This window comes from Pteronotus mesoamericanus, unplaced genomic scaffold (assembly GCF_021234165.1).
Source record: "Pteronotus mesoamericanus isolate MK-2021 breed Mesoamerican mustached bat unplaced genomic scaffold, CSHL_Meso_final contig_502, whole genome shotgun sequence".
Lineage (NCBI taxonomy): Eukaryota > Metazoa > Chordata > Mammalia > Chiroptera > Mormoopidae > Pteronotus > Pteronotus mesoamericanus.
In genome coordinates, this window is record NW_026555187.1 from 5,217,095 (window position 1) to 5,483,616 (window position 266,522).

General features: G+C 53.5%; 2 protein-coding genes and 1 non-coding gene across 3 annotated transcripts; all 3 read right to left on the reverse strand.

The window, feature by feature from the left end:
* Window positions 1–10,351: 10,351 nt before the first annotated feature.
* On the reverse strand, window positions 10,352–12,803 carry EGR3 (early growth response 3). The gene is made up of 2 exons (XM_054578787.1): window positions 12,650–12,803; window positions 10,352–11,361 (listed from the first exon to the last, which is right to left on the reverse strand). Exons 1-2 carry the CDS (start codon window positions 12,801–12,803, stop codon window positions 10,352–10,354), a joined length of 1,164 nt encoding a protein of 387 aa, XP_054434762.1.
* A 17,214-nt stretch (window positions 12,804–30,017) lies between these two features.
* PEBP4 (phosphatidylethanolamine binding protein 4) lies at window positions 30,018–215,248 on the reverse strand. Its single transcript, XM_054578815.1, has 8 exons — window positions 215,099–215,248; window positions 213,436–213,572; window positions 206,972–207,101; window positions 121,588–121,686; window positions 42,959–43,004; window positions 40,543–40,656; window positions 30,153–30,310; window positions 30,018–30,107 (listed from the first exon to the last, which is right to left on the reverse strand). Exons 1-8 carry the CDS (start codon window positions 215,246–215,248, stop codon window positions 30,018–30,020), a joined length of 924 nt encoding a protein of 307 aa, XP_054434790.1.
* Window positions 63,705–63,833, reverse strand: LOC129075031 (small nucleolar RNA SNORA3/SNORA45 family). The gene has a single exon (XR_008529602.1). It is a non-coding gene; the product is annotated as a small nucleolar RNA SNORA3/SNORA45 family (small nucleolar RNA).
* Window positions 215,249–266,522: the final 51,274 nt, after the last annotated feature.

Genomic DNA, 266,522 nt, shown 5'->3' on the forward strand with positions numbered 1-266,522 from the left:
TGGGCCCTCTGTGGTTTTTTCACCTCACCCAGTGAGAAGAGGTCAGGCCCTGCTCCTCACTCTGCCCAGAATATCTGCCCAGGCGATTCGCCCCTAGAAGGGGAGAAGCATCCCCCACAGCCTTCTCCAGGCTTCTGGGTCAGGAATCAACAGCTCCTTTTCAAAATTTTACTTTGCAGTGGGTCTTCTCAATAGCCCGGGGGAGTAGGTCTTTAACCCCACTGTACAGATGGGAGAGCAGAGGCTCAGCCACGTTAGCAGACTGACTCACAGTCCAACACGGAGAGAAAGGCAATGCCGGGACTGAAGCTACGGGTTTGGTCTTTTGGCTGAGAGGCCTGAGCGCTTCAACCAGCAGCAAAGGAGAAGCAGGTGGGAGGGCTGAGAGGGGGAAAGGCAGAGGTCTGTCATGCCTGGAATCGTGGAAACAAAAAGCTAAGGGCCCAAAGGGAAGGGGATGTGGGGGGCTTTTCCCATCAGCTCCCCATCTCAGGCCTGGGCTGAGGAACAGGTACAGAGGTCAGTGGGTGCTTTACAAGGACCGCAGAGAATCAGAAGATGGAGCCCCCATTCTAACCCCTTCCCCGGCCCCAACAAAGTCTGTCCTAATAGCATGAAGAAGCAACCAGAATGTAACACAGAGCAGTGTCATCTGGGCTGGACACCCTCCACCAAGCCAGCTGGGCAGGCTCCGGAGATGCCAAGCTGCTCTGTTGTTTCCCAGGGCCTGTGGGCCACTCGGGTTTTCTCTTCCTCCTCGGGGGAAAGGAAGCGAGTGTGAGGGGCCTCCGAGGACACCAGGTGAGCATCCCGGGGTAGACCTGGAGTCTGGGGGGTAATTCACGAGGAGACCTTGGCGTGGAGCTTGGCGTGTGCCGAGTTCTGTCACTCGGGGGTTTCATTATTATCGTGGGACCCAGGAGACAACTTTCTGAGATCCTCCAGGAAGTTCACCCCGACTCTCCCGCCACATCAGACTCTGCGTTAGGTCCCTCCTATTGGGGGCCACCATCGCATGACACCAAGGTCCGCTGTATTGGAATCATCTGTTTAGGGACCTCCCTGACAGAATGGAAGATCTTCGAGGGCAGGGGCCGTGTCCTGCTTACATTCATCTTTGCACTGCCACCCCCGCCCCCACAGAGTGGGCACTGTGCCTACTATAATGTAGTTTTGCTAAATCAATGGATGGATGAATGAAATGCGAAGCAGCTCCGGAGGGAACCAAGCTGCCAGGGAAAGGCAGACACCGGTGGGGAGCGGGGAGGGCTTTTGGAAAGACATGAAGTGGAAGACCAAAAAAGGAGGGGTGGGGAGGACAAGATTTTCTTCTCTGGAACGAAACTGCTTAGGTAAATCTATAGGAGCGATGCTACGAAATTAAGATTTGCAACCATCCAGGGAAATGAAGCTTGTGGCAAGGAGTACTGTGGACCGGGTGGTTTTAGGAATGTCCCATCTTGCCTGTTCAGGGCCTGGTGGAGGGGGTGGTGAGAATATGACATGTTGGAGGAACCTGGCCATCCAGCAGCTCCTTGCCGAGGCAGGAAACATGGCCAACCCAGCCACAGGCTGGAGGGAGCTGACTTCACGGGAGTGATGTCTGAGGCAAGGGAGATTCCCACTCTGAGGCTGGGCAGGAGGAAGAGTCATCCATCTTATTAAGGAACTTGGCACCAAGGCAAATGTCAGCAGGAAGAGAAAGGGTTCTCAGGCTGTGGTTCTCCAAGGAGGCAGCTCTGTCTCTCCTTGGCCAAGCTGGAGCTCAGGAACCATCAGCAGCCTCTGCGAGGCTGTGAGGAAAACTTAAGAAGCCCGCATCCGGCAGATGAGGGCAGGGGCTTGTGAGGGCCCACAGGAGAGGCGGCTTGGGCAGAGCATGAGGGCACCTGGCTTACGGCTTGGCAGCCCCATCCCATCCCGGCCGTGGCTCTCCCCGGGGGGTGGGGGCCTGGGGCCTCTCCTGACTGGTAGACTTCGGGGTTTGTTTGCTTTCTCCAGGATCTGGTTCCGCATGCCTTTGGCCTCTTCCTGCGGCAGACCCCCTTGCTCACCTCTTTCCAGCCACTCTGGCTCCGTGTGATTCCTTCAACAGTCCAAGAACACCATCACTGGGACCTCAACGCTCGCTCTCCCCTCTGCCAGGAGAGCTCTTGGCCAGATGTCTACGCGGCCCCCTCCATCACTTCCTGTGTCTGTGCGCAAAGGCGGCTTCCCCGTGAGGCTGAGCTGGACCACCCGACACGCAATTGCAACAACCGCCCAGCCCTCCCCAGTCTCACTCTGCTGTGTTTTTCTCCATAACACATATCGCAGTCTCACGTAATATGTATTGTTTTTAAAAATCTGTTTCTGCCCTGGAGAGAAGTTTGAGAATAGAGGAATTTTTTTGTTCGCTGCTATATCCTCAGTGCCTAGGAGAATATATTGCACATAGCAGACCCTCAGCAATAAATAAAGCAATCAGCATATTCCCGCGGGACGCTCCAGTCTGGATCTGAAACCCCGTCTCTTCCCTTGCTGGGGGTGTGCCTTGGGTGAGCCACAGGACCTCTGGGGGCCTCTGTTCCCTTTCGCCTGAAGAGAAGTGCTAAATGGCCTCTTCAGGCTTATGACTCTACACATCTAAGGGAACCCACCCGAGGGGGGAGGATGAGGTCAGGAGCCTAATATCCATGATTCTCTCCCAGAACGTCACTTCCATTAAAGCCCTGGATGGTCTTTCTGCCCCCAAAACGAGGGTTGGGCAAGGGCAGCGCCACCTGGCCTGAGGGTAGAAGCTCAGAACTGGCCAGAAAGCTGAGGTCAAGGACTGATGACTAATGACAAGCCTCAAATTCAGGGAGAGGGATGGACGGGGAGAACCAGGGCTGCTGCGTTTTATTTAAATCCCTGATAAGGATCAGGAAGCAGGCAACAGCCCAATGACACATTAATTAACTTTGCAGATGATACTGCATCAGGAAGGTGTTACATCCACCCATCTAAGTGAGAGAGACAAAAGGACCTGGGCAGGGGTCAGGAGCCAGGCCAGGAAATGGCAACAATAACAGCAGCTGTGGCCAAGAGGGGCGGATTGGGGTGGTGTGGAGGACCCCCTTTGGAATCCAGGTGCGGGGTAGATGGCGGAGTTGGGAGTGGTTGCGAGGGCCCAGGCACCTCGGCTGTGCTTGAATCAGTGTACCGATCCCTGCGGGAGGTGGAGCCCTCTTTCTGACATCTGTGTTTGGAGGATGGGGAAAGGGGACAGAGGCAAGGGACAAGGAAGATAAGTCACATTGGCGGACCACCCACAAGGAAGCGGGCATTATATCCATGACCTCATTTGAACCCCACAACAGCAGTGGTAAGACAGGAGGACGCTGAGGCTCGGAGAGACTCAGAAACTTGTTGACGGTCACATTGCAAGAAAGTGGTGGAGTTGAAATTCGGGTCGAGGGTGGAGGTGATGATTTCAAAGCGGGTTAAAGGTCCCAAGGGAACAGCAGCCGGAGTGCGGCTGGGTTATTACACTGCCTCTCAGGTTCCAGGATAGAGACCTGAGTAAGTAACCAGCAGCCCAATGAAGGCTTTCCTTAGGGCCCTGGGGCCACACAGGCACTGAAAGCTTTCTGCCTTCCCGCTCCCATGGCCGGAAGTTCCTAAGCAGCAGGGAAGGGAACAACTAGGGATGGAAGGCACCCCGACAACCTGGAGAGGCGAAATACTGAGTACAAAGGGCCAGAGCTCTTGCATCCCATCTTTGAGAGGAAAACAAAGGGCCTAGAGTCCCAGTGTTGTTCTGGTCACTAAACCTTCTCCCTTGGCTGGAGACGGGGACCTGATGCATTCTGGGTGGGGGCCACGCCCTCGAGAACACAGGTCCGTGGACAAGGGTAATTTCCCCTGTGGAGGGCTGGGATGTCCCTAGCCTCGAGCGTGTCAGACTTCTCTTTTCCTCCAGGGAGTCGAGAGGCAGAAGCATTACTGAGACTATACCTAGGAACTCACTGGGTAACCCAAGAGGGAACTCAGCTCTGCCGTTGGCTGGGTCAGAAAAGAGCAGTCTGTTTCCAGTTGGGTCACGATGCTTCCATGAAAGGTAAAGATGGCTGAAAGCCCAGGGCAGGCCTCCCAGGGAAAGCCAGGCCCTGACCATGTCAGTGCACAATGAGCGGGGCTCAGCAGACACCATCAGGGCAACGACAGAGCTGGGCGATTGGGAGTTCTGGCCTTGACAGAACGTGCCGGAAGCGGGGAGCTCCCTGGGGCCATGAAAGAAACCATATGGTGGCCAAACTCCCATCAAGCCAAGAAGCTAGAACATTTTGGTGGAGTAGCCCCCGCCACCTAGAACCTCGTATTCTCTCATTCTCCTTGTTTGCGCCTTTGTGGTCATGCTCTGTTTGCATTAGCCCCTCAGTGACATTGCTCAGAAGCTTTTTTTCTAGCCGTCTGCATGTTTGCCCGAAGGGAAGAGGCAGCATTTTCACAGGGAGATGGGGGCAGAGGAACACCGTTCCCCTGCTGGCCAGCAGGGACAGTGACAAGGGCATCCTGAGTCCGGATCCCACACCAAGCAGCTGTGATGAGCTTCAGAAATGAAGATCCCAGGCAAAAGTGCCTGGACCTGATCCTGCCTTGCCTGGGCCCGGGCCGGTCGCAGACTTTAGTGCGAGTCAGGGGAAGCCCCATCACACCTTTGTTCTTGAAAATGACCAGCTGCTGACAACACTGACGCTGGGGTAGAGGGGACCCTTGGCGCACAGGGAGTGGTGAAGCTCCAAGAGCTGGGGTTCTGGGCGAGGCTGATGAGGCAGGGCCTGTTCCTGGTCTCTGTGGGTGACTGATGGGGAGGGGGTGTGTCCTCGGGGCTCTCCCAGGGACGCGTGCGACTAGGGGGCTCCGACATTCCCTGGGCTCCTTCCTCTCCCTCTGGAGACCTCATTCCTTTCTCCACAAAGAATAGATTTTCTGAAAAGAACTCCTTGGAATAGATTCAGGATTACGACCTATTCTTAAAACCCCACGGTACCTTTTAGAAAGTCATTTTCTCCAAGTTGTAAAGATTTGGCCAGTATGGTTTCTAGTCTTTGGGACACATGGAGACCTACTTTCCCCAGGTTTATTATTCCAGGACACCAGGGGAGCCAAGCAAGGCCAGGAAAAGGCAACTCACAACCCCTTCATCAATAGCAGGCCAGTTCTGCACTGGCAAAAGGGAAGTCGTAGTGACTGGCCATAAGCTACTGCCTTCATTTACCAGAATCCACCTTGCCATTCCTTTTTATATGCTTGTGAATAATATATAGACACACACTTAAACACAGTCATCACTATTGCCGCCGCCACCATATAAAAACACATGCCACTCCTTGCCTCAGTTCTCGCAAAGTATCGCCTCATTTGTACCTAACCCCGGTTCATCGGGTGCACTTTTTCAGTCCTTGCCTTCAGTATGCCACTCCCAAGGGGTGTGTGTGTGTGTTGGGGTGCGGGAGGGGGGCTGGTATCCTTCCATTCATCCCCAAACACCTTAGGGGTTGCTGGGAAGGAGTGAGGCCTCTACCTCTTTTATGTATCTAGGTCTGATTGTGCTCTTGAACCTGTTCTCTGCAAAGCCTCCATAGAATCTTTCTCATGATAGCCCCAGCCAGGCCTTTCTCCACCATCTCCCTTCTTCATTTCTAAGTTTCAGGGTTGAGTTTCCTCTCCCCATCTTTACAAACCCGGGCAGGTTGGGTTGCTTGTGTGATGCTATCAGAGACAGTCTTATCTGGCTACAAAGTGTGAATCAGAGATTACACCACACAGGGCTGGTGCCAGCTAGGCGGGCTGCCATATTGCCAAGTAACCCAGTGGTTGAACCAGGTTGGGTTGAGTAATATGCACCAATAGGAAGTGAGTTTATTAATCATGCAGCATAGTACACTGTTGACGAAAGTGTAACTCCGAAGGCCTGGTTTGATTGGAGAAGGTGCAGGTGGGGCTGGATGCTAACTAAGAAGACACCCAGTGACGCTATCTTCCTCCGAAAACATTCACTTGAGAAACACAGAGAAATCGGGAAGGAACCATCTAGTTTAGCAAAGAGATGGACTACATATGTTCAATCATTAGGGGTTTTTTTTTGCCATCTTGGGTTCCTTTTGTTAAAAAAAAATGGTTGCTTCCTTGTGGCTGCACGTAAAGTTGTAGTTTGGAACTGTTCAAGTTTCATGAGGTGAGAGAAGGGAATTCAAGATGGCAGCCAGTGACCTAGAATTGCGTGGGTGAGAAGCTTTAAGATTCCATACTGCATTCTCTTTATTGATCTCTCACTTCAAAAACATTCTTTTCTAAAGCCACAGCCCACCTCCTCCACCCAAGTCTGCCCTCAACTTCTTGGTAACTACAGCCAACCAGAAATACCACCCACATTTTTCACTGTGATGGGCCTGCACGGGGGCAGCGAGAACAGTTTCTAAGCAGGAAGGCCGTACATTTCTGTCATTGTGTGGCTGGCCTGGCTGGGATCTCGGGCACTGAGACGCGGTCTCCCAGTCACATGCGGTGCTGCACTTACGTAGCTCAGTGTCATACACCAAGCCCCGAAACTTTGCTGAGGCAGCTACTGTGTGGAAATGCATGGGAGAGAAGCCAGGGGGATGTTTTAGAGGGGAGGCTGGGAGAAAGGGAGAGGGACAGAGCTCTCTTGTCCAAAGCCAGCTCTGGGACAAGCGTCATAGGGGTAAAGGATTGCAAAGACTATGGGAACTCAGATGAGGGGGTAGGATGGAAACGTGGGCACAGGAAGGACATGGAAGACCCAGATGTCTTCAAGAGGAAGCTCTACGGCTAGCAAGGAAACTCGGTTAAGAACAGGGAAGGTTCTGGGGAAGAAAGCTCAAAGAGGAGAAGCATCACTTTCACGAGAGACGGAAGTTGCAAGATGTGAGGGGTTAATGCAGTAAAAACATTCCTTGTATGTTCTCCAAACCCAAATGTTCTTTCTTTTCTCAAAGCACCGTATCCCTGGGTAGTTCATGAGAACGTGCTTTCAGCCAGGACCACCTTTCCCAGGCAGTTACAAACAGTGAGGCCTGGAGAGTCTTGTCCAAGTAGGATTGAAGTTACAGACCTTTAAAACCTGACTTCCCCCAATTATCTGACCACAAAAGAGCTCCCAATCTCTCTGGTTATCTTGCCAACCCTGAAGAATCCCTCTCAAGTCTCCACCTGTTTTTCAAGCTTCAAAAGCCTTAGCAAGACCCCCCTCACAGAGGCTGGGGAGCTCCTCTGGGGTCCCGTTCTGCTGCTCCCTGTGACCGTCAGAGAGTAGTTCCTAATTCAGGAGACCTCCTCTTTACCCTCAAATACCCATTGGAAACCACAGAGAAGGGTTCTAGAAGGTTCCAGCCACTAGCCCCATGAGTTTATCTAGTCTGTTCACATAATCTTTCCAGGAGTTTGAAGCTCCCAGGAGGGCGGAGGAGAGTTCTGTTCTCTTGGAACCACAGTGAACACTCAACACTGGCAACGCCGGAGCCACACAAAATTCTGACCAACTCCCAGTAACACCAGATCCCACACTTCCACACAGTATTCAGAGCAGGAACTGCAAAAGCAGGCATAAGTATCTACCAAACCAACTGCCAGCCAAAAACAAAACGAGACAAAGAACAGGCCAAACCAAAACTTTTATGCTATGAAAACAAGAAATAAAATAAGGAGATTTATAGGCCGGCTGATTGTCAGCAAACACAATATATTTACTGTATTAGCATTTGCTCACAGTGCAAATGGTACAACATTACACCATTTCAATATTTCGGTTTTTAAAAATGCTGTTTTCATGAACTATATTATATTGGCATAACAATGTGACAAAGGAGCAGATGAAATGTTGGTGAAGAATTTCACCTTTTCACAATATCAAGCATATTTTTTTAACCTTAGTATAAGGTACTATAAATCCAAGAAATAAAAACATCCACAAAATATATTACATCTGGTTTGTCTTTTTCTAAGTACTCAACTTTATACAAAAGTCTTTCAAAAAATATCATTCCCCATAGGTTTTCCTGTTTAAAACCTGATTTTTTTCTCTCAGTTCACATAAGTTAGAGTGCATTTTCTTTTGTTGTTTTTTTTTTTAAACATGCAGACATATAAAAAAATCTGGATAGCACAACCTTTTGGCAACAAAGTTATTTTTCTCTTAGTTTAGCTTAAATGTCTGAGAACAGTTTTATTAAAACAAAGGAAAACTCAGAGTTATCATGCAGTGACATGCACAAGCCAGAAGGAGCAAGGAAAAAATATTAAAGGATATCTGGTTCCTCCTTCCAGCTTTGAAGTGACCAAAATTTTTGTTTTTAATAATCATCACATTATAAAAAGTATTCAGCAAAATACTGTCTCTGCAAAGAAAGATTTTACCCCTCAGCTGAAAAAATATGAGCCCTCCTAGCAAACTTTGTCCTCCTCTCTCTCCTCCTACAAAAAGTCCAAGTACCTGGAAATCCACAATCCCCTGCTCTTTGATTTTTCCCTCTTTCACTAGACTCCTTTTAGTATTATTTATCTACCACCAAAAAAAAAAAAAAAAAAAAAAAAAAAAACAACCCAAACAAACAGTGCTTTTTTTTCTTTAAAAAAAAAAAAAAGGTGGGTAACGCATAAAGTGACTTTAAAAACAGACATTCTGTAAACTCCAGACCTTTGTTCCTCCTCTCTGGGCAGCTTACTGACCACAGGAGAAATAATGCGGCTAGGGAACAGTACATTCAGTCAGGACTGTGCTGGAAGCTGTGTCAGAGAGCAACCTTCCCTACTACTCCACTTCAAAAGACTCGCCCCTGGGTGGGGAAGGGCTCCGGGAGGGGGTGCCTGAGAGGAGGTGAGGTAGGGCGGGGAGAAGGTGAGACCGGGGCATGGAAAAGATACACCTCATTAATCGACATGGATGAATGCAAAAATCCCCACATCTCATGAGGAAAATTTGGACAGAGATGAGTATGTATGTATATGTATGTATATATACATACACAGATATATGTGTGTGTATATATACTTGCATACATACACACATATATAGATAAAATCTCATCAGCTAAATTTTTCATAAAAAATAAACGATTTTATTCCAGTGCACTGCACCAGATAGCCAAGTACCTTAGGAATTTTATTTTGCTAGGAATACATAGCGTGTGTGTTATATATATGTATATGTATGTGGTGTGTGTGTGTGTACACACACACACACCACATACATAGATTTGAAGTCTACCTGTTGGTGACCAAGGGCAAAAAAAGAGCCTGCTTCCCCGCCAAAGGGGGGAAGGAGGAATGGGTACGTGAGTGGGAGAAAACAAGAAGGTGGTGAAATGCGGTGGCCGGTCGAGGCCTGCCTTTCTGGGAAAAGGTTTCGAACGAGGTGGGAGAAGGGAGAAGGGGGGAAGCGAGGGCGGAGGGCCAACCCAGAACGTAAATTTTTAAAAGTGGGGCTGAGGAAATACAGTTTTAAAAAGGCAGGTTCAGGGACAGCTGCTTCTCCCCGCAAATCAAATTGCTCTGAGGCCTAACAGGGAAGTGCTCGGAAAAGGTGAGGTTCCGAGGGACCGGACCCTAAGCGGCAGTAGCGGCACCGCAGCGGTGGCATCCGAGGCATTTCTGTAAGAAACATTATTTCCGAGTAGATGGAAGACCCGTCTCATCTGGCCACGTGCAGGCCCCCAGCCTGGGACAGTCCCCAGCGGCCTGGGGACCCGATGTGGGGAAGAGTTTGGGGTGGACACAGCCCAGTTCAGCTCAAGAGTCTGACACACAGGCGTGCGCGCGCGCGCGCGCACACACACACACGCACATACACTCACGCGAGCACGCACACTCGCGCGCATCCCCGCACGCAGGCGCGCGTGCGTGCGGCAGGCAGCAAGCTCTGCGCTTTGGAGCGCTGCTTACCCTCTCCCCCGTCCCGGGTCTTCCTTCGAGGGAGAACCGAGGGAGACGTGGGGGGACCCGTGAGGTGCTTAGGTCAGGCGAGGCTTGGGCGGGCCCCGCCTTCAGTCCCCCGCAGGTCCTTGGCGCGGCCCAGAGGCCCCTGGATCAAGACGATCCGAACTGAACAAAGCGGGCTAGACGCCACCTTTCCACCTCCCACGCCTTGGCTAAAGGGGTGGGGGGACAAGGCGCCTCCTGCCCTGGCCCCCGACTGTTGGCCGGTGTGAAAGGGTGGAAACGGGGGACTTCGAAGGGGGACAAGGGACCTTACGTCCATGGAGAGGCCAGGGTGCCACCCCTGCGCCGCCGTGGCTGGCTTTCCCGCTGCTTTCAGGCTAGCAGCAGGGAGACACTGGAGGGGAAAAGTGGGAATCGGGGGGCCCGAGCCTCAGGCACAGGTGGTGACCACAGGGGCCAGGGACACTGGGGGCGCTGAGGACGCAGAAGGCGCACCCCCCTTCTCCGCCTTTTTCTCCTTTTGCTTGAGGTGGATCTTGGCATGGCGCTTGCGCTCGTCGCTGCGCGCAAACTTGCGCCCGCAGAACTCGCAGGCAAAGGGCTTCTCGCCCGTATGCGTGCGGATGTGAGTGGTAAGGTGGTCGCTGCGGCTGAAGCTCCGCATGCAGATCCGGCACTGAAAGGGCTTGTGGCCAGTGTGGATGCGCAGGTGCCGAGTCAGCTCGTCCGAGCGGCTGAAACGGCGATCGCAGCCCTCCGCTGGGCACGCGTGGGGCCTCTCGTGGAGCGGGGTCTTGCTGGGTCGGTTGGGGTACTTGCGTGGCCGGATGGGCTTGAGCGTGAGCGGTGGCTGAGGCAGGCTGCTGAAGCCTGGGTGGATTTGCTTGTCTTTGAATGCCTTGATGGTCTCCAGGGGGGTAATGGGGGGCGGGTTGACTCGGATGGGGTCCATGCCCTGGAAGGGCTTGTGCTCCGGAATAGAACCCATGTCGTTGGGGTGGTGGTATATGTTGTAGTCAGGAATCATGGGGAAGAGATTGCTGTCCAAGGCCGGCTTGGCCGATTGATAATCCTGGGGGGAATAGGCGAGCCCGGGGTTGCCCTGGGGGTCGTGGAAAGACACAGGCTCCGAATAGAGATCACTGCAGTTAGAATAGGGGGGCAGCGCCGGATACATGGCCTCCACGTCACTCTGTGGTGGCTGCACCATGCTGGCCGTGGAGGTCTGCGTGCTGAGTGCCCCTGAGGCCGGGGGCACCCCCAAGATGCCGGCGCTCATGAGGCTAATGATGTTGTCCTGGCACCAGTTGGAAGGGGAGTCGAAGGCGAACTTTCCCAAGTAGGTCACGGTCTTGTTGCCGGGGGCTGGCTGGAAGGAGCCGGAATAAGAGAGTTCCGGGTTGGGCTTCTCGTTGGTCAGACCGATGTCCATCACATTCTCTGCGGAGAGCAGGGGAGAGAAGGGAGGGATGAGTGAAGCCAAGCCGGCTCCAAGGCTGGGGCGCCCAGGTCCTTGCCCAGGTGTGGAGGGTGCGGCCGGGTGGAGTGCGCAGCGCTTGGGGTAAAAGGAAAGCTGCGCTCGGCGCAAAGCGGGCGGTGCCGCGCTCCCGGGCGCAACCTGGATACAGCAAAATACTACGGATCGGGGTGTGGAGTGGCTGCTGCACACACACCACACACGCCGCGCACACACACTCACGTACCACACACGCGCGCGCGCGCGCGCGCGCGAGAAGCATTGTTGTTTCCGAGGTGGGGCGGGCAGGTAGCTGCAGCTACAGGTAGTTTCAGACCCGGAGCGCGCCGGGCTCTCGCTCTCTAGTGCACACAACTCGGCCTCTTCCCCCTAGCCCTGTCCGCGCCGGGACGCCGCGCCTTTCCTGCCCCGACGAAGCCCTCCCTGCGCATTGCGCCGGGGGCGATGACCCCGAGAGCTCTGACGCTTTGTCCTCGGCGCGTAGAGGGGTGCTGCCCGAGAAGGGAGCTCGCCCGCCACCTCCCCCCGGCCCAGCCTCCTGCGGGCCTGAGGAAGCTTTCGGCTCTTGCTGGAGGGAGAAAGCCCAGCCCCTAGCGAGGGTGGAGGGCGGCGGAAAGCCGGCTCGCGTCTCCACGGCGGGAGTGGCCGCTCTTCCCAAGCTCCTCGGCCCGGGGATCGCCCCCCTGGGCAGCCTCTGAGCGGGGTGAACCCCCTCCCTCTCCCCGCCGTCCCCACACCCCCACGGGTTTGCTGAACGCCCCGGAAAGGTAGCGTCGCAGTACCTCTCCCACCGCGGGGACTCCACGCCGCACACGGCTCCATCCCGGGTGGGGGGCTGAGGGAGTAAGGGGGAGAGCGCGGGTGAAAGGGACGCTCGGCTCCTCCCGGGAAAGGGGGCGACGGCACCACGCCTTGCGCGCAGCCTGGCGATCGCGCCCCCTGAGTGGAGAACCCCGGAGCAGAGCTGCTCGCACCTACCTCCCTCCGGTCGGCGGCTGCCCCCACCCGGGAGAACAGAAGCCTCTACCGTGGCGTCGCCAACCGAGCCTTCCCGATAGGGGAGGGCGGGAGGAGTGGGTGGGAAAAGCAACTCGCCCCCCGGAAAATTCCCAGCGCGCCCCCATCTTATCCATCCATCCATCCATCCATCCATCCATCCATCCATCCATCCATCCATCGCTAGCTGGTTCCCTCCTCCTCTCCCTCTCCCTTTCCTTCCTCGCTGCCTCGCCGCCTCCCCGCCGCCCTTACCTGTAGCCATCGGATTGTAATGGGCTACCGAGTCGCTGCTGCCGGAGAAGAGGTTGAGCGCGCTGGGGATCTCCTCGGGGTACAGATTGTCAGGCAGTTGGTTTAGCAAACTGCTCATGGTCACCGGCAGCTTCTCGGCGAGTTTGCCGGTCATAGCACTCCCGAGCTGCCGCCACCGCCGCCGCCGCCACCGCCGCCGCTCGCTCCTAACGCAGCTTCCAGGCCAGCGGCATCCGAGAGGCGATCCGTGGTGCAGGGGAAAAGCATGCGAGAGGGAAAGTTCGGGGGGAGGAGGGAGGGAAGAGGGGAAGGGGTGGGCCAGAGGAGGGGATCTTCTCTTTTTGGGGGGTGGGTGGGAGAGAGGGCAAAGGGGAGTAATCTTCTTGGGTGCCTGGCTGGTGCCGTAGGAGGCTGGGTCTTGAGGGGGGGGCGTGTGCGGGGGGTGGGCTGGGGGCTAGGTGGGGGGGTCTTGGCGGAGGGGGTCCGACGCGGTCTCAGTATTGATCTTACAAACAGACGCGCGCCGGCGGCCCCCCCACCCCCCGATCCGCCACCGCCACCGCCGCCACTGCCGCCACTGCCGCCACTGCCGCCGCCGCCGCCTCTGCCGCTGCTGCCGCTGCTGCTACCTCCACCACCAGCCCCGCTGCTTCCTAGCAAGCTCACTGCTGCCCAAAAGCTCCCAGCCAGGGAACTCCACCAGCCTATTTATCTGAGCCCCGGGAAAGCTCCGTGACGTAGCTGCCCATATATGGACAGACAAAGCCCAGCCGAAGGGGCGCGACGTCACAATGGAAGCTCCTCACAATGGAACATTAGAAAGCAGGAAGCGGGCCGCAGCCAGCGAGCAGAGTCCGCACCGCTCGCGGATCTCGAAAAAAGAGGGAGAAGGAGAGAAATAGATGGGAAGAAAGGACAATTCAAGAGGAAAGAGGAAAGAGGATGCAACTGAACGCAAAGCGTAAAGCGCGCAGCGCGGGTTTGAAAAAGCCCTAACCGTGTGTGTTTATTTTGGGTCTGTGCTAGGAGAACGCGCTGGGACAGCGTGGGGGCCGGGCGGGGGGCGAGAGTGTGGTGGGTTGTTTGCTGGTGGCCTCCAACACCCCTAGCAGGAAGAAAGAGACTTGAAAGTGCCGGGCGATGTCCCTTTGCAGCCTGGGAGCTTCTGGGGAACCCGGAAGGCGTGTGCTCGGACCCTGCTCCTGCCGCTCTTCTCGCGTCCAGGACCCTGCCTAAGACTAGAAGACCGGGAGCGCGTCCCTTCGAGGAGGGTTCCAGCGCGCAGGGATGCCTGGTCCCGTATCCCGAGAACTTTTGTACCTCCCTCTCTCTGATTAGCCGCCCACGCCCCTGCCTCTGCTAGCGTCCCTGACCCTGCGCTCACTCCCGGCTGAGTAGTTGCAAAGAGGTTGCGCGGGAGGCGAGAGCCCCGCACTTTGGGGCGGTGGAGGGGGGGGGGGCGGTCCGAGGATGTGCGGTTTTGGTGGCGAAGAAGAAAAAATGAAGTTGAGCGGATAGGAGACACGTGCACCAAATCCTTGATAAATTCTCTAACGTTTCCTAAGCACCCCCTTTGGCCACGGGATGGCAGGAGGGCCTAGCAGGCCCAGGCGCAGCCGCTGTCTGTTGCTGCCTGGGAAGGGCCCGCCACCGAGTCGCTGCAGGATCACGCCGAATTCACAGTCTGACACCAAGGCAGCCTCCCGGCAGCCTCCCTTGGTCGCCACCCTTCCCGTCGCCTTCTACAGGGCTGTCCCTGGCGCCCTGCAGTCAAGGGCTGCCTGTTTGCCGACCAGGAGCGCTGTCACCTCCCATAGCGGCAGCAGATTCCGGGGGCGGCTGATATGTTCCCCGAGGCCTGCGCCCGGGGCGCGCGCGGCCAGGCCCAAGAGAAGCGGAGGAGAGGAAGGGAGCGTAGGGGAGCGACCCCGAATCACACCGGCTTGGCGTGGGAGGATTCCCTCCTCGGTGGTCGCGTGGGTGCGGTGAATCCCGCATCCCCCGCTGGGGAGTCAGGTTGGGGGGAACATGCATTTCTCGGGGGGAGTGGGAGTGTTGACAAGGAGCAAGAGAGGATCCCCGGGCCTCGCGCCGTGGGAGGGCCACGCGGGCCGGGGACGCGTGGGAGGAACTCCCGAGCTGCACATAGCGGTGGGGGTGGATGACAACCTCGCTCTCCTCCTCTCCATTTCACTCGGTGGAGAATTGGGAGTGGGAGGGGCCGGTCTCCCCCGGTCTTCTCCGGTTCTTAGGAAAGGAGGGATTCCCGCCGCCCGCGAGCCCCTTCTCCCCCGCCCCTGCCGCCACTCCCGCCAGGCTCCCCATTCCTAAACCCGGGAGGCACTGCGTCCCCGGGCTCTCCTCCGCCCGCGCGGCGCGGGGGGCGAGCGCTCTGCAGCGGTCCCGGCTCCGGCCGGAATCAGGGCGTGCAGCGCCTCCCGCCCCCGGCACCCTCCCTGGTGGGGGCGGGCGGGCGGCCGGCTCTGGGACGTGGGCGTCAGTGTGAGCCGGGCTGGGCGCGGGAGGGGCTCTGGCGGCTGCTAGGAGGGTCGCCGGGCGGCGGGCCAAGCCGGGAAGAGCCATACAAGGAGCGAATCCGGTGACGCGCCGGCCGCGCCCCTTCTCCTTCTCGATTTGGCTGCAGATTCCGGTCCCCGGATTTGCATATTTTGGCAACCAGTGGAAAAGGAAAGAAGAACGGAACCCGCAGCCTTTAAAGGAACCGCACAGGCTGTAGCGTCACCTAGGGAGGCGGTCTGGGGGGCGGGAAATATTAGCCACCCCCTCCGGCCTCTGGCCGGAGACCTGGCGGTAGGGGCGGGGCCGGGAGCGGCGCTGACCAGCGAGCTTCGGCCACTCAGGTCCCAGTCCTGGTTCCTCTGCGGCGCCTCCGGCTGCGCGTGCACCCGCAGGTGGCGGGGGTCTCCGAGGGTTCCCGCGGCCCTGGAGGCTCTGTGAGGTCCGCGGCCTTGGGCGAACCGCAGGCCCCAGTATTGACTGCAGTGCCCATGTTTCCCCGCGAGAGGCACAACTCAGCTTCTGGGGGTGACGGGAAGGAAGGAAGAGACCTCCAGGCGGCACGGCCCAACTCTGGCGGACTCTGCCGTGATGCACCTCCTCCCCACCTGTTGAGGCCTCTCTCCAGGAGAGGAAAGTGGGGAGCTAGAACCCCCAGTTCTGTTCGATAGAGACCTCTGTTAGGAAAGACAGAGGCAGTGGGAACATTTGGGATCCTTGAGGGTTTCCTTGGCCCCAAAGAAGGTGGAGGAGTGTAACTTCTCTAGAGATGGCCCTCCGACGCTTTTAGACTAGCCAGACTCATTACACCCAAGGAGAAGTGCAAGGAGGGCTTGTGGGCTTTCTCCACAGCCTGCTTACAGGTTGGTGAACTGGATAAGAGTTTTTTCAGGGGCCGGACAAAGGTCTTCCCCCTCCTTCCAACTAGTTCTTGACATAGAACAAGAGTCTTCAATTAATTAAATAAGTAGTCATTGAAACTGCAGTGTGATCTTGGACAAAGTTCTTTCTTAGCCTCAGTTTTCTTGTCTGTAAATTGGGATAATAGTAGTGCCTTAGAATTAATTTAGATAATCTTCACAGAACACTTATGCTAGATCCCTAGCAAGCACTCTCTAAATGGCAATTATTACTGTTCAATTGTATTCTCGCCCGCCCCACCATGTGATAGAGAAGCCTTTTCTGCTTGCATCTTAAGAAAGAGTGTAAGTGACATCGGGAGTGAAAAGGGCCAGGCATGGACCTCCATTCCCTATCAGTGTGATCCTATAGCAGAAGTATTAACGTTTATTATTCAGGGAAAAAGGAAAGTCCTATTTGTGTGCAAGGTACCTGCTGGGCACTGCACAAACATCACGATGGCTCAGAAATGGTCTTCAGTCGGCAGGAGCCTAGGCCAGGACTGAACCCCCAAGAGCTGGGGGTGAAATAAGGCAGGGTACAAAGAAGTCACTCGGCAGCTCTTTGACACTCTGCAGCAGCGTCCTAGGCATTTTTGGAGGGTGGCCGTGGCTTTCGTGGGGGACGGGGGGTTCTGGTGCCCTTCCTTCCCTCCTCTACCACAGAATGAGTCATGTTGGGAGAAGCCTGCTTGTGCCAGCACAGGCCCCCACTGCCTGGCTCCTGTTCAGGCAGCAGCCCACACAGGTGTCCCCTGTCACCCTGATGATGGTGGCAGACGGAGGCCAGGGTTCTGTGGCAGGAGGGGACAACCCTGGGTATGGCGTGGGGGTGGGGTGTTTGGAGTGGTTGCTTGTAGACTACTAGCAGTCTCCCTTATGGCCGCCAAGCCTTGAATGCAGCAAAGAAAAAAAGTTTCTCTTCTTCCCTTCCTCCTCCTCTTCTCCGTCCCCCCTCCTGAACAGGGGTTGGGGATGATTGTCTGTTTTATTGGCGGGCTCAGGTGAGATTGCCAAGGGCCTAATTACCTGAACTCTAAGCCCTGGACTTGTTGGGGAGCGAGTAGGCACTGGTTCAGGGCGTCCTCACCCAGGAGATGGTGAAAGGCAGGCCCGATCCTCTGCAGCCGGGCCAAGGCCGCCCAGCCCCTGGCTGCTCCCTCGACTCGGCTAGCCTCTCCAGCTGCATTTGCGGCTCGGCGGCTGCTTGTGGAGGCAGGGGCGCGCTGGCCTTTGTGAAAGGATAAATGAAGGAGGAGATGCTAGGATAGCATCCACCGAAAACAAGGGCCGGTTCCTGCTTGGTCTTGCTTCTTAGTTCTGCAGTCAGCCCTGCCCTCTGAACTTTAGCTTCCCTTTTTTGCTAAAGATGTCCAGGCTTTCTCTACTGCCTTAAAAGAAAGAACCTCCCCCCGCCCCCCCTCCCCGCAATTAATTCAGGGGTATTAGTGAGTTAACACGTTGCTCTTCTCAGAAGGTATTTGCATTTCAAAAGAAAAAGCTTAGAGAGGGTAATATATAACCCAAAGGAATTAAGCCCAATGCCTGGAAAATGGTAGGTGCTCATAAATGCTGGTGGAATGAGGCCTCATTGCAGGATATCAGGCCCAGTGACGAAGAGTTGTTGATTTGAGCACAGAAAGAGTCTGAGGGTCAGATCACACCAGGCCCTATGTATAGGGCCCACCCTGGTGGGATTACTCCCGAATGACAGTTCTCTCAGTGGTCTTCAGTTACTTTTCATTTTCGGGGGCCACAGAAGAGACGGGCAGGTCACCGGTGGACTCTCCCTGGTGCTCTAGAGGTAACTGCCATTTATTTGGTAATGACAGCCAGCACTGAGGTTAGGTGGGATTTGCCTAGAAGCTTGCAGAAGCAGCTTAGTGATGATGGCCGAGATGTCTTTGGAGTGTGGGGCTCCTGGCTCCAAGCCAGAGCAGAGACTCTTTTGGGGACTTCTGGAGGCTTCAGGCTCGCAGAGCTTCTGCATCCACAGAGGATGGGTTGACGGGGCCCTGGGGACATACTTCATTTTCTTTGTTCTTTACAACAATCTCTGAGGAAGCTTTTAGGACTGCCCCTCAACCTTTTTTTTTTTTTAAATGAAGGATGTAAGGTTTTGGAAAGAGTCTGAGAAGTTGGTTGAAGGACATGTGGTCAGAAAGTGGCTGAGTTGACATTTGAACTCAGGGCCTTGTGACTCCAAAGCTACTGCTCTTAGTTGTGCTGTTTGTCCCATGATGACTGTCGGGGGAAATAAATGAGGTAGCAGATGTGGCCAAGAGGAGGCCTAGGTGTAAAACCTGTGGCGGCAACAAGCAGAGGACAGGCTAGCTGCAGTGTGGCCTTCCTGCACTCGTGGGACCCAGCATGGGGGAGGGGAGAGCTCGGGCCAGGTGAGAGGAAAGGGATACTGCACTCAAGGAGGTCAAGGGGGTCCCTGTTCCCAGGGCTCCCAGTAGGTGGAATGGCAACTGCCACTCTGAGCTTGGGTCCCACTGCCGTAGGTTGTCTCAGGCTATAGGATCCTGTCGCAGCCAATCATATGCTTCCATATTAAACACCTATTTGTGCCTAAATTCAAACCAACTCATTATAATCATGTTGAATCAGTTTTTTTTTTCTTCTTTTAAAAAAGAATTTATTTATTTATTTTTAGAGAGAGGGTAATGGAGAGAGAAAGAGAGGGGGAGAGACATCAATGTGCAAGAGATACATCGACCGGTTGCCTCTCACATGCCCCCATCTGGGGACCTGGCCTGCAACCCAGGCACGTGCCCTGACTGGGAACCAAACTGGTGACCCTTCAGTCCCCAGACCGGCACTCAATCCACTGAACCACCCCAGTCAGGGCCAGTTTTTTTGTTTTTTGTTTTTTGTTAAATCATGCTTCAAGCAATTTTGGGAGAGTCTGGTGACTAAAGGGAGAAAGCCTTGTTACAAAGTACATTTGCTGGGCGGGGAGGACCCAAAGTGGCCCTGGAGAATCCTCCTCAGACCCAGGTCCAAGGCAGTGAGTAATTGCAAGAGGTGGGGGCGAGGACTGTCCAAAGGATGAGAGGCCAAGGCCAGGCTGGGCTGGGGCAGGGAGGGAAGAAAGGTCTCAAGATGGAAGGGGAGACTCGGAAAAATGAATGGAAAGTACAAGCCCTGATCTGGGAATCAGGAGTTCTGGGTTATGCCATAAGTGGTCCGTGTGGCTTTGGGCTGGGTGCCCTTGGTCCTGGGCCTCTGCTGAGGGGGCTGGACCGGACAACCTACCTCCAAACTCCTCCCGGCTCTGCACCTGTCGGGCTCTGTGGCAGGCAGGGTTGGGAGGAGACGTGCCTTAGTGTGCCTTTGTAAGTTTGGGGCCTCGAAAGGACTGGGCTGGGATCCTCAGCAGGGAGCAGGACTGGGCCAGGGGGTGAGGGCTTGTAGTGAGGACTTTTCAGGAATTTACACAGGGTAAGTGGCATCATGTGCTCGGGTGGCCTGTCATTGTCCCTGGGGGCCATGGTGGGACAGCCCCGCTACGTAGCTGGGAAAGGATGGTGTCTCTGCAGAAAGGACTCTTGGGGGATGAGGCTTTCTGGAAAGAGGAAGTTTGTCATCTGAAATGAACCAGAAAAAGGTATGAATGTAGGGGGACAGAGGAGGAGGCTGCCGGGGGGAGCAAAGGGGGAGTGAGAGAGAAAAGGAGGGAGAGGAGAGAAGAGCGATCAGAGCAGGGTTTTCCTGTTGCTCCTTCTGCCACAGGCCTCTTGTTGGGGACAGGATTCACCCCTGGCACAGGGGCTGGCTCCAAGCGGCTGGTAGGTTCCTCTCCTCCTTGCTCGTAAGAAAATCCTCTGGGACACCAGACATGGCTGCGGTCTTTAGACCCCTGTCTCTTATCAGCCCCCAGCCTCAAGACCCTCCTCAGCCTCCAGCAAGCAGGTCCTTTGCCTGATCCCTCAGGGTGAGGAGCCCGGGGCAGCCTTTTGGGTTCTTTGCATTTCAAGGCAGTCAAAGATCCAGGATCTAGGGAAAAGCAGGTTTTTGGGCCCAGAATTTGAGTTCATCAGTTGCATGAGCAACCGGTTTCACCAGAGGGCTTACACAGGGCTTCCCCACTTGTGTCACGCCCTGATTCGCTAGGAAAATGAAACCCTTTTCACACCCCCTGGGTAAAGGCTGCTGCTGCTCGGGCCCGCCCCATCACCCCGCAGGCTGTGGGAACAAAGCAGTGAAGTCTGCCCATCAGTGTCCTGCAGAATTATTTGGCCCAATGTCACCCAGAAAGTCACTGGAAGACAAGAGATGCTATCAAGCTCCCCAAGAGCAGGGACTGAGTCTTATTCCTCATTGCCTCCCCAGCGCTACCCCCTGTACCTGTCCCCAGCAGCTGCCCCATCAGAGTCTGTTGACGCGATGCAAGTGTCCACGTTGGTAATTCTGGAACCCGGTCAACCTGAGGAGCAGCTGGATCCCCTTGGTCATTCCCACCAGGCCCTTTCTTTTGCATCACCCAGCACAGACTCCGCCCCTCCCCACCTCCCCACACAGGTTAGGGGTCCATCGTCCCCCCAGGTTCCCTTTGGCTGCGGGGTGGTGCTCCTAGGTCTGGGACAAAGCTCTCCCTTTCTGCGAGACAGCCGTCTGGGGAGCACTTCCTGTGCACTCTGTGTGGAGGGAACAGACTTGAGACGGGGTCCTGCTGCCTGCCAGGGGGCAGGCAGCTTAAAGGGAAGTGAGGAATGAGGCTCCGGTGGAAGTGCGCCCACACAGGACAGTGTCTCCAAGGAAGTCCAGGCAGGGAGCTCAGAGAGGGAAGAACCAGTGCGGGCGGCAGAGGGGACCTGTTCAGGGAGAGCAGAAGGCCCAGCTGGGGGGAGGGAGGCTTGAGGAAGTCCTTGAAGAGGGACTGAGCCCCAGAAGTGAGGAGGGGAGCAGAGGGAGGTGTGAGGAGGGGAGGGCAGGGGAGGGCAGGGGGTGTTCAGTGCCAGGAGCTGTGATTCTCTCCCCTCCCCCACAATTTCATGTTCACTTTATTTATTTATTTTTCCCATCTCTGTAACTAGAACCCTTTAGCGTTGTCCTTCCAGGACTTCTCTCCCAGCGCCTGCTCTAGGCCTGACTGTGGTTTTGTCGACCAGTGAGAGATCTTAGAGGGGAAGAAGGGAGGCCGCACTGAGCCTGGACGGCCAGACCGAGTGGGGCATCGGGGCAGCCCCCAGAATGTAGGTTCCAGGAGGGCAGGGGCTTGGGGCTGTGCTCTTAGCTGCTCTGTCGCCAGCTAGAACAGGGCTTATGGGAGTGCTGCCTAAATATTTGTTGAAGAATGACTCTACCAGGCCTGGGGTCCCAGATGCTATTAGCAGGAACAGGAAAGGGGGGTATCTGGGGGTGTGAAACCCAGGAGAATGGAGCTTGAGGAGTCCAAGGCAACATGGACTCCAGGATGGGGGTGGAGCGGGGTTAATCAGACATAAACTCAAGTGGTAATAGCCCCGTTAATTGACTGGTAATGATCCTTGGCATTTTTCATCTTCAAAGCCTGGAATAAACTGTAATTAATACTCCCGCCACCCGGGGGCAGGGTGGGGGGTGGTGTGGAGAATCTTGAGCTACTGCTCCTCAGCCCGGGGAAACTGAGGCTCTGGCAGAGAAAGTGGGGCTGGGGGATGGATGCCAATCCCAGCAAAGGCCGCATCATCAGGGACTCTGACACACCAGAGCGAGGCCCACTCTCTCCCCAACCCAGGCAGCTGGGGAGCGGAGCCGTGAGTGGGGAGGGGATGCCAGAGAGGCGCAGGGGCCAGGGGCCAAGGGCCAAGCGACAAGTCTCGGGGTGGGCCCCCGGGTGGGCCCCCGCCCCCACTCCCACCCCTGGGAGTGGCAGTGGACGCGCCGGGTTGGCCGGCCCCGCGCAGGCGGAGCAGGGGTTTGCAGGCCTCGGGGCCCCTCCGCGCTCCCCTCCCGGGAGGGCGCTGGAGGGGCGCGCGGAGCGGAGATGGGGGGCCGGGCGCTCTTCGCGCCCGGGGGCAGCCGGCTCCAGGCGCAGTCAGCGTGAGTCACTGGCGGCTTTCCTCATCGCAGTCTGCTGCCCCGAGCCCGGAGGGAGTTGTTCATTAGGGCGATTACCCTGCCGTCATTAAAAGCCGGTAAAAATCACCCAGGGACCGAGGGCGCACAGCCGCCGCTGAACTGCAGCGGGTTCACAGGCCCTGGGCCGCCGGTCCCAATCCGGCCTCCGGCCTCCCGCCTCCCGCCTCCCGCAGCAGCCCGGTGGGGTGCCGTGCCCCGCACTCGGGCCGCGGGGTCATGAGGGCACTCATCCTGCTGCCCAGTCACCACTTCCTCAGAAAAGCCTTTCTTCTGATACCCCCATCCCAGGTGACGCACCCAACACCAGTCCTCAGTCGCCTTAATCCAACTGACCTTTTTACATTTCTTTGTGTAGTGCTTTGATAAATGTCTGCCTGCCACTCTCCTGCCTGGAACCTTCCAGAAGGTCCGTGAGAGCTTCTGATTTTCTGTTGTATCCCCATTGCACCCCATCTCAGCCCACGGCACCCCCACCTAGCAGGAGTATGTGGTGTGTAGCAGGCCTTAGGATTTTTGAATTAACAAGTCCCCGTGAGGCAATAGACCTTCCCCCCTCCCTATAGTTCTCAACAGTTGACAATGATCTATTGTGAACCTGCTGTGTGTCAGGCATCGGCAACACAGCCGGGCAGGAAAGCAGCCCAGGTCCCTGCTGTGGGGAGGCAGGAGGTCTGGTGAGTGTTGGGGGCCGGGGGGATGGGCAATCAGTAAACACATAGGAGGTGGTGATAAGTGACACAAGGAAAAAGAAGAGCGTGATGGCAGGGCATGCTGGCATTTTGGAACCGGCATGAGTGTCGGGGACCTGAACATCCTGCTTAGGAAGACGTGAGGGCTGTGCTGTGGGCCAGCCACCTTATTGGATCATCTTTACATTTTTTTTTGGTGTAAATATATCTTTGTTTTAAAAGGTTACATCAGAGTCCACTAAGGAAAGTCTCTGAAGGCGAAGTTGCCTGTGATTTGTCCCTTTATTCCTGGCACCAGCCCCTCTTCCCCATTGGCTTTTCCGCCTGCCACCAGCTGGCCCGAGAGAAAGTTCTGACAGTGCGAGAGAGGACCGGGGCGGCAGTTGTCAGAGGCCTGGGGAAGGGCGGCAAGGGCCCCGGGTGGCTGTGGCTGTGGCTGTGGGTACCCAGCCCCAATCTCAGAGCCGCACTCCCCGCATGCACACGCACTTTGCACTTTCTCGGATCCTCTGATCGCCCGGGAGAGCTGCTCCTAGACCCCAAACGAAAGAAAAAGTCGCCGCAATGGAAACTAACCCTCCCCTCTTGCCCCACTTCCCTCCCGCGGTCACACTTCCGCCTGCCGACACAGAGTATTTTGGGTTCGAAAACAAAGCGTCAGATCTATTTGAGCAACTTTTTTTTCCATTGGAGTAGAAGCCCAGGACCTGTGGCCACCCTGGGCTCGGCCACTTCCCCAGGGAACTGACGCGTTTCCCCTTCTCCACGGAGGACAGATTTAGCAATTCAGACTGGCCACTTTTAGCTGCTTCTGTCCCCGGCCTGGCAGCTGGGCAGGGCCCAGAGGTCGGGGTGCTGGTTTTGTCTGAGTGCCTTCCTTGTGGACATCAGGGGAAGGCCTGGGTTCCCTCCTCTGCCAGAACCTCCGCTTACCCTCCCCCACCCCCCAAGGCCTTACACACACATAAATCCACCGGCACTGCCCCCCTCCCAATCCACATACTACAATACATCAGGAAATTGAGAAGTGAGAGTTGGGGTTGGACTTTTTCTGGTCCTCAGTCCAATTCAAAGCGGGGGGTGTGTCTGTGACAACGTGGGCTGGTGTGTATGTGGGTTGTGAACCAAGTGGACGTGCATATATGGAGACTGCACACATGTGCACATCCTGCATTGGCGACTGCCCAGGCTGAACAATGCACGTGCACACAGCTTGCATGGATGTCTAGAAAGAGCTTGGCAGAGTTGAAACCTTGGAGCGTCTAGCGGGTGCGCACACCATGTGATTTTGTGTGGGCTGGCGTATTCACACTGTGTGTGCGTGCGTCAGGATGCGTATAGCAGAGGTGTGCTTAAGTGTGCACATGCGTTTGTATATGTGTGGACAGTGGTGACCAGTGTCCTTGTGAGGGCAGATGCGGGTGCTGTCTGTGGTCAGGGTTTGGGGGCAGGTTAGTGAACTGCCAGTGTGAGTGCGTCCCCGCAGGAGCGCTGGCCAGGGACTAGCCAGTTTCTCCTTTATGCGTGCCTTCCCTTCAGGACCCTCACCGCCCTGTCGGGCCTTCCTCCTTGAGCCCCTTCCCTCCACGGCCTGCTCCATCCCTCTGGCTGCAACGCCTCCCCCTCTCTCTGGCCAGCTGGCCTCCCCACGGCCCTCTCTAATGCTGGACTCCTGCAGGCCTCACCACTACAGGACTCTTGACAGGCTTTGTGTCTGTCCATCCACACCCTCTCCCGCCACACAGGAAGAGCTTCCGGAGGGCTAGCACCTTGGCGGTTTCTCTTGCAGTCCCTTCAGTTCCTATCACACAGCCGAGTCCCTACCTACATGAAAGAACGGTGGGCTGCATGCTGGTGTGACAGCCACAGCACACGTGTAAGGGATCTGTTGCTTTAGGGGGACTTGCATGTGTATGTCCAGTTGCTTCTCTGTGTGTGTGAGTATGCGTATAAGTGTGTGAGAGCGTACGTGAGCGTGTGGGTGAGTGTGTGTGCGCGCGAACGTGTGCAGGGTGGAGGGTGCCAGGGCTCGTCAGGGCACTGCCCCTGCTCGCCCTTCTGCCCGGACCCTGAGGGAAGCCCACTTAGGCCACGGCCCGCTTTCTTCACGAGAACGAGGGTGACAGTTGGGACTGAGGACCCGGGAGCGCCCGCCTTTGTGACAGGCTCAGCTTCTTTCCTTCGAACCCTCTGCTCCCTGCCCAGCCTCCTTATGCCAGTGCCAGTGGGCCGTGGGGCGGCTCCAGTTCAGAAGGAGCAAAGCAGGTGCTTCTGTGCCCTGCCCCGGGCCTGAGCCGCACTCCTGCCCTCTGCGCCTGGGTGCAGACACAGGGCCTGTGTGCGGCTCGGCCGCCCTCCCTCCGCCAGGGCCTCACGATGGGTTTCCGGGGCTGGGCCGGGGTCGGGGGAGGGTGAGCCCTGCCACGGGCTGCTGCTTCTGGGAGGGGGCCTCCCCGAAATCCCAGGGCTCCCCGCTCCCACACAGGCAACTCCTCTTCCACCTGGGCCTCCTGGTTGAGTTCTCTGGCTCCTGCAGTCAAATGCACTTGGCTCTTTTTCATTCTTAATCCCAAGAATGCGCGCTCTACCCTGTTCTAGTGGCGCCCACTCAACCTCCCAGCCAAAGGGAAGGTGGTCGTGGACTTCTCTGCCATTCCCCCGAATAACCACACAGGATCGCAGGCCATTCGGCTAGCATGGGGCCTTGGAGAACGCCCGTTCCAAACTATCGTATGGGGGGGGGGGGGAAACTGAGGCCCAGGTGAGGGCGGCCGACTTGCTGGGGCTCGCGCAGCAGGGAATGACAGCACAGGTGCTGCTGCTAAGTCGGGCCTCCGCTCCCGCTCGTTGGCTGCGTCAGGCAGGCTGGCCGGCCCGCCAGCCGCGTGTCATTCTTTTCTGTTTCCTTCTCTTCCTGAGGCCTTCTCTTCCTTTCTTTTTATATTAAAATATTTCCTTTTCCTTTTGAAATGTCCTCTCTGTGTTAAGCAGGACAGCTCACATGTGGTGGCGCCAAGGGGGCGCTCAGAGCCTGGACCTCTGTCCTAGCAGTTTTCCACAGTCCTTTCGAAAGGGTCCTCTCCTTCCTGGCCCCTCGTGCCCCAGGCCCCTCAGCGACCCCATCTTCCCTTCTCCCTGAACCAGGCTCTTCGGCTCCTGTTTCTCAGATCAGTTGGGAACCCTGCAGGAACTGGATCCTCGCTCCAGTCTTAGTTTCCTGTCTCTAAACTGGGAAGGGGCTCCCTCAGAACGGGAAATATGTATGGGCATTTGTGTGTGCCTACGAACCTCACGTGTCTCCCATCAGCCCCTGGGGCTAAATGTGAAAGGTAATTAGCACCAGGATGAAAGGTGCTGTGGGATAATTACAGGGAATATCAGGACTGCTGGGAGGGTGGGGCAGGAGGCCCCTGGGCTTCTGGGGGGTGGGCAACCCCTCGCCCCTCGCCCCCTCGCCCCTCTCCTGCGCTGAGATCAGACACCTGGAGCAGCGAGGGGGGTGGGGGAGGGAGCATTCTGAGTGAAGGGTCTTTGTCTTTACAGGGAAATGCTTGTTAGTTGCTAAGGAACTGGGTTGTCTCTCCTGATCCAAGCCACCCAATGTTTTGCTGAGCTTGGGAGGGGGATGCTGGGCTGGGGCTTGGTCCTTTGATGGGTCTCTTGAGAAGGACTCTCCTCTGGGGAAAGTGACTCTTTCCCATTACGAGCCAGAGAGCAGAGCAGGTGAGGTGGAGACAGGAAAAGAGGGGAAAACTTGCATTTGCCGAGCAGCCTGCATGCCAGGCGTTGCGCCTGGGCGCCTTCCGTGCTCTCTCACTTAACCATTGCAACAGATCTTTGAGGAAGGCTCTCATTTCCAATACATTTTTTTTTTTTTTTACTACTTTTGTAGTTGAAACAGCGGCCCAGAGCAAGGAAGTTGCCCGAGGTTACAGGGCTATCAGGGGGTAGAGATTCGATGTGAATTTAGGTATGCTAGGGGAGAAAAGCTGTGCTTTTTAGACTACACCACCTTATGCATTTACCAGGCTCTATTCCTCTGTCAGGGCTGCTCGGCCCTGCTGCCTGGACCCTCTGCCGCCACCGCCGCCGCCACCATGATCACCATAGTCACCACCGCCGCCGCCGCCGCCGCCATCAGGAAGCCTTCCTACAAGGCTCCCCCCACCCTTTTTCCACTCCCTTCCTTCCCTCGGAGCAGTTATCACACGAGAGGGAGGGGGTGGTTCCGTGGGTTGAGGGTGGTAAACTGTTGGGGTAGTTCCCCTGGGCAGGGGGGGTGGGGATGGTCATGACCTTGAGCTGGGCGGGGCCATTGCTGGGAGTGTCCAGGAGCTGGCCCTCCCCACAAGTCACACTTGGTTGAAGACTAGCTGAAGCTGAGGGAAGGGAAGGTGCTTGGGAGAGACAGTCCCTTAAATTCTTCTGGAACTTTCAGCCTTCACTCTCGGCCCTCCTGGCATCTGAGTAAACAGAAGGCCTGACTTTATTTTCTGTCGCCCAGAGAGCAAACTTAGAGTACTCGTGGCCTCTGAGTACTGAGTGAGGAGCCTTAAATTAACCCCAGATTTCATCGTTACTAGTTACAGAACAGGGAGTAGCTTCCCTAACTTATCAGAATGTCAGGCTCCTCCTCTATAAAAGGAGAACAACAACACCTACATTATTAGGTTGTTGTGACAATCGAATGAGAGAATATGTACGAGGGCCCGTGGGCTGTGAAGCTGTGCAGAAAAGAACTAAACAAGGGGCCACATGTTCGGCGTCTGGCACAGTTCCTGGTATGCAGAAGGTGTCTGATAATGATGGTAGAAGTATCAGTCCTCTTTATCCCTGTGGAGGGGACACTAATGCGCTCATATGCAATGTCCTTCTTAGCTGCTGCGTGAGAGATCTCAGCAATCGACACGCTCACTTTGTTTCTTCTGGGAGGAGGCAGTGAGAAGGACCCGGGCCCCAAGTGCTGCGCAGGCAGAGCTGAGTCAGGGGTGGGTTTCCCTGAAGTTGCTTGGCCTCCAGGTTTTGTCTCCCTGCCACTGGGACCTCCTTCTCTGTGGCTTCCAGGGGCTGTCTGGCAAGGCTGTCTGCAGCCTCGAGCCCGGGCCAGCTTTGTTCTTTTTTCACATTTTGGGGCCAGGAGGGTGGGGGTCTCTCCTGGAGCTGAGCGAAGAGCCCAAAAACACCGGGGGAAAAGAAAGGAGGGGGGAAAAAGGAAGGAAAGCAAGCCGATAATTTCCTCGAAGGATAAACATCCGATTTTTTTTTTCCTCACCCAAAATAAACAGGCTAGCCACAAGGAATTAAAAGCAGAAGAGGGGAGGATGTATCTCCACCTGGGGCTGCTCTAGGAAGCTGACCTGCCATTTAGCCCAGACTTGGGCCCAACCGGAGCTGCCAATTACACTCTGGGGCCGCGGGGCGGGGGATGCGGGGAGTGTGAGGTTCGCAGACACCCACAAAGTCCCTTCCGAGCCTGCTTTCCATGACACTGCAAATGGACACTTCCTTTTGTTTCTTCTTTTAGCTCTGCTGGCAAACTCATCTGGTGGGGTAGAAGGGAGTAGGAGTTCCTATTGCCCGGGCGGGCATCAAAGGACCTTCTCCAGGACGAGAACTGGGTGTCCCTCGCTTAGGCACCGGGAGCTGAATTTATCCATGGCGGGGGAAGCATGGCCCAGTCCCCTCCCTGTTCACACATGCGGTCTCTCCCAGCTCATTGTCTTCTTCAGATGCCACCATGAGAGTCTTCCAGGTACCCAGCGGTGCTCAGCTGGGCTGAGGGGCTGGCCGGGGCCCCTCTGCCTTCCAGCTGGTGTGGGTCCCGGATCTGAGAGGGCAATAATGCAGTGCTCGGCTGCAGCCTGCCCCTTCATCTGGGGATTTCAAGGCACTTGCACATATGACTCACCAGCATTGCTATCCTCTAGCCAAGGAAGGCTGCGGTGGGGCGGGGGGGTGGGGTGGGGTGGGGGGTGGCCATTAACTCTTGGAGGGACACTGAGCAGAGATTGGGGGCACTGAGAGGACTGGATTTGGGAGTGGGGAGCTGAGATACTCTAGGCTGTGAATGAGACCATAGTTAAGAGGTACCTCTGAGGGGTCCTTGGAGGGAAAGCCAAGAGATATTTGGAGGACGTGCAGGGAGGTAGACACCAAAAATCCTTTCCGTGCAGAAACCAAGGAGTTCTTCACAGCTTCCTACAAGCACAGACCAGGTTATGCCTCCTCTCTCCCTCCAATCTACACGTCGCTGCACGATTTCCCACGGCTTTCAGGGTACAGTGCAAACCTTGAGCTTGGCTGTGAGGCCTGGCATGTTCTGGTCTTTGCTTACCTTTCCAGGGGGCCACCACTGGCCCTTTGTTCCCTGGGCCCCTGGGGTGGGGGTGCGGGAAGTGTGAGGCTCGCAGACACCCACAGAGCCCCAGGACCAAGGGTGGAAGATGCCGCCCTTGGCCCTGGAAGCAGTGGAGCACGGAGGTGTTCCTTCTATTTGGCAAGCTCTCCACCCCTGTACCCACTCATAGTTAACCTCTACCCTGCTTTTCAGCCCTGAGGTTAAACATCGCTTCCTCTGAGAGGCCTTGCCTGACCCTCCTCCCCCATCATAAAGCAAGTCCGCTTTGCACCCTCAGAGCACTTGCCACATATGCTGTAATTTGCTTGTGGTCACCTGATGAATCGCCCCCTCCCCTCCTGGGTTCATGAAGCGAGCCTCCTGTTTTGCTTGCCCTTTTCACGTGTGGATCCCCTGCACCTAGCAGAAGGTCAGGCACATAGTAGGTGCCCACAATAGTTGAATGGTGTTCAATGTTGGAGCCGGAAAGGGCCACAGTGATAAGCCAGCCGCCCCTACCTCTTCGTCCTACGTCAATTTTACCTCTGAGGAAGCAGAACTTTAAAGACGGTGAGTGACTGGCTCAAGGTTGCACAGCGCACCTCAGTGACAGTTCAGGGATGGGGATCTCCACCTCCTGCCTGTCTTTTTATACCCGCCCCCCACCCCCCACCCCACCAACATGCCCTTTTGCACCTGTATTTACAGGCCCCACGTGCTGGGCATTGATTGATTTCCTCCCCTTGGTGTTTGAAGGAGGACAGGCTAGGAAACAAAACATCCAACCACTACGACCTGGATGATTTTTTTTTTTTTAAATTTGGAAGAAAAGGACTTCCATACCCAAAGGTGTCTCCTTACCCAGACCATAGGCAGTGGGCAATGTGGATGCACACCTGCAAGACTAAGCCTGAGACCTGTTTGGATTTGTATTGGGGCTCACTGCTCTTGTCCCCGGGACCCTCGGCACTGTCTCCTCCCCCTCCTCCCGCTCCCCCTCCTCCCCCTCCCCCTCCTCCTCCTCCTCCTCCTCCTCCTTCAGGAGCCCGGACGGGTGGCGAGTCATTTTGATTTTGGGTCATGAACTGGGTGGTTGCTTCTGGTATGCCCAGGTTGAAGCGGCGCAGAAACTGGTCCAAATTCCAAAGACCTAGAAGGACAAACAGACCACAGGGAGGCCATGAGAGAGAACCACAGACTGGGGAGGTGGCAGGGTGAGAGGGAGGCCAGCTCTGGGGGAGTGGAGACAGCAGGTGACGCGTGGCCATTGGGCTGAGTACCTGCGTGTCACTCTGGCTCCTAGATGCAGGGACATCCTTGGATGTTAGCAGAGTGCCTGGGAAGGGGCTGTTCCCCAGAAGACAATAGGGACTAGGAATCTGGACTGAGTCAAGAGCAGCCGTTGGTCTCCATCCCCAGTGCCCTTGATTTAGCATAATTCTGCGTTCTCATGCACACGCAGAAAGGAAACGCCCAGTCAGGTGGTCTGCGCGCTTCCTCCACCCACCCCTCTCTTCCTGCAGGCTCTCTTGACCCCATGACCGAGGCGTTCATGCTTCTCCTCTTCACACCTGGTCACCCTGGCCACGGGGGCTGACAAGGCAGAAGTGCCTGGGCCATTCATTTACTCTCCTCTCCAGATCCCCGGCCACAGCCTCAGAGCCAGGAAAGGAGCCCTGGCGGTGGCAGAGGTCAAGGAGAAGGGGGTATAGCCAGGGCCCCTTCTCCCTGCCCCGGAGCACCCAGACCCTGGAGGAGAGCTGAGTGTGGGCGCGACGTCTCCAGGTGGGGCCTGGAGAAGCCCAGTCGGCGCCCAGGTCAGAGGGCCCTCCTCGAGGGGAGAAAACACAGGGGCATTGAGGGAGGGGCATCTTCTGGGGCAGGTGTGAACAGGCCTCCTAGCAGAGCAGGGAGGGCACAGCCCAGGGCACTGGGGAGAGGCCAAGGGAAGTGGTCAGAGGCATATTCCCACGCTCTTGTTTCCCAAACCTCGGGGCCTCAGGCACCCTTGGCAGATGGTTGCCAGAGAAAATACAGGACACCCAGTTCAATTGGAATTTTAGATCAACAACAAATAATTTGTTTGTGCATGTTTCACGTATTGCATGGAGCAGTCTTACAGTAGAAAATTATTAAAATTATTTCTTGTTGATCTGAAATTCCAATTGAACTGGGTATCCTGTATTTTCTTTCCTCTCCCCCCCCCCTAAATTGAGCCCCTTTTCCTGCGTGGAGGAACTGCTCAGGGAACACTTGTCCAGAGCAGAGCTAGGCAGGGGCAGGTCCGGCCTGGACCGATGGGGGCCGGGGGCGCACAGAGAGAACAGGGTGAGGGGCGGGCGCCCTCAAGGCCCTCCCAGAGTTGCCCACTGGCCTGCCGTGGTTCTCGGCTTGCACCCACCACCCTTTAGTGTTCTGTACTCCACTTGCCCCCCCTCTTCACAGCGGCCGTGTGCATTTCAAAGATGTTCTCCAGGGGAGGACGATTTTTAACCCAAAGAAACAAAATAATAACAATGATAATGCAAAAAAACCCAAATAAACAAATAAATACTAATAGCAGTAAGTGACATGGATGTAGTGCTTTCTATGAGCCAGGCATGGTTCTGGGAACTCCACACACATTCCTTCAGTTACTCCTCACGAGGAGAAATGGTGTTTCTCCCCAGTGCACAGGTGGAGTTCTGCTGAGGTTGCTTCTCAGGGGTGATGGGGAAAGGGCCTCTTCAGGTTCCTTCTACTCCTGTCGGGCCCATGGCTGTGCGCCCAGGCTGGGCTGGAAAGCAGCGGTTTCAGGAGTCCCCCTGGGGCTGCAGCAGTGGGCCCTGCAGAGAGCCTCCCCCGTCAGACAGGCTGCTGCCGGCCTGGGCGGGGTGTCACGGACGCTGGGGGGTCTTCCACGAGGAGGACTGCCCATGGCCTTACACTCAGGGAGGCTGGCTGGCTGGGAAAATATTGTGGTTTCACAGCGCTACAGCCCTTGGAAAGCATGCGCATGCAGGTGGAAGCACAGATATGTGTATGTGTGGATGCTTGTTTGTGTGCATGCCTGCATGTGTGTGCGCGCGCACATGCACAGGCCAGGGGCAGGGCTCCGGGTGAACTGGTGTGTGGCCGGCATGGGGACAAGGGGGCCTTCCCCACTGAGTAGCGCAGGAAGGAACTTGGGTGGCAAGGAGGGAATTGAAACTCATCACGAGATCAGGGCAAGCGGCGGAAAGAAATCCCCTGCCCCCCGAGGGAGACCTCGCGCCCTCGGCAGCGGCATGCCCTCCCGAGCTCAGACGGCTGCTCCAGTGGGCTGGAGGGCCTTGGCGGCCTCACAGCTCCTTCTCTGGCCTGTTTCCGGCCGCCCTGTGGTTCTTGGGCTTCTTGGGCCGCTCTTTAGAGCAGCCCGCCCGTCCCTCAGGGGAGCGGGGACGGTGCCACTGGCCGCTAGCCTCCTGCTGCCTCCCCCCCGCCGCCGGCTTGGCTGTGACTCCTTACACCCCCGTTTCCTGCCACAAAGAGCAAGAGGAACTGACCCTTTGAGTTCTAGAAGGAATGAGGGTGAGTCAGGCCCTCAGGGGGGTGTGGGGAGAGATGGGGATCTTGGAGGCTGTGGCTTCCGTGGTCACCACGTGGAGGAAAGCCCCATGCTCTGTGGCACTGCGGGTCCTCGGAAGAGTGCTGGGCTGCTCTCTGAGCCCGGGGCCCCTCCCCTTGCCCCCTGGGCCCACCCAGGACGAGCTCTTCCTGGGACAGGGCAGGGGTGGTGCGTGCACTTCAAAGGCCTCTGGCTGGAGGGAGAAACAAGCAGGGTATCTGATGTCTGCCTCCTGAGCCACCCAGTGACTGGATATAGAGGTCTGGTCTCCTTAGGACGGGGCTGCCATGGAAGATGAGCAGGTGGGACCCTACACAACCCTATGGGGCACCGTTTCCATCCTGCAAAATCAGACTCAGGCTTCTTCTCACCTACCAGTTGGTGCTGATAGGGAAGGTGTTAGTCGTGAGAGGTTGGGTGTTAGAGGTGTCACGGAAGTGGGCCAAGGGGAGACTTAGGGAGCCTTATCTAAAACCATCAGGGGTCCTGAGCCACTGCTGAGTGCCTGATCTCTACCCCAGACACCAGAGGGAGCTGGGGGTGAATGACCCTTGTCTTCAACAGCTGGGAGAGGGGCCCCAGGCTTTTGGAAGCTCATCTTCTGAATTGGAGTTCTAGGGGCTAGAAAGGCCGGAATGTTTGGGAATAGCCCCAGGGTAGGTCCGGACCATCCCTGTCTCCACCCCCAGCTTCCCAGATCTGCTGGGCTCACCGCTGTTTGGGTCCATTACAGGGAGGACAGCCCCATTGAGCCCATTAAAGCCACAGAGGCAGCCACAAGACAGAGAAAGCGATGCTGCACCTTGTCAAGCAGCCCCCTCCCTTGTAGGACTCAGGAGAATGGGGTAGACAGCTCTTCCACTCGAATGTGGAAACTCCAAGCTGAAGAGAACCTCAGACACTGGGGCCTGGGCCCCCGGCACTGACGGCTTCCCCCTGGGGGCCGCTAAGCATGGAGGGGTGGAGCTGATCCATCCAGGCCCCACCCTGGCCCTCTACGAGTTCATAAGACAATTAACGCTGGACTAACGAGCTAGACCTTCGAAGCCTGGCCTTGGCCGGCAGCACAACGTAGCCCTCCGCACCCCCACAGACAAGGTCCCACCCCTAGCAGCGCCCCCAGAGTGTCTCCAGCAGGCCCACCCTTAAGACTTCTCAATGGCATAGGAGAGTGTTCCCTGGGTGTCATTACTTACTCTCGTCAAGGGACATTGCCCATCTGTCCTGCCACTTGGTTCTTACTAGGCCCAAAAGTATCTATCTCCCTCTCAGCCTGAGAAGCGGGGATCAGGGAGCCCTCACTGGGAGGCAGGCCCTCATTCAGGTGGGCTCTGGAACAGGGGATGGGGTACTGCGTCTTGGGGCCACCTCCTCCAAGCCACCGTGTCCTCTGCTGGGACCTGGGGTGCCCGGCTCGCAGCTGCCCTGTCGCTCCAGGAGGGTGAGCAGTGTCTAACCCAGGTGGCCGCCCTCTTCCCTGGCCTGCCCCTCCCCCCGCCACCAGCCAGAGGCGCCGCTGCTACTTGTCAGGGGACAGTGGCCCTGAAGAAAGAACAAGAATGGAACGCCAGCTTGCAAACCGCCCCCCTGAGCGCCGGGCTCGGACGGTAATTTGTCTGGCTCTTCGCGGGGCTGGTGCAGTGATAGAAGCACCGATGCCTTTCTGCTGAGATTAATGATGTCCTGGCGGTGGTGGGCGGGAGGCCCGAGCCTTTTATTTTTTTGTGCCGTTAAATGACATCCACAGGCTTCCACGCAGGAGCTGAGAAACTCATGTTCCATCGCATCCAATTACCCCTGGCGAATATTTGCTGAGTGGCTGATCCTGCCGGCTTGAGAGGCTGGGGCAGAGGGGTCCGCATTGACTTCGGCGGGACTGAGAGGCCGGGGACGCCGGGAGAGTCCCCGAGGTGGCGAGGGGGGCCCAGCCCCTCTGGCGAGGAGAACCCGGGAGTCCTGGACAGTGGGAGTGCAGCGCTTAGTGGCCCAGTCGTTGGGTCACCCCGTCTCGGCCCTGTGGCCGGGGTGGGTGCGGGGAAGGGAGCGAGGAGAGTGGAGACGGGAAGCTGTCCCTTCACTCCCAGTTGTCATTGCAGTGTTTGGTGGGGGTGCTGGCTGGCTGGTGGTCATCTGTGGCTTCCCGGCGACGTGTTCAGTATCGCTCTGGACAGCGGGCGTTGGGCCCGGCGAGGGCCTGCTGCTCGAAGAGGGCCGCCTAGGGCCTGCGAGGGCGCGGGCAGTTCCCAGCCAGGAAGCCTCCCTGAGAGTTGCCCAGGATGGCCCCATCTGAGTTGCTGCCAGGTCCCCAGTCCTACCAGCTCTGCCAGGTGGGTGGGGCCCACGGGAGGCAGGAGAGGGCTGCCTGACACAAGCCCACACGGTGACTCAGGGGCTGGGCCCTGGGGGGGTTCTGGGGCCTGGCCAGGTGAACCACCGTGGGGGGTCACGGCGGGGAGTAGGGGCTGTTTTGCAGCGGGCTGCGTGTGTTTGCGTCTGTCTGTGTGTGTGTTTAGGGCTAGTCTCCAGGCAGGGCTCCCGGCCCTCCACTGTTGCTACGCCGTCTGCCTGTCCCTCACCGCCACCAGGCCTGGTGCATGTCCTCCCGGCCTCCGTCCCGCCACACCAAGGCCCCCGCCTGTTGAGCTCTGCTGTCTTCATGCCATTGGCCTGTGCTTTCAGACGTTTCCACAGAGCATCCCTTGTCTGAATCACCCACGGTGCCCCACAGGCCTTCAGGTGCCACAAGCAAAACGAACCCCACTGGAGGGCAAGTGCCAGCCTGCCCCTCCTCTCTGACCCCTGTGGGCGGCTGTCTCCCCAGGAGCTGCTCAATTTAGCCCTCCGAGGTGCTGGAGTGCAGGCTACGGCCGCCTCGTGCAGAACCCCAGACAGACCCCTCTCTGCACGCGCACCCCGCTTTGCCAGGAGCGGCCTCTCTGCAGGTCCCCGTAGAGTGCGGCGTGGCCCGTTAGCTCCCCTGGCGCAGCCGCACCACTGGGGGCTCATGGCCTTGTAGAGGCTTCTGGAGCAAGCTGTGGCACGTCATCCTGAAGGACAGAGAGGGGATTTCCCTGCCAGAGGAGCGAGAGGCCAGCTCATGACACCTCTGGGCGAGGTGGCCGAGGGGCGGCATGGGGCAGGCCACAGCTCCACACAGCGCTGGGCCGGGAGAAAGGAGCACGTGGGTGCACTGCTGTGGGCGGCCGCGGCTGTTGGCCGTGGTGCCGAGGGCCGCGGGATGGACTTGCTCCCTCCCTGTCCCCACGCCAGGGCCCAGGAGCCTGGTGGTCTGGGTGGGAGGAGAGGGGGTGTGGATGGGCTGGTGACAGGTACAAAGGGCATTGCAGCAAAAGGCAGAAGAAAACTAATTTGCTATTAACTGAGGACCCTTGACCAACCAAGCCACTCGCTGTCTGGGGCTTCGGCGTCCTCGCTCACCCTGGGAGATGGTGGCCCCTGTCCTGCCTTCCCCACACTGCCAGGAGGTGGGGTGAGGGAAGGCCAGGAAGGGGCAGGAGAGGCTGGTGGGGACAGGGAAGCTGTGGATGCTGAAATTGTCCTTTGTGGGCGCGGTGCTCACAGAGGTGGCTGTCTTTTCAGGTGTTAAAGGAAGGTGACGGCGAGGTGTGTTTGTGAAGGTGGGGGTGTGAGAACGGGCAGATCTGTGTGCTCGAGGCTTGTGAATGTGCATGTGTGGGTGCGGCCCATTCACAAACACTCTCATTGATTGAAAGTCCACTGTGGGCTGAGCACAGAGACAGGTGGTAGAAAGGAAACATGAGACAGAGGTGAGCTCTTCCCTCGAGGAATTTATAGTCTCGTGGTGGAAGCGGGGCCCGTGCAAGTGAAAAGTGACCGAGTAATACGAAAGAGATAAAAGCAGGTGACTAAAGAAGGCCAGCAAAATATTATGTGGGTGCCTCAGAGGAGTAGGAGAGGGCGGGCAGGGCCAGCTGAGAGGAGATAGCCCAAGATGATGCCGGCTCCAAGTCCGGGAAGGTGCACCGCGGCCCCTGGGCACACGGCAGCGCACCTGGGTCCACACACTCCAGGGCGCCCCGCCCTTTGGGATGCGGTCATGCTTGAACTGCCTGACCGTCCCTCTGCTCTTTCTCCGTGAGCTGCCCGGGTGGCACAGCCAAGGGACAGGGACTCGTGCACAGGGCTCACTTCTCTGCCCGCAGCTCCCGCAGCTGCCCTGAGCTCACGGCTCCAGGCAGTGTCTGAGTGAACGTGGAGGGCGTTTGTGAAACAAGCCAAGTGTGGTGGGGAGACCGGTGTGGGCGGGAGGGGGCAGTATGCGGGCAGCGGGGGTGGGTGGGCAGCTAGGGTGTCACAAACCAGGAGCGAGAGAGTAACGAGCCCTCTTCCGGGGCCCTTGTGGTGGTCCCGGCAGCCCAGGCCCTGGCTGAAGGCTTCCACTGAGGAGGGTGTGTGGGGTGGCTGGGGCGGGGGGAGCTTGATGGCCGCTCCGCGCCTCTGCCTGGCCTGCCTCCTACATGGGGAGAGCTCGGTGAGTGGGGAGCAAATCCACTCAGGGTCACTCCGCGGTAGGCCAACTAGTCCAACCCCTTGTGTTGATCATGTAGAAATCGAGGCCCAAGGATGTGCGGCGGCTTGGCCCAGGTCACACGGGAGTGTGGGTGTCAACATCGCTCACTTGCTGACCCTACGTATGTCATCCTGGAGTCATGGAACAAAGAGGAACCCCGGAGAGGGTTTCAGCCCCCGGATCGGAGCACTCTCCCCCTGCCCTGCTCCCACTGAGTCATAAAAGTCTAACTAAAATAATCTCACACTCCCTTCTCATCCTAAACCCATTATTCATACCTAAGTCCCAGGGAGGGAAGCGACTCCATGGGACTGGGTCAAGTTAACTGTCTTCCATGGATACCCTCTACCTGGCTCCTGCATACTGACCTTTCCCCTCCGGTCTCTGGTGGCTGTTCCTGCCTGCTCATCCAGCGACACAGTGGCTGGTTATACCACTCACGCCCCAAGACACACCGCTCCTTCCCACGGAAAGAAAACTAGACCAAGGCAGACCCCAGGGCCTGTGCCCATTGGCAGGGTTTCGTGTCCTGGCCTCCCGAGGGCCAGTCCAGCCCGGGCCCCCGCGCGTGTCCTCTGAGCTCTGTGCAGGTGCTCCTGGGGCGCCAGGCCTTTTCGGGCTCCGGCGTTGTGAAAGGGCTCTCGCAATCAGCCCTGCGCTTGCCCGCGCCAGGCCCCGCCAGGCCCCCGGCGCCTGCGGGCCTCCGCTCTGGTCAGTTCTGCCCACCACTCCAGGTTACTCAGCTCCGAGGAGTGGCTTGTGCGTTTCTTCTCCTGTGGGCACTTTCTGGTGGCTGTCCACAGCACCCACCAAAGCCCCCCCTGCCGGAGCCTCCGCAGCCTCCCTCTGTTTTATCCTTCTATCGCCATCCCTGCCCCTCACAAGCAGTGTTCCTTCTCGCTTGGTTTTCCCCGTGTGCATCTTTGCACCTGCAGGCTTCCCAGCCCAGAGCGCTCTCCCCTCTCTCCTTCGCTCAGGGTTTTCAATCTCCTCCTTCAACAGGGCCCAGCTCAGCCCCCACCCGCTCCTCATAGGTTTGTAGATCTTCTAGATCTACCGCTCATTTTCTAGATGAGGAAACTGAGGCTCAGAGAGGTGAGGTGATTTGCTCCAAAGCCAAATCACTAGCTAGAGGCTGGAATCTGGATTTCCTCACCTTGCGGTAAGATACCTCTGCACCCTTCCTGGCTGGCGAGGGCGGGTGTCCTAGGGGGACGGGGATCCTAGGAAGGGACAAGACTATCCCTAAGTCTACACATTCTTCAGTCGTCCCAACCGCCAGAAACACACAATTAAGTGCTTAATTTTTAGCTAGCTGCTCTGCATTGTTATTTTAGTGTCTCCAAAGTCAACTGTAAGCCCCGGGAGGGCAGGGGACACTCGCCGTGCCACGCCGGCCCCTCCGCAGCCTCCAGCGCAGCACAGGGCCCGTGGAAGGACCACACGGTGGGACCCGTGCCCTGGCCGAGGCTTCATTCGGGAGGATAGTGTTCCCACTTCCATCGCTGGCGGCAAATGAAATGGCACAGAAGCCAAAGGGACTCTGCCCAGATGCAAGTCCAGCTCCTGAGTATTCGCGTGGATGAAAGGGGGGTGGCGGTGGGGGTGCACAAGGAACCCTGGTTTCGGCAAGGATCCAAAAGGGCTAATAATAGGTTTCCGGTAGGCCCAATACGTTTCCGGCATCCTTGCCTGCTTCCTTTCATAGGATGGGCACTCAGGTGGCGTGTTTTCTGGAGGGTGGGCTGGGATCAAACCTCAGGACCCAGCCGCGGCAGGGTTGGGCCTGCCTCCGGCACACGCCCACCCTCCTTCGCCCTTCCCCTCCCCCTCCATCTTGCCCTCAGAAAGCACTTGATCCAAGGGCGGCTCCTTTAGGGGACTGTCTGAGCCGTGTCCTGCCCAGGGCACAGCACTGGGACCCTAAGGTCTAACGTGGGACTCAGGGGCACTGCTTCACTTTGTGAGACTCCCACGTTGCAGGGCGGGGATGAGGGGCGCGTGGTGGGCTCAGGTGCTAGTTTCGAGCTGCAGAAATCAGGCGGAAGGGGCTTCAGGACATCTTAGGTGAGATGGGGATCCAGGGACATGGAGAAATTGATTTTGGCCTGGGTGAGATGCCTTTCTCTCCCTTCTTTCTTTGTATCCCGACTTCAGAGAGTCTTTGGCAAAGCTCTTGAAGCAGATTCACAGATAGGTGAGGTGCTGAGAGTGCCGGGGAAGGTTCACCAGGCGAGAGGTTGCGCCGGGTCTGCTGCCAGGACGCCGGAGACTTCTGCGATTGGCGGCCTCTGCTCAGCACATCCCCCGCTCAACCAGGGCCTCTCTGGGCTCCACACTCCTCTCCCCGGGGCCTTGGGCGGCAGGCTCCTAACAATGCCTCACCAGCTTCCCAGTGTGGGGAGGGGGGTCTGGGCCACTGGGTGAGAGGAAACAGCTGACGACACCCGTCCACCCACTCACCGTCCCGCCAGCCGGTGCATATTGTACTCTCAAGTTGGTGTGTGTTCCCCATCATCTTCCCTTCCCTAAAGTGGGGCTGGTGGTAGAAGGTACAGGAATTGTGTTGTTTCCCATTTTCCTGAGGAGGAAACTGAGGCCCGGAGAGGGGCTGCGGCTCACACGGGGTCAGGCAGAGGTCGCCTGCGGCATCATAGTGGCCAGGGGTCCACGGGCCTTCCTGCCCCCTGCCCTGGAGGAGTGAGCGGCGCTTGGGGGGGCCTCTCCGGAGTGCCAGGAGGGCGGCTCAGGAAGCGGGGGGTCCATGGCCTGGCAAGTCTTGCCCCACCACTGGAATAGCACCAGACAGACAGAGCATGTAATGACCAATGAAGACAGACCGGCAGGGTGGCATTCCAGGGCCCTCGTGCCCGGCTCGGGCTCGATTACAGGGTGCAATTACCTGCAGAAGTGTTGTGGGGCAGCTGCCTGCACATGCCATCCAAGGCTGCAGGGGAGAAGCTTCTCTCCCTGGCTCAGTCCCTCCCTCTGGGACCCTACCTTACAGACCCCTCCACCTGGACAAAGCCGCCATCTTGGGCCTTGCTTCTGCCCAGAGACCATATCTGATGCCAGCATTTCCTTTAGGACGCTCCTTCCAGTTCCCTCCCAAGAAACACCACCCTTTGACCTTAGCCTTCAAGGCTCATGGATAGAGGTCAAGGTCCCGACATCCCTGTTCCTGTGCAGAGCATCCAATCCATCCCAGAATTCACCCTGGTTTTGAAGGATGGGAATGTCTTACCTGGAGTCGAGGTTTCCGTTGGAAGGAGAGAGATGTCCTGTGTTCTCTGGGCATAGATGTAGAACTGGTAGCGATGGAAGCCAGTAGTTTCTGGAGGGGTGGGAGGCTGGTAGGCTGTGGGCAGAAAAGGGAGAGAGGGTGGGCTCCACAGGCCACAGGACCCCACGAGCTCCTGGCTGCCCTGGGCAGGAGGGAAAGGATCATCTGCGCCTTTCACTGTGCCAGCCGACCCTCTGGCATCCCAGGTTGGGGCTTACCCATTGCAAACCATTAGGGTTTGCCTTTGGCGGGGTCTCTTCCTCAGTAGCTTCCTTTAAGAGCATATTTTTGAAGGTGGTGGGGGAAGGAGGGGCTGTGGGCTCTGTGAAGGTCTGGGGTGCTGGTGGGCACCTGGGCCTTTCTGGGCCAGTGGCTGTTGTTGCTGTTTTTTTTTTTTTTTTGCTTTAGTCTACCCTGATGATGGGTTTCCTGCCTTGAGAAAAACCCATCTTCCTCTGAGTACATTTGGCAGTGGATTTTTATTTATTTTTTCAGCATTTCCTTATGAACTCAATCCCCAAAGAAGTCAATTTCTTGGCTGGATCCAGAGGATCTGGAAGTGGTTACGGGGGTGTGTAGGACTCGGTTCAAAGGTTTGATCATGGAAGCCATAAGACCTGGGTGCTTGGGGCGATGGGAACCAGCTCAGGCTCTTCCGGAGGAGGCTATCTCTCTCCCTTTCACTGTCTGCATAGGAGGCAGGTCTTTTCTGTGGGGGCAAAATGGAGAAGGAACATCTCTCATCCTTCCCCCAAGACTCTGCAGGGCTCCGGGGCTTTGCAGGCCAGACCGGGCCATTCCAGCCCGGCCCCCTTCCAAGAGCGCTGTGCCTCCTCCTCCTCCCCCCACCCCCCGGCTCTCTTCATCTCCCTGTCCAAGGAGCCAAGAATCTTGCTGGGGGTGGGTGGGGATGGAGCGTTTTCAATGAGGAGGCCAGTGGGAGGGAGTAGTGGTACTTCATGGCCACCTCCCTCCCCTGATCATTAGACAAGAGCCACTTGCTGCTTGAAGCTGGTGGAGTGTTCCTCACGGTGCCCTTCCGGCCCCGGGGCCTCCGGCCTGCCCACAGCCAGGGGATTTCCTGACTATTCATCTCTCCCTGAATTTTTAGATTGCATCACACTGTGTGTGTGTGTGTGTGTGTGTGTGTGTGTGTGTGTGTGTGTGTTCGCAGTGAGAACAGCGCAGGGTGATCCAGGAGCCACGTGGGTTTGTGTGATGTGGGGTCTCCACTGGGGCAGGCGCATGTGTGCTGAGGCTGTTCTTGGGGGTCCCTGGCAGTATGTGCAAATGTGAGTCAGTCAGTGTTTTCTCACAAACATGGCTGGCGCTGAGGGAGGCTTCTGAGCACAGGTGGGTGCCGCAGTGTCTCTGTGCGCATGGGATGTGGAGCGCAGAGGTGGTGGGCCAGCTTTGGGCAAGGCAGCGGGGGGTGTGGGTGGCCGAGTGCCCTTGAGGGTGGCTGTATCCCAGCTGCCAGAGGCTGGTGACAGTGGTTCATGGGGATGAGGCTGGAGTTGTAACCCTCTGGTTCTCTGCGGCTGGGAATTGCCCGCAGGGGAGATGCAGACCGGGTCCCTTTCATTAGGAAGCTTCCCTGAAGAATTCTCCTTCCGGAAGTGAGAGGAGAGGCAAGAGGAGGAAGAGAGGGGACACACAGGTTGGGCCACTTCTCGGGGCCTGACCCTGGCCAAGTGCTTGGCTCGTGACATCTTTTTACCCCCCCGCCCCACAACCTGGTAGGTTAGGTGGGGTGTTTTTGCCATTCTCGGTGAGCAGACTCAGGCCCTAGGAAGCTGAGTCAGGCCGACAGTAAGTGGCGGAGCTGGGGTTTGAATCTAGGCCTGGCCGGTGCCTGAGCCACGCCGATTTACCGGACCATGGAACTCCGTTCGCCGTCTTGCTCAGCCCTTTGCCAGAGGCCAGCTCGCCCCCGGAGCATTCCCTGTAATTCGGTGGAGCACCTGCCCCCGCAGCCGGGGTCTGAGGGGTGGGGGAGCCGGCAGTGAGGATGGGGTGAGGGGGGCATCGGAGAAGAGGGAGGCCTACGCAGCCACTTTGCAGGGCTTGGGGTAGGAAACCAGAGGTGGGCAGCGGGAGGAGTGACGCCGCCCATCGCTCCAGGAGAGCCCTGAGCTGATGTGGCGCCATCGCACTAGCTGGTGACACAGGGCAGGCGGGCCTGGGCCTTACTTTCATGCTCTGTAAGATGGAGATTTCAATGAGAGTGACTTTCAAAGGAAATGATGAAGATTAAATCAGAGCGCGTATGTAAACTCTCGGGTCTGCGCCGTGTGCTCTGCGAAGCTGTGTTTTTATCTGGCGATCACCATCGTCGCTCTGGCTAGGGGAAGGGGCCTTGCAGGGTCTTACTCACGCGATATCTCCTGGCCCTGTATCCTCCCTTCCCTGATGTCAGAGCCCTGAAACAAGAGACAGGCGGGGGCGGGGGTTACTCCTGGGCGGAGGGGGCAGAACGCTCGCCTGCTTTGGGGAGACATTGCTCGGATGGGCTGCGGGATTTAGGGTGGTGCCTCAGGGGACCCGGGGCAATAGGGCAGACACGAGCAGGACCGAGGATGGCCCAGTGGGGAGGGCTGGACCGCTGACCCCTTGAGGGGCCTGAGAAGACACTTCCTGATGATGGGCTGACTGCCCCACTATTGCCATTTGTGCCCCCAGTCTAGACACAGGTCACACTCTCCGCCTATGGGGTCTGGTCAGATTTCTGGACAGTCCCCAGACTTGCTAGGCCAGGCCATCCTTCAGGCCCTCGGGACAGGAGGTCAATGATGGCCTGAACAACCAGAAGGGCCGGGGCGGGAGGAGGAGGCCTCATGGCGAGGTTGCTTCTCTGCTGGCCTCCACCGGACGCGGCCTCACTCTCCAGGCAGATTCAGTGGCTGCTGGGACAGCCTCAGTTTCCCTCCTTCTCTTCCTTCCCCTCCCTTCAACCCTCTGCTCAATGTCTGTGGGATAATGAGGCGATTCCGGGGGCGGGTGTTAATTAATGTTTGTGCAGGACTGGGAGATGCTCAGATGAAAGGGACTGGAGCCGGGCTGCTGGGTCTGTGCCACAGCTCGGGGCCCCGCCATGCCAGGGCGCCCTGCGGCCCCTAGGTGTGGGGTTTTATAGTCTTAATGATGGTGATTAGCGCCGTTCCTCATTGATTCTGCCAACACCTAACTGTGCTCTGGACACCTTTCCACCAGGGCCTGCTTCTCCCCTGACAGAGCTTCTCCAGGTGGGGGTGGGGTGCTCGGGGTGGCGGTGGGGGGTGGGGCCGAGTGGGGAGGGGTCTTGCGGGGGAGCCGGAGATTACCCCTCAGTTCTCTGTGGAAAATACTAGGGGCGGCTTGGTGGCCCAGCCTCTAGTGCAGTTTACTTTTTACAAAATTGAAACCCCACTGCCCTGTTCTAGAAACCGCCCCCTCCCGCCTTTGGGCTGCTGCTTGCCCGCCGACCCTTCTCCCTGTGGGCCTCCTGAGGGCCGGATGGGCCCGTCCAGCTCTTCCCACTCTGCTCTCTTCACCCCGGCAGGTGAGACGTCTGTCTTTGGACATCTTTCCGCCTCCCTCACCCGGTCTTGTCTGCTCGGGAGCACCCAGGCCGCCTTCCAGTTCGGGCCCTCAGACACATACTCTGGCTTCGCCCTGGCCCCCTCACAGTTCAGCCCCTGACTCCCCCAATATCGGGCCTTGCCTTACGCAGGGCTGGCATGAAGCCCAGGCGTGGCCAGGGGCTGAGATGCTGTGGGCGCCAGGGTGCGTGGAACAGGTAGGGAGCGCAGGCTCCTCAAGTCTCATCTCTCCTGGGAGAGGAGCTAAGGGCCTGAGGTCTAGCAGCCACTCTCCTAAAATAGCTCTCTGGCCACCCTAGCAAGATGGAGAGGAGATGGCTGAGCCCAGGGAAGCCCGGCCCAGCCCGGCCCAGCCCGGCCCAGCCCGGCTCTGAGCTCCCAGCCTCCCCCTCATTCCTTTCCAAGTCAGTCCAGCCAACGGTTTGTTTAAACACAACAATAGCAACCTAAGCTGGCTGTTTCTTTTCAATTCCCCACAGGCTTGGGTCCCACCCAGAGTGATAAACAGGCGTCTCTCCTCTGTGTGGTGTGGGAGGGGTGGGGAGGGGGTGGGGGCGGCCCGTAAGGTCAGGGAGTTCGTGTGCGCAGAGCACTGTGGAAAGTCTGATCCGCAGCCTTGATCAGGGTGGGAAGGCTCGGCTCCCCGCCCTCTCCCTCTGGGGAGTCTTTTCTCATCAGCTGGGGCCCGCTTGGCAAAGATGGGTGCGAACCCAGGGACTCGCTGTGGAAAGTCTGCAGCCCTTCCTGCCGCCATCACGGGGCCCGCTGCCCCAGGGCTCAGCGGAGGCCGTCACTGGGGGCCCTGAGCGGAGAGCTTAGTGGCTTTCAGAGGCTTTCGGGTCTCTCTGGAGCTTCTCCCACGGACAAGCACTGATCCTGGCTTGAAGGAAGAGCAGGGAAGGCAGGCTCTGAGGAAGGGCGGAGCGTGTGCCCCATGTGGCTGCTATTTACTCTAGTTGAGCTGAGCATCAGCTAAGCTCCCTTCCCTTGTTGGTCTGTTGGGGGTGGGGGTGGGGCTAAAATTTCTACCAGAGAATCAACACCTGGGAGGAGGATGAGGAAACCAAATTCAAAGAGTGAGAAGGTTGAGCCCCTGAAGAGGTCACACTACTCATCCAGAGCCGCAGGAGCAAGTGGGAGAGTCCCAGAGTGTTCTAGGAGGAAGGCGCCTCAGACCCTTTGGCCTTTGAGAGCCGCTAGCTAAGGGTCTCGTCCCATTTGACCCACCGTGCTATCTGGTGCTGGGTTTGTTTTTTTTTTCAGTTTGCATTTTTTTTTTTTTTGTGCTTATTCTATGACATCATGCCAATCCCATGGCTTCTCTAGGAAGCATTTAAAAACCATGAGTATTAAAATACCTAGATGTTACCAGGAGGGCCGGGGCTATGGTGGACAGGGCTGCCCCTGCCCCGAACACGAGCTCTCCTAAAGCGTCTTCATGCATTGCAGGGTCCCATTTAGCCTGCGATTGCCTTAGAAAGCTGGACGTCTCTAGGGACGGACGAAATTCAGGGATGTTTCCAGAGGGGAGAGGGAGAAATCTGTCCTTCTGAGCGCTTCCCAGGCAGACTGGGCGGAGGGAGGTGCCTGGAGGGCAGAAGATGAGCCCAGCCTCTGAGGGACTGACCCCAAGCGTGTTAAGTCTGAGCAGAGAGGAGATGTGGGAGGTGGGCCTGCAGGAGGGGAGCAGCTGCTGGAAGCCCCCCGCCCCGCACCTTGCTGCCTCACCAGCACCCCCACGCCCGGCCCCCAGCTATGCTGTTCCTCTTTAAGGTGGCTCGGCGCACAGACAAACCCTCCTTTCCCTTACTACAGCCAAAACAGGTTGACATTTCCCAAAGGAACTTGTCTAAATGCTAAGGTTAAAAAAAAAAACAACAACCCCCTCCCCCAAACAAAAAAACCAGGAGAAAATTACAGAAATTACAGACAGCGTAGAGATAGCTTTCTGATCCTCCAGGCCACTGAGGAGCCCAGGATGGTTTTGCAGGCTCAGGACAGGCGCACTCAGGAGTTTGGGCCTGGCAGTGGTCCTGGAGCCCCCTGCCGTGCCAGGGACTGGGCGGCCTCGGGAGGGCAGGTCTTTCCCTTATCAGCGTCCTCCGGAAGTGGGGGCTGCCTCTCCTCACCCTCCTAGCGCGGGGAGGGAGGAGGTGGGCAGTGGAACACTGTCCCTAAGACCCTTAAATGCTCACGATTTTTAAGAATAGTGTCTTGTTTTTCTTAGAAGTTGGTCCCCAGTGCACGTGTGTGTGTGGGTGCATGTGTGTATATGTGTGTGCGTGAGGGGTACGTGAGTGACTGCTTGGCATAGGAATTGGCACAAATTATTCCAGTTGTAGAGAAGGAGCTCAACTCTACGGACACTTTGGAGAACTTTCTGAGCTCATAGAACACGAGGCTTCCACCCCAGCTCTCTCTGACCTGGGGACCCGCTGCTTCTCTGTCCAGCTGGTTTGGAACTGGCATGTGAGATGCTTAAGAAAACTTGGGGCTCAACTGGAAGTGATAGCAACTTCGTTCTTGCACCAAGGTGGTGCAGACAGTCGTACCAGACTCGTCCCGACTGACCTGTCTCAGGGCAGGTAAAGAGCACAGTGCTGGGAGCTGGGCACCTGCCCCGTCACCGTGACCTGACATAGCACTGCCCGACCGATGGCTCTCACCGCAGTCCCTCACTGCATGGGAAGGGCAGATCGGTCCCCCCATCCGACTGAGTGAAACCCGGAGAAGCCTCCCACGGGCAGGGGCTGCATCCTGCCCATGTTTGTAGCCTGTAAGGTGCTTTGCACAGACAGGGTGGTAGGCATTGCTAGCGCCCTCGCCTGTCCCTGACCCTGGCCACGTCAGTGCTTACGGCTCCGCTTCCAACCGGCCTCTCCTGGCCTCTAGAGCCCTCTGCGCTGCCTGTGCAGTGGGGCAGACATGCTGTGGTAGTAACAGGCCCTGGCAACAGCTCTGAGCCAGGGGCTGATGGGAACTGGTGCGTGAATAAATACTCCAGCTTCTTGCCTTTTGCGGGGAATGACTGAGCAGTACATTTCACACTGGCTCCCTGCACCCAGAGTGGAATCTGTTTGCTCATGAACCTTGATTGGGCACCTTCCTTTTCCTGTCTTACTCCCTCCCTTGCTGGTGCTCCCTTGAGTCCCCTTGAAAATAAACTACTTGTGCCCTGGCCGGTGTGGCTCAGTGGGTTGGGCATCGTCCTGCGCACTGAAAGGTCACGGGTTTGATTCCGGGTCAGGGCACACGCCTGGGTTGTGGGTTCAGTCGCCAGTCGGGGTACTTTTGAGAGACAACTGAGTGATGCACTCTCTCACATCAGCGTTTCTCTCCTTCTCCCTTCTTCCCCCCGCCCCTCTAGATTCAATAAAGAAAATAAAAAAGGAAATAAACTGCTTGCACTAGAATCCTGGTTGCAGGGTCTGCTTCTGGGAAAGGGCCAAACAGACATTTACGGGACGAACAGAGAGCTGAGTGCAGCCTTCGCCCACGGTGTCACAGGGGTTTAGTCTCGATGCCAGGACAGTAAGTCTGAACTCCCGGCCCTCCGTCCCGATCTCTCTAGACAGGACCACCCTGTGGCCGTCTCCCCGGATCCTCTACGCTCCAGGCCCCAGAGTCCCCGACAGAATTGGTCCTGACCTATCAAGCCCTTAGAGAACTACAAACAGATGAGCCAACTTGGCCGGAGTCACCTCTGTTCTTTGTCCCCATGGAGATAGCCAGACAGCTACATTTTCTGAGACTTGAGGGTCAGAGACACCCCTTGCCTCCCCAGGCCTGGGGACTGCCTCAGGTACGGGCTCTTTGGGACGTGGGGGCCAGGCTTGTGCGGTGAGGCGGGTGGGGAAGGGGCTGGCCTGGCTCAGCGCAGGGCCCAGCGGGAGGCCGGCCCAGTTTCCTCATTCCGCTTCAATTACCCGCAGGCAGCTGGCCGCCCACCTGGGTGCTTGCGAAGGCCCCAGGTACTTGGGCTTGCTGACCCCTGAAGCAGAGGGTCAGCTGCACATTTCCCTGAGTTTGAGGGAGATGATTTAATCTCTCTAGCCACCCCTTTTTCCCACCTGGACGGGAGGATTTAATCACTTCTGCGTGGCCACAATCCCTGGTCAGAGTGGGCAGCTCCACTTTTTGATCTCTTGGTGGGGGGTCGTCAGAGGGGTCCTGAACTTGAAAGATGAGGTACAGAAAGATTGGTGGAGACGAGGGAGAGCGGAGGGAGAAATGGGGAGAACAGGGCCCTTGAGGGGAGGGCGCGGTGGAACGAAACCACAGGGAAAAACAGAAAAGAGTCCTGGGCTCTGTGACACGGGCACTGACTGAGAAAGTGCCTTGCTGTTTTGCACAGCGGCCTGCAAGCTGCCAAGTGGCAAAGGAGCCAGGCAAAGGCACAGGATTGGACAGCGCCACCCAGCAGACTGTGTTCTGCCATGAACAAGAGCTAAGTGAGGGGAAGGCGCTGCCTGCTCCCAGGCTCCCAGAGCCCCAGCGCCAGCCTGGAGACCGGGGCCCGCTGCGTGGGAAGGGCTCCGCTCTGGTCATCCTGTGGCCTCTGCCTTTGTGCCCCAGAGTCAGGGAAGGAGAGCCGGCCACGCGGTGGGCGGAATGGAGTCCGTGGGAAGTGCCGACGAGGAGGCACAGACCTGGGCCCTCCTGGGAGCTGCTAGGCTGCAGGGTGGAGGACAGCCCATTAGGTTGTGCACCCGTTTCCCCCAGGAAGTGTTAACATCAAATGCCCGACAGGCCCCTTCCTGGCGTGGCGCCCTCAGGGGCAGTGGGGGCTGCACGTGGATATCGTTTTTAGAATACACTGGCAATGGCCAGCAGATTCTGCTATCTTGGCACCGACTGGCAATAGGACTTGTATGTTTTGATTCCTAGCGTGGCTTCCCTAGGTCTCCAGATGCTACCGTGAGGTGGGGTGTGGCGTGGCTGAGCGGGAAGGATCCGCTTCCTAGAGTAAGTAGTTACCCCGATGGGAGGTCCCTCACCCAGGGCTTCACCACACTCCATGACCCTGGGTTAAGAGGCAAGATTTCCCAAGGCCAAGGTTGGCTGCGGCTTAAAAAGTACAGGCTGTCCCGGGCTTTTTGTTCCAGGCCATGTGGAAGAGCATGTGGTTCCCGAGTAAGTCACGCTGTCTTGCACCTGTGTGTATGTGATAGTATCTGGCAGAGACTTGGCCCCAAGGAATAATGGCTGGGAAAACGGTGGATAAGTGAATCAATGAACAGAGAGCCCTGTGTTGGCAATAGAAATATGAATGAGACTCGTTTTATGGTATCAAGGATCTCATGGTCTAGTGGGACAGGTAAATCGACAAAGAAATAACTATCATAGGCTTAAATAATTGAAGTCTATAGAAAATGCTGGAGCCCTGGCTGGTGTGGCTCAGTGGATTGGGTGCCAGCCTGTGAACCAAAGGGCTGCCAGTTCGGTTCCCAGTCAGGTCATATGCCTGGGTCGCAGGCCAGGTCCCCGGTAGGGGACGCATGAAAGGCTAGCACACATTAATGGTTCTCTCCCCCTCTTTCTCCCTCCCTTCCCCTCTCTCTAAAAATAAATAAATAAAAATCTTTAAAAAAATAAAGAAAATGCTTGAGGAGCTCAGAGGAAGGAAGTTGTGTCTCCTTGGGGGCAGTCATCAGGGAAAGCTGTTGGAAGGAGGCTGTGTACTCTACCTGGGCCTTGAAGGAGGTGTAGGAGTTTCTCAGTTTTCCAGTGGACAGGATAGGGAAGGGGGGGGCAGCTTGCATTGAGGAAATTGCATAAGCAATACCTAAGTGTGTAAACAGGCATGAAAAGAACCCTTGGGTCTGGAAGAAGCCTAGGTTTGGAAATGTGGGACAGGGTTAGGCTTGAATGGCAGGCAATGCCTCTGATCACTGAAACTCAAAGCCATCAGCCACCTACGCTTTGGATCTGTAGACCCTGGGCAAGACTTCGGTTTCCCGATGTCCCCAGGAGGGTCACTGGAAGGGGCTCCAGAGCTTCCTCTCTGGTCAAGAAAGGGTCTGGCTGGGGCTAGGCTTTGGGACATGGCAGGCAGACGGAGCTGAACCCCATCGCCACAGCCCCACTCAGAGCAGGTGAGCTTCGGATCCCCAAACCCCAGGACCTCCCCTTTACACACTGTAACTTTTTTTCCAGGTCATTAAAGTACTATGTATTCATTGCAAAAAAAAAAAAAAGAAAAAAAAAATTGAAACATGGAAAAAAACTACCAGGAAAAAGGATCTCCTGGACCATTCCACGGAGAGATAACTGCCTTGAGAGAACACGACTCTCTTCTTTAGATTTGGATCCCAAAGCTTCTGGTCACATGGTGCCAGATGTGAGCCCCTGTCCCTGCTGGAGCCCACACTGGCTGGACTCCCATCTGACCCCCCGCCAGGGGAAACACGAGGTACCGCCGGTGTCTGAAGCTCGTGGATGGGTTGGGACCTCAGGACACGGCGGACCCACGCCTTTTTGACCCTTGCCTGCTAGAGGCTGCCCGTTCTCTGACTGTGGCCCCAAGACAGGGTTAGAAGCAGGGTGTTGAGGAAAAAAGGAAGGAAGAGCAAACTGCGTGGTCTTATTAAACCTGTCCCACTTAGAAATAGACCAGAAATATTAAGGTAGGTTGAGAGCAAGTATCATGAGTTGATAGCGAAGTATAATTATCATGCGTCAAGTCCGTTTAGGCTTGACTTGAAGGCTGCCATTTCTAGATACAAGGAACGAAAGCCAGAACTTTTAGTATCAACAACAGTTCGCTGGAATGCCCCATTTATCTGGAATCCTGTAGGGAGTTGGGTATTCTTCATAAGCACACTTCCCTCATCTCTTGAATCTTATATTTTTAGCCCTCCAACTCCTTTTATGTCAACTATTTTGGATAATGGTTTTATTAAAACACTAGCTTATCTTAAACACGCGCGGAGAAAACCTTATGGAATTCTCAACACCTTTGTGGTTGTCACGGTGCATAACCGACTTTGTCCCCTGCTACAGCACCGGGCTGCAGTGCTGAAAAACAAATAAGAATGGCCACTCAGGCTCCCCGCCCACTCAACTCTCCTTAGGAGCCGATCATTTAATATTTATGTAATAGTGGTTGGCACATAAAGAAAGGGGAATCACCTCCTGCAGCATTCTGCATTCAACAAGTTAGCTCACTCTGGTCCCCACCTTCCAGGACACTTTTTTGCTGTGCTAAGTGACCCTCAGGAGCCCCCACACTGGGAGGGCAGAGGCTGGCCCCCCTCGGATGGGGCTGTGCTTCGTGGTCTGAATCTGGCAGCTGCAAGAACTAGGGAACTCCGGTCAAAGCAGCCCCACTCGATGAGGGACTGAGCCGTTAACATAGCCGTTCTAAGGGGCAGCCTGGGCTCCAGCCCAATGTCATTGCCAATTAGCTACATGGGTTTGAGCAAGACCTTGAATTTCTTGGCATCCCAGTTTCTGTACCTATAAACTGGCAATGACAATGACACCTGCCCTGGTTCCCTCAGAGTTGCTGGGAAGATGAAATTAGGAAATGGAAGATTTGAAAGTCCCGCAGCGCCATCCAAGCGCACGGTCGTTATGGTTCCCCTTCCTGGGGCTCAGCGGAGGAAGGAGGGGGCGTGGCGGCCCGAGCTCATCCTGCGAGCTTTCTTGCTCCTGATGGGCCTAAGGAGTCTCCTGGCAGGGTCACCCTCCTGAGGCTAATGGCCGTGCCGTGGGCTCAGAGGTTACTCAGCTGTGAATGTGGGGCCCGTCCTGCTGGGTCTCGCTCAGCCGGCCTGTGCCGAGCGCATGGCACATAATGTTTATTAATATGCCTTGATGAGGGGCATTAATGTCTCCTAATGACACCATCTGAGCCTGGCCTTCTTCCTTCTCTTGCTCCTTTCTTTTCCCCCTACCCCACAGACACATACACACGCGCGCGTGCACACACACACATTCACAGACACTGAGTGACGGACACAGGCGGCCCAGAGGATGGTGAGGGGAGAGGGCCTTCGGAGGAGGCCGGGCTCCCCGGGGTCCAGCCCTAGGGGTCAGACAGAGGGTCCTGGGCGAGGGAGGAAGGACGGAGCCGCTGGCTCTGCTGTCAGGTGGAAACTTGGCCAGAAACTGCTTGGTGATGGGAGCAAGGGAAGCAAAACAGTGTCAAGACTTTTCCGAAACTGGGAGAAGGCTTGGGAGTGGCAGGGGTGAGAGAGGAGCAGCTGGAGCTGGGGGCCGGGCTCCCGGAAGGGAGAGGCAGGGAAGGAGACCGAGCACGGGCTGCTGGGTCCCAGAGGTGGGGGCGGCAGGAGTGAGAGCCCGGGAAGGGGAGGGCGGCGAGTCCCACCAACGTCCCCTGCCATGCTCACATAGACACGCACCCACACACTCACACAACACTCACACGAACGCACACTCATGCATGCACATGCACAACAGTCACTCACATACATGTTCGCACACATGCATGCACGCACACAGCCCCATGCTCACACATATGCACACATGCTCACACACTCACCCATGTTCTCACACATGTGCACTCATAGTGCTCACACACCTATAGATATGTGCTCACTCAAACATGCACTCACATATACTTACACACATCTGCACACCCGCCCACATAGGCGCACTCACACAATCACTCATACATGCGTGGACATTCACATTTACCTACTCACACACTCAAACATACACAGGCACACAGGCACATAAATACACAGCCACACAAGGCACAGACACGTTTGCTCACACAGGCTCACACACACGCATTGCCCATTTACGCACACACTCGCGCACCCTCCCCTAGGCAGCCTTGCGCTGGGGGCCTGTCAGGGCTGAACCTGAGGGGCGAGGCTGGGGAGGGGCCCTGGGGGATGGGCCGTGGTGAGGCCAGCGGCTGGGCCATGGGGTGGGCAGGGCAGGGGTGGGGAGGGATCCCCAGGCCCCCCGTAGGGGACCAGGATGGAGACAACTGGTAAGGACAGAGGTCTGCGAGTGAGCGCTGAGCTGGTCGGTTACCTCCCTAGACTCTGCACTCCAGCAGCAAGGCTGGGGGGCTGCGGGGGGCCTTGGCGGGAGCTGGGCGCGGTTGCCACCCAGCCTGACCCTTGCCCCTCTGCCACCCGGTGCCCCTCCCCGCGTGGGTGCAGGAGACTGCAGGTTGGCCTGCTTGCCTCTCCTTGCAGCAGCAGAACCATCAGGAACTGGGTGCAACGGACACCCCTCAACACACAGGGCTCAGGCCCGGCTCTACCACCTCCTTCTCTCCCATCTAGCACGCAGTCTTTCCGGCTGGGCGACTGCAGCCCTGGGGACCGGGGGGACAGAGGAGACCAGGGAGGACCCAGACTCTGGGAGGAGGCAATCAGGCCAGGCCTTGGTTCCCCTCCTTCCCCTGGACCTACTGGGGGGTGGTACCTCAGGGCTGGGAATGGTCTGGGGGCACTGTTGTCTGGACTGCTTCCAGGCGGGGGGGGGGGCCGCAAGAGCTGTTTGGGGGCATCCCCAGTCTCTATGGGGTAGGGACACCCGCACCAACCGCTCCTCAAAGTGCCCGGCCTGGCGCTCCCCTCTGGCTTCTGTCTCCTGATCCTCCCCTCTCCTCTCATTTTGCCTAAGAGGTGCCGCCCAGCCCCCACCTTATCCCACCTGCTATCTATGGCCAACCAGAAAACGGCCAGCTGGCTCCGGACTCCTCTGCCCTCCTGTGTACCATCTACGAGATGCGGGCAGGCCTGGAGGACCCAGGCCACAAAGCCTGTGGCGGGCGGGGGCAGGGGGGAGAATGGAGCAGGGTGGGAGGAGCCCAGGCGCTGAGAGCCCCTGCATGGCCCCCTTGGGGGAAGCGGGCAGTAGTGGGGGGAGTCAGGCTCCTGGGCTCTGCCCTCTGCCTTGTCCTCCTCCTTTGCCCCGTCTTAGGTTCCCACGCACAGCTGTAGTGAGGAAATAAAGCATAATCCATACCTTGGGGCCTCCTGTCTCCTTTTCCACCAAAAGGCCCAGGCCTGAGGCCGCTTGTGAAAGGAAAAAAGAAGGAAGGAAGGAAGGGAGGGAGGGAAGAAGGGAGGAAAGGAGGGAGGGAGAGGAAGAGAGAGAGAGGTTTTCTGGAAGAAAGATTAAGGATCATGAATCTTGAGCTAGAAAAGATACTGGCAAGATCTGGAGGCTCTGTGAAACTTGGTGCTCTTTACAAAGTATGACAACGAGGAGAAACAGTCAACTCTCACTCCAAGCACATGTCTTCAGAGGGACTGAGAGTGACCTTGGTCCCAGTCCCCTGGCCCCTCTTTAGAGATGCAGACTCTAGGGCTGCGCCCCAGGCTAGTGAATCAGATTCTTCCCTTTAACCAGAGCCTGAGGGCACTCATGCGCCCCCTAACCTCTGTCTGAGAGTGAGTCCTGCTCCATGGGCCCCAGGGTCTCCGCACTGGGCCAGTGGCTCCTCATCCGACCTGTGGCGGCGGCAGCGGCAGCAGTGTGACCATCTCAGCTCTCGGCCCTGACCGTGCCCCCTTTCAGGGCCTGGAGTGCCCCTGGCGCCGCCCTTCCTAGGCAGGCCCGGCTGACCTTCAGGTCCACAGGTGGCCCGTCCAGCTCCCGAGTCAGGTTACCTGGGCGGGCCAGGCTCCTGGTTGGAGGAAGCTGGGGCTCGGCCAGGACCGGGAACCACCAGGACCGGGGTGCCCGCCCTCTCCCCTTAACCCTTCTTGGAGGTGCAAAGGCCACCCCCAGATCACTGACTCCTGGCCTTAGTCCCTGTCCAACACTCGTGAGTTTCTGGAGTTGGGCAAGGCAGCCGCTCCCACGGGGGGACCTGTGGGGCCACAGCTGGGTGCGCTATTGATAGGTGCTCCCTCCCCCACCCCATCCCCCCAATCACCCTCTGCACTCGCGACCCCATTCGAGGAGGGAAAGGGTCCTTCTCCAGAAGTTCAGGGACCCTGGGAAAAGGGGAGGCAAGAGAGCACGGCTCTCCCTCGCAGCCTGCAGGCCGGAGGAGGGCGTGTGGGGTGGCTTAGGGGCGGGGGTCAGGGCCTGCTCTCGGGGCCTGGGCCCAGCAGGAGGCCTGCAGCCGAGGGACAGCCTCAGTTTTCTCTCCTCGGAGCTGCCTCAGCGAAGCAGCCACCCTGACAGGCTGCCAGTCCGCCCTCACGGTCCTGGGCCATGCCGGGGCCTGCGTGGTGGGGCTTCATGCCCCTGCCTGCCTGCGTCAGGCCAAGCTCATGGGCCTGGGCCAAGAGCACCGTGGATGTGGCCCACCAGCAGCCCGCTGGGGTCCGGGGCCACACAGACGTCGCTGGAACCAGGGCGTGCTCTCATTCTGTTGTGTCACCTTTTACAGTGCCCGGAAGGCAAATGCCAATCTGGGGAGCTTGGTAATTACAGTGAGAAAACAACCGAGACTGAGCTCCATAAACTCCGCCCTGACCTCACAGCCGGCCCGTCCTTCTCTGGAATGCTTGGGCGCTGACATAACCCCAGGGCGAGGGAGACCCGCGGCCCTCTCCAGCCGGGCCAGCTGAACCTGGGGCACGGTGCCGCCCCTTGAGTCGCTGGTCCTCTATTAAGAGCCACTCCGTTGAGCCCCAGGGGCCAAGGGGAAGGTGTGTATGCAAGGTCCCTGGCTGCCCGGGCGCCCGCGCCTGCCTCCCGCCTGGCCGGTGGAGAGCCGGGCTGGGGACAGTGCGGTGCTTGGCTTCCAGCCCCACAGGGATCGTCATCTCAGAGAGTGTTGAAATGGGCCTTTGCACAACCTTGAGGAGGGCCCAGCATTTCCAGGTGACAGTGCCCCGGGCTGCGAGGACATGGGAGAAAAGGGGACAGGATGACAGCAGGGAAGAAGCCCAAAGGGGTCAAGGGCTCCGCAGGTGCTGGCTGCCCAGGCTCGGGCTCTGGGGCTCAGCCTGCCTCCTTTGGTCTGGGACCTCCCTAGGGGTCTGGGATTCCGGGCTACGTACGCCCAGCGAAGGCGACACAAACTTCTCGCCAGAACTTTTTGTTGTGAGCGGTAAATTGCCCCAGTGTCCTGGGCTGCAGGGCACAAGCAAGGGGCCTTTAATGAATGCAAACGACAGCTGATTAATCTGCCAGCTCGGAGTCCTGCTCCTCTCTGCGGGGTCTGCCCACGCTCCATTCAGCCTCCGTGGCCTGCACCAGCGGGGCGAGCGCCAACCTATTACTCCTCAGGCTTCCAGCCCTAATGGGGGAGAGGGCGGGCCCCCGCCCTGCCTTTGCCTCCTGAGCCTGCGGTCCTGTCACGCACGAGGGGCTGGCTTGAGAGGAGTGGGCTTGCCACCCCCCCCTCCCGCCCGCTCGACCCTGTCACGGGGTGTCCCCCGCAGGAGGGGGGCCGATGGCAAGGACAGATCCAACTAGCTGCTCAATGAGACTTGCGTGAAGGGATCAGCTTGGGGAGGTTAGGGGAGGCGCTGTCTAGACAATGGCAGATGGTCCGCTTTCCAGCTACCCCCTGACTGTGGCCTTGAGAAAGCAGCCAGAACACCCGATCGTTCACACCGTGGGAAAAGGCTGAGAGAGAAGAGCCGGGGCTAGGAGGGACTCCCTCTGTCTATCCCAGTCCACCTGCCCTGGCTCCTGGCTCCTGTCAACACAGCGTCCTTTTACTGAGCTCCTGCCAAGTGCCAAGCACTGTGCCAAGCACTCTGCCATATGTGGGTGGCTCATAGTCTGGTGGGGACACGAGAGTAAGGAGGTACTTGCAGGTGTGATGAGTTCTAGGAAGACTCAGAGAGGTCCCGGCTCAGGGGCCAGGGAGGAGGACTTCCTGGAGGAGGCATGAACAGGCTCTCTGCCTGAGGAGAGTGGTGCTGGGGGGTGAGAAGGGGAGGGGGAGGCTGGGATAGAAAGGCCCCTCTTTCCAGGCTCCAGCCAGCAGGCCCGGGCTCCTTCAGGGCCTCCTTCTTCTCAAGAAGCCCCAGGCCCTCATCACCTCCTCCTTGAGCTGCCGGACCCTCCCCTTGGGCTGTCCAGTTGGGGAAGGGAGGCTTGGGGATGGAGGAGCAGGGAGGGGTGGGAGGGTCAGGCCCGAAGTAGAGGCTACTGACCTTCTCCTGGGCTCCTCCGCCCCCTGCCAGGGAGAGAAGCAGGACTCCCTTTGGGGGACAAACACCTCAGTTTCTACTGCAATAAAGAGGGCCCCGGGCTCTCCCTGCAGCCTCTAATGACAGGGTTGGGGGTGTAATGAATGTCTGTGTACTCATAAAACAGGCTAATGACCGCCCTCATTTAATGGACCCCTTTCATCCTCACCTGTTCCCAAACCAGGAGGGACCATCCTGGGGACTGAGGCCAGGAGCCTGGTGGCAGCCACACAGCCCAGCTATTTGGGGTGGGGGCCAGCTGGTTCCTGAGCCCCAGGCCTCTGGGAGGCTGCCTTTTCCTCCTCCATCTCTTATCTGTGTGAACCAGCCCAAGGAATTTAGGTCGATGGCTGAGCAGCCTTAGGAAGTGGGCAGGGGATGGGGCGGGAGGAAGCACTTACACCCTGATTCTTTAGAACAGTGTCGACACCTGTAACACGTGGTGGTGGCAGAGAAAGAGCATTTAGCAGCCGTGGAAGCACCACGCCCCCGGGCCGGTACTGATAGGAGCTCACAGAGTCATCCCAGCCCCAGCTCCAACACCTGAGAAGCCCTGGACTGCGGGAGGGAGGGGCTGGCCCGCTGAATCACCAGCAACACCTGTGTTTTGCTTGGGAGGTCTCCCACTCCGCTCGGGACTCGCCAAGCCTGACCCTGTTTGGCTTCCTGGAACTCGGTGAGCTCACAGCCCGGGGTGTTGTGGCTGCAGGCCAGGGTGACCTGCACTGCAGGGAGGATTTTTTAAAGGAGATACTCGCCCCTCCGTTCCCAGGATTAACTCAACCAGAGACTCAAATTGTTCCTTGAGCACCTCCCTCCCTGTGCTCCCCAATTAGATTGTAGAAATTAGTCAGGGGAACATGAAATTGCTTGGGATAAAAATATGTAGTGGAAATAAGCAGTCCACTTGCCATGGACAATCCCCTGGAGGGGGCTGCAGGGGGTCACGGTGACTGGTGGCATCCAAAGGAGGTGGGATGGGCAGAATCAGAGTCCCCTGGCCTCTGAGGATGGAGAGGCGGCCTGGTGTGCCTTCCCCGGAGTTCTGGGACTGCCTAACTGTGGTATTCTGGGCAGAGCTTGGACAGCAGCCATGGGCCACCATGACAGGGTCTGCTAGTAGCAAGAAACTCATTAATGAGTCAGCCTGTGGCCTCCGTGTTCCCACAGGGCGCCGGCCCAGCCCTTCCTCTGGGCCATCTGTAGATAAGTGGGGTCCCAAGGACACAGGTTCCAGTGCCCCTAACCAGCCTCCCACCTTTCTCCCCTCAGAGGTGACTGCCCCTTACCACGGAGGGTAGAAAAAGTCCCGCCTGGGTCCCGCTCGGCCCCCCTGCTGGGACACCCAGAGCTCAGAGCAGCGCAGGCTTAAATCCTCAGTTTGGGAGGCTGGGAAGCCACAGGGAAGGTGAGTCACTGCGAGGTGCTGTCATGGGTATCAGACAGTTACTGCCACCGGCCTAGACGTGTGGCAGGCACTCTCTGCTCTTGAAGCAGCTCGGGCACTTTTACGCCACTGTGTCCTCCCTTGTCCTCCTTCACAAGGAGGCAGAAAGGGCAGAGCTGATCGCCCCCAGTTTGCAGGTGGGGACACAGCCCAGGAGAGGTTCAGGGACTTGCTCGAGCTCACAGTCCCACTCCACTCTGGGAATGGCATCCTGGTGTCCTGATCTAAGCCTCTGGACTCGCACCGCATGTGCTTTTGGCCTCACGACAGAGGGGCCTGTGTTCAGGAAATCCATTCTGAGAAGAGGTGATTTCCTCCCCCTTTGCTGGGACTTCTTGGGTGTCCTGGCTGTGCTCAGACTGGGCTAAAAGACCAGTCTAGATCTCCCTAGGTCATGCGCAGGCCCAGGGGCAGGAAGCTCTGCAGACAGGGACAGGCCACTTTCTCCAGCACCCTCCTGACTTAGAGGACCCTGAGCCTCACCGCCGGGAAGCCTGAGAGGGGTGTAAGCGGTGATGAGTCAACTCTTCACCAGTTTGGGGTCCCCACAGAGGCCTCGGCGACCTGGCAGGGAAAAGGGGCCTGGAGGGACACAGGATGGCCGGGTGACTTGGGGAGGGCCTGGGGCCCCACAGCGAGAGGTTTTAGCCTCCCAGGCTGAAAGCTCTCCTCAGGGCCCTCGTCAGCTGGACCAATGAGAGCTGAGGTTCCTTAGGAGCTTGGCTGTGTATTTTCTCTGTCTCAGATGCCCTCCTCTGATTGTCCCGATCCTTCCGGTCCAGCTCACACTTCTCTTCTGCTACGACGCCTTCCTCAATAGCCCGTCCCTCGCTGCTTCCTCCCTCCCGCTCTGCCTGGCTCTGTGGTGGTGTGGACCCCCTCACTGTCCCCCCGCCCCCCCTTGAAACATAGAGTGGCAGCTGCTTGCTCTTCTGTCCTCAGCCCCCAGCTCCTCTGGGGAATCTTGTCCCCATCCTTCACCACCTCCTGCTTGCAGCAAGTGCCCCGGGGCAGAGGGGATGGTCTGACACACAACGCCACATCCCTGCAGTCCCCATCCGCTAGCGCCCTTGGTCATCGCAATGGCCCCGCAAGGCAGGAAACTGAGGCTGGGGGAGGGCAGCGACGCGGCCGGTCATTAGGTAGCAGAACTGGATTTAATGCAGGGGTTCTGATTTCGGGCATGATGCTCTTTGCCCACACCAATGCTGTCTCTCAAACGTAGAAAAACATGGGAGAAAGTGACAAAATGGACTCTGTGTCTATGGAATGGAATCAAGGTATTTGTTCCCATGCTTGGAGAAGGCACCCAACTTGTTCAGCTCCTTTCCTTCCTTCCTTCTGTCCACATGCATTTTTGCTACAGTGAGCCGTGAAGGGGCCGCAGGGTCGTCCCTGTCCTCTGTGCTCTCGGAAGGAGAAAGGCCGCCTCTCTGAGAAACCACCTGCTCCACCGTGGAGCCACCCTGGGGATGGGAGGGCCCTGGGCACAAGGGCGGGCCAGTTTGGGGACAGGCTGGGGTCTGCAGGTCTGGAAAACGACCAGATGCTGCATCTGCGGCCCCTGGCTGTGGGTCTGTGATTCTGGCCCTCCTGGAGTAGGGTAGGGGACAGTGCCAGGCCCCCCACCCCCAGACGAGGAACAGTTGGTCAGATCTTGGCCACAGGGAAAAGCCACGGGATTTCCCTGACCTTTCTTCCCCGTCTGTCGTCTTCCAGCCTTCTCTTCCTCCTCTGCCCTCTCCTCTCTCCGCGCTCTTACCCTTCACTCCTCTCTCTCCTCCTCTCCTTCCGCCACAGGGCACCCCAGTCCCTTCAGACCCCCAGACCCCCAGGCTGCCTCTTCCGGGCCAGCACTGTCCAGCCCAACGTTCTGTGACGACGGAAATGGTCTAGCCCTGGGCCATCCTGTACAGTAGCTGCTGGCCACGTATGTCTGTTGTTCAACACTTCAGTGTAGCTAGTGCTGCTGAGGAATTGCATTTTTAAACAATTTATTACATTTAATTGTTACGCTTTCCTAGGCCTATGTGTTTAGTGGCTACGGCGCTGGACATCAGAGCTCTAAACGATGCCAAGTGCTGGACTCCCCAGGACGCCCAGGGAGGCACCCCCACCTCCGTCCTGCCCTGACCCCTCCCCCGGGTGCCTTTACACTCAGCTTCCTCAGCTGGCACTTGTGAGAGGCCCTGGAGGCCTGGGTTCTGGGCTTGGGCTGACCTCGGGCACTGGGCCTGCAAGCCTCAGTGGCCTCTCCTGTAAAATAGTGAGGATAATTCCTTGCAAGCCCCAAGGCTCCCTCTCAGCACTAAGTGCCGTGCTCCCTTGGGCGGCAGCCTGCTTTGATCCGGGCTGGGCGAGTCAGCGCGCGCATCTGTGTGCATGCGCAGATGTGTGTGCACATGTGGGGAGGCGGCAGTGGTGAGACCCCAAGGGATCCTGCTTATCGTGCTGGACTAGTAGCCTGGGACTGGGAAGAGGGTTAAAGTGTCTGTCACAGAGGAGAGGGCAGGCTGACTACACTCTTGGCAGCGGTTGCCGGCTCCCTGGCCCCAGCTGCACCAGCGATGCCCCAGACTTCCTCTTTTGCCATAAAAGTATCCCGGAAAGCCTTCCCACAGACTCCCCGAGGGCTTTCTTAGGGAATGTGCGAGTGCGCGTGCGCGTGCACAGGCACGGCGGGGCAGACGCCCCAGCCGGCGTGCGCATGCTCTCAGCCGGCCGCGCTGTGGGCCCTGGCGTGGAGGGATGTCTACGCCAGCTTGGCGGGACCAGGGTCTTCACCTGGACCGCAGCCATGGCTTCAGCAATGCTTCGCCTCTTAGTCCATTTGAACAACGCAGACAGGCGCGTGCATACACACACGTGTGCGCGCGCACACTGCACACACTGCATACACTGTGCCGCGTGTGGAGGGGAGATAAATCAGTCTTTGCTGCTTTGCCCCTGCCCAAGCCTCTGCCGCAGAAGACATGCCCCCACATCTGGAAAGAATGGGGAAATCTCCCAAGGGAGGGCTGTTCTTAGGCTCCTTGAGTGTGATGGAGGCTCCCAGCTGTGGCTGAAGTCGGGGGTCCCTGAGAGGAGCCCTCTGGGGGGCGGAGAGAGAAGCCCACCAGCCAGTGTGCAATGGGACATGGCCAATAGCCTGGCGAGAAGAGGCTGCCTCAGGGATCCCAGGTCACAGAACCCGCCTGGCTGAGAGTTGCATCACAGCGAAACTGCATGCTCGATGCCTTGGGGGAGAGGGCGCTGAGGGCTTGTGTCCCTAATTTTCCATCTTTCAGGTGTGTAGGGTCGCACCCCAGTCCCCCAGCAGCTCTGCCCCTCCCCAGCATTCTTCCGCACTAGGCTGCACACACAAGGAGGGAGTCTCTGGGGTCAGTGGAGAGTGGGGGAGGAGTGAATCAGAGGTCACCAGGCTTTCATCAGCCCTGAGTCAGAGGGGTGGGTGGAAGCAACTGCAGGTAGTCTTGGGGTTCCCCACATGCAAGAGCTTCCTGGGCAAAGAGAGCCCTCCCTGACTGGAAGCTATGGGGCTCAGGCTGCACAGCAGGCCTTTCTCTGACCTCACTGTACACTCCGGGGGAGCAGGGAGGCCACTGCAAGTGAATGATTTATAAGCAGACCAGCCTGGAGGCAGGGGGCTGGACCAGAGAGCCCTCTGGGCCCTTCTCCGCAATTCCACACAGAGAACTTCCCACGCCAGTGTCTCTTGGTTCTGCAGGCCTCCCTTGGTCCATTGAGAGTTTAGGGAGGGGGTGCGCTGTCGGGTGGGTATGGAGGGGGCACTCCACAGAACTCTGTTAGACTTTCTGAACTTGCTCCGGTGTTTGTTGCCTCCCCGGAAGTAGGACAGAGTGTGGAGATGGTTAGAAAGGTCTGCAAGTTGCTCTTTGGTTATGCATGGTCTTGGCAAGAAAGCCGTGGGGTGTGTTCCTCCTTTGCCATAGCTGGCTGCCGGGTTTCCCATAGCACAGCGGATGACAGCCTGAGGTCTGGCCGGTTGGTACCTGCCCTGCATGTCTCGGGGGGCCTCGGTGTAGCTCTTTTTGCTTAAATCTGTGGGCAGGAGGTCCTCTCGATGTAATGTCAGCCCTAGGAGCACAGATCCCTGGGCATCTGCTCCAACCCTTCCCCAGCCCCTGCCTCTACCCCGCTTCTCTCTCCCTGGACAGGGGAGTCGCTATCCAGGGCACGGCCACCCAATGCAGCATATACCTCTCCAAGGTGATCCCCATTTGCCTCTTGGTCCGAATGCGGCCCCCCTTCCCTTCCCTTCCCTTGGCCAGATTCCCCGCAGTGGCGGGTAGCTGCAGACAGCTGCAGGAGCGCAGCTGAGCCCTGGGCGACGGCGAACTCTGAAAGGAGTGTAGAAATCCCCTAGTGAGGCCCACCCTCTGCATTTTACTGATGAAGCAATTCAGGGGCCCGGCACCACAGGACCACGTACATGGCCTGGGGCCTCCTTCTCCTGACTCAGTAGGAGAAAACATATAACAAATAAACTCTTATCTTTTCCAGGAGCTTGGATGTGCAATGGAGCTGGAATTTGGGGCAGGGGGGAATCATCTGGGCAGAAGTCCCTCTTCTCCCAAAGTCTGCGTGGATGCCTCTGGGCACATAGCTGTATGTAATAAGTAAATACCTGCTGACTGACCTGCCTCTGGTGACGCCGCTCTCACCCTAAGGAGGGGCTTATCCTGTGGGGCTTGGTTTGCCCCTGCACTGCTCGCATCCTTTACATTTCCACTCCTGCCTGGCTGCTGGGAAGGACGAGGCCAGATGACCCCTGCCCACCCTGAGGCGCACCGCCCCCCGACTCTCTTGTAGCTTCCTTCAGTGCTGCGCACACCCCGAGCAAATCAGTCTCCACAGTGCAGCCACCCTGACTACCTCTGGAGAAATAAACAAGATAGTATTGTGCCAGGGAGGGGACTTACATCAGAAGTATCTCATAAAGTAAGAGAGCCCGATTTATTTTGGGGTGGGAGTGGGGGAAGGGTGTGGTTCTGATCCGGGCACCACCAGGGGCACTGAGTGCCCTCGCCAGGGAGTCAAGACCAGCAGATCCTGTCCGAGAACTCGAGCACACCGGGGCAAGCGCTGTCAGGATGTGACTCCAGTCTCGGGCGAAAGCCAAATTTTTATATGAGATGCATGGACAGGGGAGAGAGAAAGAGAGAGAGAGAGAGAGAGAGAGAAATGCCCGGGTAATTAAGTTAATAGGTTCCTTAAAGAATGCCCTTGTGAGTGATGTTCAACACATTCAAGTGTTGACAAGAAGGTATTGAACCCGACGCCCACGCAACGGGCAGAAGCAGGCTCTCGGCTCCAACACACCTTCTTTGTCTGAAACTTGTAGTAAAACTCAGTGCCGGGTTGTGAAATCTGTCCCAGGGGATCTGGGAGGCAGGGGTTCCAAGGTCAAGCCCCCTGCTTCTAGGAAGGGTTGGGGTGGGCGAGGGTGGCTGCCCTGAGCTAAGATTGTAAGATTAGGAGAGCAAAAGCTGGTGTTGACTCAAGACTCAGGAGCCTTGAGATGTTCTTATGCCCCTGTGAGCTCGGGGTCTCAGAGGGTGCCCGAGACAATGCGTCATCCTGGCGGGTGGTCAGAACGAACCCAGCCCTTCCCTCTGAGCCCTGGTTGCCTTGGGGAACTTGGGTCTGATACTCCGAACATCTCTTCAATCCTAGGGCATCCTTGTCATGCTGAGTTAGTGGAAGAATCTAGGTGATTACGTGAACATGAATTTTCCCTTTCTCTTAAATCTGTAGCAGGAAGAGTGGCCCCCATTGGTGGGCTGGTGGAAGGGAGCCTTGCTTTGGTCTCTTTCTCTCTCTCAGAAAGTTAAAGAAAGTTTTGGGTTGAAATCACAGGTTATAGGTTGAGCGGACGTTGAGCATTCTTAAAACAAAGGAGAGCCTCCTATTGCCAAGCAGCCTGCCTCGGGGCCCTGGGCAAGAATGGGGCTCTTTGCCTGCTGCCTGCCTTCCTGCCCAGCCTGTCCCCCATTCCTCTCGTCACCAGCCATGGCCTCACCTCATCTTCTCTTTCTGTTACCATAGGCTCAGACTTATCAGGTAGTCAGAGTTTTCAGGTTGGGACCTGAATCTCAGGGACCCTGTCACAGGTATGGTGGCCAGGTTCGTGAAGCGGAAAAGTGGTGCCAAGTTATGTCTTTGTGAAAGAAATGTTCTGTCTTCAACACTTAGGAAAACACTTTGAAATAAAGTAACCTAAGTCTATGGTTGTCTGGTCGCCCCACGGCAGCTCATCTTAGGGGAGCAATTTAACAACGGGGAATCGAGGCCGGCAGCCTGCAGGAAGAGTGGCGCTGCCGCTCACCCGACGTCCTCTCCAGGCTGCGTGTGTGCAGCCGCGTGCACGCGGCTGAGTGGGGAGAGCAGAGTGGGTCGGCATTTCCCCTCGTTTGGAAATGGCACTCAGGGAAGGCCAACAAGTTTGGCTCAGCTCTTTGCTCTTGTTCTGAGAACCAGCCCTTGTTCTGGGGGCTCATTTCTGCCCAGAGAAGCCAGTTTCCACCCCGTGATCCTACTCTTCAGGAGATTCTAGGGTTTGCCCACACTCCTAAGATATTTCTGTTTCTGGGAAAAGGAAACAATGTATCATCTTTCTGCCTGATTTTCCATGCATTAGGACACAGTATTAAAGAAAAGGCCCAGGGTTGAGTAGGGGATACCTGTTAATTTTATGCTCAGGTTTCCCATTCCTCCAATACTCTCTGTCCCCGTTCTCCATCATGGAGACATATTGCTGCTAGTCTCCGTTTTCCTGATTGCCCAATTTCAGTTTTGTGAGAGCAGACTGAGAGGACTCATCGGATGCCCCTTGCCCTGATGCAGGCACGTGGCCAGGTAGACAGCCTGGCAGCGCAGCAAGCACACTCCGACCGGTGCCTGCTTTGGACAAAACCGGGGCTGGAGCCGCAGGGCTGTGGTTCCTGCCCTTAAAGGGGGTTCAGCGTGGGGGCCGCAGAGCTGCCTGCACCTTCTCTATGGTCCCAGAGAACGAACGCCCTGCTCAGGAACTCGGAGGGAGCTGTGAGCACCCTGGAGACATGCAGGTTTCCAGAGAAGTCACCTCCTCAGGTGATTTCCCATCCCACTACCTCTCCCCACCCCCAGCCGTCCCACCTCCTAGCATTAAACCTGGGGGAGCAGCAGATTTTGACAAGGAGTCAAAGATTCAAGGTCATTGGGACAGACTTTAAGCTGGGACATCCTTTTGCATCAAACTCTTTCTGAAAGTATTTTTTTCCTTCCCTTGGAGACACCTAACGAGGCTGACTCCTTAGTCTTGACAAAAGATCTGTACGACGTGGTTCACGTATCTCACATGGACAAATGGTGCGGGGAGAACTTGAGGGCCAGGCCGTCCCTACAGCTGCCAAGCGGCTGACGTTGACCTCCGAGGCGACCACCTGGCTACAGTTCCACCCAGGCCACCACTGCCCGGGGAGGAGGGGAAGGGCAGGAGCCAGGGTCCTGGCCTACAGGCTTCGCAGAGCTGCCAGCCAACAGCCTCAACATTGGCCTTTGGACCAGACTTCCCCGCCCCTGCGTGGGAGGTGTGAGGGGCTGGAGCTGGGCGGCAGGAAGTGAGCCCAGATGGGCTGCTGGGACAGCTGTGCAGGGAACAGAGCACATCTGTCCCAGCGAGTCTGGTGGGGCCTCTCCCCACAACCTCTACGCCCAGCCTACCCCTTCCCTGATGAGGTGTGGACTGGGTTTGGGTCCCAAACAGGGAAAATGATGGAAAAGGAAAGTCTGAAGATAGAGGCTGGAGCTCGGGGTTGCTGAGGGGGTATGTTAGTGTGAAGAAAAGAGTGTCGCTGAGCTGTGGAGGCGAGGACGGACAAAGGGCAACATGAAAAGCGGAAGCAAGCGGATCACACTGCATCTGCCCAGGATGGGCTCTGGCTTTTCGTGTCCCCATAGCTGGGTCTTCGCAGAGTAGATACTCTCGAAGGTTCTTGAACGAGTGAATGATTCTGTGGCCTAAATCAGCCCAAGCTTTTCTATTTAATCCCTTCATTTTCTCTAACCGGCTTTAAATATTGCTGGGAAAGTTTATCCCAAGAAGAGAAATATTTGGGAGATTAGACGGTGGATGGACTTCTCATGAGGAATTTGCCTGCTTCCCCCCTTAGCTCTTTTCTAGGGAGTGGAGCAGAGAGGAAAGGCTCATTGTTCTAGGAGCTGTACGCACCGACCTGGCATCGTGACCTGCACATGCAGCTGGGCTGTTGCCATCTGGCATCAAGCCAGAGAGGCAGGACTTGCAGATCACGTGGACCTGTGGAGGTAGGGAGGGCCGACAGTCGCCCCACCTCTACTCCCCCCCACACCACCGTCACCCGCTGTCTGGCTTTGACTTTATGGTGAAAGGAGAGCGGACTTTGAGTCCCCACTCTGCCATGCAGCCGTGGGCGAGTCACTTCTCTCTGGGCCTGTTTCCTTATTCGCGCCTTGGGAAAGCTGGCCGAGGCGACCTCTGAGACCTCTCCCAGCTTCAGTGTCCTAAACCTGGTAGGACGATGAGCCGGGAATGGGGCCCTTGATGGTTTCACTGTCCCCTGAGCACCCGGGCTGGGAACTCTCCCTTAACCTCGGTCAGCGAAGGCCCCTCCCCCACACAGACTCCTTTGCTCGCTCGCCCCCTCGCTGCCATGGTGGCCTTCCTGGACCAGCTGGTAGAGTCCTGCTTGGAGTCTGAAGGTCTGCGTGACTGATTCTTAAGTTTCTCAAGCTTCGACTCCTGTTTCCTATTATCTGGTGAGCATACCAGAAGTGCCCGTGGCGAGGAAGGAAGGCTTCAAGTCCCAAGGGCTTGAGGCCAAAAGAGGCCACATATATTTACCACTAACATGATTTTAGTCATTGCCATCATCACCACCGTCACTCATTCTTAATATTGTTAGACATTTGTTGTTCGTCATTTGGCCGCATGCAAAGGAATGAACACATAAGCAAGAAAATCCGATCACAAAGAGCCTGCACGGTACTTGGTCCATCTCAGGTCAAGCCTGGCTAATCCCACCCTCCCCTAGGGGTGGAGTCTGACCCTTGGGGGCCAAGGGGCCAGTGGCCTCGGGTTCCTCTGTGAGGGAGCGCTCTCCTCTCCTCTTCAGGGGAGAGGCGCTAGACTCCCAGGCCCTTCTGCCGCTGTACGTCTGTAACGCACTCAGGTTTGCAGCCCCGACAACGCCTTGAACAAGGGCCACAGCCAAAGGGGCTCCCCCCACGCTTACTGATCATTAGTAGTGATGCCGTGTAATAAATTCATTGGGGAAGTGGCGCGGGAGTGCTCAGAGTGCTACTGAACTGCCACGAGCTGAGAAACATATTAGTAATTCCTTGTCGGGGGCATTTTTCCCTACTAAGGCCTCACGTCCTCCTCGGTTACAAGACTACAAGACGAGCGTGGGATTGTTTGGGAGGCCAGGTGGCAAAGACGCTGACAGGAGGTGAGCAGCTGGCGCCTCCTTCTGGCCCTGCAGGGCTGGAGCAGGCCGGGGGAGAGCCTGTGCCCGCGCCTTAGCCTGGGGCTCCTGGACCTCCCTGCCCCCGACCCTTCACCTGGACGCCCTGCTCAGGGGAGCCCAAGGAAAGCAAGGGGGGCTGCTATGCAACCCATTTAACTCCTTGTCAAAACCGGTGACTAAATCCAACCTCCCCGGCCAGATTGGCCCCACAGCTTTGCTGTTAGCCGCGTGAGGCCTGGGCCAGCCTGTGGCTGCTTCTCGCCCCCTCTGCTGGAGGGATCTCTCAGCGTCTCTGAGGGCCTCACCTGCCAGCCTCACCAGCCGACCTCGACCACGCCCCACCGCCGCTCCTCGCCACTTAGACCTTTTCCATGTATCTCCAGTCCCACCTTTACGTCCCTTCCTGTCCTCCGAAAAGAGGCCCTTTGTTTTGCATCCAGCGCTACATGGAGCTGTGGCCTGCTGCCCTTGGACAGCGGCCAGGCAGGGGTCGTGGCTCGCCGAGGCTGGGACCGTTGCATTCAGAGCCCGGGGGCCTCTCACCACTTCCCAGGGGACAGGGCCTCAGGGAACCTCTGGCCTCACCCAGTCTCCTGGTCCTGCAGGTCGAGGCTGCCCGGGCAGTGCCTGGGAGAGGGCTGCGCTCGCTGACCCCGTTCTCACTTTTCTTTTCGAAAAGGAGGTAAGTCAGCCCGTCCTACTAGGGAGCCATGGGCGGAGGGTGTTTGCACTTCTGTGGAGACAGTTCATAGAGAAACCCCAAGAGGAGTCCTGACGGGGCCCGTAGCACTCGCAATTCCAAGCGCCAGGGACTATTTATTAGTCCTTGACCAAACCGCCCTTGGCTGTTGGGATTATTTCCATTTTACAGGGGAGGAAACCGAGGCCAGAATCGATCGGGGGGTTTGCCGAAGCTGGGAAGTGGCCGAGCTGGGCTTGAACTCACACCTCAGTGACGTGGAAGCTCCAGCTGGTTCTGACATGCTACCTGCCCCTAGTAGTCCTGAGCCTGGTTCCCGAGGCCCTCGAAGCGCTTACGCATCTCAGCAACTTCATGGCAACTGCCCAACTAGACCCAGAAAATAATGCCACCTTGGACTCCTGCTGCAGCTTCCTCCTGCCAAGCAGCACACAGACATGATCTCACTCACACGCTCAGAGTCCGTGTGGGCTGAGGAGGGAGGGTCACTGACTCCACTTCCTGGAGAGGAAAGGGAGGCACAGAGAGGGACAGTGGCCTGCCCTAGGTCACACAGCCAGCAGGCAGGAGCTCTGGGGCTGTTATTTAGCTTGATGAGCGTGAGCCAGGATCACCCCTGAGATACAGAAGATTGGGGTGCTCTTCTTGAGGGGTGACTCAGGGGCTGAAACAACTCCAAAACACTTAGGCTTGTGTTGAAAAAGGAAACCTGAGATGCGTATAAATCCAATCCATGTGAAAAGCGGGCGGCGGCTGGGACTAACAGCCGCGGCAATGCTCCCCCCGGGGCCGGCCTCCTGCAGCCCCGCATCTTGCATCTGCCTCTGAGTCCCAGGGTCACCTCCCAGACGCCCCGGGGCGGCTGTGGCCTCGAGGTTGTGAGATCTGGGGAGGATATTCACTAGGGACCCCTAAATGGGTCATTTCACCTCTCAGCTTTTCCATTTTTCACTAAAAAAAAAAAATGGGGACACTAACTACATGAAATAGACACAGGGAGAAAACTACCGGTGTTCCCTCTAGTCCTATGTATGGCATCTCTTGTAAAGGCCTTTTTAAGACATGGTCTTGGAGCTACGGGTCACACGGAGGGGTTGTCCTGGTCAAATGTCAGTCTTGCTCAGTGCGGCTTTTCGCTTGGCACAGACCCAATGTCTGGCGTCGACCCAATGTCTGGCGCCGAGCCGAATGTCCCGTGGGCTCAGTGCAGGGGCAGCAAACTTCCTGTAAAGGCCCGGGTAGGAAATATTCAAGGCCTATAGGCCACATATGATTCTGGTCACGTGTTCTTTGTTTTTTCCTCTTCAACCCTTTAAAAATGAAAAACCATCTTAGCCCACAGGACCTACAGAAAAAGGCCAATCTGGCCTGTGGGCTCCAGTTTGCTGCCCCTGGGCTCATCAGTGCAAAGGTGGCTGGGTGGGTGAGCTGGAAACAGACAGAAAAGGCCTGAGCCGTGGCCTGCCACGGCCAGCGGCCGCCCCGCAGCTGCCCTGGACCCGGCCTGTCTGCTGTACGGCCATGGCCATGCCCCTTGCAAGGGCTGTGGCGACGGTGCTGGGGTAAAGTTCCTGCCTCCGAGTTCCTGCCTTCCGCCCACCAGGTGGGAGAAGTGACGGGGACAGTTTGATGAGAAAGGGAGGGAACGCACGGTCCAGACTGGCCGGCCTGTCCTTAGTGTGCTCGGCTGGACAGCGCCCTCGCAGCATCCTCAGAGGGGAAAGGCCTGGGGCTTCCCGAGGAAAGGAAGGGCTGATGTTGTGCCAAGGGGCTGCTTGGGGGCGGGTGGAGACCAGGCCCCCCGCGGGCTCTGGCTTGAGCAGGTGGGGAGTCTAGGGGTCTGCAGGGCTGGAAGGACCCCATGTAGGCTGAGGCCCAGGGAGGCCTAGGGTTCTATTGAGAGGAAACTGGGGACTCCCTGTACCTCCTGAGTCCTGGCTTCTTGTCAAGTGAAAAACCCAAGGAGGACAGCGTTCCAAAAAATGGTGTGGGCCAGAACAAGCTCGTTGCATTAATAATACAAGCGACCAGCTACCAAGGGCCTTTTGTGTCCCGGGCCTGTGCTGGGGGCTGCATGCTGTCCTCCACAGAGCCAGGCACTGCGGAGGGGTTCTGCTCACCTGCTGCGGGGCCTGGGGCGGGGGGTGGGGGAGCGGCCTGGAGCCCGCGGTCCTGCTTCCTCCGATGACCTGCTGCCTGCCCGGGAGCCTGGCTCAGCCTGTGGTTCAGCTTTGTGTGGATACCCAGGCCAGGGGTGTCTGAGATCTTAACACTTGTTTTTGAGAAATACAGGGCGGAGCGGCTGCCTCCTGGGCTGTTCAAAGGACCTGCTGTTACTCACTGGAGCCCTCCCTTCGGTCCCCCATGGCTGGCTGTGCAGGGCTCCCCTGGGACCGCCTCCCAGCGGTGGCAGTGGCTCCAGCAGTGTGACACAGAGGCCACATCTTGACGTCCCAAATGCCCTTCTCACTTCTATGCCCCCACCCACCTGTCATGTGTTGTTCCTGTATCTAAAAAGCCCTTCTGTCACTTCTTTACCTAGTAAGCTTCTACCCAGTCCTTTCAAACACAGTTCGGTGTCACCTCCTTTAGGAAAGCTACCAAGCTCCCTAGGCCCAGGTTGTCTCTCCCTCTTCTAACTTCAGGCATTTAGACCGAGCCCCTATTGCTGGACTACTTTTTGGGGGGCGGGGGAGGGCAGGTGGTAGAGCAAACATTTGTTGAGCACTCACCCTAAGCCTTGCGTTGGGTGCTTTACTGAATTATCTCATCTAACATTCAAAAACCTATGAGGTAGCCATTCTTGCCTTCATTCTATAGACAAGGAAGCTGAGGCTCAGAGCAGCTACATAACCTGTTCAAAGTCACTAGCTGTTCGGGGTAAGGCTTGGATCTGAACCCAGGCAGCTCAACTCCGGTGCCCTCCCTCCTAACCACTAAATTACATCACCTCCCTTACACTACTTATAATTACCCCCAACTGTGATGATTGGTTTATGGGTCTGTAAATGCCTCATGACCCGAGACCACGATTTAACCATCTTTGTTGCCCTAGAATGTGGTGCAATGCAATGCACACAGTAGGCGCTGAGTGGATACCTGTGGAATGAATGTTAAATAAAGAGGCTGTGGGTATCGAGGCCACCGAAAGAAAGTGGGCAAAGGAAGACCTGTAGGGGGAGGCCGCTGGGGGGCCACTGGGGGGCACCTGGCTCTTGGGGGCAAAGGAGGTTCCTGCTACCAGCCGCCAGGTCGTCTTGGAATCCCGGGCCTGGCGAGAACAACAGACTATGCCCTGACCCACTTCTTCATGAGCATCTCCAATGTGCTAGGAAGGGCCTCGCACATAGGCATTCAAAATCCAGAATGAAAGAGAGCTCGTTCAAATCCCTAGATGGCTCCCATAGGCAGAACCTGGACCCCGGCCCTGAAGGGCACCCTGGGGAGAAGGTTCGCCCTGGAGGCGGGGCCCGGACTGCCTGCCTGCAGGTTCAGACCCCGCCCAGCGCCCAGCGTCCTGGGAGTCTGGGCGTGACGGAAGCTGCGTGTGTGTCAGTCTCCTGGTTCTGCACCCTGCAGCTCTGCTTCCGGGGCACTGACCTCCCAGAGGAGGGCTTTCGGGTGAGCGGGAAGGTGTGTGTTAGGATGCCCCCCGGTAAGTCCAGTGGGCCTGTGAGGTCATGCTTCCTGTCACACCTTGCAGGTGGCCCTGTCCCAGGGAGCCCCAGGCTTCAGAGGCAGAGGTAGGGGTGTGGTGTGCGGGGAACCCCTTTCACATTCACGGTCCCCTTTGGGGCCTGGCTGTGCCCCTTGAAGCCAACCAGAAAGCTTTTTTCTTGCCCGGAAGAAGTCCAAAGCCCGTGTGGCTGCTGGCACACGGGAGGCGGGGGCGTGGGGGAGGCGGGGAGAGCGAGGAGACCCCCCTGCAAGCCACGTTCATACAAAATGCATTTCCCAACGTATCCCTCTGGCCTGTCGGAGCCCCTTCTGCTCACTGCTCTGTTTATACATGATAGACAACTAATTAACATCCAAACCTCTTGAAAGGTCTTTTCAGAGGTAATGTTCTGACAGATTATGTCAGCAAGGAGCACTGATTTGTCTAAGCATGGATCACATTGTTTCAGATTGAATGAGGTGAATATTAAACTGCTTTAAATGTACTCTTCATAAAGTACTAATTACACACTCCCAAGGGAGAACAGCCAAGGAATACTAAACAGTAGAGAAGTCAACAGAAGGTTCTTTTTATAGTATGTTGCTGGGCTCTGTGTTTTTCTGTCTCCTTCTTTCTCGCTCTCACTCTCTCTTTTTACAGTAAAATCACAGCACGCTAAAGAATACACATTTATAGCACAATGCTTCTCATCTAATTATATGGCAATCATTAGTTTTAAGCTGGATGCATTATATTTCCTTTGATATATTATGCCTGAGGCATAACTCTGCATTTATTGCTGCTACTGGCAGATTCCAGTTCCCCCCAACCCCCTCTCCCAACCCCATCTCTTCCCTACTCCCCACCCTTTAACGAATTATTTAACCCCTACTATTAGTTTTCTTATTGTTTCAAAAAAAAAATCTCAATTTAAACTGGCAAAAATGGGAGAAACAACATACCCCTCGTTATTTAAAGGAAACATAAAAAAAGGAAGGAAATCGCGTGTGTTCTCGGGAGCTGTGCCGTGTTTTATTAACTGGGCGATGTCCTGAATATGGAATCCTGCCCCCCCACCCCCCGCCCCGGTGAAATTCCTTTGTAACAGATTCCACTGGATCGCACTGAATTCCCACTTGGCTGAGCTTTGTTGTCCCTCAGGGAAAGAGATACTTCTATGTATATAAACGCATATCTATAAAAGCAACAGAGGGGTGGAAAACCATGCGGCAGGGAGCATCCCAGCAAAAATGCAGGGTAGTCCTTCAAAACGCCTATCTACAGACACAGCCAGAACCCCGCACCCTTGGCCTTGCCGAGTCTTTCCGACCCCAGCCCTTGCCCGTGGCTGAGGGAAAGCAGGACCAGTTCTGAGGCACCCCAGACCGGCAGGCTCTCGGCGCTGAAGAGAGGAGAAGGCCCTGTCCCTCGGGGATGGAGGCCTGGTACTGACCCAGCGGTTTCTCCTTGGTCAGGCCTCCGAGGATCATGCCTCTAAAGATGAAAGGGACTGCATGGCCCCAGAGGCGGAGTCACCTCCTGTGAAGCAACATGGGGACTGCAGTCCCTTCTCCTCCCCTGCCCCGAATCAAAGAGCTGTGGGACCCTGGAGCTGAAGGAACTAGAGATTTTCTGTCCTCTCTGCTTTACGCTGAGGAAGCCTGGCCAAAGGGCCTTGGATTCACCTAACGTCACAGAGCTGCCTGCAGTGGAGGCCGAAACCCGGGGTTGACCCCAGGTCGGGAGTCTTCCCCGTGCAGACAGAGCAACTCTGAACAGCTCTTCGCTTGCCAGCCTGGCTGAGGGCGAAGGAGTAAGAGGGCAGAGCGTGGGTGCCCTGAATGTTAGTGTGTCCTCCCCCGCCCCCCCGCCCCACCCCCCATTCATATGTGGGGACTCTCATTTGCCTGGTGAGGATGTTAGGAGGTGGGGTCTTGGGGAGGTGACAAGGTCAGGAGGGTGGAGCGCTTACTGTGGGAATAGGGCCCTTATCAGAAGTGAGGGAGAGAGAGGGAGGGAGAGAGCACGCGCCAGCGCCCGTTTGCTTCCCCTCGGCTCTCCACCGCTTGAGGGACAAGACAAAGGTGGCTGTCACCAGGCTCTGGATCTATTGGCACTTCCTTGGACTACCTTGGACTTCCCAGAATTCTGAGAAATACACATTTTTTTTTAAGCCATACAGTCTACGGCAGTTGTCGTAGCAGCTCATATGGACGGAGACACAGCTGTGTTCTTTGGGAGAAGCCTGGGAGGCCACCCAGCCCACCCCTCTGGCTGCTGCACGGCTTGCTCCCTGGTCCCCCCCACCCCTCGTCCCCCCGCCTTGAGTTAACGCTCCAGAGCTTAGAGTCTAGTCTGTCCTCAGAGCATCCCTTCCACAGGCGAAGTGCTCGTCAGTTCCTTTGTATGTTCCTCACTTAACTTTTTCTGAACCATTTTCCTATGTGAAATCATTGGAAGAAATAAACTAGGGATGAGAGAAATGGCAGCAAACCTGAGCTTCAGTCCAGGGCACGCCTTGTGCCTGTCACAAACAGCCTATGGTGCTTGTTAAAATAAATTTTTTTTTGAATGCTCCTCATGCTTTAAAATGTCTTGTTTTAATTTTTCAATTGTGTTGACATTTAATATTATCTCATATTAGTACAGGTGTACAGCATAGTGGTTGGACAATTTTATAATTTACGTAGTGATCTGATAATTCTGGTACCGACCTGGCCCCACCTGTAGCTGGTACAGTATTATTGATCCTCACACTTGAATTCAATACCTGCGTTTGCATACGGGAGTGGCGCACTCACAGCCTCTCCACCCTGGGTGCTCTGCCGTGGCTGCCTTCCTATTTGTCTGTTTCTCCCGCACACACCTTCTCCTCTCGTGCTGGCCCCCTCCTTCTGCTGCGGTCTCCCCCAAGTCCAGGCGATTCTCTGCAGAGGTCGCAGCTCCTAGGCTAGAGCGCTGGCTAATGGTACAGGAATCCCCCACAATGCACCGGGTTAGCGGGCAGCGCCACGGCCTCCCCGTGAGTCCGTCCTTCCAATCACCGAGGCTGCCGAAGTTAGCACAATGGAAAATGAATTTGACTTTGCTGTTCTCCTGCTAAAACGCCTTCCAGAAAATTCCTCATCTGCTCGGGGATCACACGCGAGCTCCCTGGTCCGCGCGCGTGTGAGTGCCTGCACATGCGATCAGCGCTTTGTGCTGGGCACCGAGTGCCTCACACATGCCTGCCCCACCCCTGGCGTGCTCTCTCCATGGCCCACGGCAGTCATGGGCTCGGCACCTCTCTGCTCCTAGACCCCCGGGACACCGCTGCGTTCTGTCCGTTTGTTGTCTCACAGCCTAGCACAGTGCTGGGCACAGAGAGGGTTTGGTGAATTCTGTCACGTGCCCCTCACCATGTAAGACCCAAGGGCGTAAACCACACGGCAGGATCATGGGCAGTGCAGGGGCTATTTTGAGGACAGGCTCTGGCCTCCCCGCAGCAGATGTAGGCGGCTGTCTCCTGGCCCACCTTGGTGAACTCATTCAATACAGGGTTCCCCCCGCAGAGCTGGGCCTTCCTCATGCTGACGTTGGGCCCCTGCCCAGTCCTGCTGCAGTGAGACATCGGGCCATGTGGGTCAGGCGAACCCCGCCCCCCTCCCCGCCCCCACCGAGTGACAGACAGGAACCAGGTGCTGGTGATGGACGCGGCCTCTGCCCTCACACAGTCGGCAGCCTCCTGAGACTTGCTGATCTCCCTGAGGACTGGCTCCCTCACTTAGGAAAGGGGCCGGAGGACACCCACTCCCCAGGCCCGCTGCAGGCAGACAGGGCATGCAGGGTCCTTGGCATGGAGCTCCCATAGGAACATTCTTCCACACCCCAAGAGGGGCGTGAAGAAACTGGGCCTTCAGGGACAGGAATGTCTCTGCACACCTGTACAGGGGCGTGACTGGCTTGTGACACATCCCTGCGCCAGACCTTGGTGGTCCCTGAGAGCTGGGGTTGGGGGGTGTGGTGCTGACAGTGGACGGAGCCTCCCCGCGGTGCCTGGTGCCTGCGGTGCACCCGGGCGTTGTGTGGCCTTAGGCCAGTCATTCCACCTCCCCAAGCCTCAGCTTCCTCATTTGCAAAGTGGGGCTAATAGCATTGTCCTCACGACCTCCTGACCTCCTTGTGGGGGTGGAGAGAGGAGGTGTGGGAAAAGCGTCCCATCCCAGGGAAGGAGTTCCCAGGCCCCTCTTAAGTCACACTGAGGTAAGTGGGCTTAATGGATTCTCTCCCCTCAGGAGCGATTGCATTTTAAAAGAGGACCCTGGGGCTCTTTGACAAAGCACCATAAATCCACTGGGGGGTTGGGGGGAACACCTTCGGGGGAAGCAGTGGGGTAGAGGAAAGAGATATTTTGGGGACAGGAAATGACCTCCCTTTACCTGAAATCACACCACTTAGACTAGCAGTTCTCAGCCTAAAAGCTGTGACATGCTGGTGTGGTACCAGCCCTTGTGAGATGTATCACAAATATGTTACTAATAATAAAGTGCCACTGTTTTCGAATAATCCCTCCCCACTTTTTTTTTTTTTTTTTTTTTGTAAATTAGAGGGAATTCAAGGTTGTCCCCAGGATATTATTATACCCACTCACACTCCTATGTGAGTTTCCCAGCAGGAAAGAAAGGGCGTCCTGGACCTGAGCGTGGCCTGGGCATGGCTGACTTGGAGAAGAATGCACAAGTGAAAGCCCTGGAGAAGCAGACGCACGAGGTATGTCATGTAGCGAAAGGCAAGAACGAACTGCTGCCTTACACAGCACCGTGGCTGCAGCCGCCCCGACACAGCACACCGGGCCAGCACCCAGGCACAGAAAAGCGCCCACGCCGGGGGCGTTCCATTCACATGAGCTCAGCAGCCAGTTGAACTGATGTGGCCGCTATCAGAGTAAACGTCCCCTTGGGGCGGGGATGTTGACTGGGAAGAGGCCAATGGGAACCTTTTGGCGCACTAGAAATATTCCTTCCACGTCTTTAACTTGGTGGTGGTTGCATGTGTTGCGGATGGAATGCTTGTGTCCCCACAAAATGCATATGTGAACTCCCCCAAACGTATTAGGAAGTGGGGCCTTTGAGAGGTAATTAGGATTGGACTGTAAGGGTGGGGCCCCCATAATTGGGATTAGTGCCCTTGTGGGAGGCACAGGAGAGCTTGCTTCCCCGCTCCCGGCCCTCCTCCCGCAGAGCATGCAGTGAGAAGTGGGCCTTGCTGCACCCTGATCACAGACTTCCAGCCTCCAGGACTGTGAGAAATAAATGTCAGCTGTTTATAAGCCACCCAGTCTGTTAGAGCATTCTGTTATATGGTGTTCTGTTATAGCAGACCAAACTGACTAAGACAATGGGTAAAAAACCATGAAGCTTTACACTTCGAGATCTGCGTACTTGGCGCATATATTTATAACAATAAATTGTTTTTGAAAAGCACTTTGGAGTCTTAGGCACACGCCTGTAAGGTTTTCCTTCAGCACCTGCGGACAACCCCCCAGATGCGCTGAGGCCTTGGTGAGGACGTCCCGGGCGGGAGCCCTGGGAGTGCCGGGGCCATGCCACGGCTGTGCCTGGCAGGCACTGACCGGCCGTCACTGGTCACGCTCTCCTCAGCAGCTCTGTGCTCCTCCTGTCTGACAGCATTTGGGGCTGAAGTCCTAGCCTCATTAGTGCCCAGGGCGAGCAGAGGCGGGACCCTCGCCAGCAGGTAATGGTGATAATCTCGTTTCTCCTCGCTACTGCAGTGTGTTGTGAAGTGCTCTTTGCCTGGGGTGTGGGGGGCTCAGGGGAGCCCCCCCAGAGCAGCTTCAGCAAGAGGAGCCAGGCAGACCCCCAACCCGGAGCCCCACAATGCTGAGGTGACTCTCCCCCAGCCACCCATGTGGAGCTCACGTTGTTTGCTTTGTGAGTTACTTTTCAACTACCCATTCAGTTGCCAAGGCAACAGTGACGCAGCCTCGGGTGGGGCCTCAGGCTCAGTCTCTGCGGAGCCTTCTGAGGCAGTGGTGGTTCCGTGAGAGCTCCAGGGCTGGAGCAGGGGCGTGGGGGCAGGGCCGAGGGGGCCTGGAGAGGCGCGACCCAGGTGGAAGGGCGGGGCGGCTCGGCCCCTGGACAGCGCAAGGCAGGCCACTTTTCGCTCGGAGCCTCAGGAAACCCACCCTCGCGGGGCCCTAGCAGATGCGAGGCAATGGTTCCAGAAGCCGGAGGGCATCTGTGTGACCTGCGACAGCGGGTCTCCAAGACCCCGGCAGGTCTGACGCCTCGCAGGCCAGCAGGCAGAACGGGGTTCGGGCACTGACTGTGCAGTTGAGGACAATTGAGGGTGAGGGGGTTGGCCGGGGACTAAAATTCAGGGGGACCCTTCCCACTGGGGGACATGGTTCCCACAGCCTTCCAAGGTGGGTTGCCTTGCTTTACCTCCCACAGGGCCCTCATCAAAGACAGCGTGTTCTGTCCCCTGCAGCCTTGGCCTGCAGGGTCTCGGGGGTGCCAGCCTGCGCTCCTGGCCGGCTCTCGGCTCTCACGGCCTTCAGCATGAAGTCCGTCCTGGCCTCCTGTCCCGGCCTCCTCGGGCCCATGCTCCTTGGACAGCCAAGCAGATCCCTGCCACAGGCCCAAGGCCAGCCGGCCCCTGCCCGCGACTGCCTCAGGATCTTGTCTTGGGGCCTTTCTTTTAAAGGACCTGCCCAGAAGGGCAGGGTGGGTCTGGGGGAGCCCCTGGGGGAGGAGATCCCGTGGGCGGCGTTTGACCCACGCTGCCCTGCAGCGGTGAGCAAGCCCCCCCCGCCCCCCCCCCCCCCGTCCTCAGTCTGGCTCCCTCTCTGGCTCGCACAAACACCCCCAGCCTCCACGGGCTTGCCGGCAGCTCCGCTTCACAGTCTGAAGCTGAAGGGGGATCGCTCCCCCATTCTCAGCTCCCCCCCAACTTCCTTTCCTCTGTCATTTCCCCTATCACCCAGTCTTGAAACCTGAGTTATTTTTGATTCCTCTTTCTCCTTTACCACCCTTAACTAGTCACTTATCAAATTCTGTCAGTTCTTCCTTCAAAATGTCTCTAGCATATGTTCCTTCTTTCTTAAAAAATAAGTTTCATTGTTTTCCTCAGTATAAAAGAGAAATGTGCTCAGTATAGAAAATTTAGAAAATACCAACAGCCAAAAAGAAAAAAACCTACACTTACCCACAATTCCTCCCACCATAGCTAACTATCATTATTGGGCATGTGCCCAGTGAGTCCCTTGTCCGTACCTCATACCTATACCCTTTCCTTTTTTGCCACGTCTGCCCATTCTCGCCACTGTCGCCTCATCTACACCCTCTCTCCACAACCTCTCCGACTCCCCTCCATCCACCCTGCCGCCTCGGCCAGTCTAATCTTAAACACTGTCTTCGAAACGTGTGGAATGGAGGGCGCCCGCCAGCCCACAGGAGACGGCCGCCCCGCCGGTGGAAGCCCACGGCTTGGCAGGCACGCGGCCGGTGCCTCTGTGTGATCAGAACGAGGCCTCCCCTTCCTCGGGGCGGAGGCAGCTCCCGGGCCGGTGCCCCTTCAGTGGGGGCAGTAAACACTGTGAGAGGGGGTCCTGGCCAACCCTGCCCTCTGCCCTGCGTCAGCCAAAGCCACCGTGTTCACCAGGGCCGCCCCCTTCCCCTGCACTCATCCTCCGGAGCTGCCAGGCCAGCCTCCTCCCTGTGTCTCAAACGCCACGGGCAGGTCCTCCGCGGGGCCTCGAAGGAGCCATGTCCTCTACGCACGCCTCCCCTTCTCTATGTTCATACCGCTCTTCGTGAAGGCCTGGCCCGGGGGTCAGACCTCACATGACTGCAGGGCCCAGGTAGGTCCCCTGGGTGGGAAGAATGGGGTCTGTGAGAACAGGGGGTGGCTGGGGGTGCCAGATCGTCACTCAGGTTACTAGATGCAGTCACCTAGTTCTCCGTGTGGCCTCCTCGTCTGACATTTACCAGACGCTGCCCAGGCTGGGCAGCGTGGCCCATCTCGGTCCCCGTCCATCCCTCTGAAGCTCTCCCTGCCTCCGCCCGCCTCGCCCTCTTCAGCCTTGCTCCTTGCACGACAGCACCACGCACCGATGGGCAGCTTGGGCCACAGGGTTTGGTGGAAAGGGCCCCTCTCCACGCCCTCAGCAGGCCCCCAGTGAGCGCCACGCAGGCTTCACAGGAAAAAGCCTGGGTTTGTGTTCTGATTCCACCGCTTCCCCGAGCAAGTCGCTTCACTCTTCAGAGCCTCAAGTCCCCACCTGTAAAATGGGGATTTAAATAACTGTCAATCCACTCACTTGTGAGAAGACATTGAAACCGTGCACGGGAAAGCATTTTGTAAACTGCAGAGCTCTGCGAAACGCCCCTGTTACCCCACCTTCTGTTGTTGGGGGTGCGCTAGCCTCAGGGCTCTGAGCGGCGAGAGCAGCCTCCCTGCAGCGAGCTGACCCCCGGGCGCGCGCTCAACCCTGTGCGTCGGTTCATAAAGTGGGCGTACGGTGCCACGCCTACCCCCTCAGTAGAGGGTTTGTATAGCTTACAATGAAACTATGTGCGGTGAAAGAATCCAAGAATAATATTGGTAATGACAGTGGAGTCCTTGCTCCATGCCGGCCACTGTGCTGCGAGCTTTTGTTATAATCGTCATCTCCATTAATCTTCAGAATAACTCTGTGAGGAAGGCGCCCCCATCCCACAGGTGAGGAAACCGAGGCTTGGTGAAATTAATAACGCCTCGCGAGCTGTATAGCCGATGAAAGGTAGGGACAGGAGAGGGAATAGCGACATAAACTGACCGGTGAGTCAGCCGCGTGGCTTTGGAGGGTTGGAGAGAATAATATGAAGAGTCCCAGGCAAATGGTAAGCACTCGGTAACCTGCATCTATTATTATCAGGATTCAGGCCCATTATGGATATGATCTTACTTGATTCATTGCTTCCAACAATCCAGTTAGGTGAGTGTCAGTTTGTCCATTTTGCAAAGGAGAAAACCGGCGTTAGAGGTGTTCAGAGGCTCCACTGAGGCCACACGGTTGGAGACTGAGAGGCCGGCCGGGGGCCCGGGCCCCGGGCCCCATGGTCCCCGCCCCACTGTGCACGCGGGCCTTTCCCCAGACGAGTCAGGACGTTCTGGCGACTGCCATGTGAGGGTGGTGCCCCCGGGAGCCTGGCAGCTGGACAGCCCTGGCGGGGGCCTGCGGAGCAGCCTGTGCCAGGGCCCACGCGTCTCTCAGACGTACCTGCACAGATCAGGTGATGAGGGCCGGCACCTCAGTGTTAACTGAGGGCCCTCTCTTTAAACTTCAAGGGAACAAAGACTTATAGAACCTATCCTGGCCTGCCCCACCCCCTACCCATTTTTTTCCCAGAGAAAAATGAAAGAATCTGATAATTACTTCTATCCACCACCCAACTGTACTAATTACCAACCTATTTCTTCACAGTGTGACAGACACCAGCTCTGGAAAACACATAGAGATAAATTAGCACTAATTGGTTTTCCTCTGGCTGTTTGAATTAGTATTTAAAGCTCCAATTACAAAGCAGAATAATTGCTATTAATGTCCTATTGCAGTACAAAAGGCAGTTCGCTGCAGAACCGGCCCAGGTGTGTTATTACTCTGATTACAGCATGTTTAACCTGGCTCGTTAGGAGGAAGAGCCGGGGACGGGTTCGGCATGGCGGACAGACCCCTTCCTGGGGAACGAAGGCACGGAGACGGAGCTGTGACTCGAGAGCAGAAAGGCAGGGACAGAAGAAGAGGCTGGAAGCCTGCGGGATTGCTTTGCGGGGCGCCTGGGGTCTCTCCCCGTCTCCCGCCCTGCCCCGCGGGGGCCTTCCCACACACCCAGGCCAACGAAGCGCTCCTCAGCCCCTGACCCCACCCGGGCCCCCGTGTGGATGTTCGGGTGGCAGCTGCCAACAGCAGGGTCCATGGGATGTCTAGCTGTTGGCATCAGACTTGTTACTAGTGAGCCAGTGGGGGCCCTGACCTCCATCCACATCCCCTCCTCCATCGGGTCTCTGTCTGGGGCTTCAGGGCATGGGGTGCGCTTGCTGCCCCCGCTGCCGAGGGCCCTGTGTTCTCCCTTCTGTCCCCCTGCACCCTTCCTGGCACTGTCTCATACTTGTCCCTCTACTGTGCCTCTTCCTGTTCGGAGCAGGGGACTGTGGATGAGCTGGGGAGAAGGTGAGCTTGGGGAGGGTCCCCTAAGGTCCTGCGGAAAGGAGGTAGGGAGACCTGGCTCCTCGCATCATGGGCAGAGCCTCAGCCTCCTCAGCTGCACTTCGGGCATGTGCAGCTCCCTCCTCCTGGCTTCCCTGAGCAAGGAGGCTGGAAACCAGGGGGATTTGTAAATCACGGAGGGTGTACTAAATAAAAGGGTTTTCTCTGAGTCATCGTGGAACAGCGATGCCTTGTGAAAGGCGGCCCAGGAGGCAGGACTGAGGTGCCGCTTGCTGTTCCTGTCCCGGTCTCCTCTTGTCTTTGTCTCCTTCTCCACTTCCACTCCCTCCTTTCCTCTCGGCCTCCTAGATCTCAGCTCTATCCCCATTCACTTGAGGAGGTGAAGAGCTCAATGAGTTACCCTTCCCTAGAACAGCTGTGTTGAGAAAGGGAGGGCCATGTTTAACCCCCAAAAATGAGTCAGTAATAGCGAACTTCCAGGCAAACCGAGACAATACTCGTGGGGGAGAAGGAGATGTCACAGCGCCCCTCAGAGCCCCGGAGGCAGCTGTCTACTCCCTGACACATAGGTCTCGTTTGGCCTGGAGCCAGGCTCCACGTGCTGGACGAGCTGGCTGGACAGAAGCCCCTTGCTGGCAGGGAGAGGGCGGCAAGAAATGAATCACTCGCGGGGCCCCGCAGAGGCTGCTGACCCCGGACGCTGAGGTCATGGCATGAGGCTTGGGGGGGCTTCCTGTTCTGGAGGTGCTGGCAGTACGCTTCTCCGGCCCCTCTGTCCCCACCAGGACCTGGTTCCTGGGCAGAGCTCCGGTTGGGGGTCCCGGAGCAAGTGCTAAGATGTATGCTCTCCCCAGGCCAGCCACCACCTTCACCTTTTGTTGTCCCAGATTGTTGGCCTAGCGCCCCCCCCCGCCCGCCTCTGTTGTCACGTGGGAAGTAGACCAAGCTGATCTTCACCATAAGGACTCCTTCTCAGCGTGAGTCACACCCCCTTTTTGTTTCCTGCCCTTGTACCCTCCAGGCTCTCACTGCCCACCTTTCTCCCCAGGGGTCCCCTCCCTCCGCCCTGCGGCTGCCGACACACCCCGTGTGGGGAGACGGGCCACAGGTGGGGCCTGCGCTGCATGGCAGGTTCCCCACCTGCGCCCTGAGAGATGGCGCCAAGAGCTCTTCCAGGTCCTGTTCTCTTCTCCTTCCCCCTCCATGTCACCTGATACCAGGTCCCCAAGCAGCCGGTGCCACTCAGTACCCTTCAGGGACCCCGGAGCCCCAGGAGCTCTGGCTGGGGGTCCCCAAGGTGGGCGACGGGCAGGCAGCGGGGAGGGCCCGCCTGCCGGGGAGAAGCCGCCGGGTGGTCTCCGCCGTGGTGGGCCCAGCTGCAGCAGCCCAGGAAAGAGCGTCACTGCCAACGAATCTCTCCTTTACAACCATGCTGGGAGGGACGTGCGAGGGCCCGTGGGTGGGTGTTCACGTATGGGGGGGGGGATTTCTTTTTAAGAGACAAGGTGGGTGGAATGGGGGAAGCCAGCTGGCTGTGGGCTCTATTTCTACTGACAAGGCTTTACCCTGTAGGTGTGAGGAATTCCAATTAAATATGCAGCCTATTTGTCTGTGTGTGGGAGAGGGTTTGCTGGGAAGGAGGGGAACGGAGGCAGCGTCTCTGAGGCATACCAGCAAACCAGAAATTAGCTCCGTTCATCACAGGCACACGGGGCTTCCCTCAGCCCTCCTGTGCACTCACAGGAGTCTCGAGAAGGAGACAGACAGAGGAAGCAAGAGAGAGGTTGGGGAGGCGGGTTCTCCAGACTCCAAGGGCTTCCGGAATCTCTGAGTGGGCAGGAAGGATTGCCTGACTCCTTGGCTCTTGGGGGGGGGGGGGGGGGGGGGCGGCTTTCCCATTCTGGAGGCGCTGGCGGTGAGCTTCTGTGGCCCATCTGTCCCCACCAGGACCTCTGGACCACCACCCCCACCACCCCCCAAACTAGAATAGCACTTAGGAAGCCTCGGTTAGGGCAGCGGTTTCTCTGAAGAACAGAATCCTGAAGGGCTGGCGCTGGGGCTCACATGTTGGGAGGAAGGGGCACACCAAGGAGTTGGGGGGGGCACGTGGGCCTCCAGGAGCCAGTGCAAACCTTTGCCATCCCTCCTTCCCCTTTTTTTACTCATAGATAGGATCTGGTAGGAAACACAAACGTTCTCCAAGGTTCAAAGAGCAACCCGCATGTACGCTGGTAGAAGCAGCCTTTAGACGGCCACGTGGTGTGGGCGCCCACCCGCAAGGCCCCCTGAACATCAGGCAGGCCAGCTGCAGGGAGCGCTGGGTCCCCGGCTGCCAGGCTCTTGGCCTTCCAACCCCTGGCCTTTCCACTAAGGGCCGCTCCCTCCTCTCCACCCCCTCCTGCCACCACGTTCTGCTCCAGCCCCGCGCTCGCTCTCGGCATCTTCACTAATCTTGATGTCCTTTCCCCGTTTCTCGCCCTGCCTTGCAAACGCAGATTCCTCCCTGACTCTGATTCTATCCTCTATTTCCCAACTGGCTAAAACACAATCCCTTGTCCACGGCATAATGAGCTTAGTAACAGATCACGAAATGGGAGATGCAAGAAGGGTGGCAGGACGCCTTCCTGCGCCAGGCACCGAGACGGTGGTGCAAGGCCTCACGTGGGTAGCTGGGCCCGCCTGCAGGAGGGCAGGGGGCATGGCCTGGGGGGTGGGGCTGGGACGCTGGGATGGCTTGTGGGGGGGTTCCAGGGAGGGCAGGCCTGGGTGGAAGCAGGGGAAGGGGAGGGGCAGCTCTCGCTGAGGCCTGGAGGGGAGGGGCTGCCAAGGAGGCGAGCAGCGGGGCCCAGAGAAAACGGGAAAGGTGGGGAGAGAAGTTCAGTTGGGCAGGGGCGCCTCCTTCCCCATTTCCCGATTTTCTTCATTCGGATGCTTCCCCTCGGTCCACCTCCTCCCGCCCCCTGCCCCAGCGGCATCCTCTCTCACTTCTAGGATGGGAAAAGGGGGTGAGACCTTCGGGGGCTGGAGGAGACAAGACCTGCTGCCCTAGCCCGGGGGACGCTCTCTCAGAGTTCTGTAGTCTGCGCCACGAAGGCAAGGACTTGGTTTGCCCGGGACAGGGACAGGGACAGGCAGGCCCCTCCCTCGCTGCCTCACCTCCCTGGACAGGAGCAGGATGGACACTGTGGCTCAGAGGAGGGGGCTAGAGGTGGAGGGGGCGGCAGGGAGGCGAGGGGGTCAGGGGAGGAGGAAGGGAAGAGAGACTGCAGGGAGGGAGGTGCGTCCACTGGGAAAGAAAGGCCGAGCGCGGAAAGCACGCCGCCGCCAAGGCTAGTATTTCCTTAGGTGCAATAGGGCCGGGAGGGCGAAGGCGAAATTGTGTGGGAACTTTGCCCAAAAGCTATTTCTGAGTGTCCACGGGATAAGTCAAGTCCTTTGATGCCCCTGGAACCTTGGGAGCACTTGGGCTTGGAGAGGCAGGCGGCGCTGGCAGCCGGGAGTGGGCGTGGCGGGGCGGGGGCGCGCACCCCTCCTGACCCGTTCCTCAGGACCACAGGCTGCGAAGGGTGTTTCCAGAAAACGGGTGGCTCTGCTCCCTGCTGGGCCCCGTAGGCCCGCTGGGGTTGGTAGAGGGACAGCACTGGGTGGCATTTGGGACAGGCTGGCGTGGCAGACGCTTGGCTGAGGTTGCTGTCCTCAGGGGACATCACTGGCAGTGCAGGGACAATGAGGCGAAGGGACAGGGCCACTCTCTTACGGTCCCACTTCCCTTTGCGGAGCCCCTGTGATGAGTGACATCAGGAGCTGTGCGGCCCCCACGCGACCGGACCCTGCCCTCCGGGAACTCGGGACAGAGGACACGCCTCTCTCGGTAGGAAGAGGCTCCCAATTGCGTCTGCTCCCTGACGCACAGGTTAAGCAGGCCCTTTGGGCCGCGGGAGCTAATGGTGCACACAACCAATCACTAGCTCGCCTCCCCGGGCCCAACCTTGGAGGGGGCTCAGAGCGGGGCAGGAGGTGGCCCTGACCTCAGGAGAGGCCCTCGCTCTGGCGGGGACCCACGTGCAGCAGTCAGGGAGCAGCTGAGGGCTAGGCTGCTGCTGCAGGAAATCCCGGCCAGCCCTCTGTGGCCGGGGCTTCGTGGACGGGGGAGGGGCGCGCTCTGTGGGATGGGCGGGGCTGGCATTGGCCTGGGGAGGGTGAGTCATGGCTGGGGTCACCCTCTGGGCCGTGAGAGCCACCTGAGCCAGGGCGGGCTTGGCCTGGGTGTAAGAGGGGCAGCGAGGAGAGTGGGGACGCCGCCCTGGGACCCCCAGGGGCGAGGCGGGCCCCTGAAATGGGGAGTGCAGGCCTTGCCCAGGAGTGCATCAGGCAGGGTCTGCAGGTAACAGCTCGACCCCTGGCTACTGGCCTGCCTGTCCTGTCTGGCCCCGCCCTGCCCTGCAGTGGCTAGGCTCCGACCCTCATCACCCTGCGTGACACTCCTGTCACTCCCAGAGCTGGGGGCGGTGACTGGAGCGGCCAAAGCTGCCAACGGCAAAGCTCTCTGAGTCCCAGGGCGGAGAAGAGGCAACCATGCGGCGTTTTCCTGGTGCTAAGGATGACCTTGCAGGAGGATGAGGATCCAATTAGGGCAAGCCGGGGAGGCTGACGGCGTGGAGGTTGCCTTTGCTGCCTGGCTTCCCAGGCCCTAAATGAGAACTGACAGCCCGGCTCCCTCATTCCAGCCCTAACGATGCTTCCCAGGGCTATCGTCACACCCTGATGCCTCCTGTCACCCATCTCCCTGTGACTCAGGGCAGGACAGTCCCCTAGGGGGCGGGGGAGGCAGAGCCCCGCAGTGGCAGACCCCTCAGACGGCAGCACTCGTGTGGCAGCAGCCACCACTGTCCCCTGCCTCTCTGGTTGCAACCAGAGTGGCGGTCGGGAGGGCTGTCCCCTGCAGCCCCTGAGCCAGGTGCCCCTCCGAACCTGGTTTCTTCTGCTTGTTCTGAGCTCATCTGAGCTCTGTAATGAGTGTTCATCTCACCAGCTCAGCACTGGTGAGGTGACAGATGGCCTCCTTCCCCGGGTCCCAGTGATACCCAAAGGCCCCAGGCAGCCGCATCAGCAAAGCCAGGGTCCTGTGGCCTCTGAGACATCTCTCTCTGCCTTCCTTAGAGGCCGTCACAGGGCACATGGCAGCATGTGGCAGGAGGGAGGGCACAGCGCGCACAAGTCCCTCTGCCTCCTGCCCGCGCCCGGCGCCCTGCACGCCGTCAGAGCTGCTCTGTCCGCACGCCTTCTCTCTGCCTTCCCGCTGGCCCAGTCCCCCCTCGTAACCCTGGGAGGGGAGGGGACTCTGCTGATGGCGTGGGGCTGGGGCTGCTCTTTCCACTGAGACGATCAGGCCCAGGTGGCGATCATCCCAGCAAGCCTCTTAGGAGAAGGTTCTGGAAGTCCCATCTCGTCAGAGTGCTGGGCACTGAGGCTGGTTCCCAGCCTTTTCTCCCCGATCAGCTAAGGCCATGTGGAAGGTGCCTTTTTGGAGAAGGCAGAGCCCTTGGCCCACCATTCACACCCCTTCCGGTCAGTTGGGCATGCCATGGGGCTTGGTGTCCTGGTCGCCTTGTGGGAGGCTGTCCTGGGAGGTGTGAGGGACTCCAATTAAACATTCAGCCAGCCTGCCTGTGTGGGGGGCCGGGGCTGTGGGGGCGGCAGCCTTGCTCTGGGCTGGCACAGTGACTAATCCTCACAATGCCAATGATGAGCCTCTGGGGAGGAGGCGGGCGGGGGGTGCAGTGCGGGGAGGCGGGGGAGGCGGGGGCTGGGGCTCCCTCACCTGGCCTGCTGCTGGCTTCCTCTGCAGGCTGCTTGGGCCACAGGGGAGTCTGAGATCCCACGAAAGGAAGCCCGTGTGCACCCCCTCTGCCCATGGGAGAACACTGCGCCCGTGGGGTCCAGGGCGACCCCCTACTTGGACTCCCCTGACATTTTCTGAAGACCCGGGGTGTCCCAGGCACTTCCTCTCCCCACAGCCCTGAGGTTGCCATACTGGCCTCCATGTTACAGATGAAGTATCTGAGGTGCAGAGAGGCAGGTGCCTTGCCAGAGGTCCCCCAGCTCAGAGGTGATCAGGCGGGTGAGTCCCTGCCTCCAAGACCAATGAGTTTTCTGTGATGTCTCTGGGGTGCCGGGCAGAGGGCTCTAAGGGTCTTAGCAGATCGGCCATGTAGGGCACCGGCCACAAGTCCCCCCATGCCCATCACATGGGGAGGACTGGGAAGCCCTGGCTCCCCACTGCCTCCCACCGAGAGGAAGAGCTTTTCTTGGGGAGGCCAAGCGATGCATCCACTGGGGATGGTCACTGGCCCAGCGGACACTTATTGCTTACTTATTGCAGACCTGGCACTGTGCTTCCTTAGCACCTGGAAGGGCGAGGGAGGTTCAGCTGAAATTCCACAGCCAATGGGAGAGCTACTGAGGACCCCAGAAGGAAGCCTCATGCAGTCTGCCCCGCTGGGCCTGGGAGGAGGTGGCTTTGAACCTGAGCGTGGGGCTGAGTGGGACAGGATTGGCCAGTGGGCAGTGGGGAGGGAGGGCAGCAGGGGATCCGAGGTGGCTGCGCTTCTGCCAAAGGGGCTCCCCGCTTCTCCCAGGGCCTCGCGGGCCACGGAGTCACCCCAGCTGCTCCCGAGACATGGCAAACCGTTCCCATGACCCGGGGGGCCCTTTTAAGTGTCAACCCTAGAGAAGTGCTGGGGACAATGCTTGAATAGGAACTAAGGGCTTTCCCAACCCCTTGGATTTCCGGGAAACGTCAGGTGTCAGGCCTCCATCCCTAGAGGATGTTTTTTTCCCCGTATTTTGGGCTTCTAAAGTATAAGCATGCAGAAGGTGATTAGCTATTTATATTTCCCAAGGAGGACAACTGAAAAGACACAGGGCTTAAATGACATCCCGGGGGATTCGGGTTGCACGTGCAAACCCTCCCGAGAGAGAGGCCGGCACATCGTTCTGCTGTGGGGAGTGCCAGTGGGGTCACTTTCCAGGTATCCTGTGGCAGGCGATGATGAGAATTTCCCCCTCACTCAGGCTTGGCCATCTTCACTGGTGACAGAGACCCTTTCTTTAGCTCTTTGAGGCCCAGAGTGGCTCATGCCTCGAAATCCATTTGTCCGGATACAATCCTCCTCCCTCCTGAGGATGCACTGAAGGGAGAAGGGAGGGGCCAGAGGCGCCTGCATTTCTGCCTGAACCCCACAGTGGGGCGCGGGGCCTGGGGGCCACAGCACCTCATGGGAGCTGTGTGGTTCCGTGCCTTCCTGGGCTGCCTGTGAGAGGGTGCCCTTTGGGCCCTGGGAGCTGGGAGAGAGCCTGGGCCGGGAAATGAGAGGCCCGAGGCCTGGGCTCTCCCCGCTACATCCCCACCAGGCAGAGAAGGTGCCCGGGCCAGTGGCTCCTCATCAGCTGGCTGAACGTGGACAGAGGCACTAAGGTGACAGGCTCCTCAGATCCCGAGTGACTCTCACAATCAGACATTGCTTTCCATGAAAGGACCGGGACAGGGGGAGGGGGTGGTCTCTAGGGTTCTTCCTGCTTCCGGCTGTGGGGTGAGAAAACTGGCAGGTGTCATGTGCCGGCCACGGTCAGCGCTGTGCCCGGCATTGCACACGAGCTGTCTTAGTTTCTGACCCCAGTGGCCCTGTGGGTAGATGGCATCTTTCACCCACAGCCCAGGGGCCTGGCTCAGAGAGGTTGAGAACCTGCTCAAGCTCACAGTCAGTGACCAGCTATGTTGGGGTTCAAATCTGGAACTCTACGCCTTGGGCATGGAACAGCCCCGGATTCGGGGATGGCAAGTAGCCCTGTGCCTCCTTGTTGGGCTGACCCTGGGTGCCCTGTTCTAAGTGGAGGTCCCAGAGCTGTCACAAGGGTCTCCTTTGGGAAAGGCAGGGCACCCCTCTTCTGTGCCCTGCCTGCCACCTTCGGGCGTCCTTGGCAGCGAGAGCCGCCACGGCGGGTCCTGTGGAGGAGCCGGGAGTTCCGGGGCGGCGGGGGGGTGCTGGTGGAAACTCCCCGAGGCAGCAGGAACCGGGCCGGGAGCGGGGAGGAGGGATGCGGGCGTGGGTTCCAGGCTTTTCCCCACACTTCCTCAGGGATCGCTTTACATAACCAGGGCTGCTTAGTCACCGCTTTTTACTTTTTTTTTGGAAACAATTTTCTCAGCATCACAGCTCCCGTCTCCATCCCTTACTAGTCACCGGTGCTAGGGAAGTCCCTTTCCTTCCGTTCCCTAGGCAACCCAGCACATTTGCCTTCTAAATGATCCAAGGCCTGGGCGGGGGTAGGAGTTCCCTCCCCCTGTACCCGGCCTCCCGCACAGCCACACCCCACCTCAGTGGGCGATGTCATGTGGCTCAGCCCCTCGGAGAAATCGGGGAGACCAAATGCCCTGCCTGGCGTCAGCCCCCATTCTAGACCCTCACATTTCTGGGCCTGTGTTGGACTCGAGACATGGCAGGCTCTCCTCATTCCTCTCTTTGGGGAGGTGGCAGAGCTGGGCCCATTTCCATTAAGCACCCAGGAAACCTGGGGCTGGAGCTGCCCATGCCGCCACCGCGCCCCAAGAACAGGGTCTGTGGGCCTGGGTCTCCCCTCCTTGCTCTCAGTGTCTTCCGGGGTTGGGGGAGGAGGGTTTGAGATGACATGTCCTTCCTTCAGTCCCCTTCTGGCTCCCTGCACATGGCCCATGTCAGCCTTGGCTGGACGGAGATGCCCTGCGGCTAGAGAAACAGACTCGGGTGGGGGCGAGGGCGGGAGGTCCCTTGGCGTGGGTGCCATAAACCCTGGGCGGAGGACCAGAAGCCCAGGCCCGGTGTGCCCCCTCCCCCCCCCGTTCCCCTTTCGGAGGCCTTCCTGCTGGTCCTGATGACCACTGGGTTCCATACCCCTTATTAAGGCTGCTTGTGTGGGCCATGAAGACAGCGTGTCACACAGAGAGCACACGGGAACCTTTCACTCGCTCACGCAGCACGGATCGGTGGAGAACCCACCGTGTGCTAAGAGGTGTGCAAGTCCTCAGAACACCACCAGGTCCAGACCTCTGCCTCCGGGGAATGAAAGTGCCCCAACTGCTCACAAAAGGGTTTTAGAGCACTTCAGTCTCTCGGCAGGGTCCCTGGACCACATAGAGAAACTGTGTCGGGGCGCACGTGGGGCTCTAATTAGGAGAAAAACCTCTTAGAGCTTCAAGTGGGAATTCTTAACCTGAGATTCATGAACAGTCCTTAGGGGGGTCTGTAAGTGACCAGAAATTACAAAATTATACACATTCTCCCACGCTCGCGTGTACATTTCTCTAGGGAGCGGCCCACCACTTCTGTCAGATTGGGGCCCCTCCCTGACATTAGGGTCTGGCCCTGCTTTGGGAGCAGCATGCCTGAGGGTCCTTCTGAGAGTGAGAGTCCACACCTGCACACGCCACGGGGGCAGCGCAGCAGAGACCCGCGACCAGCTTCCTGGGATCCCGGCGCCCACCTCTGCCGGTGTCACGAGAAGGCCCGCTGCCCCACGCCCCCGGGCTTCCAGCTCAGCCCCCAGGCCCCACCTCAGGCAGAGAGCACTGAGTGGCCCTCGTGTCTTGCACGGGCACACCTGGCCTCTCTGCTGAGCAGGGATCACCGCAGTTTGGGCCCAGGGGAGGGTCTCCTGCTTCCCTGGGGAAGGGCTGGGCAACTTGGGGCTCGTCAGGGCTGTCTCCCCTGTTCCATCCTCACTTTGATTTCCTATCTATATTTAGACCTTTTCTCAGTTTCTTTCTGAGAATAAGTGAAGGATGCCCAGCAATCCTCTTTGTTTCCAATCCTCCTTCCTATCAGGAGAGATGGGCGCGGCCACGCAGCTGGGAGGGGCAAGAGTCTGCAGAAGTGCGTCTTCTGGGTGTTCTGCCTGCCCCTCCTCTGGTCCTGGCCGAGCGCAGCTGCCCCGTAGGGCTGGGGAGCCGGGCTGCCCTGGAGGGACTCAACAGGGGGCGGGCTGCATGGCTGCTCTTGCTGGTTCTCCGTGGCTTACTATGGCTGGTGCCTGGGAGAGGGCCCTAAGATCTGGGTGGAATCAGATTCTAGAATTCAGCAAGGATTCACCCACGGTCATCATGCCCCACAAGACCTCAGAGCAGCGATCGTCATGATGGCAGGAATGAGCGGCACCCACTTAACACAGCTGTTGCTCAAGTGCTTCTTGTGCACAGGGAGCGGAGAGGCTGCGGGCCCCAGGGCCAGGCCTGGCAGGCGCAGCCCAGAGCGACTCTCGCTACAGGGCAACCTGGGGAGGCTCCATAACCTCTCCGGCCCCCGGAGGCCAAAGACACCCCAGCTGTGGCCCCTGCGAGGATCACAGAGATCGCTCATGTTAGTGTTCTCCTGGACGCGCCACGGGACACCTGCTACCCAAACTAGCACACAGTGACATGTAAGGGGAAAAGGCGCCGTAGAGGCATGAAGGAACATATGAAGAAAGGCTCAGGGGAAGAAGTGGGGACCCAGTAGGATGGCAACGAGATTAAACACAAACACGGCACTTGGGAGGGAGGATGGGTTCAGACTCGGTGGCAGGAAAAAGGACGATGACAGCCAGGAAGAGAGAGACCGGCGATCTGGCAGTTGTTTTTTAGGTTTGTCATTGACGCCTGTTTTTAAGGAAACTGAGGCAGCAGGGTGACTGGGACAGGAGCCCTAACCTTGAACTCTGGCCCGGCCTCCAGCCACTGGATGTGACCTTGTGGCCAACCTCCGCCCTGGAGAGCCGTGTCAGGCTTGGGCGCTGCTAGACGGGTGCCTGATTTAGCGCACGCCTTGTTGAGAGAAGCTAATTAACAAACCTGCATTTAAATAAGCAGCCGCCTGGGTGTTTGTAACCACTGCCTTATTGAATTGTGACAAGTTATTAGCCCTTGCATGTTAAATGAAACAGAAGCATCCAGGAGAAACCCCTAAACCCAGTCTGCCAAAAGCAGAGTCCTGCTGAGAAAATGATGGCAGCCAGAGTGGATTCACTTGCTGCTTCGGGGAGGACTCCAGGCCTCCCTTCCTCGGAGGTTACATAACCCTCTGTCAACAGTGATGACATCAGGAGACAGGCAGGGAACAGGAGGGGGGACCATCAGAATGCTCTGAGCTCCACTGGGGCTTCGTCACCTCTTGGACGTGCTGGAGACACAGCCTGGGCGGGGGCCGTGGGGCCGAACAGCACCGCGCGTGGCCTCAGACAGGCACGTGGGCTCCCAAGGGGCGGCTGGGCCTGCTTCCTCAGGGCCCCAGTGTGCCCTGGACACTTTGTCACCCCACTGGGCTCCTCTTTTGGACAAGAGAACAACCTAGCATAGACCCCCGGGGGTCCGGCCTCCCCATGGGGTCAGCTTTACTCAGGAAGCGTCTCTCCGATTTTCCTTCAAACTATGGGAAGATACAAGCAAGGGCCACATTCAGTGGTGCCTTGAAAACCCTCCTTTACGAGAACAAAGCCATTGTTTCTCAAGGGTCCTTCAAGGTACCAGGCCTTAGGCAACAGAACTGGGACCTGCCACATCCTCAAATTATAGACCCTGTCCTTCTGGGGCACCTGCGGGAGCCTGGCCCGGACTTCTCCTTGGCACCTCCTGCCCAGCACACAGCACACAACCATGGTCATACCAAATCCTGAGCATTCCCCACGCAGCCTCGGGGAAAGGCCACGAGCCTGCGATGGGGCACAGAGGGCAGGGACCGGGTTTGGAAATGCTAAGGTGCCGCCTGCTGTGGGACAAGTCTGCGGTCTGGTCACACCCTGTCCCGCCCACCCAGATGCTGCTCCTGTTACTTGAGAACCGGGAGGGGAACCGAGAGCAAGGCCTGCAGGGAAGCAGGGCGGATGGGCGGCGGCGCTCAGGCTCAGGCTCGGCTCAGGCAGGCCCAGCTCGGCCGCTCGTTAGCCAGGTACCCTGGGCAAGTCAGGGTCCTCTCCAAGCCTGCTCCCTCCCTGGGACCAGGACCCCAGCTACTGTAAAGTGTCCTGTGAGGGGCCAGTGAGAGGATGTCCACAGCTTCTCCCTGGCACTGAGTTCGTCGTTACTAGCACAGGAGGCGGCGACAGGACAGGAAGGCGGCTCAGAGTGGGTCCTGGAGCTGAGTTCCATTTTAACTCTGCTACTCAGTAGCTCCGTGAACCTGCTTGAGGTAATTAACGTCTCTGAACCCCAGTCTCCTCGTCTGTCAGCCTGCGTTCCTCCCAGCGTTGTGGTGAGAGCAAAACGAGACTGTGTGCCCTTAGGAAAGGCCCAGCCCCGAGCAGGAACTGGGTAAATCCTGGCTCTTTCCTTCTCCCTCTTCCCCACTGATTCCATCTTTCTGTCTCCCAGCAAGAGAACTGGTAACTCGTCTGTCCTAGAGGGCTTTGGATTCGTGACACATGGGAAAGATTACTTTGATACTTTCCAGTGTTCTGGGGCACACTTGCCTTAGAATTACGGGAAGAGATTAGATCGCGCTCTCTCTCTCTGCCCTCGAAAACCCACCTATTTGTAGCTTCTGAGAAGTTGCCTTGGTGGTTTGAGGGTGCAGAGAGAAAACAAATTCTCTTCCGTTTCTCTAGAAGTCGGCTTTTCACTCGCCTGAGCGGAGTCCTTCATCGGAGCACACACTCCTTACAAAGCTCTGCGCTGTGGGGAAGGGAGCTCGTAGGGAGGCCACACAAAGGGGAGAGGGTCGGTCCCCCCGATTCAGGGCGGGCTTCTCCGGGAACACTGCCCGGACCCTAACCCTGGCAAGGGGAGAGTTTGCGTGGGTGGGCGAGGGGTAGCGTTCTAGGGGAATGGAATTCGGTGAGTGGCAGTGAGGAGGAGGGCCTGTTTTTAGATGTCTGTTAAGTTAGCAGGAGTGGTTAGTGCCGGAGCCATAGTCAGAAGGGCATGAAGTACACAGGGTCTTAGATCTCAAACCGATCCTGCCCTCCAGACATTCCCCGGGTTTGGCAATCGGCAGGAGTGAAAGATGAAGGGATGCCAGCATTTTGGCAGGTCATTTAGCTTCCCTAGTACTCACAGCGTCTCCTTTCAGTCAAAGATTACTCTTTGTACAGAGTCACAGTGGGCCATGACAGAAAAGGGAAGCGGTGTCAACTAGTAACAATAACGTCCCTTTTTCTGCCACTGCTACTCAGTCAACAAACACACATTGGGGATGAGAAGGATGAAACATGACTCTGCTGTCAAGTCCTTGAGTCTCACTGGGGGCTCAGAGCACTAGGTTACTGCTGCGCTACTACCCGCCCTCCCCTGCGAAGGTCCACCGTGGGCGCGGGCAGGAGCCTCGGAGGTCTCCGCGAGGAGAGGGGCTCCAGGCTGCCCAAGGTGGCCGTAGCGGGGCTTGTGAAGCGCAAGGTACCTCGGTTCAGCGTGGGAAGGGAAGAGCTTCACTGATGATGTGCTAAAGAGGAGCCAAGCGGTCTCCTATGGCTGGGACGGGAATGGGAGGAGAAGGAAGACTCTCCAGTGATGGGCTGGAGGACAGGCTGGGGAGCACTGAGATTAGACACAGGAGGCCCGGCGGGAAGCGGCTGCCTTGCTCCAGACCACAGCTGGGTGGTCTGCAAAGGGCCTGCAAAGGAGAGCGTGGGACCAGACACCCAGGAGGCATGAGGAAGAGGCTGGGTGGGGGAACGGGAGAAGCCGGGGAGAAAGGAGGCTTCGCTCCGGGGTAGCTGTGATGCCGCAGAGGGTGAGAGGCTGGGGCAGGGCGGCCGAGTAGCCTGGGGGAGGTAATCACTGTCCCCTCAGGGGCACTGAGAATGGGTTTGCAGAGCATTCGGAGAGACACACAGGCACTCGGTGCCCAGGTGCGGAGCCCAGGAGGAGGCAACAGGTGTGCCGGAAGCCACGGAAACAGACAAGCTCCTCCCGGGAAAGCCCGCTGGGAAGGGGATGCTAGAGAACCCAGAGCAGCCACCCCGGGAAGGCAGGTGGGGGGAGCACCGTGGTAGCCCAGCAGGAGCACGTTTCAAAAAGGGAGGTGTCATCTGAGGGCCACAGAGACTCCCCTGGGACGAGGACTGCCAAGTCTCCCGCTGGGGTAGCAGGAAGAGGGTCAAAGGGGCGCAGTTTCAGGGCGGGAGGGGTGAGCAGGACGTGAAGGAGGAGGGACTGCGCACGCAGCCTGCTCTGGGGAGCAGCGTGGCCGGGGAAGGCAGGCAAGAGGTGGGGGGGGCCGTGACTGGGGTTGGGGGCCTCTGGCAGGGCTGGGTGGGGGCACAGACAATGCTGGGCGCTTCCTGGCTGTGTTTGAAGTCTCACTGGACACGCCGCGGGAGTGCCCAGCACACATACCTAGCCCCACACCTCCCTGGGCCCCGGTTTCCTCACGGGGAAGAAGAAGGGGCAGGTCTCCTTTCAACTCTAAAATTGGATTGTCCTGATGGTTCTTCATATGCTATTGGTAAGAATGTAAGTTGACAGAATTTCTAAATTCTGGATGGCATTTCTCTAACGTCTAACAAAAAAACTTCGTTGAGTAAAACCTTTGACCTGAGAATTTATGCTAAGACAGTCACTACAAAGGTGAATGAAAAGTGGGTATTCACAACTTTGTTCACGGTACTGTTGGTAATAACATATAAAAAAAAAAGACACAACCTAATGTCCAATAGGAAGGGATCGGCTGAGTAAATTATAGTACATCCATATGGTAAACTACTTCTGCACTAAAAATCATGGTTTAGAAGAATATGTGTTGACATGGAAAATGTTAATGATATATTGCTAAGTAAAAAAAGCAGGCCGCATTACAGAATGTACAGTATGATACATTCATTTAAAAAATTTTTGATTAGGACACAGACCAAATCTTTAATTAATGTCACTTTTTTCCCTTCTCTTGGCAAGCGAGTAGAGTATTATCTGGAATAATGTAACTAAAAAACGAAACAGAAAGACAGAGTTATACACTAAGTGCGTTCATGTGACTCTAAGTCATTAGGATGGAAACTAGGCTGTCACTGACTCGAGGAAGTGGAGAGATTCTGAAACTAGAGAACTTTCAGAGTGGAATTCACCCTACGGACCACGGGGCCCAACCGGCTCGCTTTTCCAGTGAAGAAGCTCGCGATTAGGGGGACGTCTAGGGCAGTGACTCGTCAGCGAGGTTGCTGGGAGGCCAGGCCCAGAGCAACCTCAAGTTTGTGCCAACAGGCTTCCCGGCAGAGGCCCGCTGATGTTCACGAAGTGACTGCGGTCCAAGTCGGGGGTGCCGTGTGGGATAGGGGACAGGTGCCACCGTTCCCTTCACGCCCTGGGGGCCGGGGCAGCCCCAGGCAGCTCCGGGCTGTGGGGCTGCTCCTGGGCCTCCCGCACACTTCGCTTTCGCCCTGCTGAACGTGGCCCGACGCAACTGTCCCGTCACGTTCATGCAGTGACGCTGCAGCCCTCCCTCTAAGGCAGGGCAGGGGGTGCCGGGCCGGTCTCTGGCCCCAAGGCCGGCTGACTGCCACGGCCGCTAGTCATCTCTTGCCTGGACGACCACAGCAGCCTTCTGACGGGCTTCCCTGCTCCTCCCTGTCACCCACAACAGCCAGCGAGGCCCAGCCAACACCCAAGGAAAGCACGCCCCGCTCTGCTCGCCGGCCCCAGGGCCTCCCCACGCGCCCAGAGGGAGCCTGAGCCTGGGCCAGGCCCTGCCTCGTCTGGTCCCCTCACTTCGCAGAGGTCCTCCCACGGTTCCTGCCTGCGGTCCCCTGCCACTGCAGCCGCACCACGCTCCCAGGTCTTCCTGGACCCAGCCAGCCGCGCCTGCTCAGGCTCCTTGCAGCAGCTGGCCCCCTCCCTGGAGGGTCTCCTTCCAGACTTCTGCGCTTTGCTCCCTCACCTCCTCCAAGTCTTCATTCCAATCTCACCTTCTCAATGAGCCCCTCCCGGAGCACAGTTCATTAATTGTTTTTTAAATCCTCACCCGAGGATATGTTTTTAAAATAGATTTTAGAGAGAAAGGAAGGGAGAGGGAGAGAAGCGTCAATCAGCTACCTCCCATACACACATCCCAACTGGGTATTTGACACTGCAACCTAAATAGATGCCCTGACCAGGAATTGAACGCGCAACTTTTTTGGTGCGCAGGACGATGTTCCAGCCAACTGAGACACCCAGCCAGGCCCGAGCACAATTTCAATCCTGTAAACTCTGCATCCCCTCCTTGCCCTGCAGTCCTATCCTGCATCCACTCCCGTAGCACTTAACGCTTTCTAAAGCCCCTGCACTGGATCATTTAGTTATTTACTTTGCTTACTGTGGCCTGTTTGTTTCCCTTCTCCAGAAAGTGAGCTCCAGGAAGGGAGCGGTCTTTGCTTTGTGCACTGATGTACTCAAGGTGCCTAAGATAGAGGGGCACAGAGGAGCCACTGAGAAAGTATTTGTTAAAGCAAAAAATGGGTAAAAGTTAAGGACTTAGAAACATCTCCCCTATCAGGGAAGCACGCAGAGGGAGCATGAGATAGCTCTCGATGAGGAGCACCTCCACGGAATGTGTTTTACGGGTGAATAACTGCAGTGGAAGTCTACACGGAAGTTTGCCCGCCCCCAAACCCCAGCTCTAACTCTTGCCCTGGAACCACAGTCTTCATTCCATGCACCCAGAAGCCTCCTTGGCTTTGAACCCACCCTTCAGTTGTGCGGCCTGTTCCATCCTCAGTCACTCCTTCATTTACGCATCACATGTGCAGGCACGGCGCCGGGTGCAGTCCTGGACTTGAGATGACGGTCTGTCTGCAGGGGCGTAGAGACCTACGGAACTGACTGGCCCACACGGCACGGGGAGCACCTTGTGCGGGGCCCCAGACAGGGGGCCTTCCTAAGCCAGGCGAGTTGGACCGCGCCTTGAAGGCAGGCAGGTAAGAGAGGGACGAGGTGGGAAGACGGCCCAGCAAGCACAGCTGACAGAGGCTTAGCCGTGAGAAAAACGCTGGGACTCATTCGAGGCTGCTTTGGCCGGTTGGAATGACGGGCTCAGGTGGGGTCGGGAGGGGGTCATGAAAGCTGGGCTGGGGCCTGGCCTTGAAGGGTCGGGTGGCTATCTTTGAAGTCTTGGTTTTCTCGTTCCGAATTTGTACATTTTACAGGCTTCTGGAGAAACAGAGAGTTGGCTCCTTCCTCGGCAAACAGACGGGGTTTAATTGCTGTTACTGTCAGTGTAGTTGCAAATACCATATAAAAAGGGCTTTTTGGCTAATTGTTTTTAGAATAAAAATTCAAGAACTATGTATAGATATTATGCATCCAGGGTACTTTAAAGATCAAACTGTTTATATTACCCTTAAATACAGACTTTAGCATGAGGCGCTAGGATCTGTGAGCGACTGGGACACACAACAGTCTCCCAGGGCTTAAGATGCTGGAACAATATGACAGCAGTAAATTTTTTCCTGGGTGTGCAGGGGCGGGCACGGGGGAGGGTGCAGCCGGTGCCCTTTGGTGGGCCAGAGGTCAAGGGGAACAGACAGCCGAGCTGGGCAATCCTCAGGCACCACTAACCTAAAGCGCCGTCTTCGTGCAGAACACCCCCGCTCCCTGCCTCCAAAAGCTGAGTTCCATGGACTTCTGGGGGTGAGCCTGGGGGAAGGAGAGGAAGAGGCTGCACTGCCCGCGGGCTCCCGGAGGACCTCAGGCTGTGGGGCAGAGAAGGAGGCTGGAGGCAGCCAGGTACAGGTGAGCCTCAGCCTTTCCCAGCTTGTCTCCCTTCCTCAACCCAGATGGTACGGAGAGGGTTTCTGAGCCGCACAAATAAAGCAGACTCATATCCAGTCATCGCCATCCTGTCTCCATGCTCCAGCCTCTCTCAAATTTTAATTTGGGAGCTTTTAGAAAGGCAAATTTATCTGTGACACCATCCAAAATCTATTTTATTGGAATCCTGTCCTCAAAGGGTGCAATCGGCTGCAGAGAAAGCTGTGGGCTTCTCCGTTTGATGTCTTCCCAAACCCTGCGCGTGTGCGCACGTACTCACGCATGCACATTGGTTCTAGGGCTCTCTGCTTATCTTGTGCACAAACACATAATGCATATTCAAAGGCAGCCACAGAAGTATATATATCACATGTATTCATCACATATATGTGTAGCACAGCACAGACTCCTGTAAGCCAATATTTAAGTTATCATATTTAATTTATTCAACAAACATTTAATTAGCATTTCTTATTCCTTAAACACTGTCCTAGGCCCCGGGGGTGAAGCCATGAACAAGTGAGGTAAAGCCCCCGACTTGGGGGCTAACACTGAATCCCACTGGAGTCCAAACACTAGGGTTCCGACCCACGGGCTGCCATCTGCACTGACAGGCCTCCACTCAGCTGGTGGACGTGCCAACAGACCGGCGCTCCCTTAGTACAGGAGAAATGGCCCGTGTCGGGGAAAGGGGCAAGTTAGAGCGGCACTGGGGTTCCCTGCACAGACGACCTCTCGGGGTTGCAGGGCCACGCCCTGAAGAATGCTTCCGGGGCTTTGAAGCTTTAAAGTGGAGAGGGAGGGGGGTGGTGACGGGGGGGGGGGGGGGGGGGGCTGGGCCAGTGTACCCTATCCATGGCTTCCAGGTGTTTGCAACATCTTGCTCTTCTATGAGGCCATTCCTGCACATCCCAGCCATAACGTAGGCCTCCTTCTGAGGAGCTTATCGTGCTGTGTGCGACTCCTCAGGCACTGCGTGTCCTGCCCTAAGTTGAAAGGTGCAATTTCTGTTGTGAGCTTATGTTGCTCTTTCAAACAACACTCAGGCATTTCTCCTCAGAGCCCGGCCTTGCGCTCTGGGGGGCACACAGAGGAAGGGCCCTGGCTCTGCCCGGAAGGGTCTCCCGGCCCAGTAATGGGAACAGGCGAGCGGACCTGTAATGCCAGGGTGCCAGGGTGCCAGGGGTGCCAGGGGTGCTGTCGGCGCAGGACGAAGGGGCGGGGTTACTCTCAGGGCTTTGCTCCCAAGGAGATGCTTGATTGCTCCCCGAAGAAACCAGACGCCGGGGAACAGGGACATTACCTAATTCTCTTTGTATTGTCAGTTGTTGTAATGATTGTGTTTTCTTTCCCTGCAGTTTAATTTTTAAATAGCATTTTAAAGTCTGATTATAAAACAAAACATATTACAGGAAATTCGGACAAATAGCTGAGCCCATGAAAGTGTACAAAAATCAGGCGGAACCCCCCCCCCCCAGCCTCGCTGCTGTGCCTGTGTGGGCGCGTGCCTCCCCCGGGCCCTCTCCCCGTGCATGCTCTTTCCTGCGCAACAGATCGGGGCTGGACGCTGTACAGTTACTTCTAATTTGTTTTTCTTTTCTCGTAACAATATGGCATGAATATTTTATTGTTGTCCTTACTAATTCATCTTCAGCCATTTTAATGGCTGCATAATATTCCACAGGCCATAATTTATTTGCCAATCATCTCCTGTTGGACAAATGGGCTGTTTCTAATTTTTCGCTCTTGCAAGCAACACTGTGATAGTGTTGGGAATAAGTGGCCGCTCACATCCACTCTAATTTCCTTAGCATCCATTTCCAGGAGAGCCTTGGATCAAAGGCAGTATACGTACATTTGAGGGCGTCTGATAGGTGGCACATGCTGCCAAAAAACCCCACAAAAGGGTTTTTAACAACTGACGCTTCCATCCACAGTATATGAGAGGACACTGGATGTTAATTTTTTTTTTTTTTTAAGCAACAAAACCCAAACACTGTCAATTTAATGGCCACAGTTGGTCTGGGGAGGGGAGAGGAAGCGATGCTTTCTTGTTTTCATTTGCTTTCTGACTAGCAGTGTACCAGCATAGGTTCTCATTTTTTTAAAGATTTTGTTTGCTTATTTTTAGAGAGGGGGGAAGGGAGGGAAAAAGAGAAGAGAGAAACATCACTGTGTGGTTGCCTCTCACATGCCCCCAGCTGGGGACCTGGCCCTCAGTCCAAGCATGTGCCCTGACTGGGAATCGAACCGGAGACCCTTTGATTCACAGGCCAGCATTCAATCCACCGAGCGACACCAGCCAGGGCAGATTTTCATTTTTTATATGTTTATGTTGCATTTCTTTTAAAATAATTTCCTATTTATGACCTTTGCCCCATTTTTTCCCCTATTTTTCTATTTATTAAAAATAAATTAGTAACAGCTAACATTTACTGGGTGTCTACTGTGTGTCAGGCATTGCCCTAAGCATTTTGTACACTGCTTTCTTTTTTTAACCCTCCCAACAGACCCATGAGTTGGTACAATTGTTTTCTTATTGATTTGTATGTGCCTTATACGTTAAGGACAGTGACACTTTCTCCTATATATCACATTTTTTTCCTAATGTGTTGATTGTCTTTACCTACAGAAGTGTGAAGGTTTTATGAGGCCAGATCGGTTAATCGTTTCATTTCTTTGCAAATATATGTTACAATATTTTCCTGTCTTGAGATCAGAGAAACCTTAACGTATATTTTCTTTTGGTTCTTTTATAGTCTAATTTTTAACATTTAAATATTTAATCCATCTAGAATTTACTTTGATTATGGTATGAGAAAGAGCTTCAGCACTATGTAATTTTTCCCTAAATGATCAACCAATCGTCCCCAGACCATTAACAGAATAATCAATCCTTTCTCTTTGGTTTTAAAATGCCTCCTTCATCAGTCACTGAGTATTTTAATCTGCTTTCTCTTTGGCTTCAGAGTGATATGTCTGTGGTTTCTCTCACCAGTATATGTTTTTTAATAATTGTAGTTTTAGAATATATATATAATATCTAGAAGTAACCTTAAGTTCAAATAAAAATCCCTTATTCACTAGAAGCACATGTAAAAATTAATTTGGAAAATATTAACTTATATATTAAGTAAAGACTTTATATATTAATTATATAGTACATATAATATCATGCAATATATTATATACTACATATTATATATAATAAAATATATTAAAATAATATATTGCCAATATATTAATAATTAATATATTAACATTATTAATATAGTAATAATATATAACATATACTATTATGTAATATAAAATATATTTATATATTTAATAACTACTAAGTATACATAAAATAGTATACATATTTATATATTAAATAAGACTATATATTAAAGTCTTTCATACTCTGTGTAAGAGGTTTTTAATTGAAATTTTTCACATTTAGTGGGTAGTTTATCAATATTTTACACTATTTATTAATATAAAATATAAACTGATTTATCACTTTTTCTGAAGCAAAAGCCAATACCCTCATTGATAGGGTGTTTTTTGTGATTCTAAGTGTCAAAGTCATTTTAGGAGGTGCCATTTGCATGCTGAAGTGGATCATTTTGAAGCATTTCTATGGTTAAGAGGACAATACTTAAACGTGGGAATTTTAAATTTAAAATTGAATGTGGGGCTATTTAGAATTGGAAGACCGCTGGCCACACCCCAAAGGCCTGATCTCCCAGCCCAGCCTGCCGCCCACCGGCCCGCACCATGGTGGCCAACGACAATTGCGGGTGGTTGCGCACTGGCGCAGTGCCAGATACTTAGAGTTGAGTGTTGACAAATCCAAAGTGAGGATTAAAAGCAGTCCTCAAGTGGGCTCTTCAACCTGCAGATTCACCCAGCTCCCCTGGTAATTCTCAAATGGTATGTACGAGTTCACAGTCGGCCCTCTGCATCCACGGGTTCTATACCTGCCGATTCGACCAACTGCAGATGGGAAATATTTTTTAAATGTGGCATTGCTGTTGCTGTGTGTTATGCAGTTAGACCAACGATGGTTGGGCCTGCGCTGAACATGTACAGATTTTTTTTTTTATTGTTACTATTCCCTAAACAATACAATATAACAACTATTTACATGCATTTACATTGCATTAGGTATTATAGGCAATCTAGAATATGTGTATAGGTTATATGCTAACACTGCACCATTTTACATAAGGGAGTTGGGCATCCTCCGATTCGGGTGTCTGTGGGGATCCTGGAACCAGTCCCCAGCAGATATAGGGGGATGGCCGTGTGTGTGTGTGTGTGTGTGTGTGTAACTCATGTCCCCATTGAGTCCTAAGTTCCTCGAGCGCAGGACTTTAATCCTATCCTTTCAGAACCCTCACATTGCCCAGCAGAGAGCTGAACTCGGATGGGGTGCTCAGTAAGTCGCGGTTGAGTTGAATGACGCGTCTCTCGTTATCATAACTAACGACAGCTTGGCCAGGAACAAGCAGCTGAGGGGGCTTCCCCGGGCAGCGCTCCACACTGGCTCTGGCAGAGGACATGCCAGGCATAAAAGCCCGGCTCTTTGCCCACATGTTGCCTAAACACCTTCCACATACCAGCCATGGGTCTGTAGAGAAGGTCAGCACCCCAGGTAGTCAGAGCTGGAAGGGACCCAAGGGACCCTGCAGGCCAACATTTCCCTTCACCTGGGAGGGCACCAGGCCCAGGGAGGTTCACCTCGGTCAGTGAACGAGCTGGCAGGGGTTCAGTGTGACTCTGAAGGCAATGGGACGGGCTCGAGGCAGCAGCTGGAAGTTGTGGAAGTCTGATTTGGGAGAGAAGAAGGGAGAGGGTACTTGGGGGTTGGGGGATGGCAAGAGAAAGGTTTGGGAGGTGGGAGGAAGTCCTCGGTCCTGAGCAGAATTGGCGGTCACAGGCGGGGGTGTTGGCGGCCGTCTGGTTGCCGGCGGAGGCCGTTGGCAGGCTGCTGCGTGGCGTCCCTGGGGTCAGAAGGAGGGGAGGATACAGCCTTTTGGTGTCTGTGGGTGGGACGATGCAGTGCATTGCGACAGACTGGCCAGGGGATAAAGCATGAGAGGCGAGGTGACGAGGCCGACAGCCCTGGCTGGGACGGTGGCCAGGAAGGGGTGGCGCTGCCAAGACCGGTCACCGTCTGGGTAGAGGGCCGGGTGTGCGACGGGGCAGGAGGAAGGTGAGCAGAGTCTTTCCAAGGGGCTGGGAAACTAGGGCAAGTGCCCTGGGACAACTAGGAAACCAGACAGCATGGAATCCAGTGCTCAATTGTGCGGCACAGACTAAGTGCTAAGTGGGAGGCTAGAGAGGGGAGGGGTCTTGGAGTCATAAGGAAGGCATGCTGAATAAGGCGGATTTTGAGCAGAACTTTTAAAAAACGAGCAGCTTTTGGAGGAAAGGCAGTTCCCGGTGTATTGATCATGCTTTTTATTTTCTGTATTTCAAGATGCTTTGACATGCTATGGGTGTGCTAATCCTGGAGAAACCGCTCTGGGCTAGCTAATTCCTAGAGAGTAAATAACTCAGCTGTGAGCAAGTCTTTCATATGCAAACCAACCAACAGCAAGGCTGCACCTCACCACCACCTCCCGAATCTTTTACCCACCAAGCTGATACCGTCTGCCCTAAGCACCCCAAGGCCAAGTACCAGGCAGCCAGAGAGCACCCCTAGAGCCCAGAGCCGGCTGACATTATGCAAACTCTCCAATCCTAAACTTGCTTGCTCCAACTTGCCGGCCCTGCTTCGCCCATTCCTTCCCGAAGAAACCACAGTAAAGGCCCCAGGCCACGCCGGTGCTTCCCCACAGGGCCTTGCACGGTGTGCGGTGTGCGAGGCAAGGCGTGAAGTGCCCCTTCTCTTCGGAACTGTGAGTGATAAATGGCATTGATGTCTGTGTCATGACTCAGTCACCTTTATAAGTTAAATTCTGAGTACCACCAAAACACCGGGACGGGAACCGCCATCGTATTTTGGTGTAAAGGAACATGCCCTTGGAGGGGGGAGGATTGGAGGGTGAGGGGAGACACAGCTCGGTTCAGACCCTCCTCCTTCCCTTTGACTCTCCCCTCTTGCTCTGTCTCCCCACATCTGCCCCCAGCCCCCTGCTCTGGTCCCTCCGAGCGGCGCAGCCGGAATTCTAATACTGCTTACTGCCCCTTCCGGGGTGGGGCTTCCGCCAGCCCACGCCGCCCCCAGTAAGCAGTCCTTTCAGCCTCACCTTCAGTCACGTGTGTGGGGGATCTTAGGCCCCTCTAAAGCCAGTGGGGAAGAGGACAGGGAGGCTGGCCCGGTGGGTGTGGAGAGCTCCCCTAGAAGTGCTCACACGGCGCCCTTGGCTGGGCCAGGTGAAGTGCGCACAAGGCCGAATTTTGATTTGGAAAAGGAGAGAAGGTGAGGCTGAGCAGCCCAGGGCACACAGCCCCTTTCTCCTTCCCTGGGGACTGGTTAATCGCCCGGGGACTGCCCCAGTCCCAAGGGGCCTATGCCGGGGATTGCAGGGGTTGGCTTTTCTCATTCAGCAAACTTGGGGCAGCGACAGGGAAGAGCGGCAGGCCTAAGAGCAGCGACGCCTCAGTTCTGGTCCATGCTCGGACCGAGAATGGGAAATGGGGGACCACAGAAATCCAAGGGCCCTTTGAGCTCTGGAGATCTAGAAACCTGTGAAGCACTACTGTCCCTCAGCCACGCTGCCAACCCCGTCCCAGCTTAGGTGTGTGGGGAACCCTTTCCTGCTCACGGCAAAGGAAAACGAAGGTCCCCTGTGCTGTGCCCTCCTGGGGCCCTAGCTGGCGTCCCTGGGGCAAACCGCACCTCGGGCTGCCGGGCGCCCACGGTGGGCTGCACGGGGCTGTTCCTCAGAGCCCCTGGGAGGGTGACTCAGTTCCCTTGCCCGGAGCCGGCGCTGGGCTGGGGCTGGCTGAGCGTCCTGCCCCAGGCAGGGCTGCAGAGGGCAGCAGATGAGCTTCTGGAGCCCACTCGCACCGCCAGATCCCTCCGGGGAGCACCGGTTTCTTCTTTACCTTTCTCACTGTACGAACAGTCCAGAACTCGGCCCGCTTTGCCTCAAGAGATAAATGTATGCCCCTTGTCTTGGATATCTCTCTCTGCCCAACCCAGTCCTACCTGGCCCTCAAAGCCCCGCCCCCGCCCCCGCCCGCTCCCTGGGCGCCCGCTCCCTGGGTGCCCCCTCCCTAGGGGCTGCTGCAGCTCTTCTCTCTACCCAGCCCGGTACTTCCACGTGCTGTTCCTGAGCTTCAAAGTCTTCTGTCTCCCTCAAATGATGGTAACCTCCCTGAGGGTAGGTTCTGTGTCCTAACATCACTTATACCTCCCCCACAACCTTGCACAGCAGGGACAAGTGAAAACCTCTATGAACAGACCATGTTGGGGCAAGATTAACCTCGGCTTCAGGAAAGCTTGGCGAGCTCTCAGTTATGCTTGAGAGGAGAGAGCCCTCCTCTCTCAACTCAGAAGGGAGGCTTGTCACCATCCGCATACATTTCATTTGTCGCTGCGGCTGCCCTGGGAGGGGTATGGTGTTTTTGCTTTTTATGGATAGCGGCTCCGAGAGGCAGGTCACTAGCCTGGCATCACAGAGCAGCCACGTGGACCCAGGTCCGCCTGACGTCAGTGCTGCTGCTTCCTCGCCGCCGGCTCTGCCTCGGGAGCAGAGGGCCCTGCCTGCGGAGCTGGGTCCCCAGGGAGGCGCCCGGCCCTCTGCGCCGTGGGCGCCAGGACTGGAAACCGCGGTGAGAGAGAGAGTGGGGGTGGAGGCCTGACCGCTGCTGCCCGGACGCCAGCGCCTAAGGAAAAGGAGGTGCTTTTGGGGGGGGGGATGTGTGAATTTCTTAGGGAAAAGGCAGAACATGAGTTTACTCCCTGGGAAACGCTTTTACAAAAGCACACGCAGACACCCATCCACACACAGACGCACACCACACACACACCTACACCCAGAGCCCCGTGGCGCAGCCTGCTCCCCAGCCACTGCGGCCCTCCCCCACCAAGCCCCGCTCTCCCTCCTACCCTATATGTGCAATCTTGTGAAAACTCCACCACTCTTAAGGTTAATAAGGCTCATTTGCTTAAGATAGCACCTGTTTCTATGGTGACTCCTGCCACCCAGAATCTGTTCATCAACGGAGACAAGAAAACAGTGACTTCCACCCTCTTTGAAAGGGAAAAAGCTAATTCTTAGCCAAGGGCTTGACAGGCCAGCAGCCCAAGGAACTCCGGGCAGCTGTCCTTCCGCCCCATTGAAGTCCCTCCCTGCTGCCCCTTCGCCACACCCGAGAACAGTCCCAGATTCTTCCTGAGCCTCGGGGCTCTGGCTTCCTCCTCCTTATCTCTGGGAAATAGCAGAGCCCGCTGCTCCGGTGGGGCTGCTTCCTCTGGCCCCGCCGATGTCTCCACATGGACTCCACCATGTGTTTCTGGCCGAGGCTGGCAGGAGAGCACCAGGAAGCTCCCTGCCCCTCCTCCCCATCCTGCGCCCCATCCCCACTCGAGGCCTGCGGCTCACCCTGCGGGCATGGCTGCAGGGACCCAGCCACCCCAGCGCGCCTCCTGCCCTGGGGTGGTCCTCCACCGGGTGCAGAGCCTGCTGGCTGACTCTCCTCAGCCGCAGCTGTTCAGGGCTCGCTCTGCTCAGCGGACTAGTCTAGTCTGCTCAGGTCTGTAGCTGAGGTTTGCAACGCCCACCTGGGGTTCGCAAATCACTGGAGAACTTGGTTCCAAGGCAGGTGTGGCTGATAAGAAAACTCCAGCTAGTGATTTACCTTTGCAGATAAATGGGAGCAGCTTCCACGTTCTCCCTCTGATAATGTCATGCTCTTTGGCGCCTGGAAACACTCTACTGGCTGGGAGAGCAAGTGTGCAGGGAGCTGCCCCGAATGTGGCACCTGTTCTACTTGTGTGGGGGTCTCGGGGAGTCTGGTGTGCCTATGAACAACATTTTGGCAGAATGAAAGGTTGGGGACACCTGATCAGAGGGTGAAATTTGGAATCCCAGGCCCTTGGAGCTGGTCTTTAACACCCAAATCTACCTGCTTCCTTTTGCAGGCTCAACAACAGAAACTCGCAGGGGGCAGCTCATGGAGTGGCGCCACCCAGGGAGCAAGTGGTCTTTCACATCCTGAGCCCCGGCTCTTCCCAAAGGATAGCCCAGTCTCCTGCTGAACGAAGCCAGTGCCTGGTGGCCTCCAAGGCCCTCTCTCTCCTCCCGGTATGGTGCCCTGCTCGTGGCAGGCCGTGCCAAGCTCGTTAATGAAACCACGGCAGCCGAGAGCTGGAGGAAGCCGCTTAGAGCCGATCACGCCCAGCCTTTTGCCCAGGCCCTGGCAGGTGGCCGCTACGCGAACATCTCCAAAGACAGCCTACTCACCCCGCTCCTCAAGAGCCATCCTTCAATGGCCACTGCTCAGCCCATGGCTGCAAATGCCCCCAGGGCAGCCCAGTGGTGGGCAGGTGTCTCTCCTGACTTCCAGACCCACCTCAGTCTCCTACTTGAAATATCCAATGTGAGTCAGAAGAGCGTCTCGGCATTAAAGTGTCTAAGGCAGAACTTCAGGTTTCCTTCCCCGCACCCTGACGTGCCCATCCTCCAGGGTGCCCCGCCACAGGAAATGGCACTGCCGTTCGTTTGCTCACGCCCCAAATCTAGAAGCTGTCCCTGGACTACCCTTCACCCTCCACATCCAATCCATTGGCAAGTCCTGTTGGCCCTTGATCTCAAACTAGGCCCCGAAGCTCCCCTCCGCACGCCCGCTGCTCTCACCCCTCATCCCTCCCAAAGGAGCAAACGGTTCCTTGCAGCCACCCTCCCACCACCTTAGCAGCAGTCAGAGCGGTCTTTTAAAAACACAGAGCAGTTTTCATCCCCTTGTTTAATGCCTTCTAATAGCCCATGTGCCAAACGTCTTGCCTGGATGCAAGGCCCTACAACAGCGGTTCTCAATCCACATGCACATTGTGTGTGTGTGCGCGCGCGCACGCGTGTGCACACGCGTAAAAATAGTTAACATGAGATCTAGCCCTCTTAACACATTTCCAAGTTTACAATACAATGTCGATGGTATACAGTAGATCTCTCAATCATTTTGTATTCCTGAAACATCATACCCATCGATTCAGGTTGGCCTGGGTATGGTCTCCCAGGAGACCCTGCTGAGCGCATACACGTCTCAAGGATCCCTCTGTTGCAGCTGCGCTGGTGGTCTTTCTGTTCCTGGAGAACACCCAACCTGTTCCTACCCAGGACCTCTGCGCCTGCTGTTCCCTCTGCCTACCTGCCCTTTCCTCACTTGTTCACCCGGTGAATTCCTCCTGCCTGCTCAAGGCTTACCTACCTCCTCTGTGGTGACCTACCTTACCCACCTTCCCTTCTCCCACGGTTCTTGTGACTTAACTCCTTCCTAACACTCCCTGCTCTGTGCTGTAGTCACTGATTAACTTCTCTGCTCCCCTTGCAAGACACAGGAAGGGTGAGATTGACTTTAAAAGCAATCCACAGTGCTTAAATGAAATTACTGCCAAGGATGTGCTGAGCACATGCTGGGTGAATGAATGAATGAATGAATGAGCAGAGGTTTCTGACCAATGCAGAAAAAGGGGAGTTATAGTTTTCAATGATCTAAAAGCCTCTACTTCTGTTCATGCAACCTAAGATCATATTAACTTTCTTAACTCCTGCATTATGGTTTGACGTTCTATTATTAGCTTAAAATTAGCTTAAAAATTAACTAAAACTCCTGTGATATTTCATGAACTCCTGCCATGCCACATCTTTCTCATTTTGCGCTTGTGCAATTGATTTGCAACCTAAATATAGAACTTCAGAATAATCCCCATTAAATTTAATTATTTCAGTACAGGCCCATCCTTCCAATTTGCCAAAAGTAACTGTTTTTTGCCACCCATCACTTTAGTAGTTCCTTGAAACTTGTATGTCCCGCAAATTTGACGAGCAAGGGGGGGGCCTGACAGTTCTGTGGCATGTTGCCAGGGATCGCCAGTAAGGTCGACACTAATTCATTAGTCAACATTCCTCAGGAATGGTTTGTTCCCAAGCGACAAACTCGCCTAACACAAGAGTCATTGAAGCCATATTTCTCCCCTTTGCCCACAAGGTTATCACGATTGACTGGGCCTCATGCCTTGGTCAGTCCAGCTGTGCTGTTTTGACTTATAGTTTCCTCCTGGTTCACTGGACCAGTGCATTTATTCACAAAGAAATCTGAGTGGTCAGCTTTGACTTGTTTTTAGTGAACCCACAGTTCCCGACGTTTACTGTGTTCTATGTAATCTCAAACCATCTGCTTATGAATTTAAGTGAATTTCGATGCGGATTGATATTACACTCATTAGCCTAAATTCAGAAATCCAAGTTTTCCTCTCCTGTTTCTGTAAATGACCTCGTGATTGTAAATGCAAGTTCTTGCTGGACCCTGAACATGGCCTTCATCGAAAAATCTTAACTCACGTAAAGCAACGAAGTGCTTGCAGATGACAGAAGGCCTTCTCACCTGGGGAGAGGAATGGAGCAAACCATGGTCCACGGAGGCCAGAGATGCACAGAACCCCAGGGGCTTGTGGGCCCGGGGGAGGGGGGCAGAGCCTCAGAGGCCTTGACTAATACTCTGATCAGATAGAATTCTGTCCTGAGACACCGGGGAGGAGTCGCTGAGGGTTTCGACTAGGGAAATAATATGATCATATTTCAGTTTTAGAAGAATCACCCCTTGAAGGAAAGATAGATACTTTCGCAGGGGGTGAAACTGACAGGCGGGGCACTGGTTACAAGCCTTTGGCAGTAACATAGAGAGAGAGGTGGTAAGGCCCTTAACTAACCCAGCCATGTTGAATTTTAATTCGATGGTTATGTTTTTTTCTCTACCCAAGTCAGACGTTTGAGTCTTTCGTTATTCCGTTCCCTTCCTGGAATGCAGTCTCCTGTATCCTTTGACTTTGCCAGGCCTGCTCACAAGTCAGGCCCCAGCCCAACTCTGATCTCCACTGCGAAATCATCAGCTGAGACACATCCCCGCGTCCGTCCATCCACCTACACAACCACTATCCATCCCCCTGTCTTTCTGTTCCTGCGTTTGTTTTCTCTCCGCTCATTCTTCTACGCCTTCGTCCGCGGACTTGCCCCGCATTCGCGGAGGGCCGTCTGCATCCTGGACGCGCTCTGAGTGCTGGGGACGGGGTAAGAAGGAGGCGCAGATCTGCTTTCCAGGCACCCATGCTCTCCTCGGGAACGGAGACTTGTACATAGAAGCAGGCCCGCGTGGTGCGCCAACAAAGCTGTGACGGGCTGCCAGAGGAGCGCGGGGCGGAACTGACCGGCTCAGCCTGGGGGCATCGGTCGGGCCTTTCGGCGGAGACCACAACCGCACTGAGCCTTGCAGGGGGGCTCGCATCACCACAGAGGGGAGAGTGCCCTGACTCTCCCAGCCACTGGGGTCTGAGGAGGCCAGTTGGCGGTGACACTGCACCCCAGGAATTCCTATACGCTGACCTTGCCTTGCCAGCTGAGGAGCAAGGAAAAGGCATTTTAAATTCATCTAACATTTATTTATCAAATTATCATCTATCTATCCTATCATTATTTTTTAATAGCCACAGTGCTGAGCGCAATACAAGTTAAATAGTTGGTCCTAGCACCTCCCTGTTAGGTCCTATGCCCAGGTGTCTTTTCCCCTCCAAGTTTTTTAGGTGGTAACCACGTGGGCAGTTCATTCTCCTGGCTAGGCCCTCTCCTACCTCTAGGGGGCGACATGCGCTCCTCACCATCAACGGCTCAATTTTCTACGTTTCATGGGAGATTAAAGGCAACAGCAGGCAGAAGTAGAGAACTAGCGAATCCAGGACACCTACTATGTTCTGTATGCTGGGGGCTTCACACATGAGTCCTCACAACATTCCTGCGAGGTGATGCTAGTGTCTCTTTTACCGCTGAGGGAGAGAAATAACTTGCTCACAGTAAGTCATCTGAGAATCTCCCTCCCTAAGTCCACGCTGCACTCCGGGGCCCAGGGCCAGGGCTGCGCTGTGGCTGAAGAGGGTGTGGCCAGGAATGGGGGCCAAGGGTCAAGCACGGAAACCTCAGGCTGCACACTGCCGTCCCTGGCCCTGACGTCAGCTGTCGCAAGAGCTGGGCCTGTGGACTGGGGGTAAGAGCGGCCTGAACTGTGGAGAGGTCAGGCGGAGCCGTGGTTATAGGGGTAGGCTCTCGGTTCCAATCCCCATCAGCCACTCGCTAGCTGTGACATACAGACAAGTTGCTTAGCCCTTGCAGGCCTTAATTTTCTTGTTGATATTACTTCCCCTTCGGACCTTTGTCAGGATTAAATGAGATGTTCATGCAAACACAGTGCCCAGCCCCACATGCTAAGTGTACGAGTGATTTTTCTTATTTTCTGTCTTCCTCTTCCTTTATCTTTTCTCCTTTTTATGATTTCCTCTTTAATCATTATTATTTCTTTAAAAGGATGACACAATGGCATTTGGATTTTATTTATTTATAGATTTTATTTATTTATTTATTTTTAGGGGGAGAAGGGAGGGAGAGAAGCATTGACGTGTGAGAGAAACACCAATCGGTTGCCTCTCACACGCCCCCACCTGGGGCCCTGGCTCGCAACCCAGGCACGTGCCCTGGTTGGGAATCGAACCAGCGACGTTTTGACTTGCAGGCCAGCACTCAACCTCCTGAGCCACACCAGCCAGTGCTCTTCTTTAATTATTATTGTTGTTGTTTTGTTGCATGTACATAAGCTGTAAGAAGAGTGTCCCTTGTCAGGAGAAGAAATATGGCAGGTGGAAACATTGTTTGTAGATGACAAGGGACACATCTTACAGGTTACCTATCTAGCCTTCTACGCAGCGGGTAAGTTCCTGGGTGGTCCCTGAAAAAGTCCTTTCAGTGATAAAAGCTCCCTCCCCTGCATAGCGTGTGCTCAGCTCTTAGGCAGTTCAATTCTTAGAAAGTTTTTTTCTTACATGCAGCCAAAATTTACTTGCATGTAAGTGCCAGTCCATTGGAACACATGTAAATGCCCAGTGGAGCACAGCAGGATCACCCTGGTTTTCCAGTTTGATTCCTTCAGATTGTTCAGGAAATCTTTAAATAACTTTTAAGGGCAGTCCTCATGTCCTCCCTACCTCTCTGTGTTCCTGCTCCCCCAATATGATCTCTCAGAGCCCCGCAGTTGGATGGCTTTCCTCACGTTGCTCACCATCCTTCTCACAATAGTGCGGCCAGAACAGAAGACATCACCCAAGTGTGGTGTAGACAGCGGTCACAGCAAGAGCTTTCCTGGGACCAAGGGAGGGTCACTGTTTCAAGCGTGTGGCCCCGCCCCCTTTGTCTCTTCCTAATCGGACATGCTCGGGGCGGAGCCCGAGGCCCATGGACAGTGGCAGCCCAGGTTCCTTATGTGAGGGCAGGTGGGTTGGTTCTACTGGTCTCAGTCATTATTTGGCAGCTTTGCCCATTGAGGGGAGCCAGGGTGTCACCCTCTGTCCCTGTGAGAGCAGAGCTCAGAAGTGGGTGAGCAAGACCGTGTTGTTCCTTTTGGGGTGTGAGTGTGTGTGTGTGTGTGTGTGTGTGTGTGTGTTTGTGACAGAGAGAAAGAAAGGGAGAGAGAAAAAGAATTTTCTGCCTGATCCAGGAATTCTCCTGGATGGCAGAATTGGTTTCCATAACGACTTTCTGATATAAACATATTTGATAAAAATAAGTTAACAGCGGAGAGCACAGAATCTCAGAGTGCAGAGGGGGAGAGAGAAGGAGAGAGGGAGGGAGAGGAAGAGGGGGGATTGGGCTTTTCGAAGAACAGCATCTTTCTTTTTTTTCACTCCTCCCGGTTAGCCTTTCTATACATACTTTCCACAAACCAACTGAAAAGCTTTGTTTACCATATTCCTCTATATACTGGCCCCTTCCTGCCTGTACACATTATATTCTTATTTTCTCTCCCTGCCCCCCCCTCCTTAGTTACCTGAAGCACTACAGTATGCATGGGATAATATGATAAATTCATTTCCAATTCACTGCATTATCCCTTGAATATTTTAATGACTCATTGAATGGAGTAAAAAAAAGTCTATTTCAAATGAACAATTATGCTGCATTAGTCTAAGGGCTGATTATATTTAAACACTGCTCACATGGATAACAGGACACGGCGACCTCAGTGTACGAGAGCTAATTTGGCTCTTATCTGCAAATAATTTTACACTGCAAATCACCATGAAAACCTGAAGTGCTTTAAAAACATTCATCAAAAGATAATGTTCTACTTTGTAGCAACATCCTACTGAAATTATTTTGAATGAGAGCAAAGGCATCTCCGGGCTGGGACAGGGACGGCAAAGTAGAGACTGAGTGATAAGGAGATGGGGGGCGGGGTGTCAGAAATAAAAGCTGGGAGCTGTGGGGACGAAGCGCAGCCCTAGGTGTAGGAAGCTCACTGCAGACCTGTCCCGTGCCCTGGCTGTGGCCTGGGGTGCCTCCTGGGGCCCTGGCCTGGTGGGGGGGGGGGGCGGGTCCCAAGGCAATTCCCAGAGGCTGAGTCATGGGACAGGCCCCTCTACCGCCCAGCTACCACCTCCACCAAAGTAAGCCAGGGTCAGGTCAGGTCCTCCGGGCTGGGCCGGAATCCATCTAGGCTCAAGAGGCAAAAGAATGAACGTTTTTGTTTTCGTGTTTTAACCCCAAGTTTTGTGTTCGGGGACATTGTCTAGAATTCTGACTTGGCAAAACGGGAGTCCAGTAACCTAAGGGAAGCTGTGAAATTCTAGGTGGCTGCTGAGGTCAAAGTTCAAAGTTGGGGCTATGCAAGAGGGAATCCCGTTGATCGCGGTCTTGCCCTATTCTATTCTGGTTCAGGAGTCTTGATTTCGCCGAACCCTGGGAAATAGATATTGTTGTCGTGCGCATTTCAATGGTGAAGAATCTGAGGCTCAGCGATCACCACCTGAAAGCGGCAGAGCCTGGAGCCTACCCTGGTTCGCCTGACCCGAAAGGGCAGGCTCTTTCCCCGCCCCTTCTGGCGGCCACACCCAAGTCCCGTTTGTAACCCCGCCCCTCTGCCTTGCCCCCATCACCAAGTGCTCGTTAGGGCCCACAGATCTAAACCCACATGCTCTTCGGGAGCAGAAGCTCTGCCTTGCAGGCATTTATTACTTACAATGGACCCCGTGGTGCAGGGCAAAGCTTGCACACAGAAGTGCGCAGATATCAGCAGTGACAGTAAAAATTAATTCTCTTTCCTTGGTGTGGCCCCTTTGCCTGAACGTGCGGTCCTGACAAAGATTGTTTATTCTTCTTCTGTCTATTACCATGGACTTGCTTATGAGCATATAGAAAATCAGATTCTATAGATATACACATTTAAATTTCTACAGGATCTGCAGCTCGATTGATTAGGAACAAGGAAGATTCGTCGCTTTTTACAGTGCCTCTCTCTAGGGAGGCCTCTCCTCTTTACAGATGTAATTTCCTTTTTTCGTTGTCTCAGCCCTGAAGGGAAGGGATTCGTGTCGCTTTTGCAGACAAGAAGCAGTTTCAGAGAGGTCGAGTCACTTGCCTGCGATCACTCAGAGGTGGGAGCGATCACTCACACACGGGAGTCCTGACACGTGCCACCTGCAAACTGGCGAGCGGCGGCTGTGGTCCTCGCCCTGTTTTACCGGGTCTCCCATTCATCTTTTTCGCACTTAGGGGTCCTTTAAAAAAAACCCTTTAATTATGGAAAAATCCAACGCTATAGAAAATTGTAGACAGAATAATGAATCCTTCGAGGTCCTTTGAATTCAACCCAGAATTGGTTGCACTTACAGCTGTCAAAGGTTGAGGGCACTGAATGAAAGGGAACCGTGAACTTGCTGTTTCCTTTTCTTTATTAAAAAAAAAAAAAAAAAAGATATTGAGGACAAATTTTAGAATCATTGACAGTTTCTAGGAAGATTTTTCTTTTTTAGAGGAAAAAGGTACTCTTGTCTCCTTAATTGTTCTTAGTGTTCTTTGTCACCAATCATGATATTCCACATAATATACCATGTTCCCGTGTTCAATATTCCCACTAACAATAAAAAATTCTAATGAAAATATCTGCATGAAAAGCTCTGAGCACTCTATTCAGAGACAAATAGAAGATGAACCAATAAGCGTCTTTTCTGAAATGAATGATGCAAATTAATTGATATCTTAATTAGGCTGTAGCATGAAGATTATTCGTTAGATTGCATCAGAACAGAACAACATCTTAGAGGAAAAGCCGAGAACGCGGCCCAGGGGGAAGAAAGGTGGGATGTGTGTCAGTACTCTGCTGAAAGTCTCTTTTGCTCGAGGAGAGATTTTCAGGGAGGGGGACAGGAAGGACGCATGTTTTATGTGTTGGGCTCTACTTGCCCCAGTCTGGCCAGGTTTGGGGACTGAAGTCCCGTTCTGCCTCTGAGCCAATGGGAACCTGCAGGTGCAGGAAGTTCTGCCCAGAGGGAGACCCGGAGCTCTCACAACCCCACCCTGTGCTGCAGCCTCCTTCCTCTGCCCCTCGGAGGGCGGAGATGCCCCCCACCCTGCTTTTGCAGCCCCAGTGCAGTGCAGCTCCTGACTCCAAGCAGCAATGATAACGTCACAGCAAACAGTTATGGAGAGTTTGCTCTGCGTTCTGGGCACTGGTTCTATGCACCTGGCTTCAGATAATTCATTTAAGCTTCCTAACAACAGTGTGAGGTAGGGGCTCTTGGTATCCCCCGCCGTACAAGTCAGCGTACAGAGGCACAGGCTGAGTTCCCTGCCCCCTGGAATCATTGAGTGAATATACTGGTGGCTCCAGATCGGAAGCCCAGCAGTCCGGCTCCGGGGTCCTTGCTCTTAAACATTACGCCATAGCAAACGGTAGTTGGTTTGTGGAATTAGAGGAGCAACGCATACGGCAAATGCCGGCTCCTTGCTGATGGACTTCTCTCTAGCTTTTAGTTCACTTGAGGACTCATCTATCACAGGCCCTGCCAGCTGCTCTGTGGGGGATGTAGAGGCCTCCTGTATTGTTAAGAACCAGTTGCTGTCTTGTTTCAACCTGGAAAATGGCCCCAAAATTGTCCTTGCTGAGAGGCTCCCCCAGTTAAGGCCGGGTCCCGAATAACCAGGCCCTCTGAGGTTCCGCCGCGTTTGCCTCTGTGGCCATTGTGAATCACAGGGCCATTGTGACTCCATGTCCTGAGCGACTTTATGACACACCGTTGCTAAGGCCACTCACCCTTGAGGGTAATGAGAATATGTAGGGTTTACTTTTCTGAGGGTTCGAAACGCTTGTCAGGTGTATTTTATTTAGCAAGGTGGCCTTCCCTGAGGAGGGTGCCTAGATGCATCTACCCGTAAAAAAATAACCAGAAATAGGGCCCTGGGACGGTGAGGGAAGCATAGAGATCATGGTGCCCATTTTGCAGAGGACACAGTGGCATGTCCCGTCACAGGGGAGCTGACGGAAGAGGGGTGCCATGAACACAGACCACGAGGTGCGGCAGGAAGGGTGGACAGTTTGGAGTCGGGGTCCTGCACCGAAGGCCCACCGCTAAAACCCACTAGCTGAGAGGCTGCATCATCCCATCTCCCCAGGCTTGGCACGGCCCCTCTATAAAATGGGCATAATGCCCAGTTCACAAAGTCACGGTGAGGATCAAAAGGAAGTTTCAAAGTGCTTTTCGTTTGAAAACTGCTCCATAACCAGGTGATATTAATAACAACCCAGAGATTCTGACACAGAACTCTCCAGTCTTCCTTCAAGCAGCTAAACTCCTCCTGGATACTTCTTAAATGTGGACGCCGAGCCTGCTCCAGACTGACTGAAACTGTGCCCAGGAATCTGCATTTTAACCAGCCGATTCGAATGGGCTCTAATATTTGAGACCACCCAGCAGCAGCTCACACCAACACAAAGGAAATGCGTCTGGGTGTGATTAGAGCCCTGTCTTCCTTTGGCCAAGGTCTACAGCCTGAGACCCCAACGGCCGGTTTACAGGGGCCGTAGCCGGCGGAACGTGGGGGCTGGTGGGCAGGCCAAGTGGATTTGGCTGAGAGCTGCCGCTTCCTGCTGGCCCCTTGGATCAGGGAAAGTGGGTGAAAATGCGAGCGAAACCCAAGCCTCCTCCGGCCTGAGCGGGAAGGCCAAGGGCTGCGCCCGGGCAGGTGGCCCTGGTAAGCTCTGCGGCTTATCAGCCTTGCTGGACAGCTGCCACCCGCCACCTGCTTTGCTTCTGAGCTGAGCTGCTGAGGCACAAGGCTCATGTGAGAGAACTGTCTGGAGGGAGTACGGGGGTGAGAAGAATGGGTGGGGGGACTTTAGGCTTGGAAGAGAGGCAGCCTCAACGCTGACATTATTTCATCCCCAGCAGCTTCTGATTTCTGGCCTCAGGATTGCCCCGTAGAACCCTCCCAGAGATTGCTTTGTGTGGATGGTGGCCCATAAGTGCGACATCTTTTTGGAGAGTTTCAGTCCCTATGATCACCATGGAGTCCCAAGCACAGAAAAGGGCAACGCTCTGGATTGGAACAGGTACCCTTAGCTCCCCTCCCTGCCCTGATGGGCAGGAGCTTCCCGCAGCTCCGCCCCTCCGCAGGCCCCGCCCCTCCGCAGGCCCCGCCCCTCCGCAGGCCCCGCCCCTCTGCAGGCTCCTGGTGTCTCCAAGGCTCCCCAGCAGGCCCAGGCGGGATTGGTGGGGCAGTGAGTGGGGCAGTGGGCGGGGCAGCGTCGCTGCTTTCCCTCAGGAGTGGGAAGGGCCTGGGAAACGCCTGTGGTCCCTGGGCAAGGTTGGTTGCCGGGGTAACTCCCCCCGCCCCCCAACCCCGCATGCCCTCGCTCCAGGGGCAGTGAGAGCCCTTGCCTTGCTCAGGAACGTCAATAGCTAGTTCAGATGGACACCACTGCCTCCGTCCAGCAGCGCTAGAACGGAGAACACAAGCTCCTTAGACCTGTGAGATCCTCCACATTCTCCAAATGCTCTCAGTGAGCTCTATCACTGGGTCATCATGACAACCGCCTCTTACAGACAAGGACAAAACCCCAGAGAGCTGGCCAGTGACCTGAGGCGGTCACTGAGCTGGGAACCAGCCACACCTGAATCCAAACTTTGTCTTCCTAGTTCTGGGTTCCCACCATCATACGGGGTTGAAGCCTTTGCACACTCTGTGCGAAGGTCATCGGCGGGCTTTCCCCGCAGAGACGCGTGCACGCTTGAAGCTGGCGAGGGTTTGCCCAAAGTGCGCTGCTAGGTGCCCATGAACAAAGATTCAATAGTCAAATGAGACTGAAAATTAAATGCGTATTACAGAGAGCCTATTAGGATACCAAAAGCTCTACAAAGCCCTTCAGGGCGGAATGGGATTGAGTCAGGTTAACCCAGAGTCTCCAGAACTTGGCTGTCGATAGAACCTTCCCTCCACCCAGCCCCAGCCGATGCTCATTGACAACCCACCAGATCTGAGGTCCTCAGATCTCCAACTCAGAGTGTGAGCCAGGCTCCTCCTCAAACACGACAGCAAAGGGACAAGGGTGCGGGAGGCCATTTGTTTCTGTAGGAGGAGAGGAATGGCCACGCCTCCTCTGCTGGGCAGGAGGAGGAGCTCCTGCAGGATCCCCGCCCACCCCAGCTCTGCCTCTTGGGCTGCGCAGCGTCACCCTTGGTCCCCAGATCCGGGCCCCTGACAGTGCTGTGCCAGAGCCAATGTTAAATTTTCAGAAATTTTGTGAGTCTGTTGTGAAACCGGCCACGGTGGGAGTATTTACTCTACAGAAACAGGCAAACACTACAAAGTGGTGCTCCTCCCCCAGTTATTCTGAGAGCCCATTTGCCTGTGCACCCCTGATCCCGGGACATTTTTGAAATTGTTAGAAAACTTTAGAGGGCCTGTGAGAACTGGGTGCTGGGGGTGAGCTGATGCCCAAGTCCTTGCTCAGCAGCATCCTCCGCCCTCGCGAACAGGGGCTGAGGACCACAGAGCATGATAACCTCCCAGCCATAACCCACGATGAAACAGAAAGGGCCTCATGGCCAGCTTACTCTGATGTTTGTCACCAGCCAGTGTCTCCAGTACTGATAAATGGGCGTAGCCCTGCTGGGGGCGTCTGGGTCCACCATCACCAGGAGGTAGTTTGACCCCTGTAACACATGCACCAAAAAGAAGCATAGCATTAGGACTGGGATCCTGATAGGAAAACCACAAAGGGCAGACCCTCCTTTACCTCTGCTCCCACCGAGGATGGCTGGCCCACCCCTGTAGCTTCCTGTCTAGGTCATCTTGGTTCTTATGACATTCTTCTTGTGTCACATGCTTATGCTCACAGAAATAGAGTTGATTAAGAAGACAGCTTCATCATTTGGATTTCTCTTTGTGAAATCAAACAAGTATATTTATTAAGTAACTGGAAATTCTTAGCATCACGCTTGGTGCTGTGGAGAGAACAAAGGAATCTAAAGCAGGACTCTGCTCTCAAGAAGCTCACAGTGTAGTTGGAACAACTTATCCATTAGTTCAACAAGTACAGGGGAGCTTGCTTGGGGTCAGGGAATATGCCAATGGCAAGGAATACTAGGACTCATTCATCCCTTCAATAAGAATTTACTGAACACCTCGTATGTGCTTGAAATTGTTCTAGGTGCTAGGATTTCAACAGGGAACAAGAGAGTGTGGTCCATACCTTCTGGAAGCTTTTATTCTAGGTAAGAGACACGGATGAAACAAACAAACAAACAATCCCAACCAACCCAAGGAAATGTTAAGTTGTGATTAGTGTTATAATTAATAAATTAGGGTAGGGTGAGAAGGAGTAAGCACTCTAAGGAGAGGAAATAGCTGTTACAAAGTCCTCCAGATGGAAAGAAGTTAGGAACAGAAAGGAGGCCATGTGGCCAGGGCAGAGCAAGAGGGGAGTGGACACGGCGTGACCGGAGAGGTGGGCGGGGCAAGACAACAGGGCGCTTCCTGGGCCTGCGTGAGGAGTGGGGTTGCAGCCCAAGTGCAATGAAGAACCATTGGAAGGTTTAGTCAGGAGACTAAATAAGGAGAATGATGTGCTCTGATATACATTTTATAAGATTGTTTTGGTGGCTGGGCGGAGAATGAATGGTGGGAAGGAGGCAAGAGAGGAAGCCGGGCGGCCAGCGTGGAGGCGACCGCAGGAGTGCAGGGAAGGGCGACGGCATCTCGGACCAGGATGGTGGCAATGGATTCACAAACGAGCGGATGGATTAGGGAAGTATTTTTTAAGTAGAATCAAAGGGATTTATTGAGGAACGAGGCAGCAGGGCAGCGAGGAAGGGGTGGGGAAAGAAAAATAGAGGATGAGGCCTGGGTTTTTGGCTTGAGCAGCTGGATGAATGGTACCATTTAACGACATAGAGAAGATTTGGAGAGGAGAATGTTTGAAGGGGCACATCAAGAGTTATGTTTTAGACCTAAGTTAGGAGTGCTTCTTAGAAGACAAGCAAGTATATGAGTCATAGTCTGGAGTTTGGGGGAGAGATCAGGACCGGATACATACATTTGGGAGCCATTAATATATAAATGGGCCTAAATCCATAGAATAAAATTGTCCATGGGAAGATTAGACATGGAGAAGAAAAGTGGTCTCGTGAGAGAAGTGGTCTCGTGACTGGACTCTAACTTTGAGAAAAGAAGGAGAATGGAGCAAGGAAGACCAGAGAGGTGGGGGGCACACCTCCAGGGTAGTAGCTATTATGAAATCTGAGACAGGAGTAAGTGGTTAACTGTACTGAATGCAGCCAAAAGGTAGAGCAAGACGAGGACGCTGGCGTGACCATGTGATTGGACAACTTGAAGATCACTAATGTCTTGGCAAGACCAGTTTCAGTGGAGCAGAAAGGGCAGAAGTTTGACTGGAACAGGGGGAGATGAGATGAGAGATGAGGAATTGGAGATAGTTACTGCAGGTGATTTTAAAAAAAGGTTTGGTGTGAAGGACAGCGGAGACTTGGAGGGGTTCTTATGAGAGGGGGAGGGAGAGTTAAGAGGTCTTTTTAATTTTTACTTTTATTCTTATATTTTAAGAGACAGATGACAGAGAGGCATGCCTGCAGGCCAGCGGAAATGATCCCTCGGGAGAGGGGGATGTAGGCCCGCGACCATCGCCGGGGCCAAGACTCAGGGAAGTGGGAGAGGGCAGGATGCAGAGTGAAAGTGGGGGGCTTGGCCTTCGGTGGGAGCAGAGGGTGCTGAGAATCGGAAGGTGTGGCAGCGGGAAGTGAGGAAATTGTCTCTGGTTGCTTGTGTGTTTTTGTTTTTGTTTTTTGTGAATTAGAGGAAAGATCATCGGGGAAGAGGTATTTTAGGAAGTCTGTGGACAGAGAAGAAGGTATGAAATAGTCCTTTTGGAAAGTAAGGAACTGAATATACCATAGGCATACATAGTAAGGTCACCGGGTAATATTATATCCCACTGCTGTGTACTTTTTAACTGTTCAGTGCAGGTGTGGAATACATGGTAATTGGGTTTAACTTGAATAGGGACCGGTGAGTATGACAGAAGAGAAGGGCGTGGGGGGGGGGAAGGGAGCAAGGGTTGGGCCTCCCCTTGATCTGCAGGGGGAGTCGACATAGATACGATGGCTGTCTCCGTACAAAGTGCCCCAGTGAAAGAGCATTTACCACGTACAGAGGGGGCACAGAGGAGGGATTCTAACCTCTCCACCTCGGGAGTCCAGGACGCTTCACAGAATTGTCCTATGAACTTGCTCTTGAAGGAGGAGCAGGTAAAGCATCAGGAAAAGGACCCTGTGGGCAAAGGGGAGGGACTGTGCAAGGGGCCTGGGGGATGGGCCGGAACTCAGGGCGCCTGGAAGGAGTGGTAGGTGAAAGCGCTGAAAGGTTAGTGGAACTAGATAACAGAAAGCCTAACGTGTCCTGAGCGGTTCGGAATTTGTTTTGCAACAGAACCCACTGAAATCATTTGAACAGACAACTGGCATGATTAAATGGGTGTTTTGGGAAGGCACATGATGAGGCTTTGACAATTGGGAGAAAGTTTGGCAACTCTCCAAAGATGAGTATTTTGGAGAAAAATACTGATTGTTGAATGTTAAAATCCAAAAGAAGCAGTGAACCACATATTAGATGCCGTAAGAAATTAAATCAGAGGCTATGAAGGTAAACACAAGAAAATCTCCAAGAACTCAAAAGAAAAGGATAAAGAGATGAAAATATCAGGGGGAAAGTAGAATTAAATCATAAATTGTCTGTGTGTGTGTTTGTGTGTGTGATCCCAGTGAAATCCCAGAGAGAAAAAACTATCTAATTGATACCTGTATTTTGCCCTGTATAATGTGCGCCCGCGTTTTGTGTGCATTATACACGGGATTATTATGCCCATGGTATGTAATCCTTATACCCATGTATAATGTGCATCCTTATTTTTCCCTCAAAAATTTGGGCAAAAAAGTGTGAATTATATGCAGCAAAATGTAGTACATCCAGGAACTGGTTCTAGCCAAGGCGATAAGAAAATAAAAAGAAACAGTGTAAATACTGTAAAAGAAGAAATAAAACCATCTACCCTCTCTGTTATTTATTTATTTATTTATTTATTTATTTATTTTGCAAATGCCACAGTTGCCTGCATGAAAAATCCAAAAGAATCAGCTGGAAACAAACTAATATTCAGTAAAGTGAGTTGTTACAAAATGAACAAAAAATGAGTACTTTCCTACAGACAGCAATAATAGTCCATTAGAAAACATTTTAAAATGCCATTTAAAATTGTAATAAAAAATATAAAATATCTAGGAATAAACTTGATGCAAAATGCAAGACATGCAGGAAACAAAAACATCACTAATGTACGTAAAAACAAAACTTGAAGACATGGAGAGATATACTAAAACAATCATTAGCAAATTATGTCACTAATTCTTTAATTAATGAGTTAATTTAACACAATTCTGAAATAATACTTAGCAAATTATGTCACTAATTCTTCAATTAATTAGTTAACACAATTTCAATCAAAACTCTAAATAGATGTTTTGGGAACTGCATAGAATGATTTTAAAGTCCAGAATAAATGCAAAAAAAAAAAAATTAGCCAAGCAATATTGAAAAAGATGAAACAGGGGGATAATGTTGACTTGGTAGGTAGTAACATATATTATAAAACTAAAGTAATTGCAACAGTGTGGGTCCTGATTAAGGAATACATAAATAAAGGAAGTAAAGTAGAAAATCTAGAGAGAAACTTGTGTTCCAAATGTGTGTGCATTAAATATGTGATCAAGTTATCATCAAATGTGTGATATTTAATACATGATTCGGTTATTTCAAACCAGTGGGGAAAGGATAGGTTATTTTATAAGTGCTATTCAGACAATTGGCTCAACACCTGGAATAAATAAAATTCAGTCTCTATTCCTCTCATACACCCAAAACTTCCAGATTTAAATGTGAAAATAATAAGCAAATCTTTAAAACTGATTCAATAAAATTATAGTAGTTCATATTATAGAGTTAGAGTTAGAACTTTATATTTTAATATGGGAAAATATCCACAATACACTAGTAACTGAAATGAATAAGCTGCAGCATAGTTAGTATGATCTCATCTAAAATGTGCAGGAAAACTTTTTATATTTAACTATATATATATTTATAGATATATTTGCATATGCATAGAAAATGTCTGGAAAAGTACACACAAACTGTTAACAGTAAATGGCATGAAGGAAAAGATTGATATATTTAACTGGATATAATTTTGAAACTTTTCTAAAATTCAAAGAAAATAAGCTGAAAGAAAATATTTACAAGATCTGTGAAAAATGATTAATATCCTTAACACACATAAAGTAGTTTTTAAGTCCGTAAGAAAAAGAGTGATAACCCAATGGAAAAACAGACAACTGACATGAATAGACAATTCATAAACTAAGAAATACAAATGACCCATAAAAGTAAGAGCAAACGATTGGTTTCAAAGATGGCAAATTATAAAATAAAACCTCATTTTTGTCTATAAAATTGACAGCCATGTTTTTTATATTCCGCCCAAATGTCTAAGGTATGGAGAAACAATGGTAGGTTGTGAAATCTTATGTACCATTCGCTCTCACTGTGTTTGCCAACCAGAAGAGAAGACCACCGCGTGTGCTTGCAGCCCATCGGCGTGAGGGCGGCTCAGCACGGCCCAAGCGGTCATTCCCTAGGCAGGCCAGCGGGCCGCCCGCTCCGTAACTTCTTGGTGCAGGGTTTTCCTGACCTGCTGGTGAACTCTGGAGGCCCTGCCACCCTTTCCCTCCACCTGGCGAGGTGGGGGGTCTGTGTGTAACTGCCTTTCCCAAAGAGAAGGAGTGCAGGTGTTCTTTGGACAGACTATGATAGGATGTCTGCACACAGTCTCAGTCAGGTCCTAGGAGTCCTGAGCAGGCGGGACCTGCACCCATCGGGGTTTTGCCTCCTGATGTCTTCAGGCTGGGAACTTGCTGGCCCCGAGGGGCTGTCGGTTCCCACTGGGAGCACGTGCTCACCTGAGAGCAGGCTCTTCAAACGTAAACCTCCCAATCCAGAGCCTGCACCCCACATCACCTCCATCGTGGGCCGAGCCACCACCTCCCTCTCATAATCACCGCAGGACCGCGAGCCAGACAGCGCGGGGCAGCCGCTGCGCCCCCAAGCCCAGCAGTGTCATTCAAACCAGCCAGCCTATCTCCCCTGCGAGCGCTGCCTTGCCGGTCCCCTCCCACCAAAACCGCAGCGAAGGCCCCACCCCTGCTCTCCCTGCCCTCCCCCGGGCTCCCGGGCCTCCCGACCGCGGACCCTAGTGCCTCCCTGGGTGGCCCTGGGTGGCCCTGGGTGGCCCTGGGTGGCTGCCAAGGCTCCTGCCTCTAGGGACCTGTGAGCACCAACTGCTTCATTCTTGAGGGACACTCATCTGGGTGTCCTATCAGCCCCAATCAAATCCAACCCCGGGAACATTTCAGGACAGGGCCTTTGACTCCTTATGACTCAGACATTCCTCCAGCCCATTTGGGGACCACGGGACACTGCGAAGTGTCTGGCTTTGTATTTCTCTCATTTCCTGATATGATTATGGGTGTGGCTTGTGGCCTACAGCACTTGCTTGTCCTTGAATGGGAGCCTGAACTGACCTGATGAGGGAAAGGTTCATGGTCAAGGTGAGTGGAGAGTCATCTCCTTTGAGACAGCAGTTCTTACAGCTGCCTCAGAATTAGAATCACCAGGGGACATTTTCTAAGCCATCAAAGCTGAACCCTCACATAAGGGACCTGGACTGAGACCCAGGCATTGCTGTCAATCTGGAAGTTTCCCAGGTGACACTAATGTAGAGTTCGGGGCAGTAACCAAACAGTATTAAAGTCTGGTTCCCGAAAGCCCCCAGCCAAATGCACTGCTGACGGAAACCCGGGTTTCTCCTCCTGCTCAGGGCACTCTCAGGGAAGCCCGCGTGCCCTCCATGTGAAGGGGGCAGGCTTCCATGACCTCTGCTGAGGTCCCTTGTGCCTGGCCTCTGAAGATTAAGGGGCTTGGGGCACCGAAGAGAGAAGCTGAAGTCACAGACACAAGGCACCCTCTGCTCCCACTATTCATTACGGTATTGGTTGGCATACAAATTTAGCCTATAGTGGGTTGGTTGTGTTTGAACCTCCCCCACAAAGTTCTCTATGGGAAATCTAGTTAAGAGCCTTCTTCCTGGGGGAGGTTGAGCGTGACAGCTGTTCCTCATCAGGGCTGATGGTCCCACCAGGATGCAGCCCGGAGTCGCCCCTTGAGCCTAAAGCCTTTCCTTCCCGAGGACCGACTCACATTTCAGCCTGGCACCCAGGAGCACATCCTCTCTCTCCATAGCTGCGGACAAAGACGCTTCCTGGGCTGTGTGCGCAGAGGCGCCTGGACGGGGCGGGCGGTGGGGAGCGGGGTGGGGGCTGGGCGCACGCCTCGCCCTGGCACATTTGGGTAGAGGTGTTGTGCAGTCGTGGGGGTCGGCCACTGTTCTTCCTCGCCTTCCCCTACGATGGGGGCCGCAGAGCTACACTGCTAGACTCCCAGCCTTTTTATTTTGGCAACAAGTGGAGGTCATGTTATGGCCAAGGAAACGTGGGAGAAAGTCACTCGGAGGAGCTCCTGAATCAAAGACAAGACTCACTGGGAGAACACTGTTGTTGTCTGTAGCTGTCCCCTTCTTCCTGTCTGGAACATGATGTGATGTTGGGGGCGGGGAGACAAGCATAAGGTTGAAGGCCTGTGTACTAAGGACGGTGAAACGGAAAGGCGGCGAGAGCCTGGGTCCTCGAGCAGCACAGCCCGCCCAGGCTGCCAGCCCCTGGACTTGCCGCTGCATGAAGCAGCCCCTCGAGTTCTGGTGGAAGGCGTTCTTGTTCCTCGCACCCAAAACTGAAAGTACAGTGGGACGTGCCGGGGGAGGCTTACACAAAGGACTAGGGGTACAGGTGAGGGACAAAATACTCCTGTGCAGAGTCGGGGGGGGGGCATCTGTCTAGAGCAGGTCGTCACGGGAAGAATAAAGGACAACTCAGCGAGGGCCAGATGTTGAGGTCAGAGGCGGCAGGCGATACCAGTCTGAGTCAGTTAAGGCCATAATTTGGTGTGGCCAGAGTCACATTACTGGGAACAAGGGGTCACTGAGGGAAAAATTCTCTAAGTAGAGTTTTTTATGCCGAGCCTACAGGTGGAAAAATTGAGGCTGAGAAGGATCAGAGAACCTGTCTGAGACGATAAACCTGGTGACGTGAATCCTGCCTAGTAACTGGGCAGCCTCGGGCGAGCTGCCTGAACTCTCTGGGCCTCAGGTTCGTTGTGTAAAATAGAGATTATAATAATCACCATGCTTCTCTCTTAGACTGTTAAGCACATTAAGTGAGTTAATAAGGGGCTCAAAATAGCACCCGGCACATATTAAGTGATCGATAAACCCCAGTCACTGTGAACAAGGGAAAGGCTCCTCCGGGATCTATTGTACAACCACGTGCCTCGTCCCCCAATTACACCCTCTTCTCCCTGCACAGAAGGGGTCGGGAGGCAGAGGGACAGAACTGGGCCTGACTTTTAGTCACAACAATATGGTTTTTGTTTGCCTATTGCCAACTCCTCCCCACCCAGGTCTCTGGCCACTGGTGTAATTTGAAACATACATCCTGCAAAGATATACTGAATGGCAACATGTCCCAGCATCTCTGAATGAAATGCCTTCTGCCACCATGCTGCCCAGACCTCTGGGGAAGGCGGTCGCTCCACAGCAGCTGCCCACTCAAGATGGCCGGCTCAGTGGGTCCTGGCTGCACGGCCAGGGGACTCGAGCCACGCGTGGCGAGTTCGAATCCTGCCGAGCTCACTGTACTCTGCCCACTCCTCAAAGCCTGCACTCTGTCCCTCTGGCCCACGGCGACTCTTCTCACGTAGTAAGGCTGAGTGACTTAGTTAAATTTCAAAGCCTCATACACGGTCAAGCCGGCAGCAGGAATCACTGCACGACAGGTGAGGAATTTCTGATTATCCGTTCTGCGTGGGAGGGAGGAGAAAAGGAAACCGAGGAAAGGGAAGGGAACAGGGGAGCTTGTAAGAAACCCAGTGGTCCTTTCTTTAACTTGCTACCAGATGAATAATTCTACCTCCAAAGGCTACACTCATGCCCACGGCGCTCCCCAGTTCCTCCTCTGACTTACCTATTTCTATGAACGGCACTCCAATTTTGTCAGCCACCAAATGCAAACCACGAATCATCCTGTGACTCCTCCCTCTCCAATCACGTTTGATTTTTTCTGGATCCGTTCTCAGGAGCCCACTCTCACCTTTCCTCATCCCCTCCGACTCCTTGGGCGAGGATTGAACTAGCTCTTGCCTCTACTATTCCAACAGCCTCCCATCCCGCCTATGGCCTGTCTACATCCCTTCCCTCTCACCTGTCACCGGGGGCTGCCTGGGTAAGCAAATTCTTTGGAAAACAAAGAAATAAAGAAACAAAGCATGCTCCCCGATCTGCAGTGCCAGCTCATCTCCAGGAGCAAACATTCCTACCACGGTCCCTCCAAGCTGCGAGCCCGAGGTCACAGAACGGAGTTGGGAGGGGAGAAAGCACAGGACGGGCCCTCACAAGCCCCCGGCTGCCCGATGACCTTCCTGAGGAATGGCTGTCCACAGACTTCTGACTTAAACTTTGTAGCCTGGCCTTGGAGGCCTTCTGTGGCTTGCCGTCCATGAGCCCGCAAGCTGACCGCACCCTCCCCCTACACGTGTCCGCGCAGGCCAGGGACGGTTCTGACCTCAGGTGTGATTCTGCTTCCCCACCTTTGTGCCCACCAGCAAATCCGCCCCATTCTTCAAGACACATCTCAAAGGCCACCCACCTCCCCCACGAGGCCGTCTTCTGAGCCCCTCGAACAAGATAAGCTGTCCTTGCTATGGGAACCCCAGGAGCATTTCATCTGTCCCTTCGCTGGAGCGCTTATCAAGGTCTGCTATGCACCTGGTCCTACGTGGGCTTCTCTTGGTCCCTCTTATTAGATTATAATTTCCTTGAAAGTAGAATCAACTATTTCTTTGTTGTTCCTAAAGGGCCAGGCATATACCCTTGCACGCAGTAGATGCTTAAGAAATATTTGTTGAAATAAATGTATCCATTTCCTCTGTCAGGATAAGACATTGTTTTCTTTTTGTGTTCTGGAAGGGGGAGCGAAATTGCTGGTCCCAGGGCCGGACAGAGCCCTTTGTATTGCTGCTCCCAGCCATACGACACTTACCACGGAGACTGGCCTTTGTCCTTTGGCCTCAGCTGGGGGCGTCAGAGCCTCTGACTCCTGACCAAGGCCTGTCACTTACCCTCTACCTCCCAGGAAGTGAAGATCAGCCCAGCCAGACCTAACGCTTCCTCCCCAGAGCCCGGAGGTAACGCGCGTGCTGGGTTGGCCCCTGGCTAGGGCCAGCGTTTGCCTAGAAGCTACGTCTGAGCCTCGGCCAGGTCAGGGGGCCTTGGCATTTGAACCAGAGCTGGGGCAAGTCTGCTAGGCCTGGCGCCGAGCTGTGGGTTGGCCTCCTCTGCTCTCAGCCTGAGCCACCGCAGTCGCCAAGGCCCCTAGTGTGAAGGAATTTGAGTTCTAACTTTAGGTGGCTACGTGGCTGATGGCTGTGTTTGTGAATATCTCATTCCTACTTTGGTTGCCCAGCTGGTGGGAACAGAACGGGTAGTCATGGGACTGTCATCATGTGCTGTCCAGGTTAACATGTAGCATTTCTATTACTATTAACAGACTTTGTGCTCCTCACTCCATCTGTTCTCTGCAATAATTGCAGTTGTACAGACCATGCCTTTGCTACAGGCAAGCTCTGGGGAAGAGGATAGTGCTTTTATGAGAAAAAAAAAAGTGTTAAAAAATAACAGCAAACACGAGAAGAGTGTGGGAATGGAGCTAACAGCAGGTTTCCATTTTCTTTCGGATTCAGGCCCGCAAAGGTGGTGTTTTCACACTTGTTTGGGGTGGACCAAGCCCAGCCAGATGGGGGCGAGTGGCCAGGCTGGTGGCTCAGCCTTTGGGAGGTGGGTGGACCCGTGGTCACGGTAGCCAATGAGGAGATGCTGAGACGCACGGGGCCCTCAGAGAGAGTCAGCAGCAGCTGCGATGGCGTGGCCTGTCCTGTTTGAAGGCGCGGGGCGACAGCGAGGCCTGGCGGACATGCTGGGGACTAAGAAGGGCTGGTGGGGAGGCAGAGGTTTAAGCTGAATGACTGGGCGCCTGGTTCTTCACGCAGGAGGTGGGAAGGGATGCTCCCCATGAGCTCCTGTCCCGAGGGCTGTTAGGACAGCGAATGGGTTGCTGCACATATTCCGGATTCTTCTGATGGAGGGTTAAGAGAGCTATAAAGAACAATTAAGGCTTGGTGTGTGAAAGACAATATTAAAAGCACAGAACAGATACTTGCGGACCTGAAGCGCTCTGATTTGTAAGCACAGTGTGAGGGTTTCCGTCTTTTTGTGGGAGTGCTAAACAAAGCATAACTGTGAGCACAATGACCGGATGGGCCTTTGTTCCGGGGCCTTCCTTCCCATTACCCAGCTTGTCCACGGGCGGGGCCGACTCTGAATGGCACATCTCACCCTGGGGAGCCGACGATGGGAGTCTCACCCCTTGCCCAGCCCCCCACAACGTCAGGGAGGAAGGCGCTGCTGAGCTTGTCTAGGATTAAATGCGACGGGGGGAAAAAAACAAGAACTAAGAGAATACAGCCATGTGATTCCTAAGTCTCCCCATTTCAAGGAAATATTTTCACTTGAAAGAAACCCACAGAATGTGACTGGTCAGCTGCAAATAAGACATTTGTTGGGGAAATTGTGTGTGTGTGTGTGTGTGTGTGTGTGTGTGTGTGTGTGTGTGTTCAATGCTATTCTCCAAACCCAAAAAACGGTTTTTAAAAATTCCTGGGAAAGCTCATGTGGAGAATCAAACGGGCCATTCTCTGATGACGGTCACAGTGTGAGACACTTCACAGGCACTGGGCAGGTCTTACCTGACTTTCCCACTTCAAATCACCCTCAAAACTCATTAGAACACCTTAGCCCTGGCCGAGGCGCTCTGTTGGTTGGAGCGTTGTCCTATGCACCAAATCGCTGCAGGTTCGGTTCCCGCTCAGGGGATGTTCTGAGGTTATGGGTTTGATCATCAGTTGGGTGCATGCAGGAGGCAACCGATGCATATTTCTCTCTCACATGGATGTTTCTCTCCCCCTCCCCTCCTCTCTCTCTAAAATAAACAAACATGTCCTCGGGTGCAGATTAAAAAAACTGATGAGGACATTCTAGATCTACTTTAAAACTAGATTCAGTGAATTACAGAGATTGGGCTTTTTCCCAAGAATTTTCAAAATACACAGGTGCGAAGGAACACACTATTGGCTGGGGCCCCCCAACGCTTGTTTTTTTTAATATACGAAAATATTAATAAATAAGAAAGGGGAGGGTTTTGAGCTAGTCCTACCTATTGACAAATTTCTAGAATTATGTTGGGAATATCCACGTCTCATTTGGCCAATACTTGATTGGGAAGAATGTGAGCCGACTCCTGGAGAGAATGTGCGTGTTAAAGACTTGCATGACATTAGCGTTTGGTGTATCAATTGCCATCGCCCGGCCTGGGGCCGACAGCTGGCCCTCAGGGCCCTGCACATGCATGAGCTGTGCAGTAAACATGCATGCTGAACACATGAATAAAACACGTAACTAACTGTACTTACAGCCAAAGAGTTTACTACCAAGTAGAGGCCTTTCCCTAAAAAGCGAACCCTGAATGTACAAAGTGATGTAACCTCCATTTAAGTTTATCAAACAAGTAATAGCTACCATCAGCGGAGCTCCATTGTATCATATGCCAACTATCTCATACCTCTTATGTCATTTCATTCCACAGCCCGCACAGAGGCCACCACCGTTATTCCCACCTCGAAGATGAGAAAACTGAGGCCTAGGCAGACGGAGTAACCTGTCCGAGGGTGTGTCATTTGTAAGTGGCGAAGGGAAACCTCAAGCCCAGGTCTGTGCGGCCCTGAGGCCGGGCTCCCATGCCCTCTGCTCTGCTGCCCTCGGCCGGGGAGCGGGAGCTGCACCTCCGTAAGTGCAATCACGCATCCTTTATTAGTGACAGTTCTTTGAGAAGGCAAATAAATTAGTGGGAAATGAAATTGTATTTAGTCTTGCAAAAGCTTTTGACAAGGTTACTTTCAAAATTTGATGCCAAATATTTTGTTATTGATAGGGAACAGCTTGGAGACAGCAATAAGCAAAGCCACAAAAGGATCTATTTTTCTGTTCACTTCTAGATTACAAGATTTGGGGGCTCCTTTATAGGCCTTTCATTCTACACCTTTACATAGATTGTGGTGAAACCCCAGATACTCAGAGGATGGGGGGAGTCCCGCATCAGGTGGAGATGTCACTGCCCGCCGATGTGGGCAGATGGGCTCCCGGGCAGGCTCGCAAGAGGCCAGGCCTTGGCAGAAAGTATCCTGGGCCCTCCCGGGAAGACGGCTCGGACAAGGATGTCACAGCCTCCACAGGCTGTTCCCTAAAGACGCCAGACTAAGCAGTCCCTGTGACGTGGGAAGACAACAAAGGGCCAGGCTTAACTGGAAGGAGACACTCATACACGAGCGTGTAACATCTGTGAAGAGCCACCACACACTTGCGCTGAGGCACTGCCCTCAGTCCCCAGTGCTGCAGAGAGGGGCCGCCAGGATGGTCAGCCAGGAGCCAGGGGCAGGGGCGGGGGGCCAGACGAGGACTGGGGAAGGCGATGAGGAGGAGCCAGGTCGGCCAAATCGCTAAGAGTCACAACGTCCAAACACAGTCTTGGTCATCAGATCCTGGTAGGCAGAACTGCAGGGAACTCTTGGCACTTGGAAGAGAAGCATTTGGAACGGAAAAAGGGCCTGCTAACACACAGCAGGTGGGAAGCTCACCAACTTCATTCCCCAAGAGGTGAGACAGGTTGAAAATACACATTGCTCTTTAAAAGCTTTGGAGAAACCTATGGGATGGGGATGCACACTGGTTTCTTGGGTAGATTGTGACTTTTAGGAGGTGATCCTTAAGGGCTGACAGCAAAGCAGAGAATTGGGGCCATTAAACATCTCTGGGAGTGGTGGCCAGAGGTGGCCATCATAGCTGGTCAGACGGCAGTTTGTTTTGACCCAGGGTGCCAATTCTGATGCTCTTCTTGGCCCCAAGGAGGTAAGAACTATTATGGATACAGTCTGATTAGAGGAAATATGGTTTACAAAAAGTAATGCCTGGTTCCTACAATTACACACGAGCCCTGCCTCTTGGGGGATCAATAAGGAGAGCCTTAACAACCTGAGAGTGAGCATGTGGATGGAGCTTTGGAAAGACGTAGCAAGACAGTAGAAGAAGCATATCTCTGTCACCGCCCAGGATCCCAGCAGCCCTACCAAGCCATAGGGAAGCGCAGGGCCGTTCCCGCCGCCACGAGGCGCAAGGCGCTGAGAGGGGCGGTGCGTGGGGCAGCGCTCTGTTTCCACCTTGAAGTCCCCGATGGTGTTTCCACTGAGGGTCCTGCATCTTCATTTTGCACAGGGCCCCATGAGTTATGGAGCTGGTCCTTGTGAGGAGCTGCTCCACCGGCATCAAATGGTGGTGGTCAAGGCGAGGGGGTCGTCAAAAGAAGGCTAAAGAAGAAGGCCAATTGAGGCAGCTGGAGCCAAATGATACGAGGAAGTGGAGCGTGTGTAGAATGGGCAGTTTCCTAGGCAACTAGTTGCTCTATCTAAGTGTTACACAAATGCTTTGCTATAAACATTTCTTAATGGTGGGGAATAGAACAGGGGAAGTCAGGGCCAGGAGAAGTGGGGGCGCACCGGATGCTGCTCAGTGACCTGCTGAATGGTGAACCCACGAGCAGAATCATCCAGAAAAGAGGAAAAAGTAGATCTTAATGGGCCTGGTCTCAAGTGCCTGTTTGGGGGTCGAATGGCAGCCTTCTCCTTTTTCCAGCCTCACCCCCCAAAACGTATGTATTTTTCAGAAACTTTCCTAAGTAATGACTTCAACTTAAGGGCTGACAAGGGCCACCCCCGAGTTCTCTGCGAAGCCTGAAGAGCCTGGATTCTGCGTCAGGGGAAGGATGACATTATGGAAGAAAAGTAAGAGACACTCGCGAGGGCCCTGGGCCAGGCTGTGCCCCTACGCCCCTCTCCTCCCTCCCAACCCCGCACTGAAGTGACTTTTCCAATGGTCGCTTCACTCTCAGGTGGGCGCTGCGGCTTCTCTACGTTCAGAGCAAGTTCTCTCAACTCCTCCTTAGAAAGTACAAAGATGCAGCCCTGGCTGGTGTGGACAGAAAGGTCGCCGGTTGTATTCCCAGTCAGGGCACGTGCCTGGGTTGCGGGCCAGGTCCCCAGCGGGGGGCCTGAGAGAGGCACCCGATCACTGTTTCTCTCTTTCTCTCTTCTTTCTCCTCTCTCTAAAAATAAATAAATAAAAATCTTAAAAAAAAAGAAGGGCAAGAAAGTACAAAGGTGCTGATTCTTGGCGTAAACATAGTGGAGAAAGGAAAAAAAAAAGAAATAGAACTTATATTGTCCCAGAAACCATTAGAGAATAAAAACCAAGATAAGGCCCAAGAAATTCTCCACAGACATGTTGCATCCATAGACGGGCGTTTTCCAGCGCGGAGAAAGGGAAGGCGCTGTGGTCTACGAGGGGCCCGGGCCCCAGGGATGTCCCGAGCCACAGCCTCTGCCTGGTTATTAGAGTATTTCAAGTATTCCCCATAAAGTTTCACATGGTTTTTTCCTCCGTTGTCACTTAATGGATTCTACTTTTTCTTTTCCATTTAGAAAGTTAGTGTTGATGGGGATGATGGGGTTTCGGGTGCTGAGGGAGGGAGAGAGAGGAGCCCTGCCTAGCTGAGGGGTCTCAGAGGCGGGACCCTAACCCGCGCACCAGGCAGCCGCCTCACCCTGGTCCTCAGTCCAGGGGACCGTGGTAGACGCTCGGCCCAAGGCAGGCAGCCCGTAGACCAGCTGGTGTGCGTCCTGGCATAAAGAAAGCTGGGGGCAGTCGAAGTCAAGGTCACAGCAATGCCAAGTCATATGGGGAGAGGCTCCCGAGGAAAGAGGGGAGCGGTTTGTCACCGCAAAATATGATTTTGGGGGATATGGATTATTTTAAGTTGGTTATTTTGAGAAACAAAAGACTCCCACTCTGTGGTCTCTTGGGTGAAACGCATTGCCTCCCTTAAGGTTGCGGACCCATCCTGAATACCACGGTTCTTCCGCCAGGCTCCCCCTTAGCTGCCTGAAAGCACTTAGAGGACCTGCTCCAGGATGGACCTGTTACCCTGGAGAACTGCAGCCTTCCCTGAACTGGTGTGATAGGCAGGAACCTACTAGCAAGGCCGCTTTGCTTAGTCCTCTCTCCCTGCGTCCCATCCCGTTGTTAAAGATAGACCGCAAACATTTGTTTACCAAACACTTGCTTCTCCGTCTCCCTGTGAATTGCCTTCCTGCCCTTTGAAGTCTAAACCACTGGCTTCCTTTCTCTCCAGCTCCAGGTGGCATATAAGTGTCAACTGGCACATTTGTCCTGGAGCCCATTCTTATGGAACTCCTGTAGGCACATAGAGAATTAAATTTGGTTACTTTTCTCCTGTTAACCTGTCTTATGTGTTTTACTAGCCAGACGATGTAGGGGGAAAGGAAAGTTTTCTGTTCCCCGACAGGAGCCAGAATGACCGGAGTCCAGAGGACATCTCTTCCCAGGAACCCCCGGGGCCTGCCGCCTTCTGCTCCCTGTCCGGTCCTCAAGAATCCCCCGCATAAGCCTTCTTTTCCTTGAAGAGTAGAAGCAGCTCCTCAGTGGCAGGGGCGTGGCCCGAAGGGGGACTTTCTAAGAGTCAGCGTTGGGCGGGCAGGGAGCGGGCTGCTTAGGACTGGGGGTGGGGTGGTGAGAAGAGTGAGCTCCCCACCACATGATGGGGACGGGGCGGGGCGGCGCCAGAGCTGCAGGCCCTCTCCCATTCTGCCATCCTAGGAATCGCGTGAATGGGGATGGTCCGTTCGCACCTGGCTCTGTGGTCTGTTGGAGGAAATGCTGTGCCATCGTTATGGTTGGGGACCCATCCTAAATGTCACAGTTATTGGTCCATCCTTGCCCTGCCCTCGTGCACCGCAAGGCACCTCTCCCTCGCCCACCCTACCTCAGCCCCATCGTACCTGTGGCGGGGGGTGTGTGGCGGGGGGGGGGGGGGGAGGGCGGGGGCGGTTCTTCTGCTTTGGAGATCTCTGTGTTTAAAACGTGTCCTTGGAAAAAAGCCCCCCATTACACCCCGCCCTCATCTCTCTGGCCCCTTTAAATCCGCGTTGTCCTAGAGGTTTGGGGGAGTCTGTCTGGCAGGAACGAGACCTTGCTGTGTGGTGAGAGGAGCAGCCCTCCCTGCGGGAGAAAACACCCACCCCAGCCCTGGTGGGGCGCTAACCAGCTGGGTGACTCTGGGCCTCCTCACTGCACACAGCAGGGGTGGGACCAGGCCAGGGGCTCCGACCTCTCCACTTCCCTGGGGCTTTGCTTTTAAGGAAGTGCAAGAGCAGAGGCGCCAGCCCCTCTTCTCTTCCCTGTGGGGGCGGCTGCCACCCACTGTGCCACGGTCCCTCTAGCACGGAGGGCGACACCCCTTGGGCACCGCCAGGGAGCCCTGTGCAAGCGGAGGAACCCGGCGGCGGCAGAGGCTTGCGCGGCACCGGAGGAACTCAGCCGCCAGACGGCCCCCGGGGGCGGGCTCCGGGTCTGGGGTGCCGCGGAGGAGACCTGGCCCTGAGCCCCAGCCCCCAGCGCGGGCAGTCGCTGAACACTGCGAGCCAAACACCTTGAAAAAGCTAAAATGACTTTAAATGCCTAAACATTTTAAAACAAACCTTACAACACAGGCTTTTAATTTTTTTTTTTTCTTGCCCCAGTGCTGGAGCTCTTTCTCTCTCTCCCTTTCTCTGTCGCTTTCTCTTTTGGGGGGAATTCAAAAGCCGTTTTATGCCTCATTACCTGCACACTGTGAGTGATGTCTGTCGGTCCGTGTGCTGTAAATACCTTAAATCATGCTTCATTAAGAATATCTATGGTGCTATTAAAGAGCTATAATAGACAACGAGTTAACAGATGATTAAAGATGAATTCCATTTGTGTCAGTCACCAGCCAGAGAGAGACAAGAGGCAGTAAGTTCTCAACTCATTATCTAACTGAGAGTGCAGCGCTCTGGGCCCCCCACCCCATCCCGGGTCTGTGAGCGGTGGGAAGGCAGGGGAGGGCTGTCTGCCCGCCTGCAGTGGAGAGCGGCCGCGTGATGGTGGAGTGGGCTGGACCGGGGAGGCTGAGCAGGTGGGACCAGCCAAAGGGGGCTGGCGAGGGAACCCTGCGGGCCCGGAGGAGGGGAACCATGCGGGTGTGTGTCTCTGAGAGTGTGCGCGCACGCCCTCCCATGCACGGTGTCAGGAGCTGTGCTCGCTGTCTGACGGCGCTGTCAGCTCTGCCTGGCTGTTTCCATGCACGTAGTCAAATTCCACTCGGAGCCACGAGAAACAGATCAATCTTAAATGCCTGGTAGCCAGAGAAAAGAGGCAAAGATGGGTCCCAAAGGTGGAGATATTGGATTTTTGATAGTTGCAATGGCAGGTAGGAAAGAAGGAGAAATTTCCTTTCCTCAGCTGCGTTTTCAGGGAAGAAAAGATGAATGTCCCCAAGGAGAAAGGGGTCTGGCCAAAGGCAGGGTGACTGCTGACGGAGTGGAATAGCTTCCCTTTGAATGACTATCCACAAAAGGCAAGAGCACACTGTCTCGTCTCTGATCTCTTTTAGAAGCATCGGCAGCTGTCCCTCCAGAAAGTCAATACATCTCAGCCCTCTGTGCCCCTCACAGAGTCCGCCAGCAGAAATCTGGGAAGCTCCGAGTAGCCTAATTCCCGGTGGGCGCCAGGGACCGCGCCGACCTGAGGCAGGAGGGGATGGCGAAGGTCGTCATCAGAAATGAAGTGCAGCGCACGGCAGCTCTGATCGGCAGCTCTGATCGGGGGCTTCAACATTCTCCATGCCTATCACATTTTTTTTCTTATCCATCCTTTAGGAGATTGGAATTATTCTCCCATTTTATACTTGGAGAAGCTGAGGCAGTGGGAAAAATGGATTATGGCTATTGGTTGACTAATAGGTAGGAAGTGCCTTGTACCCGTGAGACATATTTCTGGAGGCATTGAAAACATGGTCCTTGCCCTTAAGTCACTTTAGAGTGTAGGTGTGAAGGTGGAGATGCCACTGTGTGGGTGGGGCGAGAGAGGCTACCCACCTGGGCTCCACCAGAGGGCAGCAAGGTGGGGCGGCAGGCGGCCCCTTCGCAGTGGAATGTGTGCGGCGCTCAGGCTCGTGGTACCACACCGGCCCATCTTGGCATCTTCTCACCCAGATGGCTCTCCCGTGCCCGCTGCCAGTTCTACGGGCTCTGTGGGCAACGCTGATGTGTGGCATTATGCTATTCATGTCCCCGGTGCTGCTGTCATGCTCTCTGACATCCTGTGTGTCACCTGCCATGCTGTCTTGAATGTGCTACTTGGCCTGGGGTGTTACTACAAGTCTTCACTCGTCACATCTACTTTTTATGCAAAAGAATTAAAAGATGTCACAATCCAACGCTTCTGATTCCTTTCACATGGAGCCATGTGTCCGTGGCCTTGGCCTGTTTCTGCTGCCGTGGAATGCAACCAGTCTGTGGGTGGGGCTGGGAGGGGGACCTGAGCATCCTCTGGGAAGGAGGTGGCAGGTGTGGCCATTGATGAAAGCTGGATGAAAGCAACAGAGAGTGGAAAAGGGTGGGGTGATGGGCACAGAGGGACTTGGTCCGAGCCGGTGCTTTACAGTCGCCAAGTACATTGACGCACACGGACCCATTCGATCCCCCAGAAACTCTGCGAGAGAAGACGGTATTATAATTGTCCCCCCTCCTAGGACAAAGAGAGCTGTGGCTCAGATAGGACAAGTGGGGAGTGCAAGGACGAGAGCCGGAGGGCAATAAAGCGGGGGTTGTTGCTCTCCTGACGCCAGAGCCCTCGCCCCGTTTCGGGTCAGGGTGGACGGGAGCTGCGGAAAGCCAAGGCCACGGGAGCTGGGCGGGAGTGGTGGGCTGGCAGACAGTGGCCAGCGCTTCCGACGAGAACAACGGGACAAAAGGGACTGCCCAGCGGTGAAAAGGGCCGAAGGAGGAACGGAGGGAGGAACCAAGCCAGGGCCTCCGACTGGAGAGGGCCAGGCTCTGGGACGAAGGTGTGTTCCAACGGCCAGGAAGATACCTGTCGGTGAATCAACGCTGGGATCTGGCCCAGGGGATGGGGTTACCTTGTTAACAAAGTGACTCAGAGCTGTGCCACCCAGGAGGGGCTCTCCTTGGCCTGAAAAAGAGCCTGTCTTCATAGCGAGTGTGTGTGTGTGTATGTGTTGTGTGTGTGTGATGTCAGAGAGACCAAGGGCTATAAGCAGAGCGTGGAGTCTGCCATTTACTGAGCCCAACCTTAGAAGTTATTCACGTGTACAATGGAGGTGCTAATACCTCCTCTCCATGGGGTTTGAAAACAATGTGTAACAGAGAAGTATGGAGCAATGCCGAGCTCATAAGCACAAAACTGCGGCATGCACTCAGTGCCTACTAACAGCGACAGCTTCCCGGGACCTTCGGGAGGGACAGGAGGGATGGGCCTCTGCTGGGTTCCCAAATCCTCTTATTGCAACGGGATCCAAGTTTAGAAAGGAGCTGGAACAGACTCGGGTTCAGATTCCACCGGCTTCCTGCCATGTCCCACTTCCAGGAAAAGAAACGAGTGTGTTGGAGAAAAGAAAACAGACTCAGAAGGGAGGCATCTTGGGCATCCAACAGCTCTTAGGAAACAGCATTTGGGCAAACATCATTGAATCAGCAACACTTGGATCCGGTTTCCATTGATAGCTTCACAAGCTGAAGTGCGGGAGGCTGGAGGCCTGCAAAGGCAACCTCTTGGAGGCTGTGCCAAGTTTCCTCCCAGCCACCCCTGTCTGGCCTGCGAGCCGCCTCGAAGTGTTACCATGCGGGACTCCCCGGAGACCACTGAGCTCCCTGGGGACGCGGAGACAGCAGACCCTGAGCTGGGAGCTGGCACACCTGGCTTGAGCTCCAGCTGTACTGTTCCTGGGTCACCACACGCCCGTGACTCATGACTGTGTTTTCTAGTTTCTTTAATTAAGTTCTGGATTGAGCTCTCTCCTGTCTGGGGCGTGCTTTGGGATCCTCCGTGATATGCACTACAATAGACTCCTTGGGAGTTTAGAACTAGATGCTGGGACTGAGGACAATCTGGTGCATTGTACAGAGGAGAAAACTGGGGCTCAGGAAAGTTAAGTGACTTGCCCGAGGCCACACAGCTAGAACGCTCCTGTGCTCCCTCATGCTGCCACCCACTGCACACTAGAGTTAGTTCTGAAGCTGACAATGAGCAGAAAAATCCTCTCTCTTGCTTGTTGGAATTTCATCACCTACAGCTGCCAGAAAAAGAGGACACTGCGCAGCTCCCCAGGAAGCACAGGTGAGGATTGGGGGGAAGGAGGGACACGCATTGTCTCTGATAATTGAATCTTGGTGCAGAGAGACAGCCGGGCGCACCTCAATTGAGTTCAGGGGAAAATGCCATTTCCGTATTGTTAGAAGCCTTCTGGGCGCAAGGCCCTGGTCATTTACCTGGTGGCCTCACGCACCTGACCCCAGCTCCCTGCTGAGCTGCGGGCCAGCTGGGATCAGCCAAGTGGGGCAGGGAAAGAAATTAATTTTCACTCCCCAGGGAACACAGCTGGTAGCTCGGCAGGCAAGGGACTACGCAGATCTGAAGAGAATAGAGCGCAGTCCCACTGGGGGAGTCATTGAGCCCCCAAAAGCCACCGGTGGAGATGAGGGGCCGGGGTGGGGGGCTGGAACAGCCTTTATTGGCAAACCCATCACTGAGACTAAATGGACTTCTCTTGCGGGAGATTTTTGCCTCTCACTGGTTTCTCTTCCACATATTTAATTTCAAACTCCTGCCCTCCACCTCCAAAGTGGTCACCCTTAGAAAGTAAAAGAGCCGTTCCTTTCTTTCTTCTTTTTCCCCCCTCTACCTGTTGCTCTGAGGCAAGAAATTGCTTTGTGAACTAGCCTGCTCTGGATACACGAGCAAACCTGGCGGCTTCCCTCTCCTTCCCGCCTTCAAAGGAGCGCAGGCCTCCCAGTTCCTCCTCAGCACCCATGTGAAGTGGAATGAGCCGCAGGCTACTTCCCGTCCGAGCCCACCTTTTCTAGCAATTGCTAAATGAACAGCAGTTAAAAAAACACAGCACAACAACGCCCAACCAGAAAGAGCCTAGAAAAATCTGTTTCCCAACACACACTTGGTTCCAGCAGAGTCTTTTGTGAGTGTGAAGAAAATATGAATTATGGTTCCTGGCCGTGCAAAGTCCTCACTAAAAAGAAAAAAAAAATATAACAAGAAAGAAAGAAAATGCTACATCTGTTTCCATTTCACTTGCTCACATGTTTAACTACATGGATGAGGCATCCATCTAAATTTACCAGGTCTTGAGCAATTAACCATTTACAAAGAGAGAAAGAAGACCAAAAGACAACAGCGACGTTTCTGAAAAATGCAAGGCGCTACAGCACGCGTGTTAACGTGCTCCAGTCCACGATGCCACGTCCCGTTGTAATCCTGGGCGCTTGCGTGCAACGCGGAGCGAGGCCTCCGAAGAAGGCACAGGACATCATTAGTGCAGTGAGGTCCCTCTGGCAACCCGAAGCAATTACATCCTGAGGTGCCTGCGGGCTGCCAGGCGCTGTCCTTACCAGGGAAGCATTGGGTCACTCACTCCTAGCCCCCATCTTGGGCTAAAACAAGCATTTTCCGCAGTACGGATTCCAGCTTCATTCAAGTCTGTAATTGCTTTGATTTCGGTCTGTGTGGAACATGGAGACTTCATGACTAAGAATTCTATTTGCCAGTAAGTTTGCTTCTTTGATGAATCATTAGTCAGCCCTCGCTTCAGCCCTTGCCCACACCGGCTGAGCCAGTGTCACAGGTCTTCCTCCACCTGTGGGGATCAGCGAGCTTGCTCTTCAAACCACCTCTTCAGGGCTAATTAGTTTCTCTGGGTCACGGAGGTGGGATGAAGTTGGTGGGTGCCAATGGGGAGCGTTATTCCTGCTTCCACGGTACAGGAGGTCAATGCTGGGCACTGGAGTCTACTGCAAATTCCTTACATTTATTTAATGCTTTTAACTTTTCAAACTCCTCACATCTATTCATTCAAGGCCCCTGAAGTAGGAAGGCAGAGCAGGCGCTGCTCAGCTCCCGCCCTGTGTTCTTTCAGTTCTACAACTTGCCTCCCAGGAAATCCCCCCCACGGAGGAAGCCCAGTGTGGTGAGCCACGGCTGTGTTTCTTCGGGGATGTGGAGTCCGGATGCTGGCCTTGGGTCTCCCATGGCCTCCTGGAGGCTCAGCGCTCCTCGGCACTCAGTGACTGCTGTCCTGAATCCATGGATGGCTCTTACGTCATCAGGGAAAAGAGGAGACAAGCTCCCTCCAGATGAACAGGTCATGGGAGATGCCTCTTGGTTGGGACAACAATTATGCCAGTTGCTGATCGTTTTTTGATACATTGGCCACAAGTCTCACTTAGCAAGAACAACAAACCCCCCAACACCAGGATCCAGAGAAAACAAGAGGATGAAAAATACTCATAAAAGAGAAGAAAACAACCCACCCAGTGTAATTAATGCGCACAGCGACAAACGCAGGTCGGTGGTATCAGAGGCTCACTGTGACAAACCCAGTGTGATTCCAGGTGCTAGAGAACTGGACGTGGGCCTCCGGAATTTACAAAGTGGCTCGGAGAGTACCAGCAGCCTACAGGCAAGGGAGCTGCTTCCGAGGCGTCCGCTCTTCCTGCGTTTCCCTGCACGAGGCTCCGGTTCCCGCGGGAGGTGGATCCTAACCAAACGCGTGCTCACAACCTACCTGTCTCTGGAACTCTGTCAGGGCCTGGCAACTCACCCCCCACCCCCAAACACACACGCGCGTGCGCACGCGCGCGCGCGCGCACACACACACACACATGCACTCACACAACCAACACACATAACAGCATCATAGGGGAAACTACGGCAAAAGCAAGGGGTGCTGTAGGGGCCGGTCTCAGGAACATCCCTGGCGAGAATGAATGGAACTGTGCCTTGCTGACACCCAGGGACATAAAGAGCCTTCAAAACTGTCAGGAGAATATGGAGGAATAATCATCTGGGGCACTCAGGCAGCGGAAGAGTTAATGTCTTTTCTCCCGTCTGCACTCAGGGAATTTGAATTCTTGATCAAGCGATTTGTCAGGATTGTTGTGTATTTACTGTAATTACCGAACATCAAATGCGCATTGACGTAATTACCATAAATATGTGTAAAGACATTATAACGTGTAATTATGTCATATAATTCTTTAATAAAGCATGCAGAGAAAAGATTACTCTGCACATGCTCAGTGCACCTCTTTTTCTTACTATTTCTACTGAAGGTTTCCTCTGCTCCACTCTCTTTCCTCCTCCCCAAAATTACAGAGTTTTTCCCATTTAGAACTCAGTAGCAGAAGAGCAAGGTTAGAAAGTGTGTGTGCAAGCTTGTGCAAGTGATGTGTACATGTGCACACGCGCGTGCACACACGAAAAAGATGCATTTTTCAAGCCCCCTCAGAGGTGTCAGGGCCTGGTGGGGACAGCGCAAAGCCTGCAGCCAGCGCTCCCTTTGGGGACAGTGGAGATCGGTCAGCCCCCATGCTCTCTCTGTGCCCCTCTCACCTGTGATTGCCTGCGGTGACCTCTGCCCCTGAAGGGTGGACACGTCAGGGCACAGGCCACATGGCTTGGTGGCTCCAAGAGCTCCTGGGAGTTGGGTGCTTAGGAAGATATTGACATTATTCTGATCCCAGGGGACTTTTCTAAAGATCTGAATGAGAAGCACAGTCCTGCTTGGGATAACAAGGGATGTTCAAGCAGAGCCTGGGCTTGTCAGCCGGTCCCTGGGAGCCTGGGCCGGTCTCAGCTCCCTTCGCAGCCCTCAGAGAAGCCACAGGGTAGGAGCGGCCCTCGGCCCTCGGACCTACCTTCCCCCCCTCCTCCCTTTTCCCCCCTCCTCCCTTTGACACTGTGAGTCTTTAGGAGGCAATGCCTCCCTGGGGGCCCAGGCTCTGGAGAGGAAATAGCTCGAAGTATTATGCTCCTAGAACTCAGAGGTAAAGTGAATGAGAAAGATGCTCTAGTGCGTGCAGAAGGCCTTCCCAATCGTGCTACCAAACACAAATCATAAAAGAAAAGGAGCAATAGAGTAGACCAGACAAGAATGTACAATCCTTCTACATCACCTCTTCCCACAAAGAAAAAGCCTCCCTACATACATATGTAGATTTTTAACAAGCTATAATACACAGTGTTGTGAAGGGTTGAAAGCACGGGGGTAGAAGTTGGTTTAACTTTCCTGGGGCCGGGCTGGCAATACATATCAAAAATGTTGAAAGAAAGCATACCCTTTGACCTATTAATTCTTCTAGGATTTTATCCTAAGGAATTACAAACATAGTCAAAGACTTAGGTCTACGTTTTCCTGACACCAAATTATTTATAATAGTGAAGGGGGGAAAAGTCCCCAGAAACAACCAACCCCATGTCCAGTAAAGGAGGCAAATGGAAGTCGGGTAGAGTCACAACCCCGTGGGACACATGCGGCCAAGACAAATAAAAAGTGGGTGTTTGGGGTCATGAGTAAATGCCCAATTATGTGAAAAATGAAATTATAAACCAGCACATAAAGATACAATTTATACATATAGAAGCTTGGACGAATTTACACCAAGATATCTACCACTCGTCTTTCTGTGTGAGGGTAAAGGTGTTTCCTCCCTCCTTTCCTCCCTCCCTTCACTCCTTCTTTCTTTCCTGCCTTCTTTCTTAAAAAATCTGGGTATTCCAAACATTTGGGCTACCTTTAAAGTACATTAAGTGGTGTACACACACACACACACACACACACACTGGTTTAAGGCTCTAATGGGCTAGAAAGAATTCCCAATCTATAGACAGAGCCACCATACCACATGGGGCTCCCACCGCACACCGCAAAGTCTCTTCCCTCTCCCTGCCTCTTGCTCCCAGTCTCTCATCCCAGAAACACTCAGGGCCAGGGCCAGGTGCTTAAAGAACCACCTGGAGTGGAAGGTAAATGCCTGTGTATTCTGGCCTCCATGCAGTGAGAAAGAGTCATAGTAAGTAAACAGCAGAACCAGAATTAGAAGCCAAGATGGTAGGCCGGGGGCTACTCCATTCATCTTAGTATCCTTAGAAAGCCAGAAAGGGGTTATTACACCTATTTTAGAAATGAAAAAAACTGAGACGTAGAGAAGATTCTTAAAATCTTTAAAATTTCACATTAAATAAATTAGAGAGCTCTATGCAAAGGTTGCTCGTGCCCACCTGTTTCACAGCGCCACCTAGAAGTCCTCATGACGCCCAAACACTTAAAACATAAACTCCAAAGTGTCACAGGCCAACTCATTTCTACTTGCAACAAGTACGCCTTTTGTCTCACGCTGAGAACCGCCCAGCCTATGAAGCCACGCAAGGCAGCACCTTCCAGAGTGCCTATCACGTGGCCGTCGCGCTCCTCCATGGACCTCACTGCCGGGGAGTCAGGGCGGGAGACCCACGCAGCGCCCGCGGCGGAGCCAGCGCTTGGCCGGGGTGAGCCTGCAGACTGAGGTTGCTCAGAGGATTCAGGCGGAAAGAAGTCACGCCGATCAGCCTGAGATCTCATCGGTTTTCATTAGGGCAGCTGGAGCTGGAACCCCCGGGGGAGATCAGTTCAAACCAAAGGTAGCAGAGGAAGCCCCCCAAGGCGCTCAGGTGCAGCGGGCCCTTGCTGGCCCAGGTGAGGTGGGCCCTGGGGTCTGCTTGGCAGAAGGGGTTGGGTCGGAGTAGAACTGGTGTGACACCTTGGCGTGCCGGGCCACCGAGCACCTAGGACAGCTGCGTAGCAGCCAAGCCAAAGAGGAAATTAGAAGGCCCACCTCAGCCATGTATGAAACCAAAGCCAAAACTTAAAGCTCCACCTTCTTGGCCCGGCATTCAAGGCCCATCCGGCTTCGTCGGGCCTCATCTCCTACTGCGTGCTTCCCTCGCTGCGCTTTAGGGTCTGAGCCTGTCAGCCGGTCAGCCCTCCCCCGCACACGGACTGCCCCTGTCTCTCTGCCCACCGACACCCTTGTCCCGGCAGGTTCCTTCTCCGTCTTTCCCCCCCAATTATTATTAGAGTGCGCCAGAATACTCATAATGTAAAAGGGGCCATCTAACCATTTTTCGGTGCACAGCTGGGTCGTGTTCAGTACATTCCTACTGACGCGCAGCCCATCTGCAGAACTTCTTTCATCTTGCAAAACCCAAACTCTGTTCCTGCCAGACAACCATCCCCCCGCCCCCGCCCCCCGCCGCAGCCCGGGCAACCACCCCTCTGCTTCCTGTCTCTAAGAACTTCGACAACTCTAGGTGCCTCATGTCAGCCAACTCATACAGTGTTTGTCTTTTTGTGCCTGGAATCAAGTTCCTAAGTCTCACCCATATTGTAGCATGGGTCGGAATCGCCTTCCCTTTTAATGCTGAGGAATATTCTGTTGTGTGTATACACGACGTTCTGTTTATCCATGCCTATATTTTTTTGCACTTTCAAGATCTGACTTTGTCTTTAAAGCTTAAAACCCAGGATACCTACTTCGTGAAGCTTTCCGCAGACCCTCAGCCACAGCGAGTCGTTCAGAAAGACCCTTCCAGCATCCGTTCTGCAGCAGCCACCACGGGAGACAACGGGGACACCCGGGCGAGCCGCCCCGTCTCTCCCTCGTAGTCCGTCCAAGCCCAGCTTCCCAACGTGAGATTTTAAACCTTTAGTTATCTTCTCAAAGTCTCGGCTTTTTCATTTCTAAAGTGAGTGTAATAACCCCTTTCTTGCTTTCTAAGGATATCAAGAAGATGAATAGAGCAGAGATGATGACACACTTTGAAATCCAAATAACAGGAAGTATATGCAACCCTATGCAGTCTCCAAGGGTTCCAGAACTAAGCATTTGCCAGTGAGAGCATATTTTGTACGCCCCTATCTCTACATTTACCAAAATGAAAGCAGAACTCTTGTTGTGAGGTCGTGGATAAGCCTAACACCGAGCGCGCATTCACGGAGGCCAGGCTGAGTTCCTCCGCGGGGCCACAGTGCCCCAAGCAGTGAAACCCGTCGATGTCCGAGTGCGCCGGCCCTCACTGTCGGTGTTCACGCTGCCCGGAGGTCTGCTGGATGGTTTCTGCACCCGTCGTCCATCTCTAAGCCCCTGCGGACCCAGGCCGCACTTTATGCAGCACTGCCAGTACCCGGCACACTATAGTGCACATAAGAAACGGTCAATAAATACTTCTTCAAATAGAGTTAAATTTGCACGTCTAGGGATTTGGGCTTCTGGACTTCCGAGTGACTGACCGGCGACGCCACAAGGAGGCGGCGGCGCCCATCTCGTTGCCAGGGCTGTTTCCTGATCTGGTGCGGGGGCCCGATGGTGGGGCGGGTGACTTCACAGGAGTGTGTCGCCTTAGCCTACTGAGGTCAGCGTGCGCGGTCGGAGACGCGGAGGTGTTTTTGCCCTGCATTAGCTAATAATACGAGCAGCTACGGTAGGCTGGGCTCTTTCCATGTGCCAGGCTTTCCAAGTGCTGCCCATGGCCTGAGCCCTTACAACCAACCTAAGAGATTTTCATCTAGGATAAATAAACAGATATTCTTACCCCATTTTCTAACTGATGAAACAGAGGCCCAAAGAGGCGGAGCACCGGAGCCTGTGTCTATACAGGAAACTGAGCGGTACCAGGCTTGCCTGAAATTGGCCGGCAGCCTCGGGAAAGCGAACTTCGCGGATTTTGCTGGCCTGGGCTGCGTGCGCGTCTTGCTCTGACAAGATCTGACATAGATCACACTTAGCAGGGCCCACCAGAGGGTCTCCTTGAAACACTAACAGGGGAACGCTCTGTGCCAGAGATCTGTCTTCTGCATTGTCTCCTTGAGGGTGTGCATCCCTTCTCAAGTCAGAATTCCCTTCCGGCCGCGGGATAGCAGCCCAATGAAGAAGAGATATCAAAAACTAAGGACCCCTGACGGAAAGGTGTGGGGTGGAGGTGGTCGGCGGGGGAAATGGGAAGGAATGGAGAGAAAAGTGTTTCAGGTGCCATTCATCATAACCTAGACCCAATCATTCACTTTAGCAACAATTTGTTAGGGCCTGACCAGCATCCAAGCTGGTTTGGGGGAAGGGAGGGACAATCGTAGCAATCCTCTCCCCCCACCCCACCAACCCTGAATTAACCGCTCCTGCTTGTTGGCCAAGCAGCAAGTGAGTGAGGAGGGGAATGGAACTCAGGGGCTGCAGCGGTCGTGAGGGGCTGGGGGTGCTCTGAGGCAGAAATAAAACCGAATGGCCTTGCAGGGCCGGTGCGGCTTGGGCAGTGGAAAGTGACAGGGTACGGGAAAGCCATTGAGATGGTTATTGTTAGGACAGCGAGGAGGCTGGTGACGGGAAGGGAGGGGGTGGGGTTTAAGTGAAGAGAAGTGGGCGATACAGCAGGCAAGCTGGGCTTTCCCTTATAACCCATGGACCGCCGTGGGGAACTGTGAAAATGCGGGCAAGGCGGTGACGTTGGAAGATCAATATGGTAGTGGTAGGTGGGACAGATTGGAAGGAGGGCAGACAGAGAGACCAGCCGGGGGCTGCGGTGGTTGGTTTTATGTGTCCACCTGGGTAGGCTACAGAATTCAGTTCCTCCTTCACTGAAATGTTGGTGTTGCTCTGAAGACGTTGTGTAGCTGTGATGAATGTCCATAATCAGTTGACTTTAAGGGAAGGAAATGATCCCAGATGAGCTGAGGGGCCCGATTCCATCAGTTGTGCTTTCCTGGGAGAGGTCCCGCCTGTGGCCTGCAGCAGCGGCTCCTGCCCTTTGTGCCGGCCCGCACTGTGGGTTGTGCACGCGCCTCGTTGCCCTCTGCACCCTCAGGCACCGGTTCCTTGCGGTGAATCCCCTACTCTCTAGCTCCTACCGGGTCTGTATCTCTAGTCAAACCCTGACTGATACAGGGACAGACTACGCAGGAGGAGGCTTGGCCAGAAGTAGAAATGGGAGAGGAGAAAGCAAAGGGCTCAGGATGGGCTGAAGGTGTGGGGGCAGGGAACAACCTGGAAGCCTAACTGGGGTGATCAGAAGACGGGGGCGCACGCCCTCCATCTTCCAGGTGTCGCGCCAGTAACTCCACCTCTCTGGGTCTCTGGAAAAAATGCAACTCCAAGATGTCTGCCAGCCCTAGCTTTCTATGATTCTGTATCTTAGTCAATTCTCTGCAAGAGTGTCTCAAATCTTCAATCAAAAGCGGTACTTTTCCTTTCAAATGAAGTATATTTCTTTGGCCCCAGAAGAGTGATTCAGCGATTATAGGGCCAGTGGTTCTCTTCCTATGTGTCCAGGACTTAGAGGAAGGAACCAAGGGACGACTTCATGGAATCCCAAGGCAGCAATGTGAGTTGATCAGCTGGTGAGGAGCCAGGAACGCAGCCTCAGTAAACAGAGGAGAGAGGACTCTGGATATATTAATAACAATTAATATTTGTTGAGAGCTTAACATGTATAAGACACTGTTCTAAGTGCTTCTGCAGCATTAATTAACTCTTTTAAACTTCGCAATGACTCTAGTATATACTCAATCTAAAGATGAGGAAACAGGTTTCAAAAGGCTGAATGAGCCACTTCACTTCTCTAAGGTCCCGCAGAGGGTAGGAGGCAGGAGATCGTGTTTGGGTCTAGGCTAGAGCCCACCCTCTCGACTAGTCTGCCAGCCTTTCACTGCCAAGCAGACCTGCCTGGATCTAATTCTGGGAAGATGACCAGAGGAGGCTATTTGCAGTGAAAGGCAGTGGTGGGGATCTACTGGTACAGCACCCATGACATGGAGAATTAAATGAGCAAATTCTTCGAATTCCTGCCACCCAATATAGAAAAGCGCCGAATGTGAGTGAGTCCCTCCATGTCACCCTCCTCCCTGGGTGTCCCAAAGCCCTTTGCACAGGCACAGGTTCTGCCCAGCCTGCTCCAGTCGGAACATGTTTCAGGTGTTCTGAGAATGGCTCCATGATTTTTTTTGGTTGGAGAGCAGGGACCTGAAACTGGTGGGGAGACTTTCTACAGCTTCTGAAGCTGCATTCAGTGCAGTTGGCGGCCTTTTCTGATTCACGGTGCAGGCCGGGGAGCGGGGGCCGGCTTCCCGTGGAAGGGCGCGGTGCGCTGGGCTTTACCTTTGAGGGTACCAGTGGGTAGGGTCCCTGCATGCCAACCTCCTTCTGGCTGCAGTTGCTGAGGATCTCTCACCCCTTTTCACGACCCTCATCTGATTAAAACGCCGTGCATTCGACCAGCATTCCTGAACGCAGACTCTTTGCATTGCCTCGCTGCTTGTGGCCATGGCAGAGACAGAGGACAGGTCCGGCCCCCCACCCCCTCTCCCTTGGGGGCTCCAGGCAACGAGTTCAGAAGGGAAGAGTGCCACTGAGTGAGGTCTGCCCTGCCAGCAGACCGCCGGGTCACGGGGCCAGGAAGGTGTATCGCCCTGGACTTCCAGTCAGGTAACTGTCAAACATTTTTCTCAAATGCACCCTGTCCTCTCCGAGGCACCCAAACCAGGCCTTTGTCATCTCTATTTGGTCTCCCGCCTTCCACTCTTACCCTATCAAATGCACCTTCCTCCTGGGCCACCAGAGTGATGCTTGTAAAACTCCAGCCTGACCGGTCCTCCCCTGGCCTGCACCCCACTCGCCTCCCACCCCGGCACAGGAAACATTTTTTACCCCAGCAACTCCAAGCTGCTTCTTTCTCAGCCTTGGGGTAACCCCCCCCCGCCACACCCACCCCTCGCCACAGAATGTCCCTGACTTTCACTTGATTATCTCCAGTTCTCAATTATAGACACAGTTCAGGTGTCGCTTCCTCCCGGAAGCCGGACCAGGTTGTAAAAGAGGGCACTGACAGCACTTAGGCACTCGCCCTCCCTCCCTGCCAGGCTGGTGTGCCCTCCCTGCAGAAACGCTATTGGACCAGCTATTTGTATTGCAGTGATCGGTTTCTATGAGCACCTGGCCCGCTGGACCTCAGCTCCCTGAGGAAGGAGACAGTCTGACCTCTAAACTTAACCCAGGACCTTGCACTGACTGCGAAGATATGTCAGAAGGCAAAGGAGAAGGCGGAACCACGAGCAGGCCATAGGAAACTGGGAATCCTGACCCGGGCTTGACCGCATCTGCATACCCGGACTCCAGGCCTCAGTTTCCCCACTGGGAAAGCGTGAGGGCTGGGGAGGAGGGAGCAAGAGAATCTAAATTACTCTGGAGTCAGCAGCTCCCATTCATTAGCATTTGTAAAGGGCTCTGAGTGCTGCAGATGGAAGCTGCTCAGGCAGGCAGCTTGTTAGGACTAAAAATAGAGCTGTGTAGCACCTTCCCGGCGGAGAGCTCAGGAAAGGGTGGAGGGGGTGAGGAAAGAGGTGGCCAGAGGTGGAAGAAGCTGACCAAGCCCCCCGCCTCGCCCCCCCACCGGGTAGTACGCACTACAGTAAACCACCCGGGGAGACGCTGTGGCCCGCGCTGAGCGCCCGGCTCCGCCAGGCCCCCAGCATGCACCATCTGTTTGGGGAGGTCAAGGACAGGTGGCCTGCTGGGCCCGGAAGCAGGGGACAGACTATGGCCCTTTCAGTGTCTGAGGACCGGGCGGTTGTCCCCAGATGAGCTGTCTTTAGATCACGCGGTTGGGGGTGGAGGTTGTTCGCGCCCGGGTGGGGCGGGAGACAGGCATCACAGAGACAGAGGAGACGCCGGGTCCCGCGGGGTCTGAGACTGCGTCGCTAGGGGTGAGTGGCCAGGCAGCGGCCCCGAGGGGTTTGGGGGTCCAGAGCTGGCTGCGGGAGCCGGGCGAGAAAGAACCTCGGCGGGGGCGGGGAGGGGGCGGGGCACGTTCTCCTGTGACTCAGGTCTGACTCAGTGCCACTTCTCAAACAGCCAAGGGGGCGGGGGTAAGGGGGTTCTTGTGTTTTGTTGGTTTTTTTTTTTTTAATGACAAAACCAGTCCTTGCTCAGGGCAGCCCTGGCACCGCCGCGGGCTCCCTTCAGCCCGCCTCCCGGCCGCCACGCCCCACCCCGGGCGGTCACGGCGTCGGAGGGACCCTAGCCTCTGTCCTTTCTTTTCACCTAGTCCCCCCGCCGCCGAGCGCGGGGTAGCGCAGGGCGACGGTCCCCGCCGCGAGGGGGAGCGCGCCGCCACCCCCGGCTGCGCCGCGCAGAGGAGCCTCGGGGAAGAGCTAAAAACGGGTCGGCGCTGCCGGGGGCGCCGCGGGAAGGAATCCCCTCCGCCCGGCGCGGCCCCCGCCCCCGCCCCGTCCGGCGCTGACGAGCCGCAGCTTTGCGGGAGAGTAGGAGGCAAAGGAAGACTCAGTTCGAGCCGCCCTTCCTCCACCCTCCCTCCCCGGATCCAGTGAAGAGGGGACAGGATCTCCCGCCGGATCTGGTGGGCAGAAGGATGGCCCCGGGGAAAGGGAAGAGCGGCTCATCTGAAGGCGCGAGCGGCGGCGGGCCCAGGGGCCCCCGGACTGGGGGGCGGGACACCCCTGGCTCGCCCAGCGTGGGCGCTCCCAAACCCGCCCTCCGCTCGAAGACGGGCGCCCCCGGCTGGTCCGAGAGGCGCTGCCCCTGCCCGCTGCGCTCGCGGACTGAGGGCAGGGCCCCACGCCTGCCCACGTTCGCAGCTGAGCGGAGCCCCGAGAACTTCGGAGGAGCCCCCTCGCTCACTTACAGAGTCCTACGGTCTGCAGCGCGGGGCAGCGCGGGGCCACCGCCTCGTCTGGCTCGACTCCCGTTCGCCCCAACCGGCGCCTCCGTGTCGCAAAGGGCGGAATGGGAGTCTCAGAAAACTTAACTTTCACTGGCCCGCGTGGGCTAGCGGGCGTCAGAAACGAGGCCGCGAACGCAAATTTGCGCTCTAGTTCAGGAGCTTTCCTCTGATTCCCAGCGCTAGGCCTGCTTTGGGGTCATCCCACGTAACATCTCGGGATACCTGTCATATACCAGCGAGATGCTGAGGACAGAAAGATGAACAAGAGCCCCTCTCTGACCTCAAGGAACTCACGGTTGAGTGGGAGAGGGAGAAAACAAAATTACAGATTAAAATCGGTGTAAACCACACTGTTCCAAACACGGAAACGATTCAGCGACGTGCCCAGGTCTCGGGGCTGTAGTGGTGCCCACAGGATTTGAACCCAGACAGTCTGACTCCAGAGCCCACCCACACATAACCGCTCTGTGGAGCTGCCCATCCTTTTTTGCTTAACTCCACAGCCTTAATGGGGCAGGGCGCGGCGAGGCGGGGCGGGAGGGGGGCAGATCACAAAACAGTATGTACTGGATGCTCCCGATCAAAATACATATCACACACCAAAAGAAAAAAAAAAAAAACAAAGCCAGAAGAATATATGTCAAAATGATGGGTAATTTTTGTTTTCTTCATTCTTTTATAAGTTCCATATTTTCTACACTGAACATGAGTTTTATAATAAAAAAGAAAAAGGTAATACATGTTATTCAAGTACAGCTTGCATGCGAAGCTTCCAAAAAATGACTGAGTTTTCCCTAAAGGAAGAGGAGCATTCAGTCCCATGGGAAGGCTGGGAGGGACCTCCCCCCCCACCCACTCCCCACCCTCGGCCCTGGGAGAGAACGGGGAGCCTAGGGGTGGAAAGCCAGGGCAGAAGGACAGAGGCTGGTGGGAGAGACAGCAGGGAAGCCTGCCTGAGTGTTCCGAGTGAAGAGGAGAGCACGTGGGCGTGAGGCTCCAGTCGCTTTCTTGAGAAGCCCCTCCAGGAGAGAACTCCGACCCCCTTCTACTATCCTGAAACCTTCCCTTAGGGTTTAAGTCCCTTGGGGATATGAGAGAGGAGTCCAGGAGTGGGCTGAGATTCTTGAAGGTTATTATTGTGTTATAAATCTTTTTTGTCTTTGGAGGTGAAAAGGCTGAGTGTAGGACAGAAGACGCTGTCAATAGATTTGGGTCAGAAGGTGCCAAAGTGCTGGGTGGAAATCGCTGAGGATGGGCTGTTGCCAGGCGCGTGGTCATTAATCCGGCCCCGTTTCATAACTCAGTTGCGCTCTCGCGCAGATCCAAGCCTGCGAGGACAGTCCATCACCCGCGCCGTGCTGCCGGTCTCTCGGAGCTCCCTCGGCGCGCCGGCGCTAATATCAGCCTCAGCTTATTAAAGCACTAGATTCTCAGGTTGCGGATGGCAGGTCTTGTCCTCCACATCCAGCCTGGGCTCCCAGAGTGGCCTGACTCCCCTTTCCCTGCTGGAGAACCCGGGACAACAGCCAGTCCGGTGCCCGCCTCCGTCCTGGCCCCCACAGACACATCCTGGGTCCTCAGACCCCCACTCCGTGAGCTGCAGGGTTCTGGGCGCAGGACACAGACAGAGATGCAGCTTTTCCACAGATTCCGAGTTCCAGGCTGGAAATAGAGGGGCCTTTGCTCACGTCACTGCATGAAATTCACCATCTGCCGCCCAAACAAGAGAGACTCGGGGATATCGAATGTGAAAACACGGCTCTTGCTTGGGCAGCTGATGGTATTTCAGGGTGAGGGCCACCACTGGCACGTCAGCCTGGGACCTGGGCTACCGATATCAAGGACCTGGCCGAATAGTGGCCTAGTAAGTGGCGAACCCGACGTCATTAGCTCTCTGCCTTTTGAACAGCTGGCTCCAGGCAGGCAGGTCCACGTACCGCAGGGCCCAGCCCAGCCTGGTCCGGGGCAGTTCTTCTGGGCTCTCGCTGGAGCAGAGCCAAGGTTTCAGGAGCCTTGACGTGACTGCCCCTGCAGCCGCGGCCCCCGCAGCCTCCTTTCTCTCCCTTCACCCGCCCCGAGGTGAATGGGAAGGCCGACGGACCGAGGAGCCCTGTGATCCTCTTCAAGAATCTGAAGAGCTTCTTCGACTGCGCCTGGAGGAGGGAAGACCCTACGCGCTGGCGTCCCCTTCTTCCCGACTTCTCGGTCGCGAGCAGTCAAGGTGTCTGCGGTTTGTCTCTCACCAGACTGTCTCTTTAGTGGAATTTGTAGCAGCTTGGGTTTGTTCACCTGCCTTTCCAGCCTGGAGAGAGGCTGGGAGGAGCTGCCGTCTGGTGGCTATGCCTGTTCCAGGCGTGGCTCTCCCACACTCCCCCCACGTCCCAGGGATTCCCTGGACAGAGGTAGGGGTGGAGGAACTGGGTTTTATTCTTCCCTCCCTTCCCCACAGCACTAGCCCAGAGTCTTAGACACAAACTCCTCCAACTGCAAACCCTTCTATCCAGCAGCCTACCTGGCACCTCCACCAACACATCGAACAGCGCAAACTCAACCTCTCCAAAACAGAACTCCCAATCTCCGCCCCCACTCCCACGGCCACTGGGAAGCCTGCTCTTCCCATCGCAGTCGGTGACATCCGTCCAATGGCTCAGGTGGAAAATCTCGGTGTCCTGTATGACCCCTTCCTCTCTTCCTCACATTGAATCCGTCAGGAACTCCTCTCCCCATCAGCCCATACTCCACTCCAGCCATGTCAGCCTCCCTGCAATTCCCCCGACACACCAGGTGCGCTCCCGCCTCACGGTCTTTGCGCTGGCTGGTCCCAACACCTGGCCACTCTGCCCCCCCCGGGCATCCTTGTCGCTTAAAGGTCTCTTTCTCAGTGAAGCCAATCCCGCAACCCTCTTTAGATTGCAAACCTCCCCCAGGCCAACACCTTCAACCTCCCTTGATCTGCTCACTTTTTTTCCTCACATGGGACTTCTAGAAAGCTGTACTGTTTTCAGTATATGTCTCGATGTTTCTTTTTTTAGTATGTTTTCTCTACCAGAGAGTGTTCTCTGCAAGACTCACAGCTTTGTCTGTTTTGTTCACCAATGCATCCTCGGGACTTAGTGCTTGGCACAGTGTGTTTAAGGAGCGAATGAACACGGGTTTGAAGTGAATGGTGGTCACAGGCCCACACATTTCCCTAGGAAGCCAGGCCCCGTCGCCCCCCAGAGCTAGTCTGGCTTCTTTGCCTCTGTTGCAGGGAGGTAAGGAGACAGGGGTTAGTGGGACACACAGGGGGAGGGAACAAACTTGAACAGGGTCCAGAGAATGAGAAGACAACTCATAGAGTAGGAGAGAAATCTTTGTAAAAGACATAGCTGATAGAGGACTGGATCCAAAATATACAAAAACAAAAACAAAACAAAACACCTCTTAAAACTCAACCATAAGAAAACAAACAACCCAAGTAAAAAGTGGACAAAAGACCTGAACAGACACCTCACCAAAGAAAATATTCAAATGGAAATAAGCATATGATGCTCTGCCTCATATCATTGTGGAATTGCAACATAAAACAACACTGGGATACTACCACGCCTATTAGAATGGCCCAGATCCAGAACACTGACAACAGCAAGTGCTGACGAGGACGTGGAGCAGCAGGAACTCTCGTTTGTTGCGGTGGGAACGCAAAATGGCGTTACCGCTTTGGAAGACAGTCTTGAGGTTCCTTATAAAACTAAGCATACCCTTACCATACGATCCAACGATAGTGCTCCTTGGTATATTTACCCAAAGGAGCTGAAAATGTATGTCCACACAAAAACTTGCAGTTTGAATATCCACAGGAGCTTTATTCAGAATTGCCAGAACGTGGAAGTGCCCCACGTGTCTGTCCTTCAGCGGGTGACCAGAAAGTAAACTGGTGCATCCAGACTGAACGTCATTCAGTCCTGCACAGAAGTGAGCCAGAGAGCCTTGGAAGGGCGTGGAGCAATCTCAGATGTATATGACTATGAGGGGGGACTCAAAACCAGAATTTATTTATAAACAATTTTGCATTTATTCTTACATGTCTAAACCTCAGCTACCTTCACAGTACCCTCCATTTGGTGCAATACGCCTATTGAGATGTTTTTTCCGCTGCTCAAAATATTTCTTGTACTCATCGATTTGGATGCCTTTCAGTGCTGCTTCCCTTTTTTGTTTCACTTCTTCCACATCGGCAATATGTTTCTCTTTGAGTACATTTTTCATCCAGGAAACCAACAAAAAAGTCGCTCTGGATGAGATTGGGTAAATAGGGAGGGTGGGGCATGGGGGTGATGCCATTTTTGGTCAAAAACTGCTGAACGCTCAGCACAGTGTGGGCAAATGTACTCGTAAACCACCCGTCATGAGATGGGCAAACACACTGAAAGAGTCTTCCAAAACAATTCACCAAAGCCGAACGCAGCCTCTCACAACAACGCCCGCTGGTACATTAATACAGACAGGCTTCACGAACAGTCGTCTAGCAGGAAAGCCCGCCCTTCAGAAGAGAATTTCAGTTGTGGGGATTCTCCCCTCGTAAGAGAAAGAAGCCAATCTGAAAAGGCTACATACTATATGGTTCCAACCATATTACGTTATGGAAAAGGCAAAGCCATGGAGACAGTGAAAAGATGAGTGGTCATGAGGGGAAGTGGGTGGCAGGATGAACAGGCAGGACACAGAAGATTTGTGGGGCGGTCAAACTCTCCTCCATGACACTGCAGTGCTGGACACATGTCGTCACACATCTGTCCAAACTCAAAGAATTGTGAACCGACTGAGCCCATAATATAAACTGGACTCTAGTGATAATGACCCTTCAATGAAAATTCATTGATTATAGTAAATATAACATCCATCCCAGGATGTTGATAGTGGGAGAGGCTAGGCATGTGTGGGGTCAGGGGATCTATGAGAACTTGGTGTATTTTCCACTTAATTTTGCTGTGAACCTAAAACTACTCTTAAAAAAATTGAGTGAGCCACGGGTCCATCCAAGCAGTAGATTTGCAAGCTTGGCCTGGCTACCTCTCATCTATCCAGAGAAGGGGCTTTGTTCTGAAACAACCCTCGTCCCAGAATCCTCAGCATCGAGGCTGGTCCCAGAATGGGCTGTCGGGGAAACATCCTGGAAGATGCTCTGCAGATGCCCTGGACTTGTTTCGTTGCTGCCCAACCAAAGAATAGCGGCAGGGGCGTGAAGGAAAGACTTCCTGTGGCTGCCTCCATCCCCCAGGCCTAAAATTCCAGGGCTAAACAGGACCTTTTAATCCACTGACAGGTTGCTGGGCCCTGCAGGCGAGGGATGGAAAAACGGAGAAGCAGAACAGCTGGGACAGATGACCCCAGAGGCAGGGGCTGGAGCGCAGCTTCTGTCTGGAAGCCAAGGCCAGCGGAGCCACTGGATTTCTCTCCTTCCTTGCCCCTCCAGTATGTAGCCAATCAGAACTCCTAGTCCAGCGCTTCTGGCTTAGGGACAGTTTACATCCAGTTTTGGGCCCGAATTTGTCATCCACATCCCTGTTGTAGAAAACACTTTTCACTCCTGCCTCTCATGCCTCTCAAGACCTCTTTGGAATAATAATAGTCACCCCAGATTTAGCAGTAAGAGATTTACGTATATTATCTCAATCAGTCCTTACAGCGTTCTTATGAGATCGATGCTATTATGTGTGAAATCCAGCTATTTGCCCAAGGTAACGTGGCTAGAAAATGGTAGAGTCAGGATTTGAACCCAGGGCTTGCTAATTCAAAAGCTACAATATACTGCCACTAGGGTTAAGCCCTGCACGCACTGCCCAAAGACCTTCAGCCAAAGGCATGCCTGGGGTCTCACATCCGGCTCTTGTTTCCCTCGCCGAACCATGCCTCCCAAGCCAGGGGTGAATCAGGGCAATAGACTGACTCCTCTCTGTAGTTTACACAAAGGGACTGAATCTGCTGGCCAGTCTCCATGTGTGCAAGGAGCATGTGAGGCCAGGGACACGCGGGAGTTTTCTGTAAGGACGGGGGAAAGGGACAGCAGTCAAAGGCCTTTTTATAAGTACCCTGAAAAACAGAGGCAGAAAGGTGTTCTCTCCATCACTGCGAAGGGAGGCAAGGCCTCTGAAAGCTTTTGGTTGCCCTGGCCATTTGCTCAACAGCTACTTCGATCTCCTGACCAAGACTTTTGAGGCAGGAGACAGTCAGGAAGGAGGAAACTCCAGAGGTACCCCAGGGCTAAGATAAAGAACATCCATAAAGAACATCGATAAAGGTTGGAGACCCTGTTCTAAGACTTGTAGTTCCTGCATCTGGAAAATTACTGAGTCCTAGTGAATCAGGAATGCACCTGTGCAGAAGATGCGACCTGACCCCTGCTTCATTATAATAGCATTATACTAAATTAGCGTTGTGGGGCCCCTTTCCCAGTGGCCAATCAAGGAAATCCTGGGAGACCACATGCACAGTAACTTTAAAGTAATAGAGCTACTTGTACATGCGCGACAAAAGCCCGCCAAAACTAGCCAGGAGAGACCCACCCTACAGGAATAAAAGCCCTCTAGCCCCTGAGGTCAGGGCTGTTAAACTCTGCTCAGCTCCGCTCTGCTCCGAGTTGGCCTGCTCCCATGTTCTGTGTGGCTTAATAAATCTGCTTTTTCTCTCTTTCTGCTATAAACTCTGTGTGTTCGGTTCAATTTTTTGTCCGCGATCACCAAGAACCTGGCTACCTGTACCCACCTGTGACACTTTCAAGTCCTGTTTCCTGACTTCTAGCTCCTTCTGCTAGATTAGGAAGATTAGATGTCAGAAGGGGAGAATTCCTACCGGCAAAGCTAAATTACAGTTTAAACTGAGCAAGGGTTCACCCAGACCACCCCTCCTTGGGTGGGCATGAAGCAAAAGGGCCAAGAAAGTCTTCCAAAGCTAGCACAGATACCGGAGAGGCTGGCCGTGCATCGATTGCTCTGCTCAAGTCCACTATGGCCTTACTTATATTTTTCTTCTTTCTCTTCATTGTCAACTATGGAGGAAAGGGTGAGAGGAATCGATACCTTAGGAGATAGCTATTACATTTTTTTGTTCAAGTTCACCAGTATAACATTAAAATAACCCTGCTAACAAACGGAGCTGCAGACTAAATACATTACACTCGACGCAACATCGTCTTTGCTCGCATTACCCCTCCGAAATTTTATTCTTGAGGAGGTAATGCTACCCTTAACACACGGATATTCATCTGAATTCCCAGGGATGAGGTCCCCAGCGCCCTGAGGGGTACACATGGAGTGGGGGCGGGTGTGTAATCCCTGATCTTGACATTGGGGCTATTATGGGAAACTTAGGGATCAGCCTAATGTGCCAGCCTCAGGATTCGCAGGGTTCAGGGCCTTGCCTGCTCCCCTCCGGGCTCCCTCCAGCTGCCTGGTTACCACATCCGCCCCTCCCCAGGGGCAGCTCAGCGTGCTAAGCCAGTGGAGGAGAAAAGCCAAACCCAGCTGAGAATTCCTGGTCTTGAGGTCTCAGTGCCTGTAACTAGCCAGAACCCAGGATCTGTGCCTCTCCGGAGCTGAAGGAATTTCAATGGAAAGGAAATAAAGCCAGGAGAGGGGACCAGGAAAGAAGTCAAAAGCCCCCTTTTAAGTACCTGGGAAAATGAAGAGGCAAAAAATTATTATTTCAATTACTATGAAAATGTATTTTATTAGAAGATGGGGATTCATCACCGATGCTCAAAAGCCTGAAAAGCAATATCTAGCACTATAATACCCCTGTCTCCAAGCAGGGAGAATGAGGTATTAAGTGGGAAGATGAATGTTCTGCAGTTCAGTTAACTGCATCCGTTATAAAAAAAATACTAGTTATAAACTTGCTCTGGATCCTGACCCCTAACACGAAAGCTGCCTCTTGCTAGCCCTCAACCCTCTGCATCTCCCAGGATCTTGACCCTCTCCCTTCACATTTCTATGGCATATGAAAATTCAAGAGTGAGAAAGAAAAAAAATCAACAAATTAGATGCAAACCATAGTTTTTTTATCATTTAAAAAAAACAGTTGCATCTAGTTCAATTGTTGCAAAGTGCGACAATGTAAATGCGGTGCATTCTTATGTATAACAGCTTTTTCTTCCTCTCCCATGGCAGCCTCAATAACGCTGCACTTCTGTTCTGCATGAATAAATATGTATAAAATGTAACGCTGCAGAGAAATAAAATCCGATAACTGAAAGATACCATTTCTTAGGTTCTGGGAGTAACACGAGGCACCAGCTTTTCTGATTCTTTAGTGTTTATGTAAGGAGCCATTGAAATGATAATGAGGAACTTATTATTTTATTTTTTCTGGGGCAAGTCATTTTCAGCTGTTCACCAGGGCTTTAAGAAATGGAGGTTTTGGTGGTCCACCTCCCTATTTCGTTTTCTAGGCGGGGTCTCTGGCTGCTTCCCCGCTTGCTCATCCAGGCCATAGAGCCACGGCCTCTCAGTCTCTTCCCTTCTCCGCCCGGGGAGACAAACTTATTAGTGAAATAATGGATTTATCCCTGAGAGCAGCTGTGGGTAGACTGCTCACCCGTGAGACTCACTGCCCAGACGATTCCCAAACCTGGAGCGCAGGCCCCGGTTAATTATGCGCAATTCCCGCCCCCCAGGGGTAACCCCACCCCTTCCCTTCCTAGTCAGGCAATCATATAGGGTATTATTTTAGTGAAAATCTTAAATATGAGCTCTTTTGGTGGGGGGGTGCAGAGGAAATGGCTCATAAACTTCGGCACCTCCTTGTGTGCACCACAGTACTTGGAGGCGCTCTCACGGTCCGGACTTGCCCCCACCGTGTCCTAGAGGGCGGAGCTGACGGGGCGGGGGCGGGGGGAGGTGTGGGGGGGGACACCAGGTGGGCCAGTGCCCGCCCCGGCCCTCGCAGGCCGCCCCGCCTACCTATTCCCCACCGCTTCCGTGCACCCTGCGCCCTGCGTGGTCTCGGGCTCAACCTCGCAGCACACCCTGGCCTTGCACATCGTCTCGCTCCTGCCTTTGCTCTCCCCTCGGCTTGGAACCCTCCTTCCGACCTTTCTAGACTTGGTCTTCCTGGCTTTCAAGTTTCAGCTCAGATGTCCTGTCCCCTACAGAGGTAACCACTTCTTTGTTAAGCAGCTCCTTCTGCGTCCTATTCGACTACAGTAATGTGTCTGCTGACTCCTTCTGCCAAGTTCCTCTAGAGCAGAGATGTGTCTTACAACTTTGTGATCACTAGTACAGAGTGTCCACCGAGAAGTTCAGCCACTGTTTGCCGGAGCATTGAACGAACGAATTGCCCAGAACAGATGGTATCCAGTTCATTCTTCAGCTTCTCAGGGTTTGTCTTTGGGCCCCACTCCAGGAAAAGATTTGCACGAGATTACTTGGGAGCGCTTGAAGAGCCAGACCCTCGGAAGGAGGCTGCTCTCAACGACAAGGTGTCCGTGCAGCAGTGACAGGTGGCAACTAGTCTCCACCTCAGCTCACAGCCTGGCCTCACTCCACCAACACGCCTCGCAGGTGGCGGTGTATGTTCACCGTTCTTGGATCGTGTCAATAAGCAGGACTTAAGTATATAAATGAGGAGTTAATGAATGAGCTGGGAACTGTTTCCCCCACCACCTAAACAAGGCAACTTGGGCGGGGGGGACGTTAGCTTCCATGGAGCAAAGCCAACACCTAGTTCTGTCAGCGAGAAATATAAACAAATTTCTGTGACGTTCAAAGTGGAAAGGAAGGCTCTGAGTTTCCATGTATCCTCCCCTTGAGCTGCTGAGAGACCGCAGGCCAGTTCCTTACCCTCTCTTAGCTTTAACATGGGGATGAGAGTAGTGCCTTCTACATACGGTCCTTCTGAAGAGCTAACTGTGAATCACATAGCACGTGACTGGAAGAGAGAAGCCTTCCATAAACATTAGCTAGTTTAACTACGACTTGGGTTTCAGGGAGTTTGAGATACACAGGGTCTGGCACAAATAATGCCCTTTTTAATGTACAAAATCGTAAGCATGCAATTCTGTAACATAACAATATTACGCTCAAGCATACCAGATGACATTTTAGGTGAAATGTTCACATTAAAACTATACATTATTGCACCCATATGATTACCATCCACACTCAAGCAGGCCTTACTTCTGCCAGGCCCTGTATATGTAGCAAATGGACACTGTGTTTTGGACTTTTTTCTCCCCAGCTGGGGCTCGCCTGATAGCCAGCAGACAGCCAGGCAGTGGCAAGGCTCTGCTGGGTGGATTCCCCAGATGAGCCCCTCGGCCTCAGGGATGAGGTTTCTGAACCATTTCAACTCTTTCGGGGGCTCCAAAACCTTCCTCACCCCTTCCTTGTCCTTGGATGTATGCATGGGATCAGGGGGCTTTGCAATAAAGGGGCCATTCGTGTATAGTGAGCAAATGATTAAAGAGCTTGTTTTCCTGACTGAAACCTAGGGCCACATCGAACCTCACTGGAGCTCCCGGGTGGGTTGCTAGTCCTTGGGGCTTTCATGTCCTCAAGGGATAGGCTTTCTTTGCCCTGGCAACAGCTCCCATGGCCAAACTGCCTCAAAGCGGCCCAGACGGGGAGGAGGGAAGGCCCGGCGCCAGAGGCAGAGGCCCCCGAGGGACACGCAGCAGGAGGCCAGCGGCCCCAGCTGGCTCCTGTCCTCGGACTCACCCACCCGCTGCCCAGTCCTGTTGGGAAACCTGCAGGGGGCAGCCCGGCACGTGGGCTCCTCCGAGGGGCTGCTTACAGACACTCTGCCTCGGGGACACCTGAAGTGTGGGGCGCAGAGCTGGGGGGAGACAGAAAGACACAGGGCGGGTGAGAGGACAGCCCCCTCACCCGACTACAGAGGGCAATTATCCACCCCTCCGTCCCTCCACCCAGCACACGCAGGCAAGGGCTCGCTCCGTCAGCGGCTCAGTAGTAACCGGGCAATACAATCACAGGGCCGCAGGCTTGACCTTTGTCCCTGGCAACCCCCCTTTCCTCTCACACGCCCCTGGGGAAGGAGACTCGTGGGGTCTCCAATGCCAGGGCAGGCCGGTTGTTTGCAGACGAATCCATCGCAGACACTGGAGGCTGACAGTACCAGCAACTCCCCAGAGGGGCTGAGTGGGCTGAGGGTGGTGAGGGAGGAAGGGGCTAGGTCCCTGCAATGGAGAGTTAGAGAGCAGGGTGAGTAGTAGGAGGGGATCGCGGGTCTCTACTTAAAACGGATGCAGCAGGTCAGATCTGCATAGAGAGTGTTGGAGAGCCCGGAGGGTCAGCGGATATGGCGGCGAGAGAGGGGCCCCGGCAGGTGGCAGCCCCGGCAGGTGGCAGCGCTGGGTGCGGCCCAGAAGCCTCCGGCCTCTGCCGCTTGGTCCGTGTGTCAGTTTCCCTGCAGCACCCGGTTAGTGAGATCGCTGCCAGGGGAGACTCTGAGTCATCGGTCACTCCACTCCCATCATTCTGATTGCAAAATAGCCGCCCCGGAGTCAGAGCCAGTGGGGAGAGGGCCTCCTGTCCCCCTCTTCTCAGCTGCTCTCAGGACTCTTTGTGCCCAGCCAGCCCTACGCCGAGTAAGAACTAAAGGGTGCACCGCCCAGCTTCGGCAGACGGGGCTCAGGGTGCATGGACGAGGCAGCAAACTGAACACCCACCTCAGGCTGGAAGCCGAGGGGAAAAAATAGCCCTCCTTTGTCAGGTGTGATGGCTCCTTCAGGAACTGTAGCCACCACAGTCCAGCTGCCACGTGCAGACCCCCGAGGCTGCACAGGACATTCGGAAGGATTCAGCAACAATTGGTGTGATTCTTACCAGAGAACAACCATGTGAGCAAGAGCTACGAATTATGATTCCTGTCCCCAGCTCCGTGTGGCTCCGGGACCCACCCACGGCATCTCCTCTGTGTACGTGACCTCCGGGGGTAAAAAGGAGCATGTCCCTTCCCCCTGAGAAAGGCCTTTGCGCCACCGTGATCTCCGCACCGCTGACGGTGCCGCGAGGCCGGCAGGCTGGCCGCGCAGTGCACGTGCGAGTCTCCGCAGAGGCGCTCGACAGGCCCTCCGACACTCGGGCTGCATCTGGGCTGTCTAGCCCCCGGGCCGCCGCTCCTCAGAGGCAGGGCCGGACCGTGGGCATCTGCGTCCTTCCCAGCCTAGCACTGGGCCTGCACACGCAAGGCCCCCGGGGAGCGTGTTGGGATGCCCGGTGAGGAGCAGAGATGAGATTAAAACCCAGTGGGGGGAGACGACTGGCTCTCAAGGGGGCTGTAAACTCCATGAAGCATCAAAAGCCGTGGAAAGAACCTTGAGACTGTCAAGTTCCAACTCCAGGGTACAGAAGAGAAACTGAGCTCCAGAGAGGTTAAGCCACACGCTCACTCTCACACAGCTACCCGTAGCTGGGGTCAGGCCCAGGGCCACTGCCCAGTGTCCCCGCGCTGCCGCACGCTGGCTGGTCAGGAGGACAGTGAGCAGGGTGCAGGGGTGCTTCCCATGGGGGGAGCTGTGATTCCAGGCCTCGGGGCACACACGGGCTTGAAAACAAAACTGCACGGTTCACCACACATGCGCAGCGGCAGTGCAATTATCCCTGAGGTCTAAGCATTGATCGATGGAGGTTTTAATTACCAAAATCTCCTCATCCTCCCCCACAGAAGAAAAAAATATATTTTCTGGTATGTTGGTTTCCTCATGAACTACAGTACAATTCTACGCCGCACGGAGTAGTGTTTGCATCAAAGGGGGCGCTCTACACCTTTCTTTTTCATTCCCGCAGCTGAAAATAGTGTTCGCATCGCTGCCTGCGCTGTGGTCGGGCTGCACATCGGAAACGCTGCCCCCAAACGCTGGCCTGAGTGAGGGGCAGAGGAGAAGAGTGCAGCCAGCGGTGAGGTGACGGGGCTGCAGGGCTCCCTGGGGACCGCGGGGCCAGGCCTAGAGGACAGTGGATAACGGGGAGGGGAGGACAGAGCGAGGAGTGTGGGTACGTGGGCCTCCGGGAAGACTGAGCTGAGCAGAGAGAAGCCTGCGTCTGGCACCACCTGTCCGTGGGCACCGGCGTCACCCTGCCCGGTTATGCACTGTCCCTGCCCATCTACTTTGCAGGGTTTTTGTGAGTCAGATGACATGCGAATTTACTGAGAGTCTCAGATGGCTCCATAAATGTGCCGTGCTGTTGCTCAGAAAGGAACGTGGTGATGGGCGGTGAGTGGCCACTCTGGAGTGTAAAGGGAGAGGCGAGTCCCACCTCCCCTAAGGCTGCTCCGTTTTGCCTTACACTCGGACTAGACCGACTGCCCTTTCACCGCAATGATCCTGGTCGTATTTACTTTGTTCCCTGGTACAAGCTGAGGTGCTTTCCAACCGGAGTCTCCACCCTTCGCTGAGCAGGCGCCACCCCACAGTCACCGCCTCCAGCTCCAGGGGACATCCCAGGAGGCTGGGCCCTTGTCCCCAGCCCTGCTCTTCACACTCAGGGCTCGGGGCACAGCGCGGAGAGGTGGAGCAGGAGGAGGACTTTGTCCCCATCCTGCTGTCTTCGGCGGGCCCTGCCGAGGCAGGCTGTGGGGTATCCCTGATGGAGCAGTGGCAGAGGAAATGTGCCCAGGGGTCTGGTTGGGGGGACCCCAGCTGGAGACTCTGCTTGGAGCAAGCAGCCTCCCTGCCCCTCCAACAGTGCTCTCAGCCCTGAGACCTGCCTGTTTGCCCCTCGCCTCTTCCTGCTCCGCTCTGTAAGGGGCAGAGGGGCGCGGGCTGGCTCCTGCAGGCTGAGTTCCACAGACTTTCCACAGCATTTGGATTTAGTCTGGGCAGGGTGACGGAGAGGTGCAGACAGGCGATTAGAGGGCACGCGGGAGGGGGACACCGGGGCAGTCCTACCCCTGCCTCCTGGCTCTGGACAGTGTTCCCGGGCTTGGCCATGTCTCTCAGCCTCCTCAGGGCTCCAGTGTGCCTGGGAACACCAACCCTGGACTCTGGTAACTCCACATCCTCACGTTGTCCCTCTAGTCTGCAGGTAATTGTGACCTTCTCATGTTGCTAATTCTGGGGTTGCCTTCCATCCTCTCTCTGGCTTGTCAAACCTCTATTGCTTGTGTAATCAACTCCCTGCATTAAATCCCCTCTGCTTTCTGCCCTCATAGTGGGTTTTCGTTGACCTCTTTGGACCCCGCTGGTGGCTCCCTGAGTCCTTGGGGAGGTGCACCTGGTCCCGAAGGGCAGCGGCAGCCCTCTGGCCTCGGAGGGAGGACGTCCCTGGTGTGCAGTCTTCCAGCCCGTCCGACTGGCGCTGCCATGTTTACCATCATATTTACACGGCTCTCATATTTACTCATTCGCTTTTCTCTGGTCTGTCCCTGCCCTCCCCGCCACCTGGCTGAGTGCTCTCTGAGGGCAGGGGACCTTGACTGTCTCATTCAAGGCTGGGCATCCTCGGGGCCTCTTAGGATACAGAATATGAAAGGAGGAATAAGTGAAACCCCTTAAGTTCGAAACAGCCTCCCTCTATGCGGCAACACCTTTCCTTTGGGATTCTTTCTCCCTCTTTGTGCTTACCCTCCTGGAATTAGTACCTACTGCTGCTTTGGACACACTCCATCAAGTCCTTTTTGGATGGCGCTGTCCGTGACAGAAGGGGCAGCAGGGCAGAGGGAGTGGGAATGAGGCTTTGGGCTTGAGACCGGGCTTGGTCACCTACTGCTTGTATGACTGCCAGCAGGTGACCGCGCGTCTCCCTGAGCCTCGGCTTGCCCCGCTGTGGAATGGCGCTGAGAGCGGCTGCTGCGCCCGAGACTTCTTCCGAGAAGTGAACGGGGCCCTGCGTGTGAAGGCCTGGTCGCCCCGCGGGTGTTGCATTTCTGTTACTCTGACCATCGCCACCATGGTCATCCTCGTCGTCCTCATTAGGAGCCTCAGCTCCACGGGGCGGGTGCAGGAGGAGGACCGAGGGACATGGGCGGCTTCTCTGGTTTTATGTGAGAATTAGACCCCCCCCATCTCCTTAGTTTTTCTGCTGCTTCTCTCCGTCCTTTCTCCCAATTTTTTAGAGAAACGAAGCACTGAGACTAAGATCAATCTCATTTCCTTGAAGAAAAAGAAACAGAAGCCGCGAGGTGTGCAGCAGCCTCGTCGCAGCCTCGCCGCAGCCACGTGGCTCGGTAGTGGTGGCTCCAAGGGGCCTAGGGTGTCTGACTCACGCTCGACCACAACCCTGGGCCGGGGCCGGGGCCGGGGCCGTCCACCGCCAGGCAGCCCCGGAGGAGGGCTGGCGGAAGCCTCCCCTCCTGGCCCCACGGCCCCAGGACTGGGGTGGTGTTGGGGAGCACACAGCGGCTTGCCCTCCCGCGCAGATGGTGTTGCCACTGTGCCCTGTTTGCGTTGGGGGCCTGCGGACGCGCCGACTGGCAGGAAGTGGGAGGCAGCTGATGGTATGGGACTGTGAAAGTGTGTTAGTTGTGTCTTTTTATTCCGAATTTTGATGCTTTGACACCTTGGGGTCTCACTGACTCTAGGGAGGTTGTCCCTCTTGAGACTAGCTAGACCCTGCTCACAGAGCAAGCCTTTTCTATGCAAACCAACAGCCCAGAGTCCTTACCCCTCAACCACGCTCTTGAGCAGCTCTCACACTCTGGCTCCTCTCGCCTGCCCAGGGCCAGCCCGACACCCAGGGCCAGCCCCACGCCCCAGAGGCTGCTAAAATGATTCGAACCAGCCAGTCCTCGGCCTGTTGCCCCCGGCTTTCCCATTCTTTCCTGGGAAAACACAACAAAGACTCTCTCTTAGCTTTCCACTCGCTCCCTCTGCCCCCTGACCGACCCTGGTGCCTCCCTGGGTGGCCCTGGGTGGCCTTTGTGCCTCCTGACTCTAGGGACCTGTGAGTATAAACTGCTTCCTTCGTCACAGTCGTTTTCACGTCTGTGTGTCTTACCATATCTGATTCAGACAAGTCCTGGTAAAACAATGGGGGCAGCTGCACAAAGCAGGAATTTTGACACTTACTGGGAGGTGCAGATATTCAGGACCCTGGAAGGATCCTTGTCACACCCTTATTTGCACCCTTGCTCCAAGTCCTTTCTGATGTGGAAACAGCCCCTGTGAGCCCATGGGGCGTCTCTTCACTCTTTCACGTTGACATGGGTCTGAACAGCGTTTGTTAGCGTCACCTCTGTCTGCCCCGCGCACACCCTTGCACACCCAGATGACTTGGCCAACTATGGCTGCTCCAAAGCTGCCACCCGTGACCTCCCGGGGTCCCAAGGGGCACGACCAGACCTCAAACTCCCATCCCTGCCTTCCCCTCCAGGAAAGCCTGTATCTGCACACACAAAGTCGAGCTGAAGATGGCACGAAATTAGTTCCTCCGACAGACAAATTTGTTCCTGAAACACTCTGCCAACCTGCTAATGAGTCGTCTTGAACCTCGCGTGGTGTTACCTCTAATTTTGCAGCCTGCAAGGATTTGAGTTCCGTGGACAGCCTCGCATTTGGTTTGGAATTACAGGCTGAATCGCTGCTCACTCCTATTATTGTGCTGTCAATCTTGCATTAGCACATTATAATATGGTACACTGCATGCATCTGTTCTGTGTATCACAGGCCTCATTGTCATTGGTTGAATCATTCCGTCTTATATGATTGTTAAGCAATTATTTCATCTTGGGCGACTTAAACTCTGATTACTGTACACTCTTAACGGGGAATGCAGGAAGGAGGGGGAATCTCCGCCAGTCCTCGGCTCTGGCATTCACAAATACTTGCGTTCTCTGTTCCCAGGCACTCTGACACCTGGACCTACGTCCCTGGATCTGAGAAAGGGTCCGGGCACAGGAGTGGAGTGGCCATAGCTTGGGTCAAGGGCTGAGGAGCCAGCAGGCGTGGAGGTAATTGAAGAGGCACGTGGAAAACATCCCTCCGCGCCCCATCGCGGCGGCCCTCTTGCTCCCATGCTGCAGAGAGGGCTCGTACGCAGACCTCAAATGCCAGGGCCTCCTCACAATGAATACGAAATGCACCTGGTTCCACCACCTAGTTAGAGGCAGTTACGGAGGTTGAAGAGCTGCTTTCTGAGATTCAGAGCCCCACTCTGTGAGATCGGTTCTCCTAATTAATAAGACAAGGAAGACTAGAAAGTTGCGAAAGCTACCTGGCAGGGCTTGGAGCCCGCTGTCACCACATGGGATGATAGCATTTCCTTCTCTGCTGAGCCTATTATAATGTCAGGACACGTGTTCTCCGATCCCAGTGGGACATGGGAGCGCACTGGCTATTAGGCGGAAGCAGGCGCAAATTATGCCAAAGGCCCCGGGAGAGAGCGTAATCAGGGCAGAGTCCCCTGACAAGACGCGCTCAGTTCAGGACAGCTGAGAGGGCCGGGAGAGGGCAGAGAGAGAGGCCAGCGTCTGTCCCCGTGACTCGGACGTCCCCCCAAGTCCTGGGTGCCTCCCGACTTGCTCTCTTCCCCTCTGAGTGCGGGTCTCACTTGTCCCCAGTTCACATGGACAGTTCAATTCCATGCCATCTCCCTCTTCTCCCAGTGTCCTCTCCTTAACGGTGCTGCCTCTTCCGGCATGAATTTTTGCCTCCATGTCTTGGCTCATCCTATTTCTGGGCTCTTTTTTTTCTTCTTTGGTCTGAAAAGTCTCCCCTTTTCTCTCTGCTCACGGATCCTTCAAGGTGTAGCCAAGCTTACCTCTTTCAGGAAGCCCCACCCTGCAGCACCATTCGGTCCTGAGTCACAATGACATTTCCTGTCGGAAATGATCAGGTCACACCTAACGCAGAGGTGACTGCACTCTCCTGAGTGAAGCATGCACTACTTGGAAGGGAGAATGGAGCACCGGCAATGCGGCAAGTCAAGTGGAAGTTGAGATAATAGTGAAAACAGCTACAATGGCCCCAGGGTGCGTGCATCGTACTTGCTTGATGCTCAGGAATGAGACAGTCCTTACTAATCGAAAGCTTATGAATACCGAATACTTTATGTGAATCGCCTTATTTAATCTTTCCAACAATCCTGTGAGGTTGCCGCTCTCATGTCTCCCTTGACAGACAGGGAAGCTGAGGCCTCATGGGTTTAGGTGACTTGCCTGGGGCCACACTGGGCTGAACCAGAGTTGACCCCCAGGTCTAGCTGACCCCGGCACCCTCCCTCCTCCTCTGAGACTAAACACAAAACCAGGCTGGCGCTGCTCTTTTGCACGAGATGAGCGCTGAGGCAGTTACGCCAGCTGCCAGTCCCTGTGTGTCTGCCCCCTGGCCCCAAGCACGCGACACAGCTGTGGTCCCTCTTTCAGGAAGCTGACACTGCCTCTTTACTGAAGCAAAGGAGCTGAGTGAACTCTCTAGTCTCACTGAGAATCTTTTTTAAATGTTCTAACCAGGTCCAGCTTAGAAAGACAGACGGACAGTCCACGGGCATTGTCTCCAATCTCTGGCCTCTGCCGTATTGCCGCTACGGAAGCTGCTCCCGTCACGCCAGGGACTTTCTGATGAAGCCCGGACTTGTGCATCCAGGTGAGAGCTCCTCAGTGGCGTGTCCTGGGGTGTCTGGGGAAGCCAGCCTATGTCCCAGGCACACACCAGGAGGTGGGAGTGTGGGAGCCCCTGAGCCTGGGAATTGCCTTTTCTGTCAGCCCACAGATCCCTCTGAGGATCTGCCTCGTGACTTCCTAGCTGCATCCTGTGCAAAGAGCTGATTTAGCCGTCCCCTCTGAGAGTCAGTCTTGCTTCTCTCCTGTGATCGTTAGGCATAATGAACGTGGAATTACAGTCAAGGAGGGAAGTTGTGTTTATTTTCCCACTCATTCACTCACTCATTCATTTCTTCAGCAACAAAACCCTTACTAGACACATACTGACCCTGCAGAGCAGCCCTCGGCCAGGTGCCAGCACTGCCTACTTTTGCACTTGACAGATGGACAAGGCAGACATGACCAACGTGGGCACCCACCATGGACTTCAACAGGGAGCCTGGCTGCCCAGGGTGTGAGGAATCACCAAGCCTTCCTGACCCATGACCCGGCGACAGTTCCCCCGTCTCTGCCTGCAAGCCACCACAGTCCTGGAACACGTGAAAGACACTCCTCAGTCCATGCCGGTGACCAGGAGGCCACCTAAGGCAGCCCACGGCTGTTGGACCCTGGCGCCTGGTTTCTCCGTATCTGTGCGCACCGACTGTTGGTTCACAGCAGCGGGGCCTTGAGGGCGTCTTGTTTCTTGAGCTGGAACAATGCCTCCTTCGTGGAGTTGTAGGGGTCAGTGGAATCATGTCTCCAAAGCATTCGGCACTTTCAAAGTCTGGGGTCTCAGGTCAAGGCCAAGACACGGGGCAGGGAGAGGCAGGGACCCTTTGGCGTTCAGAGGTGGACACAGCCCTGCCGCTTGGCAGCCCTCGGGGAAGGCTCCAGCCCCCCATCAGCCTGCCTGCCCCTGAGCAGTGGGCAGGGGCACTGGCCACTCTGTGTGACAGCCCAGACCCCCCACTCCTCAGCTGGCAGCACAAGGGGCTGCCTGAGATGAGCGAGCTTGGGGTGGGGGCAGGGGCCACAGCCACAGCTCAGGGCACACGGGGCAGATGGGGCCCCTCAGGCAGGCGCGGAGGGCGCTGTGGAGGGTGCAGGTAGCCGAGTTCTCGGCTGCAGCAGGGGTCTTGTGGGAGAGGGAGGGGCTGGGAGGGGGGCCAGGGACCACTCCCGGGGGTGCTGCTCAAGCCAGGGAGAGCAGAGTTGAGAAGGAGCTGGTTAGTCCAGCTGTGACCTGTCCTTTATTTTACGCCTTGGGACTTGTATTTCTTTATGTTTCAACCCTCCCAAGTGGCAAGAAAACTCCTAATATATTTTGATAATAGTTTACCAAATAAAGTTTTACGATGTTCTTTAAGACACTTTTGGTTTCAGTTCCTTTAAAAGAAGGCTCCAGACTATCTCTGGAGGAGGCGCACACATGCGCCCTGGTCATGGGGGTGCTTCCGGGGCTTCGGGGAGCTGAGTGTGAGCTAACTTTTCACCGCGACCTTTACACTCAAAAAGCGCAACCCTAGTGACAGTGACAACAGTAAAAAGGGGCTTCGTGCTCTGAGTGTAACTCCTGTCCCCTTCTTTCCATTGAACTGTCTTTCCCATGCAGGCTGCCTTCAGAGGACACTTCCATGAGGTTTGAGCCAAGGAAGAACAGACAGACTCGGCCCCCTGCTCGGCGGGCCGGGCCGCCTCGCCCAGGGCCCTTGGCACAGCTGCGGGCACTTCCTGAGTCCCCATATTTCCCACCAGGAATAAACCCTCCTAACCCGTTATTTCCATGCTCTTCTCACCTACTCGCAGCCCTGCCAGGTGCCGGCCGCCCCCAGCCCCCCGCCCCGCCACCACGCCCTTCAGGCCCACGGGGCCCCTTGCTCGCCTCCCCGCAGAACACAGCCCAGTCCCCTCTCCTCCTGGTCAGGAGAGTGCTGGGTTCAGCTTTGCTGGGGTCACCCCTTGACCTTGGTCCCCAGGCAGGGATTGCTGTCGCCTGGCCCCTCTCCTGGCTGACCCGGGCCAACCCCAGCCGTCCCTCAAGGCCAAGCTCAAGTCCTCACTCTTCCAAGAAGCTTCCCCGGCTTTCGCCTGCCCGCCCCACCCCTCTCACACTCCCAGTAACTAGGCCCAGTCCTTGCGTGATTGCACCGCTGATAAGTGCCTCCCCCCCTCCCCGTTTGTTGTTCGGCCTCCCCCGCGGGCTCACAGCCTCCCCGAGAGCCCAGCACCTGCGCTAGCTTTCTGCGTGCCCCCCGCCCCACTCCCTGCCACACACACCTCCCAGCCTCAAAAATGACTTGACTCAGAGTCAAAGGACCTGGGTTTGACTTCTGGGAGCCTAAGTTTGCACAGCTGTGAAGTGGGGGCAGTCGGCCAGCTCCACAGGATGGTTAAAAATCAGGGCTCCGCGGGGAGAGACGGATGAGGGTCCATGGGAATGAGAAGGGAGGAGGGAGAGGCGGGGCCCCCTGAAGCCACAGAAGGCCCTAGAAACCAGAACAACAGAGCAGGGCTGCGGATAGAAGGTGGGCTTTGGGAGAGACCCTGGCCTCACTGAGAGAAGATGCTTCTCCTTTCTCCTTCCTGCTCGAAGGCCCTGGGGAGCTTAGAGTTTCGGGAAATGGTAAGTAGGAGAGAAAATTAAAGGCAGGAGAAGTCTGAGGAAGTCGTCAAAGCACAACCAGGCAAACAGAACCCTGAAAAAAGAAGGTAAAAGGTAATGCCGTAAATTACAGCTTAAAAGCCTCGTTTTGGGCAAATTACTTTTTAACAAGCAGACAAGCTCTATCAATAGCACCTACCGTATGTTTTTATAAAGTGCAGAAATATGTTTTTAAAAGGCCAGTAAATAAAGTTCCTATCGATTTGAACTCAAGTGTAATCTGTTTTTCTGTCTGCCACCAACACTGGTAATAAAGCAGAATCATGTAATACGGTATTTCAGCTAATGTGACTATACATCACTGCAGGGACGCCCCGCTCTACAGCGATCTATCATTTTCTATTGGTATTGCTTAGCTGCAGAATTTATAAACTTGCTCCAAATTGATGCAATGTTCAATTTTCTTTTCCAATTTATTTTTGGTTGAGCCAAGCAATATTGAGGTCTCTGAGCAAGCCGCAAGCACTACCAGATGCTGCCTGAAGACCTCACACTCCCAGGGAGGAGTGAGGAGACTCGAGCCGGCGTTCGCCGCCCTGGGCAGCAGGGAGACAGAGGCCCTGGAAGTAGGTGAGGATGGAGAAGAGGTAACTCCTGGCCTGGGGATCCAAAGATTGTGCTCCAGGAGCTTCCAGAGACTGAAGAGTGAAGGGCGTGAGAATATCCAGCAGAGAAGCTGCAGTGACGAGGCGTCTAGAGCCTGGGATGCTGCTGAGACGTAGATGCTGATTTGGTAGGTCTGGTGAGGCCTGAGACTGTGCATTTCTAAGAAGCTCCCAGAGGTGCCGATGCTATCAGTGCATGGGTAGCCACAGTTTGGGTTGCAATTCTTCAGACCATGAGCATCCTAGAGACATTGAGTCACAAATCTCAGAGCTGGAAAGAAAAACCCCCGTGAACCAATGTGGTCCATTCCCTGATCTTCACATGGGGAAGGTATCATTAGCTCTATGTTTCCAGCTCCCTGCCTCCCTCCTTGGGGCCTCAGTGCACTGAGAGGGCACCTTTGTGGTTCTTCTCACCGACTCTCAGGGCGTCATCCACTGAACGGTGAGCACCTGGAGGCCACTCATGTTTAGAGGCTGCCTGGTGGGTGACAGGAAGCAGTGCAGCGCGGTGACAAGAGCAAAGTTTGGAATTAGATAAACATGGGCTTGAATTCTGATTCTGCATGCTTCCTCTTAGGCAAGTTCCTTTTACCTCTTGAGTCCCAGCTTCGTCATGGGTGACTGGGGAGTGAGGCTCTTTCCTCCAAATCTACCCATATTATTAAACGGGATGACAGAGAGAGAGAGCTTGACACGAACGGCTGTTCAGAAAGGGCCATCTCCCTTTTGCATTTATCCAGTGGGCACTTGCCAAATAAATGAATGAATACTTAGGAGGCGGCCGAGACAAACAAAGTATAAGTGGCTCATACTAGATCACACAGCATAATGGAGCCAAGACGGAAGCCTGGCTCCCCCGCTCCCCACGACACCCCACCTGCTTCCTCCCACATCCTCACCTCCCTTCAGTGAAACCTAAATGACAAGTGCATGGCATGCTCATTTTGGCTTCCTGGTCTGCCACAAATAAGTTGTCATTCAGAGGGTAAAGCTGTGTCGGGAGCAAGAGGTCTGGGTGCGGGAATGACAGATGGTTAGGCACAGTGTTGCCTCTGGCATACCACGGGATGTTTCCTGGGAAGAACTCGGGGCTATGAAGGCAGATATTAAGGTTACTTACACAGGCTTCGGTAAAGTTCAGTTAAGGGGACCTGCCTCCCACATCGGAGCCCCGAGGGTGCGGCTGGGGTTATAACTAGGTCTTTTGACTCTGACCCGCCGTCTTTCCACTACACGTCGCAGCCTCTTTCATCTCTTAAGAAACCAAGAAAAGAGAAAGTAGAGATTCTAAGAGTCACATGACATTAAGCCAACTTACGAGAAATGAAAATTTAGTAGTCAGCCTATTTAGTGCTAAAACATTTGAGATAATTTCCCATGTAACACCTTTTCTGAATTATTTTTAAGGGACATGTATAGGTTATGCTTTCCAAAATTGTGATTAAATACATCTAACATAAAATGTACCATCCTAATCATTTTAAGTGTATAATTCAGTAGTGTTAGTACATTCATATTGTTGTGCAGCCAGTTTCCAGAGCTTCTTTCATTTTTGCAAAACCAAAACTCCACACTCATTGAACAATAGTTTCCTGTTCTCCTATCACCTGGCTTCTGGAACCACCGTTCTATTTCTCTCATCAATTTGACTACTCGAGGTACCTCACATAAGTGGAAATCACACATTATTTCACATTGTTTGTCTTTTTGTGACTGGCTTATTTCAATTAGCACAATGGCCTCCAGGTTCATCCATGTAGCAGCAGGTGTCAGAATCTCATTCCTTTTTAAGGTTGACTAATATTCCATGCACGCATGTGCGTATACCACATTTTGTTTGTCCATTCTGCTGTCTGTGGGTACTTGAGTCGTTTCTACCTTTTGGCTATTGGGACTGATACTGCTCACATAGGTATACTAATACCCCTTCAATATCCTGCTTTCAGCTCTTTCAGATTTATACATAAGTGGAATTGCTGGATCATATGGTAGTTCTATTTTTAATTTTTTGAGGAACCACCCTACTGTTTTCCATAGCAGCTGCACCAGGTTACATTTACAGCGCACAAGGCTTCCAGTTTCCCCACACCCTTGCCAGCACTTGTTGCCCGCCTCCCCCCCCCTTCCTCCTCCGCCTCTGGTAGCCACCCTGATGGGTAGTAGCATCTCACTGTGGTTTTGGTTTGCATCTACCTAATAATCAGTGATGCTGGGCATCTTTTAATTGCTTGTTGACCATTTGTATGTCTTTGGAAAAATGTCTATTCCAAGTCCTTTTTCCATTTTTTAAATTAGATTTGTTTTGTGTGATTGAGTTGTAAACTTCTTTATCTATTCTGAATATTAACCCTTTATCAGAGATATATGATTTGCAAATATTTTCTCATTCTGTAGATTACCTTTTTACTCTGTTAACTGAATCCTTGGATACCACTTTAAAATTTTGATATTGTCCAATTTACTATTTTTTCTTTTGTCGCCTGTGTTATTAGTGTCACAGCCAAGAAAGCATTGCCAAATCCAACGTCATGAAGCATCTCCCCCATGTTTTCTTCTAAGAGTATTGTAGTTTTAGTTCTTATGTTTAGGTCTTTGACCCATTTGGAGTTAATTTTTGTATACTCAGATGGTATAAGGTAAGGGTCCTGGGTTATGTTTTAATACAGTTTTTCATATTATCTTTACTATCACTCTAACTATAGCAATGAAATATCAATTTCAAATTCCAAAACTTAGGAGATAATATTTTAAGAAAGAGTAGCAGAAACATTAATAAGAGTAAAATAGGTATATAAGAACAAGTCGACATTTCCTGGGTTAAATTTCTAAGATTTTCTATGTTTCTTTCCTTCATTTAATGCAGTTTTTTGTTTGTTTGTTTCTTTGTTTGTTTTTATCCCGATGCACAGACGTATTACCTTGGACAAACTACTCACTTCTCTGAGCCTCAGTTGTGGATACGAAGCAGCTGGAGATACCAGTGTGTCAGCCTGTAGGGCTATGATGGTTAACGAGATTCAGGGGAGAGTATGTGCTCGCAGAAGGTTGGTTCCCTTTGTCTCTTCAGCCCCGGAGCCCCGCCCCGCATCTGCACCTTGGGCTTCTAGCCCTTGCTTCTTCATGACGTGCCAAGTGAACCTCACGTGGCTTAAAGGCTCATCTCTACCAAGAAGCGTCCCTGGCTCGGCTAATCATTCTAGTCTCTCCTTCCTCTGTCTATCCTTGGCATGCAAAGGTGGCCCTTTCGCTTCCCCTGATTCACAGTAAGCAAGACCAGGAGACGGAGCCTGTGCTCCGCTTCTAAACTTGGCTGGAACAGGCAGTGGGCGACCAGATTGGAGACCGTTTGCTGGCAGGTAGCATGAGTCAATGGGTTAAGTGAAGGCTGAGGAACCCAGAAGATTCCAAGCTAAATGATGGCTCAGGTGCCTACTTAATTTGGAATTAGAAAAAAATCAGATTTCCTGAGGTTCCATGTTCACAGCTCGAAAAGGGGCATGGCCCTGACGGGGTGGGTGGGCTCAGTTTTGGGGTGTTGTCCCCAAAAAGCAGAAGTTTGCTGGTGTGATTGCTGGTCAGGGCACATGCCTGGGTTGCGGATTTGGTCCCCAGTTGGGGTACATGCGAGAGACAACCGAATTATGTTTCTTTCTCACATCAGTGTTTCTTTCTCCCTCTCCCTTCCTTCCCCTCTCTCTAAAAATAAATAAAATATTTTTAAAAAGAAATAAAATGGGCATGTTAATACACCATTGTGACATGAATAAGACAATAGTTTCAAAAACCACTGAGACAATATGCTTTGCAAAGGCAAAAAAGAAAAGAAAAGAAAAGAAAAGATAAAAAGAAATAGAGAAAGAATATTAAATGAAGAATTTTAAATACCTTTTAAAAATTAAGGGCCAGGAATCTTTAACCTTTAAAAAACCATAGAATCCTAAAGAGAATTAAAAAAGAATATGGACTCCGGAAAACATTTTGCAGAAGTGAGTCTGCGAAAAATCGAGGGGTGTGTGGTCCCCCCTAGAGCCTGTCCCCTGACTGCTACTGAGCCCCAGGGCGAGGGCCGAGCTCATACAGGGGAGCGAGCCCTCAACAAAACCCCCGCGGAGTGTCCCCTTGGCTCCAGGGGTTGTTCCTCCTCCTCCCTTCCAGCCCCTTTCCAACCAGGCCTGGGACTTATACCCGGTTGCTGATTCCCAGTGTCACGGCTCAGACCAGAGACTGAGGACCTGTTACTAACACTGTCACCCTAATTCCTTTTGCTGATGGATATGGCTGCACGTGGCGGGTCCCTGTTCGTGCTGCCTGTCACCAGCTGAGGACGTGGCGACCACCCCATGGGGAAGGCGCTCCATCTCTGGGACAACTCCTCACATTCATCAAGTGCCACTCTCTCCAGCCCAGGGACTTCCTCATCGCCATGGTGAGGATGTTTCAGATTTATAAATTCCATAGATGGGGGCTGTGAACAGGACACAGGGTAGATGGGCATCCAGCTTTGTCCTGAGAAACCGTGGTTCTGCGCATTTCAGTCCAGCCCCCTGCATCCATCCCATTCCTGAGTCAGCCTCTTCTTTACCGGGGGTTGATTGTCACCTGGCATCCTCTTCAGCTCCCTGCTTGTGCACCATCCTGAACTGCAGAGGCTGGAAGTTAAAGACTACATTTCCCAGGCTCCCTTGCATTTAGGGTTCTGAATGCAAATTCGATTTTACCAATGAGATGCACTCACTCAATCAACAAGGTGAGGCAGAGCCTGACTTGTACTTCCTGGGCCGACACAGTTGTGGGGATGAGTCGGCTTCTCTGCGGCAAAATTCCAGTGTTGGGGGGGCAGCTTCCAGGGGGTAGGGAGACAGACGTGGCATCCGAGACAGCCAGGCTCGCTGTTTTGTCTAGTCACTGACTTCTTCGGAGTCAAGAGGCTCTGGAGAGGCCGTGGGAAGTTCCGGATCCCTGGACGTTGGGCACGGTGTGCTTTGAAGGGAAACAGCTCCGGGGCAGCTTCATGTGCCCCGGCTCCTTCACGGGGGCAGAAGCAGAAGCAGAAGCTCCTCTGATAAGTTCGGCTGGTGGCTTTATCCCTGGGGAGTCCTTCCTGAAGGCTGAAGCTAGTGTCTGCTTTTCAGCCCACCTAACAACTTTGTGAGCACTCAAACTTCTTGTACAAAGTACTTTTTCTACTTAAAATGGCTAGAGTGTAGTGTGATTTCAGTTTTCTGCTACTAACTGCTGTCTGACACAGAGTTTTGGAACTGGAGAAAGTTCCAAAAAAGGCTGCTGGCAGGAGACTGTCATTTTGGGATTGGTTATTTACCTGGTCCCTTTTGAAGACAAATAAAAGCCTTCTGCTTCCAGCCAAGATAGAGTAACAGAGAACAGATTTACCCCAGCACCTGAGACAACTAAAAACCTGAACAAATTATGTGAAATGATGGTTTTCAGATTTGAGCATTAGAAAGTGCAGGACACCGATCAGCGAGAGAAAGGAAACAAATGAGAATCCTACAAATCATCCCAGCTTATTCCCTGAACAGGCTGAGGGGAGACAGAGCCCAGGTGGAGCCTGGCGGTCACTCTGAGTGGACGTCTAGCTGCAGGTCCAGGGAGGCCAAGCTGCACAGGATTCACAGGGCACAGAGACAACTGTGCAGAGAGAGGCCTCTGCAAAGTGAAGAGGGCCCTCCTCGAGCCTTCAGTTTAGTACCGATCAGCACATGTATGTCAGGAAACTACCTGAGCCCAGATAGCTCCAGAGAATTCCCTCTGTTCCTTTCAAAAGAACTTCTGAAAAGAATAGAGGGAAACATCTTTAGGGCTCACGCAGGGCTAAGAAAGATTTGTATTCCCATCAGCCACAATAAACAAACAAACAGACACACCTCACAATTATGGGGCAGCGTGTAGAATACAGTCAGCCCTTGTATCTATGGGTTCTGCTTCCAAGGATCCAACCAACGACAGATTGAAATTATTTGAGAGAAAGTTATGTTGTTGCTGACATGTACTTTGTAGTTAGGCCTACAATAGTTACATCTGTACTGAACACGTACACATGTTTTCTTGTCAATATTCCCCGAACAATACAGAATGACAACTATTTATGTGTCATTTGCATTGCAATAGGTATTATAAATAATCTAGAGATGATTTCAAGTATATGAGAGGATGTGCATAGGTTATATGCAAATACTAAGCCATTTCATTTTTTTATTTTTATTTTTTAAAGATCTTATTTATTTTTAGAAAGAAGGGAAGTGAGAGAGAAAGAGAGGGAGAGAAATATCGATCTGTGATAGATTCATCAATCGGTTGCCTTTCACATACCCCCCACTAGGGACCTGGCCCACAACACAGGCATGTGCCCTGACTGGGAATCAAACTGGTGACCTTTGGGTTTGCAGGCCAGCACTCAATTCACTGAGCCACACTGTCCAGGGCCTAAGCCATTTTATATAAGGGACTTGAGCATCCTTAGATTTTGGTATCCTGAGGGGGTCCTGGAACCTGTACCAGCAGATACCAAAGGACAACTGTATGTAGCAGTGGAACAAAATTAACCCTAGAAAATGGCTGCTCTGGTCCCACCTAACAAAGCTTTAAAGCAAACCTCAAAGGGATCCAAATGTTTTTAATGAACCTAAGCACATCCCAGAACAAAGCTCAAGAACATTTAGAGGAATATAAAAACATCTCACACCCCAAAAAGTAGAAATTCACAATGTCTGGCACACACACACACACAAAAAAGTTATGCAAAAAAACAAAAAAAAATAGAAATCATAATGAAGACAAAAACCAATCAGTGGAGACAGACCTAGGAATGATGCAAGATGAGAGAAGTAGTTGAAAAAGACATTAAAACAGTAATTATAACTATAATCCATATGTTCACACAGGTAGAGATGTTTAAATATCCCAAGAGAGGTGAAGTATATATAGATTTTTTTAAAGGTTTATTTATTTATTTTTAGAGAGAGGAGAAGGGAGGGAGAGAAGGAAAGAAACACCAATGTGTGGTTGCCTCTCATGCAGCCCCCCCCACCAGGGACCCCGCCCACAACCCAGGCACGTGCCCTAACTGGGAATTGAACCGGCAACCCCCTGCCTCGCAGTCCAGAGCTCAATCCACTGAGCCACAGCAGCCAGGACTGAAGTATATATTTTTAAAATGAAAATTGAATTTGGAGAGCCAAAAGAAAAAATTAAACCTCTAAAATGAAAAATACATACACTGGATAGGATTAACAGAAGATTATCCACACAGAATAACATGTTCGTGAACTTGAAGATATAGCAATACACATTATCCAAAATGAAGCACAGAGAGAGAAAAAAAAAAAACACAGTGAAAAATCCCAGGATGGTACATCAGTGAGCAGTGGGACATCTTTAAGGAGCTAAATATAAATGTAATTAGAGTCCCCGAAGGGAGGAGGGAGCTGAAAGAATATTAGAAGAAATAATGGTTGAAAAATGTCTTAAATCCACAGATCCAAGAAGCCCAACAAAAGAAGTGCCAAGCAAGAGAAACATGAAGAAAATGACATGAAAGCACATCCTATAAAATTGCTTAAAATGAGTGATGAAGAGGGGGGAACAGGTTACCATTGTAAAGTGTGACAGCGGTAGCCAACATGCAGTAGCAAAATGTTCTTAATTATCCAGTGCAGTTGCCTAGAGTGAAGTGCCTATTAAGGTAAGAGTTTGATAGGCAGAGTTGCATAATTGCTGATTATGTTGGCATATGGAATGCAAAAAGAGTAGAATAGGATGGTTTCTCCTGTCTGAAGTGGAAATATTAACCAAAAAATTTACAAACTTAGGGTTTAAAGTTTTGATTCAAGGCACAGTCAGAAGATGAGGTACCATGACTATCCTGAAAGAACCTCTGGGAAAATACCCAGAGGGGTACATCAGTGGGCTGCGGGGCATCTCCAAGTCGTCTGTGGCTGCAGGTGCAACCCAGCTGAAATCAGAGATGGACTCCGATCCTGCAGGTCGCTGAATTATGACCTGAGGTCACAGATTCATCAGGTCTCTTATGGGAAGGAGCACTGACTGGGAGAGATTACGACCCTGTGAGCGGGGCGGCATGATCCTGCTGGCTGAACCTCAGACCCCACTGAGCCTCCCTTTCCGGGAGAAGCGGCTCCTCCTCCCTGTTGGACAAGGCTGATCTTGCCTTGCGAGAGAATATGTGCTCCTGATGGCACATTTACCACCTCTCATTGCTCCCAGAAAACTATAGAAATGTTGGCAGAATAACACCTTTGGCCCCCACATGTGCTCTCTAACCCTGCCTCCTGAGAACATATTTCCTTCACGGGTATTCAGAAATACATTGGTGATGGGAAGGCCAGCATTACTTTTTTCTTTGTTTGTTTTCAGAGTTTCTCTTGATCTTTGGTTTTCAAAAGTTTGACTATGATAAATAAGCCTAGGTGTTTTCTTTTTTAAAAATCCTGATTATGGTTCTCTGAGCTTCTTGGATCTATGGTTTGTTGTCTTTCATTACTTTACAAAATTACAAAAATTCTTGGCCATTTCTCTTTAAATATTTCTTTTTCCCTGCTCTCTCTTCTCTCTTTCCCCTTTCTGGGACTCCAGCTATATGTATGTTAGACCATTTTGCATTGTCCCAAAATTCTTGGCTGCTCTGTCTTGTCCCTTATACCTTTCTTCTTCCTCTTTATGTGTATTTAGATAATTTCTATTGATCTGTCTTCAAGTTCACTGACTCTCTCATCTACTATGTCCAATTTGCTCACAAAGGCTCACCCTCAATTCCCTTTCAGTAACTAGTTTTCCTTGATGGGGGTTCTGCCTTTTTTGGGAAACGGCCTCTGAGGGGAGGAAGCCTGGCCCTGTGCCCAGCCGAGGGGCAAGGGCCCCGCTGCTCATGGGCAGGGTCTTCCTGCAGCCGCTTCCTGAGCTTCCGCTTGCTGCCTGCCTTGCACTCCCTCTGCCTTGGGGCAGGTCTGACGTGTGGTTTAGCACTGCCTTAAAGGGGCTGGTGATGTGATTGTGGAGATAAGATGTGTTTCCAAAACACCACTTCTTCTGCAGAGTGAGATAAATGCCCTTAGACTATAGAGTGATGTGGGTGCCCAGAGGAGGAAGACATGCTGACCTGGAAGAAGAGGCAGAGAGTTAGTTTAGACAACCATTGTCATAGCTCAAGGGTGGTGCAATGAAGGCCTGACCTGGAGCAATGCATGGGTTGGGGCTAACGTCCATTACAATCAGGAATGTGCTCTTGCTTTTGGAGTTTTGCTCCTGCTTGGTGCTCCAGTGTTCTATTTACCTGATGTCTGCAGTGTTCAGCTGGGGTATAATCAGGGTCCCATCCTTCTTGCTGACAGTTCCCTCAGTGTCCTTCTACCCCTCCCACCATGGGTCCTTGGGGCAGGCTCAGGCGTACCCCTATACCAGCTTTCCTGACACTGTCTGGAAAGATTTTCCTGATTCTAGATACCTACAGAACCACAAAGTATTTCTTTTCTTTTCTAAAAAAAATGATTTTATTTACTTATTTTTAGGGAGAAGGAAAAGGGGGATAAAGAGAGGGAGAGAAACATTGATGTGAGAAAGAAATATTAATAGTTGCCACTTGCACACCCCCAACCAAGAACATGGCCCACAACCCAGGCATGTGCTCTGGCTGGGAATCGAACTGGTGACCTTTCAGTTTGCAGGAGGACTCCCAACCCACTGAGCCACACCAGCCATGGCCATGCCATCTACTTTATTTCTCATTCCCTTCACCTGTCCTTGGCCTTCCTGGTTGTCCAAGCTGAGGCTCAGCAGTTAAGACTCTCCTGGCCTCATCTGCTCACTGGTAGAACCAACGTTACACAGAGGTTAGGAGGTGACAATTTATGATGGGGCAAAATTTCAGAGTGTCAGGCATCTCAACCATCTCACCATCTGATACATGAGGCTGAAAACCCATGATCGGTGTCCTTTTTCTTTGGCCCAGTAGTTCTAAACTTGTACTGACGCATCGTCTGATAGTTCTCCCTCACTCTCCCTCTGTCTCTCTCCCCCAATATATAGATCTAAATCAAATATTCAAATATACTAAGTATAAGATATATAAATATATACATACTAAATAAATATACTAAAGCTTAACGTAGACATCGATGTGGAAAGGAAAGATTTAAGAAAAATATGGAAAACACTTAAAATTGGGTACATTTTATAATTTTCCTGCTCATTGAAAAATATCACCCTTTTTGCTCCTTCTCTTCCCCTTTTCCTTCTCCTTTCAGCGTGCGAAGTCCCTTGGGGCAGGTAACATTTTACGCTATCAGTCACCACGCTGTGATGTGTTTCAGAAGAGCAGACGTGGATGGGGCTGGGATGGAGAAGGAGGAGGGCGCTGCCATGCTGGGGGAGGGACGTGGGGAAGGACATGGTACGTGGGGGCCAGTTCCCAAGTCAGACTGTTGACGTCATGACTTTAGCCAGACTTGTCTTGGCCATCTAACTCTCAAGAGTTAGCTCTCTCGTGTTAGCATGCATAGAAATATCACCAAGCATTTTGTTTTTCTTATTCAAACCTTACAACAACCCTATGAGATAGGTATTATGAATCCTGTTTTATAGTTGAGAAAACTGGTTTGGAAAGGTCAAGTTTCTGTTCCATTTCTATCTCTAGATTGGATGTCTTCTTTGAACATCAAACTCTCATGTATAAAAACTCACTCAACATCTGTCCCTGGATGTCCGGTGACATCTCAGACTCAGCATGCCTAGCTCAGATTACCTGAGTTCTTGTACCCGTCCCCTACACTAACTCTTCCCTCAGCCTTTTCCATTTATTATGGACTGAATGTCTGTATTTACTCCAAATTCATATATTGAAGTCTTAGCCCTCAATGTGAGGATAATTGGAGTTGGGGCCTTTGGTAGACAATTAGGTTTAGATAAGGTCATGAGTGTGGGGCCCTGATGATGGGATTAGTGCCCTTGTAAAAAGAGTCGTTAGCCCTGGCTGGTGTGGCTCCGTGGACTGAGTGCCAGCCTGTGAACCAAGGGGTCGCTGGTTCCATTCCCAGTCAGGGCACAGGCCTGGGTTGTAGGCCAGGCGCCCGGGGGGCTGGGGGGACGACGTGTGAGAGGCAAGCACACACTGATGTTTCTTTCCCTCTCTTTCTCCCTTCCTTCCCCTCTCTCTGAAAATAAATACATACAAATCTTAAAAAACAAGAAAGATACGGAAAGCCAAAACTCACATTAAAAAAAAAGAGATACATTAGAGAGCATGCGTACTCTCTCTTCCATGTGAAGACACAGAGAAAAAGCAGCTGTTTGCAAGAGAAGACAGAAGAGAGGTCTCACTGGAAAGTGCATTGGCTAGCACCTTGGTCTTGGACACCCAAACCTCTAGAACTGTGAGAATAAATTTCTGTTGTTTTAAGCCAACCCAGACTGGTATTTTGTTATGGCAAAAAAAGACTATGTCTCAGAAAATGTAACCCTATCCTTTCCATCATCAAACAGTTCAATCTAATAGGAAGAAATCTCAACCAAAGTGCTCTACCCTCTGGTTTGGGGTAAGGTTTGAAAGACAACCAGAGATGTTCTTACCCAAGGAAATGTACACCCTCATGCTCTGCCTCCGCGGAGGAAGCTAGTGTGGCCCCTGAGCTCCGCAGTCTTTCTCGAAGGCCTGGCATATATGAGACACTGCTTGTAAGAGAAAGTTTGTGGCTGAATGGAATATGCCATCCAGGACGGAGGGCGGGACAAGCCGGGGAATGAAGGGGTAATGAAGGGGTACATTTTGAGGGCCTGAGCCCCGTGGAGGCTCCCATGCTCTCCTGACAGGAGGAGCTCAGGATGGCAGAGAGCGACAGGCCTCACCATGGGAACCAGATTAGGCAGGGAAACTGAGCCCAACCAAGTCTCCCTTGGCTGTCCCCTACTGTGGACGTCTCCAGGGAAGTGTGGCTTGGTGGATTAATGTCCACTGTCTCAAACAAGCAGACAGTGTGGTTCTTAATACACGGCCTCTGGAGCCAGCTCAGCTGGGTTTGAAGCCTGGCTCTGCAGTTCACTAGCTGGGGCAAGCCGACACCTGGTTCCTCGTCTGGAAAGTGGGGATAACAATAGCATCTATCTGATAGCATTGCTGGGAAGATTAAAGGGTGACAATGCAAAAAGTACTTAGGACTGCACCCTACACACCGAGGTAGCTCTTATCACACCCTGCTCTCTGCACCTGGAAACGCTGCCCTGAGCAAGCTGGCCACAGGCCGAGGGAGCCAGAGACTGCTGGGCATCTGCCGCCACCACCCTTCCGCGGCCCTTCCCAACCCCAGGCTCTCTGGGCAAGTGCCAGCTGCTCCCTGGCAGCCTGAGCCCTGGGATGGCAGGGAGAGCGGGGAGTCCGTGTCTCTGTCTGAGGGGCCTGAAGTACTTGTGTGAAGTAGCAGAATCCTCAAAATCATTAATTCTGAGCAGGACAGAGTCTGAGCAGGACAAAGAGCTCTCTTGTGCAGGCAGCAAACATGGTTAGCTTCCTACCTGGAAGGCTCTTTGGCTGTCCTGCAGGGCAGGGCCTGACGCTGAGCTCTTCGCACCTGCGACTCACCCCGTTACTGTGGCATCTGCTGAGCAGCACTGGGGGGGACGGGGGGGCACCTTTCATCTGGAAAAAGAAGCTCTGATCCTGGTGGCTTTTTCCCTGGCCAGGCGGGGACAGCTGGAGGAGGGTGTCAGGCATCACATCTACCCAGTGGGATGAGAAAGGGATGAAAATGTTGCAGAGAAATGGCAGAATTGACGTGTGTACTGCTTTTCATTTGTCAAAGAGCTGTCACGGGTTTCACGTCCCTTGAACCACCTAACAGCCTGGGACAGGAGGGGTGGTGCCTGCGGAAAGGAGGGATGCGGGCGAGGGACCGCAGGAGGGGGCAGGGCACAGAGAGAGCCTGAGAAGACGGTGGACACCTGGCTCCTAGTTCGGGGTCTACCACCACCTGTCTGGTGACCTTGCGCAAAACCCTTAACTTCTCTTTGCTGCAACTTTCTCATCTGCGAATGGAGGATCATGAAGCCCGTTGCGCCCACCCCAGGGACTGTTAGGAGACAAGGGTGAGGACTGTGGAGCACGGGAGCGGCTCTCGGAGTGTAAGGCACAGCACAAGCCGGTCAGGGCGGGCCTCTCCCACAGCCCCAGCCGTGCAGAGCGCAGCTGGGCGGCAGAGAGGGCCGGAGAAACAACAGGAGCTGACACTCGTGAGCAGCTGCCGTGGCAGAGGCTCTGCACTGCCATCGGTTCCTTTGAGTACATTTCTTCCCCAATGCTCTCAACCTCTGAAAGTGACAAGGGAAGTGAGGCTAAGACTGGAGAAACTAGCTAAGCCGGTTAGATGCAGAACTAGCATCTGAACTCAGATTTGTCTCCCCAGACCTCCGCGGCTCATGCTCCATGGCCTGCTGCTGCTGTCCTGGTCCCCACCTCGAAAAGGACACACACAGGCATCTTATACACGTCACAGGGCTCACAGGCTAAAACGCAGGCGTGCACCTCACATCCTCATTTCGAGCCTATTTACTCTTAACTTAGGAACAATTCTACGTATCGGCTTCCCCCTCCTCCACAGATTAGGAGGGGCAGAAGGGTCCTAATCATCTTTGACAGTAGCAAGAAATGACAGATGATGGGAGGAAAACAAATTTTTAAAATAATCTTAGCAGTTGGGTGGTTTTGTGTAGAAGCAAATAACCCTACAGATTTCTTTGATCCCTACAGACATCACTTGTGAGTGATCTAAAAAAGTCCGCAATTCCTCCTGAAAATAAGATAAACCTATATTCCCAGGGCAGGAAAAAGCCTCCCCATTGGATGAGGCGGCTCTGACTCCAGCTGCCCAGGGTCCGCTCTCCCCTTCCTGCGCCCCGGCCCTGGGCACCGCCCCGCCCTGGGCACCGCTCCGCCTTCGCTCGCGGAGCAGAGCGCAGAGGAAGGGCCTAGGCCTCTGTTCAGGGTCTCGCTGTGGAGTGAGGAGGGGGTGCCAGCATGCTCGCTGAGGACAGCAAGAGGGAAACCGATGGAGAGAATACACGAAACCAGGGAATCTGGTACAAAATAGCCATTTGCTTCTCATTCACATAATCAGTAAATTCTGGCCAGGCACCTGCCGGCCGCCGGCACCATCGTAGGCCCAGGGCTGTCAATCGGGAGGTTGGCCAACGCCCCCTGCCCTCTTGCAGCGGCCTAGGCCCTTGGAGGGGATGTGCTGTGTTAATCTGCCATGGTCCCGCCTGCCCTCCCGTGGCTGAAGTCCCCTGCGATGCCACCCCACACACACTGGCCAACCCCACTGTGGCTAACAAGGGACGCATGCTTTGTCCCAGGTTGCTGGCAACACAGCTCCCAAGACCGGGGAATCTCCAGGGACAAGAGTGTCTTTTGTGTGCTCAGGAGACGCCCGGGGGGCTGGGGCTCTGGGTAGCTTCAGGGCAGGACTGGTGCGGGGGCGCGGTCAGGGAGGCTCAGCCCCACCCCCGGGAGGGGAGAGGGCTGGAGAGCGGTTCCTCGCTGGTCCATGACTTAGCCGATCGCGCCTGCGCGGTGACACCTCCACAGGAACCCCTGAACGACGAGGTTGGCGAAAACGGCGAGGGGCGGGGAGCGGGGAGCGGGTAGCGTGCGCTGGGAGAGAACACGGATGGACGCCCCGCAGCCCCACTTCCCCTTGTCCTACGCTGAGCTACATCCTTCATAATACACGTGATCATAAATAAACTTGTCCGGAGTTCTGAGAGTTGAGCTGCCACATTACTGAACCTGAAAGGGGACGATGCAGTGGGGACCCCTGATTTTTTAGACACGTCGGAGAGAAGTGTGGGTGCCCAGGACACCCGTACCTGAGGCTGGCCTCTGAAGTGGGTGAGCCTCTTGTGTGAGCGAGCCCTCAGCCTGCGGGGTCTGATATGAAGCCCGCGGGGTTCATGTGGACATTGAACTTTAGGACTGCGCGTGGGTGGGCGAGGAGTTGGAGGACGGCTATGGGTGTGGACCCAAACCCACACACTGGGTGGTCGACGTGTTGTGGGAGAGGACATCCCAGAGTGACCGAGGTGGCCCCCAGAGTTCCGATCCCCTGTCCTAAGAGGTGGATAACCAGGGGCGCCCTCCCTGCAGCGAGGCTGGACCTGCCCAGGGGCGTCACCGCGCAGGTCAGCTCCCGCGGCACAGGGAGGAAGGCGCGGGCGCAGCCAGGGCACCCCTCCGTGACAGGTGTTGGCAATGAGGATGTGGAGCCATTTAACGGAGATTGATTTATGTTTGTGAGGCTGTTTAAGAAGGCAGGATGGTAAGTAATCAATGGTAGAAAAACTGCCATAAAAACATTAACACAAGGAATCTGAGCAGGCGAGCGAGCTGGGGCCAGTTAACCGGCAGCTGAGGCCAGAAGCAGCAGTTCACTCTTTCGTGTGGTCTCGCTGTACTGCCCTCACTTCCCTGCTAGGCTGCCCCAAGTTCCCTGGGTCCCTGGTGACCTTAGGCCTGAGGCAGCACGTTCCCACGTGCATGTGTGACCCTGCTGAGGATGTGATAAACCCCACGCTGCTTCGTTTAGGGTCTGATGCCTCCCTGCCTCTCTCCTGGCGTGACCCTGGACACTGGGCTCCAACTGCTGCTCTGCCCCAGCCCCGGCCCCGGTGGCGCTGAGCTCAGGTCTCCGTCCAGCTCCTGCCTCTGTCGAAGGGGACAAAGATCTGTGCTGCTACCCTAGGGTCAGGAACGCTCCTTCTCCCTGGGAAGCATAGGGTGCCAGTATTTCACAAAGGTTCAGAGAGTCCTGCTGTACAAATAGGCAGGAGGGTTTGCAGAAGGCGGCTCCCGGACTCCAGCTGGAAGGAAGCTGTACGCGACACAGGGTTTTCCAGGAGAAGGAAAGTTCCGAACCCAGGAACGCCAGGTCCCGCCGGGGGCCCCGGGCTTGCGTGTGCTGTGGGTGGGGAAGGGAGGGGCACTGGACTCGGAAACGTCTCCTCCCACTGCACAGACCTTTTAAGTGGAGATTCGCTGCCTGATGGGCCCGAAGGAGTCACGAACGGCTCAGGCGGGACAGACTCAGGATGGCAGCCATGTTTCCGGCAAATGCCAGGGACAGAGATATTCCATTTCTCTCATGGTGCCTTGCGTGGTGATAGCTTACGTGGGAGGAACCACAGCAGGAGCTCTGCACCATCAGCAGCGGGCTCATTACCCTGCCCTCGGAGGGGCAGCCGTGGTTGCGTGATCCATCACACAAACTTTGGACCACACAGCCCAGCTGTACCACTCAGCAGCTGTGTGACCTCAGGCAAGTTGTTTACCTGATCTGTGCCTCAGCCCACTCATCTGTAAAATGGGGATAATAATGGCTGTGAAGAGACAATGGGTTAATATTTCTCAAGTGCTTAGGAAGGTTGCCTGGCACATGTCAGCGTGTGCTAAATAAAACAAAATAATCCGGCAAAGGCAGGGGATTTAAAACATGAGACATTTTCAATAAATGTCACGGAGGCTCAAACGCGTGGATTCTCACTCACGCGGACTCCTCGCCCCAAAGGCAGTGGTTCCTGAATGGGCCCGCAGGGAGGGAGAGCACGAAGGGTTAACCCCCAAGTGAGCAGAAAAACAAGTTCCATCTGGTCGCTGGGACAAAGCGACAGCCTGCAGAGCCCCCAGCCCGGGCTCCTGCTCAAAGGACACATTGCTTTTTAAAATTCCAACTTGTGGCTGCCTCGGTCTATAAATCAACCCGTTCTCCACACCCGGAGCTCCGAGCAGGATTCACAAATGGCAGCAAGACATTCGCGATCCGAGCACAGGCATTTGAAAGTGCCTTTGTGCTCAGGTGCCCAGCCCCCAGCTTCCAGAAGGGCCAGTGGCTGGTGCTCCACCCTGTGACCCCCTTCTGGGCAGGCATGGCTCTGTAGGTGGCACAGAGAAGGAGGGGAGACAGAGGAAATGGTCAAGGCTCACGCTGGGACTGAGCCATCATGCAGATGTCTCACGTAAACAACGGTCTTTGGGAGTCAGTTGCCTCCCCATCTTTCTCAATGACACAAAAAGAAACGTAAGTCACTTGCCCTACCTCCTCATACTGCTGCTGGGCCCCCATCCTTAGATTCTAGGCTGGGAGCGGGGCAAGGCTCATTGATAATAAGAAGCATCGAACACCCCACCCAGGTGTGGGGGCGGGGAACCTGCCAAGAAGCAGTGGGCTTCTCTGGGCTCCCCAGCTGACCTGTGCACGGGGCAGCCAGCGCCCCAGCACCGCCTGAGGCACACCAGGCCCCTTGGTACCTAGAAGGGGACCGAGAGCCAGAGGGAAAGCTAGGGCCCTCCTCTGGACCTCTGCTTGAGGCAGGGCCCCTCAGTTTTTTACCTCCCCCCACAGACACACATGCCCGACAAGGCTGGATCTAGCCCTGGCGCTAGCCCGCAGAGCAGGGAAGTAATTCACAAAAAGTTGGGCAATTCAAAGTTATAGTTTCCACAGCAACCAGCACTCAGACCATTTGGGTAGCGGAGGCCTTTTCCTCTTAGCATTCACTTCTTTCTCCCCAAATAGCATTTTTTCCTGATTATTAAAGTAATACGCATTCTTGGGGAACGTATGGAAATTACAGACAAGTGTAAAGGAGAAAATAAAAACCGCCCTTAATCCCACCACTTGAGGTGACCCAGCGTTAACGTTCTGATGTATTCTCTATCCATCCAGGTTTTGTGTTTTTGGTTTTTTGATTTTTTTTTGTTTTGCATGCATGCATGCATAAAAAGATACAATTTTTTTAAATTGGGACTATGGTGAAATTACTATTTTATCACTTGGTTTCTTTATATATTGTAAGGCTTTCCGGTAGCCTTATATACTCCTTGAGAACATGACTTTTAATGGCTACATGGTACTTTCTGGCATGGGGAGAACATAGTCTATTTAACCAACCTATTGTTGAATGTTTCAATGGTTTTTTTTTCTTTCACTATTTTGAATAACACTAAAATGAACATCCTTTTACACACATTTGCAGGTATGTCTCTGATAAATTAATCAGGTTAGAATAAATTCAAAGAACTAAAATTACTGTTCAAACACCATGAACATGCTAAGGATTTTAATCTGCATTATCGAATCATCCCCCGGGAGGCCTGAAACAATGTGTGCATCTACCACTAACGTATACTCTCTTAAAACAAACAAACAAGAAATCCAAGAAACAAGGTGCAAATTTTGTTGATTGTAAATAAAATCTATACCGCTTTTTTTGAATTACAAAAGGAATTGAGCTTTCCCACCCCCGGGTTTTTAATGAACTTTCTTCTTTCTCTCACCACCTCTTAGCAGCCTTGCCCTCTTTCTCTGTGGGGTGTTCCTCTTTTCCTTATTGATTTATACGTGCTTTTTATGCGTACAGATAATAGTCCTCTGCCATATTTGTGGCACATATGTTCTCTCAGTTTGTCGTTGGATTTTTATTTCTTTATGGCATTTTTAAAGTGCAGAAGTTTCAAATACTCTTGTAAATCATACCCACCCCTCTCTTCTTTTATGGCTTTGTCCTTTGATTTTGATGCCTAGGCAGGCCTTCTCCACCCTGAGATCCGATAAACATGTGCCTGTATGTTGCTTTTCTAGTCATTTGATGGTTTCGTGGCTGTTGGTTCTACACTGACTGTTCTGAAATGACCTCCGGCATTTCACGTAGGGTGGGTCCTACATTTGCTTGTCCGAGGGCCCTGCGGCTGGAGGGCACGGTGCGGGGTCAGAGGTGGCCGCCGGGAGGTGCAGGAATGGTCCCTCCGCGGGCTCCGCCTTTCGGCAGGTCTCAGCCTGGCAGCACCTTTCCACGGGGCCCTGGGCTTTTGCTAGTGAATGGAAGAAAGGAACGGGGAGGAGGAAGTAGCTGTTCCACGATTACATGCTGCAAAAGGTACACTCACGCGGCTCTGTTTCCCGTGGGAGATGGGGAGGTGGAGGATGGGGAGTGCCAGATGTATGGAGGGCTGGTGCGCAGCTTCCTTCTTAGCACGTTCGAGAGACATCAAGGGGTTGGATTCCAAGTCTGAAATTAGCCATCTTTCAATTTGCAAGACAGAGCTAGAGGCAGTTTTGCTGGCACGGTAGATCACCAAACACCAGTTTTTCACCCAGAGACACTGGGGGGAGAGGAAATCTGGGACTTTAGTTCCCCGGAGATCTGCATCTTGTCTCCAGCCCAAGCTTCCCAAGCGACCTGAAGAGTCAGCAGGTACCAGTGGGACGGTGGGACCTTGAGCAGAGGGCAGGTACCTCTGGGAAGCCGCTGTCACAGACTGACTGACGTCTCTGTCCAGCCTCAGAAGATTCCTGCCTTCCATCATCCTTTTTTCAATCCAGTCCCCAGGACTTTTTGCCAAAGCAGCTGGCCCAGTGTCCAAATCAGCTCTGCACATACTGACAAGGCAAGAGGTTTGTTCATTCATCCCTCTGGTTTACTGAGTGTCTGCTATCGGCGTGGCCCCGTGTCCAGCCTGCGGATCTGTTCCTTTCCAACCAGGAATAAAATATTTCCCTTCCAGCTCCTCCTCTCCATTGTCTATTTTTAAATCCCTAAAAACAAACAAACAAACAAACACTCCAGAATGCTCTATCTTGAATCCTATGTCCTCTAGTCATTGCTTTGCATGGGCTGCTGTAATTTTACAGGCTGCACTGGCCACCTGGGCTTCAGAGAAGAGTGCCACCACCATCGTCACCATCGCCAACACCATCATCACAGCCACCACCATCACCACCATCGCCACCATCAGCACCATCATCACAGCCACCACCATCACCACCGTCACCACCACCATCACCATCAGCACCATCAGCACCATCACCATCCTCACAGCCATCACCACCCTCACCATCGCCACCGCCATCACCATCGCCGCCGCCACCATCGCCATCATTGACTGAATGCTTCTTTTGTCAGCACTGGCTTTACATATAGAATCTCTTGCAATCTTCATCTAATAATCTTTACACAACAAATATTCATTAAATGCCTACTATGTGGTAGAGACTGTTCCACTGCTTGGGTGACTAATCCAGAGATTCCTGGCCTCATGGAGCTCCTATCATAGCTGTGGGGTGGAACAGATAAACAGACAAACATAGTAAATGAAGAAACTGTATGCAGGGTAGAAGGCGATAAATCGACGGAAATAAGTAGAGAGGATAAGGGGGATCAGGGGTGCCACGGCGGGGCAACGGAAGGCCTCCCTGAGAAGACGACCTTTCAGCAGAGATTGGGGGGCGGTGTGGAGGTGCCCTGGGGGACACCAGGAGGGAGAGTGACCCGGGCAGAGGGAGCCGCTAGCGCAAGGGCCCTAAGACAGGCCTGGTGCTGTCGCGCACAGCGAGGCCGCCAGGAGGCCTGGAGCCAGGTGAGCAAGGTGAAAAAAGGCTGAGTTGAAGTCAGAGGAGCGACAGTGAGCTGGGTTTCACAAGGTCTGGTAAACCGCAGTGAGCCCTTTGAAGGGTTCTGAGCAGAGCCGTGGCCGGATCGGGCCTGCAGGGCTGAGCGCTCGCTCTGGCCGCGGTACCGAGAACGTGCCCAGCATTTGGGACACGCCCGGTGGCGGAGCTGAGGGACCCGCTAAAGGCCGTGACACTAACCCAGGTAGAGGGCGGGTGGCCCTGGCCAGGTGTTAACAATGGAGGAGAGGAGACGTGGGCAGCTTCCGGATGTGTCTCGAGAGCAAAGCCAAGAGGGCTTCCTGGTGGATGGGAGGTGTGCTGGGAGGGAACGCGCAGCTGCTGACCCCAGGCCCTCCGTCCCTGCGGCGGCACCGCTGGAGCTGCTGCTCGCTGGGCTGGGGAAGGGCTGCGGAGGCAGCGGGCTTGGGGGAGGGCGGAGTCTAGGCACCTGGGATTCCACTCGCTGCCTCTGAGGGATCCATCACATTCCCCAGTGGCCCTGTGAGTGAGTCATTGTGTCGATGACATTTAAAGTCATGACACTGGATGACACCACCAAGGGAGGGAGGATAAACACAGGTGAGGACGACCAGGCACAGGGGCCTGGGATAGCCATTTGTGCATGAAGAGGTCGGGACAGGAGGGGCAACCAGCGGAGGAGGCTGGGAAGTGAAGAAGCAGGAAAACCCAGAGAGTGTGGGCCCAGCAGCCAGGTGAAGAAATGCCATCGAGGAGACAGAAGTGACCAAGTGAGTCAAACGCTATGGGTGGGTCAAAAAAGATGAGAACTGAGAACTGACTGCTGGTTCTGACTGAGCAACAGAGATCATACCATCATCACAACCAGATGAGGTAGAGGAATCTTAGGGAGAAGTAACTTGCCCTCGGACACAGGTTTATGAGCGGGAGAACCAGGATATAAGACAAGGCTGCGCAAAGCCAGGGCCCGGCGGCTTCCCCTGCAACCCCTGGCGCCGCGGGAGCCAGGCCTGCACACAGCAGATGTCGCTCCTGCAGGCAGGCCCTGCTCAGGGCGTGCGCAGGCCAGGAGACCCGGGATAAACGGAGAACCGCCGCCGGCACAATTCAAAACTCTTTTCAATGGCAGGTGGGACGGGAGGGGCCTTTGCGGTGCCAGAGGGTCTGCTCCATATTCCTCCTTTCCCTTCAACAGGATGCTCACCCACCTATGTAGGGGCCTGGAGCCTGAGGGCATTTCGAGTTAGTGGCCCCTGGTTTAAGGAACTCCAGTGCAGGGATAATTATATTTGAATAGAAGAGCACTTTCACAACCGACCGACTGGCAAAGGGAGTGATGGGGCGAGGGCGCAGCGGCGTGCACACTGGGCCCAAGGTAGCGACCTCGTTTCCCTAGGCCAGTAGGTCTCCCCAGCGCCGCTGCCCTGGGCCCTGCCTCCCCGCACGGCGGCTCAACGCCGCGCCGCCTCCCGTCGCCCGGGGCAGGATGACGGTCGCCTATCTCCCCCTGGTGTCAGCGCTTCCAACTGCAGCCCCTGGGACAGCAGGAGGCAGGGCAGGCCTTCCCAGGAGCCGGGCCTGAGAGGCGAGTCTGGGGCGGCCCGGGCCTCCTCCTTCCCCTCCGGGGCCTCTGGGCCTTGTCTTCCTCCGCCAGGGGCGGGTCTCTCCCCACGGGCGCCGGCCCTCTCAATTCCAGATGCCGCACAAAGAGCTCGGGGGATTAGGGCTGCCGATAGCTCACCGTGGCTCTACCTCCTGTTAGCGATGCGCAAGAAACGGAGGCGCCCGCCGAGCTCTGTGCAGGCCCCGCACGCCCCGCACCACCCGCCGGTCTTTCCCTTTGCTGAGTCATTTGCTGTTGCCAGGCCCAACTATAAAGGGAGGGAGGTGCCAGAGGACAGGAGCTCCACATCCCACTCCTTCCCGGCTAAGGGGGCCGTCAGGAACCAGCTCAGGCCACGTGGGGGATACTGCAGTTGGCCCCCCACCCGCAGGTGGCGGTGCTGTGGCGTGGTTAGAGGCGTGACCTCCATAGCCCTCTTGGCCCTGGGTTCGAATCCTGACTCTGGCACTCACGAACTCTGGAATCTTTCTGTGCCTCCGTTTCCTGATCTGGAAAACGAAGGAGCTCATTTTCCCTTCTGCGCTAGGTGGCCGTAAAGCTTAAGTGCAGCAGCGTTCGCCGAGTACCCAGCACAGAGCCTGGACCCGGGGAACAGCCAGCCTTGCCGTGGACTGAACACCTCAGGGTGACAGGGGTGCAGGGGGCACAGGAAAGAGGACGGTACAGGGGCCAGAGGGTCCGAGTTCTAGTCTCATCATTCCCACTTGACGGAGCTGTGCATCGGAGCAAACTGATGTCCATGAGGTTCCGAGGAGACTCAAATGGGGTGCGAGGCAACAGGCGAGCAGGTGTGGGCGTTGAGGCCGAGCAGCTGCCTCCCCTATTCGCGGCGGCCTGGACTCCCAGCCACGCACAGAGACCCCTGCCCGGCTTGGCTCTCAGGACCGATGGGCGATAAGGGCGGTCCCCCCAGGGAAAGTGCTTTGAAAATTGTAAAGCTGACATCCCGGTTACCAAGAAACAGCACCCCCCACCTTGCACCCTACTTTCTTGCCCATCTCCCAAGCATGCAAAGGTCTCTGCCGTCGGGGAGTTGACATTCGAGCTGGAGGAATAGACAAGAGCGCGAGTAGCAGAACATAGAGTGGACACCACCGGCAGGAAGGGGCGGATCCTGTCCTGGCCAAAGTCTCACTAGAAACGTCTGGAGGAGGGACGTGCAATTCTCAGAAGGGAAGCTAAGCTGCGGGACACTGGTCACTCACTCGCTTGGGCAAAGATGGACAGTGTGACCAAACCCTTGTACCAGAACTGGAAGGTGCTGGAATTGGAGCCCGGAGGCCCAGGTTATGGTCTCAGCTCTCTGTTAATCCCCAAAGCCTACATAGTGCAGGGTTACAACTCTGTGACATTCTGGAAAAGGCAAAAAACTATGGGGACCATAAAGAGATCAGTAATTGCCAGGGTGTGGCCAGAAGAGAAAGATGAGAAGGCAGAGCACAGAGGGTCCGTAGGCCCATGGAAACTGCTCCGTGGGACAGTGTAACGGTGGGTACGTGTCATTATACAAGTGTCCAAACCCAGAGAGTGCCAGCACCGAGAGTGAGCCGTAAGTAAACGGCAGACTTGGGGTGATAATGACGTGGCATGGCATGTTCGTCAGTTGTGACAAGTGTCCCGCTCCTGTGGGAGGTGGCCACGGGAAGGGTTTGCTCGGGGCAAGAGTCATATGGAAACCTCTGTATGTTCTGCTTAATCTTGCTGTGAACCTAAAACTGCTCTAAAAACAGCCTATTAAAAATGAGATAGATAGGTAATTTCCTGTGAGCTGCTCTTTCCTCCCCTGTAAAACGGAAACACCAATACCCGCCACCCCTCCCCCACTCCATGTGGCCACGGTGAGGGCCAGGGGACTCTAAAACAGAACAGCGGATGTCTGAAGTTGGGGTGCCCTGGTGGGAGAGAGAGATCCCCTCAAGTCCCGGTGCTACGACAGCTGCCCCCCACTGCGATTCCCCCAGCAGCCCCCGAGCCTGCTCTCATGCTCTTGCCCACCAGGAGCCGGCCAGACTGCCGTGGGCACCCAGCACCGCTCCGCCCGACCCAGGCGTCCTCCCCTCCCGCCTCCTTCCCTCCCCCACATGTCTGCAAGCTTGAACAAATAATAAGGGACATTATTACTCATTTATAAATCCTCAAAACCTTTGTCTGAACTCCTTAGGCCACCACCTCTTCTCTCCAGGGAGAGCAGCCAACGAGTCCCCGCAGCCTTTGAAATCCGCGTGTTTGTCCATCGAAGTGGCTCCAGCAGAGGCTGGGCAGCTATTTTAAAACCAGAGAGGCTCCGGCTCACCCTCGCAGCGGCCCGCTGTGAGCAGGTCCCCAGCCTGCAAAGAGCCCCTCCCAGACACTGGCAGAGTGACCCTCTTTAAAAGCCAGGATGCAAACCCACTGAACTCTGCTTTCAGGTCCCATCAGCTTCCTCGCTGGAGCAGCCCACACAGTTTTTTTCAAAGAAACGTTATTTGATCTAAAAAACATCTGGAAGCTGCTTCCCCAGCACTTGCCTGGAAGCTCTGGGCTGACATCAGACGCTCGATTGCAGAGCACACATCCTGTGCGCCTGTGCTTCCCCCGGCGCGTCCGGGGCCTGGGGACGGCGGCTCTATTACAAAGTCCCTGGAGGGCTGGGCCCAGGCCTAACCAGAGCCTGTGAGTCCTGGAGGGAGCCTGGAGAGTCACGACAGGAAAGGCAGCAGGGGATAAAGAGGGCTAGGGGTGCAAACCAAGGCCAAACCGCTTCTAATGAAGCCGTCAGGGAGCAATACAGTCACGCAAGAGCTCTAAATCCATTCTGTTCACAGTGACTGCAGGGTGCACCCTCACTGCTGTGAGATGCCCGTGCCGGCAGGGCCAGGGCCTGGTTTGGCTGTGCCCCTGGCTCCTGGGGAGCAGATGCCTGGCTGACCCCGCGTGCGGCCCTCACATTGGGGTTGTTTTCTAGTAATCACAGTGGGAAAGAGCAGGCGGCTGGAAGGCAAGAAACCTGGAGTCTCGGGCTGGTCCTCAGGCTTCCCAGCTTTGACATGTGTGACCTTGGGCGGCGCCCCCGCTGCCGTTGTGGGACCATCCCTGCTCTGCCCGGCGGCCAGCGCTGCTGGGAAGATCCTGTGAAATCCTGAATGGGAAGTTTCTTTGCAACCTAAAACTCACACCGCCAACCTCAGAAATGGTGCTAAGCATTGCTCCTCTTTCACCGGCTGCCGTCGTGGACTCAGGCAGCCCCGCAACAGATGGCTGAGCGGCCTGGGCTGGGCTGGGGCACAGCTGAGTGAGTCCAGCAGACTTTGGCCAGGGGCAGGAGGATTAAACGTCATGTGCGCCCTCTCACCTGGCCACCAGGTACTCGGCCCTCCTAGGCCTGGCCCCGCATGTCACCCCACCTCTCTGTCACAGCCGCACTGGCTCCTGCCTCTGGGCCACAGACCGAACCCTTCTTCTGCGCCTTGAACGCTTTAGACCACAAGCCAGCCTCTCCTTGTAATGACAGCTAATGCCACTTATTACGTTCCTGCACTAAGCAATGGGTTAGGGTCAAATCTCACTAATTCTTTCCTAAACTATCCCGGGTGCATGGTGGACACCCCTCTTCCACCCCCAGCAGACTCCCCGCCCTGTCCTGACTTTACCCGCCATCCTGGAGCTCCTGTCTCCCCTTCTCCATCACTCAGGGGCAGCGCCAGGCTCGGCCCGGCCCGGCCGCGTGGGAGCCTCCGCTGCCTGTCTCACCTGACCTCTGCAGGTGGGCCATAGCCTCACCTCCGGAAGCTCGGCCACCTGGAAGTTTCCATCCCCCACGACCAGTGCTGAGGCCCCAAATCCAGGCCTCCAGCAACACCAATGCTGCAGACCCAGGATCGTGTAGGGACCTGCCTGCCCAGCCTGATGGGAGGCCACTGAATCACCCGCTTTCTGGGGAGGAGACCGAGGGCCTCGCTGAGCCTGGCTGAAAAGCCGAGGGACAGCAGGACAGAGCTGCTGTGGTCTTTGTTCCTTTCCTTGAATGCAATGCACATTCCCCACTTAGAGGCAATTTTTTCACTTCAAAAAGATTCCTGCTGCTTACATTCAAGGTGAAGAATGAGCCCCAGTCAAGAAGCACCTCAGGGCCTTTTAGTCTCCATTGGCTTGCAAAGGGATGCATTTTAAGATGTTTGCCTCTTAATGCTTGTCAGCGGGCCAGGGAGAAAACTTCCTCCTACTTCACCGTTGTCGTTGTTGTCGGCACTCAGCGGCTGCTGGCACGGGGACTGTCCCTGTTCTCCTGCACTACTTTGCCTTCGCGGGAACCCGCCTGACTTCCTCGTTCTCTCCTGCTTCCACCTTCCCAGCCCACGGCCCCCACCCGCCTGGGCAGAGGGGAGACTGATGCCGGCCTGCGGTCCACCAGGCGCAGCTCTGGTCCTTCAGAGGCCCCCGTGCACCCAGGAGCTTCAAGGGCAAACTGCTGGGCTCCCATGGCTCAGAGCTCACACTCGCGCAGGCGTCCTTCCACCTGCCATTCATTCATTCATTCATTCACCCATGTGGTCTCCCAGTCAGCCAGTCAGCCGACAGGGAGCCTGCGGTGCTATTCGGAGCTGTGGGTGGTTCAAAGAAACACGACCCGTGGTCTCGCTACAAATTGGTTGAAGCTATGAACGCACAATACGAAACAGAAGAAAATAAACTCTGAGTGTGGAGGGCAGGGGCATTAAAATGGCTCAAAGAGGGAAGAGATCAACTAGGAGTGAGGGTGAACCCCAGAGGGAGGGAGGCAGTTGGGGAAGCCTTCCTAGAGGAGGAAGCATTTTGGTGCGGGCAGGGTGTCCTCTAGTGCAGGGTCCGAACACTGGGAGTAGCCCGAGCAAAGGCGTGGAGGCGGGAGCCCTCTGGTGGGCACAGAGGCACTGTCCTGTGGCCCCTGCAGCCCCGTCTCCGCGGCCTCGGCGCGCGCGCGCGTGCGTGTGTGTGTGTGTGTGTGTGTGTGTGTGTCGGTGGGGGGGAGCATTGCTTTGATCACCTCAGGAAGGCATTGTCCCCGCACAGACAGTCACCAATCTCGTGCCCTTTTCCATCAGGCCCCGGGGCCCAGAGGAAATTCTCTTATCCTCTCCCGTGGCACTACGATTCAGGCTCCCTGCCCCCGCTTTTGAGGGACCCTATTCCTGATAGCACCCATTTCCCCTCCGACTTTCTTAGTCACTGTCTCTCCAGAGAGTGTGTCCCTCTAGCACTAAAGGGAAGCTCCGGCCACTGCCTCATTTCTCACTGTCCCTGGCCTGTCCCCACCTCCTCGTGACCACCTTCCCTAGAGCCACTGCTCTCTCTGTCCTAGAGCAGCGTCTGGCCAGCAAGCCCTGCCGACGGTGCCAGCTCCCAGCGTGCCCCTGACCGTGGTCCAAAGGTCAAGCCTCTGGGGATGGGCCCACTGGGTTTACACCCTGCCTCTTTCCGGCTCCGCCCTTGGCCCGGTCACTTCCTTCTGTAGGAACTTGGCTTATTTTTCTGGCAGGACACCTTTTCCTGCCTGACAACCAGTAGCTTGCTTCTCCTCTAGGGGAGCCCTCCTCTCCCTCTTCTTCCAGACTCATGGAGTAAGTGGGGCTGCCCAGTTGGCTGTTTGGTTCAGGGATGGGTGTGTGATTCAGGTGGGACAAATCTTGGGACTTTTAATGGTTGGAAAGGGTCAGCCTAGTCCCACTGGGACAGATAAACTAGTAAAATGTAAGTCTTAAGCCAGTGAGCGTGGTTTTTGTCACCTCAAGGAAAGTCTATTACACACGAAACCAGCACAGAAAAAAATAGAGAAAGGGGACAGATTCCCGGTGATGATGTTTGAGCGCCTGGATACAGCATTGCCTGAAGCCAGCCCTGGAGTTTTCAGTTTGTGAACCAGGGAAGCCTCCCTTCTTTCTTGGCTCAAGCTAGTTTGAGTTGGGTTTTTGTCACTTGCCACTAACAATCTTGATTAAAGAGGAACTTCACTTGCAGATTTGATGAGAGCACTAAATGAAATGACAATGCATGGTACCCAACCCCGCGTCAAGTGGGTGCCACCAGATGAACGGTGGCTTTGGATAACTCAACTGAATCTGCCTTCTCAGAGGTCAGATTTCCACAATGTGTAGTTCTATCGTAATAGAAGATGACTTTTTCTTTCTTGCTACTGCGTTGACCAAGCTTCCTTTGTGAAATCTCTGCCTGCCTCGGCTTTCTTAACCACAGCTCTGTGTTCTTCCCCAGCTTCCAGGTTTTCTTCCGTGCCCGCCTCAGCGCTGAGACAGGATGGGAGATTCCAGGATCTGGAGGGGGTATGCTCTCTGAGTTCTGTGCTCCTAACCCTGGACAGTCAGAATCAACTAAACCCAATCAAATGCAAAGACTTTGCAAACTTGCTTCAGACTTGTGCCACCCAAGCACACCAGGTACCCAGAAAAGTCCACACTGCCATCTAGTGGACATATGCAGCAATACCATGGGTAACGGAGCCCTGGGCAGAGACTCTCCCTTGGGACAGTGATTAGTGGGCTGTAAAATCATCAGGTCCAACCTCTTCACTCCTTAAGTGACAAACACGAGGATGTGCGAATTAATTGTGAGTTGAGAGTCCTGCGTCATTACACTCTTCTCGCAATGGCCAGGCCCCTGCCCCGCTTCTTCAGCCCTCCACCTCCTGCCCCACGTGTTAGAATCGCGGTGACCCGCATCCCCCCCGCTCCTCCCGCCTGCCCATGCTGCGACCCAGGCCGAGGGTGCCCGGGGGGAGGGTTGACGTGTGTGTGAGGGTGTGCATGCGCGTGCAGAGGGTTGGGAGGGCGGAGGGAGAGGAGACTCAGGGAGCCCCCTCGTTGTTTGCTTGCTCGGTCTCCCAGAGGAAAGGACTTTGGTCACATTTGCAAACACCACAGCCTATCGAAGCTTCGTGTTCTTGGCCTATACATTGTGAGACATATCCCAATCTCTTGGTTCCCTGATAGTGAAAAACAGTTCAAGAAAGAAAGAAAAATATATCCTTCTACCTCCAAGCAATCTGTGTGACCCCCACTTTCAAACTGACAGTGGGGAAGAGCCCGCGGCGGCCTCCCCCGCCACCATGCACAGAGGCGGCCTCGCTGTGCATGTGCCCACACCCTGATCACGACCCCCTGGCTTCCCCCACTCTAGGCCTGAGCCTGGGACACAGTGCCGTCTTTGTTCCTAGGTTGACACTGGCACCTCCTACTAAAACAGAGCAGACAGCAAAGGTCACCTTTCACCCCGGACGCTTTGGGGGTTCATGCTGGCCTGGGAGTCGAGGAGGAAAGACGGCTGACCGTTACAGTGGCGCAGCTTCCCCAGGACACGGCCCAGACCCCGGGAACAGCAGCCACAGCCCCGCTGCCCAGTTCCACGGCCCTTCCCCAAACCGAGGGAGCCTTGCAGACCAACACGGTACTACTCATTTCCCAGTAAAAGAAATAGTTACTTCCAATTCCTAACATGCTTCAATCTTCTATTTTAGACAACTTTGGTTGAACTTTTGAGCGCATTTCTTATTGCGGTGACCAAAAGTCAAGACACACTGACCTCTGCTTGGTTAGCTTACAGGAGAAATGCTACCCTCTACAAACTAGCTCCTCCCCATTCAGAAGGTCATTCTAAAAGCTCGGCCACCTTGCGCCTTGAAAAGGAACTCCCCGCATCTCCCCACCCCTTTTCTCAGCGAACTCCAAAGCATGCATCAGCTGGTCCCCACGATGACCGAGGGGCCAGGCTTGGGGGCTCAGGAGCTGTAGAAGCAGGGAAGATCCCAGGCAGAGTGGCCCCTGAACCCCGATAAGGCTCCCCCGGTCTTCACCCCAGCCACCCACCCGGCCTCCTCCTCCGAGGCTGCGGGGCTGCTCTGAGAAGGCATGAGCTTATGGCAACAGCCATCTGCTACCACCAGACCTAATCCAGATGGCTCTGCGCACAGCTTCTACACGCTCAGATGAGCAAGCCCGGGGCAAACCGACCTGCGGCTCTCACCCTGCAGGCCGGACCTGCTCACTCACCTCCGAAGCCCCCGGGAACGTGACCCTTGGAGCCGGCCACCTGGTGATCTTCAGCCTGTAGTCGTTGCAGTCAGGGACTATCCTGCAGCTGATGTTCTGCACCTCTGGGTAGGAGATGTCAAGGCTGCCCCTACAGAGAGAGGGCGGTGGTTGGCCCACGTCAGCGTTTTAGGGAGCCTGGGGGCCTATGAGGCTTCGGCCTAGTGCTGCTGGGAATGTAAAGTCAAGTGGGATTGAACCCTAGATTTGCCACTAACTGGTTGTGCGACCTTTGTGTTCTAAGAGTTACTTGACCTCTTCGTGCCTCCGTTTAGTCACCTGTAAAGTAGGGACACTACTACTATCTACCTAGAGGGTGGGTGAGAGGAGGAAAGGAAGTGATCAATGCAGGGTGGTCAGAAGTGTAAACTATGGTCCACGTTTACTTCTCAGAAAGAACATGCATCCACAGACACACTTGGTCAGTGTCCTTAAAGTAGGATTGGGTTTATAAAAATAGCATTTAAACATTGCTTTTCAGGGGCGTTCTTATTACATAAAGAAAAGCACAGCCTTCTTCATGGGCACAGACTGTTCTCTCCCCTGCACAATTAAGCTCCTCTCAATGTTTGGAAATTCCACCGCTCAAACGGTCCACTTTTGGTGGTTGAGTGCTGTCCATCCCCTCGGCTCTTAACCTGCTATTCACTGCACTTTCAAAACGTAAATATCTCTCGGGGGGCGGGGGGCGGGTAAAACCCCTAGTCACTAAGACTGAAGTGTGAATTTATTTATCCACTGGTCTGTACAGTGTGAGTGCTCGAGAGTCAGGCTCCGCGGGAGGGCTGACCCCACAACGCCACCAGGGTGAGCCTGTGTTTGAAACTCAGGGATGTAAGCCAGGCTTTCAAATAGATTGGGGAAAAAAGAAAAGCTGTGTGCCTTTTTTCTTACTTTACTTGATTCTTCCTCCTTGCCCTTCTGTCTTTTTATTTTTTTAATCATGAAGACCTAGGGTCTCTGTGGGGTTTGTCAACTGATGGTCACTGGTGCTGATTCAACACCAACAGGAATCCCCAGCTTGGGTTACAGCAAAGAAGGAGGCTTTATTCAGTGCAAACGGTTCAACGGCTATACAGCACAGCTGTGGAGCAGCTCAATAGTGTCTCAGCTCAATCATGAAGCAGCATGGTGTGAGGCGCCCCTGGGTGTGAGGCCCCCTCTCCAGCCATACAGCTCTGCTCGGCTCAGGTGAGAGAATGTCAGCTCCCGCCAGGGGCGCCCCGCGATCTCCAGTGCCCGGGGACAGTGTGCTCTCCGGCCCAAGGGAGCTGACTTCGGTAGAGAGAAGCCCCGCCCCAGCCCCAGCCCCTGATTGATTTGTTCTCATGTAAATGAGGACTCTAAATCCTCACAGTTGGATTGGCCAAATACACACGTTATCCTGACTGATCAGAAGGGAGCTGCTCTGACTTATTGGTCAAGATACTAACAAGGGTATAGCTCTGCAGCTCCGACTGGACAGGCTACGCCTCAGTCCTACTGCCTGAAATGGGACTCCGGGAGCTCCTTTCTAAGGGCCTGCTCAGCGGGCAGGCGGGCAGTCTCGTGCAGAGCTTCTCCACGAAGCGCGGCTTGCAAGCTTGTGTGAGGGCCTGCAGTTTAGCAACAGCTGCTAGGCTCTGTGTATAAATCTTAGCCCAGTTAGCCACCAGGAGCCCCTCCCAACAGGTACGGTCATTCTCGGGTGAACAGTCCTTTGGTGAAGATAACTCGCTGAGAGGCAGGGCGTGGGTCCTCAGCCTTTCCAGATGACCCAGCATGGCTGAGCAGCTCCGCAGCCTGCCATTGGACACCCAGAGCTGCCCACGGCTCCCTGCTGGGGGTGACGCCTGAGGGGGACCCAGTGAAAATGTCACTTGGGGGACTAGCTCTACAGGGGGAGCTCCTGAAGTCTGAACCTGGGAGAAAGGCAAAGACAGCTTCTTGGTGAGGAGCCCCACCTTCCCCCTCCTCACCCCACCCTTCCAGAGGCTTCTGAGGTCCCATCTTAGGCAAAGGTGGCTGGAGCCTGCAACACTTGGCAGATGCAAGATTGCTCCTCCGGCCAGCACCCCAACTCCAGGACTCGGGCCGCCTGACCAGGACGGTTCGCCGACGCCACTTGGCTGAACCGCCGGCTTGCTGAGCAAACTTGTTTCTTTTAACTCGTCACAAGCTGACAGTCACTTCTTTCAGATGGCATGGCTTTTGTAGCTTCCAAAGAATTTTCCAAGGACAGGTTTTCACCCCTCTTCACGGCAGCCTTTGAGGGTCCCTTGGCGCATTTGCACCACGGCTCCCTGCCGCTGCAGCCGGTGAGATCTAAGGCCTAGTGGGGCCCTCCGCTGGCAGAGAGAGAGCCATTCATCCCACCGCACAGACCTGGGAACCGCCAGGGATCGGGGACAGGGAACCTGGGGACCGGGGGCGGGGGGGGCCTTCTCCAGGGAGGAGAGGGGTCTTCTGTTTCTTTCTAGGCAGAGCTGCTGCGAGGGCTAAAATAGTGAGGGAAAATCAGCAAGGTGACATTTGGTGAGCGGACCCAAAGGCCCTGAGCGTGCGCTGGCAGTGTGAACGCCAGGGGACCAGGGCCTGTGCCCCCGCCCCAGGCACAGCCACGGGGCACTCCAGCCTGGGGTGGGAAGCCCTCACGCGGCTCATGCAGCAGGCCGAGCCCCGGGGCGTGTGCGGGCCTCTGTCCTGACAAGCAGCTTTGCCAAGGCTTGGATCAGGCCACAGAAGGCAAAGTTGATCGGCAAACAGCACCCAGCTGGTAACGAAGAATTCAGGTGATCGAGCCAGCCTACGAGAAGATCTGGCCAGGTCTACGATGACCTGAATCAGAAGGTAAATTCAGTAAAAGCACCCTTTACAACTTGCATTCAAGTTCAAAACACCCCACAGGGCCATTTTCCTGCAGTGAGCGCCCCTTCTGCTCACAGTGTTTACAGGGGACACGTCCTCGTCTCTGTCCCGAGGCCTGGGCTGGGGCACATCTGGGGGAGTGTGGGGAGAGGAGCGGGCACTCCGCCCTGTCCAGCGGGGCCGTTATCTGACGTCGCAGTGGAGATGGGGCGGGGGAGGGGAGGAAATGTCACTTACGGGGCCGCCTCAAATAGATCAGACATGGCACGTGCTATTGTTCCATTTCCTACAACAGTATCTTGAAGCAGCACTGCCATTGTTCTCATCTTCCAGATGAGTAAACTGAGGCCCAGAGAGAGCGAAGGAGCTAGTACAGAGTCTCATCATCAGTGAGCTGACGGGGAAGAGGGACATGGGTGTGAGGGGCATTGTCCAAAACCCCCCCAGCGATCGCTGTTTCTGTGTGTTATCCCCGCCCCTTGAGTGGGGGCTGGGTTTAGTGACCTGCTTCTAATAAAGAAAATAAGACAGAAGGGACAGGATGTCAGCTCCAGAGGCATAAGGAGACGGTGGCTTCTGATCCACACCCTCTCCCTCTCAGACCCCCGCTCTGGGGGTCCACCGGCTGTGTGGTAACAGCCCCATGGAGAGGCCACACGGGACAGTGACTGAGGCTGTCACAGCCGCACGAGTGAGCCCCGAAGCAGAGCACCCCGCCGGCCCATCCTTCAGATGAGACTGCAGCCCCAGCTGACAGTGCTGCTGCCACCTCCTGAGAGCCTGGGCCAGAGCTGGCCGGCTGCACCGCGCCTGGGGAAGGGAGGCGTAAGCGCACACAGCTGCTTTGTGTGCGGGAAGCTTGCCACGAAGCCAAAGAGACCAGCTTCCACCGGCTTCACAGCTTCCCAGGGAGGCTATTAGCTTCTCCTGGCTTTGGATTCACTCCGGCATCGGCATCGTAAGAATTGGATCGGAGAAAGACTCCTCCCCAGCGGTGCCTGCGGGAATGCCCCGCATCCCGGCTGCCTGGAAGCAAGGGTGGGGGCGAGGCTGCTTTCACAGAGCAGGAGGGGGACCGGTGGGCGCCCCGCCCTCCAGCGTGGCTCTCAGTGTGGCACTCAGTGTGGGGCGCCACACCCAGAAAAGGGCTGCGGGTCTGTCTCCGAGTGACCCGTCCTGAGAGTGGGGGCCCAGGACCAAGACCCCTGAAGAGGAATTGACAAATGGGGGTGGGTGCCCGGGCGAGGAGAGCTGTGGGTGCAGACGGGGGTCGCGGCATCAGTCTCCAGGCATCTGAGGGACCCAAGGACCGGACCGAATGTGTGGAAGAGGGGAAACTAGCTTCACTCTCTGCGGCGCCTGGGGCGAGACGGGACGGAAGGGGACGAAGCCAGGGGAAGGCGTCCCCTGCCTTCCGATAGGAGGCACTCCAGAAGGGGCCGCTTCTCAGCACCGAGGAGCGCCCTGGGGGGCCGTGCCCAGGGCCCCTGGCGTGGGGGGCGGCAGGGAGAGGGCTGTTGAGGGGGATGCACGGCTACAGTTCTTTGGACTCTGGGCCTGAGCAGGGGCTCTGACTCAGTGTTTCTGTGGCTGTGGTCTGGCTTGTCTCAGGAGTGGGTGAGCTCCTATTATCCTAGAAGAGCTTTCCTCTGAGTGTTTTCCCACTGCTTGTCGCTGTACGTAAAGTTCCTCCTTCACAGGTCAATACCTTTAGGTGCTGAGTCCCAACTGCGAGGATTTCCTGTTAGACTCCAGATACAGGAGGAGTGGCTCGGGCGAGGGGTGGGTGTCTCTCACAGGTTAGAGCCTGAGCTGAGCAGGTTCCGTGGGGAGGGGGCCCCAGTGCAGGAGCTGCTGATCCCTCCTCAAATGTCTGATGTGCCCACGATGTGCTCAGCGTCCGTGATGATCTTTTATAAACAAAAATCTTCATCAGGAATAACGACAGAGCTTCCTCTGTGCCGCAGTCGTCTGCAACCTGAAGAGCTCTCCTAGCCCGCAGCTTTAGTGTCCGAAGGCCACGTCTCTCACCCTGGTGTCTGCCGGTGTCTTCTGGGGAGTCCTGAGAATGGACCCTCGGTGTTGTAAATGTTTGTGTCCCCCTGCCCTCCCTCCTCAAATTTGTATGTGGGAATCCTGGCCCCTAGTGCGATGGTACAGGCGGGGGTTGGGGCTGTCCTCTGAGAGGCACTTAGGCTACGAGGGTGGAGCTCTCACCCACGGGACTCGTGCTCTTACAAAAGAGACCCCAGCCACAGCGGGAAGACGCCCGTCTCTGAACCAGGAAGCGGGTCCTCACAGACAGAACTTGCCTACGGCTGGATCTTGGACTTCCCAGCCTCCCGACGCTGAGAGGTAAGTTTCTGCTCTTTTTAAGCCCTCCAGTCTCTGGCATTCTGTTATCACAGCCCGAATGGGCTAAGACAGCTTTTCCCCATTACTGGAGTTTGAGACCGTCCGGCCCCTGGAGGAGGTGAGCAGCCCAATGCGGGGGGTTGATCCCCATAAGCTGTGCCAGCACCATGGGCGGGTGATTTAATCTCTGGAGAGTCCTCATCTGTAATACTCAGAAGATTCGTGACAACGATCAAAGGGGTCAAGGAGTCCAAGACACCAGCCGAACTCCTGACACGCAACAGGAGCCCAGGGTGGCACACGGGTCACCAGCCACCAGCACGTGGGGGGACACAGGAAGAGCCCAGGGCAGCTGGGGCGCAGGTCAGTTCGCTCTGGTGAGTGCGTGCACATGATCCTTTTGTACCCATTCCACAATGCAGGCGACACAGGGACCCACAGAGGCCCCCGCGCCTGGGCCCTCGCCAGGCCTGGCCCGCCCCAGCCCAGCTGACCTGCCTGCTTGTGGAAGAACTGCGTCCCCCCGCCCCCCGACCCCCCGCCAACCGAAGGGTCCACTCAGCGGTGCCCCTGAGGGCCCAGATCTGTGACAGGGGCAAAATCCATTTTTTTTTTTAAGGGAGAGGGCTTCAATTATACTTAACTTTTTGAGGGAAAAGATGTATTTATCTTTCTAAAAATAATGTATGTAAGAATTCAAAAGGACTCAAGAAGACCGAGTTGGAAGTCGTTCTTCTGTCCTCTCTCCCATCAGCCTCAGTGGGAAGACACATTGGCCAAGGGGGTGGCAGCCGTGTGGCCGGGGTGGCCCTGGGGTTGACCCATGACTAGCAGGGCCCGTTCTTCTACCCAGAAGCCTGTGAGGCGGGAGCTGAAATCCGGCGCAGACTCAGGGGAGCTCGCGCCTTGGAGGGGAAAACTCCAGCCTCCTCTCTGGACAGCACCCCGGGGCGGCGGCCCCTACAGGGCCAGCCTGCCCCAACACTCCCGGGCCTGTGACTGAAAAGCAAACAACAGCTCTTTTCTCTAAAATGCCACTTGGCGGGGGGTGGGGGAGCATTTCGGGCTGTAGGGATGGACTCTCGGGCCAGCCCCTCGGAGCCCCAGAGGAGCCGAGGGCGGCCACGTCCTGTCCTGGGCCCCCTCAGTCCTTTCCCCAGCGCCGCCCCCTCACGGCCTCCTTCCCAGCCTCCCAACTGCCCTCTGGGGCCCCCCAGCCTTACGTGCAGAAGGAGATATCCTGGACCGGCACAGGCAAGCTTACACACTGGTCATCTGTGTTCTGCACTCTGGGGACCACCACCGTGAGGCCCAGAAACAGGGCTGCCACGGCCAGCTGCATTGTCCAGCCCGTGGGCACCTGGAACAGACAGAGCCCTTAGGGCTGACAGCCCTCTGTGGGGGGAGACCTTGCCACCCACAGGCCACCTCCCCAGGGGCCCGCCTGGCAGGACAGGGACTTCTGGTGAACATAGGGAGGAGGGTGGGGTGCTTCCGGGGGACCTGGGCTCACTCCGAACTGGACTCCGCGTGCCACGCGGGCCGGGCCTGTCGCTCGAGCCCCGGCTGCCAGGGCCGGGTGGCCGCAAAGCAGAGGTGCTTGTGGGAGCCTCCCAGCACGGCCCTCCCCCTGCCCTCGCCGCTCGCCCCGCGTGGCCGGCTGGTCCAGGGCCAGCCTGCTCCTTTGGCTTTCAGGCAAATCCTGGGAAGCCAGTGGCCCCGGGTGGGCGTGGGGCTGGGTGGGTGGGCGTGGGGCTGGGTGCAGGCTCTAGAGTGCTGGCAAGGGCCTGACCGGGGTTTGTTTTTCTAGGAGCGGGGCTTTGGCTGGGCCATGCCCCTTGGACAGCTCTGCTCTTCCTGCCCACTGGTCCTCCGCCACCTGTTTTGACAGCCTCGGGGCGGTCCGTGGGTGGAAGCGCTGGGAGGCAGCGACCCCGCTGCTCCCGGGGCAGGGCTGCCCCAGCCCCGAGGCCGGCCCGCAGGGCCAGCTGAGGTCGGAAGGGCCCTCCAGCGGACTGCACCCTGCAGCAGTGCTGAGCTCAGCGCTCTCCCGGACAGCAGTCCCCGGAGAAGGAGGCCGGCAGAGCGGCCGGGAAGGGCGGGCGCACCAGCTCGGTGCTGGGAGCAGGGGCCGGGCTGCACCGCACCACTCTCTTCCCGGGAAACAGGCCTGTGGGAGGGAATGTGTGGGACCCGGAGCGGAACCGGAGGTGGCAGGGGAAGATCCAGGGTGGCTCTCCCACGGCCTTTCCCAGGGATCTGTCCTCTGTCTCCTCTGAGAGGGGTGTTGGGGGGCCCAGCCAGGACGGAGGCCTCCTGAGCTCTGCATTGAGCTCCTTCAGGCTTTCGGGGGCAGGCAGTGCTAGGCCTCTGGAGCAGGCGCCATCTCCTCCTTTCAGAAACAAGCACTGTGACCTTGTGACCCCTGTGCCTGGATAAGGAAGATGCGACCGTAGCTATAAAGTCTACACAGGTAAATCTTTAGAGAAACTGTTTTCAGCACAGCTTGCTTCCGGTGGAATTCCTGCTTCCAGCAAAAAGCCCTTCTTTGAGGGCTGCAAATTATTAAAATTAATAATGAGACTCCCTGAAGTATGACAAGGCCTCCCCCACTCACTCCCAAGATCTCCCCAACTTGCAAGTGTCTCCTGGTAGCCCCCTCACAGGGTGGCTGTGCGCATGAAGTGGCGTGAACGAGGCAAGGCACTTGGTGAGCGCCCCGGCGCCTCGGGAACGCGCAGTAATTCACGGGTGGCACAGGCGGCCTTCCGCAGACCAGTCCATCTGCAACCCATCGCACCAACAGGCACTGAGCGCCTTCCCCGCGCTGGGCCCGCGCCAGCCCCGCGATGTCGGGCCCGTCCTCGTGGAACTCAAAGAAGACACCCAGCGCCAGAGGATGATGAGGCCAGAGAGATCGTCCACGGCCAAGAGGTTCCTGTCTTCAAAGTGGCAGCCACTAGAGAAGCCAATACTGTCCCGGGTGCCGGGGTCCTCAGCACCAGCAACGAATGTCTGTCTGGAGGAAGGGGGCATCCTCCGCGCAGGGTCGCTCCTGGTGAGCCCACTCGCGTCTGCAATTCCTCCGCACGCGGGTGCTCCAGGCCGTTATCATTGATCCCTCGGGACGATCCTCTGAGGCACAGAGACGTTAGCTAATCCGGCCCTTGGCCAATTGTGGGTGGTAAGTGGCTGACCTGGGATTTGCACACACGCCATCTGGCTCCAGGCTTCATGCTCCTTAACTACTCTGTTCCGCAGCCTCCTCTTGCGGCTCTGCTGTCCTCTTGCTCGCTGCCCTTCTAGCCCCTTTGTTCTTGGAGTAAGGCCTAGTATCTTCCACGTAGCTCGCAGTATCCTGTGCAGGTGGACTCCTCCTGCCTCTCCAGGCCCGTCTCTGCTCTCCCCGGCTCCCTTCTTCACTCCGGCCAGTCCCTCGGGCTCCTTCCTGCCCCAGGGCCTTCCTGTGCTCCACCCCACCTCCTACCGCTTTTGGTAAATAGCCAAAGTGGATTTCAGTTACACAGGATCAGAGCACTTTACTCCTTTCTTTACAATTTTTATGTGTTCGTTTACTCTTTCCCTTGCTGTTTTTATACGAATTCATTTTGCAATAATTTGCCTATAGTTCCAGGAAGCGCTGAATCTGCATCTATCATTCCAAGCACAGTCCCTGGCCTGTCTAGATGCTTAATAAATTCTTGTTTGAATGCCCGAGAAACTTGCCACTTCTGTTTCTGATAGTCCTTGTTTTCATTTCATTGCTCCTCTCTGTAAATACCAGTAGGAAACCAACCACTCAGGTGGGTGCCGGTCTCTGGATCCCTTTTGCTTATTTGTCTAACCTTCCCTGGCTTGTTTTGCTGCAGAGATATCTGACAGAAGGCAGGGGTTCTCGGTATTTTCACACCTGACCTTTCTCTTGGGGATTCACAGGACTCTGCTTCATACTCAGAGTCCCAGGTCTAGGGTGAGAGGCCTTGTTCAAGCCCACAAAGGCACAGCTGCCCCTTCCCATCGCCAGCCTGTTTTACCCCACTGACCCACCTCTGGACGCTCCCATCTCTGTGTCCTTTGGGGCCCACCTCCGACGCGCTTTTCTCTTGCTTCAGTCACCTGGTCTGGGTCGATCTCCCAAAATCACCAGTCCGGCCAAGCCTCTTGCGGGGCCGTGGACCCCCAGCCCCAGGATCTACTGGGCCAGGGCTGCCGGGACTATTGAGCCTCCCTCTTGTCCCTCGAGGCCTCTTGTGCCTGACACCCCCCTTACTGGCCAGATCTCCCCTCCTTCCTCTCTCTAGACACAGACTCTTACACTTCCCCTTCCTCCTAAACCTTCCCACTTGTGCCCTCAGATGGAGCACCCAAATTCCTCCTGGATGCCAGAGGAACCAACCGTGCGGTGTGACTGGAGAGCTGGGACTTTCCTTCTTCCCCTTGTCCCCATCCCCACCTCCATAGAGAGGGGCTGGAGGTCGAGTCAATCACCAGTAGCTAATAATTTAATTAATCATTCCTTGTCACGAAACTTCCATAGAAACCAAAAGGACAAGGTTTGGAGAGCTTCCGGGTTGGTGAGCACGTGGAGACGCAGGGGACGGGGCAAGCTCGGTGGGCGTGGAGGCTCTGCGCCCGCCCCACGCCCCTGATCCTAGGCGCTGCTCCCATCTAGGAAGTTAAGGGTTTCTCCGAGTTCTGTGAGCCACTCAGGCAAATTAGTCAAACCCAAGAAGGGTGTTGTTGGAACCATTAACCTATAGCTGGTAGGTAAGAGGCCCAGGTGACAACCTGGACTTGAGACTGGCCTCAGAAGTGGGGACAGAACTGGAGGACTGAGCCCATGACCTGTGGGGTCTGACATTATCCCCAGGGAAAGAGCGTCAGAAGGTCTAATTTCATTCTTTTACATGCAGCTATCCTGTTGCTCCAACAATATTTGCCTCCAGAACTATGAAAAAATTAATTCTGTTGTTTAAGCCACCCAGTCTGCAGTATTTTGCTATGAAAGCCCTAGAAAACTAATACACTTGTCTTGTTCCTGATCCTCAGAGAAAATTGTTCAGTCTTTCAACACTGAGGACAACGTACGCTACAGGAATTCCATATACGTCATCAGCAGGGCTGGCTCCTCCTGAGACTCCTCTCCTTGGCTTGCAGGCGGCCCCCTCCTCAACTGTGTCCTCACATGGCCTTTCCTCTGGTGTCTCTTTGTGGGTCCAAATTTCCTCTTCTTATAAGAACACTAGTACGAGTTAAGACCTATCCCAATGGTCTCATTTTAACTTAACCACTTGTTTAAAGGCTTTATCTTCAAATACAGTCATAATGAGGCACCAGGGTTAGGACCTCAACATATAAATTTGGGCAGAGAGGATGCAATTCAGCCCATAACAGAAGGATGCCCACTTTCACTACTTCTATTCAATACACTATTGGGAGTTCAAGCCAGAGCGATTAGATAAGAAAAACAAATAGAAGACAAATTGAAAAGGAAGAAGTAAGTTATCTCTGTTTGCCAATGACGTGATTTTATGTGTAGAAAACTCTAATAACTAAAAAAACAAAGCTAAGAAGTAAATTCGGCAAAGTTGCAGGCTACCAACTCACACACAAAAATACATACATTGTTTGAAACATACATTGAAATTCATACATTGTATGAAACATACAATGTTTCATACATTGGCAATGAACAATCTGAACAGGAATTAGGAAAACAATTCCATTTACAGTACAATAAAAAAAGAAAATATTTAGGAATTAACTAAGGAGGAGGAAGGCTTGTATATGGAAAACTACAAAACATTGCTGGAAGAAATTAAAGAAGACATATATAAATGGAAGGAAATCCTGTGTTCATGAGTTGGAAGACTTAATGTTGTTAAGATGTTAATATTATCCAAAACAATCTACAGATTCAATGCAATCTCTATCAAAACACCAGTGATATTTTTCACAGAAATAGAAAAATCCATCCTAAAATTCATATGGAATCTCAAGAGACCCCAAATAACTAAAACAATCTTGAAAAGAAGAATGAAGTTGGAGGAATCACAGTTCCTGATTTCAAAAGTTACTACAAATTTGTGGTAATCGAAAACTGTGGTACTGGCATAAAGACAGAAATATTGACCAATGGAGTAGAGAGTTCAGATATAAACCATTACGTACATGGGCGGGTAACTTTTAACAAGGGTGCCAAGAACATTGAATGGGGAAAAGATAGTCTTTTCAATAACTGGTGCTGGATAACCACATGCCAAAAAAAAAAAAAAAAAAAAAAAACAGATGTTGAACTCTTACCTGATATAAAGATCAACTCAAAATAAATAAAAAACCTAAATGTAAGAGCTAAAACGATAAAGCTCTTGGAAGAGAACATAAGGGAAAACTTCATAAAACTGATTTGTCAATGAGTTCCTGGCTATGACACCAAATACACAGACAACAAAATAAAAAATAGAGAAGTCGAACTTCATCAAAATTAAAAACTTTTAGCATTAAAGAAATCTATAAAGACAGTAAAAGGACTACTCCGGAATGATAGAAAATATTTGCCAATCATATGCCTGAAAAGGATTATTATCTGTGAGTATGTAAAGAACTTCCAAAACCCAACAACAGCAAAATACACAATCCAATTAAAAATTGTGCAAAATACTTGAATAGACATTTTTCCAAAGAAGATACACAAATGTCCAATAAGCATATGAGAAAATGCTCAATATTCAGGAAATGTAAATAAAAACCACAGTAAGATACCACTTCCCCTCCACTAGGATGGTTGCAAGTAAACAAACACAGGCACACACAGAAAATAACAAAATGACAAATAGAAATAGCCTGACATATACTATCCTTGTGGAAGAGTTGCAGATACTGTATGTGGTTATGAGGGGGAATTTGAGAAAGATCTCTGAATAAAGTGATGTTTAAAATGCACTTGAAAGATGAGCAAAAGTTAGCCAGATGGTCATCTACAACAAATGCTCATCTACAACATTTGTCAGTATTGTAGAGCTGATGGAGAAATTAGAACCCTTGTACATTGCTGGTGGGAATGAAAATGGTGCAGTCACTGTGGAAAACAGTTTGGTAATATCTCAATAAGCGAAACAGGCCCTGGCTGGTGTTGCTCAGTGGACTGAGTGCTGGCCTATGAACCAAAGGGTTGCTGGTTCAATTCCCAGTCAGGGCACAGGCCTGGGTTGTGAGCCAGGTCCGCAGTTGGGGATACATGAGAGGCAACCATACATTGATGTTTCTCTCCCTTTCTTTCTCCCTCCCTTCCCCTCTCTCTAAAAATAAATAAATAAAATCTTAAAAAAAAAAAGCTAAACAAAATTACCATATGACCCAGCAATTCCACTCCTAGACATATATACTTACAGGTATTTAAAGCAAGGACCAGAACACATATTCCTATGCCAGTGTTCTTTGGAGCCAAAATGTGAAAACAAACAGGCGTCCGTGAACAGATGAATGGCTAAAGAACATGTGGTATATACATACAAAGGAATGTTATTTAGTCACAAAAAAGAAAGAAACTCTGACACATGCTGCAACATGGATGAACCTTGAGAACGTTATGCTAAGGGAAATAAGCTCGTCACAAAAAGAAAAATATGGCGTTATTCTATTTATATGAGGTAACTTGAGTCATTTTTCAGGGGCTGGGTAAATGGGAGAATGGGGAGGACTGCTTCATGGTTACAGATTTTCTGCCGGGGCAATACACGTTTTGGAAATACAAAATGGCGACAGTTGCACAATACTGTGAATGTAATTAAAGCCACTCAAGTGTACACTTAAAATTAGTTAAAATGGTAAATTTTATGTTATGTATATTTTAACACACATCTGAGGAACCAGTGTCATGTAAAGTCCACTTTGGAAATACTGGCTTAATCCATTCCCTACACTGTATAGACGGCTTGATCAGTCTGTGTAGCTACCCTCCACCCTGCTGGCGGCCTCCCCTCTCTCCCACCCTAAGGCCTTTGCACAGGTTGTTTTGTCTGCAAGGAGAGCCATTCTCTCCCACTCCGTGACCCATCTGGCTAACTTTTGCTCATCCTTCAAGTGCATTTTAAACACCACTTTATTCAGAGATCTTTCTCAAACACCCCCTCATAACCACATACAGTATCTGCAACCCTTCCACAAGGATAGTATATGTCAGGCTAATTCTATTTGTCATTTACTTGTGTTACTTTTTGGGGGGAAGGACCATAGACGTCCTGTGAATTGGTTGAATGTTTCGTCTGTCCTTGCGGAGGTGAGAATTGAACTTGGAGCCTCCCAGGGCTGTGTATTTACCCCCTCCTTTCATGAACGGATCCAGTCTGTAGTTCTCCCTCCATGTCTAAAGATGGGAGGATATAGGGATTCTCCTTCCCATGAAAGGGGAATTCAGGTCCCCACAAAGGATGGAAACTTCCTGCCTCTGTTGAAAGTAAGGCCTGTCTGAGCTGAAACCAGTAATGCTCACCCCAGTCCAGAGCTCTAGCGGCAAGAGAGCTACCGGAGGGCCCTTTCTGAGAGACACAGATGCTCAGAGACGAGCATGCAGAAACACCACAAGCAGCCTCAAATCATCAGAGTGAGGAAACCAAAAATACCACTCTAGTCACTCCAAGTTCTCCAGGCCATGGTTCCGTCCCCAAGACGTGCTCATTCCCCCGTCTCCCTGTCTCTGTGGCTGGTCCTCGTGGGAAGTCCCTGTCTCACGCCGATAGGGAAGAGCCCACATCACTTACCCAGAGCAGTTGGGGAGCTGTTGGACGGTGGCTGTGGGGAGGTGAGAAATCTTGGTAGGCTCCTGGAAAATGTGGGGATCAGGTTCCCTCCAGGATGCCCCAGAGTTTGGGCCCTTGAAGCAATCAGGGTCTGAGAGCGTTGAGGGTGTGAGTGTTGGGGGAGGTTCCCGGAGTAGCCGGAGAGTACACTGCAGCAGTTGGCCGTTGGGGAGACAGTTGGAGAAAGTTCCAGAAAGTTCTGGGGAGGAGCTAATACCTAGGGTGGGAGAGAGCAGAAAGGAAGAATGGGTGGGCCCTGGCCAGGTGGCTCAGTTGGTTGAAGCGTTGTCCCATACACCAAAAGTTTGCCGTTTTGATTCCCAGTCAGCGCACATACCTGGGTTGCAGGTTCAATCGCAGTCCCCAGTGGGAGCATGTATGGAAGGCAACCGATCAATGTTTCTTTCTCACATCGATGTTTCTCTCTCTTTCCTTTTGAAATCAATGGGCATATCCTTGGATGAGGACTTTTTTAAAAAAAGGACAATGGGTGGGTTTTTGGCATTTCTCCTTCCAAAGATTCCAAGGAAGAGAACAAAAACCACAGAGACAAGTCTCATCATGTTTCCCACCTTTGAAGATACACCGTGAGACACGCGGCAGGGCACTGGAGATGCACGGAGACCGCCGCAGAAAGGCGGAGAGAGGCCATCAAGGCCAGAGCCCTGGCCAGAGGAACGGCGCTTGACTGCATGGAGCAAAAGACACGTGGGCACCAGCAGGAGAGAGACGGGACTGGGGACCCTGCTCTGAGTAGCACGAGAGCGCCTGCCCCAGTGAGCCCGGAGCCTGAGAGGACAGCAGAACCCCCGGGGTCAGGCCCGGGGCCGGCCCGGCCTGCTGAGGCTCGGCAGTGATGTTCCCCCAGAACGGGCCGTCCATGCTCCTGGAGCAGGTCGCCAAGCCCAGGGCAAGTCCCTGGCGTTCCTGCTCTATGTTTAATGAACACATCTGGGACCACAACCTTGCTTTCCTTCTGGAAAATTCCTCCCAGGAAATTCGGGAGTCAGTGGAAAGTCACACACTCCAGATGAATTAAGTCAGCCTCTCTGAGGATCAGACCTGGGTGTCAGTATTTTTTAAATGCTTCTCATGGACTCCAATGATCAGTCAGGCCTGAGAGTCACTGCGTTACACATGGATCGGTGGCAGGTGCCCACGGGACAAAGATGAACAACCTGCTTTTGATGGCTCACAGCTGAGCAAGGAAGATCCGCATCAAAAGAAACAACCACGACAAAAGTGCCGAGGGCAGCGTGCTGAGCTCAGCTACAGAAGTGCCCATGGGGTGCCGAGCAGGATATATTAACCCTCCATTTCATTTTACGTATTTTGTCTTGGTTCGACCTCTCAGGGGCCCAGTTGGGTCAGCTGATTCCTAGAGACAGGACAAGTCCCCTTGGAGCACACCGTTCGCGCACACCGCGGCCTCCAGCCTGTACCCCCAACCACGTCCTTTGTCTAACCCTCACCCACAGGCCAACGCCTCCCTGCCCTAATCCCTTCAGGGCCAGGTACCAGATAACGAGAGGTCGCCCCAATAACCCGGGGCCTGCTGCCTTGTCCAAACTACCCCCATCCGAAGCTTCCTCAGCTGTTTAACGTTCCTCAGCCCTTCCTTATCACGGGAAACACAAGAATGGCTCTGACACATGCGGCTTCTTCCTCCCTTCTCCCCACCCTCCCAACCAATAGAGTCTGGTTCTTTCCCAGGGGGTGTGGGATGTCCCTTTGTCTTGGAAACTCTGAGTAGAAATTCTTCTTTCAGTGACACTGACCCCTCTGTGTCATCCCTTGGTCACCTCTATAAATTAAGGTCTCACTAACACGGTCAAGACAGAGGCTATGGTGACCTTACAGGAGGGATGACCAGCAAGAGCTGTGAGAGAGGAGCTAAAGAAGGTGTCCCACATGAGGACTAGAAGGGCCCAGAGGCTGATGGGAAAGCAGGATGGAGTTGCTGGAGCCCTGAGCACAATGACCCAAGGGAGCCAGGGTGGGGACAGCACGTGGGTCTTAGGCGGGGTTAGAACATCTCACGTCCCCTTTGGCTTTGTCACGCAGCCGATGACACCTCCAAGAGCTGGAAAGGAGGTATGAGAATGTCCCACGGGGAGAGAAACTATGGCATGACCTACAGGGAGAGATTGTTCCTGAAATAAGATTTCCTTTAAAAATTAAGAATAGAACAACCAAACGATCTGAAAATCTCTCTTTGGGATATTTACCCGAAAATATAAAAACAGTAATTCGTAAAGACACCCCTATGTCAAACTTCTGCCTCTTGGTGACAACGATGGCTTCCATGGACTGAGCACTGACCGTGTGTCAGTGTGAGGACACGTCGCCAGCACTGTGTCATTGGCCCTCCCTGTGGCCCTCTGTCGCGGACGCCATTGCCCTCGTTCCGCAGCTGAAGCCTGGACTCACAGAGTTAGCCAAATCTCAGATCTCCCAACCTAATGCCTCTGAGCCTAACGCCTGTCTTCTCACCCCCTCACTGGGCCACCCCGGGCCACCCACATTTCCCGGCTTCAGTCCAAACGCCTGTCGACACACGCAGCCCCTTGTTGCGCCAAGCTCTCATCGGCAACTCACCCAAACCGCAACGGCCGCGGGGCGGTCTGCATGCTCCCTCTCTGACATTTGTGTCCACGTCGCATCCTAAATTCATCCCGCTGACAGGCACTCACGGGGGCCTCTCTGGGCCAGGTTCTGTACCCTTGTGTGCACACATCACCCTGAGCCACTACAGTGCGCAATTAGAAAAAAATAAGTTGGTCTTAAACTGGCTCTGGAGACAACTTTATGTGGTCCCTTCAGGAAGAGGTGATTGGAATAGCTGCCAACTCAATTTAAACATCCACTGGGCCCAACCATGTGCACGCTTTTCCAAGCTCCAAGGATTCCCTCCAGGATGAGCACAATACAATGTTTCCTTGCACAGTTTAATGGGAAAGACGGGCATTTACTTAACCGACAGTGAAATCAGGCAGCCTGTGCTAGAAGCTGTAATAACATAGACCTGTGAACAGTAAGGACCATGGAGGGAAACGAGACCAGAATTGAGGAGGTATTTGCAGAGTCTCTGAGGCTGCTTACTCTGAGCTCATCCATTGTCCTCACGGGGAAATAGAACTCATGCATCGAGTCTTCCAGCCTGCCTGAGCCCCAAGCTGTGACATCTGATTGTGTCCCTGCAGAGTCTCCTTAGATCAGCTACCCTGTGCACCTCACACCTGCCCCCAGCTCGGTGCTTCTGGCTGGGCCTGCGGAGCACCTCTCCTGCAAGTCCTTGCACCAGCCCGTTCCTCTGAGCAGCATTTAGCGGACAGCTGACTGCCTGGTGCTGCCCAGTGGAGGGGGGAAGGCAGCCAAGCCATCGGGCCTGAAAGCACCAACAGACAGCACGTGCGCGCTGGGAGCTGCCAGACACCTGACCCGCATTTCGGAGCATTTGCAGACACCAGCCAAGGGGTGAAGGGCAGGTCTGGGTCAAGGCCAGCTCCCTGCTCTTCACCGGGAAAGACGTTTGAGACCTAAGAAGAAAAATGAGGGTGGTCTTCCCAAGCCTCTCACCTTCCCCTTCTCCCAGGTCTTGTCCAGTGTGCCTCGCTGGGCAGGGGGCTTTGTGAGCAAGGGAAGCACCTGCTGAGGTCAAGGTGGGTCCTCCTGGCAACTCAGGCAGACGATCTTATTTTGTGCGTGGCATCTCCAGGTGGAATCATTTCCCACGGCAGCCCCAGGCAGGCAGGTGCAGGCAGGAAGCCTGGGGAGCCTCCCCTCCACGGCCCTGGAGAGGAGACGGATCCAGCGACCAGAGGCAGCTTTCCGCCCAGCGTGAGGCTGGCTCCCGGGGACAACGTGGCCCTCTGGGCCCCTGAGGGAACCCCAAGGGACCCATCAGCAAAAGGGTTAGACACAGGCCTCATGGTGCCTGGTTAGGACCATGGGGCAAGGAATTCTACTCTAGGGCCACGGGTGGATTTGAGCAGTGGCTCCAACCTGTAGTCTGTGCAGCTGCGGCAGGAAATGCTGGGCTGTGGGAGGGAAAGCTCCCACTTGGAGCATTGATCTGTTTTCTATATTAGGCTCTGCTTAGTAGGGGTGTGTGTGTGTGTGTGTGTGTGTGTGTGTGTGTGTGTGTTTGGGAAATGATTCTGCTAGTAAATATTTAAAAATTCACTGGATTAGTTGATATTAACTTATTCCTTTGAGCCTTTGCTATGTGATCATCTCCGTTCTCTCTATGTGTTATCCCTGTTGTCCTCCCAGATACTTTATGAGTCATATCCCCATTGTACAGATGAGGACACTGAGGCACAGACAGTGTGAGGAGCTGGCCCCGGGCACACAATTAGTAAGTGGTGGGCTGGGTCTGAGCCCGAGACGCGCCCTGTCCAGCTCTGAGGACGGGGACTCCGTGTCCCCGTTTATCAGGTGACCCTGGACAGCAGCATGAGTACGGCTGACTTTGACTTCCCTGACTACCCCTCTCTGACAAGCCCTGCATCCCATTTTCAGAGTCGCCCCAGGTCCCCGGGGACTCCCCCGGTTGGTCCTGGGGGCGAGGACGACAGTCTGATGGGAGGGGTGGGGTCCCCCTGAAAGCCCACTGCGTGTGAGTCAGGGCGTTTCGGGATAGACGCGAGAAGGACAAGTGAGTGGCTTCAGGGGGATCCCCTACGCGGGTTGGCCAAAAAAGGGGCACTGGTCAGAGGGGCAGTGAACCCTGGCCGCCCCTTCCCAGGCAGAGCAGCACTGTGGGAGCCCCCTCGCAGCCCTGGTCTCATGCTTGAGAAATAACTGCTCCCACCAACTGGCACCCCCACAGCGCTGCCTCTGAGACCCCTCTGGCGGACTCCCCGGCTGCCCTGGGGACTCCCCTCCCCCTGCTCTGGCGTGCTGTCTGCCCCCCTTCACGCTGCTTCTGGAGCTGACCTCTCCCCGCTGCCCTCTTCATGTCCGTTTCCTTCAAGCTCTCCTGAAGTGGTCCCCTGGGACTCATAAGCTGACGTGTCATTATTTGACGTTCTACCTACACAGGTCTTGCCTTCTCCAGTAGACGGTGGATACCTTGAGAGTAGCTGCTGTGTTTTTGTGTTGACAGGGCTTCTTGGGAAAGCTTTCCTTTGAGGCGCTCGGGCTCCCCAGGTGAATGCCACTGGGTAACCAGACTGTTTTCCTTCGGTCACCAAATTGTCTACTGAATCAGTAGACCCTACAGACCTTGAGTCATAAATAAGTGACACCATGGCTTCCCCAGGGGGACCCCTGAGGGACCTTCTTCTCTGCAGGCAGGACAGCTAGTCTCAACACCCACGGGAGCCCACCCAGGTGACCCACTCAAGAGCGTGGGGCGTCTGGAGGGCAGCCAGCCCCTGTCTGCCATGGGGAGAAGTAGGGCTCCTCACATTCCTCCAGGTGGGGTCCCTCCCTTGTTCCCAACTTGCTTTGGGACCTGTTCACATCTAGTGAGATGGTCACATCTCTCACCTTGTATCATTTTATGATAGCCTATCCTGTCGTACCTCTCTGTGCAGCGTCCACGGGGTTACTACCACCTGTGGAATTAGGAAGTTAATTTCAATACACCAAAGAGACATTCACACTTCCTTTCCCCACCGCACGTCAGCACTGAGTGCTGCACTTGGCAGGTGCTTGGTGAGTGTTTATTGAGGAACGAAGGGACAAATGGGAGCTTCGAGCGAGCCCATGTAGTCTGCGCTGGTGAGTCAGGCATCTTCATTCCAGATTCAGTGTTGACTATACCATCATCAGACTATTGGGAAGCTTCCTTGTAAAGCAGATGAGACACATGAGATTGTGTATTCCGTTTGTTTTCCCCTTGGCCCCCCGGAGCACGTCCCACGTACGGGTGTGCTCTGTACTCAGCGCTGTGCTCCTGACAGGGGTGTCCAACCATCTGGCGTCTCTGTGCCACGCTGGAACAAGACGAGTTGTCTTGGGCCACAAATTAATACATTGGGACATGTAATGACACACAAAAAAAATCTCATAATATTTTAAGTAAATTTACGATTTTGCGTTGGGCTGCATTCACAGCCACGTGGCCTGCGAGCTACAGGTTGGACACCCCTGGTGCCGTGGATTGGATCCTACTGTAACTGTTCACACGGGGAAATTTACACAAATGAATAATTATCACCTAATAGTCATTTCCCTTTGGGTTTGCTCAAAGCCATACATCACTGATATGTGACTATTAAAGCATAATGTTTAATAAGGGTAAAGTTATCACTTTCATTTAGATATAAAATGAACACATGTTAAAATTTTTATCTAACTCATTATTAATAAGAGAACTGGTAAGCTCTTCCGACCAGTTCAAAGAGTAATCCAAGGACTGGACACACTGATAGGTCAGGAATATTGAAAGGAACATGCGCCCCGGCGGGGGGAGGTGCTCAGTTACTGGTAGCCGGGGCGCCATCGCGTGCACCAGAACGCCGAGGTTTGATTCCCAGTTAGGATGCACAGCTGGGTTGCGGGCTCAGTCCCTGGTCGGGGCCTGTATGAGAGGCAACCTCTCACATCGATGATTCTCTCTCTTTCTCTTTCTCTCCCTCTCCACACCCTGGCCCCTTCCTAGCTCTCAAAAGTCAATTAACATATTTTTAAAAATTAAAAAATAAAAAAGAAAGAAATGTGCAAATGGTGGCAAAACTGGTTTCTTCCTCAGTGGGACAGGGAAGCTGATTGAACTTCCACCAGCAGGATTTTTTCACATGTCTACAGGCAAGACTTTGTACTGGTTTTAGTTCTCTGCAATTGACAGAGCTATATAGTATCTCAAGCCAGCGAGAGGCACGGCACGAGAGGGCCTGGAAGCAGCCCGCCCTCAATGCGGTCTCCCCTTGCAGACGCTCAGGAATCTGCTTTTCTTGTTACAAACTTCCTTACGTGGCAGAAGTGACGTTTGACGTCAATGGAGAAAGGACAGACTGTTTAATAAATGGTGCTGAGACAACTGAATTTCCACATGTAAGAAGTGAATTAGATTATGACTTTACACAGAACAAATTTCAGGTGAATTTTTAAAAAGAAACTATTAAAACAGAAATTTTTAAACGTTTAGAGAAAAAAACTGGAGTATATCTTTATGACCAAAAGCTAAGGAAAGAAATATGATAGAAAAGACACAAAACTATATGACAAAAGATTGGTAGATTTAACTACATTTAAAACAAAAAGAAATCTTTTGTTTTCATCAGGAGACCCCAGATATAAAATACTGCCTTGCATATAGCCAATACCATCCCCACATCCAAAATTCATAAAGAGCTCTTACAAATCAGACAGGGAAGAAACCAAAAAGCCAGCAGGAAGGGAGAGCCACAGGAAGAGACTGAGGGGACAGCTTTCTCAGGCGTTCCCTCCAGGTGTCCTGTCTTTCAAGTGAGCGCCAGCCCCTCGCCCCATTCAAAGTAGCCCAGAGAAACAGTGCAACCCAGACAGTCCCTTACAACCAACTGGAACCCACTCTGGCTCCGGGCCCACATTCCCCAGGACACCAGACTGACCCACAGGTGTTAACAACTGCAGTTTCTGGGAAGAGGGGCTTAGGCACTTACCTGCAATGACCACCACGACATAGTGGCTCATCCCAGCTCTGCTGTGACTCATGCATACCTTGCACTTGGAAAATGACACTGTGTCCTGGTCCTTTGGGCTTGTTTTTGGCCATGGAGACTAGGACTCAATGGCCTTTGGTTTTTTCCCTGCCCTGTGGGGCTTGGTGAGACATCCTTGAGATGATGTTTACAAAGAGCTAAAAGGTGGGGTGGGGGGAAGTGAGTTCATAGTAAGGACTCTGAGTGTCCACGGGCGCCTTGGGAAGCTGTCTTTGAGAGTTCAGCCTCGTCTGTTTCTTCAGCGTTAATAACCCAACAATTTTATGGGTTATTCTTCACACTGACAGAGTTTCCCTTCTGCTTACCCCAGGTAGAAGGATGTTATTTTCTGCAACTGAACCCTGACAGATGTGGATCAAAGCGAAACATGGCCAATAATGTAAGGAAAATGATATAATCATAGATAGGTATTTTTAAAATTATGAGTACCATGTATAAGACTATGCTAATCAATTCACAAACATTGAAACCAACAGTTTTTCAGAATATATAAGGTATTTAAATTTATAAAAAATACAAAGGGACAAATAACAATGGAAAATTTGCAAATGTTATCAAAGAATAATTACCTCTGGTCATGTACTAGACCCAGGTGATTTTATGAGAAAATAACTTCTAATATAGCAGGATATTTTATTTAACATTAACTGATGTATTTTTTCATTAAAAGTAACTCCTGGTTTCTCCTACTTTTTTACCACTTCATGGCTACAGCCAAGGAGAGTGGATCAGATAGCTCTTGCTCAGCTTTGAGTTTCAAAGCACGTCTCACCTTATAGGGAAGGCAGTGCCTGAAGGCCAAAGAACACTTGATTTTCAGAAGCCATGTTTTTGAGAAAAAAAAATTTTTATTCTGTTTTGTATTTTACAATGGCCATTGATGAAACCAATGAGAATACAGAGTTCATGATCACAAAAGGATGGTTTTCTCACCCCACAATGAACGAAGGTAACCAGCTGACGGACAGGAAAGAGATTTCAAGGCGCTATTGATGGACACCCAACAAAGAGTCTCGAAGAGGGCTCGGCACCCCGGCTCGCCCCGGCTGAAACCAAGGGCAGAGCGAAAGAACCCTGGGTGGCTTTAAAGGGGTCCCAGAGCAGAGAGGCCTAGCGACTGGCTTTCTGTGACCCTGCAAGTCTTGGAGGAACAAGGGCAGTGAATAAAAATGGCCGAGTGGGTCGTGTGGACGGGTGGTAGCTTTCCTTGTTCCCAATACACTGGGCAGTGGAGGGAGATTGAGGGAAAGCATCCAAGCCCTCGGGGTGAAGAGAAGAAGTGAGTGGGCAGGGCGACGAACCTGGAGAGCTGAGTCGTCAGGACAAGGGTCTGCGGTGTTCGCGGGCCTGTAGCCAATCCGACTCTGGAACTGGGCTGGGCACCGGGCAGCAAGACGCCGAGACAGGAGGTGGCGCAAGGGCCCCATAGCTCACCGCATGCTAGAAAGACAGGCAAACCTCCCGGAATTCAGATCACCGTGTGGAGAAGAGAGGAGAGGGGGGAGAACGTGGAACCGATTTCAGTTTATATTCCGGATTGACATGTTTCAGTACAAAAGTGGCAAATTTTATGAGTAAGTTTTCTTTCCTTAGCAGAAATGGGCTTGAACTAAGTATCTGTTATAGAGAAGAAAAGACAGTTACATATCTGTATCTCTGAACCTGTGTGAAATTCATACCTGTTATAAAAACTTAATGAGTTCAGGTATTCCCCGTACTATAAGCAAGCTCGCCCTTAGAGAAATATATAGGAAGTTTCCTAATACATTTTAAAAGCTAGCACAAATGTGATAGTAAAATTTAAAGTCAAGAAGAGAGTCATTACCAACCTTTCTTTTCTTTTTAAAAATATTTTATTTATCTATTTCCAGAGGCAGGGGAAGGGAAGGAGAAAAAGGGAGAGAAACACCCATGCGTGGTTGCCTCTTACACACTCCCTACGGAGGACCTGGCCTGCAACCCAGGCCTGTGCTCTGTCTGGGAATCGCACCGGCGACCCTTTGGTCCGCAGGTCGGCACTCAGGCCACTGAGCCACACCGGCCAGGGCACCAACCTTTCCTATGAATAGAAAAACAAAAATTCTAAATATCCTAGCAAGTCATCCAGCAACACGAGAAAAGAATAGTCGACCGTGACCAAGCTGGCTTTATCTGGAGAACGCAGGGGCGGTTGAATATTAATATACCTATTAATATAATTATCCCTTTAAAATGACCTCGATGCCAAAAAGCTATTTGTTCATTTCCAGTGCGCATTCTTAATATGTACATGATAATGGAAAGACTCTATTAGATTGGAAGACAATATTATTAAAGTGTCATCATTCCCCAAAGCAGTCTACAGATTCAATCCAATCCCTAAACAAAATGCCAATAATGGTTTTGGAAAAAATAGAAAAATCCATCCTAAAATTCATATATAATCTGAAGGGACCCTGAATAGCTAAACAGCCTTGAAAAAGCCCTGACTGGTGTGGCTCAGTGGACTGGGTGCCGGCCTGTGAACTAAAAGGTCACCGGTCCGATTCCCTGTCAGAGCACATGACTGGGTTGCCAGCCAGGTCCCAGGTTGGGGGTGTGTGAGAGGCAACTAATTGATATTTCTCTTGTACTTCAATATTTCTCTCCCTGTCTCTCTCCCCCTTACTTCTCTCTCTGAAAATAAATAAATAAAATGTTTTTTATAAAATCTTGAAAAAGAAGAACAAAGTTAGAGGAATCACACTCCTGATTTCAAAAATTATTACAAAGCTGTGGTAATCAGAACAGTGTGGTACTGGTATAAAGACAGACAAATAAACCAAATGAATAGAAAAGAGAGCCCAGAAATATATCCTTGCAAGTATGGTCAAATAATTTTCAACAAGGGTGTTAAGACCACTGAATGGGGAAAGGACAGTTTTTTCAACAAACAGTGCTGGGAAAACTGGATATTCACACAAATGAACAAAAGTATGAAGCTGGACTCTTACCTAACAGCATAAACAAAAATTAACTAAAAATAGATCAAAGACTTAAATGTAAGAGCTAAAACTATTAAATTTTTAGAAGAAAACACAGGGTCAATTCTTCATGACAATGGATTTGTTAATGAATTCTTAAATATGACATCAAAGACACAGGCAACTAAAAAAAATAAACAAATCGAGCTTTCTGAAAATAAAAAAAAAACTTTTTTACATCAAAGGACACTATCAACACAATAAACAGAGAACTCACAGAATGGGACAAAATATTTGTAAATTATATATCTGATAAGGGATTAAAATCTAGAAAATATAAAGAACTACTAAAACTCAACAACAATAACAACAACAACAAAGAACCTGATTCAAAAATGAGCAAAACGCTTGAATAGACATGTCTCCAAAGAAGATATATAAGTGGCCAACAAACACACAAAAAGATGCTCAACATCTTTAGTTCACTAGAGAAGTGCGAATCAAAACTAAATGAGATACCACCTCACACCCACCAGGATGGCTGCTATCAAACAGAAAAATAACAAGTGTTGGCAAGGAAGTGGAGAAATTGGAACTTGAGAGCAATGATGGTGTAACAATGATTGTTTTCCTTATGGAAAACAGTATGAACGGTCCTCAAAAAATTAAAATTTTAAACTTATCATATAATCCAACAATTTCACTCATAGGTATATACACAAAATAATTGAAAGCAGAACCTTGAAGAGATATATCTACAGCCATATTCATATCTGCATTATTCACAATAGTCAAAAGGTAGAAGCAACCCAAGTATCCATCAACAGATGAACGGATGGACAAATATATACATATTACATATGCACATGTATAATAGAATACTATTCATTCACATATATTATATATGCATATATAGGATTGCTTACTCATCCTTAAAAAGGAAGAAAATTCTGACACATGCTACAAAGTAGATGAACTTTGAAGACATTATGTTAAGTGGAAGTCACAAAAAAAAAATACTGCGTGATTCCACTCACATGAGGTACTTAAAAGTAGCCAAATTCATCGAGACATAAGCAGCATGGTTGTTGCCAGGGCTCTGAGGAGATGGGAGAAGGGAGAGGTATTGTTTAGCGGGGATTTTAAGTTTTGCAAGATGAGAAACGTTCTGGAAATGGACGGCGACAGTGGTTGCACAGCAATGTGAATGTGCTTAAAGCCACCGAATTATAGACTTAAAAATGGTTTAAATGAGCCCTGGCTGGTGTGGCTCAATGGATTGAGCGCCGGCCTGCAAACCAAGGGATTATTGGTCCGATTCCCAGTCAGGGCACAGGCCTAGGTTGTGGGCCAGGGCCCCAGCAGGGGGCGCATGAGAGGCAGCCACACATCGATGTTTCTCTCCCTCTCAGTCTATAAAAATAAATAAATAAAGTCTTTTAAAATGGTTTAAATGATAAATTTTATGGTTACATGTTTCACCATAAGTTAAAGAGATAAATTTTTAATTAAAAAAGCATAAAACCACACCTAAGTCAACTAAAAATGGGAAATTCTTTCTAAACTAATTAAATAAGGTTAAGTCATAAACACATATGGAGAAAATAATAACATTTTAATACTAAAGGAATCCTGATGTTTTGAAATAGAGTTGAATCAATGAAGGACTACTGATATATCTAGTTGAAATAGTTTAATATTTTAAAAATATCAGTTCTCTTTAAATGAAGGTATAGGTAGATAGTAATTTCAATTAAAATTTTTGAGTTTCTAGTGAGAGTTCGCAAAATAAATCTAACCATCATTTGGAAGAATCAATGTAGCTGAATGGTCAGGAAATTTGTTTAAAAAGAAAGTTAATGGGGTGTGGAGGGGAAAAAAGCATGTCCCATTTAATTTTTCAAAACTACACTAATTAAAACATTAAGTTCTGTTACAAGAACAAATAGCTCAGTGAAACAGAATTGACAGTCCAGGAACAAGTCCAGTTATGAGTAAATATTTAATACATGATAAAATCGGGATTTAAATCAGGGAAGTACAAAGGCTAGGATAATTGCCTATTCAAAAAGAAAAAATACAGACAGCTCAAGTAGTTAAACAAACATGAAATACAATACTATAAAAGATAGAGAATAATAGTATAAAATATTTATATGATATTGAGGAGGGAAAGGCCTTGCTAAATTAAAAGCAAAGAAAGAAATCAAAAACAAAAATAACAAATGTCTCTTAAGAGACAAAAATCTGAATTTTTCGAATGCTCATACACAAGCATAAAATTGTCAAATGTCAATAAGCAAGAGTCAACCAACAAAGTAGGAAATAATCTTTACAACAGGTAACAAAAGAGTAATATTCTTAATATATAAGGAGCAGTTACATATCAATATGAAAAAAATATCATTCCACTGAAAAATGAGTAAAGGTCATGAACAAATAAGTCACAAAAAGAGAAATGAAACTATGACTACACCAATGTTCTAGTGTACTAGCAAAGAATGCAAACTGAAACTACCTACATTTTGATACATAATGTGTATCAAAAGCTTTAAAAATATTTATACAACTTACCCCAGAAACTCTAATAGGAATTTATCTTAAGGAAATGCCCATGTATTTGTGGTATTATTTGTGATAGTAAAAATCTGGAAACCAGATAAGTCTAATAAAAAGAAAGTAGACTTTTTAAGGGATAATATTTTATACAGGGAAAACCACAGCTAAAAATGTAGAGAATGCACCATTAAAAATAATATAAAAAATACTAGTGCCGGGAGAATCAAGGTGGTGGAGGAGTGAGTGGAAGTCACACTGACCTCCTCCCGGGACCAACCTGGAATTACAACTAAATTGTGGAGAAATCACCTGGAACAAAGAACTAAACAATAGCAAGAGAGGAGCCTTGTAACCTCAGGCAGACAGAAGAATCAGCTGACTGGTAAGGAATGCGATAGAGACTCGAGAAGGCAGGCAGGGTGCCCATGGGCAGCAGCACCAGAAGGATATTGAAACGGTCAGTTGGATCCCCCTGAGAAAAGCGGGGTCTAAACCATAAGTGGAGATCTTCAGCCTATAGCACCAGAGCCCAAAAAGTACACAGATAACAGCCAGCTGCGAAAAGCAGCAGGGTTGCTCTCTGCCAGGGACCAGAGGCTGGAGACACAAAGAGTCGTTTAAAAGGCCAACACATAAATTTTTATTTGCAGCCACTTACCCTGGGCTTCGGCAAAGGCAGGGGCAGAGTGGCAAAGATGTCACTAGAGACACCAGAGGAGAGACTGGGGAAGGAGACTTTGGGGAGAGAACTGAGAAAGTAGTCGGTGGGATCCCGGTGCTGACTCCTCCCCAATATGCAGCAGCCATCTGGCTCAGGCAGACCACTCCCCTGAGCAGCAGCAGCAGCAATGTGAGAGGACCCAATAACCCCATCCCCTGGAGGGACTCTGCCCCGCCCCCGTGGTGTCTCTAAGCCGGCCTGCCGAGTGCGGAGTGACCAGCTTAATAGCTGAAGGAGACAGCCACAGACAGAAGATTCCTGGAAGTCTCGAACAGACTGCCTAACACACAGAGTCAACATCTGACATCATCAGAGGCAGATCCGGAAAGAAAAAAACAGTGGTCTCCTACCATGAAAGTTCACACCATAAAATCAGGAAATCAAGACAGATCAATTTAAGAAGCAGAAGCAAAAAAGAAGAGTCTCACAAATAATGGGAAGACAAAGAAACACTCCTCCCCAGTCAAAGGGACAGGAGGAATCTCCAGAAAGAGAACTAAATGAAATAGAGGCAAGTAAACTATCAGATATCGAGTTCCAAACAACAGTTCTAAGGAAGCTCAATGAGCTCAGTGAGCTCAGAGAGAACTACAAAAAACTATAGGAAAACTACGAGGAACTTACTGCAAACTATGTCAGCATGAAAAAGGACATAGAAATTATCAATAAGAGACAAAAGGAAATGAAGAATACAATCTCTGAATTGAAGAACACAGTAGAAGGAATCAAAAGCAGGCTAGATGAAGCAGAGGATCGAATCAGCGAGCTGGATGACAAGGTAGAAAAAGCTCCCAGGAAGAGCAATAAAATGAAAAAGACTCAAAAAGAATGAAGAGGCATTGAGAGAAATGCAGGACAATCTGAGATGTAATAATATCTGTATAATAGGGATACCATAAGGAGAAGAGGAGGAGGAAGGGAGAGAGAACCGGTCTGAAAAAGTAATGATGGAAAGCTTCCCTAATTGGAGGAGAGAAAAAGTCACACAAATCTAGGAAGCACAGAGGGTCCCAAAGAGGCCCACTCCAAGACACATCATCATTAAAATGGCAAATATCAAAGACAGAGAATCTTAAAGGAAACAAGGGAGAAAGCGGTAGTAACATATAAGGGAGCCCCGATACGGCTAGCAACTGACTTCTTAACAGAACACTACAAGCCAGAAAGGAATGGCAAGACATATTCCAAGTCATGGAAAGCAAAGGCCTGCAACCAAGACTGCTCTATCCAGCAAGGCTCTCAATTAAAATGGAAGACAAAATAAGGAGTTTCCCAGACAAAAGAAGGCTAAAAGAATATACTTCCAACAAAAGAATACATATTGCAAAATATGCTAAAGGGGCTGCTTTAAGAAGATGAAGAGAAATAGCGTGCGAATACCCAGTTCCTTTCACAGTCACCAATTGATATTACCAATATTTTTAATACTTATTAATATGATTGTGACAATGATGTGTTATTTTAATTGTTACTTGATTATTTGTTGAAACTAAACCTGTTTTGTAGATTTCTTGCCTATTTCTATTATTTTTAAAAAGCTTTAAATGACTTTTTGGTATTCCTCATCCATTTTTTTATTAAATGTTTGTAGAATTTTTCCCTAAAAAAACCCCCAATAAACTATTAGCCTTTTTTTAAATGTGTTGCAAATACTTTCCTATTCTATTACTTGTCCTTTAATTTTTTTATATTACTATATAGTCTTAAATGTTTAATATGGTCATATTATCAATATCTTACTTTATAGCTTCTGAATTTGAATATGTTACTTCATGGTAAGAAAAATATTAGTTTGCATTTTCTCCTAAAACTCCTTAGATTCTACATACTGATTTTTAACTCACTTGAACATTTTTTGTATAATGTATGAAGTAGGGCTCTATATTTGTTTTATTTCAAGTAACAATGGTCCATGCACCTTATTTGTTGAATAAGCCTTATTTTCCCCATTGATTTGAAATATCAATTTAATCATGTATTACATTGTTAGACAGATATATACATTTGTTTCTACAATGCTCATTTTACTTCATTGATCTACTTGATTATTTCTGGGCTGGTGTCATATTGTTTTAATTGCTGAGACTTTATAATGGATTTAAATTTTTTAATACTTTATAATGGATCTTGACATTTAAAAATAAATAAGTAAAATCAATCTGCATTAAGAAAGAAAGAGAGAGAGAGAAAGGAAGGAAAGAAGGAAGGAAGGAAGGAAGGAAGGAAGGAAGGAAGGAAGGAAGGAAAAGAAAGAACTCCTGCCTTTTGTGACAACATGGATGGAACTGGAGACTATTATGCTAAGTGAAATAAGCCAGTCAGTGAAAGACAAATACCATATGATCTCACCTATAAGTGGAATCTATTCAAAAAAATAAACTAACAAACAAAATAAACCGCAGGCAAGGAAACATGGAGCAGACTGAAAGCAACCAGAGAGGATGGGGAAGAAGGACAATGGTGGAAAGAAGAAGAAGGGACTAGACGAAGAGCATGTATGAATGACCCATGGACATGGGCAACAGCGTAGGAATTGACTGTGGGAGGGGAGCCGGGGAGGGATGGGTGGAGGAGGACAAAGGGGGAAAAATTCAGACACCTGTAATAGGATACACATGATTTAAAAAAAAAATACTAGTGTCATAGAAAGTTGTACACAATTACAGCAGTCAGGGCCCAAGGGGAGAGTGACGGCCCACTCAGATCGGAGTAAGTCTAGGAGGGGGTAATAAAAGAGCTACTTACAAAGCTAAGGGCAGGGCCTGAGGGAGACACAAGGGGCAGTGATACCCTAGGGCTGGTAGCAGCCAGGTCACTAGGCCTCAGAGGGTGCAAGGAGAGCAGGGCGGGGACCAGGGTGAGATGAGCGAGGCACCTATGATGCAAAATTTGAGGTGACAGTCACCCTCAGCGTTGTGCAAGTGAGAGGGGGAGCCACCTTACATTTTTGCACCCTAGGAACCTCCCTCACAGCATTGCCCTCTTGGCCCTGGGGAGGGAGCTGTTGCAGGAAACTGGAAGGACAATGCGGCAGAGAGGCCTGCCTAAGGAGGAGCAGGGACCGGGACAGGAGAGCCCACAGTGACCCCCGCAGGGAGGCTGCCTGAGATTCCTGCGCTGTCCTCGCTGTCCTCTGCTTTCCTATCTCCTGTAGGCCTTCTCCTCCCCACGCCCACCCGGGAGCCAGAGGGCCAGGCTGCTCCACAGCCACCCTCCAGGGCAGACGGCAAGGCAGAGAAGGCAGAGTGGGCGCCAGGGGTGCGGAGGCATCCAGTACAACAACACAGAATGAAGCGGGACCAGCAGGTTCCAAACCAATGGCGTTGTTCTCTACTGTGCTTGACTTAGTTGCATGTTGTTTTGGGCAGTAACACACTAGCCTGCAGTCCACGGGCTGCACGTGGCCCACGGTGGCTATGAATGCAGCCCAACACAAAATCGTCAATTTACTTGAAACATTATGAGTTTTTGTGTGTGTGTGTATGTGTGATTACATGTCACAATGTATTTAATGTGTGGCCCAAGACAACTCTTCTTCTTCCAGTGTGGCCCAGAGATGCCAAAAGGCGGGACACCCCTGCTACAGGCTTGCGGCCGAGGAACAACACAAGAGGCATGTGGATTATAACTGAAATAGAACCACTTGAAAACAGAACCGGAGCTGCCCCCAGAGGAATGGCCTGCGCGTCTTCTACCTCAGAACTTGGGATGCTGAAACAAAGCAAAATAACCTTTGGACTGGCCCAAAGCAACCTTGTTTCCCTAAAAACTATTTGCAAAGATAACAAGAAATCAGATATTATGGCTACCCGGGTCCTATAGCCTAGGCGTGTAGGGGGCTATACCGTCCAGGTTTGGGTAAGTGCGCTCTGTGATGTTCGCACAACAGTGGAATTGCCTAAAGAGGAGCTCCTCGGAGTGTGTCCCTGTCGTTAAGCAAGCAGGACTGGACTTCAGGCCTCTCCCTCTCGCTTGGCCCATCCATTGCTTCAGTCCTTTCCTGTGTCCTTAATCCCTCCTTTCCAACTTGGTTCTTTCAGCCAGCACTTAAATACAGGGTCTGGCACAAATAATGCCCCGTTTTTATTACAAAATCATAGGCATGTAGTTCTGTAACATAACAATATCACACTCAAGCACACCACACGACATTTTAGGGGAAATGTTCAAATGGCCAACCATCTCGTGTGAGACATTCGCGTACCCTACCAGCCACACTCAAGCAGACGTTACTTCTGCCGGACCCTGTTTACTTAAGTCTCTTCCATCTTAACATCCCTCTCTAGTGGATGCTGTGATTCATAACTCCGTGACCCTTTCTAGACTGAAGCATTTCTTCTTCAAGGTGCCCGGACTGCTGGCTTCTGATGGCTCGCAGCTCAGTCCCCCTCTGGGAATTGCCAGCAGGAGTTGCCTTGCCCAAGGTGACACCCACTCTCCAGGGCAGGCCACACCCTGTGGCTGGTGCTTTAAGGTGTGGGATATCTCAGAACATGGCCCCTCCATGAGCTCACAGAACAGGGGGCTGCCTGGCCAGCAGCCATAAGGAACAAGGAAAACAGCCTGTGTCTGGAGGTCCCAGGCCTCTCAGGGGCCCTGTGTCTCAAGGCTCCTGTGGGTATCACAGACGTGCAGGATTTTCCACGCTACTCCCCGCAACCCTATGAGTAGCACCGAGGCGAGAGGCCGGCGGTCTTTTCCGCACTGACATGCCGCCATCTGTGCACTGCCCTGTAGCGTGAGGAATAAACGGCGTATCCCCAGCACGTCCACATCTGCTGGCCCTCCTGGTGTTTTTTTCCAGAATATTGTGATCACAAGTACCACTTCCCGGTTGGGAGCTCCTGCATTACAACAGGCAAGAGAGGACGGTCATGAAGGAAGGAGTCCACACTCACAGATCCCTAGGAACAGTGCAGACCACATCGCACAGGGCCGCACAGGGTAGCACCCCACCTGGTCACACGGCAGAGGGAGTGAAGAGAAAGCAGGGGGAAATGTGGGCAGGACCTCCGTCTGTGGTTTCCGTGGGAAAGGCAAGGCAAGGCAGGGCCCGCAGGCTTAGGTGGGGATGGGGGCCGTCCCGAGTTGTCTGGTGCCAACCGTGAGGTTCCAGCAATTCGGTGTAAGTGTCCCTGAAGTGTGGGCTCGCTGGACCGGTTGCCATAAGAAAGGTGTGCTCACAGGGAGTCCTCTTCTACCTCTGGGAACTGGCCAGCCCCGGGAGGGGCAGTCTCTCCGGGATCAGACAGGCCCTGGATGTCAAAGCATCAGAACCACGGAAACTACTGTGGTCTGATTGACATATGCTGTGAAGGCCCAGCCCCGCCGACCTGGATTCTGGGACAACTCTGAAGGGCTGGCGCAGCTCCCAGAGCACTGCTGAGGCTGCTGTGTCCCTTCCCCAGGGGGTCCTGACCCTCTACCTGCCTCCCTGTATGGGCAGCCCTTACTACATCATCGCAGAGCAAGCGGCAAAACGAACACTGGGGGAGACAACTCTATGGAGCTGCAGAAACGCCCCTCTTCCTGGCTGAGGCAAAAATGGGAAAGACAAAGGAAACTGTTAGGGTGAGTGCTGGGCCCACTCCAGCTCCTGAGAGGACAGTGGGGACGAGGCTGCTGCAGGGAGAGGGCACGTGGCAGGTGTTCCCAGCTCCCTTCTGCCTCAGTGTCCCCCTCAGCCCCTCAGCCCACCACTGCTCTCCGCCCCCCGCACTCCCACCCAGGGAACTGATGATCACACCAGGGGAGCTGCCTCCCCACTCAGGTGCTCCCAGCCCGCACACCGGTGCGAGTCATGTGATCGCCTCGGTGGGTGGTCAGCTCCCCGGAGTGATGGGGTGATGCTCTGAGGGGTGATCTGACTGCCCAGGACAGACCGCTCTTCGCAAGTTTGCGATATGTGGCGTGGCTGGGCTGCTTCCCAGACCAATGGTAGGGGTAGGGGGCGGGGACAGGGGCAGACTCACTTCTCTGCAGATATTTGGCCCTAATTTTCAAGCCCAGGTTACGTAACACCTGAAGAGAGCTATGCTCCCCCGTCACCCACACCTTTTGCTGTTCTGTGGAGCATTTCACAAGCCAGCTGCTTCTCAGAGAAGGTCTATTTTGGGAGCTGTTTTCATTTGACCTATATTAAGCGCAGTCACAAGGCAGAGGCAAGTTGCAGGGTGCAGGGTGGCCTGCTTGCTCTTTGTGCTTTTTCAGTGTCACGGGTGAGCAGACCAGACGAGCTGCTGCCCACAGCTTAGGAGCTGGGGCTCCGAGGCCGAGGGCCTTGCCAGGCCTCCCGTGAGGCCAAGCGTGAGGCTCGGGTGGCCCGCCTGTAGCGGGTGCAGGTCCGGGCCCCCTTCCTACCTCGCACGTCTGATCTGCCTCCCCTGAGCTCTCTGCAGCACTGGTCTGGGAGACATGTAGGTCCTTGTAGGCCTAGGGTCTACCAGGACAGGCCAAGATGAGCTTGGCCCTATGAAAAGTTGAAAGAGTTTTAATTCTTCTCCATAAGAAATTCTCTTTCCTGAGTTAATAATTAAATCACATGACCAGTAGAGGGAGAGAAAGGGCTGCTGGGAGCCATCTGTGCACAAACGGGTACCAGTTTGGAGGCTGTGGATAAAATGACAACAGAAATGACTCTCCCATGGAGCACCCCCCGCCCCCGGGCCCGTCCCTCTTCAACAGGGGCGTCTCCCAGAGCGCAGTGTTCTATTGCAAGCCTTTTTTTATTGTCTCCCAGGAAGTAGAGGTCTGATTCCAGGGGGTGCCCAACCTGCTGGCGTCTCTGGGCCACACTGGAAGAAGAGTTGTCTTGGGTCACACATTAAATACATTGAGACACGTAATCACCCACACACACAAAATCTCATCATGTTTTACATAAATTTACAGTTCTGTGCTGGGCCGCGTTCACAGCCATCCCGGGCCTCGTGCGGCCTGCAGGCCCCAGGTTGGATGCCCCTTTGCCCCATGTTGCCGGCCCCCAAACCTCTACCTCTGGCGCCTCCTCTCTGCCGAGAGTCAAGCCCCTGTCCCCAGACAGCTGTCCTACTGAGGCTGCACAGTCGACAATTTCAAAGCAGAACTGCTCCCCTCCTGCACACCCAAATCGGCCCCACCCCCTGCCATGGGTGCTGCTGCTGGCCTGGCGCTTCCGCGTGCCTCATGCTGTTCCGCCGAAGGGTAGGGTGGACCCTGTGGGGACTTCTCTAGCCAGCGGGGAGACGCTGAGGTTGTGTGCCCTTAGGCCTGCCAGACAAGGTCCCGGCTTTGTGCTGTGCAGCAGCCTGGGTTTCCGCTGCCAGAAACCTCGTAGTACAGTTGGTAGAGGGCTCCCCTCGAGACGCCGAGCTTCCCCTGCACACGAAGGTGATCACGTGGCTCCCACCAGAGCTGGTGGAAGCACCTGAGGAGGCAGGGAGCTGTCGCCCCTGGGACAGTTGGTGGCTGGTGGTGGTGGGGAGGGAGAGGGACAGAGAGCTGGGGGGCTATGAAGGCTGAGGACAACTGGACAAGGGGCTGTGAGCTAGGTGTAGGAGTGAGAGGAAATTTAAAAACTTGAGTTTGGCATAGAGGGGTGGAAGCGAGGGCTGAGGAGAGAGTGAGTAGCGTATCCCTGCAGGGACACAGCTCAGAGAGGGCGCAGAGGTGGACGAGGCCCCGCACGGCCGCCACACGGGTATGTGGGTGCTCTGAGAACACAGCGAGGGCGGGTTGGGAGGAGAAGCTGGGACCGGTCAGAGGAGCCTTGAATTCAAACGTGTCCTTCCCGTTGGGCGGCTCCCTTCCTTCCTCTCGTCTCTTGTTTCTTCCCATTCTCTGTGGCATGAGGAGTCCTGGCCGTCCCACCACCTCCAGCGGAAGTTGGAAGACACCATCGCAGGCTGATTGGTTAATTCCACCATGAAATGGCTACTGATAGGAATGTCAGGCAAGTGTTAACCAGGTGTGAATAAGCCAGTAGCTGTAGAAGATATTTGGAGACAATTCAGGAAATCTGAATATCAAGCGGGTAGTAGATGGCATTAGGGAATTTGTGTTAATTTACTTAAGTGTGATGATGGTTTTGTGGTCACACAGGAGAATGTCCTTTTTGAGGAAAAACATGTTAAAATGCTTAGGAGTAAAATGTCAGGATATCTATAAGTTGTTTTGAAAAGTTTTGGCAAAAAATAAAGCATGTAGGAGAAATGTTAAAAAATTGTTAAGTATAGATAATGGGAATATGAGTATTTATTGCACTTTTTTCAATTTTTCTGTATGTTTGGAAGTACTTACAATAAAAAACTTAAAATATGAATATAATATAACACGATAGAAAAAAAAAGAAAATATATCTTTTAAGATTGATAAATAAAACCCAAAAAATATATTAAAAGCCTATAACATGGAAATAGACTGGAAATAATTACTACCCTAATGTTAAAATTATGAAGATATCTTTTACTCAACTTCCTGTTATGTGTTTAAACATGTTTAAGAGCTATTGATAATAATCAATTTACTTCCTAACTTCTTCCACCCTTTATATATTGTCATGATGTAGATGTTGTAGGTCCAGCACAAGGAACCCTATGATGTGCCTCTGTGGTATGTGAGTTATTCTGAGTCAAAGGCAACCAAGACCTTGTGAGCTCAAGAGCAACTTCTGTCCCTGCTCAAAATACCTAGGAGACTTTGAATTAGGAACCTTACCCATAGTAAGAAATTACAAGAGATAACATTTTTCCTACTTATATACAGGGCAGGGCAAGTTACTAATAACTGAATATCTGCTCTTCTTATCCTCCTTCAATGACCCTTTGAAGTCCCAAGGCTCCTTACCTAGTCTTTAGTTCAGAATGCCATATATGATGCCTGTCCAGAAGGTATCCAGACATGTAACATGAAAAATAGAGACATTTATTGAAAAAGATACAAGACACAAGAAACGTTGTATACAGGACAATGATGCCTCAGTCCCCTTCAAAGTAGGCACCTTGGGACCTCACACAGTTCTCCCAATCACCATCAGCTGCCGCATAGTATTTTCCTGAATCTCATCGATGGTCTGAAACTCTTCCCTTTCAAAGGTGATTTTAGTTTTGGGAAAAGCCAGAAGTCATGGGGCACCAAATCTGCACTTTAGGGGAGTTGAGTCATCTGGGTGATTTGCTGTTTTGCCAAAAAAACTCTGCACAAGACGTGATGCATGAGCAGGTGCATTGTTGTGAAGAAGCTGCCAATCATCAGTGGCCCATAGTTGCAGCCTTCTGAATCATCTGAAGAGTCTCCGTGGGGGAATGTTCAAGCTTAACGCAAAATTTGATGCAGATTTGTTGCTCTACTCACTCAGTCATTTTGAATGTGATGGCCACACAGTACACATGCTCACTCAACAGCATCTATCACCCTCACTGGCCAGTACAGCAAAGTCATCATTGTTCACACAGGTTCATTCCAGTCCACTCTCCTTGGCTGCCAGGTTACATCAATGTCTCAGAAACCATTCTCCTTATATTAACAATGGCTGGACTTTTTCCAGATAGATCTCATTTTAACTTTCCATCCCTGAACCTCTCCTGTATGTGGGGTTCCCCTATGTGCACATATGCTTATTTTCTCTTGTTAAGCTGTCTCATGTAGATATAATTATTAGACCAGCTGAAAGAATCTTGAAGGTAAAAGAAAGTTTCTTCCTCCCCAAAGTTGGTGCTGCAGGCAGGATTCCTTACTGGCTGAGCAGTCTCACGCCAAAGCTGCTGCAATAGAAATAACCTGGGACCTCCAGCATGCGTTGGCAAAGGTAGGAATTCTTTCCGAGTAAGATTCCCAGACCTCTCTCTACCTGCAGAGATCCATGGAAGCAGAGTGGTAAGAGTCTTTTTCTTTTTTCTTTTTTTTCCTTTTCCAAATTTAAATTAGCAGTAGAAAATACTTGTGAAACTAGCTTCTGGGGCTTAGTGACTCTTCGTTAGTTGGTATGAGTCCTCAGGGGTTTTGTTCATTCTTTTTTTCTCTGTTTCTGTCTAGTGTTTCTCCTTTTGTCTTATTCTTTGTCCTGAGAGCTAGGCTTTTATGACCAGTGAGAAGGTTTCCTTTGGTTGCTATCACCCGAAAGGCACACTCACTGGAGTAGATCTGGTGGCAGGTCAATTAGACTGGGTTTCCAAGCATCTCCTTGTCTGGCCAGGCCAACTCTCAGGGGAGTTTGTCATAAGGGACCCCAGCCCATAAGAGCCCTTTGTTGACTTAACTTTCATTGCTTGTTAGTGCTAGGAAAAAAAAACATTCCTGTAACACCTGCTTGGTGCCATGAGTTAGTGGGTTTATGGCTGCAGGAGTCTTATGTTTGTGGGAGACAGGAGCTACACCATTTGTACCGCCTGCGCAGTGAAAGCCTTTGATTTCTATATTTTCTTGCGTTCTTGGTGAAGCCATAGAAGGCTCATTGGTTTGAATGTCTATAGATGCAACTGTCAATTGACTGATGATGGAGCCTTTTAACTGGAAAAGCTTCTAAACTGGAAAATTTTTGAGAGCTGTCATTGTAAACGGCTGTTTTATTTGCACCCATAAAAAGACCAAGTTGAAAAGGTAGATACAAAGGAGTCTGATGACTAGACTTACAGACAAAACCCACTTTGGGAAGCCTGACTGGGTTTGCCGTCCCAGCTTCCCCTCGTGGGTCTTACAGATGGTAGTAAAAATACTAGGTCAATTTAAGAAAGAATGGGAAGAGGCCCACAAGGTGGAAATCTTCAGATGTTTATTTTAAAATGAGATAAATAAAACAAACATTGACGGGGTTCAAACACAGGTTTTAATACAGACCAACCAAAGGCTGAAGGGACCAACATGACCCCATGTTGGTACCTGAATGTTAAAGGGTACCAAACAAGTCTTCTCTATTTACCCCCATTTGGAGACACGTTAAAAGCCAGAAGGCAGAGATTACAGTGACAAACCTGCCTGACACTTGCTTGGGGCAGCAGTCACACTGGTTAAACCAACGTGACGATTTCTCACAGGGCCGGCGCCCCTTGGCTTGACCCCTCACTGGGGACCAAAGCCTTTTTATGCAAGAGTGGGTACAATGGTCAGGGGATAGAAGAGAGACGCGTGCGGGGCTTCTTGATACGGGCATCCCATGAACTGTGGTACCCAAAGTCAGTGGTAAAGGCCCGGCTCAGGCTACCATTATATGCAAAGGTATGGAAATGTAAGGACTGACAAGGTGATGAAAATTAGAAAATGTACACAGGGTTGATGTTTAAAAAGTTACGTCAACTTTACCTGAATATTTTACTGTTTGTCTCAGCGAAAACCTGACACGATATTTGAAAAGACGTAACAACGTTTGATCAGAAATATGGCAAAATTGGAAGCTGAAGATTCAAGAGCCTGATAGGAATGTGTTAAAAGCCTTTTCCCTAAACTAAAGTGAAAACTATATACCCATAGAGAAAAAAAAGTAAATTGGAGATGAAGTATCTGGACGGGGAGGTTAGCCCACGATATCACCTGAGAAATTGAGAGCAATTGTCCTTCACATCCAAATCTTTGTGAAACCAAAAACAGAGCTCTGGAAGCGGTCCAAAGCCCATTTCTCCTCACCAACCCCATTTCCTAAGGTGGAAAGGGAAAAAGTTTTTCTAAAAAGTAAAAGTGGCTCTAGAATCAACCTCGCTCAAAATCTAGCCATAGCTTCCATAACGTTGTCTTCCCTATAACTCTTTATTTTGAAAGCATTAGCCATTTGAACAGGTAACATTAATTTATTCCATCTGCCAGAAACACACTTTTGATCCAACTGTTCTCTTTGAAACTTGTGAGTTTTGGGTTGTTGTACGTCTCTCATGGCTAAAATGTTTCTGCATCTGTCTGTGTGTATCTATGTGTGTTACAAATGTGAGATATTTTTATACCTCCAGATGGTATTGTTAACATTAATTAAATAAATTCAAATTAATTGGTTTGAAGGAAAGCACTTGTAAGGATTAGACATTCTAAACTCTCAGTGAAGTAGAGACTAACCCAAATATTTTTTCAAGTTTATGCAATCTAAGATCATCTTTAATGAATAAGAGTTAGTTTAAGTTTGTTACTTTAATAAAAATGTACATGTCTTTAGAGTAATTGACATTGAATATCATGTAGATAAACAACTTTATTCTACTGGGTTTACTAGTCAAATATATTTATATTATCTCTGTTGCAAAAATTGTCAGCAAGCTAACCTTACAGCTAAAACAACTAGAAAAAGAAGAGCAAACAAAGCTCAGAGTAGAAAAAAAGCACATAATAAAGATCAGAGTGGAAATAAATGAAATTGAGTCTAAAACAACAATAGAGCCCTGGCTGGTATAGCTCAGTGGATTGAACACTGGCCTATGAACCAAAAAGTTGCCAGTTTGACACCCTGTCAAGGCACATCCCTGGGTTGTGGGCCAGGTCCCCAGTTGGGGGCATGCGAGCAACAACTGATTGATGTTTCTCTTGCACACTGTCTCTCTCCCTCTCTTTCTTCCTCCCTTCCCCTCTCTCTGAAAATAAACAAACAAACAAACAAATAAAATCTTTTTAAAAATAGAAAAGATCAATGAGATCAAGAGCTGGTTCTTTGAAAAGATAAACAAGATTGATAAATCTTCAGCCAGATTCACCAAGAATACAAGAGAGGGCCAAATAAATAAAATCAGAAATTAAAGAGGAGAAGTAACAACTGACACTACAGAAATACTAGGAATAGTAAGGAAATGCTGTGAACAATTATAAGGAAACAAATTGGACAACCTGAAAGAAATGGATAAACTACTAGAAACATACAGTCTCCTAAGACTGAATTAGGAAGAAACAGAAAATCAGAGAAGACTAATAACTGCTAACAAAATTGAATCAATAATAAAAAAACTTTCAAAGAAAGTCCTAGACCAGTTGGCTTCACGGATGAATTTTACCAAACATTCAAAGAAGAATTAATACTTGTGTTTCTCAATATATTCCAAATAACTGAAGAGGAAAGAAGACTTCCAAACTAATTTTACAACTTCAGCATTACCCTGATACCAAAACCAGGCAAAGATACTACAAAAAAGGAAAACTACAGGCCAACATGCCTGATAAACATAGGTGCAAAATCCTAACAAAATATTAACAAACCGTATTCAGCAATACATTAAAATGGTCATACTCTGTGACCAGGTGGGTTTCTTTATTCCTGGGATGCAAGGTTAGTCCCACATCTGCAAATCGATTAACATGATACACCACATAAACAAAATGAAGGATAAAAATTATATGCCCATATCAATAAAGAAAAAAATTCACAAAATCCAACATCCATTTATGATAAAAACTCTGATCAAAGTGGGGATAGAGGGAACATGCCTCAACATAACAAAGGCCATATGTGACAAACCCACAGCGCACATCATCCTCAATGGTGAAAGGCCAAAAGATTTCTCTTTAAGATCATGAACAAGACAAGGATGTCCACCCTCGCCACTTTTATCCAACATAGTACTGGAAGTCCTGGCCACAGCAGTCAGACAATAAAAAGAAATAAAAAGCATCCAAATTAGAAAAGAAGATATAAAACTGTCATGATTTGCAGATGACATAATACTATATAGACAACCCTCAATTTCCACCAAAAAGCTATTTGAATTAATAAATGAATTCAGTAAAGTAGCACGATGCAAAGCTAATATTCATAAATTGGTTGCACTTTCATGCACCAATAACAAACTATCAGAAAGAGAAATTAAGGAAACAATTCCATTCACAGTTATAGCAAAAAGAGTAAAATACCTAGAAATAAACTAAACCAAGGAGGTAAAAGACCTGTATTCAGAAAATTATATATAAGACACTGAAGAAAGACATTGAAGAAGATATGAAAAAGTGGAAAGATATACCATGTCCATGGATAGAAAGACTTAACATTGTTAAAATGTTCATACTACCCAGAGCAATCTACAGATTTAATGCAATCCCTGTCAAAATACCAATGGAATTTTTCACAGAATTAGAACAAATAATCCTAAAATTTGTATGGAACCACAGAAGACTCTGAATAGCCACAGCGATCTTGAGAAAGAAGAACAAAGTTGGAGGGATCATAATACCTGATATCAAAGTACACTACGAGGCTACAGTATCCAAAACAACATGGTACTGGCGTAAAAAAAAGAAACATAGACTAATGGAACAGAATAGAGAGCCCAGAAATAAATCCATGCCTATATGGTCAATTAATCTACAACAAAGAAAGCAAGAATATACAATGGGAAATTTTAGTCAAGATAGAGGTGTAGGTAGACACACTTCACCTCCTCACGCAACCACAAAAAGAATTACAACTAAATCTCAAAACAAAGAACACCCAGAACTGTCAGAATATTGAACTGTATGATGTCTAACAACCAAGGATTTAAAGAAGCCACATTCGTCTAGACGGATAGGAGGAGTGGAGACATGGAGACAGGCAGAGCGGCAAGAAGGTGCGGTGTGGCGTGGAGAGGTGGCAGCAGTGGTGGTGGAACGAGCACGGGGGGTCCCACATTCACAGGTGGGGGATAAAAATCAGGAGGGGTACCTTAAGAGCGAGCAATCCCAGGCCCTGGCCGGGTAGCACAGCCCCGGGTGCCAGCACCAGGAAAATAAATCTCCATAACTTCTGGATGTAAAAACCAGTGAGGGTTGGGGTGGCGGAAGAAACTTCCAGATTTTCAGGAGACTCTGCTTAAAGGGCCTGTATGGACTCAGAACATATGCAAATCACCCACTCGGGGATTCAGCATGAGGGCAACAGCTAGAAGGGTGCCTGCCACATATGGGGAGTGGGTGAAATGACTGGAAATGGGGCAAGTGCTGGGCAAACCTCCAGAAGCCAGGCAGCAGCATTGTGCCCTCTCCAAGCCCTCCCCTCACACAGAGCCACCAAGCAGTGAGTGAGTTGCCCTGTCCTGGTGAATACCAAAGGCACCACCCCACACTATTTACAGGTGCCTTTTCTGTAATAGGCCATGCCAATAAGACAGGGAGTCAAAGCAGCTCTACCTAATGCACAGAAACAGGGAGGCTGCCAAATTGAGGAGACAAAGAAATAGGACCCAAATCAAAGAACAGAACAAAACCCCAGAAAAAAGAACTAAATGAAATGGAGATAGCCAGCCTATCAGATGCAGAATTCAAAACACTGGTGATCAGGATGCTCAAAGAACTCATTGAGTATGGCAACAACATAGAGGAAGAAACGAAGTTTACACTAAGTGAAATAAAAAAAAACTCTACAGGGAACCAACAGTGAAGGGAAGGTAGCAAGGATTTAAATCAATGATTTGGAACATAAGGAGGAAATAAGCATTCGACCAGAACAACAAGAAGAAAAAGGAATTTAAAAACATGAGGAGAGGCTTAGGAACCACAGGGACAACTTTAACCATACCAACATCCAAATCATAGGGATGCCAGAAGGAGGAGAGGAAGAGCAAGAAACTGAAAACTTGTTTGAAAAAATAATGATAGAGAACTTCCTTTACTTGGCAAAGGAAATAGACATACAAGTTCAGGAAGCACAGAGAGTCCCAAAGAAGTTGGACCTGAAGAGGATCACGCCAAGACACATAACTAAAATGCCAAAGGTTAAAGATAAAGAGAGAATCTTAAAAGCAGCAAGAGACATGCAGTTCAATACCTACAACAGAGTGCCCATAAGATGGCCGGTTGATTTCTCAAAAGAAACCTTGCAGGCAAGAAGGGACTGGCAAGAAGTATTCAAAGTGATGAAAAGCAAGGACCTACAACCTAGATTACTCTATCCAGAAAAGCTATCATTTAGAATCGAAGGACAGATAAAGTGCTTTCCAGACAAGGGAAAGCTAAAGAAGTTCATCACCACCAAGTCCTTATTATATGAAATATTAAAGGGACTTATTTAAGAAAAATAAGAAGTTCAAAATTATGAACATTAAAAAGGCAACCAATTCACAACTATCAACAACTGAATCTTAAAAAGAGAAAAAGAAAACTAACTAAGCAAACAACCAGAGCAAGAACAGAATCCTAGGTATGGAGATCATTTGGAGGGTTATCAGCTGGGAGGGGGAAGGGGAAGAATGGGGAAAAGGTGCAGGGAATAAGAAGCATAATTGGTAGATACAAAATAGATGGGAGGATGTTAAGAATAGTATAGGAAATGGAGAAGCCAAAGAACTTACATGCATGACCTATGGACATGAATGATGGTGGGGGTGGGGCAGGGATACAGGGTAAAGGGGGCAACGGGGGAAAAATTGGGACAACTGTAATAGCACAATCAATAAAATATACTTAAAAAAGAATATACAATAGGGTGAAGATAGTCTCTTCAATAAATGGTATTAAGAAAACTGGATGGACAGATGCAAAAAACGGAAACTAGACCACTTTCTTACAACATATACAAAAATAAACTCAAAATAGATTAAAGACTTAAATGTAAAACCTAAAGCCATAAAACTCCTGGAAGAAAACATGGGCAGTAAACTCTCTGGCATCACTGTTAGCGATATTTTGGCAAGGGGTGGGGGGTGTTGCCTTGGGCAAGGGAAACAAAAGAAAAAATAAACAAATGGGACTACAACAAACTACGAAGTTTTTGCGCAGCAAAGGAAATGATCAACAAAACCAAAAGGCAATCTACTGAATGGGAGAACATATGTACCAGTGATACAGCCAATAAGGGGGTGATGTACAAAATATATAAGAAACTCATACAATTGAACACCAAAAAACCAAACAATCCAATTTAAAAATGGACAGAGTACCAGAATAAACATTTCCCCAAAGAGGACATACAGATGGCCAATAGACATATGAAGATGCTCAATGTCACTAATTGTCAGAGAAACACAAATTAAAAACACAATGAGATATCATTTTTCACCCATCAGAATGGCCACCATTAATAAATCAGCAGTGACAAATGCTGGCGAGGATGGGGAGAAAAGAGAACCCTTGTGAACTGTTGGTGAGATTATAAATTGGTGGAGCCGCTGTGAAAAACAAGATAGCTTTCTCTCAAAAAATTAAAAATAAAACTACCATATAATCCAGCAATTCCACTTCTGGGTGTTTATTCAAAGAAATCCAAAATGCTAATTTGAAAAGACATATGCACCCCTGCGTTCACTGCAGCATTATTTGCAACAGCCAAGATAGGGGAGCAGCCCAAGTGGACACCGTTAGATGAGTGGATAAATAAGGTGCGGTGCATGCGCACAGTGGAATATCGCTCAGCCATAAAAAATGAAATCTTGCCATCTGTGACAACGTGGATGAACCTAGAGGGCAGTGTGCTAAGTGAAATAAGTCAGACAGAGAAAGATAAATACCATATGATTTTCCTTCTATGTAGAAGATAAAAAGCAAAACAAACAACCCAGAAATAAACTCATAGGTACAGAGGACAAATGGATGGTCACCACGTGGCTGGGGGTTGGAGAGATGGGCAAAAAATGTGAAAGGGATTAAGAAGTACAAATTGTCATTTATAAAAACAGTCACGGGGATGTAAAGCACACAATCAGGAATATAGTCAATAGTATTGTAGTACCTATGTATGGTGCCAGGTGGGTCCTGGGCACATGGGGAGATCACCTTATAAGGTAGATAACTGTCTAATCACTGTGCTGGTCATCTGACACTAATGTAATATTGTATGCCAACTGTAATTGAAAATAAATTTTTAAAAGTTTGTTTCCATATTTTCTAAAGTGAATTATATATTTACATGTTCTTTTTGCCTATTTTTAGTTGCTAAAAAATGTGCTAGTAAGTTAAAATCCTTCATATTTTAAATGCTTGATCATTAAATTAGAATATTTATGAGGACAGTGAAAATTGTGTGTTTATCTTATCAGTGAGAAGAGAAATAAAAATTCATTAAATCGTCAAATTCCTCAATAATTCTGAAAAACAGAAGGGTCAGTCCATTTAATCAGGACATTTTGATTGTTATCCTAGCTATCTTCAAAGTGAAAGTTTGAACTAATGTCCAATACCAAGTTTTCTTAAAAAACAAACTCTGTGGATACTGCAAATTAGAGCTCTAAATTCCAAGGAATCTAATCTTCTAACGATTTTGTGTGAAGCCCAGATACTTTAGAAATCCCAAATTACAACTTTGTATTTCAACTTGATTATATTAAGTGCACCTCGCTCCATAGCTGTGACCCCAAAACAACATTGGTAAGAATTTGTTCAAATCTCCCGTATTTAATGTTCTCTTCCCACTATAGCCAATAAAAAGAAACCACTAAATTGCTCTGAGCTGCTCCTTCTTTCCATCATGTTTGTAGCGATTAAAGCAAATGAATTTGTTCACAACTTTTCCGATTTTAAACTCCTTACCGATTTCCCTCTGATATTTTTCAATGTATTTCCCAGAATTCCACTGAAGGATATCAAAAAGGTCTGCTTGTCAGAACATATTTTTTCCTTGCGATCTCATTTCCTATCGTAAAAGCAAATTGCCAGAGCCTGGCAAAGTGCCTGCCATAACTGATTCAATAAATGTGTGTCACTGGAGTTGATCCAACCACTGGTATGAGCGAAAGGGCTCTTTAACTCTGATTGTGGCGACAATTGTTCTTCGACCCACGCTGAGGTACAGGGCTGACCGGGAAGAGCGGAGGAGGGCCTGGGGCAGGTCTGAGGGAGCTACTATCGGCTTCAGAGCCCAGCCGGCAGCGCCTCCGCACTCCACCCTTTGCTTTTCTTTGCTCAGATGGAGCCCCGAGATGCTCTCCTCCCTCGGGCAGACCCTTGGCCATTGTTCCAGGTCGGCTGGTTTTGAGAGCTGAGTCTTCTGCTAACCAAATTCATTTCAATTAGTCCCTGCCAGAAATTCCCAGCTGCAGCTGGTGCCGGCTCCTCCATGGGGTGGTTGGTGGTGGGAGTGGGAAGGGAGGTTGCAAAGAGGCAGAACGTAGGCATCTCCCTTGCTCCTTCCTCCTCCTACCTGCCCCTCAAGCAACGGCATCTGCGCTCCAGAGGTTGCGGAATGAGCAGCGGGCCCACTCCAGCTGGCACGCTGACACCGGGAAGTGCCAGCTTCTCCAGAGGAGTCCAGGGCCTTGGCTTGGCCCTGCGCCCAGTCAGCTGAGCTCCAGCTGCGAAGGCGCCGTGCTGCTCGGCCTGGCAGCCCATGTCCCATCACTTTCCCCTCCGCCCTCTCCCCCAACCCCAGGCCTCCCCACGGGGATTTAAGGGCTCAAGTCTATACAGGAGGGTGTCTGTCGCCGGAGGGGCTAAGGCTGGGACCTGCCTGGACACTTCTTCTGCAGAGCTAGAAGAGAGAAGCCATGGCTCCCAGCAATCTCTGGCCCTGCGCTCTCTCCATTCCACCCAACCCCAGGGCCGGAAACTCAGCGGCCACCGGCTCAGCCATCACTTCATCGCTCAGGCCAAGAGAGGCCCTGGGCAACGTGGCAATGTCTATTTTGGAACTTCTCCCCTAGTCTCCTGGCCTCGGCCACCTGTTGCGGGGGGCTCTGCTCCACTTTCTCCTTCCCAGCAGGCCGACCCTTGCCGTTACTCCTTGATTCTCCAGTCTTTCTTATGTACCACATGGAACTACCTAACAAGCGAGCCTTTCGACACTGCCCTGTGGATTGCGGGTGCCTTCCAGCCTCCCTTTAGACATAGTGCATGTGGCAGATTGGCCCTGCCTGCCACATGCATGAATGGGAACATAGGTCACATGTAGACATGTTTGCACCAACATGTAGACTACTTATTCACCAATCCACTGAAACAGAGTTCAAATAGTTTTGCTAAAAAGAGCTGAAACTCTGAGGTTGATAGTTCAGCCACGGAAAAGAATGAACAGAATGTGGGGGGAAAATACAACTTCGTTTTGTTCATGACCCATGTTTGCATTTTCTACCTAAGGGAAACAAGGTTTTTGGTAGAGGCATAACTTATTTATCACAGAAGTAATTGATTTTATGTACCTCGAATAGTTCTGTTAAATGCTCAATTGCACACTTTTTTTCCCCCTGGAATTTACATGGGTTTCTTTGGAACGAGGTTCCATTGTCGACGGTTGTTGAGGGCTCCCCCTCCCATGATATCTTAGTCAGGGGTGTATGCAAGTTTCTTCCTGACCAAAGATATGGCCAGAGAGCCTTTGCGATGGTCTGGGTGATGGACAGGATCTGGAATCTTCTTACCTGTGGAGAGGTTTGCTCCTGAATAACCAGTCATAATGTGAGAAGCACGGTGAACACGTTCAGAGCAGTGTGAAACACAGTATTTTTTCTTTATTTACTTTCACTGTCTAAATGTTCTACTGTGAACCTGGGTGTATGTAATACTTTAATGTACCATATGGTACATTGTTAAAAAATGTTAATGACTACAAAAGGAAACATGCAGCATATCCAAAGCCTGTAAGTGGAATCCATTTGACTTGAACTCAGTCTGGCTCAGGATTCCAAACCCCTAAGCCTATCTGGTCAGATAGTACTGTTGTCTTATTAAAGGTGCTTTTAATTTGAAAAAAAAATGCTGATTATAATTGATGTGGGTATGGAGACATAGACTCATTTTCTTACTCCTACCCTTTACTCCTCCTCTGCATCTTCCCCAACGATCGTGGTCACCGAGTTTGGCTAAGAGGCGGGGTGAGATGATGCTGAAGGCATGCTTCTCTAGCGCCCCCTGCAGGCCAGCTCTGCCCTAACAAAGAGTAGGGTAGTGGCCAGACCTCAGGGCATCGTGTCACTGACAGGCCAACTCCCTGACCTGGCTGATGGGTCCTCTCACTGAAGTCACTCTTTGGGGCTGGACAATGGTGTGAGGGCTTTGCTTCCAGAATCCGCTGAGGATCTCCCTTGCCCCTGCCCCTTTGGTGCACTCCCAAGGGTCAGCCTAGCCACCTGGCCCAGAGCCTTTCATGTCTCAGCAAAGCAGCTGGAAGAGGCAGGGTGGGCTGTGAGTCCTGAGCCATGGCACTGGGGGGAGGTAAGAGGTCAAGGACAGTCTAGGGAATGGGTGGAAGGAGCAGTCGCCTGCTGGAGGATTGGGGGTGGACCGCTCGCCTGTCCAAAGATGGTAACATGGCCTCCAGGTAGCTCAGCTCTGGGCTCTGCACAGCCCTGGGTGGGGAGGAAACTGACCAGGAGGCCGCCCTGCTGGTCCCACCCCTGGATACAGTAGCTGTGTCCCTCAGCTGGCTCCCCATGGGCTGGCTTCAGACCCCAGCCCCCAAAATCTGTGTACTGTTCCCTCATGTATTCACTGGCACTGCCCTGGCCCACGACACTCTTTCTGGCCAGGGAATCATGAGAGCCCAGCTGGCCCCAGAGGAGAGGTGGTAGGTAAGCGAACGACTCACACCCCACCAGACCCAAGATCACCGCCGGGCTTTTCTCTGTGCCTGCGGTAAAGGGAGGATTCCTGGAGCCCCGGCTGCTCCTCCTGTCCTCCTGGTCACTCCCACCGCTCGGTCAGTGCAACGGGCAGTTCTCAGAAGGTGATCTCCCAGGAAGGAGAGAGATGCGAGGGCAGGACAGGGGGTGAGAATGTTAAGGAATCGGGTGTCTTAGCCATCAAGGGGCAGTGCCCCCGGGACTATGGCCCAGAATGCAAGGCTGGCAATGGACGTATGGGCGGGCGGGGGGTGTCTACAAGCGCCCTGCACCAGCAGCAGGCCTGGCTTCCACTTTTTCTCTGAACCTAGCCAGGAGGATGAAGAGGGGGCAGGCAGAGCAAGCAGCCGACCTCTCAGCCCGTTTCATCCTTATCGATCCAAGCGGCCACTGGCCGGGATGGAGGACAGGACCAGCCTGGGCTTGTGGGGCCACCTAGGCCCTCATGCCCACTCTGTCCTCAGCCCCTCCCCCACCTGAAGGGCTGCGCCCACACCAGGGATCTCCGCCCTTCAGCTGTCCTGCGCCTGGCCTTTCCTACTGCTCCCCCTGCCCTGTGCCCCTCCCCACCCGGATCGCCCCTCTCCTTAGTCAGTGGGATCCATTTCTCCACAAAGAAACCGAGCAGCTTCCCTAACCCTGCTTCTCGCCCCCTCTTGCCGCAGCCCACCCAATTTTGTTCCTCTTTCTAGCCGCACCCGGCCAAGAACCATCAGGCTTGTTCCAGGAATTCCTTCCCGGGCAGCAGAGATCCCCGGCCAGCCTGCCATCACCTCCTTACAAAAGGGTGGCTGAGTGAGGGAGCTCCTTTTGTTTTAGGAAGGGACAAGGCAGAGCCCAAGACCTCTTGGGACCTGAGGGTGTCCCTGCTGGGCTGGAGTAAGTCAGACCAGGGGCCGAGGCTGAGTCGGGCATAGCCCTCCCACAAGCGTCAGCCTTGCTGAGAGGGGTCACGTGATGTGACCACTTAAGGATCCAGCCAGCCGCATTGGCAGCTAACCTTGGCCTGGGCTCTCAGGTACTGTAATTTTGTGTCTCCTCCCCACGCCCCTACCTCTGGGTATATGTTCTCATCCCCAGCTCTCAAGACTCCTCGGTTCTTCTGTTGGAGATATATGTACATTATGTATATATGTATATGTATGACATACATATACACATATTATAAATGATATATATTAGCTATTCCATCAACTGAGTTAGAAGCCCATGCCTTGAGGCATGAAAACATTTCCACATTCTTGACTCCCTGCGGGGCAAGGACTGGGGCGCGTGTGGGCTGACACAGGGCATTGAGACAAGTCTCAGCTGGTCCCTTCCTGTTTCTCTGCTTTCTGAGTCTCTACGGCCATGAAGCTCCTGCTGATCTTCCCTGAAGGCAGACTACGACATCATGTGATGAGATCACACAGTCAGAATTTCAAAACTGGGGGAGATCATGGCACAGAGCCCGCTGGTTTCACACATGAGGAAACTGAAGCCCAGAGGTAAAGTCTGGCACCAACCCGTAGCATTGGGCCTGGCAATAGCCCCAGACTTCCTGTGTGGCTTGGCCCTGGCTGGCTCAGCTCTGGGCCTCAGTTTCCTCATCTGTAGGACAAGGAGGGTTGTTTTCATATGAATGAAGAACAGCATGTTAATGCTGGAACATCAGGGCTCAGGCATCAAGCTCATCAGCATGGTAAAACTTTAAAATGGGAGAGGCTCTGAGCCAGCTGCCCGCCAGGAACCTCGCTCTGGGGCTGCCTGCTTTGTGCCCCTGACAAGTCCCATCCCTTCTTGAAGCTTCAATGTCCTCGCCTACCAAGTGGGGAAAGTAACGGTACCTCCTCATAGGATCATTAGCAAGTTTAAATGTACATACAGTTCAATACTGGGCATGCAATGAACTCTCCATAAATAATAATTATTATTATTGAAAGGACAAAGCTAGCGTCATTTGCTATCATGGAGCCATTTGCTGAACAGGCCTATGACCTTGTTAAACATGTCTGCCACTTTATTCCTCTGAGCTTATCCCCAGGGCTGGAAAGCAAGTACAGAACATGACTCTCCACTTCCTATGGCTACAGGCAGATGACAACATTAGAACAAACTGCAGCCCCCAATAAACCAGGCACGTCACAACAGCAATCCCTCCACCTTTTAATCCAGTTATCACCCAATAAAAGCCCAAGGCCCCCACCCCTCAATGCCGGTGTATCTCTCCATGCCATGCCCCTCTCCCCTCTTGGAAAGTGAATAAAACCTTTACTCTCTACACTTCCCTCTCTTTGTAAATCCTTCCACGGCCCGTGTCAACAACTGCCGAACATTATTGTTAAACTTTAGATCCTTGACGACTAGGATGGCATCATTATCATTTTAGAACCCTCAAAATCTCTAGCACAGAGTCTGGCATGGGATCAGTGAAAGAAAAGATAAATGCATGAATAAGCAAGCGTGGCTCCTTTTTTCCAGAGACCCAGGCAGGAGAGCTGACTGGCTGCACAGGCAGGTCAGGTGCCTTCAGCCTGGCCGGCCGGGCTGTCCGCGGGTCACGCCCTCTCTGCCTGCTGCACAGTCACCTTGCAGGCCCAGGACTCTGAGAACCTGACAGTTCTTGGCCAGGTTGACTAGAAAGAGGAACGAAGTTGGACTGGAACCTCCATGCACCTTGGTCCAGGCCCTCAGCTCTGCATGTGTAGAACGGCGGCTGGAGCCATGTAAACTCAGGTGTGCCGGGACCACTCTGCCGCCCCATGGCTTCCCTGTGGGGTGTGGAGATGACAGCGTGTGTCCCTTCTTGGGGCTGCCTCTAGCCCTAGGATGCCACCCACTGCACAGGCTCCCAGACAGCTTTCGGGACATCCCCTAGCAGGAAGAAGAGGGTAGGTTAGGAGAAAGGTAGGGTGATCATGAACTCTCCAGAACTGTGGTAAGCCAGGCTAAGTTGAGGCACGTGTTCAGTGGCTTTGATGGTACCTTGGACTGTGTTTCCAAGAGGTCGAGTAGCAGCAACATGCCACTCCTGCCACTCTAGCCAGGGACCTGTGTCACAGGCTGTGGAACAGGCTGACCCGTTCCATGGGAAGCTTCCAACTCTGAGCAGCGGCTCCGCTCCCCTCTGTGTCCCTAGGCCAGCTCCTTGCGCTCCCGTCTGCCCGGCTTCTTCGCATCTCGCTTCACGCCCCGCCCCAGGGGTCCGGTAAACCCCGAGTGACTGCGTGCACAGCAATGCCTTGGCTGGGACCAGGAACACTGGTCCCTCTGCACAGCCTTCCCTCTCTCAGCCACACCCCTGAAGGGGCTGCAGTGTCCTCGGTGTAGTTGGCTGCTCCCTCTGGCTGCTTGGAGACTGAGAGAGGGCTGTAGGGTCAGAGAAGGCCACCAACAACGCGGCTGTCCTGTGGATCCCTCGCCACTGTCACCACCTCAGGGCATCTTCCGACCGCCTGCCCATCCAGGGTTGAGTAATGCCCCTTAGAGCCCCCAGGGGCCTGGCCATCTGCCTGCTTGCAGCCCTCCTCTCTTTGACCAAGCCGGAGCCACTTGTGTGCGTTTGTAAAGAAATCTCTGCCCAGGAGGTAAGGGGGCGGGGCGGGGGGGGGGATGAATAGGAGAGACGAAGAAAGGGAGAAGAAGAGTTAAGGACGAAAGGAGGAGACAAGAAAGGGAGCCTGTGAAGCGGGGTGGAGTGGGTCCCTGGCTGACCCCTGACTCTGCAGGGAGCACAGAGCTCCGGGGAGCTGAGGGCAGTCTTCTCCTCTGGTTATAAAAAGCCAGGGCCAGAGGCTTCTCAGATGTCCTCCGGGTCAACCTCCTGATTTTCCCGAGGACCCAGGGACCCAGTTCCAGACCCTACTCCAGCGCCCTTTACACCATTCTCTTTCCTGTGTTGTTGGGGTCCCAGTACCAAGAAGACTCCAGGCCCAGGGCGAAGGGTACAGGGATGGGTCTGGCCTGGAGTCCTGTGAGGGGAACTCAGGGTGCAGGGGAGGGCCAGGGCCCTTCCGGATGGACCCGCAAAATGCTTTAATCTGCGTCAAAAGCAGCTGCAACCCGCAGCTCATCTCTGGTTACTGACACACAACAATGCCCGACGGAGGTTCAAGTTCAGGGTAAGCTGACCTTGACAACAGCACTGAACCCTCTAAGTATTTACTAAACAAACCATGTCTACCCAATGGGGCAGCCTACTTTATTTTTTTTCCAAGTTTTGCTCATTTATTTTTAGAGAGAGGGGAAGGGAAGGAGAAAGAGAGGGAAAGAAACATTGATATGAGAGAGAAATATCGATCGGCTGCCTGTTTCACATGCCTGGACTGGGAGCGAGCCTGCAACCCAGCCTTGTGCTCTGACACAGGGAACTCTCACTTTGCGGGATGATGTCCAACCAACTGAGCCGCACCAGTCACAGCAGAGAAGCCTAATTTACACTGGCCTTGTTGCCATTTGATGTCCTGTTAAGACACCCTGTTCTGTGCCATGCATTCGTTTACCTGGAAGCGGTAAACAGTAATCCACACTCACGAAGTACCACTTCTGAATGTCAACAGAAAACTTTCCCATCCCCACCACCCATTATCATCCCTGTGAGCTGTAGCGGAACCAGCTACCGAGGGGCAGAGTGGGCAGGAGAGAGGAGACGGCAGGGTCGGGCGGGTGCTCCCAGACACACACTGCCCCGCTCGCCCCTTCAGCGCCTCCCCCCCACCCGTCGCCCCCCCCGCCCCCGCCCCCGCCCTGGAGCATCACAGCCACATGGAAACTCATGGGGAACATTTGGGGCTTTTTATAATCTTTATTTGTTAACAGTTCAGGCTATTTTTTTTCCATGCTGCAAGAGATGCCAATGATGCCTCATGAAAAAGTTGTGAAAAAAAACAAGTCTATTTTGGGGCGATCAGCCTCCTCTGAGCTTCTCCCTTGCAGCCCTGGCACGGACCGCCTCTCTCAGGTCTGCGGCTTGCTTGAAGCAAAGGTGCTTAGTCCTGGACCGACTGTGGCTAGAAGTGCATTTTTGCCCCCCTCTTGTAACTTTTTGGCTTCTAAAACAGGACACAAGTAACACCATCTAGCTTCTTTCTGCTGTAGGCCCGCCTAGGGGGGGTTTCTAAAGTCTCCTTCCTGTCCTAAGAAATTAACACCCCAGGAGACTCGGGGTGGACCATGCATCCCCCCCGCCGCACACACACACACACACACACACACACACACACACACACACACACACACACTGTGGCGTTACCGGTGGTGGGTGGTATTTGCAGTCTTTTAAACACGTAAGTGCTCCCGTTTTTCTGCTGAACAAAGAGCTGCTTCAAAGCCCCAGTATACGGAGCATGCGGAGGCCTCCGCCAGCTGTGGCTCCCCAGGAGGCAGGGCCGGGGCAGCGGCGTGTGGGTGAGGGCGCAGAGGGGTCTGCATACTCGTATGTCTGCCTGTGGAGGCTCCCGCCAAACCGGGCTGGAGGTGGATTCTCCGGCCCCTGCCGGCCCACGGCATGCCTGTAGAGAGTCTGCCAGGGACCTGATGGGCTTTGAATGTCGCAAACAGAATTCTCATTTGTGTTCCTTTTACTACCTCACTCTGTTCGTTCATTTCTTCAGAAGACCCACTGGGCACCAGGGCCAAAGTGGACACAGATTTTCCAGTCCTGCCAGGCAAACTCTCGGAAATCTGCCCCTACCCCAGTTTTGCCCACAGGCTCTGTGCCATCTGCTGTCTGTACGTAGCCCAGGTGGCACACGCACGGATGGGGTTGGGTCCCGCTTCACACAGGGGTGCTAAGCACAGGTGTGTGAGGGGAGCAGGCGTATGCGGAGGGAGAGTTAGTTAGAAGGATCACATGCCCTCTGGTCTCAGCCCTTGAAGGCGCCACGGGAAGGTTATTTAGCCACCTCCTGTCTTTGGACACTGCTCTCCCCAACAGAAGCTCAGAGACTAATTTCCCTGCCCCAAACCACACAGCCAGCTCCTGGTGGCAGCCTCTAGGAGGGCTGCTACGGCCCACATCTCTGCCTACACCTGGGCACTCTTCTTCCCTTGGCTTTCTTCTGTCTTGTCACCATCCTGCTCCTTGGGGGTTGTGATGGAGATCCCCTTCCACTACCCTCTAACGATCCAGTGCCAACTGCTTCCAGAGGTTTCCGGCTGGCCTTCCTGAGCCTGTCCTTGTTTATTCCTTATGTCTCCTAAAGTTCTAGAATTTTCTTTGGCTGAATTGGTCACAATATTGTGACTGACCATTTAAGGAAACTGCAGTTAGGGATGACTGCAGAGTCAGATGCTCTCTCGGCATCCCCCCAACTCCCAAATACTCCCTCCTTCCATTCTCAGTCTTGGCAGCCATCAGCTGATAATTCGCTGAGTCCCAGTCGGGGTCAGGAGCTGCTCTGATGAAAAGCATGGCCGATGGAACACAGCCCTTCCATGCTAGGAGCCCGTATTAGATGTCGCTGCTGGAATGAACCTTGAAGGCCCCCTCACCTTGCACATGAGAGAGCTGAGGCCCACAGAGAGGAGGGAATTGTCTGGCATCACACAGAACGAGGACAGAATCCGGGCCCCCTGTTGCACAATGGACCACTTCCCAAGTCACCAAGCCGGCGCCAAACGCACTGACATCCCCCCACCCTGCCCAGGGCATGCACCACGCCCCCACTCCCTGCCCCTTGAACAGCCCCTTGAACAGCCCGTTGACTCCCTGGGGCGGCCTCTGCCTCGGTGCCCAGGCCGGGTGTCTCCGCCCCTTGGGCCTGGACAGCAGGAGCCGTGCTCCTGCTCTGAGTAGGACCCTTGCTTGGGCTGAACAACCTGCCTGTGCCTCGTTCCCTCCACTGCCTTCCCCTGCCCTTCAGTCCCGCTCCCTTCGGTCCCACCCAGCCACCAGCCTCCAGGGAGCACGGAGCAGTGGCAGCCGGAAGAAAAGGCCGGTATAGTCTGGGGAAGGCCTCTCTGGACACAATGTGAGGAGCCCCTGGGTGGTGTCAACTCCCTCCCCATCGAGTTTCCCACCTCAGACTTTCATTCATCCATCAGGCATTGATCGAGCACTTATTGCGTGCTAGTTACCATATCGGCACGAAGGACACTCTTTTGAATGAGCAGAGTCCCTTCCCCTGAAGAGTTCTTAGTACCGTGAGAGAGAGAGAGAGACCCAGTGATAGAGAAGCGTGACTGGTATTATTAGGGGAGCACAGAGGAAGGGCAGGGAATACAGACTTTGTAGTGGGTATTCACGGAAGTCTTCCTGGAGGAAGTCACATCTAGGCTGAGACTTGAAGGATGAGTAAGCATTACGCAGGTGCAGGAGGTGGGAAGAAGAGTGTTCGGGGTGAAGGAACTGTTTGGGCAAAGGCCTGGAGCAGGTCCCACCCCCTTGCAGAGACCTGGCCATGCCCCTGAGGCTTGGGCATGGAGGCTGAGAGACTCCCAGCTTTCCTGATTTGATCCCCTCCTCCCGCTGGGTCTCAGCATGTTGAGATGCCTCTGCATTTGCTCTCTGCTGGTTCTGAAGTTTGCCCCAAGCACAGGGTGGCAATGCCACGTGCCCCAGACTCTGCACACTGGGGGAGGGGGCGGAGCTCACATCACAAGGCCTGTGGGGCAGGCTTCGCAGAGGCTCAGTGTTCCGAGAGGGGTGGAGAGAAAAGAGGTTAGGAGCCTGCAAACAGTTGAAGGGCTGGGGCGGCCTGCAAAGCAATGGAACAGGCAGGTTGGAGGGGGGCACGGGGGGCTTGGGCCAGTGCGGGGGAGGACCTGCAGAGCCACAGGGACAGGGGGGCTTGGTGGCACTGGCTGACAGCCTGCTGTGCAAGAGCTTTCCTGAGAACCCGGACGGAGAGTCCTTTCCCCAGACTAGGCCTCTGGGTGACGGGCTTCAGGACAATGGCAGCCATGTCATGTCCCTGAGGAGGGTGGTTATGGAGATAGATGGAAGGGGTGCCTTTTGGGGAACAGGTTCAAGGGGTTCATATCCCTGGGAAGGAGGAGTCACAAGGGGGCTTTGGTGAGGGAAGAGATATTAGGGGAGACTGAAGTCCTGCCTTCAAGGTGCCAGTAGTAGCCCCTCAGGCTGCAGCCACACGTTCCCGCCCACCCCAGACCCCTACCCTCCGGGGTGAGCGAGCCAGGCCGTGGCAGAGCAGTGCCCGGGCCCAACAGTGGAGGGACAGCACAGAAGCCCAGCTTGCTAGTGGGAGAACCCACTGCTGATCCTGAAGCGCTCCAACGGAACAAGCAAGGGGGCTGGTGCTTGTGTGTGCACACACGCATGCATAGCAGAAGAAGGGAGGAGGCAGGGAGAGAAAGAGGCCAGGAGCCTTTCTGGAAAAGCCTCCCTCCGGGACTGACTTGAGAATAACCTCTCCTGGTGAAGCAAGGGAACGGTACTCCGTAGCTGAGGGAGGCGGGGACGTGGAGGGGGTGCCAGGTGAGGGAGACACTGCTGAAGGCTGGGACCTGGGACTGGGACAGGGCTGGGTCGGCGCTGACAACTCCTTGGTTGCTGGTGAGGAGCCCAGCCTTGGGGAATGTCCCCATTTTCCAGGGTTCTGGGATTGGAGGGCTAGACAAAGATGAAGCAAACGTGGTAGGCAGATCCCTGGCCCAGAAGCCAAAATTCTGAGTCTGTCTTGAGGAGCCTGGAGGGGCGAGTTCATTGAAGGCCAGGGCGAGGCTGAGAGGAGGCCTGGCATCAGCCACCACTGAGACAGAGGCTGAGGGCTGGAGCTCGCTGGTGGCCTGCCTCTCACACCAAGGATCTTTGATTGCCAGGGTGTGGGGGAGAAGCTGGAAGCTGGGGCCGAGAGATCCCAGCCACTGGCCAGCAGGGAGAAACTACAGGGGGCCTCCAAAGCCGGGGCTGAGGGGAGGGGTGCAGAGGCCCAAGGCAGCCAGGGTGGGCCATGGCTATGATGGGTCCACAGTGAAAAAGGCTTGAGGATCATAGGGGTGGGGAGGGGAGAACTGGCTTTGGAGGAGGAGGGGACTTGGAGGGACTATGCCAGCGGGAGAGAGCTGCGTGCGACTGCCTAAGGGGTGATGTAGTCCAGAAGGACTTTGGCTTAAAGAAAAGCTGAAAGGGGGCTGGGGCAGAAAGCAAGGCTGGAACTCAGGTGACCCCCCTCAGCAGAGCACCTGGCTCTCCCGCAGGCAGTTTACAAAATGTGGGCGGGGTGCACCTTTATTTGGCCAGGCCTATGCTTTTGCCCACAGTCCAGCTTGCTTGGGCAGTGTGGTTCCCGGGCTGGGCTGGCTTTTCCCACGAGGAGGGAACGGCGTTGGCTCCGCAGCTGCAGGCTTGGTAGCCCCATGGCTTTGAGCAGAGGGTGTTTCCCTGTCTGTGCTGTACTGGGGCCGTGCCCGCTGCCTGGGCGAGTGAAAGGTGAGGACAACAGGCTGGCACCCTGGAGGTGGGCGAGGGGAGCAGGGTGGTGGTGGGAGAGCCTCTGCCTGCCCTCCCCCCACACCATGATGCAAAGAAGTGACTTCTGGTACACAGGGGTGGGTCGAGGCTCTTCAACGCCAAACATGTGGCAAGAACACATCTATACACACATGGTTTAGTTTCTCTCCTAAGAATGTACTCAAGACAATATTTTGTTTTTATGGAGAGTCGGTCTTAGCTAGAAGTGTGAGGAAGCACTCCCTCACTCATCCTCCACCTCTTCTTCAGCTCTAGGTAGGTTCAGAAGGAGGTGGGGGAAGCATCTGTCACTGTTCTGACACTCACGGAATGTGGACCAGGCCAGAAAGCACGTTTATCACCCACACATTGATGGGCAACTTCCAATTATATGCATTCATAGATGGGGAGCATGCTTCAAACAATGCAACATTTCTTTTTTATTTGGCTTTTTGGGGGGGGGGGCAATGGATTTCTCTTCCTAATCATATTTTGCATAAACTAGTATGAGAGAAGATTTGCATTCTTGGGGCGCAAGTTGTAGGTGTGATGGGTGCGGTGAGGTGAAAGGCATGTCACTCTGGGCTTTAAAAATTGCCCAGAGGCAATCGACAGGATGGATAAGACCAGACTGAGCTGACTACTGTAATCACTAGCCTTGCACATGGAAGCTTCCTTTGAGGACCACTCATATAACAGATATCATCGCTTATAACCGCTCTGTTTTACAGAGGAGTAAATTGAGACAGAGAGCCTGCTGGTGAACTCCAGGTGGCAGTGGGATGGGGGTGGGATGGAAGTGGCAACTGCTGGAGAAGTGGGAGGGAGAGGCGGCTTAGATGGGAA

Bases quoted from the DNA above. Each gene is read 5' to 3' on its own strand.
- EGR3 (XM_054578787.1), bottom strand. From the start codon at position 12,803: ATGACCGGCAAACTCGCCGAGAAGCTGCCGGTGACCATGAGCAGTTTG. The intron at 11,362-12,649 runs GTAAGGGCGGCG...TGCTCTCCGCAG, and splicing joins TTACAATCCGATGGCTACAG to AGAATGTGATGGACATCGGT.
- PEBP4 (XM_054578815.1), bottom strand. From the start codon at position 215,248: ATGCCCCCTTCCTCCAGACAGACATTCGTTGCTGGTGCTGAGGACCCC. The intron at 121,687-206,971 runs GTGAGTGAGCAG...CATGTGTTACAG, and splicing joins CGTTCCCGGGGGCTTCGGAG to GGGTCAAACTACCTCCTGGT. The intron at 30,311-40,542 runs GTAAGACATTCC...TTGTCCTTCTAG, and splicing joins AACGGAAACCTCGACTCCAG to GTCTTTGGAATTTGGACCAG.